The 288358-nt window shown below is 45.8% G+C and overlaps 1 protein-coding gene across 1 annotated transcript; it reads left to right on the top strand.

Annotated features, from left to right (window-relative positions):
• The first annotated feature begins 46283 nt into the window (after nt 1-46283).
• LOC144819538 (adenosine 5'-monophosphoramidase HINT1-like) lies at nt 46284-282476 on the top strand. The gene is made up of 3 exons (XM_078677380.1): nt 46284-46441; nt 133261-133365; nt 282083-282476. Exons 1-3 carry the CDS (start codon nt 46331-46333, stop codon nt 282245-282247), a joined length of 381 nt encoding a protein of 126 aa, XP_078533506.1. The 5' UTR covers nt 46284-46330; the 3' UTR covers nt 282248-282476.
• Nucleotides 282477-288358: the final 5882 nt, after the last annotated feature.

Raw genomic sequence — 288358 nt, 5'->3', positions numbered from 1 at the left:
TGGTAAGCTGACTGGGAAAGCCCTACCACCAACTGGGTATCATCAGCATAGCTGATGATCTTAATACCCAGAGGCAGTACCACACTCTCCAGAGGGGCCATATAGACGTTGAATAAGGTAGGGCTCAACGAAGAGCCCTGTGGCACACCACACTGGAGAGGAACAGAGGGTGATTTCTCATGGCCTTCCCACACCTCAAATGTACGGCCTTCCAAAAAGGAAGCGAACCACTTGAGGGCCAACCCAGAGACCCCCACCCCGACAGCCGTTGGAGAAGCACCTGATGGTCTACGGTGTCAAAAGCAGCACTAAGGTCCAGTAGGATCACTGCCACCGATCCCCCTGAATCCAGAATGCTCCTCGCATTCTCCACGACTGCCAGCAGGGCAGTGTCAGTCCCCTGACCGGGGCGAAAACCAGTTTGGGAATCGCCCAGGAGGGAGTTGGCCTCCAGAAAGCCCGAAAGGCGACTATTCACCAACTTCTCCGCCACCTTACTGAAGCCAGGCAGCAGGGAGATAGGCCTAAAGTTGGAAAGGTCGTCAGGGTCCAGGTTTGGCTTCTTCAAAAGAGCCTTGACGACCGCACCTTTCCAACTGGGGGGTACCACTCCTTGGGTGAGAGACAGGTTTATAAGGTCCGTCACAGGGACTACCTGCTTTAGGTATTTCATGGGTGCAGGGTCTTTCGGAGAGCCACTTTTCGTGGTCGTCAAGACTGAAAGAACTTCCTCCACAGTGACAGGACCAAGAGAGACCAACTCTGCTGATCGCGCCCTTGGCTGAGGACTTAAGCTGCCACCGGAGGAAACCTCCTCCGATCGCCGGGGAAGGGATGCAAGGATATTGTCAATTTTCGTTTTAAAGAAAAAGGCCAATTCTGAGCATTTCTCACGTGGGTCCTCGTGAGTGACCTGAGGTTCGGGGGGTTTCAGAAGATCTTTAATGACCCTAAATGACTCTTTCGAGGAGTTGGCCGCAGAGCCTATTCTCTCTTCAAAGAATCCGGATTTTGCTACCCGAATAGCAGATTTGTAAGTGCTCAGAGCCGCCCGATATTCTTTCCGGCTCGTTTCACTCCAATCTTTCCTCCAGGTCCGCTCTAACCTCTTGCAGCCCTTCCTCAATGTTCTCAGCTCAGATGTATACCAAGGCGCCGATCCCACTCTCTTCCCCCTGGTAAGTTGTTTCTTTTTGGGGAGGAGGGCAACCAACAAGTTAGTAATCCAGATGTTTAAGTTCGCATCTGCGACTAGCGGAGTAGACCCAAGGGGAGGCCGGGTCGCCTCCAAATGAACCGCCCAACTATCCACAGGGAGCCTCGACCAAGCTCTTTCCACGGTGTGAACCCTAGGGACCAACGCAGCTGGGATGTCAAGCTGCCACAATGCAGGTACCAAAAAGTGGTCTGTCCAGGGCAGAGCCAGCCCTGGGAGTGATTTAAGATGGTCCGAGTTAGAGAATATAGGGTCCAACAAGTGGCCCTTCTCGTGGGTAGCACCGGAGTTGGCCAGGTTGATCCCAAAAGCTTTAAGGTCGCTTAGCAGATCTGCTCCCAGGGAGTTAGAGGGGTCATCCAGATGGATGTTAAAATCCCCTAGAGCAACGAAGTTGGCTGTTGAGGAAGCGAGAAGAGCAATTGTTTCTAAAAAAGAGTTGGAAAAATTTCCCGGGGTTCCAGGTGGGCGATAGATCAGCAGTCCTGCCATGGACGCAGTCGATGTTAAGCTGAGAGAGAACTGGCAGCTCTCACAGTCACTCACCCCTCCGTTCTGAACCTTACAAACTAGCGTATCTCTGTAGAGGATAGCAATTCCTCCTCCCCTCCCCACAGGTCTTTCCAGATGTGAAATGAGAAAACCTGGAGGGAGTGCTCTGACCATGTCAGGGCCAGAGCTGGGGGTAAGCCAGGTCTCAGTTAGAAATAACACATCCAGCTCGTGGTCCGTTTGCGATTCCAAATTCACTTTTTGGAATGCATGAAACAATTTTTAAAGAACCGCAATTTTTTGCATTTCCAAAAAATAAGATTGCATTTAAGGAATCGCATTTGTGCGATTCCTTAAATGCAATGCATGAATTTTTTAAAAATTACGAATTTGGAAATAGGAGGTGCAAATTAACACGAGGTTGACCCTTGTGTTAATTTGCAAAATCTTTCAAAAATGCTCAAAAAAGCATTTTTGAAAGTGTCATGTTACACACACACATGTCCTTTGGGCATGTGTGTGTGAAACTTGCACTTAAAAAAACATTTCAAGGGTGCAGGGGGGGTCCTTTGGACCCCCCTCAGCACCCTTGAAATGCATCAACAAATTGCGATTCGCAAATTAAAAAAATGCAAAAAGGCATTGATTCCTATGGGCCTCTAGGCCCGTAGGAATCAATGTAATGCCATTCCTTAATTGCGATCCGCAATTAAGGAATCGCAAATACCGAAAATTAAGAAATCCTAAAAAGTTTAAAGATTTCTTGTTGCATAGGATTTTGCAATTCCTAAATTGCGATTCCTTAATTTTCGCAATTTAGGAATTGCAAAATCCTACAATGATGCATGTGGCCGTTGGTGCCTTACTGAAACTAGTTGCAGTTTGTGCACCATGTCCGTCATTTTCTAGCAACATATATTCGTTTGTTCTCTGGATATGACCCATTCAGAGCCAGCGGTTCCCATTATACATAAAGCGGCCCATCTTTATTTGTTAAAAAAACTCGCCTATTTATTTTCTGTTCCCTTCCTGCAACGCTTACTACAAACATCAGAAATACTAAAGCCTATATCGTGTCTTCGGAAGGGTCGGAAAGTATCTCTCGGAATCGAGAGCACCCTGTATCATGCGCACAAAATATTCGGTGCATGGTACATTAGTACAGGACTCGTTTTGTGAAAATCATAGTAATGTACCTTAAATCGTGAGCAGCATTAATGGCCAGCCAAACATTCACGCACACTTACATAGTGGTCACCACTCCCTCCTCCCCCTCCCCTCCTGAGAGCAGAGCAGTAGCGCCCTGCAAAGTTGTAGCAGCAGGAACAAATAAAATGATAATAACAAGTTATTATCATTTTATATTTCCTTTATTCACGCTGCTGAAAAGCAGGGGGCAGCACTCCTCTACCTCAGATAGGGAGCCACCACTGTATACAGGGTACGTGTTGTAAAAATCAGTTATGTACCTTAAATCAAGTGCAGCATGTATGGCACTATATTGGTGATGCAGTCTGTGATATGAATGCAAATTAAAATTGACTGAGGTCGTGTTAGGGGGCCAGCAGCACAACAGCTAATGAATGTGCCTAGAGGCAGCACAGAGAACCAAAGAGACACAGCACCATGCCACACACATAATTTGTCCACCTACCTTTCATTGCAATGCAGTTTTATTTGCTTACAATATTAAGATCTGATTTTGTGTGTGTTTGTTTATATCTACATCTGAAAATACATAGATATATACCAGGGGCACAACTAGACCTGAAGTTTGGGGGGGCTAACACTACCAGCCAGGGCTGGCACTAGCACTGGTCGCACACGGTGCAACAGTCTATTTTGGCGCCCCTCCCCATTTTCCCCTTCTCCATGAATTCCCTCACTACCACTCACCAACAATGCACCTCATCTCTCTATATCACCTTTCTGACAAACATTTCATTTTTTTATAGCGCTACTCATAGTTTACTGTCACTCAGATCTGTGATCTGCATTGTACATGTTCTTTATAGCAGGCACATTAGCTCTCTGCGCTGTGTGGGTGGCAAGAGTGCCCATGTGAGTGTACGGTAAGCAATACAACTGTGTGAGAGTAGGGTAAGAGGAGTGACTGCAGGGTGAGTGAGGTGACCATATGAATTTGGGTACGGATGTAAGTGCAGAGTGGGACGAATGAATGCATAGTTAGTGATGGGCTTGTTTGAGTGAGATTGCAGATTGAGCAGTGAGGGGAGAGACATGAATGAAGTGTCACGAGTGCAGGGTGAGTAGTGTGCTTGGGTGACTGCAGGGTGAGGTACAGGGTGAACAGCGCAATTGCATTGTGAGTGGAAAGAGATCACTGTGAGTGCAGGATGAGCGGGTGAATGGTGGGAGTGCAGGGTGATCAGTGTGAGTGCATTATGATCGCTGTGAGTGTAGGGTGAGCGTGACAGTGAAGGGTGAGAATGAGAATGAGGAGTGAGTTGTCTGAATGCGGGGTGCATTCCCAGACCCTTGAGGTAACTCAGCTTGATATTGTCGGCTGTGTAGCCTTTCAGATATAAGTTCAACTATTGCTATTATACAGGGGCGGTGGGTGACATTTGAAAGTGGTGGGGCGCAATGTGATTTGCATACAGCACCGTAGCGAGCGTGCCTAGTGCGCGAGCCCGACCCCCATAAGGGGGGTTTAGGGGGGTAACCCCCCCCAAGAAAATTTTGAAAAAAAAGAAGAAAAATCGTGCATTTTCAAGCAAATTTGAGAAAGCAGGAAGGTTAATAAAGCAAATGTGGAAGTGCAGTTATTACATTAATAGATGGCATAACATAGGTAGCTGCTTATTCAGTATAACCACAGAGCTTCATACATTCTGTCCTATTACGCTCAGGTGCTGAATTCAGACTATAAGACTTTCATGAAAATCTCAGATCAACAATATTCACACCTAAGGTGGGAGCAAACGAGGCACTCCACACTTTTCTGGCAAAGAAACACATTTTAAATTACTGTAGGACTGGTATATACATCTGGCGAAACTCCACAAATAATACCCTAGTGCTAGTGCGCCTTGCTGCGCTGGCGAGATTGTGATAAGTTAACATAGGTGATCTACTTCATATGTCGTGGCCTTGTCCCAAAAATACGGCCCCCTCGTTGTGCTTGCTTTCCTGCCCCCTGTTCCCTCGTTGTGCTTGCTTTCCTGCCCCCTGTTCCCTCGTTGTGCTTGCTTTCCTGCCCCCTGTTCCCTGTGTGTGGCTCTCTGTGTGTGTGGGGCTCTGCGTGTGTGTGTGTGGGTGGCTCTGTGGTTGTGTGGGTGGCTCTGTGGTTGTGTGGGTGGCTCTGTGTGTGTGTAGGTGGCTCTGTGTGTGTGTAGGTGGCTCTGTGTATGGGTGGGTGGCTGTATGTGGGTGGCCGCTATGTGCAGAAAAACACTTGCGAGTGCAAAATGAGGGTACAGTGTCTGCCCTTAAAGTCCAGTGAGCTCTGCACCGTCTTTCAATCAACACACCCTACCCAACAGCGGTCAATGAACCAATCCAGAGAAGAGTGGGAGCACGGAGGACCACACAAGACACGATGAAAGGCTGACCCAACAGCTGCCGATGGACCACACCAGAGAAGAGTGGGATCACGGAGGACCAGAAGAGAGCTGCCCACTTCTCCAGCTCTCAAAGAGAGCTGGAGAAGTGGGCAGACGCAGAAAATAGAATTCATAGCTGCCAAGGTTTAAGATTGCTTATGTGTGACATTTTCAGAATTTCAATGTTATAATGAGTGACATTCAACAACTATGAGTGACACTTTCTTGCTTGCAAAATCAAGCAATGAAGAAGAGGGAAACATATATAAATATCAGATATTACACCCCTTTGAGCAACTAGAAACTCTAAGAAGATCTTAAAACTGCTGCAAAACTAACCTACTGCCCTTAAATAAACGTGTTGCCTGGAAGCAGTGCGTCACTGCAGTCAAGCCCCAGGTTCAGGTTTTTTTTAATGGAAGCGGGGGGGTGAGAAAGCTACATACATTAGGGTGCTGCCTGGACGCTGTGTGTCCCTGCAGCCAGGCCCCAGATACAGGGATTGTGAGGGAATCAGGGGTGTGTGGGAAAGCTTCATACACCCAAAGTAGCATTGAGCATGGTTGAGCAGCAGGCAGTATTACCTATGCTCTAGTCTCATCCTCCGAGAATTAAAGACAAAGTATTAATATGCAATATCAGAATGAGATACCCATCTAGTGATCAAATTGTTCGTGAGAACCTGGTAAAGCTGTGACAAATCCCAGCTTCTCTGCATCACTAAATTGTGTTATCCTAGACAAAGTGTTTATTTCACAGAGCCTTCTTTATGTTCATTATTACATATGAGAGTGCCTTCAAATATGCGTGTCATACAAATTAAAACATGTTTGTGTAAATCGTAATGGTACCAACTAATTGTGAAAAAAATTCCTTCATATCTTAGAGTTTAACTGTACTCTGCACATGTATAATACGTCACAGATATTGTACAACTGAATCAGAGGAAGGCATGCCTTCTGGGGTTACTAAATATTTTCTAAATAACACCATTGCTAAAATGCTGCAAGTAAATGACCTCTGCACAACAAAGATGTCATCAATTGGTTTGAGAGGTGCAAATTGGAATCCTGTTCATTGCTTTTTGTTGCAGTTTTATAGTGTGCTTTGGAGCACTTTACATGAGTACCAGTTATATTATAGATGGTCAGATTTGTTTTTTAGGAACAGTAAGATTAAGTAATTTGCCCATATTCACAGGATATTGAGCCAATGCCCAGACTTGAACCTGGTTCCCGAGTTCCAAAGTCTGCAGCTCTGACGGAAACACCACATGCACTGCCATGTTTCGTGTTTAATTTAATGGACTATAACGGGAATCTAGTTTGCCTATAGGTTACAAGTGAGAACTGACTTACCTCTCAGCAAACAGTCAGTAGAAAACACGTCAGGCAGATAGAAAACAGTGCTCCCATGAGGTGAATGCTCCTTTCCTGGTGTTCCTTCTTTTAATGACTGCTCCCCTTTGAGTCTTCTGCTCCTGCCTTTTTCGCTAATATATAAGCTGAGTTTGTGATCCCCACTGTCTCACTTGGGCACCACCCCCACTGCCTTCCTTACAGCTGCTGGGAGGGGAGAGCCATGTGAAAGCTCTCCCAGTTGTGCGCCATAAAAGTATCCGACACCATGCGGCCTGCTCGACCACCTCCACGCAGTACACTGTGAGGGGTCACTCCACCTCGCCTCGGGCACTGCACTATACTGTGTTTAGCAAGGTACAGGGGACAGCATTTATTAAGAATTACTTCAGGCACGGTTTTTGTTTTATGTGTACATCACCAGCAAAAACCGGAGCTCCAGACCAAACTGGCATACAAACAGCCTAGCTAAAATAAATCAGTTGGCACACTGTCCTGCACAGCTACCTCTCAGGACTCGACTATACTTGACAGGCGGCAGGCCGGCAATGAAAAAGGAAGCTGCCGCCCGTCATGGCATACACTCCAATTATGTTTTTCAAGGTACTGTCCTGGTAAATTCGGCAACATCCAACCATTCCGTGCATAATCCCCAAAGGCCCGAGCCAAACGACGTCATCACAACTTAGGAGAAGCCACACTGTTAGCGCCCATAAAACAAATATTTATCAAGATGCAGTGCGCTTATCTCTAGTTATATTCAACAATAGCTCAAGCCAAATCACACAATCTATGTTTGTAGAGGCCACATTAATGTTGGAACCCATAGGACAATTGCTACTCACCACACTTATCCCCGCAGTCAGGTCTGGCGAGATCCTGTGAGTGCTGTGCAACAACCAGCCAGGCAAACGTCACAGCGCACGTCCAGAATGACCAATCACTGCATGGCTTCACAGTGAAGTCACACAGTGATTGGCCATGCAGTGCTGAGCCTGAGCCAGTGTGCCACCAGCCAATCCTGGCACTGCATGCAGCGCCAGGATTGGCTAGCGAGGCACATTTTGCTGCTCGCCCTGTCGCCCTTAGAAAACCCGGGCTGTGGCACCAAACAAGCACCCCTGGGTCCCGCTGGGGAACTTACAGTGCGCATGCTTGTGAAAGTTTTCAACTTTCCCAAGCATGCGCACTATAAGTTCCCCAACGAAACTGTGCCCTACGGTCTGCTGCAGCCTGAGTGTGGACTGTCACTCAAGCTGCAGCAGGCCACCCCCTACACAATTCCCGCCGGCGGCTGATTGCTAGTATTCAATGTATTTTATTGCGGCCGGCGGCCGCGATGCGTCCATGGTGGCTGGTGGGGCTACGCCCCTATGCCCCAATGGACGCACCGCTGCTGCTATTATGGCATTAATCAGGGATCAAGGGTGGAGGAAATAAATAATGTGCTGATCCTTCAACAAACTTCCAGTCTTATGATTAGGGTTGCCAGCTCATTATTTTGAGGTCCCAGATGGTAAAAAACATAAGCAGTCACCTAAAGCCATATTTTCAGCACTTATCTGTGCATATTTCAAACAGCAAATGTAAATAGAAAACACTTTTAATTGTGGTGTATGGCTGCCTGAATGATCCTTGACTGATAATTAAAGGACACAAAGACAGAAAAGTGACATTACAAATGAATACATACTTTTCTATTTATATCCCTATTTAGTGTCAAGACGAGGTCTTTGCTGTCACTTTAAACAACACATGGCTGGCATTTTTCATTTGGCAACACAACTTTATTTTCCTTTTCATTAATTGCATTCTCACAATAACGCAGAAAATTGAATATACAAATGTAAGGAGTGTGGACCCAGGGGGTACTGGGGGTACTGGAACCAGAAAAATGAACTAAACCTCAGTAACCAGTTAACAAAGCTAAGTAAATATGCAAATGGTCTTTAAAGACCTGTGAACAACTTGGGCGTGCCGGAGACAAGACTCCAGACACTGCTCAGCCGAGCTCACAGCAGCCCAGGCTGCAGCAGCCCGGGCTGAGAAACACAACATGGGAGGGAGTGGCTGAAGCTCTTTCAGCCCTATGGGCGTTGCACGGCAGATAGATACGTACACATACACACAGTCAAGAGTGAAACATTTTAACATTGGCGGGCAGTAAGTTTAGGCGGGAGAGGGGCGGCCCGGAAACACACACACATACACATACACATACATACTCCCAGCCTTGCATTCACAAGCGCACACACACACAAACACATCCATTCACAACACTCATTACCAAGCATTCATACATACATGGCCTAACGAGGGAAGGCAGTTGTCCCAACGTCATCACAGAGTGGAATGGGTTCACTGAGACTGCTGACCCCACCCAACTCTGTGAGGAAGTGTCACTGATTGACACTTGACCCTGGGAGCTTTAGGGCTTAAAACTGAAGCGCCCAGGTATGAGGCAATCAGTGACACTTCCACTCATCACTGAGGGGAGGTCCTCAGGGACCTTTGCTGAGCCGAGGAAGTCATAAAGTTCAGCTCAGGCAGACAGGAGCCTGCACACGTAGCCCATGTCTGGCTCCTGCCGGCCTGCCTGACCTGAAAATGAACAGTGTCTGTCAGGTTGAACTTTGTTCAGCCTGACAGACACTGTTAGTGAGGGGCACAAGGTGGGGGGGGCATGGCCCCTCAGTCCCAATGGACCGGCTGCTGCTGCATTTTAAGCAAACGTTATTTATATGTGAACTTTGGAGGTGCCCCAGCACTTTTATATGTCACCTAATTTGTGCCCTGCCTCTTAATATTCACTTCTAGAGACACCACTGAGTATAACAACCTATGTTCATTTGATTAATATTTACTATTGGAGAGGCCAGTGTTGTAGAAAGGCAGAGATAACTATTACATGTTACAGTTCAGCGAGCATTTGTAGTAGAAATTAACATTTGCTTTCGATTTATGGGGTCACACAAACCATAGTGAATTTGGGCTATAGGGAAACTTACTGAAACAAGAGATCCTTAAGTTATTAAAGTCTACTTCAGTTCGAAAGGTGGAATTATATTTGCATCTTGTCAAAAAATGTATGTACACTCCTACGCTGATCTTACATAGCACAGTGCTGATGTTACTGGAGTGGTGGTGGTGGACCTGGTGGATGTGGTGGTGGTAGTGGTGCATGTGGTGGTGGATATGGTGGTGGACGTGGTGGTGGTGGATGTGGTGTTGGATGTGGTGGTGGACGTGGTGGTGGACATGGTGGTGGAAGTGGTGGTGGTGGACGTGGTTGTGGAAGTGGTAAAGGTGGTGGTGGAGGTGGAGGTGGTGGAGGTGGTGGTGATGGTGGATGTGGTGGTGGTGGATGTGGTGGTGGACGTGGTGGATGTGGTGGTGGATGTGGATGTGGTGGTGGACGTGGTGGTGGTGGATGTGGTGGTGGACATGGTGGTGGACTTGGTGGTGTTGGTGGTGGTGGGCATGGTGGTGCATGTGGTGGTGGGGGTGGACATGGTGGTGGTAGTTGATGTGGTGGTGTTGGACGATGTGGCGGTGGTGGATGTGGTGGTGGTGGGCGTGGTGGTGGATGTGGTGGTGGACATGGTGGTGGTGGACGTGGTGGTGGTGGTGGATGTGCGGGTGGATATGGTGGTGTTGGTGGTGGTGGATGTGGTGGTGGACGTGGTGGTATTGGACGTGGTGGATGTGGTGGTGGAGGACATGGTGGTGGACGTGGTGGTGGATGTAGTGGTGGTGGTGGTGGATGTGGTGGTGGTGGACGTCATGGACATGGTGGTTGTGGTGGACATGGTGGTGGTCGACATGGTGGTGGTCGACGTGGTGGTGGTGGTGGTTTTGGTGGATGTGGTGGTGGTTTTGGTGAATGTGGTGGTGTTGGTCGATGTGGATGTGGTGGTGGACGTGGTGGGGTGGTGGTGGACATGGTGGTGGTGGAGGTGGTGGTTGTGGATGTGATGTTGGTGTTGGTGGACGTGGTTGGTGTGGACATGGTGGTGGTGGATGTGGTGGATGTGGTGGTGGATGTGGTGGTGGATGTGGTGGTGGACGTGGTGAACATGGTGGTGGTGGATGTAGTGGTGGTGGTGGACATGGTGGTGGTAGATGTGGTGGACATGGTGGTGGTGGATGTGGTGGTGGTGGTGGACGTGGTGGATGTGGTGGTGGATGTTGTGGGGGTGGACATGGTGGTGGATGTGGTGGTGGATGTCGTTGATGTGGTGGTAGTGGTAGATATGGTGGTGGATGTGATTTATGTGGTGGACTTGGTGGATGTGGTGGTGGTGGACGTGGTGGATGTGGTGGTGATGGATGGGGTGGTGGATGTGGTGGTGATGGTGGACATGGTGGTGGACATGGTGGTGGATGTGGTGGTGGACGTGGTATAGACGTGGTGTTGGAGGTGGTGGTAGTGGCAGTGGAGGTGGTAGTGGATGTGGTGGTGGACGAGGTGGTGGTGGTGGTGGACATAGTGGTGGATGTGGTGGTGGTGGATGTGGTGTTGGACGTGGTGGTGGTGGTAAATGTGGTGGTGGACATGGTGGTGGTGATGGACATGGTGGTGGTGGTGGTGGACGTGGTGGCCATGGTGGATGTGGTGGTGGTGAAGGATGTGGTGGTGGATGTGGTGGTGGTGGTGGATGTGGTGGTGGTGGACGTGGTGGTGGACATGGTGGTGGATGTGGTGGTGGTGGTGGAGGTGGTGGTGGAGGTGGACGTGGTGGATGTGGTGGTGGACATGGTGGTGGTGGTGGTAGACATGGTGGTGGTGATGGTGGTGGTGGATGTGGTGGTGGACATGGTGGTGGTGGATGTGGTGGTGGACGTGGTGGTGGATGTGGTGGATGTGGTGGTGGACGTGGTGGTGGAAGTGGTGGTGGACGACGTGGTGGTGGTAGTGGATATGGTGGTGGATGTGGTGGTGGACATGGTGAACGTGGTGGTGGTGGATGTAGTGGTGGTGGTGGACATGGTGGTGGTAGATGTGGTGGACATGGTGGTGGTGGATGTGGTGGTGGTGGACGTGGTGGATGTGGTGGTGGATGTTGTGGTGGTGGACATGGTGGTGGATGTGGTGGTGGATGTGGTGGTAGTGGTGGATATGGTGGTGGACGTGATTTATGTGGTGGACTTGGTGGATGTGGTGGTGGTGGACGTGGTGGTGGTGGATGGGGTGGTGGATGTGGTGGTGATGGTGGACATGGTGGTGGATGTGGTGGTGGACGTGGTGGTAGACGTGGTGGTGGAGGTGGTGGTAGTGGCAGTGGAGGTGGTAGTGGATGTGGTGGTGGACGTGGTGGTGGTGGTGGTGGTGGTGGACATGGTGGAGGATGTGGTGGTGGTGGATGAGGTGTTGGACGTGGTGGTGGTGGTAAATGTGGTGGTGTACATGGTGGTGGTGATGGACATGGTGGTGGTGGTGGTGGACGTGGTGGCCATGGTGGATGTGGTGGTGGTGAAGGATGTGGTGGTGGATGTGGTGGTGGTGGTGGTGGACGTGGTGGATGTGGTGGTGGTGGACGTGGTGGTGGATGTGGTGGTGGACGTGGTGGTGGATGTGGTGGTGGACGTGGTGGTGGTGGTGGAGGTGGTGGTGGAGGTGGACGTGGTGGATGTGGTGGTGGACATGGTGGTGGTGGTGGTAGACATGGTGGTGGTGGATGTGGTGGTGGTGGTGGATGTGGTGGTGGTGGACGTGGTGGTGGACATGGTGGTGGATGTGGTGGTGGTGGTGGAGGTGGTGGTGGAGGTGGACGTGGTGGATGTGGTGGTGGACATGGTGGTGGTGGTGGTAGACATGGTGGTGGTGATGGTGGTGGTGGATGTGGTGGTGGACATGGTGGTGGTGGATGTGGTGGTGGACGTGGTGGTGGATGTGGTGGATGTGGTAGTGGATATGATGGTGGATGTGGTGGTGGACATGGTGAACGTGGTGGTGGTGGATGTAGTGGTGGTGGTGGACATGGTGGTGGTAGATGTGGTGGACATGGTGGTGGTGGATGTGGTGGTGGTGGACGTGGTGGATGTGGTGGTGGATGTTGTGGTGGTGGACATGGTGGTGGATGTGGTGGTGGATGTGGTGGTGGATGTGGTGGTAGTGGTGGATATGGTGGTGGACGTGATTTATGTGGTGGACTTGGTGGATGTGGTGGTGGTGGACGTGGTGGTGGTGGATGGGGTGGTGGATGTGGTGGTGATGGTGGACATGGTGGTGGATGTGGTGGTGGACGTGGTGGTAGACGTGGTGGTGGAGGTGGTGGTAGTGGCAGTGGAGGTGGTAGTGGATGTGGTGGTGGACGTGGTGGTGGTGGTGGTGGACATGGTGGAGGATGTGGTGGTGGTGGATGAGGTGTTGGACGTGGTGGTGGTGGTAAATGTGGTGGTGTACATGGTGGTGGTGATGGACATGGTGGTGGTGGTGGTGGACGTGGTGGCCATGGTGGATGTGGTGGTGGTGAAGGATGTGGTGGTGGATGTGGTGGTGGTGGTGGTGGACGTGGTGGATGTGGTGGTGGTGGACGTGGTGGTGGATGTGGTGGTGGACGTGGTGGTGGATGTGGTGGTGGACGTGGTGGTGGTGGTGGAGGTGGTGGTGGAGGTGGACGTGGTGGATGTGGTGGTGGACATGGTGGTGGTGGTGGTAGACATGGTGGTGGTGATGGTGGTGGTGGATGTGGTGGTGGACATGGTGGTGGTGGATGTGGTGGTGGATGTGGTGGACATGGTCGTGGTGGTGAATGTGGTGGTGGATGTGGTGGTGGTGGTGGATGTGGTGGTGGACATGGAGGACGTGGTGGTGGACATGGTGGTGGTGGTAGACATGGTTGTGTTGGACATGGTGGTGGATGTGGTGGTGTTGGCCATGGTGGATGTGGTGGTGGTGAAGGAGTTGGAAAACTGCGCGATGCCCATCACTCATGTTACTGGACGTACAGCATGCTGCAAAATAGCGTCTCCTTCCCTGTTTTCCTGTAAGGTGCAGGCGGTGGGTGTACCTCTTATGACGGAACTCCCTTTGGCACCATCTGTAGTCTGCATATTATCACATTTCTTTTCACCACTTTTATGTATCTAACAAATATATGAAACATAAATAACAAAGGGTTTCGATTGTCTAACAAATATATGAAACATAAATAAAAAAGCGTTTTGATTGTTCTTTTATTTAATGCCATATCTGATGTTAACTTTCACGAACACCAAGTCCAGTTTGACAGCAGGTGCCATAGCGGTGCGGGGTCTAATGTCCGCTTTGGGTCTTGGCCCCCGTACACAGATTAGTGCATGGTGAGAGCTGCCCAGGTACTCGGCTGTCACACTGCGCTGTCAGCAGCAGACCTTCACGGTGTCGCCAGGAGACTACTCACTAACTTCCTGTTTGATTCAGTACTTTACAACACTCTTGAAACTCAAAATAAAGTTTGTCATAGTTCTCTCCCCAAAAACCATACCAGGAGGTGCATTATTTGTTTTCATCATCAGATGAAATACTTTTAATTTAAAAAGATCAGCATTACAGAGTTATATTATCCATTCATGCCAGCATATAACAAGCATCTGCAATGCAATAGGTCTCGCATTACTGAAAGTTTAAGCTAGTAGCGTTGCTTTATTACTTGCAACACCAATAGCTCAAACTTTCAGTAATGCTAGAAATATTGCATTGCAAATGCTTGTTTCTCTTAGTCTTCCTTTGCAATTGAGCAGCCTGGCAGGTCAACAGAGGCACATTACTAAATGATGCACAGCCGTGTGGAAAGTTTGAGTACCTTAAAGTGAGGTAGCTAGTGCATATAGATGTGGTGCACGTCCAGGCTTACAGCAAAACTTCTGACTGAAAAGCAAAAACTCAGACCGAAGTGAAGGTGAATGGAGAAGGATTTTAACTAATGTATCAAGAAGAAGGTCTTTATTGTAACAAAAACATTAATATAGATATCACCATTGAGCATCAGTATACCAAAATGTACCAACTTGTATTTTAAGAGGACCCTTGGGATCAGAGGCCCTAGAAACTGTAGCCAGAAAACAAAAGTACAGAGGAACAGTCAGAAACAAAAAACATGGTGGGGATAGTAAAGCTGCACAGATTGTCAGGGATTTTCATTCGTAGTCCCTGGATTTGGAGAATAGCTGTTTCTGATTGCTTTATGTTTATCCACATACGTAATATATAAGATAATTGATTAAATCCAGACTTTTTTCCGGGTAAGAGAGACCCAACTGTAACCAGGAGACTATGTGTATGAAATTCCAGGTGAGAGTCTCTACACCACAGAAACTGTCTCTTAGCTCCTTGAGACAAAGATGGTTCTCCTTTGTGGAAATCATTGATATGGGCTGTTCAGACAGGTGGACAGTATAGGCAAACATGAAGAGGGGCAAGGATGGGACTGGTGAAAGGATGGGTGCGGGGGAAGGGCCAGAATGTGGTAGGGGAGGATGGGGGTTGTGTGGACGGAGAGGAGGGATGAGAGAGGGCGGGGCACAAGGCGCAGGGGGAGGAGGGGGAGATAGAAGAAGGTGGGAAGAAGGGGTGAGGGGGACAGGGAGCGGGTGGGAGAGGGTAGTTGTCATGTAGGCAGAGCAACCACCTGATGGCCCTTGGTGGTACGAGGAGTGAGTGGTGAAGAGTCACCGAGCACTTGTTAAAGCGGGGGGAGTTTAAAAGTTGAGGATAGAATATTAAGGAGGGGAGAGTGGTAGGTTGCAAGCAAGGAATACGCTTCTGAGGGTGTAGTGCTGTTCGCTGCGGGTTTAAGCTTGCAGGCTATATCGTGCCTTGGGGGCCCCTTCGGGTGGCAGGACTGGCTAGAGAGTAATCAAATGCGTCGGCGTGGTATTGGCCAGAGCAGTATACGGACAGGCGGGCGGGGGGGGGGGGGGGGTTGAAAAGTCAGTCTTTAAGGTCCCGTGCACAGGGAAGGAACGGTGATGAGTCAACACCAGTTGTGCGGTTGGTAAGGATGGGGTGAAGGGTGGGTCAACCCTGTGGGTAATCAGCGACCTAGGGTGCTCCCTGAAGCCTGAGCCGGTGTAACATGATTGATGAAGAAGGGCTGAGGGGAAAATAGTGGGGGGTAGGTGCAGGGTTTCATGCAGAACGGGAGGTGTAGGGGCAAACGGCCCATAGCTGTGTCCCAATGGGCCAACCGGCAAGCAATAATTTTGGACATAACTGTTCCCAGTGGTAGAGGGTGGGTCTGGGGCTCAGATCCGAGAGAGCGAGGCACCAACATGGTTATGCTGTGATTAATCACAAATAAGGTCAGCATAGGAGATAGGAAGGGTGTACTATCCGGATCCGCTGCGCCAGGGAAGTGTGTCATCTGTGGGGTGCAGTATCAGGGCTGCCGTCAATGCTTCGTGGGTGAGGGGGGAGGGGTGGATATCGCAGGACAGTGGTGAGCTCCTAACCAGTAGGGGAATGGGTGGTATTGCAGGGCCGCCCTTGGCGCTTGGTTCCTAATGCTGCACACTGGTGTCGGATGGGTACATAGAACGGTACATGAGAGGTGGGCTGGACAGGCACGAATGCAAAGAAACAGTCTATAATGAAGTTAACTGGTATTCAGCCATCCTGCCCTTTGACAGGCCTCAGTGCGGTAAACCTTGCTCCTCCTGCAGGACATAGGGGACACAGTTCACCACTTCTCAGGATACACCCTCCTCAGCGGAGGTGGGATTCAGAGAGGAGCGTGACTTATCTCTGTCCTGCTCCTGCGTAAGTGCCACCATCCCTTGCAGAGCCTCGGATCTGTCTCCCAGGGAGCGAGCTACTCTATTGGGGTCCCTGCCTCTGTAACGGGAGCCCCGAGTTCCGCTTCAGCCTGCTAGTGGGTGCAGGAAGAGTTGACGATGGGCAGGGGCAACAGTGTCCGTGTCCTGAAGGGTAAGGGGGCAGTAGGGAAGACGGTGGCAGTGTCTTCCTCGATCCGCTTTGTTTGCCACAGGTAATAATCAATGCTCCCATAGCCATCGCTGTGTTTTTAACAAAGTTTATTTGGAAAATTGGAAAGTGACTGGTGTTTAACTGCAACGTGATTGCTTTTATTAACCCCTCGAGTGCTCATGACGAGGTCAGCTCGTCATGAGCAACGGCGCTCCGGTGCTCATGACGAGCTGAGCTCGTCATGACCGCGCCCATTCCGTGGAACGCTCGCATGCTGGGCTGATTCCCCTGCAGTGCTGAGCGTTCCATTGGAAAGGGTGTGTCCATGACGAGCTGACCTCGTCATGAGCACCGGGGCGCAGCACAGCGGGGGAAACAGCCCCGCACGGAAGGGGTTAATACCGCTACCTGTGCCATTTTGGGAATTGTAAGGGGGGCTTGGCACTCACCGCCTATCGACAGGAAGCCTGGGCTCAGGCATCACTCCTGCCCGCCCCGGTCCGACGTGGTAGCTAGTACCATTGCGCGGAGAGCGGGTCAGGGAGAGCCAGGCACTTCCGCCCCGCCACTGGAGCGGTTAGCGCTCTAGTCGTCAGATTACCAGGGCTATTTAGGCGGAGTCTGATTGAGAGCAGGCTGCGGTAGAGAAGACGGTGGCAGTGTCTTCCTCGATCCGCTTTGTTTGCCACAGGTAATAATCAGTGCTCCCATAGCCATCGCTGTGTTTTAAACAAAGTTTATTTTAAAATTTGGAAAATTGGAAAGTGACTGGTGTTTAACTGCAACGTGATTGCTTTTATTAATAATGCTACCTGTGCCATTTTGGGAATTGTAAGGGGGGCTTGGCACTCACCGCCTATCGACAGGAAGCCTGGGCTTAGTCATCACTCCTGCCCGCCCGGTCGTACGCGGTCGCTAGTACCGTTGCGCGGAGGGCGGGTCAGGGAGAGCCAGGCAATTTCCGCCCCACCACTGGAGCGGTTAGCGCTTTAGTCGTCAGATTACCAGGGCTATTTAGGCGGAGTCTGAATGAGGGCGCGCTGCGGTAGGGAAGACAGTGGCAGTGTCTTCCTCGATACGCTTTGTTTGCCACAGGTAATAATCAGTGCTCCCATAGCCATCGCTGTGTTTTTAACAAAGTTTATTTTAAAATTTGGAAAATTGGAAAGTGACTGGTGTTTAACTGCAGCGTGATTGCTTTTATTAATAACGGTACCTGTGCCATTTTGGGAATTGTAAGGCGGGCTTGGCACTCACCGCCTATCGACAGGAAGCCTGGGCTCAGTCATCACTCCTGCCCGCCCCGGTCGTACGCGGTCGCTAGTACCGTTGTGCGGAGGGCGGGTCAGGGAGAGCCAGGCAATTTCCGCCCCACCACTGGAGCGGTTAGCGCTCTAGTCGTCAGATTACCAGGGCTATTTAGGCGGAGTCTGACTGAGGGCGCGCTGCGGTAGGGAAGACAGTGGCAGTGTCTTCCTCGATACGCTTTGTTTGCCACAGGTAATAATCAGTGCTCTCATAGCCATCGCTGTGTTTTTAACAAAGTTTATTTTAAAATTTGGAAAATTGGAAAGTGACTGGTGTTTAACTGCAGTGTTATTGCTTTTATTAATGACGCTACCTGTGCCATTTTGGGAATTGTAAGGGGGGCTTGGCACTCACCGCCTATTGACAGGAAGCCTGGGCTCAGTCATCACTCCTGCCCGCCCCGGTCCGACGCGGTAGCTAGTACCGTTGCGCGGAGGGCGGGTCAGGGAGTGCCAGCCACTTCCGCCCCACCACTGGAGCGGTTAGCGCTCTAGTCGTCAGATTACCAGGGCTATTTAGCCCTCACCTGATCTCGAGCGCGCAACGTTCGCACGCAAGGTAGAGCCGAAGATATGCCGAAGAGTAGCCAAAGAGTAGCCCGTCTGCGCCCGTCCACGACTGGACGGGGCTAGGGGCCATGAACTCTGTTCAGGTCAGTACAGATCCTACTGTAACACATCGTATTAGTTACTCTGTTCAGGAATTAAGGGCTCTTCAATTAGCGCCTCTTCCGGGGTGTGCCCGGGATTCCTGGCCATGCCTGGAAGGTCCTATTGCATGCAGATACTGCCGATTTCAGGCTTCCCACTCTTCCATCTCCATTGGTTGCCACAGAGGAGAAATACATTTGCCAACGGGCTGGAAGAGCATTCTCTGTAACACCCAGTCCCTAGCAAAACATCATACTGAAACCTGGGACTTAATCTCGACCGTACAGCCTGATATATGCTTTCTGACTGAAACTTGGTTAAAACCTCATACAGTCCCTGCCATCACCCTGGGCATTCCCATAGGATATAACATTTTAAGGCTGGACCGTCCGGTCAAAACTGGTGGTGGGATTGCTATTGTTCACAAGGAGGAGCTGAACGTTTCCATATTGGAACAAAAGAGTAACCCCTCAATGGAAATTATGATCTTTAGGATCAATACTTCATCCAAAGCCCACTGGAAAGGGGCTCTGATATATCGTCCCCCAGGGCCGAGTGCTGGTTTTACACTCTCCATGATTGAACTACTGGCCCCGCATCTTAAGGCTGGAGATGATTTCTTTCTCCTCGGAGATTTTAACATACATGGAGATCTCCCCAGCAATCCTGAGACCTCATCTTTACTATCGGATCTCTCGTTATTGGGACTCTCCAAGTGTAATAATGGCCCAACACATTTAGCAGGTCATACATTGAACATGATCTTTTCCAACTGCACTAAGATTATATGCCGACCCTCGACTCAGGTGAATTGGACTGATCATTTCATAATTAAATTTTCCCTTTTAGGCCTCGATAAACCTAATAAACGGCCCCCCTTCCCTCATTTTTACGCAGGCAGTGGCGTAAAGTGACATTAGAGGAACTCCAGAAGGTACTAATCGAGCCCCTCATCACAGCTTCTGATAATATATAGTCAGCTCTTTCTAAGTTTAATTCTGCTATCTTAGTTGCGGTCGACTCTCTGGCCCCCTTAAAATTGTATAAACAACGTCCCGCCTCTCGCCAGGAGGCGTGGTAGACTGATCAACTAAGGTCCGAGAAACAAGCTTGTAGAAAGTTAGAAAAAGCCTGGAGGAAAACGCACTCTGAGGAAAACAAAAAGTGTCATTTTGATGCTTTGTCAATATATCATAAAAATATAAGATTGGCTCGGAAAACTCATCTCACCTCTCAGTTGGCGGAAGCCGGTAACTCCCCCAAAGCACTATACCGGATTTTACAAGCCTTTATTAAACCTGCGGCTTGCGAAAGTGCGGATGTTTCCTCACAGGCACTGTGTGACGACATCTCTGTCTTTTTTAAACATAAAATAGAGATGATATACGATAAAATCATCAAGGCCACATATTCTAAGGGCAGCTCACCTATAACATCCTTCCACCCCCCGACTTGTGACATTCCAACGCTCACTGCCTTTTCTTAAGTCAGTCAGACTGATATTCATACTTTGATGGGTCAAATTAAAACAGGATCTCCCCTAGATCTCATGCCTGCCAAAACTATCATCTCTCTGGGCAATTTACTCTGCCCTATGATCCGGACTCTGATGAATCTCTCTCTTGACGAAGGCCTGGTACCACAGGAATGGAAGAAAGCTGTTGTAAATCCTATCCGCAAGAACTCAGCTCTCCCATGGACAGACCTTTCCAACCTCCGCCCCATATCCCTCTTACCCTACCTGAGCAAGATGATGGAGAAGCACATCAATACCCATCTGTCGAATTTCATCGAGCTGTCGGGAGGCTTAGATCACTCCCAATCTGGATTCAGGCCCAACTATAGCACAGAATCAGCGCTCCTCTCTGTGACTGATACCATCAGAATGTCACAGGATAGAGGGAGCTCCATGATTCTGGTGCTATTGGACCTGTCTGCAGCATTCGACACAATATCGCATGATATCTTGCTCAGTCGTTTGCAGGAGGTTGGGGTCGGGGGATTGGCTCTGTCCTGGTTGAAGAGTTTTCTCTCAGATCGATCACAAAGTGTCAGCTTGGGATCCTTTCGTTCCACGTCTATGGAGCTCACCAAGGCTCGTGCTTGAGCCCCACTCTTTTCAATATATATGTGGCCCCCCTAGCTGACCTTATGAGATCCTATGGATTTATCCCGGTGTCGTATGCTGACGACACTCAGCTATTATTCCCATTTCAGTCTCTAACTTCTGCTGTCAAGCACTCCTTTTCTGAGGGCATGAGGGCGGTCTCCCGATGGATGGCCTCGAATTTCCTGCAATGCAATGTAGGGAAGACCGAGGTCATGCTATTCGGGGAGGCCCCACTACTGTGGTCGCCAGATGGTGGCCACTAGATCTGGGTCCCGTCCCTTGTCCTAAGCAGACGGTGAAAAACCTAGGGGTCCGGCTGGACCAAGGATTGTCCTTAAAGGAACACGTCAACCTAACAGCGGGTTCATGCTTTCAGGTAATTGGACAACTGAGACGTGTGTTCCCTTTTCTGCCAGACACCTCCAGAAAAACCCTTGTCCAGGCTCCAATACTCAGCCGCCTGGATTAATGTAATGGACTCCTCATATCAACGAATGACAACTTGCTGAGCAGGCTACAGGTGACTCAGAACACCACGGCAAGACTGGTTCTCAATGCCCTGCCCAGAACTCCCTCACGTCCTCTTTTGGAAAAACTTCATTGGTTGCCAATCCGACAACGGATTCAATTCAAAACCTGTTGTGTCATTCACAAAAGCATTTTCGGCTCAGGCCCTCTGTATGTGGCTGAAAAGTTTATCCTCTATAAACCTGTACACACCCTCCGTTCTAGCAACCAATTTCTGCTACAGAGTCCGTCCATCAGAAAGGCGAGACTGGGTGGTAGAGCCCTCTCATTCCTGGGCCCCAGTTTATGGAATAAACTTTCTTTTAACCTGAGATGTTGCCCCAACTACATAATTTTTAGGAAACTACTGAAGACTTTCCTGATTTATTATCCTACCTCTTTTTCAGCGCACTTATGCGAAGCACTGTCTAGACTCCGGTTGGTGTCCTAAGCGCAGAGATTCTCCTTTGGGAGTCAAGTCTAGCGCTATACAAGCCTTTAAATAAATAAATAAATAAGGCTGTCCAGAAAATAACGGACGTCATCTAGACTGAAAAATTCCTTTGAGATGTCGTCCTCAGTGAATAGAACCTGTGTAGGTTAGAAGAGGCTATATTTATTGTCCATTTGCCGGAGGAGAGGCCTGAGGGAAAGGAAGGCCTTGCACCATTTATTGGTTTCCTTGGAGAAGTCCGCTGCTATCTGGATCCCATGGCTCTCAAATGTATACTGACAATGGGTGTGAGCCGCATTGATCAGCTGTCGGGCCTGTCCATGGTGGGGAAAGCAGGCAATGAGCGGTCGAGGTGCGCAAATGTTCCTTTGTGGGCGGCCCAATACAATGAGCTCTCTGAATCTCCAAGGGAGGCCTGTAAGTTTCGGAAGGGTGGCTCCAAGAAAAGATTTGACATCTGGGCCTTCCAAGTTTTCCGGAAATTAAAAAAAAAACAGATGTTGTTGCGGCGGCTTCTGTCTTCCAGGTCTATCACTTTACTATGCAAGCATAGGAGTTCCTGGTCTCTTTCCGGTCTAGAATTAAGTCGGTCCTCCAATACATAGACACGTTGGGTTAGGCCATTCATACTATTCTGGAATCCGGCTATGTCCGCATGAATGGACTTGGTCTCGGTGGTTAGGGTGGAGATGGATGTCTCCGTACCTTCCAGCCATCAGCCCATGGCTGAGATTTCTTGCAGTATCCGCTCCACGGTGGCATCCTGTGAAACACCCATAGCAGGGGGGGGGTTAGTCTGGAGTTCTAGGAGGCGATGCTCTGAGTACCGTTAGTGGAGCGATCCTGATTTAGTGCTTCTGTAAGGAGAAAGGTTTCTGCAGTCTTTCCTGTCGTCTTGCTGGGGGACATCCCCATGCCACATGCAGGATCCGTGGTGTGGATAGGATAGACAAGACTTGATTGCCTCTGACTCTATTCTGGCCCTGGTGGTCGATGGAGGGGTGTAACTTGTCTTAAGAAATGATGGTCATATGAATCCGTAGGGCCTTTATGTGTCTTAAGTTTTAGGAGTGCCCAATGCCTTACAGGTTGTGAGTTGGAGGAGCAGTGCCTATGACAGGCTGGCACGTCGAGAATGGGAGATTTTGGCACATACAGTTGTCAGCACTGTCAGGCAGGCCGCAGCGGTGTGGTGCGATTACAGTCAAGCTGTAAAGAACCCTCCTTTTGAGGACCTCAGTTGCCCTGTGGTCCGTGCATAGGCTCTGGTGGGAGGGTCAGACTTTCGGGATTCAGCTTGCCGAGTTTGGGTCCCACAGCCCACGGCAAGTGGCAGCGTTGAAGACAGTAAATAGCAGATAGCAGATAGTAGTGGCCAGGGCCCCGTGCCACCTCTGGGAGTAAAGGGCTGTGTAGGAGGAGCACCTTTAGATGTATCATCCCGGTGGGGTGTTGACCTGTTTGATGTGTCCCGGTTTGCCTGGGACTATATCTCCTCAATTGCATCAATAGTAGGGTTCAGCAGGTCACTGGTTGTTGGCACTGAAATAGTTAAGGCAACAGTAATGGAGAACCTAGTCAGAGGGCATCCCGCGTCGGCAGCTTGTGTGCAAGTTTGTGCCATAGGTATGTGGGCATATCTTCCCTTTTGATTGATTTGGGGGCATAAGCAGGCGGGTGGCTCACTATAACAGGTGTGACCACGGCTCACCCAGGTTGCATCTGGGCCCTCCCGATCGTGGACCGGGTAGGCACCGTGAAGCGGGACCTGCCTCGTACCGTACGTGCCGATATCCATGTCGTGGGTGATGGACCCAGTGTGTTGATGGAGAAAGAGGAAGAGGGGGGAGAGCTCAAAGACCCCCGTGTTGCTGGTATGGCGATGGGAGAGGACACAAACTTTTCACAAGGCAGACAGGGTCAGCGTTGTTCCTGATTGTAGGCCACGGCTCCCGGAGCTGCAGCGGGCCAATCTCACAGGCAGCTGCGTATGGCTGTTATGGAGGGCTCTTTCTGTATTCTGTACTCCAAAACAGGCTCAGAGCTCTCCTGTTTTTCTGGGAGCTTGCCAAAAGGAGCCATATGTCGTGGGGTGCCATGCCTCCGAGCAGTTACAGGACCCTCCCTCAGTCCACAGTGTGGAGCCAGAATAAAAGCTCTCTCTGTTCTTGGGATAATAGCAGTGGTGAATACGGCTCTATTGCTGTACAGGGTAGTTGTTCACTTCACCCCACCGCGCCAAAGGTGCCTCAGCCACCTCCCGGGGTCCACCTCGAAACGGAGCTCCGGATTCAAGCGGCCATCGCTGTATATGGCCAAACCATGCCCTGTGGCTGCATTTCCAGGTATTTCCTCGGCAGGGGTAACGTTTTTCTGCAAGTATGTTGCTAAAACAGCTTTGTTTGTCTTCTGCAACAGACCTGCTGGAGTTGCTTAAGCCTGTGGTAAAGGTTCTAAGGGATAAGAGAGTGCATCCGCCATTTGAAGGTTCCGATTATGTGCTGTCACAATGATTCGGCCAAATGATGCTTTGTCTGCTTTCATGATGATTGTCCTGCCATTGCTATTAACTGCCTTCTGGTTGGACATGTTAGTGAAGGTCTTTAGTTTGTTCATTGTCATTGGATTATGAAACTTCCTAATAGGTGGATTATTGTCAAGTTTGAAGTCTGTATTGTACTGTCCACCAATTTCATGTACCTTCATTATGTCGGATACTATGTCTTGCAAGGCCTTTTTTACCATGAAGACACTAATGAGATCATGTGGCTCAACAAATGGGTTTATCCAGCTTTGAACCAGACCAATACCTCTTTTAACAGTATCTTCGTCTTTTTCAATTCGTGAGTTATGTAGGTCTGCATGTGTAAGATCCATTTACCTTACTTGATCCAAAAAGGCGCTTCTGTGTTCAGCCGTCATATAATATCTTTTCATAGCACCCACCTTGAGGTTGAACATTGTCATACCACCTGGAGTCTGTTTCTTTGATGACTGTTAACTCTATCGCTTGATCATTCGGTATTTGTCCAAATGGATTACCATCTGACAGTTGAACTGAAAAGCATCTGTTGATGAAGTTGTGGTGTGTCTCTCTATGTTTCACTGCAAGTATTGTCATTTCAGCATAGTATACAGGAAGATATCCAGTGTGGTTCACCCTGTCATACGCAAAACACCATGGGATCATAGAGCGTATGGCGGTGAAATGTAATGGCAATTTCCTTCTTGAGCAGCACACAGCTCTGCCAGCAAGACATTTTCAACAATATCCAAATATGACATCCAAAATGCAGAGAGATATCCATTGTCATAACAAAGATGTTCCAGGAATACACTCCCAAAGCTGTTTTACTTCGGGAAAGGCAGCATTCTGCAAGAGGTCATCTAATCTCTGATGGCATAGGTCTTTTGCTAAGTTCTTAACATCTTCAGTAAAGCATTAGACTACCTGAAGGTTCTCTCTGCAATTCTTCTCCACTCAGGGGATGAATTCCAACCAAGCCAGTCTCCACATAGCTTCATACACTCACCTGAAATTTGCCATGTCTAACAGTGGAACGTGATTTCTTACTTTAGCTGCCTCTAATAAAGTTTTCCATGACGAATAGTCATGTGGGCTTGTCAGTGTAACTCCATGTTGGTCATGTGCCCATAAATGAATGATACACTGGGGATGAAAGGCACAGGATGTGCTTGTTTCAGTCTTCTTCATGATGCTGCACGGTCATTCACTACCAGCTCTGGAAAGAGAAATTAATTAAAATATTCATAAACTTTACTTGGAGCACTTAATATAATTGTAATTTCCATTATAAGTATTATTAATTTATATAATCATATTTACTGTAATTGTAACAAAAAATCACAATAATAAAAAATATGAAAGAATTTCCAGTTACATCAAGGTTTCTTGGGAGTGGAGTGGTATCACAAAAAAATGCAGAGTTATAACTTGCTATCACATATTTTCCATCTCTAGGCATCCCTACTTTGCCAATAAATCATATTAGAACTCCCCCCACCCCCCCAAGTGATACTGATAATATGGTTGGCTCAAGGCCTACTTAATATGCTTCACATTCTCAGGTACACTTAGAAGAAACATGTCGTCTGTGCATCTTGGGGCTGTTCAGCTGCAGTTTGATTGTGTGTCTGTGTGTCACTGTTTGTCTTAGTCAAGTCTGTGGTTTCTGCATTGTCTATATTACACCCTTTTAAATGTATTTAATTGCTCAGCATCGTCCCGTGCGAGATAAAGGCACTACAGCATCATGTGTGTGTGCACCCAGAGTGCCAAACTTCAAAGAAATGTAGACATCAACTTCACTGACAAAAAGTGTTACTAAACAGTTACAGGATGCGCTTATATTTGAGAGGCAGACACCTGCATGATATGAATGATGCCACTGGGCCAGTATTTCTCTGAACTTCTATGCAAAGCCAAGTAAAAAAATTAATTGGCAACAAGCATAGACAAAACCAAAAGGTCTTGCTTTGCAAGAACTATTGGCTTTGCCAATTTGTTTTAGCTATGTTGTGCACCAGCGTGGCTGCTATTCTGCATGGCTAAAAGTTAGTGGGGTGGACTGTTGCAGAGTGGAGTGGTAGATCGTGGAGAAGAGTGTTGTAAAATGGCGTAGAGTGTCAAGGAGTGCCGCAGATTGACGTGGAGGGTTGTGGAGTGGCATAGAGTGGAGAGGGGTGTCATGCAGTGTTGAAGAGTGGAGTGTTGCAGAGTGTTATGGAGTGTCATGGAGTACAGTGGAGTAGAAGGGAGTGTAGTAAAGCAGAGGGGAGTCTTGTGAGATACAGTGAGTGTCATGGAGTAGAGTGGTGTGGAATGGCTTAGAGTATAGTGGAGTGATACAGAGTGGCGTAGAGTGGCGGGGCATCAAGTGGAGTAGAGTGCCATTGAGTGGAGTGGCATGGAGTATCATAGACTGGAGTGGCATAGGGTGAATTAGAGTGGAGTGGCTTAGAGTGGAGTAAAGTGGTGTGGTGTGGAGTGAGTTGTGTAGAGTGTAGCAGAGTAGAGTGGAGTGGCATTGAGTGGAGTGGATAGTCATGGAGTGGAGTAGACTGTTGTAGAGTGGCATAGAGCGGAGTATGGTGTTGTAGAGTGGAGTGTTGTGGTGCAGAGTGGAGTGCCATACAGCAGAGTGTGTTAGAGTGCAGAGGAGAATTCCATAGAAGTGAGTATTGTATAGTAGAATATCGTAGAGTGAAGTGTCATAGAGTGGAGGAGTGTCGTAGAGTGGAGTGTCATAGAGTGGAGTGGGAAAGAGGGGAGTGGAGTAGAGTACAGTGGTGTAGCATAGAGTGGAGTGGAGTGGTGTAGCATAGAGTGGTGTAAAGTGTTGTAGAGTGATGTGAGTAGGGAGGAGTACAGTGGCACAGTGGCATAGAGTGTTGTGGAGTGATATAGAGTGTTATGGAGTCCTTTAAAGTATTGAAGAACAGCGTAGAGGTGAAGGGTGTACAGTAGGGCGTGAGAGTGGAGTGGTGCGGAGTAGAGTGCCATAAAGTTGAATGGAATTTCATACAGTGGAATGACATGGAGTGGGAAAGAGGGGGATGTTGTAGAGTGGAGTGGTGTTGCAGAAAGTGGAGTAAAGTGTCATAGAGTGGTGTAGAGTGGAGTAAGGAGAGTGGAGTACAGTGGCATTCAGTAGAGTGGCATAGAGTGGCATGGAATAGCATAGAGTAACAGAGTGTTGTGCAGTGTTGTAGAGTGGCATAGAGTGGAGGGGCATGCAGTGCACTACACAGGAAGGGCATAAAGAGGAGGGACGTAGAGTGGAGGGGCATTGAGTGAAGAGGCATAGAGTGGAGCAGAGTGATGTAGAGTTAAGTGGTGTACAGTGGTTTAGAGTACATTAGAGTGCAGTGGAGTGGCACAGAGTAGAGTAAAGTAGAGTATCAGAGTGGAGTGGTGTACAGTGGAGGGCGTAGTGTGGAGAGGCATAGAGTTGCACAGTGAAGAGTAAAGTGAAGTGTCTTAGAGTGGAGTACACTAAAGTGGTGTAAAGTGGACTAGAGTAGAGTAAAGTGTCAGAGTGGAGTGGCATAGTGTGAAGTGTGGTAGAGTGGAGTAAGGTGGTGTGACGTGTAGTAGAGAGGAGTGGCATAGAGTGTCGTAGAGAGGAGTAAAGTGGCTTGGAGTGGAGTGGAGCAGAGTGTCAGGGTATTGTAGAGCGGCGTGTGTTAAAGTGGAGTAGAGTGGCATAGAGTAAAGTAGTGTGGGGTAGAGTAGTGGAATGGAGTACAGTGGCTTAGGGTTAAGTAGAGTGGCATAGAGTGGAGTAGAATGTGGTAGAGTGGAGTGGCATAGATTGGAGTACCACAGAGTCGATTTTGCATGGTGTGGTAGTGCACTGCCATCACAGAAAACACATTTTCAATTGAAATGACCATTACATTAGCACAGAGATAGAGTTTTACTGATAAAACTATATAGCACACAAATAATACAATAATGTACGGAAATGGCATCACCTAGTGTACTAATTTGTTTTGATAGTATTCAAATATTTTTTTCAGCACATTTCATAGTTACAGAAAGTACTTGATTTGTGCTCATCTAATTCTGAAATATTTTCATAGTTCATTTAAAGAAACTGAGAATTTGTTTTGTGCTATAAAAAGTCTTGAGTAAGGAGAACAAATGTGTAGAGCACAGGGTACCCAAAGGTGTCACAGTGCTAGCAAAACCCAAAAGCTGAAAGAGAGGCTGGGTGACCAAATGAAAAAGGCCAGAAACCACTACACAGAATCAAAGGGAAAAAGCCTTTTAAACCCCCACATTGCCAGATCGAGCCTCTCAGTTTGAAGTCAGCAAAAGAAAAGTAAACACCAAGCTCCTTTGGAAGACAGAGCCCGACATTCAACCTCTTTCTTTGAATGCACAGCAAATGTGACAAGATAAGAACACCATTTATTTAAAGGCATGTTTACAGAAAGCAAGCACTTGTGGAAGTATACACGAAGTGTTGGTAAACAGGCTATACTCCATGGCAGGGATGAAGACATGGTGGACAGGCTAAAATAAATCAAGACAACAAACAGAAAGCAAGCACATATGAGTTACAAATAGGATTTCTGGTTGGCTAGGGCAAGTGCCTACGACAGGCAGAAACCACCACTTCAGTCAGGGCAAGGGAGTTACACGCTGAAGATAACCCCTGTTCATACCCTTGGTAGTTTTACAGAGCAGTCAGGCTTATTCCAGAGGCAATCTGTAAAGCATTTGCGCATCACACACACACAGCAGCAACACACACCACAAAAGAAACTCCACACAAAAGTTACACTAAACATAGCCTTTGTATTACCCATAAAACACATTAGAACTTAATCACATATATACAGAGTGCCACCTGGCACTTAGAATTACTTTAAAGGGGATTATATACACTACAGTGCCAATCGAGCCACTGTCATAACCATCAGAAAACACAATTAGTGAAAACAACCAGTAACTACTAGTGACATTGCCCTTAGCATAAACACCTTAGGCATCAAGATTCTAAGATCTCCTACTACAGCCTATTAGGTAAAACATAATAAACAGTAGTGCAGTGCATCACTATCACTGAACACACGGGTACTCAGAATAGCACGTTATGCATATTATCATTAGCAATAGTGTACCAAAGTACCCACTTTCAAAGGGCACACATTAGGCAATACCTCAACACAATATGGCCGAAACACCAACAGCAGTGCATATAACCAATATTATTAGTGTGCACATATGGTAATCAAATCAGGCCCATAACTGCAGTAACCATGGTTTGCCTAGAAGGCATATTCACTGCTCCGGCCTCCTCATCGAAGTTAGGGCACTCCACTCCTGGGCCCATGTTATGGAATGTGGTACCTCTCACAAAAAAATGTCCCGCAGACACAAGGCAGCAACCTACATACACATCGAGCAGCTGCTTTATCAAGTTGTGGTTTGGGTCGGGCCCCAGCCCCTCTGTGCAGGCCAATGGGACCCGTACCGCCCGTATCTGAGGCAGCCCCAACAGGAGTATGATAGCTAAGTGTCTGCGCTGCCCGGACGAACCCAGTACTCTACAGGTGCTCGCAGGCCAGTCTCTGCATCTGGGAGCAGCTAATCTGTTGCGGTGGCACGAAGAGCGGGGGCACAGCCTCCTTCGTGGAATCTCGCCCACTGCCCTATGCCAGAGGAACTCTTCTACTCCTGATCTGGGCTCTCCCTCTTTCCTTGGGCCCATGAACGCAGGGTGGCTGCAGCCTGAGTGTAGCCTCTGCAGCGCCTCTCCTTCTTGCGAGAGCCACGCCCTCAGCCAGGCTCAGCCTTTGCCTGGCTTCCGCTTTCCGGCCGGAACTCCTCCCACAACCAGGCTCCTTCGCCTGTCTTCCAGTTTGCGGTGAAGCACTCAGGATGCACTTGAAAGCAGGAGCCCCCTTCTCAAGCTCAAAGGAGCAAAATGGTGAAGTGCTCACGATGCGCTTGGAAGCAGGAGCCCCCTCCCTCTGGGGTGCTAGAATGCAGAGTTTCCCATTCGTCTGTTACTGGGTCAGGCCAAAGCGCCCACCACACCTTGATCAGAGGGGGGGAGGGAAGACAGCACAGCACTCCTCTCACGCTATCTCTTTCCAGGCCAGGGCCAGGACACCAGGAACAGGCAGGCCAGCACACAGGACCCCTTTGCAGAGGTGCACCTCTTCAGCTACCTAGCAGGCAGCAGGTAGTTTCCAGCGGCGGTTCCTCCTGGCAGTCCAGCAGCCTGTCGGTCACAAGTTCCAAGTAAGCACACAAACATGGGGTCACAGCCCCAATATTTATATCATTGGAAGTCTTTGTTCTGCCCTGGCACAGGACCTTGGGCCTAGTCCAAACCAGTTCTGGGGGCACTTTACAAGTGCACAACAGTCCCCATTGTTAGTGTAGGCTCTGGTCCCAGACACACCACAGGGGGGCGGAGCCAGCATTTTGGAATGGAGGCACAGTCCTATTCAGGGTCAGGTGCTACTTCTCCCACTATTCCAGATGCAGATCTACCTATTCAGCCTAGCGCTGACTCACCCAGCCTCTCTGGAGCCACTGCACCTCCTCAGCCCCTGTCATCCAGAGCCAGACATGCAATACACAACAGGTGGCACAAAGACACATAGCACACAGAAATGCCCACTTCTACAAGTGGCATTTCTGAAATAGTGATAACAAATCTGAGAACACCATTAAGCAGCATCTAACACCACTTTACCAAACATACCAAACCGGATCTCACTACTCCTCTCATATCAGTAATTACCACTGAAACAAATATCAGAGAATCCCCAATGTATTCCTATGAGTTGGCAGCCTCATAGTAGTGAGAAATCAAATAGGCTGTTTGTCACTACCAGGACATGCCACACAGTTAAGGCACATGTCATACCTTTTACCTAGAGCACACCCTGCCCATAGGGCTACCTAGGGCCTACCATAGGGGTGACTGATATGGAGTAAAGGGGGAGTCACAGACGTGGCAACCACTTTATGTGCCACGTCACAGCAGCAGTAAACTGCGCGGGCAGGCCCTGCAATGACAGAAGCCTGAGACAGGTTTGAAGGCTACTTTGGTGGGCGGTGCAAGCAGTGCTGCAAGCCTACCAGTAGCATTTAATTTACTGACCGGGTATATGAGATACCACTTTATAAGGGACTGATAGGTAAATTAAAAACGCCAAACAGGTGTGCTAATTATCTAATTGCTGTCTTTTATAACCATTCCAAATGGCCTGAATATGAGGTGCCGGAGAATATTGATGCCAGCACCATAATATCATTCTTATAAAAAGTATTTTTAAGGGAAGGCATATTTATTATTTATTTGCTTATATAGCGCCTGAATCGAGCCCCGAAGGGGTATCTCCGCACTTAGAATGGACCGTGAGGGTGTGATACAGCTGCAGCTGAATCGGGAACAAAAAAGATGGCTCTTAAGCAGCTTCCTGAATTGTAGGTGATCAATGCATTGTCTCAAAGTTATGGGCCGCTCGTTCCAGTATCGAGGACCAAGATGAGAGAGGGCCCTTCCTCCTAACCTAGCCTTCCTTACTCGAGGCACCATGAGAAGATGTTTGGAACCCGAGCAAAGAGATCTGGAAGGTAGATACGGTGTAAATTTCTCCGACAGTTAAGAGGGGCCTAAATTATACAGTGACTCGTGGATAACGCAGCAAATTTTAAATGTTACCCATTGACGGATAGGAAGCCAAATAAGCTGCATAAGAAGTGGGCGAGAAGGGGTCCTAGGAGGAGAATTGAGGACCAATCGAGTTTTCGTATTCTGGACTACCTGTAGTCTGCTGAGCGAGGCCTCATTGGCTATAATCAGCAGGCCGTTACAGTAATCCAGACGGCTTAAAACAAGTGCCTGAGTTACAGTTTTTGGGGTTGAGTCAGGAAGCAGAGGGAAGACTCGACAGAGCAGGCCCATTGTGTGGAAAGAAGAGCCAGCTGTCTGACCAGCATTCCTTCAAAGTGAGGGCTTGGTCCAAACGGATGCCCAACTTCTTAACTGTAAACTTGGAGCAGAATCTCTGTTTTCCCCACATTACACTGGAGGAAATTATTCTTCATCCAGTGTGAGATAGCTCTCATACCAGTAGAGAAGGCCAACTGTACAGAAGGAGTGAATTTGCCAAAATCTATCTTGAGTGATAATGGACCACAATTCACGGCGGTGAATGTTTTAGCTAGGAATGGAATTAATGAAAAGTACACGACTAATTACCTTCCTGCTGGCGACGGAATTGCGGAGCGCTTCAACAGGGTGCTAATGGGGAGTGTGCAACAGGTATCAGTGCTGGCAAGGATTGGGAGGAGTTAGGAAAAACTGTTTGGGCATATAGAATAACACTTGTGAATGGATATATCCCTTTCAGAATCCTAAGAAGAAGAGAACCTTTCAGTAAAGATAACAGAGCTTGGATGACTGTGAAGTTGGGCATAGGCAGTCCCCTGCTGTTGTATAAAGAAATCGAAATTTGCCTAGCTTAGTAACGGTAAGTTTCAATTCTATCAAGGACACGGAGGCGAGGATTATGCTTTTTCCTTCTTCGCTTTATTATATAAGCGACCCTTGACCCCACCAGGTAGGTCGCTCCCCCTCCACACAGCACCGCCTGTGTCTCCCTGCCCCAGCTGCCGCTGCTGAGGAAGTTCTAGGCCCTCCACCACCCGCAGGCTACCACCTGTGCCTCATCCCTGGTGGCCAGTGGTAGGCCGTAGGTAGGTTTGTTCATCCTCCGCTTTATTGCTTTTATTGTATTGCCTGTATTGTCTCTCTTCCCCCGCTGCCAGTACGTGGTCCGTGCCCCTTTGTCTTCCCTCTGTTCCCCTCACTGTCCCCGTGCTCTCTCTGCCCGGTCTTTCCTTCTGTACCCCTCGCTGAACCCGTGTCTCTGCCTGGTTTTCCCTTCTGTTTCCCTCGCTGCCCCCGTGTCTCTGCTCGGTTTTCACTTCTGTTTCCCTCGCTGCCCCGTGCCTCTCTGCCCGTTCTGCCTCCTGTTCTTAGCTGCCCCTGTATTTCTGTGTTCTGTATTTTGCCTCTGTGCCACTCGTTTTTCCGGTATTTCTGTGCCCTTTTGCCTTCTGTGATAATCGTTTTCCCCTCGTTTTTGTGCCCCTTTTGCCTTCTGTTCCACTCATTTTTTGTGCCCGTCTGCCTTCTGTGCCACTCGTTTTCCCTCATTTTTGTGCCCCTTTTGCCTTCTGTTCCACTTGTTTTTTGTGCCCTCCTGCCCTCTATTCCGCTCATTTTTTGTGCCCTTCTGCCCTCTGTGCCACTCGTTTTTCCCTTGTTTTTGTGCCCCTTTTGCCTTCCACTCGTTTTTTGTGCCCTTCTGCCATCTGTTCCACTAGTTTTTTTGTGCCCTTCCGCCCTCTGTGCCACTCGTTTTTCCTTTGTTTCTGTGCCCCTTTTGCCTTCCACTCGTTTTTTATGCCCTTTAGCCTTCTGTGCCACTCGTTTTTCTCTCGATTTTGTGCTCCTTCTGTTACCATCGTTGTTCCTCACCGCCCTCGCCGCTGTGTCCCCTGCGGCCCCGCCCCCTGACGGCCCACTGCCCATTCGCTGCCCCCGCCTCCCAGCTGCTCCTCCCTCCCACCTCCCCATATATGCAGGCCGCTGGCATGCCTAAGGCACGCCTGAGGCAAGCCCGTCTGCGCCTGTCCGTGCCTGGACCGCGCCCAGCGCCAGAACCCCTGGCCCCTGCACCCGCCACGATGACCGCCGCCACTAGGACGCCATCACTCTGCACGTTCTCGACTCCAGACGGAACCACACATGCTTCAAGGCTGCCCCGAAACGCACACACAGCCCCTTCATCTGCCGGTACTGCAGCTACACCAGCCTCAGAGCCGACGAACCACCCGCCAAGAAAGACCCCAACCACCTCCGATGCATACTACTGAACACCCGCTCCGCACGCAAGCATGCCGTCGAGCTCTGGGACCTGCTCGACATAACATCCCCGGACATCGCCGTCCTGACAGATACCTGGTTTAACGACTCCTCCGCACCCAACATCGCCATAGCCATCCCAGATGGCTACAAGATCACCCGCAGAGACCACACCAATGGATTCGGAGGAGGAATCACCATCGTCCACAAGAACAGCATCAGGGTCTTGACTAGCATCGACGACGCGCTCAGCACCTCCGATCCACACAGAACCTAACTCCACCCTCAGAGGCACCCTCATCTACCGACCCCCCGGACCCTGCACCCAGTTCAGCGACTCCATCGCCGACTTGATCAGCACGCACAACCTGACCTCCACCAACTACATCCTCCTCGGAGACATGAACTTTCACCTTGAGAACAACAACGACAACAACTCCACAACCCTGATCGATAACCTTGCCAACCTCGGACTGAAGCGACTCGTCACAACGCCTACCCACTCCGACGGCCACACGCTCGACCTTGTCTTCTCTTCAAGACTGCACGTCTCCATCAGCCACACCACCGAACTCCTCTGGACCAACCACCGCTGCATCCAGTTCACCTTCCAGAAGCCCACCACACACCACTGCACCCAACAGATCCCCAGCCGCTGCTGGAGCAAAATCACTGAAGACCAACTACCCGCAAACCTCACTCTCAGCCCACCCACCGAACCCTCCAACACCGACAACGCCACCCACAGCCTCCGACGCTGGATCGAGGACTGCGCCAACACCCTCGCCCTGCTGAAGAAACCCCCCCAAAGAGACACCAGCGAGAGGGCCAGCTGGTTCACCCCAGAACTCCTAGCCTCCAAGCAAGCCTGCCAGAAACTAGAGAAGAAATGGCACAGTGAACAAACTCGGGACAGTCACGCAGCACACAAGGACGCCATCCGCAACCACCACCACCTCATCAGGGCGGCCAAGAGGACCTCCTTCAAAGACAGCCTCAACAACAACGCACGCAATAGCAAGGAGCTCTACAACATTGTGAAGGAACTCTCCAACCTCAACTCCAACACCAACGACATCCCGCCGTCGCAAGCTCTGTGCGACTCCCTCGCCACCTTCTTCCACCGCAAGATAGCAGACATCCACGACAGCTTCAACACCCATACAGCCCTAACTGACAGCAACACAACAGACCCTCCGCACACCATCAACCATGACCCCCTGCTACCCTGGGGCAGCGTGAGCATCTATGACACCATCAAGACCATGAGCACAATCCACTCCGGCTCTCTGTCAGACCCATTCCCGCACCACGTCTTCAACAGAGCAAGCAGCTCCATCGCACCCCACCTGCGCAACGTCATCAACCTCTACCTTAAGACCGCGACCTTCCCAGAGATCCTGAAACACGCCGAGATCAACGCCCTACTCAAAATACCTAAGGCAGACCCAAGAGACCTCAAGAACTTCCGGCCCATTTCTTTGCTCCCCTTCCCGGCCAAGGTCATCGAGAAAACCATCAACAGACAGCTAACCTGATACCTCGAAGAAAACAGAATCCTGGACTCTTCCCAGTCAGGGTTCCGCAGCAACCACAGCATCGAGACTGCCCTCATCGCCGCCCCCGATGACATCAGGACCCTGCTGGACAACGGCGAGACCATGGCACTCATCCTGCTAGACCTCTCTGCCGCCTTCGACTACACGCACGCCTCCATGCCGCAGGTATCCGAGACAAGGCTCTGGATTGGACCACCTCCTTCCTCTGCGGCAGAACCCAGAGCATCTGCTTCCCCCATTCCATTCCAAAGCCTCCGAGATCATCTGCGGCGTACCCCAGGGATCCTCCCTCAGCCCGATGCTGTTCAACATTTACTTGGCCCGCTCGCACACGTAGCCTGACAGCACGACCTCAACATAATCTCCTACGCCGAAGACACTCAGCTGATCCTCTCCCTCACCAAGGACCCCATCACCGCCACAGCCAACCTCCACGAAGGAATGAAGGCCGTTGCCGACTGGATGAAGACCAGCTGTCTGAAGTTGAACTCGGACAAGACGGAGGTCCACATCCTCAGCTCCAACCCTTCAGCCTGGGACGACTCCTGGTGGCCGACGGCACTGGGGGCAGCCCCGACACCCACTGACCACGCACGCAACCTGGGAATCATCCTCGACTCAACGCTCTCAATGACCAAGCAGGTCAACGCTGTCTCCTTCTCCTGCTTCATCACCCTCCGCATACTCCACAAGATCTACAGATGGATCCCGACAGATACAAGAAAGACAGTCACCCAGGCCCTCGTCAGCAGCAGACTCGACTACGGAAACACCCTCTATGAGGGAGCCCTGTCCAAGCTCATCAAACGACTACAACGCATCCAAAATGCCTCGTCATGACTGATCCTCAACGTACCAGGCCACGGCCACATCACCCCCCACATGAGAAACCTGCACTGGCTCCCCGTCAACAAGAGGATATCCTTCAAGCTCCTCTCCCACGCACACAAGGCACTCCACAAGACCGGCCCAGCCTACATCAACAGACGGCTCTCCTTCTACATCCCCAACTGCCAGCTACACTCCGCCGACCTCTCACTCGCCACCGTCCCGCACATCCTAAGAACAACCACCGGTGAGAGATCCTTCTCCCACCTCGCCGCCAAGACATGGAACACCCTCCCACTGAGCCTACGACAGACCCAAGACCTGCTGACCTTCAGGAGGATACTGTTCGATCAGTAGCGCCCCCCCAGCACCTTGAGACCCTCGCGGGTATGTAGTGCGCTTTACAAATGATTGATTGATTGATACATCATTTTTTCAGCAGCCTCAGAAAAAGCCATCCAACATTTTTTTATCCCAACAAGGAAAAAAAATGACCTTTAAGGAAAATAATCAACAACAAGTCTGTGGCCAGACTACAATTCCCATAAGTCCCTTCCAATATTAGTCCTTTCTTAGTGTCCACCGATCCTAGAAAGACCATTCATTGTAGTTGTCCCTCCTCTTTCTTCGGGCTTACGCTTTGGATTCATTGGTCTTGCTTGGAACCATCATTTCCTGAAACAAAACATATCATGTAAGAATCTCTGGAACTGTGCAACCAATCACAACAGAAATCCAGAAGAATACGTCAAACCAGCATTACGCATACCATGCAAATCGATGTAGAAAAGCTTAACTTACCGCCATATGGGTGGGTTCACACCAACTGTGCCATGGGAGGGATTATCCTCGCCTACATGTCCTTAATAAAATTTAAAATTACCGTTACTAAGGTAGGCAAATTTCGATTCAATGTCAGGACCGGAGGCTCTGATTATGCTAGTACAATGCTTACTTACCACCAAATGTGCCACATCCACAACTGCTTTGAAATAAAACCGTTTAAAAGTGGAGTCCGAAGACCAGTCCGTGGCTCGCATCAGATCCTCCAAGCGAGCTCCCAAGGAATACGCTTTTGAAGCCATTGCACCCCTGGCGGAATGAGCATCAAACTGTTTTGTGTCTAAACCCACCTCTTGCATGACCCAACACACCCACCTAGCAATGGTGGGGGAAGAGACTGCTGTGTGCGGTTTCCTTAATGCAATAAGAAGTTGTCTCTCACCCGGAGGGCGCAATTCAGAGGTTATGTCCTCGTAAGCCTTAAGGCAATGCACAACACATAGCTTGGGTACGTCCAAAAAGGGCGGGTACGAAATTGTTCTCGAAGCCGATTTTGTTTGGCGGCCAATCGTAAAAGTTAGTCCATCCGGGGAAAAAACTTGTACAGAAATGTCTAGTGCTCGCACATCTGAGACCCTGCGACAAGAAACTAGACATAGCAGCATGGCCAATTTAGCAGAGGTTTTCTTCAAGGAAAGATATTTATTAGGCTGCCAGGACGTAAACAAATTGAGAACCAACCACATTGACATCCCACAAGACTGAGTAACGCGGCTCAGGGGGTAAGGATAAATGAATACACCTCAAGAGGCGACAAACAAAGGGATGTTCACCCATGGGGGCACCCTCAATCGGGCCGCTAAAATAGCTGAACGCATAGTATTAATGGTTCGGTGCCCCAGTCCGTCCGTCGGCAATTCTGCCCAAAAATATAATATGGGAACGACATCTGCGACCACGGGTTCAAGCCCCGTCGAAGACACCAACATAGTCACTTCGTCCAGGCAGACCGATAGCGTTTGGAGGTACTGGATGCTCAGGCCTTAGATAAATGGGCTTCAGCGGGTTCCGAAAGGCCTGAGAGCGACCAGCGTCGCCTGAAAGCTACCATGACATGAGGTGGAGAGAACCCTGGGCGATCAGGCAGTGCTGCTCCCCGTCCGGATTCAGAAGAAGATGAGGAAACAGGGGGAGTGGGATTGGAAAATCCAAGAAAGTTCCAAAAGAACAGGAAACCCCACTTGGTACCTCCAAAGCTGTGTCACCACCACCACCTCTGCCTTCTGATGCAGGACCTGAGCCGCCATTCTCACAATCATGGAGAACAGAGGGAACGCATAACTCCGATCCTGATCCCACTCTTGAAGAAAAGCGTCTGTTGCCTGCGCAAGAGGGTTCGGCCTCCAACTGAAAAACCTCGGAAGCTGATGGTCCAGATGGGACGCAAACAGATCTATCAAGAAAGGGCACCAGAGGCTGACCAACCACTGGAAAACTTGAACATCCAGCTTCCACTGGTGGGAGTCCCGTAAATGCCGGGAATGCCAGTCCGTCACCTGATTGGCCTGGCCTGGTAGATACTCCACAGTTACGGATATGTGATGGTCCAGATAAAAGCCCCAAAATGCCTTCCCCAAGTTCACCATAGTTTGAGATCAAGGGAACCCCTGGTGGTTGATGTAGCGCACCGCAAGACATTGTCCATTTTCAACAGGACGCATGAGGGAACCCTGTCTCTGGTCCAACACTGGACCGCGAACGATCCTGCCAGAAGCTCCAAACAGTTGATGTGTAGCGCTTGCTCGTCTTACGGCCAAGCACCTCCAGTAGACACCCCCACCTGCTGGCGTCAGACTCTAGTACAATGTTGGGGGAAGGCCCCAAAAATGGCCCTGCCATTCCAGGCGTCCATGTGGGAGAGCCACCAGGACATTTCCTCCTTGACCTCCTCTGACAGGGGAATCATCTGGTCGTATGACAACCCTCTTCTGAGAGATGCGCTTTCAGGCGCTGCAGGGCACAATAGTGCAGGGGTCCCAGAAAGATTGCCTGGATGGATAAGGAGAGCAGACCCACCACCCGGGCAATCTGACACAAGGAGGTGTGTGTCTTGGAGATGGTCTGCCACAGCAGATGCCGAATCTTGGGCATCTTCTGAGAGGGAAGGCTCAATGACGCATGGACCGAGTCCACCACAAACCCTAGGAAGACTGTATTCTGAGTTGGGTGTAGAATTAACTTATCCCCGTTGATGATGAACCCCAAATCCTGCAAGAGGGAAACCATCTGCTGCAATTGAAGAGTCAACCTCTGAGGGCATTGTGCCATGAGAAGGATGTCATCCAAACAGATACTCATCCGAGCACCCTGGCTCCGCAAAAACTCCACCACTGGGTGGAGAACATTTGTAAAGCACCAAGGTGCTGAGGAGAGCCCGAACGGAAGGACGGTAAACTCGTAAACCTGTTGCTTTCACTGGAACTGCAAAAAAAGGCGGTGTGGGGTTTGGATCCAGACCACCAAATACGCTTCTTTGAGATTTAACCGCACCATCCAATCACCCAGAAGGAGAATATCCAGAAAGAGATGTATCCCCTCTATCTTGTAGTGTTGGTACATCAGCCAACCATTGAATTATTTTAAGTTAATGACCAGCCGCCGCCCCCCGTCTGCCTTCTCCACCAGGAAGATATTGCTCAAGAAGCCAAGGGATGCAGATCTGACCGACAGATTGCCCCTTATCGGAGGAGCTCAGAAATGTCATCATCGACCAGACGTGCATCGGCCACAGAAAAACTGATGGGATGAGGAAGGCCTATCTGGCGGGATGAATTGTAGAACTCGATGTGGGAACCCCGAATGCTTTGCAGGACCCAAGCATCGTTTGTGATGGCTCTTCAGACCTCTTGGAAGGCCACCAGCTGACCCCCAATACGGACTTGAAAGGGAGAAATGAGACTTACCGCTGGGCGCAGGTCCACCTGCGTTATTTTTGTTGCCTCCGTGGCCCCGGAATCTTTGCCCTCTGGTCGGGTAAAAGTTGGTGTCATTGGTGGTAGTGTTGTACTGTCCCCGCCCGGAGCCTTGTCCCCTGCCGGGGTCGTGCTGTCCACCATGGCCGGTTGTGCGGCTCCTACCACAACCGGCCCCATTGGAAAAACGGGACTGGAAGACCTGTTTGATATTGGACTGGGCCTTGTCCAAACTAGTGAAGGTGGCCACAAACTTCCCTAATTCCTTCACAAAGGGGTCTCCAAAAAGGCCCCCTTGCGCTACTGCTCCTGCCTTGGACAACGCCAAGTCGCCCAGCTTGTAATCTAACTTAATTAAAAGTGAACCCCACCGCTCAGTCGAAAGGGCACAGTTGGCACTACCCAGAAAGATAATCGCCCGCTGGGCCTAATTCAAAAGAACGTCAGGAGAGATGGTGGATCCTGTCACTTTCGCCTCTTCAGCCATATCCAAACTTTTGGTTAATGGGCCTACCACTTCTAGGAGTTTATCCTGACAGGAACGCCAGGAGGTATCTATACCTTTACGGGGGTCCTTCATATATTTGGCCAAGAAGGTGGCCATCTTGGAGTCAACCTCCGGTGTGTAGGCCACCCTCCCGTCCAAAGTCGGACAAGGACACTCGGCCCTCAGACACCCCTGGCATCCTTCTCCAAGGGCTTGCGGAGGCGACCCACCACAAACTTCGCCACTTTGTCCCCAGGTGCCCAGGCCACCGACCGCGGTTGTATAATATCATCCGGGTCCAGCATGCCTAAGGAATCCTGTGGTAACTCGGCGTCAGTACTGGCCGGTCGCCAAGATCCCGAGGACCCTTCTTCTTCATCCATATGCGCTGGCAAACCCCCATCAGGCGACGGGGAGTCCGGGACAACGGATCCCGCAGGGGTCGGGCCACGGAGGGCGCAGGTGGTGGGACAGACGTCTTAGCGAGAAACACGCTTCTGAGGCGGTCAAAAGCGTTCTTGACCACCCCCTGTGGCTCCCCCAAACCCTCCTCCATGCGACACTTCTTGGGTAGTGAGGGCCCCTCCCCTTGGGGAGGGATAGGAACTGGGTTCGGGGAGTCTAAATGGGAGTATGCCAACTTAGCACATTCCACTATAATGCGATTTGATAGACGCTCCTCCATAGGCCCCACTACATCATTCACACATCTAAAAATAGACTCATCCACAGCCTCAAAAAATTGGTCATCCAGAGGCAAGTATTGGAGCTGTTCCTCCTCATAGAACTCTGCGTGGCTCATTGTCGCTGTGGGAAAACTTGCAACCTACCACACCACAAACTACAGCACAAGGCACAACCAAATACAGCTCTGGCTGTTGGAAATAAAAAACAGTGAGCTAGAAGGGGAAACTGCCAACTGGGAGAAAAAAAAACAGATAAAGTTCTGAGCAGTCTGAAAGACCGCAAGGCTTTAAACGCGGCAAGAAACACTGCAATAGAGGCTGCACTTGCCTCATGCGCACTAGCCCTCAACTACCTGACGGGGCTCAACCGCCACCCAGGGCGTGAAAAGCTCACTGGGAGCACATTGGGCCAAGAAACCTGCCCGCAGGCGATTGTCGCAGCAGCGCCGCTATACAGACCCCCATCGGGGCATGAATGTTTAATGTACGGGAAATACGGACCCCCGGCAGGGCATTCAGGTGTGGCGGTAAGAGGACAAGGCACCCAGGACCTTCAGTCTTGCCGCGCGCCTCCTCATCTAAGGAGATGTGCCGCGGGACCAACGAGACGCTGGAGCATGCCCTAGCGGCTCAAATAGGATACAGCAGAAAAAGGAACGGCCGTGAAAGGAGCGAGAGCGCTCCCGCGGCTGAAGGGAATCTGTGAAAGTAAACAAAGCCCACAATATTCCCAAAGGCCAACTCCGGGTCCCCTTCACAGCGGAGACGGGGACCCGGTAGCTAAGAATAAGCAATTAAGCGTAACAGACAATCAAAACTATTTAGAGGAAGAACGGTGACTTATCTTGGGCTGCGAAGCAGCGAAGAAAGAGGAAGGACAACTACAGTGAAGAGTCTTTCTAGGATCTGTGGACACTAAGAAAGGACTAATATTGGAAGGGACTTATTGACTCATGGGAATTGTAGGCTGGCCACAGACTTGTTGTTGATTATTTTCCTTAAAGATCGTTTTTTCTATTGATTGGGATAACAAAATGTTGGATGGCTTTTTCTGAGGCTGCTGAAAAAATTTTGTGTAATAAAGTGAAGAAGGAAAAAGCATAATCAGAGCCTCCGGTCCTGACATAGAATCTATTGTAAATGCAGGAATTGGATAAGGAATATTGTAACAAGAAACATCAGGTAAAGGTAGTGTACCTGATGATTGGGTAAAGGTAAAAATGGGTTACAAGGTGGGGAAAGGGAATAGCACATTTTCTGAACCCTTGCAAGTAAAAGAAGTGTATACTAGATCAGCACAGTTAAGTGATGGGTAGGTATAGCACTTTGGCAGGATGTCAAGGTGCAACAATGCCCTGAGTTGGAGTCAGAACAAGAGTAATGTAAACTGTCCCAGGTCTTATGAATGGTTGTTGGGAGGAGTGTGCAGCTAATCCAAGTGCATCTGAATTATAATGGTTCACTTATGGGCAGGGGTGAAATTGTTTAATTTTCTAAAACAAATAGTACCGGTCTCAGTTGTGTGGGCAAGTCTACCCTCACAGATAGGTCAAAGGTACTACCCACTAAGTTTAATGATTTTTGTAATGTGTTGAAACTTACATCTTTGTGAGTTATTAATAGTATTTAGCAGGAATTGTTGTGGCTACAATTTGTTGGGGAAAAGGAGTGGGGGTTGTATATATGCATAGTCAATACTACTGAGTTTAGTTCATTATTTATTCATGAGTATCCAGTAAGGTTATTGTTAGATTTGGGGGTCTCTAGTTGGCACAGGTAGGTACTTGTGACAAATAGGGACCCTTGTTTCTAGTCAGGGTAAGGGGGAGACACTCCTAAAATAACCCTTGCTCACCCCCTTGGTAGCTTGGCAGGAGCAGACAGGCTTATCTCAGAGGCAGTGAGTGAAGCATTTGTGAACACATACAGTCACCCAGTGACAACACTACAGATGGACACCACATAGTTGTATATTAAAAATAAGTATTTTTTATATAGATTTAACACAAGACCACAAATGACAAAAATCCACAATACTGTACTTAAAATGGTAGAATTAGCTTAGTTCTCGTTAGTTCTTAAAATGCGACACTTTGAGTCAATGTAGCTTAAGATGCGACATGCAGGGCAACTAAAGTGTTGCAGGAAAGGTGATGTGGTAGTGCTTTACACGCAAGCACTGTGATGCGGTGGAGATCTGGTGCTAAGAAACAAAGATGGCGCTTTCTCCTTGATGCGACACGCTTCCCGGTGATGCTGCAGTATCTGCTGCGACGTCGATCCTCTTCACCGGCGATGTGAGATGCTTGACACGATGCGAGCTATGCCAGGCCCTGCAACATGCTTCCCAGTGATGCGGCGGCATCTGCTGCGACGTCGATCCTATCCCCTGGTGATGCAAGTTACTTCCACAAAGATGTGAGCTGTGACAGGCTATGCGACATTCTTCCCGGTGATGCGGCGGCATCTGCTCCGACGTCGATCCTCTCCCCTGGCAATGCAAGTTGCTTCCACAACGATGCGAGCCGCTACAGGCCCTGCAAAACTCTTCCAAGTGATGCGGCGGCGACTGCTGCGACGTTGATCCTCTTCTCCGTCGATGAGCTGCGACAGGCCCTGCGACAAGCCTCACGGAGATGCGGCGGCGTCTGATGCGACGTCGATCCTCTTCTCCTGGGACACGCTTCCTGGTGATGCGGCGGTATCTGCTGCACGTCGATCCTCTCCTACAGCGATGCGAGGCGCTTTGTGTTGTGAAGCGGCAGCGGCAGTTCAGCATCACGCTTCTTGATCTTGAGTCGTGCTTCCAGCTCCCTGCGACACGCATGTCCTCAAAAAGTCCAGCACAACTTCAGGCACTTCAAGAGAACTCTTGGGGAGCTGGTGGGAGAAGTCTGTTGTCCCTAAGACTTCAGCAGGAGACAAGCTCTGTTCTCAAGCCCTTGGCGATCCTTACACAAGTGGATGAAAGTACACACAAAGTTCCTCTCTCCTTTCTTTAGCAGTCAGGCAACCAATGCAGGCCAATCCCCCAAGCAGCACTTCAGCTTAGGGAAAGTCTCTCCTCAGTCTTTCTGGTTCCACTCCTCGGCAAAAGTTTCTTCTTGTTGTCCCAAAAGTGATCTAATTCTCTGGGGTTTGGGACCCCTCTTTTATACCCAGTTTCTCTTTGTTCTCTGAATGCAGAGAGGCCTTTGCCTAGCCCAAACCAGTTCTGGTCAGTCCTGGAGCACTCTTTTTACATGACTCCTTCTTTCCTTTCACAGTGCAGGGCAGAGACAAAAGACGCACCACAGGAGGTGGAGCCAGCATTGTGGAGAGAAGCCACAGCCCTATTCAGGTCCCAGGTGCAGCTCCTCCCTCCCATCTAGATGCAGATCTCTCTATTCACCAATGGGCTGACTCACCCTGTCCCCTGTAATCCCCCAGCCCCTGTCACTCAAACTCCAGACAAGGAATACACAACCTAGCAGAGGCAGGCTTGGATAGTTAGACAAGAAAATACCTACTTTCTAAAAGTGGTATTTTCAAACACAGAATGTTAAAAGCAACTTCATTAAAAGGTGTATTTTATCATTCTGAGTTCAGGCATTCTAAACTCGAATTTCTACCTGGTTCCCTGAGTCAGTTAGGATTATAAGATGTAATAATCAAACTGCCCATTCTGGTCTATGGGGAACAGGTAGCCTTGCAATAGTGAAAAACTAAAATGGCTGTAATTCACTATTAGGACATGCCACACACATCAGGGCTTGTCCTACCTTTTACCTACAATGCACCCTGCCCTTGGGCCTACCATAGGGGTGACTAATATGCAGAAAAGGGAAGGTTTAGGGACTGGCAAATGGGTGCACATGCCCAGTCAGCATAGCAGTTCCAGACTACACACAGGCTCTGCAATGGCAAGCCTTAGACACACGTTTACAGGCTGCTTCTGTTGGTGGCACAACCAGTGCTGCAAGCCCACCAGCAGCAATTGGATTACCAGCCCTGGGCACTCCTGGTGCACTGTACTAGGGTCTGACAGGTAAACCAAACCAGCCAATCATGGAATCACTAATTCATACATCAATTTATAATAGTGAGAGCATATGCACTTTAGCACTGATCGGCAGTGGCAAAGTGCCCAGAGTCATAAAACCAACAAAAACAGGTCAGACAAAATACAGGAGGAAGGCAAAAAGTTCAGGGATGACCCTGCAAAAAGGGTCAAGTCCAACAGTAATTCAACCATGTCACAGTTGCATGCATATTCTGGTATGGAAATTGTCATCATTCAAAATGTCAATTTGTTGTAATTTGTTAGTAGACTATTATTGGTTGTAGCAATATTTAAATATTGTTAAAGAAGTTAGATGTGGTATCTGGGATACCTGTGGGTTCTGGAATGTGAATATAGGTGGTGGAACAGAGGAGGGACAGCTAGAAGTCACCTCCTTGGTGTGTAGATGCTTCCTGCCTGATCACCTTCGTCCTACCGTCCATCTGTTCCAAATGTCTTCGGCTCTTGTCCAAGGCTACACCCTCTCCCCCCCTGTAGTCATAGACAAAATCTCTAAACACTAGATGGAGAGTAAGGAAATTCGGCACCAACTGATAGAGAGCCCTGTTAGGTAACGCAAAGTCCATCTCGGAGTAATACAAGTGGTACGGGGTCAGATGTGTCAATGGCATATTGTAGTGTTAGGGCTTATCATAGGTTTAACGACGACTAAATAAGGCCGCATCAGTGACCACTTTAAAATTATTTGGTCAGAGAGACTTGTCAATTATATACACAGGACTGCTTGCATTTCTCTTTCTTCTCCTTTGTAGTTTCGCTCCAAAAGACGTGTATATTAGCATATGCATAAAGCGCAGCAAAATGTTCTTTTACAGTCGAAAGAAATTCAAAATGGCCTTTTTCTGTGTTGACGACGGGGTTCGACGGCCATGGCCTGACATCACAGAGACCAGATGAGTCCGTGTGCGGGGAAGGGGAAGTGCGCGTGATGACGGTTGGTGACCGGGAGGAGTAGCATGTCTGATGAGCATGGTCTAGAGCACGCCGCCGGGCGGGGGGGCGACACAGTCTTCAGCAGAATTATCCGCAAGGAGCTTCCGGCCAGGATCATATACGATGACAGTCAGGTGAGGAGACAGAGATCCGCGGGGTGCAAATACTGGTGGTGGATGTGGAAACTCGGCCCGCACATGCGTGGTCAATTTCTCAGTAGTGCAGATTTGTGTATGGGTAGGCAGTATTGATGCTTTATGGTACGCCCACCTCGTGGCCATGTGAACTGTTTTGGGACAGGTAGAGACTGGCCTTTGTGGAGTCAGAGTGCCTAGGCCACATTAAATTGTCATGGTAGTGGCCCAAGCAGCTATTTGCAGTTGTTTCCTTGAATGTGAGCACACGGGGTCTATGCAGCTTCATACTGGGATTGAGGACCATTTATGAAGCTGTGCTGTCAATTATGACTGTCATATAGAGACTGGAATTGTACTTCTCTGGTACTTGTATAGTTTGTATTTTTTTTATTGGATACACAACTCGTGGGCAATAACAATCAACTTATTCTGAGGGTTGTTTTTTTAGTACCAAAGCTATACAATTGTCTCCTATATCGAGGCGTCTTCTTTAAGAGGATGATTGAGCAATGCTGTTTTACCTGTAGTGCTAAGCGTATTTTATTTTCTCATAGTTGAATCCAAAATAGCACGTCAGTACAGACATTGGAATAGATTGTAACTGGTTGGAATCTGGAAACGTTGTTTTTATATTGACAGCAACAGATGGTATAGATGGTGATGTTTGAAATAGTACTTTGTTCAATGAAAATACACTGCGTTGAAGAGAATGAAGCAATATTTAGCCCCTTGACTGTGTTACAGCGGATGACTGGGCCCTTTTTAGCTCTTATTTATATTACTGTCGGAAATCAGGACCAGTTTGCAGAGTCCCCCACTTTTCCACCATTTGAGACCACACAGTTGATGATTTTCTGGCTTTGAGAGTGCCCTGGGCTCTGCTAGGCAGGCCCAGGACCAGTGCTATGGTGAAAACACAACTAAAATACTGTGAAAACACCTCCATACCCTAGGGTATACTATGGTTTCGGGTACCCCTATGATTGGCATGACCTCCCATATAAGGCCCTATTACATAAAGGGCAGGGGGAGGATTAAGACTACCTTTAAGAATCTAGTATATAATAGGATATGGCAGTTTAGACGATAGCAGCCCTTTCAGCACTTGTATGTCTGCACTGCTGTGAACCTGAGGTCAGTTTAAAAGCAGCCCAGTGTTGCAAGACTGCTTTTAAAATGTAAATTGTGCCTAAACTTGACTTTGGTGTTTGGGGCACTTAAACATTGCTAAACTACGATATTTTGCCATATTAGGTAACCCCAGGGTCTCCCCTTGGTGTCCCAGGGGTTGAGGGTCTTGTACTTATAAGGAGGACATCTCATGTTCCTCCTTGTAGATCCCCAGCCACGCAGGTTAACAGTGCAATAGTTTATGAATTAATAACTACGGCAAGGGACAACTGAAAATGTAATTCAAGGACTTAGGAGAATGGTATTTATTGATAAATCCAACAATATGCTTTTGTTGCATTTATCCTATAATGTGCAGAAAAGAAGTTACAAGACTTTCTTGTCTGTAAGCCAAAATTCAGCCTTCCAGTGGTCTGCCCTGATTGGTCAGAGTTGAGTGGATTATCCAGGCTGCTTTGATGAAGTGTCAAGTGGCACCCGGGGTGAGGAGCCATCTGGGAGGAGATGGTTCTGCTATACAGGAATGCAAGAGCAATGGAGAGGGGTCATACGCCATGAGCTTCCAAGGAAGAAGGGGACAGGCAGAAGAAGCAGGTCAATCTACACCCATCCCGTCTGAACCCAGCCAGATGGCAGGCTTGAGGAAGGAATGTGCAGATGCCAGGGGGGCAATGGAGATGAGCCATCCTGGAGGTTGGTTTCTCGTGCTCTTTCCTCCCTGCTGAGACTTCAGCTATATTGCATTTTGGAAGAATAGTGCTTTCTGGAAGACCATTGTGCCATACTTTCGGTGACATGGTCACGCTCTGGGGTGTTGCTATGCACCTCATTGGACAGGAGTGCCCTCCTGATTGACCCTATAGAACACTGAATAAGTATCTGAGAGGGGCAGAGCCTCTCAGATCTACTGCTTGAAGCAAGAGAACAAGGGTCCATGCTGGAAGTTTGATTTGCACCAACCAGACCCTGCACTCTGACTGACTGCACCTGCTGCACAATCTGGAACTACAGCCCTTTGGCCCTCTGGATGTACCTTGCTTCAAAAGGATTAACCGCATGCGTGCGGGCGGAATTCCGCTCGCACGCTGAGATTTTTCAAACCGCACTTTACATGACGAGCTGGGCTCGTCATGAGCGTGCGAGGAGGCTACCTCATGACGAGCCCAGCTCGTCATGAGCGTGGAAGGGGTTAAAGAGTGGACTCCATGCAAGCTACAGGTTAACAGAGCTCACCTGCATCAACTCCACCAAGAGTCTCCTGACTGGAGTGTATCCAGTGGATTTTTAAGGGTATTGTCCAGGTGCATTGTGGGAATTGTGGTTCCAACCTTTAAAGTACCATCTTGGAGATTACAGACCATTGGATTGTCAGACCCCCCAGGATATAGCGGCATGAACTAGTAAATTTAGCGGCACAAATCAGGAAATTTAGCGGCACAAATCTGGGAATTTAGCGGCATTTAGCGGCATTATATTTTGGTTTTTTTTCGACAACAAACACAGATATCTTACTGTTTGAGTTATTTTACAACAGCAGGCCCCCACAGTACATGTGCACACACAAAGAGGGGTGTAGAGTACACAACAAAAGCCATAAGACAAAGTAAGGCAAATCCATAAATTGGAAAAAACTGCCCTAACTCACATACCGAAGTATGCAACATGCTTCATCATAGGGCCTGCTTACAATACGCCCTAGTGTAGCCACACTCAGGGCGGAGCATAAGGGAGGGGGAAAAAATAATAAATTCCACACAACACAACGTATGACCATAAAACATAGACAACACGTAACATATAATGTGGTGAAGCCTTTGCAAATCACCCAGTGATGAAATAAATAGTGCGACAAAAGTGCAGTTAATGGCTCCCACAGTACATGCACACTCAATAAATTAGGCCCCCCAGGGCCCGCAGCGTGCCCCTGTGTGCAGCAGGGCCCCACACTACATTTGCATTCAATAAATTAGGCCCCCCAGTGCCCGCAGCATGCCCCTGTGTGCAGCAGGCCCCCACAGTGCATTTGCATTCAATAAATTAGGCCCTCCAGGGCCCGCAGCATGCCCCTGTGTGCAGCAGGTCCCCACAGTACATGCACACTCAAAAATAGGCCCCCCAGGGCCTGCAGCGTGCCCCTGTGTGCAGCAGGCCCCCACAGCAAAACATTACAAAAAAAGATTTATGGCCCCCGGGGCCCGCCGCGTGCCCCGTGTGTGGCGGGCCCCCACAGGAATACATCAGAAACAGATTTATGGCCCCCGGGGCCCGCCGCGTGCCCCGTGTGCGGCGGGCCCCCACAGGAATACAGAAAAAAAAGATTTACGGCCCCGGGGCCCGCCGCGTGCCCCGTGTGCGGCGGGCCCCCACAGGAATACTTCAGAAACAGATTTATGGCCCCTGGGGCCCGCTGCGTGCCCCGTGTGCGGCGGGCCTCCACAGAAATACAGAAAAAAAGATTTACGGCGGCGTGCCCCGTGTGCGGCGGGCCCCCACAGCATGAAGGAAGGACTGTACCTGTCTCCTGCTTGCCGGTGCCGCTCCCTCCCCTGGTCTCCGAGTCGTCGCGCTTCCGTGTTCCTTCCCGGGCTGGGCTGGGGGCTGGAGAAGAGGCGTTCGCCATGTCTGCTGGCTTCTCTCTCCCCCTGGCTGGTCTCCTTGGTCTTCCTGCTGGGTGTCCGCTGCTGCTTCTGTTCTCCTGTTCTCCTGCTGCTGTTCCTCCTCCCGCGAAATCCTGGAATGGCTGGCAAAACGGCGGATTTCGCGGGCGTTTGGGCAAATATCGCGGGATTTGCGGTGTTCGGCCGATTTCGCAATTTTTTTGCAAATTGCGATATCCTGGAGGGTCTGGATTGTGTTTTGGACACTGTGGACCCTCAAGAGGAACTTCATGAGAAAGTTTAAGAAGTTTGGGAAAGTTTGGTAAACTTTTATGAAAAAGCTCCAGAGGATGACAGGACCCTCATAGAAAGGCAATTCAGCGAACCCTCACCGAATACGGCCTGCTGGAGGACGGGGCACGACATCTGGTGAGAAATCTACCAGAAAGGTTTCTCAGTGTAAAGGTAAAATCCTGATTGGGGCCTCCCACTTAGTGTATCCTTCCAGGGCTCCATCACAATTGGCCTTAAGCTTTCATTTTGTCACGGTCACAGGCGATCAATTGTCCAGAAGAGGCACTTTTGGTTTCTAAGCACTAGAAAGTGTTTTATTAAAAAAAAATCATATCTTTGGCTCCCTCCATATCCAACAAGGATCAAGAATTGGATATCTGACTCACACAATGATAATTAGATGTATATGACTCTCAATATCAAGCTATATACGTAAATAATTATTACTGCTAGTATGAATCTTCTAAAGAAATTCAACTGGACTAAAATCAAACAATAACATTAATATCTGGTGATTAGAGATCTCTGTATATTGATTTTTCCCTGTCATTTAATAATAAATTGGAATGCACAATCAACTTAAGGAGACAAGTCAATAAGACAGACATTTCTTTACTTTAAAGTATTTTTTATTAGATATTGAAAAAAGTTGTAATGTGCATCATTAATAAGTAATTAATATTTGAAGGTTGCTGGACAATCTAATTAATCTAGGCTTGCCATATGTGAAAGGGGAGCTTTGGAAAGCTCAGCAAGAAAATGAGCCATGACAGCTCATGGGCAGTGTACCATCAAGGAAAGTATCCACCTAATGGCGCACACAGCATATGCATCAGTCCAGGGGGAAGCACATACAGTCCGCAAATGTTCCCAAAAGGCAGTCTCTGTGATCAGATCTGGTTACGAAATAGAAAAATCAGAGAAAACGCGAACACAGACTTCTTCAAATAAAAGTATATTATAATTCTATTTCCGGTGGTGACACCTTCTTGGTCACCTCATATTGTCAGACCACACAATCCATTGGTCAGTAAATGTAGGATGATTGTCATATGGCATAAATGAAGAAACATTTTACAAGAAGAGGTGGTGCTGACCATGTAATTTGTCAGATCATTCGGTATACATAAACCCTCAAACAATTATGCTTAAGCAATAGGCACATGAGTGAATGCAAGAGGACAGTTTCCCAAAGCAGATGATCTCAAAGTAACAACTTTTGTTGCAGATATCCGTTGTAAGCGAGTGAGAACTCTTCTAGTAAGACACCGTTTCGTTTCACATTGAAAGTTTAGAGGAACTTCCCACAAGTGTAAAACAAAGCAGAATATTGTTTGGGATGTAAGTGCAAAAGTGTTGCACTTTGAACATCTGCCAGGCTCCGCTTTCCTTTGCGAGAAGGACGTCTAAAGCAAGACTCTTTTGAAGAACCATAGATCTCAACAATCATTTTGGTATCTATTGCTAAGAATCTACCAGCGGTGTCAGTGGACACCTTATCTCCTACTGTATAAAGCTCACGTATTTTGTGAGAATTCAAAATCATTCCAATAGATAGTATTATGGCTCCAAAACTGTCTCCCACTATTTCACTAATATTTGTGCCTGTTTTACATCTTTGGTGTGTTACTTTGTTGGTTTCATCAGATTGACCCACATCATACATTATCAGAATAACTGTTCCTATGTAACAGCATCTATACAATTTTTTCGGCAGGCTGTAACAGGCATTTTTATCACTGATGTAATAAATTCCAGGAAACACAGGATCTATACCTCCCAGGAACAATTCCTAATTTCCCAATACTAAGAAGGTATGGTCACATTTGCTGAAACCAACAAAGGTAATATTTACTTCAGTATTATGTCACAATATACATAGCTTTCCTTTATGTTGCCAGTCTAATGCTATAGCAGCTTTGTTTCCCATTGCTTTAAACTATGGTTCTCTAAGGCTTACTTTGTTATTATTTGTTGAAAGAGATTTAGGCACAGCAGTAGGTTTAACTCTTGTCATGTATACATGATGTGGCAGATTCAGAAGTATAAGAATCACTAGAAGTGTTATAGAAATTATGGCAAGTACACATGCACACATGAGTTTTCATCTTGGTGATGCCACTTTCAGATCCATTATCTCCTTAGAATCAGACCTTGCAACTTGCGATAAATTTGGAGCAGATGTTTTAGTAATGTGGCAGCACAGGCAAAGTTTAAATGTTTCCTGTCAACCAATTAATACAATGCAATTACGCTCTTACAAAAGTAGGGGCATTGGAGGAACCATCTGTAGACACTCCTAACAGTGTCCCATTTACCTAATTTCCCAGAAGCCTCTGGGTGGTAAGCGCGATGGAGCTTTTGGTCAATTTGTAATGCTGCACATAGCATCTTTAAGACCTCATTATTAAAATGATTTCCTAGGTCTGACTCCAAGGATGTCGGGAATCCAAAACGTTGTGTCAGCTCCCTCAATAATATCTTTGCCACAGTTAAACTGTAATTTCTTCTTGTAGGGTTAGCTTCTACCCATCGTGAAAAAATACAGACAATCACAAATACATTTTTCAGGCCGATACACTTGGATATCGTGATGAAATCAAGTTGCATTTGATTATAAGGCATCCTTACCTCCTGACATGACTCATTGTTATTAGAGTCCTTTTACCAGCAATTTGGTGTTGAAAGACCATACAGCGATGACAAAAAATTTTCGCAACTGACCTGAACTTTATATCAAACCATGTCATCTTTCCCAACATGTGCAGGACCATTATAGTGTTGTGCCATAGGAGGCAGCAAACTATAATGCAGCACAGGTCTTCCATCAGTGTATGCCCACTCCTGTGCTTCCTGTATTCTAGTGCAACCTGCTCTAATCCATCCCATTCTCTCTGCTTCTGGCAATTCATCTTTTACCTCCTCCTAAGTATCTACGGTGGATAACAACAGTCTGCAATCTGTGACATTAGAGTTCTCTCCCATGGGATCTCCATTGAAGGTGTAAGAATTTAGAGCACAATAGAGTACAGTCTCATCTGCATAGCAGGTGCAGACTGTAACACAATATTTGCCCTGCCAATGGGCAGCACATTTCACCACGGCAATTTGAGCAGGCAATTATAGTGACAGCAGGAGGTTCCGCACACTTTTTACACTCCGGATCAGGGAACCAGACGACGTCATGAACCCCCTCTTGGACCACAATTGCCCTAAGTCATGTACGACGGCAAATCTGTACTAACGTTGGATGAAGATGGTGACTTGCATTTGCTCAGAGATGCTGCAAGCTCGTGCTAGCAACTCGGCCACTTGGGCAGAATATGCTCCTTGCAACCATGAAGCTTCACCCACGGCCGAAACTGTGCAAATTGCTTACGCATCTTTAAGATTTCCTTCCACATCTCATATACATGGTCCGTCAACAAAAGGCTCATGATCTAATTCAGGCAAAGCAGTATCAAGTATATCAGGGCGGGGCTTGGTGCGCAACTCAGTCACGTCCAGACAATCAGGATCATCTTCATCAATCACAATCTCATTTCCCTGAAGGGGCATCAAAGTTGCAGGATTCAATATTTTGCACCTCATCAACATAACATTCTCAGCTCCCAAAATATTTGTTCATACTTTATGAGCCGGCTGCTGGTAAGATGCTGCGTTTGAGTATGGGTAAGCAACACTGCCACTGAATGGGGTACATGCACTCGCAATGGATTTTCCATCAAAATACTCTCAATCTGTTACAAATTCATACACGTTGCAGCCACAGCTGTCAGACATCCAGGCAATGTGGCGGCTGTGGGATCAAGAGTAGATGAAAAATAAACCACAGGTCTATGTGCTGTACCATGAATTTGAGCAAGAACTGGCAATGCACAACCTTTGAGCTCACTGCAGAACAGAGTAAAACTCTTATTATAGTTGGGCATTCTAAAGGCTGGAGCTCGACAAAGATTCTCTCGCAGTTCAGTATAAGAGTGCATGCATTCATAGTCCGAAGGCACTGGATCAAACACATCTGAGAGCTGCTGCGCGGGATGCTGAGGATGAGTCTGGCGGAGGCTTTTTGACGTTTTTTGAGGAGTTTCTGGGTGATGCATAGAGTCGGTTGTCGTAGTCTAGTCTACTACTGATGAGAGCAAGGGTGACCATCTTTCTGGAATCGGTGGCGATCCACCTGAAAGTCTTCCGGAGTAGTCGTAGTGTGTGGAAGCAGGATGATGAGACAGCGTTGATCTGGCAGTTCATGCTGAGCGAGGAGTCCAGGATGATGGCGAGGTCTAGTGCTTGGTCTGTGGTTGTGTGGGGGCATTCCTAGTGCAGCGGGCCACCAGGAGTCATCCCAGGTAGAGGGAGTGGAGCCAAGATTGAAGACTTCCGTCTTCTCTGAGTTGAACTTGAGGAAGCTGTCCTTCACCTCGGTAGGGACTGCCTTCATCTCATTCTGGAAGTTGCTCCTGGCAACTGTAGGTTCATTTGTGAGGGAGAGCATCAGCCGGCTGTTATCAGTGGAGATTATATTGAGTCTGTTGTTCCTGATGTCTGCGTGCGGGGCCATGTAGATGTTTAAGAGAATGGGGCTCAGGGAGGAGCCCTGTGGCATTCCGCATCTGATCTCTGTGGGTTCCGGTTGGAATGGTGGTAGTCTGACTTTCTGCGTTTGGCCGTGAGCAAGGATTGGATCCATTTGAGGGCTTTGTCACTGACACCGGCGTTGCAGAGTCTTGTGCACAGGGTGTAGTGGGAGACAGTATTGAAGGCAACTGAGACAGGCAGAAGTTTGAGGGCAGCAGTTTTACCTCTGTCAAGAAGGGTGTAGACGTTGTCTTTGGCAGCGAGGAGGGCAGTCTTGGTGCTGTGGTTGCTTTGGAAGCCAGATTGTGAGGCGTCCAGTATGTGGTTAGCCTTGATGAACTCAGAGAGTTGGATGTTGACATCCTTTTTGATGACCTTGTCTGGGAAGGGGAACAGAGAGATGGATCTGAAGTTCTTGAGGTCCGTCCGGTCAGTGGAGGGCTTCTTCAGCAGGGGGTTGATCTCTGCATGTTTCTAGTCCTCCAGGAAGGTGGCGGAGTTGATAGAGCAGTTGATGGTGCTGCAGAGTTTGGGGTGAAGGAAGCACCGGCTCTGTTGAAGATGTGGTGCGGGCAGGGATCTTGGGAGGGTGGGACATCTGCTGTCTCTGTGGTGGGTTTGGTGAAATCTTTGACCTTTGTGAAAGGTTCCTTACTGTTACGTGCGTTGGCATTGATCCTTTCTTGTAGGGCGGCTTTCTTGGTTGCTCTAATGAGGTGGTGCTGTGCGGTGACAGCGATTTTGAAGACTGAGTGGTCTTCCGCAGTTTTGCTCTTCCTCCATCTCTTCTCAAGCTGTATACAGGTGTGCCTGGATTTATGAAGGGCGGGAGAAAACCATCTAGCTTTCTTGGAATGTCGCTTGCCTGGGGTTTTCTGGACGGGGGGTCAGAGTGGTAAAAAGGCAGAAAAAGATAAAAATGATTAGCAGCAAATATGAGCAATAAGGAAAAATAATGAAAGAAAAACAGAAAGAGAATTAACGACAGAGGGCAAAGCAGCAGCAGAGTAGAGAAGCTCCCCACTAGATCACCTGGGAGGGGCGAGCAACTCATGGACATTCAAGGGTAGGAGGCAGCAGCTACCAGGTGGAGCTGTGCTTGAAAGGGGGCAGTTCCCTGACAAGGTGATATTGCATCCTCTCACCGTGCAGCAAGCGCCAATAAGTAGCATTAAGGGGAGGGCTGGACAGCTGGGAGGCGGCAAAGCAGGAAGCACGGAAGTGGCATTGGAACGGGTGGGGCGTTCCACGGAGGGCAAGCAGTGGCAGGGAAACAGCGAGGAAAGGCGCCAAAGTGCAGAAAGAGAAAGGCAGAAAAAGATGAAAATGAAAAGCAGGAAAGATGATCAATAAGGAAAAATAAGGAAATAAATGAAAGAAAAATGGAAAGAGAAATAAAGGCAGAAGCAGAGAGACAGAGGGCCAAGCAGCAGCAGAGCAGAGAAGCTCCCTCCTAGATCACCACGAGGGACTCAAACTCGTGGACCTGTTATGGTCAGGGGCAGCAGGTACCAGGCAGAGCTGCACATGGCAGGGAGCAGTTCACAGACATGGGCAGTGATATTGATCCTTCTCATCACGCAGTGGACGGAATTAAGTAGCATGAGGGAGGGGCTGGACAGCTCTGAGGCAGGGAAGCAGGAAAGCGGCACTCGAGGGGGGCCGTGCCGAGGGGGCGAGCAGCAGCAGGGAAATGGTGAGAAAAGGCATAAAAGGACAGAAAGAAAGAAAGTGACCAAAAAGGCAGAAAAGATGAAAATAAAAAGCAGAAAAGATGAGCAATACGGAAATAAATGAAAGAAAACAGAAAGAAAATTAAAGGCAGAAGCAGTGAGACAGAGAGCAGAGCAGCAGAGCAGCAGAGCAGAGAAGCTCCCCACTAGATCACCAGGGAGGGCCTTGAACTCGTGGACCTGCGAATGTCGGGGACAGCAGCTACTAGGTGGAGCTGTGCAGTGAAGGGAGCAGTTTACTGACAAGGTCATCTCCAAGGACTCTAGATTTTTCTTCAATATTTGATTGAAAATTGAACGGCTTTCTGTAAATCCTTGTGGGACTCGACACCATGCCAAGACAGGACTACCAAACTAGAAAGCGAAAAGATATGGGCTGTCCTCATGCAACGGGATAGAAAAGAACGCTTGACATAAAACAATGACAGAGAACCTTTCAGCTTCACATGGAATCTGGAATAATATAATTGCTCGATTCGGTACCACAGGACAGCATGGAACCACAATCTGAATAATCCAGCCAAATCCTGAACAATACAGTATTGCCATTCGGTTTCTGCAAACCCATAATAGGAGAGTTACATGGACTTCTCATTATTTCTTTCAGGATTCCTTGCTCAATCGTCAAATTAATCAAATGAGGAATTCCTGCAATATTTTCTGGACTCAAATTAGATTGCGGGATTCCCGGAAACTCAGCTTTGGGAATCACAGTGATTCTCACTGGAGCAACACTTTTAATCAGACTGATATCTTTCCCTGTAAAATCCCAGACATCTGGTGATACAGTATCTCTCAATTTCAAAGGTCTTGTGTTAATAAAGGAAATAATCTTTCACATTCCGATAACTGTTTATCCAGTTTAAAAACAACATCCTCATCATTGGTATGAAATTCAATTTCCTTTGGAGTACAATGAGTTGAACAGTTGAATTTGCATATTAAATCCTGTCCCTGTAGTTTAACTGGACGCGAATCGCACACAACAAATTTGTGTAGAACCTTAAGAGAACCTATCTTCACAGGTGCAGGTTTCGTAACTGGATTTGACATTTGTTTGTTCCGAATTCCCAAGACTTGGATTCTTTCTCCCCGGAGGTGTAGGTTTGGGAATTCTACTGTTCTTACAGTAGAACGGGTAGCACCAGTGTCAACAAGAAATGAGATGGGCGTCCCATTCACCTTACCATCCACATTGGGACCGCGCTTTTCTACTGCTATGGATGCACCAAGCATGCATTCCTTCTCCCCCCTCAGGCACTGTCATTGGAACAGGTCTGAGTCTGCATCATCTATCTGAATCCGAGAATATTGTTGCGACAAGTTCTGTTTCACAGTGTTTTCTGTGTGCACATAGAACCATTGATGTGAATTATATCTCTGAACCTGACCATTCATTTGGGGCATCCGGGCTTGTGGTACATTCTGAACTTGATTTGTTTGACTGTGACCTTCTTGAGTCTGTGTCATGTTGTTTCCCTGTGATTGTGCATATCCAACATTCTGAACTGTCCCCCATGTCCCTGATTATTTGGATTAAATAGACATTTGTGCTTCCAATGCCCTAACTTGCCGCAAATGTGACATGGATTTGTCTTTTTTTTATGCTTCATTGAAACACCATGACCTCTACCTTGTGGCTGCAAACCCAGTAGCACTCCACCTACCCCAGGCATTTTAAGGGTTTGCTAATAACCTCCTTGCACAACAGGCATGTGACAAACACCTGATACATTCTGTTTTTTCTGAACAACTTTCATTTGTACAACCATAAATGCTCCTATAGCCTCTTATATTTAATTTTGATCTCATCCCCACAATATTTTGCATATTGGAGGACTTCATCCACAGGCTTTTCTTGCCAACAAATCAAATTCTGTTGAATCATGTTGCTAATTACAGATCTCAATCCATAGACATATCGGTAAAGAAATTGTCCCATTTCTTTCTCAGACACATTGTCCATTCCACTGTACTGCTTGAATGCCTGCAATAATCTCTCCTACTAGGCATGAACAGTTTCCTTTAATTCTTGAGTCGTCTGATCTATTTTTACCCAATCAAGTTCTTTAGGGGAAATATTTACCTTTAAATAGGTAATGGCTTGATTATATTCATTTATTTAATTTAATTTAAAGGAGTTTGTAAAGCGCCTGGTGACGCCTCCCGGCGTGTCCCCGCGCTGTGGAGAGAGTGTAAAAAGGTGTAGAGGAAAAAACCCATCACCGAGTAAAGAGGCAGGTTTTCAATTTCTTCCTAAACAGGATTTCATTATTCTCCATCCTGATATCCAAAGGAAGAAGGTTCCATTTCCTGGCAGCTAAAGTCCGGAAAGATCTGCCTCCCATTCTAGCTTTTTTGGGGCATGTAGTTCTGAGCAGACTCATACCTTTAGATCTAAGCGACCTGCTAGGTTCATAGACAGAGGCCAAGTCCGACATGTAAGCCGGTGCTCTGTGATGAATTATTTTATGGCACCAAAGCATAGCTTTAAAATCAATCCTCTTCCTGATAGGCAGCCAGTGGAGGGCTACGAGGGAGGGGCGTGATGGAGCTCGGCGAGGGAGCCTTAGGACCAGGCGAGCTGCCGAATTCTGTAACACCTGTAGCTTTTTAATATTTTTCTCAGATGTGCCCATGAGCAGCACGTTTCCGTAATCAATACGGGACGTTATCAGTGCTTGCGTCATGGTACGCCTGGAATTGATGGGTAACAGGTCAAGGGTGCGGTTCAGAGTTTTCATCACCCCAAAGCATTTGCCCACAGTTTTTCTTATGTGGCTATCAAAGGACAATTTATTGTCCACCCACACACCCAAATTCTTCGCCTCTCGAGAGGGGGAGGGCAAAGGACCAAGGCAACTGGGCCACCACTCAGTCGTCCATTTAGCCTCATTGCCTCCCATGATGAGGACCTCTGTCTTAGTCCCGTTAAGTTTCAGACAGTGGTCGTTCATCCATGTGGCAAGTTTGGTCATGCAGGCATTGAAGTTATCAGCTTCCTTAGAAGGAGCTTGGGTCAGAGATATGAGAAGTTGCGTGTCGTCGGCGTAGGAGACAAGCTCCACGCCGAACGACTGCACTACCTCTGCCAGTGGGGCCATATATAGATTAAACAGGGTGGGACTCAGGGCAGAGCCCTGAGGAACCCCCTGCTCAAGCCTCACCCTATCGGAGAGAAAACTCCCCCTTTGGACTTGAAAGCTTCTGTTAAGCAAAAAAGCCTTCAGCCATCCCAGTGCCTTATTGGTGACTCCCGCTTTGTTTAGACACTGTAGCAAGATGGAGTGTGCTACAGTGTCAAAAGCGGCACTGAGATCAAGCATGATGAGGGCCATTGTCTTTCCCTCATCTGCTCCCTCACGTAGGGTTTCTGTGGCCCTCAGGAGAGCTGACTCCGTTGAGAAACCTGATCTAAAACCCGACTGGGATTTATGGAGAACATTATGGGTCTCAAGATGTTCCATCAGTTGGGTGTTAGCGATTTTCTCCGCCAACTTAGCCACATACGGTAGCAGGGATATAGGTCGTAAATTATCCATTACGTCCAAACTGATGTTGGGCTTTTTCTTAATGGGTAGCACTATTGCCTGTTTCCATTCCTCCGGGAGACAAGAGGTTGAGAAAGAAGTTAGTAGCAGGTGCCTCAGGTGAGGTTCCAGTACTGAAAAAGCTTCAGCTAAAATTTTTGGTGGAGCCGGGTCTCGGGGCGATCCTGATTTGATCTTGTTGCACATCTTGGACAGCGTCTCCTGGGAGGGAACTTCAAAAGCTTTGAGACAGACCGGCGTGTTTACAATTTTCTCATTTTCAGCAAAATCTGCGGCCGGGGCTCCCTGTTTAGAGAAACTGGTATAGATTTTACTAATTTTACCAGCAAAATACTGAGCAATGTTATTGCACGATTCCACTGAGTCATTTTGGGTGGAGGAGGACATCTCCACTATGGATATCTCCTTATATATTTGAAACAGTTCCCTAGAGGAGTTGGCTGCTTCCGTGATACGAATGTGAAAATGCTCAGCTTTTGCCAGGCGAACAGCTTTGTTGTATTCTTTCTGTGCTGTTTTATATTGTATTTTTATGTCTGCACAGAAATTATGGCGCCAGGCTCTCTCAAGTTTCTTACAGGCCGTTTTCAGGGTCTGTAGTTCTTGTCCGAACCAAGGAGCAGTTTTCTTAGGCCTCCTAGCATTGGACATGGTGCGGCTAGGGGCTGTGATGTCCAGAGCCTTAGTGACGATATTGTTTAAATTTTCATTGGCAGCCTCACAGTCAGCTCCTTTCGGAGGACCTTCATCTTGGACAATTTGAATGAAGGAGTCTAAAGTAAAATTCTTCCATTTCCTGCGTTTGTAACGCAGAGATTGCTGATGAAAAAGCTCCGTTTTGTCAATTTGGACTGAAATGGGGATAATATAGTGATCCGACCAGGGTATGGGTATAGGATCGGTAGTATGCACTCCCAGCCAGTTACCAAAGACGGGGTCTAACAAATGTCCTAGTTGGTGTGAGGGTTCTTTATTTTTAAGGTCAAATTGAACCGATTGCAGTTCCATACGAATGTCAGCTGCATCTTTATCTAGATGATCCTCAAAGTGAGCATTAAGATCTCCCAGAACTAACAGTTTAGATTTCCTTAATGCCAGATGGGTGACCGCCTCCATGAGGGTGGAAGTGAAGTCATATAATCTACCCGGTGGTCGATATATCAGGATACCAGAGATCGAGTGATTGGGACCAGTGTTGATAGTAAAGATGCCAGCTTCACTATGATCAACCTGTATGTGTGCAAGGGAGCAGACGAGAGGTGCTCTAGTAATGATGGCGATGCCACCACCTCTACCGTCCTTTCTATCTAACCTGGATATAGAGTATCCGTTAGGTAAAGCCTGAATAATGTCCGGATCCGAGTATTCATCCAACCAGGTTTCCGTTAAGAAAAGGATGTGTGTGTGTGTGTGTGTGTAGTATACTTGTAAAGCGCACAGCTGCCCCAGCAACGGGGCGTCCCGGCGCTGTATAACTCTGGGGAACCCGTCCTGGCTTTCCCTGTGGGATGGTCCCTTGCTGGGAGTCCCCAAGGTGGAGCCAGGCATCCCCGGAATTGGTGGGGCCGTTGTGGAGATTAGGCAAGCTAATGCCCAGAGTTGCCAAGTGGAACCCCTGATTAGAGTAAGCACCGAAGCGAGAATTATCGAGTCCGCTGACCAAGGTCCACGACCCTGCCGCGTCGGGAATTGAACCCTGGTCCCAGGCTGACTTCTGCTCTCAGGCCTGCCGCCTCTAACCAGTGAGCCACACTACTCCACTAAGATTCAGCTCGTCAATCAAGTGGTAGATTTCCAGCGCATGTTTGCGCAGTGATCTACAATTCAGTAAAGCTGCTTTGATGATAGGCTCGGGGCTGGTATCTGGGGCTTGGGGGCGGGGATCAAAGCTACACCTCCCGCATTTTGTGAGTGACTGGGCCAGCATGGTGTGCTTGCAGGTTGCATGCGTGTTGGGTTGTAATGCAAGTAAGGCATGTCTATCATACCTTATGGAAGTTTGAGTCAGTCTACCAGGGTCTGTGGCCCCGCGCCCCGTCCGGCCGCGGACGGGCGCAGACGGGCTGGACTTTGGCTCGACTTCGGCGCGCTTCCGGCGCGCCCGCTGCAAGCGTCCGCTGCGCGGTCGCTGCCCTAAGCACATTTATAATGGAGGGAGGGGTCGCTAGAGCGCTGACCTCTGCTCCCAGAGCCCGGATGTGCAAGGCTCCTCCTCGCCCTCCGCATCAAACGTCCATGATTGGACGCGGCGGACCGGGGCGGGAGTGGGAGAGTAACTAAACAGCAATGAAAAGTGCACAGTGATTCACCCACACAGAACGTTTTAAAAAACAATAGCCTCAGTTGCTACTTTAAAAACATTCGCTGTTACAACAGCGCGCACAGTGTAGAACACAGAACAGCAGTTAGCAGCGCTAAGTGAAGGGGGCTGCCTCTGCCACCGGCAACACACTACTCCACAGCGCGCGCGTTAACACAGCTGATTTAAATACCCTCGTTTCCTTCAGCGTCGCTAGAGCGCTGACCTCTGCTCCCAGAGCCCGGATGTGCAAGGCTCCTCCTCGCCCTCCGCATCAAACGTCCATGATTGGACGCGGCGGACCGGGGCGGGAGTGGGAGAGTATCTAAACAGCAATGAAAAGTGCACAGTGATTCACCCACACAGAACGTTTTAAAAAACAATAGCCTCAGTTGCTACTTTAAAAACATTCGCTGTTACAACAGCGCGCACAGTGTAGAACACAGAACAGCAGTTAGCAGCGCTAAGTGAAGGGGGCTGCCTCTGCCACCGGCAACACACTACTCCACAGCGCGCGCGTTAACACAGCTGATTTAAATACCCTCGTTTCCTTCAGCGTCGCTAGAGCGCTGACCTCTGCTCCCCGAGCCCGGATGTGCAAGGCTCCTCCTCGCCCTCCGCATCAAACGTCCATGATTGGACGCGGCGGACCGGGGCGGGAGTGGGAGAGTAACTAAACAGCAATGAAAAGTGCACAGTGATTCACCCACACAGAACGTTTTAAAAAACAATAGCCTCAGTTGCTACTTTAAAAACATTCGCTGTTACAACAGCGCGCACAGTGTAGAACACAGAACAGCAGTTAGCAGCGCTAAGTGAAGGGGGCTGCCTCTGCCACCGGCAACACACTACTCCACTCATTACCTCAGGAGATTGTGCAGCTAGCTGTAAGGTCAATCCTAACTGGTCCTCTCTCAGGCCAATCAACAGCAATTTTACATTCTGACCATAAATCACTTGGAACCACTATGTCAAACAAAGTATCCAAATACTTAAGCAAAACCTTTGAAACCTCGACAAACCGTGCAACCTTTTTGTACCACTCGACTCGATTTTCTCTCAATTGTAGGAAATCAGTGGTAAAGGACAATACGTCAGGCCTGGTCAAAGAGACATGCACATATCCTCCCCCAGACTCTTCTCTCATAGGGAGCATTTTTTCTTCCTCACCCCGATTGTCTTCGATAGCTGGAAGCATCTGCAGCGATACTCTCTTTGTATCCTTCTTAGCCCACTGGCCTTCCCATTTTCTAGTTCTCCCTATTTTCTAAGAATAGCCAGTAATTCCTTATTTTACAGTATCATTCCTGAAGGTCTCATGTTTTCAATATTTATGTCACTGAAATCTACTCTGTAGGGTTTCTGCAATGCCTTGGATGTCTGTACATTCACCCTATATTTCTTAGCCAGTTCAGACAATTTCTCATGAGTGATTCGAGCACGTCTGGTAAAATCTTTACAAATGAATAGTAGTTCATCGTCCTGATAAACACTCATCCTGGTCAGGCTTATTGTTGCTATGATCATTACTTCCAATTCTACTTTTAGTCTTGCTGAATCCAAAAAGCTAGTCTTTTTCATTCCTGAGGCATTCCCTCCTTTATTACCTGCAACCTTTTCATTGGCAGTTGTGTCAATGCCTTTAAGCCAATCATCAATTTCTTGAGAAGTGGGACCAGTTTGTTCTATTGGTGTATTCAGAAATAAATCCCCATGACAATTTTCCTTTCCTGCAATAGGTGTTGAATGCAAGAGGGATACTCAGAATCTGGCATTTGAAGGGAAAGGTGTTTCCTGTGGAGCTCTGTGTTACTCGTGGGGTTACCACATAATTCTCAGGTACATAGAAAGCTGTACCTTGTCTTGACCTTCTTGTGGAGGAATTAGGTCATGCTGAAAGTACAGCTGAACTAGTATTCATTCCACTAGAAATATCAATTGGAGTCATAAATAACAGTATCTGTGTAGGCAGTCTTGATGTCATGTCAACAGCAGTAGAAGTTGAACTATTTATCCCAGTAGGGACAGCTAAAGTGTGTACCTGGCTTCCCCTGTTCCCAGACTAATATAAAGGGAGTACAGGACCTATGGTTACTGGAACAGTCAATGCATATGGTGCATTAAAATATTCTGAATCGTAGTATTTGGCAATTCAGCATTACCTTCCATTGGCGTGAAAGGTGTGTGTGGGATTGGATCTATAGGTACAGCAGGTGCATCAGGCATTTTCCCAAGATATTAGTTTGTTAAATTTGGGGGCTGACTCTCATTATAAGGTGGTGGACGATTTAACAATAATTCAATTAAAAATTCATCATCAAATTCATTATAACTATCTTCAGCCAGAGCTAGTGTTGCCTCTCTTTGAGGTGTTTTTTTCTTTTCCTTATGCTTTCCTTCACCATCTTTCTCTATAATGAGTACAGGATACATTCTAGTTCATTCTGCTATATCAGTTCCCCAAGCTTTTTGTTGTGCATGCCATCTGGCCTAGAAAGTATTTATTCAGGGAATTCTTGTACCTTCCCTGATATTTCTGCTTTTTTTATGAGCTACATGCTCCCATACACTAAGTGATTCAAATTGCACGGGTCTAGGGGGTGGTTTAATCTCATACAGTTGTCTCCCACAAATTTCAAGAATTGTAACATTAAAGGTTCCATATTGTGGAAAGGGTAAGGGACTATCATTCTCAGTATATTTCACCCAATTTTCAAGCCATGTGCATGTATGATATCCCCTTTCTCGTGACATGCATTGCAGGTGGTATCAGCACTCCTCCTCTAATGAGTACAGGCACATCGCCCTGCAGGATTTTTATATTTTATTGCTATTCTATCTCTTTGTCCTTTACAAATGATTCTCCTCATTCACATTTTCTTCCACTTCCTTTTTTAGCTTTCAAAACCAATACCAGTGCTACACACAGTGATGTAGTAAAGCTATCACTGCGTGGCATTAAACCAACCAACCAATACCAGCGCAGCACACTGTGGTGTCAATCATCCCTCCTTTACAATCCTTCAAGTGCGTACTTCTTCTAAGCAAAAATCCTCACACAATGCAAGCTATTTCAATAAACTCTGTCTGCTCCTTTAAAGATCGTTTCACACAATAAATCTAACCAATACAATGGTTCAATCTACTTTAACATACACTTCAAGTGAAACCGCGACCACCGCGATCTCACTCAGGCTGAAGCAATTATTCCCCGTACACTGAGAGCAATTGTAACAACCATAACCCTCAATCTCACAAAGAAATGTCCGTTCTCTCAGTGGTATTGCCGATGACGTCTCACGAACAGCACCATCAAAAAACTACACACAACTTACTCAGCATATGCCACACTGGGACCACCCATAGGCATATATCCTGGGATGTTAGTGCACGTCGGACCTGATAACAACTTCAACTTCTTAGCTTAAAGCGAATCACCCAAACACGGACCTTAACAACTTTGCATAACATCATGCAGCCATTTCACAATACCGCAATCTAAGCTTAAGTATTTGTGACGCACAACCCTATTTATACTCACACCACTGCCTCAAATCGTCTTTGCTCCCTCCACTGGAATTCGATCTTCTTCAGCTGAACATAGAGCATTGGACTTGGGCTGGGATGAGCAATTTCTAAACAGGGGCCCTGACAGAGATCCGAGTAAAGATCCCTTTATATCCTAATGTCATTGGACAAAACCATCCAACATGCTACCAGATTATTTTTTCAGCTGCAGACTGTGCCCTTTTCTTAGCTCCTGTTTATATTACTCTCATCATTTATTTAATTTTCTGACCCTTACTTGATCCTTGGATGGATCTTGTATTGTGTCTCTGAGGGGTGGGATATAGGAGACCAATCACCAAATATGTAATGAGCATCAAGAATTGGATATCCGACTCACAAATTGATAATTGCATTCATGTGTATGACTCTCAATACCAAGCAATATAAGTAAATAATTATTACTGCTAGTCTGAATATTCTAAAGAAATTTAACGGGACTAAAATCAAACAAACCAGAAGTTCTGTTAAAGCAATGCAGAACAATAGCATTAATACCTGATGATTAGATATCTCTCTAAATTGATCTTTCCCTGCCATTTAATGGATAAATCGGAATGCAAAATCAACTAAAGGAGACAAGTCATGATAAACACTGTCTGCTTTGGTTAAAAGTGTATTTTATCAAAGCTATTTTAAAAAGTTGGGCATCTTTAATAAGTGTTTAATATCTAAAGATGTGTCAGACAATCTAATTAATCTAGGCTTGCCATAGGTGAAAGACAAGCTTTGGAAAGTTTAGCAAGAACATGAGCCATGACAGCTCATGGGCGGTGTTCCATCAAGGAAAGAATCTACACAATGGCACACTCAGCGTATGCGCTGTCCAAGAGGAAGCACATAGAGTCCGCAAAGGTTCCCAATTGGCAGTCTCTGCGATCAGGTCTAGTTCAGGAAAAGAGAGTGTGAGGAGGGTCTCCTTCAAATCAATTTATATCATAATCCACTAGTACCGGTGGTGACACCTCCTTGGTCACCTCACCGTGTCAGACCGCACAGTCCATTGGTTAGTTCATGTAGGATGATTGTCATATGGCATACAGGAAGAAACATAAGAAGAGGTGGTGCAGATCACTTAATTTTTCAGATCATCTCGTATATGTAAACGTCCACACAATGATCATTAGCATGAGGCACAGGAGTGGCAAGAAGACAGTTTCTCATAGCAGATGTTCTCAACGTAACAACATTTGTTGCAGATAGCCCTTGTAAGCGAGTGAGAAAGTTTCTAGTAAGATACAGTTTTGTTTCACATTGAAAGTTCAGAGGAACTTCCCACAAGAGAAAATCAATATTCTAGAGTCATTTAAACTTATAAACACTCAGAATGTTATTTATTGAATTATAAAAGTCACGTATAACTATGGAACATTACTGCATTTTCAACGTGTAAAATTATTTCAAATCATTAAATATTAATATTGTTTCAAATGGTTTACATTAGTACATATATGATGATCATATTCTAGGGGCATGGCCAGGGAGCCGATGAGTCCCTTGCTCACTTTGCCACTGGATTCAAGCAAGCCGGGCTGAAGACGGCTGTAATGCCAGAAACCGGTCCTCGGAAGCTTGTTTCCGGTCCAGGGAAGGCATGGCTTGGCAGTTCGGGCTGGACTGTTCCCATGAGGCACAGGGTCAGACTGATTTGCATATAGCCATGTCTGAACTGGGGTGGCAGAGTGGGCTAAAGAACGGTGATGGATCAAACCCAGATCTTTTGACTGGGTGTGAGTGTTTGATTGGTTCACATGCTCCGTCCATCACCAACCCCTTTTTGTACTGCAGGGAGCCGATGATGGCGGACACGTGAGCCGGGAGCTCCGAGCCGGCCCGCTTATTATTGGCTTATATCATTGAAGGCAGAGACCTGGGGACACCCCAACGCAGGTCAGGCAACATCACAGGCGAGAGTGGCTAAAGCTGCTGACTGCATATCCTGCCAGGTGGTGGTGACGAGGCTGGCACTCTGTGGCTGCCGAAGCCGTGTGCGAGCAAGATGGTGGCCTAAAGCCAAGTGCCGACCTGGAGGTGAGGCGCGCGACCTGGGTACTGCCGAGACCTGAGCTGAATCTGAGGGCTGGTCGTCTAGTGGCTGTTGCAGCCCGGGAGCGGCTGGTAGAGGTAATGGTGGAGCTGTCCTGAGGAGGTCTGTTGCTCGGTGAGCATATCCCTGACAGCAGGGGGCGAGGATTGTGTTTGGGGCCTGGGCCCGGGATAGAACTTTGGATCCTATGCCAATGATAGTAACAGCGGGGTTATCCCAAGCTGCCCTTGAGCTGCAGCTGGTGTATTTGGCAACAGTGAGAGCCCAGAGTGTCTCTGAGACTGAGCAGGCCAGAGGAGGGCCTACGAAGGTTTGCCTGACCACCGTGCCTGACCTTGATATGCAGGGTAGGTTCCTCCTCTGCACAGCCTCATAGAGAAACGAGGTCTGAGTGTAGGTGCAGGGGCCGGTGAGGGAGGTCCCGCCTGGCCTTGCTGGAAGAAGCGGGTGCATTGTGGAGAGCACTGTATCCATTGGGTGGAATCCCTAAGGGTGGATACTGTTTAGGAGCCCCACTAGGACTAGAGGCGGACAGCCTGAAGAAGACAGCCAGAAACAGGTTGGGACCCGCCCTGGTCACTGAGGATTGCAGGAGCCAGGGCTGTCATGCCCACCCCCTAAGGCGCAGCGGAAGAGGCCCAGAATCGGACTGGACTGTAGGAGTGAGACAGTGAGAGCTGCGGCCACCCTGTTGACCCGTGGCGCACTGAGGGGACTGGGCATCTTCACAGGTGGAAGCGGCGTTGGTCCTTGGTCGTGGATGGAGCACATGTGCCCATGAAACTGGTTGATAAACTGGCTGCTCGCTGCTTAAGGGTGCAAACTGCAGTGAGTGTGTAGCGGAGTGGGAGTGGCCCCCCCCCCACCCCTTGGGAGCTTTGTTGGTGCAGCGCGACCCGTCGACAGAATGGGCAAACCAAGAGGTCGACTGATGTGGAGCGCCCAGGACCAAGATGATAATGTGCTGGAGCAGTCTCAGGCACCCCCCTAGGACTTGGTGCAGCAGCAGTTAAGTAAGATCTTGGAGGCCATTGCTGACACAAAAGCCACTCTTCACCAAGATATCCGCACTGTGGCGACGGGGCTAGGCTTATTGCGGGAGGAGCATGAGAAACCATCTGAGAGGGTGAAGGAGACAGAGTCTAATATTGCAGGCCTGATACCGGCACAGAAATCCCTGGAGGGGCAGATGGGGGCACTGGCAGATAGAGTGAGCGTGCTGGAGTGGAGGGCCAAGAACGCACAAGGGCACAACAGAAGGAACAATATTAGAGTTCTGGGCCTTCCAGAAGGGGCAGAGGGCTGCGATATGGTGTTCTTCTTGGAACAATGGCTTAGAACCACTGTGGCTCCCGAGGGCCTGTCAACTTTTTATATGCTTGAAAGGGCTCACTGGGTGCCGGCCAGACCGGCACCCAGTGAGCCGGTCTGTGAGCCCAGTGGCTGTTTATGGACTACTCTGCAAGAGGGTGGCTCAGTTGCTTTTAAAAGGAGAAGGTGGTGCTCGGGCAGGGAGGAGCGGATTAAATCTGTGTCTGGGGGAGTGCCAGCGAGTGCTGAAAGTGTGATCTTGTTAATAATGGCCGGCCTGCCCATCATCAAATTAACTGCCCCATCTTTTACATTCCTGGCAAATTGTTCCACTTCGGACTGAGTTGTCTGAACAGCCCCTTGGCCTTAGCGTATTCAGTACACACTGATAGAGTTGGACAAGCCAACAAATTAACAGGGAGACCCACGCTAGAGCTGAGCCCTGAAAATGTTTCTTATGTCAATCATACAGAAAGCATCACGTAAAGTATAATATAACCTCTTCAAAACTTTAAAAAAGCACACGTCAGTGAAGAAAAAGAGTTTTGGGTAAAGAAAATCTTTGCCTAAGATTTTACAGTTTTAGGGTTAAGCTGCTATTTATTTATCCAGGCTTTTATTTATTTATTTCATTTTTATTTATTTATTTTGTAATGCACAAGAATCATCTGAAGGAACCAAATGTTACACTAATGGACTATACTCACCAATAGCCCATATACCTTATTTATAAGCAATAATTCAGTCGGCAATGGAGAAGGTTCAATCGTTTATTCTGCAAATACAAACCCTGACAGGGGTGCCTCAGTCTACACGACCCTCAGAGGTGCGCAGAGGAGACTGACTACATACAATTGATACCAAGCATATATACGTTACACACACCCCACAATGTCGCCTTACTAGGAAAGATACAACTTGTCAGTGAGCCAGCAGGAAGACCCATATAAGGCACAATTGATTGCTAGTAGCTAAGCTTAAGCTATTCCGGGGGCAGGTCAGTAAGGTGCCTCCCCGTCTATCTGTTGCTCGGGGAGTACAAGAACGGGCTTTGCTTGAATGTGCGCATCCCACAAGAAGGGCAGGTGTGACCTTGGGTTTCCCTAAGCTACAAGCTAGCAAGCAGAGCAAATAGCTAAGTCAGCCATCATAGTTTCGTGCAAAAAGCTCAATCACGTGGTTTCAGGGAAACAGTACGTGCAATGGAGAAACGAAACAATCATGGCTCTTAATCATGTCAATAGGTTTAAGTGGTACGCAAGTGAATCATTTGCAAATACAATAATATAATAATATAAAACAATGCTAACGTGCGGTTATAAGGTTATATTGTATATACTAGGCCAATATCATGCATATATCGTATTTATATCCCATCAGACGGCCCTTTTGGCCTATTATAGCCAATATAACTGGATTCATTCTACGAACACTCCCTCATCGATCTGCATAAGATCCGAAACTTCCTTCTGACTCATTTGTTTTTCGACTTTGGCCTGACGAGAGATGGTCAAATCAGACGTTATTCTGGATGCACAGAAAGAACAACAAGCCGGGCCACAATGGAGACACAAACAGCAAGTAAATATGACTCCAAAAGCTCCAGCCAGAATCATTAATATTTTCCAGCCCCAAGTAGCTAAAAGACCCCAGAACCATCCACTAAGGGACCAAGTACCGTTGTCGACATGTGGTTCACTGGCCAATCGGTGTAACTTCTGGATTGCAAGATGTATGGTTGGGGCTGAATCAGGGATGAAAACACAACAAGAGCTGCCGATCACGTGGCAGGCTCCACCCCTATCTGCGAGGATGACGTCAAGAACCATCCGGTTCTGAAGCGAAACAAGCCTCGTCGCCTGAAGCTCAACAGTAATATTGGTCAGAATCCCAGTGGTGGTCTGAACCACATTTTCCACTATTCTTGACAAGCGTCTTATACTACGGCTATTAAAGATCGGTCCCCAAAAGGAGGTGAGACCTTTGGCAAAGTCTTCAAACTGTTGCAAAGAGGTGTCAGTTTGATCAGTGCTGTCAGTATCGAAACTCCTAATACTCCTATTGGATTCTATATCTTTTTTAACTAATTGATGCGTCTTATGATAATCAGATGGGGCAATATAAACTGGGGGGTATAGGAATGAAAGGTAACATCGCCCTGCCCATCCCTGGGGAAGCCATGTATATGCATTTTCACCGCACACAAAGTATACATTGGGAGCAGTAATCACTGGGGGAGTACTATATGTCTGCAAGGTGTAAGTATAATTGCACCTACTGCTTCCTACCTTTATGTGACCTCGTCCCTGTATACAAAAGGGGGAAGTACCATTTATAATGGGGATTGGCATAGCTTTGTCATTGGTGACATTTTGTTCTTTAAAGTGCTGAAAATACATGGTGGAGTTAAAAAGTTCGAAGTCCTGCATTTCTTCTTACAGCCAAGTAGCATTTTTATAATCAGTGTATACATTCATGCAAGCATTTGGATCTAAAGATCCTTCTCCTCCATTTCCTTCGGCATCAAATCCCTGGTGCTGCTCTATGTACTTCAAAATGGCCTCATAGTCCTTTTCGGTATATATGTTAGGGTTAGCTACATAGTGAGAATACATCAGTGATAATAATTGGAACCAGGCTTCACAGCTAGCTAAGTGAGACAACGGCAAGGAAATTAACAATTCATGCTGATGCATTACTGACGGGAGTAACCCACAAACCCAACAATTCGTCTTATTCGTGGTACTATGGGTCTGATGTAACATTTCGATAAAAACATTTTTCGCATAAGTTTCTCTATGTCTAGCCTTGTGTGGAGGTAAAGAATAAAAGAGGTGTTCCTCCGGAGCAGGGGTAGTTCCTAACAATCTCTGTACAGGATGCTGAAATTCTAGATACACAAATACACACATTAAAATTACTGTGATTATAACAATAAAAGCAACGAATGCCACCTTCACTCTGGTGGGCCATCCGGAAAATGATGGCATATTATCGATATACCGTCGAGGGGCAAGTGCTCGGTCATCATCCTCCATCGCAAATCGGGCAAAAGGAAACATGCTCTCTATAAGTCCAAAATCTAACTCGGTTCCTCTCTAAAAGTCCAGATCTAATCTTTGTTTCCACAAAGCATGCACACCACCAGAGGGTTCTTCTTCCCACTGAGGGATCTTCTCCCTGTGTTCGTTAGAGTCTCACAGGCAGACTCCTATGGTTCATCAAAAAAAGAACCAATTTATATATTCCAGTAGTACGACCGCGGCCCTTAACTCAGTCTTTCCTTCTGAACAGAGCTATTTAGCACAGTGTTCCAAGCTCTCAACGATTTCAGTCCAGTGTCTCGCTCAGTACCCCAGTAATTCTATCCGATGTTCCTCAACTCAAGTCTCTGTCTAGCTCCTACCATTGGAAGCTGGGGTACCGCGCCGTTTTCGGGGCCGCATGTCGTATTTACAACGGCAAGGTCGCTCATGGTTGGAAAACAATTCTGCTGCAAGGGCATCTGATGCATACGAAACCTGTGGTGCCCTGGGAACAACAGCCTCTGTAGATCGAGCTGTCGCAGTTTCAACTGTGGGCAACACCTCACTTGGTTACCCTATTTCTTGAGCATCTGAAAAGGGCACAAAGCTTTGATTCAGCTCCCCTTCCTGGCTTGGAATTCCTTCGCGATTCCGTAGTTCAAAAGGCAAAGGCAGCGGCAGGCGTTTCAAATGAGTGGCGTGTATCCAGTGTTTTCTTCCATGCACTTTCACTTCCGTCCTTGTTGCCAAGATGATCTAGTAGGGGTCTGACCACCTCGGCTCCAAACTCTACTTCCGTTGGTAGTTCTTCACCAGAACCCACTGGCCAGGCTCCAAGCGATGTCCAGGACCCTCCGGTAGTGGCTGTTGATGAATAAAACGCAAATCTTTAGTTAAAGCGTACAGGTAATCTGTCATCAAAGGGTAGTCAATATCCCTAAAGGATCGAGGTCTGGGGACTCCCCATACATTTGCAGGGCGACCAAAGATCACCTCGTATGGAGATAATCCAGTTCTAGTGTGAGGGGTTGTCCTTAGGCACAGTAATGCCACTGGGAAGGCATCGGGCCATTTCAGCCCAGTACATGCACAAATTTTAGCCATATTCAATTTCATTATACTTCTCGACTAGACCCGCCGACTGGGGATGTCTGGCTGCATGGAACTTTTGTTTTATCTGCAGTCCATCGCAAACACTTTGAACTAGCAGGGCATTAAAATGAGGCCCGTTGTCTGACCAGATGATTCGGGGTAAACAATAGCGGGGGAAGTATTCTTTAATCAGGGCTTTAGCAGTTGCAACTGCAGTAGCTTCTTTGGTGGGGTAGGCTTCGACCCATTTACTAAAAGCACATACCACCACCAATACATACTTCAAATTATTCACTGTTTCAAACTGAATGTAATCAATTTGTTTTACCTCAAAAGGCAAGGATGGTGGGGCACAATTTCCACTCGAAACAGATTCTCCACCCCCAAGATTATGACGCAAACACACAGGGCAATATTTCACTATATGTGCTGCGGTTTTGGAGATGTTTGGGTTATTCCATACCGGGTCTAACACAGCACAAATACCTTTCGCGCCTATGTGGGCTGGACCATGGGCCATGGTCACTACAGCATATACTAAAGCATTAGGTAGCAACCACCGCTGTTTCTCAGATCGATCTATCCAGCATTCATTCTTATCTAATTTCCCTAGTTCCTGTTCCCATCTCAATACTTCATCTACTGTTGCTTCTTTCTGTAATTCCCTCACACTTTCAATGGTATTGTCAAACAGGGATGTCTCTGCCACCCACCGGGCCGATGTACTAGGGAACATGGGATTCATTCTAGTCAGGGCTGTTTCTTTCGCTACTGAATCAGCAAAAGCGTTTTCCTTTCCAGTAGAATCAATGACTTTCTTATGGGCGCTACATTTGATGATGGCCACTTTCTCTGGTAATGTTAAAGCATATAATAATCGGTCAATTAAGGGGCCGTGCTGAATTTTCTGACCATGTGTAGTAAAGAAACCCCTCTCCCTCCACAGCCTCCTAAAGCTATGGGCCACGCCAAAGGCGTACTGGCTGTCCGTAAAAATGTTCACCCTCAGCCCTTCACTCAATTCGCATGCTCTTAACAAGGCTATTAGTTCAGCTGCTTGAGCTGAGTGATGGGAAATTCTCGCAGTTTCCACCACAGTCTTTAAGGTTGTAACAGCATAGGCAGCTGTCGCAGTGCCATCTGGTAACTTAAAACAAGAGCCATCTACATACAACTCCCCCTGGGGTTCTAGTAAAGGGGTGTCTGTGAGATCTACACGCCCCTTTGTTTCTTGTTCAGTTCTAAATATACAATCATGGACATCGTCCTTTCCATCATTTGAAGGGAGAGGCAATAATGTAGCTGGGTTCAGAATAGCACATCTTTTAATTGTGATATGGGGTGCAAACAAGGTTAACTCATACCCTGTCAGTCGAGCACTCGTAAGGTGCTGGGTTTTAGTTCGATTCAAAAGAATATCCACAGCATGCGGTACCATAACTGTGAGGTCCGTATTCAGGACTATTCCTTCCGATTGTCGGATAGCCACCGCTACTGCAGCAGTGGCCCTCAGGCAACTTGGAAGGGCTCATACGACAATATCCAGGACTGATGAGAAGAATGCACAGGGTTTTTGCTTTCCGCCGAAACCCTGCGTTAACACTGAAAGCGAACAACCGTCCACCTCGTGCACATAAAGTGAAAAAGACTTTCGGTAGTCTGGAATACCCAAGACAGGTGCAGAACACAGAGCAGACTTTAAAGAATCAAAGGCTTCTTGACATTCATCCGTCCAGGGTAGGGGTTCATGCACATCTTTGGTCGTCAAGTACAACAAGGGTTTAGAGAGGAGTGAATAGTTAGGAATCCACTGGCGACAGTAAGAAGTTTTGCTAAGAAAAGCACGAACATCACGTTGAGTACGAGGTACAGACATGTTAGTTATCACAGATATTTGTTCCGGAGTCAATCGTCTTCGACAGTAAGTGGCCAAGGTAGGTCACTTCCTGTCGACAATATTGAAATTTGGAAAGGGACACTTTATTACCCTTTTCAGCCAAATGTTTCAACAATTGAACCGTGGCTTCCTTACAACCTTCCTCTGTATCGGAGGCCACCAAGATATCATCCACATACTGGATGATCGTATTCCCCACAGGCAGAATTAATTAATCAAGGACTGCTTTCAAGGCTTGACTGTAAATACTAGGACTTTCTGTATAGCCTTGGGGTGCACGTGTAAATCTAAAGCTTCGGCCAGCTAATGAGAATCCGAAGATATGTCTGCTATCAGAGTGGATTGGAATGCTAAAGAAAGCATTTTTTAGATCGATTACTGAAAAATATTGAGCCGTAGGGGGAATCATTGTCAGAATTGCAGTGATATCGGGTACCACTGGGTATTGCAGGACCACGATTTTGTTGACCTCTCGGAGGTCAATCACAAAACGATATGTATTTTTATAATCTGGGGCACCATCAATTGGTGTCTTCTTTAAAATGGGTAAAATCGGACTATTACAAACATTGGCAGCTGTCTCCTCTACTACTCCTTTCTGAATGAGGTCACGAATAATGTGCAACAAGGCCTGTTCACCTTCTGGTGAAATTTTATACTGAGGAATGCGGGGCAGCTGTGCATTGGGTTTCAAGGTTATTGACACAGGGGCTATTCTTAACAGGCCTACATCGGTATCTCCTGTAGCCCACAGTTTCTTTGGAATCGTAGAAAATTCAGGGGGAAGGCTTTCGTTTTTGGAAAAATACTGAGCTGCATTCGGAGGTGGTTTTTGCATTGTTAAATAGACACCATCAGGGGAACAATAAATCCGTGCATTTAACTTTTTCAAAATGTCTAGACCCAAAAGATTCTCTCCACAATTTGAAGTTAAAAGAAAAGGTGCATGCATTGAAATGGGGCCTATAGTAAAAGGCAGATGTTTAGAAACGGGGCTTACCACCGGTATTCCAGAGAATCCCACTGATACGTTATTTTGGCCAGACAGAGCAGCCCCTGGGATCAGTGTATGGGCAACTGAGCTATTCATTGCCCCAGTATCCACTAGGAATTTTCTCGACGTTCCCAACAGTTCCCCTTGTACATAAGGTCCCTCCTGGTCAACTGGTACTGTAAAGTGGCCCCCGCTCTGTCCTTGGCTGTCTCATGCATAATCCTGTCCGTCATACCCATCATCCCTGTAAGTTTCATTGTAGTACTGTCTGTTTTTGGGATCATCAAAATAATTCTTCCGCAAACCTTCATGTTGCATTTCCTCTCGTTGCATGCTATTTCGGTCCACATTTCCTCTGCCCCTTCCTCGCCCTCTACTAGGACCATTCCATGCCATTAACAGAGGGCAGTCTGCCCTCCAGTGCCCTTCCTGTTTGCAATATGAACATTGATTTATACCAATGTTCGGGGGACCTCCTCTACCTCTCCCCGTCGTTGCACCCCTCTGAAATGAGCCACGTACTCCTCGTCCCGTATTCTGTCCTCTACTAACTTGCTGTAACAGAACTCTAGTCTTCAAATCCTTAGTCTTCTTTTCTGACTTTTCTTTACTTTCAATTTCTCGATGTTCATAATATTGAGCCATACTAAGAATTATTGACGGGGCAGCTGTAGTCCATGTGCTCTCGGCTGCTTGGAGACGGGACATAACTTCGGGGAGCAAGTTTGTAACAAACCTATTCACAAACAACCGTATCCCACCTTCCGTGGATAGGTCCTGCCCACTAAAGTCAATAAAGACTTTCTCAAATCTGGTAAAGAAATCTGACACACTTTCATCCTTCTACTGTTTACAGGCCGTCAATTTGTCCCAATCAACTTTTCTACGAGGGAGGAGAGTTTTCACATACGTAATGATTTTATCCGGTACTGCTAGTACTTCGTCCCTAGGTTTCTCTCCAGGCTTCCGTTCCTTGTCACAAGCTTTTAATTGGTCCCACGTCCCTCCTAATTCAGGAACATGGTCCGTGTCATGTATTTGTCTCCAAATATCTACCGGGATCAAGAGACCAAAAAATAACTCAATATCAGGTATTGTCATAATAGCAAAATTAGCGGCCTCAGCTAATTCCTTATAGTAGGCAGTGGGATTCTTACGGGGCTCGGGGAGCTGAGCTTTTAGAGTGAGAACCTCGCTTTGTTTCCAAGGGGTATAAACACATTGTTCCTGAAGCCTGGCACCACGCGAGCCCTAGTTACTACGTTATTAGCATCTTTTAACTCGGGCAATTCAGGATAAAAGAGTGGATGTACTTCTCTCATGGGGTGCTGTGCCCCCCAATCAGCACACTTTTGGTGCATGCGCTCTCGGTAATGTACAAGTGTTTCTACATTCTGATATACCTCATCAGCCTGTAATTGGAATTTATGAGCTCGATCTCTTATATCACGCAGTATTTGAGGAGGAAGCTCCTCCTCGAAACACTGTTCCCATAGTGAAATCAATCAAATTGCCATATTCTCCAAAGCCAGTTGCTGGGCAACGGGCTCAAAATCTTTCATGGTGCTGCAAATGTCTTCCAGGGTGTAAATGGCGTTTCGCATCTACTGGGATGCCTGTATTACTATGGCTCTCCTTTCTTCCGTGCCCAACAACGACCTAGTATAGACTCGCTGATCACTCAAGTCTGATCTAAGGCGTTTGGGCGTGGTGTCTAGACAAGCCGTATATCGGGGGTCTATAGTGGTCTGAAACGGAGGGGAGAGAAATACGGGGTGCGAAGAGGAGGGGACAGCCATGTCCGGCTGTAAAGATATCAAGGGTGAGGTAGTTTGTTGAAGAGTGGGAGGGGGAAGTAACGCACTCCGTACTGACCCATCAGCAGGGGCCGTGGCAACCGTTCCCCCCGGTGTTCCAATGGCTGATGCTGCTCCAAGTTGGTCTGCTCGTACCAAAGGCACGGCTGGGTATAAGCCCTGTGGGGCAAAAGGAGGAGGTGGTCGGGCTTCCAATAAGTCCTCTAATTCGTCTCCAGTATCGGGTCGAGCCACATAACTTTTGTCCGTTTCTAAACGGAACTGCCTATCCATTTGTACAATGTTCTCTTCCACCTACCCTTTATCATAGGCTATAGCCTTCTGGGTGACTGTCTGTCCTGATTTAAGCTTTCCCAATTTCTCTTCTCTTATCCGTCGTCGTTTTGCCTCCTTCAACCATAGGTTCAAGGAATCAAACATCGACTGGCGGCTTTTCTTCATAAACAGTTTGTTTTGGATGTAATTAATCTTTTTCTCGTCAAATGACCCCATTAGAGGCCATTGCAAATCGGAATTGTCTTTGGTATATTTATGCCAAAGCGTATTAAATAAAATTGGCTGGAGACCATGTTTTACATACATATCAAAACTAGGGCTGCCTTCGGGAGGGGCAGGATGTCTTTCTACGAGCCGTGCACCTCGCCGACAGCAGCACCCAAAACATATTTTACTAAAATAGGGCATTATGAAAATAATTACACAATTCTACTCACACAGAAACGATTCACAGTCGGACGCGTCCTTCTAACCACTCACACTCTCATTCCCATATTTTCTCGCCATAAAGTGCGGTAAAGTGTCGCAAGGCAATTACTTATTCTTTGCAAATGACGTCTTCAAAAACGAACAGAGCCCGTCGATTCCTGTTCGGGGAATCGACTCAAACGAATTCCGGACCAACAAAATTAAACCACAAAAAGAAACAGTCACCAGACTGTTCTGAGAGCACCTGATAGGCGAACCACGAACCCTCTTACAGGCCATCCCATGGTCCTGTTCTGGTTGGGCCGGGCACCTGGGCACGTAGCTCAGAACCCTAGCTTATCCAGTTGCTCCCAGGGCTTTCCCGAAGAGGATTCGGCCGAGCGAGTAACTTCGTACACCGCTAAGGCACCAGGTGTGGTCTCAAATTTTCACAAAACAAGTCCGTGAGGTATCTGCCCGCACAGCCACTTCGCCGTAACATCAGACCCCCAGATTCCCATGTGGTCCGGCTTCCCCGGCCACCAACCAAAAGCAGTTAACCGCTACCAAAGAAACACTTCTTCCAAGTGTCCTTCCTCTAATACAATCAAAATTCACTCACCTGGTGCACTCAGGTCGATTGCGAATTCTCCACTGCCGACTCCTAGACAGACCGGAACAGTCTGTCTTTCTCTCGGGTTAAGCCCGTAGGACTCCGGCATAGGGTCTTCAGCAGCTGGGAGGGATACTGGGCTCGAGAGTGCAATTACTTGTTTACGTACCACAAACGGGTGTCTCAAATCAAGATCCTCTTTCTGTCCACCCACTCGGCCAGAACACCTCCTTGTCCCTCTACTCCTGTTTACAGGAGGGGACGACCCTATCGCGGAGTCCCGGCGGAGTCGCCAACTGAAGGAACCAAATGTTACACTAATGGACTATACTCACCAATAGCCCATATACCTTATTTATAAGCAATAATTCAGTCGGCAATGGAGAAGGTTCAATTGTTTATTCTGCAAATACAAACCCTGACAGGGGAGCCTCAGTCTACACGACCCTCAGAGGTGCGCAGAGGAGACTGACTGCATACAATTGATATCAAGCATATATACGTTTCACACACACCACAATGTCGCCTTATTAGGAAAGATACAACTTGTCAGTGAGCCAGCAGGAAGACCCATATAAGGCACAATTGATTACTAGTAGCTAAGCTTAAGCTATTCCGGGGGCAGGTCAGTAAGGTGCCTCCCCGTCTATCTGTGGCTCGGGGAGTACAAGAACGGGCTTTGCTAGAATGTGCACATCCCACAAGAAGGGCAGGTGTGACCTTGGGTTTCCCTAAGCTACAAGCTAGCAAGCAGAGCAAATAGCTAAGTCAACCATCATAGTTTCGTGCAAAAAGCTCAATCACGTGGTTTCAGGCAAACAGTACTTGCAATGGAGAAACGAAACAATCATGGCTCTTAATCATGTCAATAGGTTTAAGTGGTACGCAAGTGAATCATTTGCAAATACAATAATATAATAATATAAAACAATGCTAACGTGCGGTTATAAGGTTATATTGTATATACTAGGCCAATATCATGCATATATCGTATTTATATCCCATCACATCCCCGAAGGGATATCTCGGTGCAGAGGGACCAAAAAATTGCAGGGTAAAGAGCCTCAAAGATTAAAATAATTCAGTTTTTAATCGTTTTCTAAAATTGTAATGAGTGGTGATTTCTCTATGGTGTAGGGGAAGTTTGTTTCAAAGATGGGGAGCTAAGAAAGAGAAAGCATGGTCACCTGAGCGTGTTTTCTTTATGCGTGGTACCATAAGAAGAGACTTATTGGCAGATCCCAAAGATTTTGTAGGACAATAGGGAATACATTTTTCCTTCAAGTAGCTAGGTCCCTTACCAATAAATGCTTTATGCACAAGGCAACAGATCTTGATGATAATCCGCTTCCGCACTGGCAACCAATGTACTGCATGTAATAGAGAGTCAGAGGCTGATCTCGCTGGAAGGTTGTGAACAGTAACAATATATGAAAAAACTTCAGTGGTGCAGAATGCTGTGGCCAGGCTCTTACTGGACATACCGAAGTATCAATCAGTTAAAGAGGAGATCCGGAAACTTTATTGAGTGCTCGTGGCGCAACGCATTGAGTTTAAGGCACTTTGCCTAGCCTACAAAGCATTGAACAATATAGGACCTGCACCTTTGAAAAACCTCTTATGGTACCACCCAGGCAGACAACTAAGGTCTACCAATGCCAGATTAATGCTCGTACCAAGGATTTGAACCTCGAGTTGCGGAGGCTGAAGTATCGGCCATTGTGCGGCCAAGCTTTGGAACACATTCCCAGCACACATGAGAGAGGCCAACTCCCTCATCTCTTTCAGAAAAGAACTAAAAACGTGATTATTTTTAAATTAATCTACCTCCATTTCAACTCTGCTCAAGGTTTAGGGTCTGGATTAGCGCCAAGACATCTCAGGGTATTTGTGCTTCTTTGGAAGTCATAATAACATAACATAACAATAAGACACATTGCAGTATTCTGAACTACCTAGAGCTTACCCAGGAGCAATTTTTTAACCGCAGCCAGCAGAGCATTTCCATAGTCCAGGCAACTGATCACCAGTGCCTGGACTAGGGTCTTACGTACTGCCACTGGGAGCATTGGAAAGACTCTTCGTAAGAATCATAACATGGAAACAGGAACCAGTAGTGGAAGTCACTTGGTCTTTCATAGTTAGCTTCTGATCAAGTTTTATGCCCAAATTCTTCCCAGAAGATTTTGGAGTGAGTGATGGTCCTAATTCCGGCGGCCACCACCCAGGAGACCATAATAGTTGAGCAACCCCGAAAAGCATAATTTCAGTTTTGCCACCCTTTAGTTGGAGAGAGTTAGCAGCCATCCATGCTGTAATAGCTTTTCTAGTTTCACTTTTTACAAATCAGCCACTAAATGGGTATATATTTGCCCTTCCTTACATTAAGGCTTTGTTTGTATCTATTGTATATTTTTCAGCATTTTTTATACTCAACTCGATTCACCATTTACATTTCAAAAGGTCACTGTTCATTGTTTGTAGGCGCCCGTAGATTAAGCAATATGCCCCCAATCACAGGATGATAAACTGAGGCTGAGACTCGAACCTGGTTGGTTTCCTAGTACCAAAGTCAACAGTTGTGGCTGTAAGGCCCCTTCAGGGTACAGGGTGGCAGGTAGGCAGAAGGCAGCTGAAAGCTCTGCTCGGCATGGGCTCAATGTTCCAATTGGACCTCGACCAGAGCAAGGCTTCAGACTCAAGTCTGGCTCGAGCTTTCATGGTATGACCAACTCTGCACACTAACAGCCACGCCTACTCTTTTCATAGTAGGGGGCCAGCTTGTTGGGAGCACCAGTGGGCCACCCAGTACATAAACAAGAAAGGAATTCACCTTTAGAGCGAGGTTACTGTCTGCAATTAAAAAAATATCTCTTAGAATCGTGCGCAGGACTTTTAGGAGTTGCCTGATTCTTATAGCATTACTTACCATTTCTGTGTCCCTGGCACGGAGTTACGTTATGAGCAGGGCTCGAGTCGGGGGACCACGCGGGTGGACGGCGTCCTCCCATTTATTTTACAGGGGGGACGCCATCCCCCCTGCTCAAAAGCATGACCATCTAGATGGTGAGTTACTTGTCCCCCCCTCCCCGTCGTGTGCGCAGCCCGGGAGGAGAGAGCTTCGCGGACGCACACACAGCCGCACCCGAGCCCTTCACAGGTCTTTAATAGACCATTTGGTTGTGAATGAGGCTTTGTTGTTTTTTTTCACTCCTTAAAGCCCCTGCATCTGCATACCTAGCAACTCTTTGAAGCTCCATTTTGAGAAAAGAATGGAACCGGAAAAACCCAAACAGGTTGTAGAAACTTGAATGCGCCCTGCAGACGACTTTCTCTGATCGCACAGATATACAAGGTGACGCTTAAATAAACAGGTGATAAACTGCCAGCGCTGCAGGAAATCTATCATTCCCCGGAGCAGTCACCTTGCTGGAAGTGGGAAAAAAAAGGGCGCTTTCTGTTTGCGCTGCAGACCCTCGGCATAACAATAAAACCTTTGAAAATATTCCGATTTCATGTGAAGAGATTTAGGCCTGAACAGGGTCGTATTGGGAAGGAGGGCACTCGGACATTGGCCGATGGGCCCAGTGGCACATGTGGGCCATTTTATTTGGGTCTCTGCAAACTGGCCCAAGAGAATTTTATAGTCTTCCCTAATCCCCGCCAGGCCACGGCACTCTAATGAGGTGCCAGCATCACGGTTCTCTCCTGACCTGCTGTTTTCGAGGCTGGGGACCCGGTTTTGCTCTGGCCTTTGGGGAATTCTTGCCTCTGCCCCCTGCCTCGTGGGGCCTGCCTGGCAAGAAGCAGAGTCATCCCCTGCTGGGCCTTGGTCTTCAGGTTATGGGGGCAATAAAGGAGGGTGTGAATACGTGCCGGGGTGGGGTTGACTTGTGGCCTTTGTGCCATTCTCACCTCAGGCTATTGTGTGCTGGGAGGGGGGTAAGAGAAGCAGCCTTCCTAGCAGCGAGGTGTTGTAACCTCAGCCCCAGTGTCTTTTAGGCCTTGTTGGGGGGGGGGGGGGCGGGGGGTGCGTGGAAGACTGGATATGGCACCGCACAAAATGTGTGTATATAAAAGTACAGAAAGCACTTGGTGGAACAGTGTCAGTGCTGTAAACGAACATTAAGAAGAGTTAAATGAACAATGCAGTACAGGAAAATGTCAGCAAAACACAAAGCAAGTGTACACATGTGGCAAAACCAGATGGGCCCCTGATTATAGGTAATAGAGTAAAGCTGAATAGAGTATTATATCATGAACAGAGCATCATCTGTAAATCATGAACTCCTGTAAAACAAGCTTCCTAAATTTAAATATCAGAGACTTCTCTGCTGTCATACAGAAAGAGTGTTATGCAGCCACAGAAAAGGCTTCCCTGTGTTTTTAGAAGATATTTGATGCAAACAAAGGAGGGGTATTCCTGGCTTTCTGAGAGTTGCTTGTGAAAGGTCTGTGCAATTTGCACTTCTTGAAAAGTGGGGTACAAGGTTTTTAAAAATGTATTATTTTTTTAGGATTGCGGGTTTCAAGAACGTTCAGGCATGGATAACATCAGAAACAAATTCATGACACATCAGCCCTTTGCATTTATAAAGAAGACATTGGGCACAGAAGGGGGCTTCTCCCAGCACATTTTCAGATTCTGTTCTCTGCAGCCTTGAGCAGTCCAGGGATATTTCTACACCAGTAACATGAGTGCCCCAGCAGTACTCACTTATAGCGCTTATACCGCTGGGGAAACGAGAGAAAGATGTCAGTGGACTTCTTTCCACTGTTTGAGAATAACACTATTACAGAGTTTTCGTATATTTTCAAGCCCAGAGCCGCAACTGAAACTTAAAAAAAACCTCTCTCTGCCTTGTACCATGTTGAAAATTTAAAAAGCAAGAAAAAAAGTGCAAATGATTTGGAGGGAGCTGCAGGCAGGGGAAGTTGGAGGGGAAGAGAAATAGTATCTCAATCAGTCGTGAGCAGCAGATGGGCTTAGATTCACTTGAATCAATCCATACCTTTGTCCCTACTTCACTGAAATGACCAGAAATAATGTTTGGCCTGGTCTGGCCAATTAGGAGCCTGTAAAGAAGAGTGGCATCAAACGTACAAATAGTAAGCAATGCCCGGGCTACAAGTCCTTTTTGTGAACAATAGCTAGGGCATTCTCTCACAGGCTCGACCCTAAAAATGTATTTAATCTTGTATAATGTATTAGCATAATCTTGTATGATGTAACTGGTGATCATGTAAATTGCTTTAATGATTTCAAGCCAAGTTCACACTATATAAAACTACAAAAAAATTAAGAAACAAACAGACAGATTCTGCAAAGGCCCGACAATGATAATTAAAGAGAACTCTTTATATAAAAAAAAGTCCCTATTCCATAACATATTTTTTCAGCTTTTCTTTTTTAGTTCAACTATCAGTCACAGAGTATTAAGCCATCTTTAGAACACATTTTAAAGTTTTTTCGCCTTACATTTACTACTTAAAGTACATACCTGTAAGATGAAAAAATACCGGCTTTGGGTGATTTTCGTCTGTTTGGTACCATCCAGGTGGCAACCCTAGCCAGATCAAGTGTTGTGGCCCTAGGCTATTTTTATTTCTCCTCGCCAGCATGCAGAGCTTCTAGTTATGCCAATCTCAATGGTTCTAGAAGCATTAAATTATTTAATTTACCAAACATTTCTCAAAAAAATTAGTCTTAGGAGACTAACCAGATTGCGCCACTTTTGCATCACTTTTAACATGGGAAAAGTGAGGCAATATTGGCGCAAGAGCCTTGTAAATCTGCCAGTGAGACTAGAAATAACGTGGCGAGTGAAATGCAGCGAGGAGGGAAATGTAGAGAGGCGAGAAAGAAGAACTGAAGAGAAATAATGCGAGGTGTTGCAATTTTCCATGCTGTCCAGCTGCTGGCCTATAATTCATGAAAGACAGCACGGAGAGTCACTTAAAAGTGGGACAATTTTCCGTATTTATCTATTTTTAAAAATAAATGCAGACAGAAAACACATTTTCTGTCTGTATCTGTAAAAAATCTATGAAAATGGGGAGCCTTACACATAAGCATCCTGAAAACTTGGCATGCCATGTTTTAGTATGCCTCGCTTACAGCAGTTGATGGCTTGACTAATGTAGTTGTACGCCAAACTTCATCCACATTTGGGCTCTAAATTCCTCCATACAAGGACCTTAAGTCACAGGCCTAAGTACTGAGCAGCTTCAATTGTTAAATCTTGCGATACATGCAAAGGATAGATCTGCTTCACATGTGATGTCACTTCCTGTTGTGATGTCACTTCCTGCCGTGATGTCACTTCCTGCCATGATGTCACTTCCTGCCGTGATGTCACTTCCTGTGACACCACCTAACTTGGAGAGTCCCCCCACTTCTTTCTTTAGGACTTGAGCCCTGGTTATGAGGGACTTATTTTAAGTTGGTTTCTGTGTGTGGATAAAGGCCATCTATGGAATGGAAGTCCTTTTTGTCAAGGCTAAAATGGATTTGCGACAGAAGCCACTGCTAAGATGTTATCGGAGCGCAGCAGCGTTAATGTGCCTGATCTGGCTGACGCTAAACCGCACTGACAGGAGCTGCCTCAGGAATTACTCTGTGAAGACTTGAATTTTGAACCTGAGATAAAGCTGCCTTTTCCCTTCTGCCTTTCGGGCTCTTGCTGAGAGGTCCAATAAAGTCCGAGTTGGCCGCCAAGAGGAGGTACTGGCTAACTCCAGGTCACCAGTTATGCGGGAATACCCCAACAAGCACACACGTCGTATCCACACTTCACAGCTCCCTCACTCCTCTTAAGGGAACCTTGTAATACCAAACACGTTGACATCAGTAATCTGAGTCTTAAATAACTGACGTTGTGTTCCCTAACTTGTCATTAACGTCTATTGTCTGGCAAATAAGTAGAGTTTAGACACCGCTGTAACAAGCATTTGCAATGCAATAGGTCTCGCAACTGAAAGTTTGAGCTATTGGCGTTGCAAATAAAAATGCCACGGCAATAGCTCAAACTTTCAGTCAGGCGAGATGTATTGCATTGCAAATGCTTGTTTCCATGACCAGCAATATCCAAACCTTACCAGCCTACTCCTGCATTGTCAGAATAGGAAGTGATTTCCACTGTTGTGCAAGTATCTGCTTCGCTGCCAAGAGCACATTAGTTATCAATCTCCAGTCTGTCTTAGATACATTTGTAATGATGTACGTTTGAGTCCAGTTATGATGGTTGCTGGGTCTAATAGTCTTGGATAACCCACCACCCACTTCATGTGACTGAGAATATCTTTCCAGAAGATTTTTAACCTTGCACAAGTCTGCCAGATGTGCAGCACAGCCCCTTCTTGTCCACATCCCCTCAGCACAAGCCATCCAGTTTTCCATATATTTGTTTGAACTATAGTGCAATCATTTGCAACCTAATTATCCATGTATACATGTATTCCCTATTCTGCTCACTCTTGCACAAGAAAGCGATATTAGCCCACAAATGTTGCCATTGAAACACAAACACATAATCCTAAAATACATTGCCACTTTTTCATGTACCCCCAATCGGAATTGGGTCCACGTCTGCAAGAACAGTGTAACTATTTGAAATACGAATTATTGGCATCACATAGGTAACAAAGTTTCTCCCAACCTGTCAAGTGTTTAATTGCTGCCACCTTGTACTTTAGTTCTAGGGCCCAATTCCTCAACTGGAAGGAGCGCATTCGATCAATTTCTCACAGGCTAAACTATTGCTTACCTTGGTACATACACCAAGATATAGAGATGTTATGTGCTCAAGAGGTGATGCATAATTATTACGAACACTGGTTCCGTCTGGAGTTTTTCCACCATGTTTTTGAGTAGCTCATAATCAGCTGGATTAAGCAGTGATCAGTTTGTTATATAAAAACAGAGATTTGACCATTCAGGTTAGAGAGTCCTTGCCTTGGCACCCGAGCTGTCCAGAAAGAAGTCGGAGTCCAGACTGCTGGTGGCTGCTCTTTTTGATCGAGGTTGTGCATATGGAGCCAAAGCCGAGTTCACCTGAGCTCCTCTGACAATGAGCTCCCTCCTCTTATCCTGCTCATTCAGCTGAGAGTCTGGTAAAACAGAGGCACACTGTGTTCAGGTATGAGGTGCGACAGTTACAACATCCTCCCCTTAGGCCAAACTTAGTTTATGTTCATGATCTCGAAGTCATAAGAGCTGGGTGTAAGAGTTAGGAAACATTTTCTGAGAAACACAATGCTTGTAGTATTGCATTACCTCCTTGTCCTGTCTTCCCGTCCCATTCCTTACATGTGAGCAGCTAGTCTGCTCTACAGAAACCCCTAACCCAGCTGAGCTGTTTGCACTTCCCCATGGATGACGTCACCCTCACGTGACTACAAAGGGGGAAGTGCATCAGAGAAACAGCCTGTTCTTTTTTTTCTGCGATGTACGACCGCGTTCCTGGCTGTGCTGTTCGGGGGCTGCCGGTGTTCCGGGTAAGTTCCCTGCTGTTTATGTGCTGTTTCTGGCGGCGTGCCTGAGCGGCCGCCTTGGTTTTCGCGCTGCTGTTTTTCCCACTCTGCCTCGTGTTTGGGGCTGTTAAGTAACACGCGGCTCGCATTGGCGGCCGTCTCTGTTTTGGGCGCTTGTTGCTCACGCGGCTCGCGTTAGCGGCCGTCTGTGTTTTTTACTCGTCGCGCTCACCGTGCTTTGGTTTGCCTGCTCCAGCAGCCGTTCCTGGGTTTCCTGCGGTCCTTTTTCGCCCTGATTTAGCGGGCAGGGGCTTTTAGGGCGCTTCGGTGTTTTGTGCATTTAAGGGGCGTGTTGGCTGCTGATTGGGCTATTTATGCCGGCCCTTTTCTTCCTTGCCTCAGGGGTTCGGGTCCTAGCCCTGTATATATGGGGACCTTCTGAGATGTTGTGTTGTTCTGGTTATTTGCCTGTTGGTGTGGTTTTTGGACTTGTGCTTTTGAGATGGATGCTGAGGCTTCTTCTGCGGCCCCTTTGGATGCCCTGCGCCTCCTTGTTAGTGAGGCTGTGGCTGCTGCTTTCCTGGCCAGGGATGCGGCTGGGCCTCCTCCCAAGAGACCTCGTGTTTCTGTGGACCCGCTGGCTGACCCTGAGGATGACTTGGGTCCAGAGGAGGATGACGGCGTGCGTGGTCGTTTTGTTCAGGGTGCTGAGCTCGCTGACCTGTTCGACCATGTTCGGTCTAATTTGGGGTTCTCTCCTCCTGCCGCTGATGTTTTGGAGGATGACTTCTTCACGCAGTATGTCCAGCCTGATCCAGATTTTTTGCCTTTGCACAGGGCGATCCGCAAGGTGTTGTCTCACGAATGGAAGGAGGTGGACAAATCTGCTTTTCCTCGTTTCCTTTCTCGGCGTTACCCTCTGGAGGGTTTTGCTGCTGAATTCCCTCAGGCTGTGAAGGTTGATTATCTGATGGCTGGCCTCTCTTCTCAAGGTTTGGTCGTTTCTGAGGATGCCCTTCCTTCGGACGCTGTGGATAAACGTGTTGAAGGGGCTGTGAAGCGTTCTTATGCTGCTTTCAATTTTTCTATCCGTGCGACTGCCTATTCGAATTATATGGTTCAGTCGCTCCTTAAGGATTTCCAGTCCCTGTCCGTTCTGCTGCATGATGGCGAGGATGCCACGCCTCTTTTGTATTTGATGGAGCAACAGGTTCGGTACCTGTCTGATATTTCCTTTGACAATTTGGGGGCGGCGGCGGCTGCTTCTGGTGCTTCCATCGCTGCCCGTCGTCATATTTGGATGCGTTCCTGGAAGGCGGAGTCTTCCCAGACGTCTGTCCTCCTTAAGTTGCCTTTTGAGGGTTCAAAGGTTTTCGGTCCTCGGTTGGAGGATTTGGTCAAGCAATCTGCGGAGAATCGCAAGCTGGTGGCTCCTGTTCGCCCCCCTTCCCGGGGTCGTGGGTTTGGTTACCGTCGCGCCTTTGGGCATCCTGCTCGTGGTGTTTCTCAGCCCTTTAGTGGCAGGGGTCGTGGCCGGGGGGCCCCTGGAAGTGCCAAACCCTGGGCCGCTGCCGGTCCTCCTCTTCTCAATGACTGTCTGCCTTTCCCAGTTGGTGGTCGCCTCCAGTCCTTCTCCGCCCAGTGGTTGTCGGTTCCGGATGCCTGGGCGGTTCGGACTGTTTCAGAGGGGTGCCGGCTCGAGTTTTCCTCTCCTCTTCCTCCGGGTTTTGTTCAGATTCCCCTGCCCCATCTTCCTCTGCGCAGGACTGCTTTGTTGGCCGGTGTCCGGCTCCTGTTGGAGAAGAAAGCTATTGTGGAGGTTCCTCCTCTGGAGAGGGGCAGGGGTTGCTATTCCATCCTCTTTCTTGTCTCAAAGAAGGACACTTCGGATCTTCGTCCTGTTTTGGATCTGAAGCGGGTCAACCGCTTCATTGCCCACCGTCCGTTCAAGATGGTGACGCTCCAGTCCATCCTTCCTCTGGTCCTGCTGGGGGGCTTCCTTGCGTCCCTGGATCTGATGGATGCGTATTTGCACGTTCCTGTCCACCCAGATGACCAGCAGTTTCTCCGATTTGCTGTGGGGGCCCTGCACTATCAGTTCCGGGTGCTTCCTTTCGGCCTTTCGTCGGCGCCCACAGTGTTCACCAAGCTCTTGGCCCCTCTGGTGGGTATCCTTCATTCCAGGGGACTGCTGGTGTTTCCATATCTGGATGACTGGTTGATTGTCTCTCCTTCTTTTTCACAGGCTCTGTCGGATGTGGACCAGGTGTGTCTTCTGCTGGGTTCCTTTGGGTTCCTTATCAACCACAGGAAGTCCTCCCTGGTGCCCTCCCAGTCCCTGAAGTTCCTGGGGGCTCTCTTCCGCATGGACATGGACATGGTTTTCTCTCGCAGGAATGCCAGTTGACTTTGTTTCGTCACCTTTCCTGGCTTCTGTCCCAGTCCCGGGTGTCTGCCCGTCTCTGGTTGCGGAGTCAGGGGGAGATGGCGTCCACTCTGCATCTCCATCCTTGGTCCAGGCTTCCTCTGTACCCCCTGTTGCATCATGTCCTGTCGCACTGGGATCCTGCTTCCTTGGACTACGAGACTCTGATCCCTGTCACTCCGGGGATTCGGGCGGGTCTCCAGTGGTGGTTGTCCCCACTCTCTCTTTCCCGGGGGTTCGATCTCCTTCCTCCTCTGTCTGTGGTCGTTTTGTCCACGGATGCCAGTGCTCTGGGGTGGGGTGCCGTTCTGGGTACCTCCAAGGTTCAGGGTCGGTGGTCAAGCTTCGAGTCCCTCCAGTCGTCGAACTGGAAGGAGTTGCGGGCGGTTTGGTTGGCTCTTCTTTGGTTCGCTCCTCTCCTTCGGGGTCAGGCGGTCTCTGTGCAGACCGGCAATCAGGTGGTTCGTGCTTATGTGAATCACCAAGGGGCATGTGTCGTGCCCTGTTTCTCCTTTCCCGGAAGATCGGCCTGTGGGCCGAGTCGAATCTCTTGTCTCTGACGGCGGTCTATCTTCCGGGGACGGAGATTGGGCCTGCGGACTCTTTGAGTCGGGTGTTCCCGTCCTCGGTGTCCATCTGTCTGTCCCCGGATCTGTTCGATCTGATTGTCCTCCGGTTCAACCTTCCTTGGCTGGATCTTTTTGCCTCGGAGGAATCCGCCCTTCTTCCTCGGTTTTGCAGCATCGTTCCCTCTCCGCTGGCCTGGGCCACCGATGCTTTCTCGATTCCTTGGTCGAGGGGTCTGCTATTTGCCTTCCCCCCGTTTGCCTTAATTCCGCGGGTCCTCCGGAAGATTCGTTGGGATCGGGCGGAGGTTCTCCTGGTTGTTCCGGAGTGGTCTCGGCGGTCTTGGTACCCCCTTCTGCTGACCTTTTCTGTTCGCCCTCATTGGCGGTTTCCCCTGTGTCCCTCCCCTCTGCGGGTTCCTCTTCTCGGCCTTGCCTCCCTGCGTCGCCTCCGGCTGGGGGTTTGACACTTGAGAGGTTGAATTTGCTGGATCTGGGTTGCTCGGTGGAGGTTGCCCATTGTCTTCAGCTTTCTCGGCGTCCTTCCACTTTGAAATCATATGCCCGTCACTGGAAGAGTTTCTCTTCTTGGTGCCTTGGGAAAGGTCTCTCTTCTGCCTCCTGTGAGGCGGTGAGGGTGTTGGACTTCCTGCGGGATGGTTTCCTCCTGGGCCTTGCTGTTTCTTCCCTGCGGGCTCAGTGGGCTGCCATTCTTGCTTTTCGGGGTTCCTCCGTTGCCTCTGTCTCCCCGTTGGTGGCTCGCCTTCTGCGGAGTTTCTTGCTTCAACGTCCTGTCTCCCGTTCTCCTGTGCCTCCTTGGGATCTTCCCCTGGTTCTGCGGGCTTTGACGGGTCCTCCTTTCAAGCCTTTGGACTCCGTGTCCCTGAAATTCCTTTCTGCTAAGGTTACTTTCCTGGTGACCATTACTTCTGGGCGGAGGGTTGGCGAGATTGGGGCGCTGATGGTTTCCCCGCCCTTCTTACGCTTTCGAGGATAAGGTGATTCTCCGCCCGAGTCAGTTCTTTCTCCCTAAGGTGGTGTCTTCCTTTCACTGTCAGGAGGATATTGTTCTCCCTGTGTTTTTTCCGGCTCCTGCCTCTCCTGAGGAGGTGCTCCTCCATTCTTTGGATGTGCTGAGGGCTCTCCGCATCTACTTGGAGCGTACGGCTGCGTTCCGGAAGGTTGATTCCCTCTTTGTCACCTATGGCCTCTCGGGGCTGGGGCTTCGTCCTTCCTTGTCCACTTTGTCTCGGTGGGTCCGGGGTGCTGTGGTTTCCTCTTACGACTCTGCCCACTGTCCTCTGCCTTCCTCTGTTCAGGGTCGGTCGACCCGGAGCGTGTCGTCTTCCTGAGCTATGTTCAAGGGGGCCTCCTTGAGGGAGAATTTGCAATGCTGCCACATGGGCTTCTCCCCATACTTTTGTTTCCCATTACCGGCTTCAGTTGGGGATGGCGGCCTCTGCTGCCTTTGAGGCTCTTGTCCTTTCTGCGGTACATGATGTTTGAAATGTACTGTTTTCTGTGAATTAAATGGACCTGTTTGTTTTCTCGAACCTGTGTGGTCTGTTTTTTTCTGACAATCACCGTGTGCTTGGGTATGGGCTCACATGTAAGGAATGGGACGGGGAGACAGGACGAGGAGGTAATGCCCGGTTACTCACCGGTAATATCCATTACTCCGAGTTCTGGTCTCCCCGTCCCATTCCTGAGCCCTTCCCTCCCTCCCTGGCTTGGGTTTTCTTTGGGTGATTGTCTGTTTTTGGTTCGGGTTTCTTTGGTATTCTCAGGCTGTTTCTCTGATGCCCTTTGTAGTCACGTGAGGGTGACGTCATCCATGGGGAAGTGCAAACAGCTCAGCTGGGTTAGGGGTTTCTGTAGAGCAGACTAGCTGCTCACATGTAAGGAATGGGACGGGGAGACCAGGACTCGGAGTAATGGATATTACCGGTGAGTAACCGGGCATTAATAGTAACCCTGGTAATAGCAATGTGCTTTATATGACTTGTGGTCACATTGCATCTACAAAGTAGCAGGATAGGTAATAAATGTTTTACAGACATACATCGTGTCATTAGTACAGATTCTTGAGTGTAACTTTCTAAGCACAAAAGGTGGGTTTTCCAGTCACCACTACGTCCCTGAGAACAAAGACTGTTTTCTTTACTAGAAAGTACTTCTCCCTCATGAAATGTGGCACAGTGCAAGTCTGCAGTAATCCAGATTTACCTTCCTCATACATAGCACATTGAACTAAGTCCTTGTGGTATAGAATTATGCGATCTTAACCAGCAGATTTAGGGTATGCCCCTAAGATACATAACACAACCCGGCCAAGAAACTAAATTCATGCCATGTATTGCACAATATGTGCCTGGGCACAGTTAGTTTGGATGTGTGAGATAGATATGGTATACTTACCATGTATAAAGCAGATGCAAAATCACAAATTGCCCATTACAAGCAAAATGCTAATGATAGAGAACCTGCAAGACAGGAAACATACTACACTATGAGACCTTAGCACAGAGGGCAGATTGCATTAGCTGAGTATTTGTAAAAGAGGTGCTCCACACCTCTGGTGTATTTTTTTTTTTTTGTCCTCATATGCCATAAGGATATTTTCAGAGTCACCGATTCCTGCCCCCCTCTGCAAAAAAGCAGAGGGGCCCCTTCTTAAACTCCGACGATCTTTTTTGGTGCGCTTTCTGCAGATACCCAAGTGCGTCCCACTCAGAACTGCACAGTTTCCGTTCAATTCAGTTCTTCCAGCTATCCAGGCCCATGAACTGATCTTAGGGTAACTCCGTCTGCAGAAAGGCATAATCATTGGACATAGTTGTTCACATCCTACCCAACCAATTAATACTTGGATTCCAGAAATGCTTTCTTCTCTTCCACACAACCTTATCTAACTTAAGTGTGTGTCTAATCACTCTGATCCAATCTATATACGAAGGTGTACTTTCACTCACCCACAGTTTACATATTTCTCTACGAGCAAGAATTATTAAATAAAGAGATAGTTTGTTGATATCTTGAGGGAGTGCCTCATAATTATCACACATTCCAAAAAAAAACAATGATATACTAACCTGTATATCGAATTTGAAAAGCATTTTCATACCTTCTTCTATCTCAGTCCAAAAGATCCTTAGATTAGGGCAAGTTAAAAACATATGAAGGTCGTCTGCCTTTTCAACTTTACACTTTTGGACAACACGGGATAGGGCCTTTAGAAAACTTGGCCAATCTGGCCGGCGACCAATATACTCTATAGAGGGAAAAGAGATGATTTCGCTTTAAATTGGCAGGTGAGACTGTCGCGTGAAGTAAATCAAAAGATACTTGCCAAATATTCTGCAAGTCTATATCTGGAACTAGATTCCTCCAAAGGTGTTCCAGTAGACAAAAATCCCCATCCTCTGCTTCTAAGATAGTCCAATAAATCACTGATGTTTTTATTTTCTTTGCCTTATTCAATAAAAGTTCTTCCAAAGCCGACTTAACACCAATTTGTCCAATCTTATCCTGGGCCCAGCTTTTAATTTGTAAATATTTGAACTTGGATAAGTTATTGTCAGTAAGCGTAAAAATCTCCTCCCAACTCAGGAGATCTCCTTCCGAAATTAGCTGACCCCATGTATTCAAGTTTGCTACCCTTAGGGGCAATGCTAAGGAGTCTTTGGTCCATTCTGGCGACCCCGGTGAATCCCAGATGGGAGCCATCACGGAGTAATATGAAATGTTCGACACCCTTCTCATTCTAGCCCAAACGTATGCCATATCCCTAAGAACTTTTAACCGAACCTTTTTGAAGAAGCGAGTATCTCCAGACTTAAACAAAAATCCATAAGCCCCACCCTGGAGCTCAGAAAGCATAATCTGGAACATAATGTCTGTTTCTGTCGTGGTTGGGGAGGCAAATAGCGTAATTCCCGCCTTAATTAATAGAGTCCAGGCATACAATTTCAGATCCGGGGCACACAGCCCACCTTTACATCTCCGTCTGCGCAACTTCTTCCATGCAATTCTTATGCCTTTTGAAGCCCATATAAAAGTATTCCATTTAGCTTGAATCTTATTAAGCCGGGCTTCCCTAAAGGCAAGTGGAATATTCTGAAAAATGAAAATTAATTTGGGTAACAACATCACTTTAGTCATATTTACCCTACCAATTAAGGTCAAAGGGAGAAGTGCCCAACCTTTCAATGCCTCCTCACTTTCCGGCTCTACTTTAATAAGATTTTTTATCCGCTATTAGATTTATATCCTGCGTAATTTGGATACCCAAATATCTTATTTCCTGCTTTAAAATTGGAATATTTGCTGGCGCTGTGATGTTCCAAATCATACATTCTGATTTAGCCTGGTTAATTTGGTATACTGAAATCTTGCCAAAGTGCTCTGCCGCACTATAAATAAAAGGGATAGCATTAATTGGATCTGCAGTATATATCATCATGTCATCAGCATATAAAGAAACTATACTTAAATGGTAGAATGCGCTGATCTTGTCTTATAAATCAAAGATCAGGAGTGAGAGAGGACAGCCCTGTCTTGTACCTCTGTTGATTTTTATGGGCGAGGACACATTTCCATTAATTAATACTCTGCAGTTGGTGCTTGATAAAAAGCTGCTATGGACCTACAAAAATTCCTACCCAAGTTGCAGCTTTCTAAGACCCTGTTCAAAAATGTCCAATTCACACGATCAAAAGCCTTAGTGGCATCTAATGTTATGACCGCCAGTGGAATTTCATAGAGGGTAGCGAGATCAATTGCGCCCACAAATGCTTATGTCAACTCCTGTATAGACCGCCCTCTGACAAAATCCCTTTTGGTCAGCATCTAACAGACTACCTGCTACCCCATTCAATCTCTCTGCCAATATTTTCGCCATCAATTTATAGTCTGAATTGAGCAGAGAGATAGGTCTATACGAATCAGTCTGCGATGGTACCTTCAGTGGCTTAAGGATAAGAACTATTGTAGCCTCATTCCATGAAGGGGGAATTTCGCCACCTTCCTCAAAAATATGTGTGAAAAGCTTTTGAAGAACAGGGGTAACTATTGGAGCCAAAACCTTATATATCTCAGCTGGCAGTCCATCCGGACCCGGAGCCTTACTTTTTTTAGCAGAACTTATTGCCACAGTTATTTCAATTAAGCTGATTCCCCTATTCAGGTTCTCCGATCTCTGATCATCTAACCGACGAACAGCATACTTATCCAGCCAAACCCGGATGTTATCCTGACTAGGAATTAAGTCCTCCTTATATACTAAATGGAAATGATTGAAAAAAGCCTGTTCAATATCTGTGCTCTGGTGTATTTTTATGCCATAGGCTAAAGGAATTGGTCCCGGAGATTTGCCCCATGTAACCCCAAGAACCGGAAGCCTGGAGGCTGTGAAGCCGAGTTGCCGCCGGCTCAATCTCTAAAAAAATAGATACTATGATGTATAATATGACTATGAGCAACATGCCCAAAGTAATATGCCGTTGTAAAAATAACGTCATGAAATTTGGGAACATAATTTTCAGACACACAATGGGAGTATTGGTGCTATCATAGTAAAGAGGTGTACATGATTGGTAGACATAAAATAAAACATTACATTTTTTTATGTCTGTACTACCAGCTAAAATGTACAAATATGGCAGTAGAGAAAATGCTAATTGTGAGAGATGGCCATCTCCAGATGTAGATTGTATTCACCTGGCATTCTGCCCACTAATTGAGGATTACTGGCCCTGGCTGTTTTCAACACTAAATTAAATATGAGTTGACATTGCAAGTGGAAGCATTGCCAGCACTGCTAGGGTATGTGAAAATGGTACCCAAACACAGCAGGAAGATTACAGTCATATCGCTGTTGGTGGTTAAAAGTCAGGTAGGTGGCCATGACATGGGTTAGAGATGCGGCTTCTAAAGTGGCAGCATGACTTTGCATTGTGAAATACAAACTCTGAACTTCACAGTACAGTACTGTCTCAAATGTGTTCACTGAAAGACATATATATGGGGGCCGAAAGCAAGATGGTGACCGCCTGGTCGGGCTCCCGCTACTGGCTCCCTCTCCGCCCTGCCTGCTTACCGCATCAGAGGCATCATGTGCCATTCGTCTCTGCCCGGACCGGCCTTGCGCCTGCAGTTGACACCCTGCACGGCATGGTGGGCGAGCTGGCAGCTTCCTGTTCTGCTGATGCCTCATGGGGGTGTGTCGGCACGCTGACTGCACTTCTGGCTCGGCTGGCCCGGAAGTGGTGCGGCGCATGGAGTAGGTGGGCGGGCCTCTCCAAAAGAATCTCCAGGCCAGCCTCTTCCTCTTCCTCTGGATCAGACCATGCCTGACAGCTTGTGCTGCACACCATGGACCCCAAGGCTTCCAAGCTTCTGAAAGAGAAGGGAGACATGCTGTCCTCTTCAGCTTGGGCTGCTGTGCTTGCACCGGGATCAAGACAAAAGTCTCCCCTAGATCATGCCTGGGAGAGTGCAAGTAAGCCGAATGACTCTCGCTCAGTAAAAAATCGTCCAGCGAGTTTGGGTGCAGGGAGAAGTAGGAACTTGCCAGATCGCTCTCAGGTTGTGGCCAAAAAACCTGGAGCACTCCTGGCTCCAGTGAAAGTGATTTCTGGTTCTAGCAAAGAAATCTAACCTCAGTCAGCAATCACTGACTTTTTCATGGCTAAAGACACGGGGGCAGTGCCCACCAGGAGATTGCTAAGAAGTTTGAAATTGATAAGACGGGCCTGGGCGTTTGGAGCTACTTGGGGGGCTTGAAGTGCAGATAATGGACTTCCTCCTCATGGGCATTGGGGTGGCCCCCACAATGGGTAATATGTGAACAGGGAGAAGAGGTTGGTAATCTCACAGAGGCAACTCAGGGGACCCCGGGCAAAGAGTGCAGGGCTATGCATACTCCGAGTTCTTCTAACTCTGAGGAGCTTGGGGCGGCTCTGATCACAATATAGGGCATACTCGGTTGGCAGCTGTGGAACTCCCATCTGAGAGGGCTGACAATTATTTTCCCTTTCAGGTGGGTCAGGCTCAGAAGACTCCAATTCTTGTCTCACTGAGAACGGGGGTAGCACCTCAACATCTGGCTCCAGAACAGAAAAAGCACTCGAGACAGCCCTTAAATGCCAAAAGCACCAGAAGAGCTTCAAGGGCAACACAGACTCCAGAAAGAGCAGAGAGAAACATACCATCAGCAGTGGGCTGAAATGGGACTATTCCCATACAAAAATACTAGGGATGCCAGATGTAGCGCCAGCTACGGACGAGATGGCTCTATCTGCATCGCAAGCTGTAGGGATAGCTGCCCTAAATTCCGCTCTTGGCTTAATCTTGGAGTCGATTAAGGAGCACTGTGCTGAGACCCGGATGGATGGCAAAAAGGCTGGCCAGGCAACAAAAAAGCTGGATGGTGCCGTCCATAAAGTCGGGAAGGCTCGTTTGGAGATTGGCAAGCGGCTGAACTGCATAAAGGAAATGACCACTGTTGTGGAGACAGATTTGGTAACTGTGAAAAAGCAGGTTAAGTCGCATAATGCCCAAATGACTGATGTCCTGTGGAGGCTAGAGGACTTTGAGAATCAGAAGAGAAGGAATAATCTCCGATTTATTGAGATTGAGGAAGGCCTGGAAGGGGACGACATTCGACCTTTTATGCTGGATCTTCTCAGGAATGCCTTCCCCGAACCTTCAGGATGGAACTGGATGATAGAAATCCAAAGGGTCCACCGGTTTCCGATAGCCGGGTACAAGCCTTCTCAAGCCAGTAAAGATCAAAGGCAGACTGGGACTATTCTAGTATTTTTTGGTAACTTACTGCTCCGCCAAGCCATTTTTGAGAAGGCCTGCCCGCAGTGAGATAGAAATATCAAGAATCCTCTTTTTTCGTACACCCTGACTTCTGCCACATAATGGTAGAGCGCAGGTGGCGCCTGCGGCAGGTGATTAAGCCTTTTCATGGTGCTGGCTTTGAAGCCTTTTTGCTGGCACCTGGCTGATTGAAAACAATTGTCAGAGGGACTATACAATTATTCACCTCTGAAATACAATCTACAGACTATCTTTGCCAAGCACTGACATATGGAAACAATGTGTAGCTTATTGGGCCTCATCCTATGAAACCGTTTAGTACAGGGTTTACTCTTTCTTATTGTGTGGTGGTGTGTATGGGGGAGCCTGTACTGGGTAGGTGGTCTTTTTGAGGTGAAGGAGGGATGGCAGTATGGCGTCCATTCTTGTTTTTTCTCTTACTAGTCTTCCTTATTACCTTTTTGGCCTTTTCTTTTTTATTCTCACGTTATCGCACTGGTGTGGGGGGATGCAGAGGCAGGGCCGGGGGGGGGGGCTCACGGTGTTCGATACCAGTCTCCATCACACAGACCTGCATGGTCTGGCTGCATTCAGTGGTGGGGGTAGGGTTATGGTGAGGAGGTGAGGTGGTAGGGGCGTTCAGGATGGGGGAGGGGTTTCTGTTGGGGGTGGGTGGGGGAATGGTTGTCAGGTGATTTGGTATTTACACTGCATCATGGTTTTCTAAGTTTGATTGTTTATTTTGCTTTAGAAAAGGAAAGGTGGCGGCTTGACCGTATACGCGGACAGAGGAATACTTCTTCAGGCTGTGAAAGGCAGGATTTTAAGGGATGAGGCCTAGGAGGGTGGGGCCCTTGTCTGGGACCCATTAATCCTTGGTTGGTAAAGCTGTTGGATAGGGCAATATTGGTGGGGGGTGGCTAAGCTCCATATTGCTACTATCAAAATCTGCAGGTTAAACAATAAATCTAGAAGAAAACGGGCCCACGAAGATCTTACATTTTTAAGACCAGATGTATACTGCCTGCAGGAAACCCATATTGCCCGGAGTGATAGTGCTATTTTGAACTCTTTAGGGCTGATGGTAGCATGCCACACAACTCAGGATATCAGGACTAAGGAGGTTGCCATCCTAGTTAAAGGAAACACTGTCATACCTGGACAAAAAGTAGCAGACAAGCTCGGCAGATAGGTAATAATGGAGTGTAGAGCTGGTACTGGCTTCTTTATCTTATGCTAAATTTATGCCCCATTCCTTGATGACCCTGCCCTGCTTAATTTTTTTGCAAATGAACTACCTTCTTGGCCTGCTACATATATAGTGTGTGGGGACTTTAATTAAAATGGGTCTAGAGGGGGTTGGCGATAGCAAAACAAGCTGTGCTGGGTGTAAACCACAAGCATCCAGATCTTTTAAGAACTTTTTTAGGGATATTGGCTTAATCGATATATGGCCCAGCCTGAAAGTTGTCCGAGCCGGGATACACTTATTATTCAGCCACCTATCGCAAGTTTGCCAGTCTGGATTATTTTTTGGTGTCACTGAACTTGGTTAGGGGGGCTTAGGTTGAACTGTTCCCTAGAGTTATATCTGATCGCAACTCAATTGTATTTGTACTCCCTCTTGATGGACTAAGAAGTGTTGTTAGAAAATTGAATTTGAGAGGGCTCTTCTATTGTTTCTTTTTTTTTTATTAGAACAAAGGTGGCTCCTCTCCTGGGATGATTTGTGATGCCTTCAAGGCTGGGGTGAGAGGGGAAACCTTGAGAGTTAGTATTGCCAAACAAAAGCGGGGCCAGGGGCGTATTAAAGAATTATGGGAAACAACCGTTACATCGCAACTATTACAACGTACTACTTTTACAAGGCAACTATTACAACGCAGGATCCTTTAAAATGAATGCCTTTACAACGCATGACATTACATCGCAGATGCTATTACAACGCATGCCATTACAACGTAAGTATAGGTAAGTATATTATTTTATTAAATCATTTATTTAATATTTTTTTTTAAATTAATTAAATATTAATAATTTAAAAAATATTAAAAATAATAATAATAACTAATTTAAAAAAGTACTTTAAATAAATTTTAAAAAATAAGTAATTTTAGTAATTTTAATATTAATAAAAAAAGTTCTAAAAATAAATAAAAAAAATAAGTAATTTTTACCCCTACACTATCCAGCACTTACCCTACTATTACACCCCCCTGGAGTTAGAATAGTAATTTTAACCCCTACACTATCCAGCACTTACCCTACTATTACACCCCCCGGAGTTAGAATAGTAATTGTTACCCCTACACTATCCAGCACTTACCCTACTATTACACCCCCCTGGAGTTAGAATAGTAATTTTTACCCCTACACTATCCAGCACTTACTCTACTATTACACCCCCCTGGAGTTAGAATAGTAGTTTTTTACCCCTACACTATCCAGCACTTACCCTACTATTACACCCCCTGGAGTTAGAATAGTAATTTTTACCCCTACACTATCCAGCACTTACCCTACTATTACACTCCCCTGGAGTTAGAATAGTCATTTTTACCCATACACTATCCAGCACTTACCCTACTATTACACCCCCCTGGAGTTAGAATAGTAATTTTTACCCCTACACTATCCAGCACTTACCCTACTATTACACCCCCCTGGAGTTAGAATAGTAATTTTAACCCCTACACTATCCAGCACTTACCCTACTATTACACCCCCCCTGGAGTTAGAATAGTAATTGTTACCCCTACACTATCCAGCACTTACCGTACTATTACACCCCCCTGGAGTTAGAATAGTATTTTTTACCCCTACACTATCCAGCACTTACCCTACTATTACACCCCCCTGGAGTTAGAATAGTAATGTTTACCCCTACACTATCCAGCACTTACCCTACTATTACCCCCCCTGGAGTTAGAATAGTAATTTTAACCCCTACACTATCCAGCACTTACCCTACTATTACACCCCCCCTGGAGTTAGAATAGTAATTTTTACCCCTACACTATCCAGCACTTACCCTACTATTACACCCCCCTGGAGTTAGAATAGTAATTTTTACCCCTACACTATCCAGCACTTACCCTACTATTACACCCCCCTGGAGTTAGAATAGTATTTTTTACCCCTACACTATCCAGCACTTACCCTACTATTACACCCCCTGGAGTTAGAATAGTAATTTTTACCCCTACACTATCCAGCACTTACCCTACTATTACACCCCCCTGGAGTTAGAATAGTAATTTTTACCCCTACACTATCCAGCACTTACCCTACTATTACACCCCCCCTGGAGTTAGAATAGTAATTTTTACCCCTACACTTTCCAGCACTTACCCTACTATTACACCCCCCTGGATTTAGAATAGTAATTTTAACCCCTACACTATCCAGCACTTACCCTACTATTACACCCCGCCTGGAGTTAGATATGTAATTTTTACCCCTACACTATCCAGCACTTACCCTACTATTACACCCCCCTGGAGTTAGAATAGTATTATTTACCCCTACACTATCCAGCACTTACCCTACTATTACACCCCCCTGGAGTTAGAATAGTAATTTTTACCCCTACACTATCCAGCACTTACCCTACTATTACACCCCCCTGGAATTAGAATAGTAATTTTTACCCCTACATTATCCAGCACTTACCCTACTATTACACCCCCCTGGGGTTAGAATAGTAATTTTTACCCCTACACTATCCAGCACTTACCCTACTATTACACCCCCTGGAGTTAGAATAGTAATTTTTACCCCTACACTATCCAGCACTTACCCTACTATTACACCCCCTTGGAGTTAGAATAGTAAATTTTACCCCTACATTATCCAGCACTTACCCTACTATTACTCCCCCCTGGAGTTAGAATATTATTAAACACCTACATTATTTTAAAAAATATATATATATATTTTTTTTAAATTAATTAAATTAAATTAAATTAATTACATTTTTATTAATCCAATTTTTTAATAAAGTTATATACTTACCTATACTTACGTTGTAATGGCATGCGTTGTAATAGCAAATGCGATGTAATGTCATGCGTTGTAAAGGCATTCGTTGTAAAGGATCCAGCGTTGTAAAAATTGCGTTGTAATGTAATGCATTGTTAAAGTATGCGTCGTAACGTCATACATCCAAGAATTATATCAAAGACTCAGTGACCTGCAGCTAGTACTGATCAGAGCTGTGGCGATGGGGAGAGATCGTACCCCAGTGCTGATCTTGATAGCTATAACTAAGGCATCCCTGAATGGATTTAATGCTGAGAAAATTGCTGGGAAATTCCTGGCTAAAAATCAGGAATGCTATGAATATAGCGAACGTGTGGGGCATCTCCTCGCAGTTAGTGCAAGGCAACAGCAAGCCGCAGGGCATATCAGCCAGATAAGGAACTTGCAAGGCAGCATGGTAACGGATCCCATAGAGGTTAGAGAGAAAATTTAGGGAATTCTATGCTGATCTTTATACATCCTCTCCCACCGGGTGTTCTCTGGACTTAGAAGCATTTGTGGACTCAGGGGTCTGTAGTAAAATTACTCAGGAAATCAGGAGAGATTTTTATTAAGGGCAGATATTTAATCATAAGAGTTTCCGGCGGCATTACAGGCTCTCCCATCTGGAAAGGCTGTAGGTACACATTCTATTCCTCTGGAGTTGGACAAGGTTATTTTTTTTTAATTCATCAGGAGATGATGGGGCTGTTTAAGGCGGTAGAGATGGTGCATTCCCCCCAGGGTCCTAGGGTACTGCAAATGTAATTATTTTCTTTAAAAGAGGTACGGACCGTACAGATCCGGGCTCTTATAGTCCAATTACATTACTAAATAGTGATGCTAAGCTTTACTCTAAAATATTTGCCAACCTGCTAGGCAGTGAAATACAGCGACTAGTGTTGGCCTGGCAGCATGGTCTTATTTCAGGGAAACTTCAGATCACATGGGGTGGGTAATCTCATTGCTTGACACCACCGAGGTCCTGGCAAAACCTATGGGGGTCACCCTGCGCGATGTCGAGAAGGCTTTTGACAGGGTGTCATGGGATTATCTCTGGCTGGGTATGGAGGCTAATGGCCTGGGGGGCCTTTATTAACGCTATACAGGCTAGGTATTTCAACCCTATAGCTCGTTTACAAATAATAGGAGGCGAGTCGAAGCCGTTTTCGATAGAGAGGGGAACGAGGCCGGGCTGCCCCTCTTCCCCTCTGCTATTTGCACTTTATATTGATCCCCTTCTCAGGAGGCTGAAATCCTCTCTGGACATTGTGCCTATCAGTCTGCAGGGCTGGGATACTAAACCTCTGGCCTATGCTGATGACATGGCAATAATCACCAGTGACCCAGACAGGGCTGTTTGTTCTGTGGAAAGGATAGCAGAAGATTCTGGGAATCAATCAGGGTTTTTGTTAAACAGAGCCAAAACCCAGGTATTAATAAATAGACACACGTCCACCTCTGATACAAGGATTATTGAGGAAGCTACATATTTGGGAGTCAGTATCACTGCGAACGTGGAACATATAGTTGACTTAAATGTAATCCCTATTATTGAAAAAACTAAGTAGGATTGAAGTCGGTGTGACAATCTGCAACTTTCAATAAAAGGGAGAGGCAATCTTATTAAAATGATGTTTTTGCCAAAGTTATTGTATGTATTTTGCACTGTTCCTCTGGAGGTTAATAATGACTGGTTTAAATTATTTGATAGATGGGTGGCAAGATTCAGCTGGGCCTATGGGAAGAACAGGAGAGCTAACACATTCTTGTGCCCACCTAGAGACAGGGGGGCTGGGGGCTCCCCAATTTTAAAATATACTACCTAGCTGCATCATTGCAAGATTATGGTCCTCTACTAAATAATAAGGCAACTGGAGAAAATACATTGGGCTATGTGCCTTCAATTTATGAGCTGCGGATTGGGGTAGCCGCTAAGGGTTGTCTCCTGAAGATTTCCGAGTCAAGCTACTATAAAATAACACAAGATTTAAGACTCTGATCAATGCGTTCCGAAACTGGGCAGGTGTCCAGAAAAAACTGGGGTTGGGCAGATGTAGCAGATGTACCCCCTTGTTTAGGAATGACCAACTCCTCAGAATACTTCAAGACAATTACTTAGCTAGATGAGAACAAGGGGGCTTTGGCAGGATAGTGGATCTACTCATGGGGGATTATATTACATAATTTGAGGTGATCAGGGGCAGATTTAACATTGGCTACAGGATTTTAAAAAATATTTCCCGTTGAGATATTTTCTTTTGAAAAAGGCTGGGGTGCTGCTGTCTGATCAAGACCCTCTTGATGGAAATGCTAACAAAAGCCACTGACCCTTCAATCTTGAAATTATATGGCTGGCTGTTGGAGGGGATCCCAGATAATCTGGATAAGCACAATGAGAAATGACGGGTGAGACTCTATCTGTTGGATTCTGGTTTCCTCAAATCACTCGAGTTAGGCAGGTCAGTTCTGTGCTCATAAAACCTGCAATCACAACTTTTTAAAACAATTTTTGATCTGTACGTAACAACAGCGAAAATTGCTAAATGGGGCGGGGCTGCGGGGATTCACTGTCCTAGACGCCATGCATCCAATGCGGATCTGGTCCACATGTTCTCCACATGCCACAGTCTAAGCTCTCTTGGCTTGGAAATTGTAGGTTTTTTAGGCGAAGTCCTCAAAGTGAATATCTCCCTGTCACCTCAGCTTATGTTGTTGGGGGTGTATGAATTAATTACAGTGGGCGGAGCATAGCTAATCTTTATAGCTATGACAGTTTTTAGGCTCTATGTGGCCTCGGCCTGGCTTGATCCTTAATCCTCGACCTTTCAGCAATGGAAGGAACGCGTCCTACATGTTTACAATTTAGAAAATGCATGTTATGAATGAAAAAGCAGGAGGGCCAGAATTAAAGGGAAGAGGATTGGGAGCCACTTTTGATCTAGGTCTCTCTGTTTAAACATTTGCTGTTGGGTTTTAGGCACAGTTTACTTTTTTGTCAGGGCCCGGAATGAATTTTAATATGTGCCATTCATCTTCTGTTGATTTCAAATGTTTCTTTTTTTTTTGTTAATTTCATTTTGCATTGTATTATGTAAACTTGCTGCTGCAATTTCATCAAATAAATAAAATGATATATTAAAAAGAAAGAGACCTTTGGGGGCCATTAAGAAGTTAGCTTGCAAGACACCTCCCTGAGTCCAGGCTTGCAATAGATCTTACCTAAGAGTTCAAAATTGTTGTTAAATATGCACTATGACATGGCAAAATATGGGGAGTCTGCCATAATGATTATATCATACCAAGTGAATGCACTGTTTTGTTCCCCATGCAACTGTCTACAAGGTATATAGGGCCCGATGTAGGTCGGTCGGTAACGGCCGAAAATACCGATTTTCGGCCGTTACCGAGCGGAATCGAACCATCGGGATGTAGGAGTCCGAAATCCGTCATAATCGGTAAATTACCGAATCGGTAATTATACCGAATCGGTGAAATACCGAATCGGAAAAAACACAGATTCGGTAATTTTACCGATTCGCTAACATACATAATCAGTAAATATACCGAATCGGTAATTATACCGAATCGGTAAAATACCGATTCGGAAAAAACACAGATTCGGTAATTTTACCGATTCGGTAACATACAGAATCGGTAAATATACCGAATCGGTAATTCTACCGAATCGGTAAAGTTACCGATTCGGTAAAATGCCGATTCTGTAAATAAGAAGTGTGAAAAATGAAGAGTGAGATGTAGTTAAGCTCAGAAATACCGAATTTGCCTAAAAATCGGTATTTAAGAGTCTGTATTTACCATGGATTGGAATCAGGTGGTAAACAGGTGCAACCTATGAAAACGGACCCAAAATGCAATTCTTCTTGCACTATGGTGGCATTTTATGTCATTGCAAGACGGCTACGGCTACAGGAGGAAGGAGAGAGGGAATGGCAGAGAGAGGAGCAGGTCTACAGGCAGAGGGTGACCCTGTGCATGCTCACAGAAGCAGAGATCCTACAGAGATACAGGCTGGAACCAGACACCATTTTGGACCTTATCAGGGACCTCCAACCACTGTTGGACCACCCCACCCCAAGGGCACACGCAATCCCAACACAAGTGCAGGTGCTATGCAGCCTACACCTGCTTGCGTCTGGCAGCTATCAAAGTGTAGTTGCTGTGGCAGGAGGGGTGACCCAGAGCAGCCTGTCAAGGTTTTTCCACAAATTCCTTGACGCCATGATACAGAGGATGGACCAATACATTTCCTTCCCTGCAACCCATGCGGAACTGGTACAAACTAAAGCAGACTTTTACCAGATGGCAAGATTCCCCCACATTATTGGCTGCATTGATGGCACGCACATTCCGATTTCCCCCCCTGCTGACACAGAATACATATACCGTAATCGGAAGTCAACGCACACCATAAATGTGCAGGTGATTTGTAATGCTAAGTGCGTCATCACAGACCTGGTTGCAAAATTCCCAGGGAGTACCCACGACTCCTACATCTTCCAAAGCAGCGGCATCCATGCACGACTAACGGCAGGGGAATTTGGTGAAGGATACCTCCTAGGTGAGACACATTGTCAGACCCCCATAACAAAAAAAGCAGTGTGAAGTACATGTATGCATGTGAGTAATGTTACCCCTTTTTCTTCTAGGCGACAGTGCATATGCCCTCCGCTCATTCATACTCACCCCCTACCTCAACCCCTCAACACCCAGCCATAGGAGGTATAACCGGGCCCACAAAAGCACAAGGAATGTGGTAGAACGGACCTTTGGCATCTGGGAAAGCAGGTTCAGATGCTTGCACAAGAGTGGAGGTGCAAGGCAGTATACCCCCATCACCTGCTGCAAGATGATTGCTGTCTGTGCAATGTTGCACAACCTTGCGGTCAAGAAGGGCACTGCGGTAGAGTTGTCAGACTACGAGGACCATGACGACGACATTGCTGTGCCACAAACCCAACCTGCTGGAGTGTCAACGCCAAGTGATGGCAGATACAGACGGGAGGAAATAACAGACAACTATTTCTGAGTGAGTACAGATGAACACACAGGTTATGGATGTGAAAAAATATTTTTTTTTAATGTTGGAAGAACGTTCAAGCACTTATGTGCAACAAGTGAAAATATGAAATTGTATGTGGGGACTGGAAATGCCCCGGGTTGCCTCACCCACACTGGCAGAGTCATTTTCTGAAGCGCTTCACAGTGCCACTGGGATGCTGATCACCCCCTTCAGCATGGCCTGCTGCCTCTGCGGAGTGCCTGCTGCTCCTGCGCAGCTCTGACACAGTGCTAGCCGGGCTGCTGCGGCTGCTGCTGTCCCCAGCCTCGGCCACGTCCAGGGCAGGATTGACCACTGTATTAGATATGATGAGGGCCTCCATGGCACTGGTGATCCTGGCCATGCCCCTGGTCACCTCCGCAGTGTGTTGTGTCAGGCTCTCTTCCAAATGTACCCCTCGGCGACATAGCTGGGACGTTGCGGCGGCAAGCCGGTTAATTGCCCTGTTTTGGACACGGGCATCCCTGCGCCTTGTGTGCCCAGTATGTTCCATCTTGGCACAAAGCTGTGTGATGGCGGTTGTCATGCGTCCCATTCCTGTGGCAATGTCTCTGTTTGTTTGTGCCACCTCCTTGTTGCTTGCCACCAACTCACCAAAGCCCTTTGCCATTTCTACCATTTGCAGGTTGTGTGCACGCAATTGGCGGTGGTATGCCAGGATGGATTTTGCCTGCAGGCGCTGAATTCGCACCATGCTCCCCTCAAGGCCTTGGAACACTGTGCCCTCTCCTGATGGACATGCACTGCTGGGAGTGCGTGGGCGGCGATTGGTGCTGGCCTGCTGGGTGGGCTGCTGTGCTACAGGTGTCGCTGGTGTGGGTGCTGGTGCCTGACCCGCAGCTCCCGCCATGATTGTCATTGGGGCCACAATACTCCTCCTGGCTGGTGATGTGGCAGGTGCTGGCTGGGACCGTGAGGGGGAGTTCTCAGCTGAGAACACCAATGGGGGGGATTGTGATAGTTGGGGGGAGTGGGGAAATACGAGGGCATGTACAGGGTTGTCCTCATTGACCATGGCACTGCTGTCCTCCTCCTCCTGTGAGGCATCCATGGTGCTTGGCCCTGCCACCACACTCTGCGCCGTCGCTGGGGCTGAGCTGTCGCTTGTGCAGCTGATGCTCCACTGCCTGCACTGCCTGATGTTGCCCCTAGGTATAAAGAAGCATTTGTGAACTGAGTGCAAATGTCTTACAGTCACTACAATAAAAGCATTGCACATGTCACTTTCATTACTCTGATTCTTTTTTCAAGTGCCTTGCAAATTAATGTGCACTGACAAATGTTCCTACATTAGCTGACTACATTTCCCATTATGCATTGCTCATGTATGGTGCTAGCAGTACTGGACTGGGGTTTGACTGTACATTGAGGCTATAGGGGAGGTGTCTGGTTGGGTGTGTCATGCTGTGCATGCTTCTTACCTTTTGCTGTAGCTCTGGCTGAGCTGTCCATGTCCCCTACTCCCACCACACTCTCCGTCCCGATGGTCGTGGCCACCAGTTCCTCCAGGTCAGTCAGGGGGGGCGCGGGGTTCCTGCCTCCACCAGTCAGACCTGCCTGCTTGTGGAGCTCTGACAATTTTCTCTTGGTGAGGCTCTGGATGTCATAAAACCTCTTCTTGAGGTCCTCCAGGCTCCTGGGGGTCACACCAACAGCATTGACCCTCTCACTTATGGCACTCCACAGTTTCCTCTTGGTAGACTCAGGGACTGTGAGGGACAGCCTCCCATAGAGCTGCCTGTGGACCCTCGCCACCTCCTCCACCAGTACTTGCAGCTCCATGCTGCTAAACTTCACTTTGCGCTTCCTCTCAGCCTTCTGGCTCTCTGAGCTGCTTGCCATTTCCACTGTCTGCAAAATCAGCTACCACTCTCTCTGCTGCTCCCTCTCACTGCTCAGCTCTGGCTGCCTCTCCAGAAAGTTCTGATGAGTTGCACCTGCCTGGGTAGCCACTCCCTGGTAGGGTGGGGGAGGGTGGTTCCACCTCATTGGCTGTTTGAATTGGTTTCACTTTTACTTGCCTGGACAGCCACTCCCTGGTAGGGTGGGGGAGGGTGGTTCCACCTCATTGGCTGTTTCAATTGGTTTCACTTTTACTTGCTTGCCGATTCGGTATTTACCGATTCGGTATTTACCGAATCGGTATTTGCCGAATCGGTATTTGCCGAATCGGTATTTGCCGAATCGGTAATTACCGAATCGGTAATTACCGAATCGGTTTTTCCAATGCATTCCTATGGCCCTTTTGGCCCATATATTTACAACAAGGGGTGGTGATGGACAGAGTCACTGAATTAAGCAGAGTACTCTCACCCAGTCAAGAGATCAGGGCTAGATCCAACACCGTTTTTTAGCTCATTGCACCATCCCAGTTTCAGAACCTGGCTGTATGCAAATTAGTCTGTCCCTGGCCCAATGCATCATGGGAACAGGGCAGACCAGACTACAAAAGCCAATTCTTACACTGGGAAGGAAGCAAGCTTCCGGGGACCGGTTTCTGGCATTACAGCCGTCTTCGGCCCGGCTTGCTTGAATCCCGATGGTGCAATGAGCAAGGGACTCACATCTGAGTATACCCTTCCACGCTTAGGGTGGACAAAAATATTTACAACAAGGGGTGGTGATGGACAGAGTCTCTGAATTAAGCAGAGTACTCTCACCCAGTCAAGAGATCAGGGCTAGATCCAACACCGTTTTTTAGCTCATTGCACCATCCCAGTTTCAGAACCTGGCTGTATGCAAATTAGTCTGTCCCTGGCCCAATGCATCATGGGAACAGGGCAGACCAGACTACAAAAGCCAATTCTTACACTGGGAAGGAAACAAGCTTCCGGGGACCGGTTTCTGGCATTACAGCCGTCTTCGGCCCGGCTTGCTTGAATCCCGATGGTGCAATGAGCAAGGGACTCACATCTGAGTATACCCTTCCACGCTTAGGGTGGACAAAAATATTTACAACAAGGGGTGGTGATGGACAGAGTCTCTGAATTAAGCAGAGTACTCTCACCCAGTCAAGAGATCAGGGCTAGATCCAACACCGTTTTTTAGCTCATTGCACCATCCCAGTTTCAGAACCTGGCTGTATGCAAATTAGTCTGTCCCTGGCCCAATGCATCATGGGAACAGGGCAGACCAGACTACAAAAGCCAATTCTTACACTGGGAAGGAAACAAGCTTCCGGGGACCGGTTTCTGGCATTACAGCCGTCTTCGGCCCGGCTTGCTTGAATCCCGATGGTGCAATGAGCAAGGGACTCACATCTGAGTATACCCTTCCACGCTTAGGGTGGACAAAAATATTTACAACAAGGGGTGGTGATGGACAGAGTCTCTGAATTAAGCAGAGTACTCTCACCCAGTCAAGAGATCAGGGCTAGATCCAACACCGTTTTTTAGCTCATTGCACCATCCCAGTTTCAGAACCTGGCTGTATGCAAATTAGTCTGTCCCTGGCCCAATGCATCATGGGAACAGGGCAGACCAGACTACAAAAGCCAATTCTTACACTGGGAAGGAAACAAGCTTCCGGGGACCGGTTTCTGGCATTACAGCCGTCTTCGGCCCGGCTTGCTTGAATCCCGATGGTGCAATGAGCAAGGGACTCACATCTGAGTATACCCTTCCACGCTTAGGGTGGACAAAAATATTTACAACAAGGGGTGGTGATGGACAGAGTCTCTGAATTAAGCAGAGTACTCTCACCCAGTCAAGAGATCAGGGCTAGATCCAACACCGTTTTTTAGCTCATTGCACCATCCCAGTTTCAGAACCTGGCTGTATGCAAATTAGTCTGTCCCTGGCCCAATGCATCATGGGAACAGGGCAGACCAGACTACAAAAGCCAATTCTTACACTGGGAAGGAAACAAGCTTCCGGGGACCGGTTTCTGGCATTACAGCCGTCTTCGGCCCGGCTTGCTTGAATCCCGATGGTGCAATGAGCAAGGGACTCACATCTGAGTATACCCTTCCACGCTTAGGGTGGACAAAAATATTTACAACAAGGGGTGGTGATGGACAGAGTCTCTGAATTAAGCAGAGTACTCTCACCCAGTCAAGAGATCAGGGCTAGATCCAACACCGTTTTTTAGCTCATTGCACCATCCCAGTTTCAGAACCTGGCTGTATGCAAATTAGTCTGTCCCTGGCCCAATGCATCATGGGAACAGGGCAGACCAGACTACAAAAGCCAATTCTTACACTGGGAAGGAAACAAGCTTCCGGGGACCGGTTTCTGGCATTACAGCCGTCTTCGGCCCGGCTTGCTTGAATCCCGATGGTGCAATGAGCAAGGGACTCACATCTGAGTATACCCTTCCACGCTTAGGGTGGACAAAAATATTTACAACAAGGGGTGGTGATGGACAGAGTCTCTGAATTAAGCAGAGTACTCTCACCCAGTCAAGAGATCAGGGCTAGATCCAACACCGTTTTTTAGCTCATTGCACCATCCCAGTTTCAGAACCTGGCTGTATGCAAATTAGTCTGTCCCTGGCCCAATGCATCATGGGAACAGGGCAGACCAGACTACAAAAGCCAATTCTTACACTGGGAAGGAAACAAGCTTCCGGGGACCGGTTTCTGGCATTACAGCCGTCTTCGGCCCGGCTTGCTTGAATCCCGATGGTGCAATGAGCAAGGGACTCACATCTGAGTATACCCTTCCACGCTTAGGGTGGACAAAAATATTTACAACAAGGGGTGGTGATGGACAGAGTCTCTGAATTAAGCAGAGTACTCTCACCCAGTCAAGAGATCAGGGCTAGATCCAACACCGTTTTTTAGCTCATTGCACCATCCCAGTTTCAGAACCTGGCTGTATGCAAATTAGTCTGTCCCTGGCCCAATGCATCATGGGAACAGGGCAGACCAGACTACAAAAGCCAATTCTTACACTGGGAAGGAAACAAGCTTCCGGGGACCGGTTTCTGGCATTACAGCCGTCTTCGGCCCGGCTTGCTTGAATCCCGATGGTGCAATGAGCAAGGGACTCACATCTGAGTATACCCTTCCACGCTTAGGGTGGACAAAAATATTTACAACAAGGGGTGGTGATGGACAGAGTCTCTGAATTAAGCAGAGTACTCTCACCCAGTCAAGAGATCAGGGCTAGATCCAACACCGTTTTTTAGCTCATTACACCATCCCAGTTTCAGAACCTGGCTGTATGCAAATTAGTCTGTCCCTGGCCCAATGCATCATGGGAACAGGGCAGACCAGACTACAAAAGCCAATTCTTACACTGGGAAGGAAACAAGCTTCCGGGGACCGGTTTCTGGCATTACAGCCGTCTTCGGCCCGGCTTGCTTGAATCCCGATGGTGCAATGAGCAAGGGACTCACATCTGAGTATACCCTTCCACGCTTAGGGTGGACACAAATATTTACAACAAGGGGTGGTGATGGACAGAGTCTCTGAATTAAGCAGAGTACTCTCACCCAGTCAAGAGATCAGGGCTAGATCCAACACCGTTTTTTAGCTCATTGCACCATCCCAGTTTCAGAACCTGGCTGTATGCAAATTAGTCTGTCCCTGGCCCAATGCATCATGGGAACAGGGCAGACCAGACTACAAAAGCCAATTCTTACACTGGGAAGGAAACAAGCTTCCGGGGACCGGTTTCTGGCATTACAGCCGTCTTCGGCCCGGCTTGCTTGAATCCCGATGGTGCAATGAGCAAGGGACTCACATCTGAGTATACCCTTCCACGCTTAGGGTGGACAAAAATATTTACAACAAGGGGTGGTGATGGACAGAGTCTCTGAATTAAGCAGAGTACTCTCACCCAGTCAAGAGATCAGGGCTAGATCCAACACCGTTTTTTAGCTCATTGCACCATCCCAGTTTCAGAACCTGGCTGTATGCAAATTAGTCTGTCCCTGGCCCAATGCATCATGGGAACAGGGCAGACCAGACTACAAAAGCCAAGTCTTACACTGGGAAGGAAACAAGCTTCCGGGGACCGGTTTCTGGCATTACAGCCGTCTTCGGCCCGGCTTGCTTGAATCCCGATGGTGCAATGAGCAAGGGACTCACATCTGAGTATACCCTTCCACGCTTAGGGTGGACAAAAATATTTACAACAAGGGGTGGTGATGGACAGAGTCTCTGAATTAAGCAGAGTACTCTCACCCAGTCAAGAGATCAGGGCTAGATCCAACACCGTTTTTTAGCTCATTGCACCATCCCAGTTTCAGAACCTGGCTGTATGCAAATTAGTCTGTCCCTGGCCCAATGCATCATGGGAACAGGGCAGACCAGACTACAAAAGCCAATTCTTACACTGGGAAGGAAACAAGCTTCCGGGGACCGGTTTCTGGCATTACAGCCGTCTTCGGCCCGGCTTGCTTGAATCCCGATGGTGCAATGAGCAAGGGACTCACATCTGAGTATACCCTTCCACGCTTAGGGTGGACAAAAATATTTACAACAAGGGGTGGTGATGGACAGAGTCTCTGAATTAAGCAGAGTACTCTCACCCAGTCAAGAGATCAGGGCTAGATCCAACACCGTTTTTTAGCTCATTGCACCATCCCAGTTTCAGAACCTGGCTGTATGCAAATTAGTCTGTCCCTGGCCCAATGCATCATAGGAACAGGGCAGACCAGACTACAAAAGCCAATTCTTACACTGGGAAGGAAACAAGCTTCCGGGGTCCGGTTTCTGGCATTACAGCCGTCTTCGGCCCGGCTTGCTTGAATCCCGATGGTGCAATGAGCAAGGGACTCACATCTGAGTATACCCTTCCACGCTTAGGGTGGACAAAAAAATTTACAACAAGGGGTGGTGATGGACAGAGTCTCTGAATTAAGCAGAGTACTCTCACCCAGTCAAGAGATCAGGGCTAGATCCAACACCGTTTTTTAGCTCATTGCACCATCCCAGTTTCAGAACCTGGCTGTATGCAAATTAGTCTGTCCCTGGCCCAATGCATCATGGGAACAGGGCAGACCAGACTACAAAAGCCAATTCTTACACTGGGAAGGAAACAAGCTTCCGGGGACCGGTTTCTGGCATTACAGCCGTCTTCGGCCCGGCTTGCTTGAATCCCGATGGTGCAATGAGCAAGGGACTCACATCTGAGTATACTCTTCCACGCTTAGGGTGGACAAAAATATTTACAAGGGGTGGTGATGGACAGAGTCTCTGAATTAAGCAGAGTACTCTCACCCAGTCAAGAGATCAGGGCTAGATCCAACACCGTTTTTTAGCTCATTGCACCATCCCAGTTTCAGAACCTGGCTGTATGCAAATTAGTCTGTCCCTGGCCCAATGCATCATGGGAACAGGGCAGACCAGACTACAAAAGCCAATTCTTACACTGGGAAGGAAACAAGCTTCCGGGGACCGGTTTCTGGCATTACAGCCGTCTTCGGCCCGGCTTGCTTGAATCCCGATGGTGCAATGAGCAAGGGACTCACATCTGAGTATACCCTTCCACACTTAGGGTGGACAAAAATATTTACAACAAGGGGTGGTGATGGACAGAGTCTCTGAATTAAGCAGAGTACTCTCACCCAGTCAAGAGATCAGGGCTAGATCCAACACCGTTTTTTAGCTCATTGCACCATCCCAGTTTCAGAACCTGGCTGTATGCAAATTAGTCTGTCCCTGGCCCAATGCATCATGGGAACAGGGCAGACCAGACTACAAAAGCCAATTCTTACACTGGGAAGGAAACAAGCTTCCGGGGACCGGTTTCTGGCATTACAGCCGTCTTCGGCCCGGCTTGCTTGAATCCCGATGGTGCAATGAGCAAGGGACTCACATCTGAGTATACCCTTCCACGCTTAGGGTGGACAAAAATATTTACAACAAGGGGTGGTGATGGACAGAGTCTCTGAATTAAGCAGAGTACTCTCACCCAGTCAAGAGATCAGGGCTAGATCCAACACCGTTTTTTAGCTCATTGCACCATCCCAGTTTCAGAACCTGGCTGTATGCAAATTAGTCTGTCCCTGGCCCAATGCATCATGGGAACAGGGCAGACCAGACTACAAAAGCCAATTCTTACACTGGGAAGGAAACAAGCTTCCGGGGACCGGTTTCTGGCATTACAGCCATCTTCGGCCCGGCTTGCTTGAATCCCGATGGTGCAATGAGCAAGGGACTCACATCTGAGTATACCCTTCCACGCTTAGGGTGGACAAAAATATTTACAACAAGGGGTGGTGATGGACAGAGTCTCTGAATTAAGCAGAGTACTCTCACCCAGTCAAGAGATCAGGGCTAGATCCAACACCGTTTTTTAGCTCATTGCACCATCCCAGTTTCAGAACCTGGCTGTATGCAAATTAGTCTGTCCCTGGCCCAATGCATCATGGGAACAGGGCAGACCAGACTACAAAAGCCAATTCTTACACTGGGAAGGAAACAAGCTTCCGGGGACCGGTTTCTGGCATTACAGCCGTCTTCGGCCCGGCTTGCTTGAATCCCGATGGTGCAATGAGCAAGGGACTCACATCTGAGTATACCCTTCCACGCTTAGGGTGGACAAAAATATTTACAACAAGGGGTGGTGATGGACAGAGTCTCTGAATTAAGCAGAGTACTCTCACCCAGTCAAGAGATCAGGGCTAGATCCAACACCGTTTTTTAGCCCATTGCACCATCCCAGTTTCAGAACCTGGCTGTATGCAAATTAGTCTGTCCCTGGCCCAATGCATCATGGGAACAGGGCAGACCAGACTACAAAAGCCAATTCTTACACTGGGAAGGAAACAAGCTTCCGGGGACCGGTTTCTGGCATTACAGCCGTCTTCGGCCCGGCTTGCTTGAATCCCGATGGTGCAATGAGCAAGGGACTCACATCTGAGTATACCCTTCCACGCTTAGGGTGGACAAAAATATTTACAACAAGGGGTGGTGATGGACAGAGTCTCTGAATTAAGCAGAGTACTCTCACCCAGTCAAGAGATCAGGGCTAGATCCAACACCGTTTTTAGCTCATTGCACCATCCCAGTTTCAGAACCTGGCTGTATGCAAATTAGTCTGTCCCTGGCCCAATGCATCATGGGAACAGGGCAGACCAGACTACAAAAGCCAATTCTTACACTGGGAAGGAAACAAGCTTCCGGGGACCGGTTTCTGGCATTACAGCCGTCTTCGGCCCGGCTTGCTTGAATCCCGATGGTGCAATGAGCAAGGGACTCACATCTGAGTATACCCTTCCACGCTTAGGGTGGACAAAAATATTTACAACTGTAGTGTAGTTCCTATCTTCCCAATAGGCTCTGCGCATTGGAATAATACCTACAGCAGTAAAGGCCTAGGCCAGACGTTAACTAGGTCTACTACTGTCGATACTAGACTTAAGTTTTGGGTTTGCCAGCGTAGCTCAGAGTTCGCTAGAAACTTTCTCGAATGTTCAGGAAAGAATTAACTCCCCTGATTAGACAAGAAGGGATTTAGTTTCTGACAACCATAGAACATGACAACTTTGCTCTCCCCTAATCAAGAGTGTATCTCCAGAGTCGTGTGAGCACAAGGCAATTATTTTACTCAGTCAGTACGTGCATTCTTAGTCTCATCAGATTGTAGAGAAAAGGAAGAGACGGGCGTGTTCAATAAAAAGGTGTTATTTATTGATCAGTCTCTTTTCTCGTACAAGAGAAATGGATCGATATTATTGCAATACTTATAGTTAAGTAAAGTGCATACATTAAAAGCAATAGTATAAAATAATACTGTAAAAACATTGATATGGTTTCTGAGCCATATGATGTTTAAAATGATTAAAATATATTTACATACACATATACATTTGACTAAACGTACTCAACTGGTGTTTCTAAATACGCCTACCCCGTGTACCTGACCTAAGTCTAATGCGTGGGCGGGAATAGAAAGTTACAGTTTAAGTTAAGTTTGTTTTTGCCAAGTGAATAACTAAAGAATTCTCTGTGAGGGGTTATTCAGTTCTGTACCTGGAAGTTAGGATGAATGAGGAATGGTATCTCTTTCTCTGCTCTCGATATTCCAGGCTGCCTGCGAGGGCTGCCCGAAAGCGCCGGTGCTGGGTCTCTCGGCAGGAGATAGCAGCGCGTCTCTCAGCGCGTCAGGAAGGCGGGGCTACTGCCAGCGGGGTCTGCTCTGCTTCTGGGCTTCGGCAAGTATGGCTGCTCCACCACGCGTGTGTTTGCATAGGGCAAGATCGGCAATATTTATACCTTAAAGGTGCCGAGATTGACGTAAGGATGGACATAGATACGTCAATAAAGATGTCATACGACTTGCTCGTTAGCACATTCTTTTACTGAAGTTCTCTGTGAAATCAAAACAATGGCCGCACGGATTTTCCAGGTTGTCATAGGTTTGATTTGTTATGAGAACGTCGTATGCCTTATCAGGGGCTGGAGGAATGTCGCTTGTCTAATTAGATCTCAAGCGTTATGACCTAATCAGATAACACGTTCCTGTGCCGTAGTGTGACTGCGTCAGATAACGGTATCTGCATCATGGGGGCTTTTCTTGCCTCATGGGCTGACTGTTAGTTAACTTGATAGTTAGTTTAACCAGAATAGGGTCAGGAATAGGGGGATCGATTCAGAACCTATAGGAATACATGACACCCACTCCACGCTAATTATGGTCATATTTACTAATCTATGCATATCATAACATAGTACAACATACTATAGAGTATAGTGTATACCTCACCACCCCAAAATACATAAATGCATTTTGAAATTTTCAAATATACTGAAAAATTGCAGTCATATATATTGTATGCACTTAAGCTATGAATTAAACGCTAAAGTAAACACGTATTTGTAGACATTATTGCTCATTTGGTATATGAGAAATACACATGAAATGGCTCTTAATATGGCTATACAGAAAGAAAGTTCGAGACCATTTCATCACATAATAAAATATTTGTGAACATACCAGCGGGCAACTAAAGTTTATAAAGTATCTAAAAAGTAGAAATCTTAGTTCTCTAGGAATAGTTTCTTACTTTAAGCAGAAGATAAGTGTCCCGAAAATTTTGTAAAAAATAATTTGGGGCTGCTAAAAAATTGTTGTCCGTGAACTGGTGGGAAAGATTGTTCATGTGACTTTATTTTTAAAGTTGAAGGCCGAATTCAGGGAACGCCGTGTGCGAGCTTGCTCAAAAGTCTCTATTTCTGTTCTGGAGAGAACATCATATCATTAAGGCTTTCGAAAAAACTGTCAACAGCTTAATGGGAAAGTTCCACTAAGTCGGAAATAGGTGTAACCATGCATTCGTGCGCATGATTGCCTCCATTGACATTCTGATTCGCATTGCTGACAGAAGGTCGTACCTGATCGATGCTGCTTTCATCTTGAACTTCACTACTCTTCAATCGTAGTGGTGAAGATTCCACGAATGCCGTCATCAGGATTGGCAGCCTTTGAGGGCAGCACAAAGCGTGAACCTTGGTAGGAACCAACAATGTATCTGCATCCACTGGCGCATCCGATTGTAGCATCAGACAGGTGTCTAACACGCATTCTTCTCCGCATAGCAGACACCTCAATACAGGTAAAACACATCTTTGCCACATTGGTCGAAATGATAGAAACCAAGTCATGTTCAGGTCTCTAAGCCGGGAGAGTCCCAGGATTTGTGATATCCGGTCCCGGTATCCAATTGCTAGGATTGTTTCTTCCATTGTCGCGAGAGTTTGATCTGTGACATGGGTTGCCATAACGAAAAATAAGGACTAAGAATAGGATTCCTGCAATTAGTCCCAGGATCAGGGGAAGTCCGCCAAAAATCGAATGGACGAAATCTGGAAAAATACCCAGTATGGCTTTGAATGGTGTTAATGCCATCGAAAATACTGTCTTAAATACCTTTGAGACCCCAGTGGTATCAGAAATATTTAAGATTTCGCTCAGGATTTCCGCGAAATGTACGGGGGAATTAGTCGATAATAATGTATGTATCTCTGCAGTCGTCCTTGCGACTTGTAGATCATACGTTTCTTTTGATGACGTGAGCCTTGTAGGCGTCTGAAGAAGCACTGTTTTCATTCTGCTTAAAGTATCTATTCGAATAGAAGTAATTTTCAAATTGGGCCATGCCCTTGCCTCCCTGTCTGGAAAGGAGCTGGGGAACAAAGAACGTCCACAGCACTTGACCTTCGCAGTCGTAGTGACTAGATAAGGAGTCCCGGGCATAAGACTACAACATTTGCGGTCTACAATAAGAATGTAACTCCCATTATAGAGTCTTTGAAAGAATGGTTCTATTTCAGTTGCAGGTGCGCCTTTCTGGTGACATGAAAGGTTGTATGAATTCCCTTCACAGGCTCCATGCAAACTAATTCCGTGACACAGAAGCGTGCCGCTTAGTGACATGGCACAATTGTTGCCACTAAGAAACACTTTCTGTCCTTTATTACTGACACATGCATGTGAATAGGGCAGGTTCCAAGTTGTTTTAAGGTACCCCTTCCCCAATTTCTCGTACATGCCAGCCTGTATATATTTTTGGCAGTATTGAAACCTGAAGGTTGAGATTGGAATATTTATGATTCCGTGGATTATCCATTCACTGACAGGTCGTTCTGACATTGTCATTGGTAATCTTTCTAGTTTTTCAATGCTCAAGATTGTATAATCAGCACCCTTTTGCGCCATACCGATTTGTCTATCAGTAAGGTTAAAGATTTGGAATAGTGACGTTGTGTTGATTAAACGCCAAGGCACATAGCCTGAACGCAGATTTTGTAACGTCCAGCCAAGCTGTACAATAGAACGCAATTGTGACTGACCATGTTGTAATAACAGTAAGTCTTGTGATAATATATCGATTGCTGAAGACACAATGCTGTCCAATGAAAAAATTCTGGAGGACAGAGTCATTAACCCATTGTCCACTACAGAAAGTGATTTTTCCAAATTAATACGGTCAATTTCCCGCATTCTCTCTGCTGTTTCAATTTGATTAACCTTCCAGGCCTCATTGTATGCTGCATATACAGAGGCTGCTATGAAACGCTTTTGACGCTGTTTGCGTGGTCCCATTATGAAATCACGCAAGTCAGCACCATCAGTCAGTAAAGTTAGGTGTTGCTTAATTTCAGGCAGTGTGGAAGTTTGTAGCCACTGAAGGCATAATTTGCCCACACTGTAGGTTGTTATTATCCCTGGGTGATGTCTTTGGGGATATCTAGGGTCTGGCCTGGTCATTTTGAACCCCTGTGTTTTATTCAGGAATCTGTCTTGACAGTTATTTGTATCTGTGGGCCAGATTAACCATTGTTTCCAATCAGGATGTGTTCTGTTTTGGTTTAATATATGGTTTACGTCTATCTCTTCATCCGTATCAGAGCTATTGCTAAACATTGTTGGCTTTGGAATAGACGGTTTATTTAAATCTTTGATTTTGGCTAGGCCAAGACAGGTGGTTTGTTGAACAGTGTCATTTAAAAATATCATTTGTTCTGGGATCATGCAAGCTCTAAACAAAGCTTCTAAACCCTGTACTTGCCATTCTTTTGTACCCCAAACACTTTTCAAATCAACATTTTTGTCCCAATAATCAAATCCAAAAGTATTCATTTCTTCGAAGAATGAATCTGAATATATCAACTTTGTGTTGGTTATCATGGTTTTCATCCCTGTCTTGTTTGACAATTTAAAATAGAATGTTTCAGCATTACTTGTGTTAAAACCTGAAAAATATGAATATTTGTCGTAAACGGTTCTTGAGCTCCCTTTTGGAGGTGTTGCACAATGTTCCCATTGATTATAATTTAAAACATTTCTAGGTTGTGCAGATTTATGTAAAAAATGGTTACCATAATGGTTATAGCAATACATACTATCATAATTTGTAGAACCTTGCAAATAATCATGTTTTGTAAATTTAGCAGACATTACTAAGTCAGACATCATGTTATTAATGCTTTCGAAGTCCCAATCATCAGCAAATGAGTTTGGTTTTGCAAAGTCACTCAAGGAGATCTTGATTTGGTGTGGATATTTCAGGATCTCGACCGGACCATAAATTTCATAGTCAGTGTTGTCCCAGGCTACCCCACCAGGTATAGGATTGGCTGTGAAGTTGGCTGAAGAAAGTTCTCTTTTCTCGACGTGTGAAGATGTGTGTGGTTTGAGGACCAAGTTGATGTTCTGACTTGCTGTGTCCATTTTAGCATATTTTCCCTCAATGAAGCGTCCCAAAGTTAATACCATGATGAGCCAAAGTATGAGGATAAATGCACCAAAACCCACCCAAAATTCAATCCATGGAGAAATCAGATATGTTTCTTTCAGTTGGTTCAAAAGTTCCTTAGCTTTGTCTTTAAAGGATTTTGATGATGGCTGTGTCTTTGATTCACTGAGGCTTTCAGAGGAATCATCGAAGTTGATGAAGTAGCCGGATGCAGTTCTGTCAATTGTTCCAATTGCTTCAGGATTTTTGTTTCTTGAATTGTCACCTGGTACTTCATTATAGATTGGTGTGTCTCTGCTAAATGTTTTTATTTGGGTTTTCAGAGGTCTGAGTTCTATTGCATTGTTGCATAGTCCTTGTTGTTCTTCTGTAGGCGTTTCGAATGTGATGAGCCTCTTTGTTAGGACCTCTGTACTGGTAGCAAACCTTGGTGTTCTGCTACTTATTGGGAGTCCACTTGGCCTACTGTTTGTTATCGGCCACATGTTGTGGTTTTACCAGGTCGATGGATACAACTCGGCTCTTCTTTTTACCAGCAAGTGGCGGTAGTACAACTGATCTTGTCCCGTTGACAGACAAGACAGGAACTGCTTTTCTGTAAGAAGGCCCAAATTCCATCTTTACCGCGATCTTCTCCCTGACTAGATCCCCGACTTTTGGAATTCAGACAGGTCTTGCTGGGACAGGTGGTGATTCTTCAGTGGTTGTTGGCTGTTGTTTCAACTGTATGTTGCTCAGGTCTTTTCTTGTTTTGTTTAAGTCCTGCAAAATAGCCAAACGGTCTTTGACATCAAAGCTTTTTTCTTTAACCACTGAAGTCTGACTGTCGAGGTCAGAGATAATCATTCTAGTTCCAAATAATAATTCGTACGGACTGAATCCCTTCAGAGAATTTCTTGGCAAGTTATTTAGACTACGTTGGACACTTATTAGATGTTTGACCCACCCAGCTCCCGAACCTAATATCCTTTCCATTATAGATTGCTTTCTGCCTTGGTTTTTTCTTTACACCATCCCGTACCCTCAGGAAGGAAGTGAGAAGATTCCCGCTGGGCTGTGCTCATTTGGCCATGTTTCCCCCCCGGCCGGAGGGCTTGAGTGAAAACAATGGTCGAACGTAGCATGCTCTTAGCGTATATGCCATTTAGACTCGCAAATCTTTGTATAACAGTCCGGACGTCAGCCGAGTGCTGAGGATCGACATTATAAGTGGAAACTAGCCTGTATATGTTAATCGCAAGCCCTGCTTTTTATTGGTCATATTATCTGCCTTGATACGACGAGGTATTAAACTGTTTCTCTCCCCACTGCGATCTCTGTTGCAGTTTGGGCAGTTTTTTACAAACATGGTGTGATGCAGGCTCATGCCTGGCCACCAGTACCGTGATTGTAATTCTTCCAGAGAATCTTTCAGTTTAAGGTGTCTAAGACCCTCGCCCATATGTGCGTCTGCGATTAACAAGCTTCTCCTGTCCATGTTTGGAATCACTCTATCCCCCACTCCAGGGATTCGAGCAAAAGGGACGGAGTTTGCATCGATTATGTATGTATAATTGAGTGGATAGTTGATCGGTAACGCTGAGCAGTCGCCTTTTGATGACGTTTTCACTGCCAGCACTGTTTCACCGTCAATGTTTTTTAATGTACGCTTTTTTCGAACTACGGGAGCCGATTTAGTGGCTGCCGCTGTGGCTGTTTCAGCCAATGAATTCCCTACAACGTGAACGCCATCACGCTGATGACTCAGTGAGTGTGTCACGTGAGTCTTTGGTAGTTCTTTTTGTAAAAGAGCTATTTGTTCCCAGAGCAATTTCTGCTTTATTGGTGCATCTGTGTCATCTTTGTAACCGTTCTGAATCCATGTCTACAAATCCTTGTTATATGATTTGACGCAGTAATATGAATCTGACACTATAAGTGTCGGGAATTCGCGATCCGCATTATCTAGCGCCATTTTCAATGCTATTATTTCAGTTTGTTGTTCTGAATTAGTTTCTACTGAGTGTGTTTTTGTTAATAGAGGTTTTAGTTTACCTCCGCGCCACACTTCTTTTGTAATCTCACATGTGGGGTTGTATGCTTGTTCTCCCCAAACGGAGGGTTGAGCATGTCCGTCTGTATAGATTACACAGGCGTAATGTCGTAGAGGCAGAATGTCGATTGGCAGAGGATACGTCTTTTCATATTTTAGAATTTTTAATTCTTTTAGTTCTGGATCAAAGTAGTAGTATACTTTGTCCGTTGTGATTGAATTCACCCATTGTATCCATTCCGGATTCAATGTTGTTGTTGGTAAATTACACGGTGTTGTTAGTGCCTCAAAGGCTGATTCTGCTGTTCTGACTGTGATATGTCTACCGTCAGCTATGTCTTTTTCTCTAGCTATTGCGGTTTGAACTGCACGAATGATTTTTTCTGTATTACTGAATTTCTGTTCAGCTTCTGTGTACAAGTGTGATTTGAATGCAATTGGTACCTTTTCTCCCTCATTAGAGGTCAGGTATGTGAATCCGCATCTCCCTGGGATGACTCGAATCACAAGATTGCGTGTGTTATCACGTGTTTCTAATTTTGTTTTAATTAGCATGTCTGTTTGTAAGGATCTCAAAATTTCTGTGTGTGTTTGAGTCCAATTGGATCTTTTAAAGTCTGGTTTAATTAGATCATAAAGGGGTTTGACCCTTTCTGCGTAATTTGCAATGTATGTTCTTCCGAAATTTAGGAAGCCTAGAATTGACTGTAGGTTTTTTAGTGTTTTAGGAGCTTGGATTACGGCACATTTCTCTAGGAAATTGTCTGCCAGGCTTTTACCTTCACTTGATAACTCATATCCTAAGAATAGGACTGTCAGATGGGCAATTCTGGATTTTTTAAAGTTGAATTTGTAACCCTCTGCTGCGAACCCAAGTATTATGGTGTTCACTCTTTTCAAGTGAGTCTCCAAGTCATCATCTGTTAAGTAAATGTCATCGACATAAGATAATGCTTCATCATCATATAGTTGTAGTAATTCTGTTACTCTCGCTGAGAATACCCCCGGGCTGTTCTTGTACCCCTGGGCTAACCGACAGAATTGCTTTTGAGTGCCATTTACTGAGAATGCAGTTAAATATCTGCTCTCTGGTGCTATGTTTTGACAAAAGAATCCATTGGAGATGTCCAAGGTTGTTTTGTATTTTTTGCGCACTATGTTATTCATTAGTGCAGCACTGTGTGAGTTTTGCACTGCAAATGTTTTGCAACATGTGTTAAGGTGTCGGTAATCCAAAACTAGACGATATGAATTGTCTGGTTTGGAGACCGGAAACAAAGGATTGTTCATTTGTGAGGTGCAAGTTTCAATCACCCCCTGGTATTCTAGCTGATCTAGTATTTCATTCACCTGTTTTTTAGCTTCTTGCTTAATTGGGTACTGCCTTTGTGCAGTAGGTTGTGATTTTAACTGGATTTTGTGAGGAGGAGAATCCTCATCCCATCCTACATGATTTTTATATAAAGCAGGTGGTAAGGCCACTGCCCACTTTCTAGCAAGTGTGTATTTTTTATGAATCGGGATTTGATTCGAGAAGGCAGGCATAATTACTTCTTCGCCATGAGGGCACTCCCTGACAAACTCTGGTGGCCAGTCTTTTTCAGCTAGAAGGATGTCATAACCCTTGGAGAGGTTATCCCAAAATAGTCCCCTTATTTTCCTAGTCTTATCTCCCTCTATACGTAATGTTATCTCGTATATCTTGTGGGGTTTGCTAACTCTGGTGTCTGCAGTTTCCACTTGAAGATATTCATTCGTGTCCACTGTCTCCAGATGATTCATAAGGACTTTGCGAGCTATGCTCACTTCTGCTGCGCTGTCTAGCATTGTCTGAGCCCACTCTCCGTTTTTCAGTTGTGTCCTCAGTATTCTCGGCATTGTTAACTACCTTGATACTGGCTACCTTCTTTTTTGGAAATTGTAATTTCTTTTTTTGCTGAGCAGGTTCCTTGTCTTTGGACTTGGCGTGCTCTTCTCTTTGTTCTGATCGTCCTCTTCTTTCCGATTTCTGCGAGGAAGTCTGAAAAGATTGAGAGGGACGTGTATCAATGTCTTGATATCTATCAGGTTTTTTAATATTATCCCTATTTCTAAGGTTATATCTTTTCCCAGAGGGGTCACTCTGGGGTGACCTGTGTCTCTGGTTCGGAGATTTCTCCCTTCGCCTAGGAGACCTTCCTCGGGACTGGAATTTCTTTTCTTTTGGATTGGATTGTTTGTTTCCATCCCAGTTCTTTTTTGGTGAATTATTATTAAAAAATATTTTTTCTGGACTTTCAGTCAGTTGCGGTTTTACTGGTATTCCACCTAAACTGTCTCTACCTAGTTCTTCATAGGATTTTTCTATGATTCTGGCAATTTCAGCTGGGTGGTCTGCTATATCTGTCTCTTTTAACCTCTGGCGGATCGCCACGTTTGCTGCTTCACCTTTTATATTGGCTAATAATATAGCCGAGACCTGCTTGAAGTCTTTCAGTAATTTCATACCAAGAGTTAAAGCTGGTTCTGGACCGTATTCATCTTGAATTTGTTTTAGCACATCTGGTATTACCGAAATGGATGGAACACCGTGCGTTTTTGTGTAGATTGAAGCAAAGACTGTACCCCAAGTGTCACAGTCCTCTATGTGTGGTGCGATTCCCATTGGGAGACATATAGTCAGAATCCTGTGTTTTTCTAGCGGGGTGGTGTCAGGAAACACCGCCTCTATTTGGGTGATTTTCTGTGCCAACCAGAATGGTATTTGTTCTCGTTTAGCCGGAACTTTACCTAGGCAGGATTGGATGTTCTGTGGTGTGATTTTACTTGTGTTCCCCTGGTGAGGGGTCAGCTGTTGAAGTTTAATCGCTGGCTGAATTGTTGAAGTCCGCATTACATACTGGACTAATTGTCTATGAATTTTTAGTAATTGTTTTAGCTGTATTAACAGCTCTCCAGTAGACATCCCTTCGATGTCTGGTTGTGGTGTGTATCCGGCTAAGACCGGCCACGTTGCTCCTGGTCTACCTAAAGGACCGAGCCTGGTGATGTGATTATTATGTATTAGGGCGCCATCAAATAAGAGCAAATGCTCTTGGAATTTGAGTGGTACTTCCACCTCCTCGAAAGGAGTGTAAATGTCGGGTGGAACCTCTATTTTGTAATAGTGGAAGTACTTTGTTACAGCATTTGCTGCTGGAAAATGTATCCATGTATAGTATACCTCTGTCTGCCGATATTCGTGTGCCTCAATTACGAATATGACTGTGCCACCTCTAGGTGTCAGTCCATTTTCTCTAAGTTTTAAGGTTATAGATTTCCTTTTGGCGACTGGGATGAGTATTATATCCCCGTCCGCATCTAGTGCTGCAGTATCAGCTGCTGCTATTTCAGCTGCTAATCTAACTGCCTCTCTTTCATCCTCATTGTCAGACATTTTACTGTCAATAAGGTTATTTTGTTTGTTTGCAGATCAGGTTTCTTATGGAACAAAGATTAGATGCACAATATTTTGGAACAGTGTATCCTTCAACGTTGACTAAACCAAGAACCTTACATAGGAGTTCCCTCCTGCGAGGTTTTGGAGGATATTACCTTTCACCCACTCCAGACGTCTTTGGAGTATTTGGGAAAAGGGGTCTGAGTGAGAAAGCACGACTGAGTTACTCTAAATGTCTTACGTTAGTTTTATCGCCCTTTCCAAACACGTTGGGCGCCATGTAGTGTAGTTCCTATCTTCCCAATAGGCTCTGCGCATTGGAATAATACCTACAGCAGTAAAGGCCTAGGCCAGACGTTAACTAGGTCTACTACTGTCGATACTAGACTTAAGTTTTGGGTTTGCCAGCGTAGCTCAGAGTTCGCTAGAAACTTTCTCGAATGTTCAGGAAAGAATTAACTCCCCTGATTAGACAAGAAGGGATTTAGTTTCTGACAACCATAGAACATGACAACTTTGCTCTCCCCTAATCAAGAGTGTATCTCCAGAGTCGTGTGAGCACAAGGCAATTATTTTACTCAGTCAGTACGTGCATTCTTAGTCTCATCAGATTGTAGAGAAAAGGAAGAGACGGGCGTGTTCAATAAAAAGGTGTTATTTATTGATCAGTCTCTTTTCTCGTACAAGAGAAATGGATCGATATTATTGCAATACTTATAGTTAAGTAAAGTGCATACATTAAAAGCAATAGTATAAAATAATACTGTAAAAACATTGATATGGTTTCTGAGCCATATGATGTTTAAAATGATTAAAATATATTTACATACACATATACATTTGACTAAACGTACTCAACTGGTGTTTCTAAATACGCCTACCCCGTGTACCTGACCTAAGTCTAATGCGTGGGCGGGAATAGAAAGTTACAGTTTAAGTTAAGTTTGTTTTTGCCAAGTGAATAACTAAAGAATTCTCTGTGAGGGGTTATTCAGTTCTGTACCTGGAAGTTAGGATGAATGAGGAATGGTATCTCTTTCTCTGCTCTCGATATTCCAGGCTGCCTGCGAGGGCTGCCCGAAAGCGCCGGTGCTGGGTCTCTCGGCAGGAGATAGCAGCGCGTCTCTCAGCGCGTCAGGAAGGCGGGGCTACTGCCAGCGGGGTCTGCTCTGCTTCTGGGCTTCGGCAAGTATGGCTGCTCCGTCTCGTCACCACGCGTGTGTTTGCATAGGGCAAGATCGGCAATATTTATACCTTAAAGGTGCCGAGATTGACGTAAGGATGGACATAGATACGTCAATAAAGATGTCATACGACTTGCTCGTTAGCACATTCTTTTACTGAAGTTCTCTGTGAAATCAAAACAATGGCCGCACGGATTTTCCAGGTTGTCATAGGTTTGATTTGTTATGAGAACGTCGTATGCCTTATCAGGGGCTGGAGGAATGTCGCTTGTCTAATTAGATCTCAAGCGTTATGACCTAATCAGATAACACGTTCCTGTGCCGTAGTGTGACTGCGTCAGATAACGGTATCTGCATCATGGGGGCTTTTCTTGCCTCATGGGCTGACTGTTAGTTAACTTGATAGTTAGTTTAACCAGAATAGGGTCAGGAATAGGGGGATCGATTCAGAACCTATAGGAATACATGACACAACAAGGGGTGGTGATGGACAGAGTCTCTGAATTAAGCAGAGTACTCTCACCCAGTCAAGAGATCAGGGCTAGATCCAACACCGTTTTTTAGCTCATTGCACCATCCCAGTTTCAGAACCTGGCTGTATGCAAATTAGTCTGTCCCTGGCCCAATGCATCATGGGAACAGGGCAGACCAGACTACAAAAGCCAATTCTTACACTGGGAAGGAAACAAGCTTCCGGGGACCGGTTTCTGGCATTACAGCCGTCTTCGGCCCGGCTTGCTTGAATCCCGATGGTGCAATGAGCAAGGGACTCACATCTGAGTATACCCTTCCACGCTTAGGGTGGACAAAAATATTTACAACAAGGGGTGGTGATGGACAGAGTCTCTGAATTAAGCAGAGTACTCTCACCCAGTCAAGAGATCAGGGCTAGATCCAACACCGTTTTTTAGCTCATTGCACCATCCCAGTTTCAGAACCTGGCTGTATGCAAATTAGTCTGTCCCTGGCCCAATGCATCATGGGAACAGGGCAGACCAGACTACAAAAGCCAATTCTTACACTGGGAAGGAAACAAGCTTCCGGGGACCGGTTTCTGGCATTACAGCCGTCTTCGGCCCGGCTTGCTTGAATCCCGATGGTGCAATGAGCAAGGGACTCACATCTGAGTATACTCTTCCACGCTTAGGGTGGACAAAAATATTTACAACAAGGGGTGGTGATGGACAGAGTCTCTGAATTAAGCAGAGTACTCTCACCCAGTCAAGAGATCAGGGCTAGATCCAACACCGTTTTTTAGCTCATTGCACCATCCCAGTTTCTTTTGGCCCATAGGCTTGTATTGTCATTACCGATTCGTTATCTACCGATTCGGTAATTACAGATTCGGTAAGTATCGAAACACGCTACCGATTTTTACCGAATCGGTATTTTACTGATTTTTTTTCTCTACATCTCATTTTCCGATTTCAGAATACCGATTCGGTAAAAATCGGTATTTTAAAATTGGTAAATGACTTTTACCTACATCGGGCCCATAGTTGGAAAGGGCTATATTGATTTATGGTGTAAGTGATAAAGTTTGAGAAAAAAAGATATTAGGAGGCAGCTGGCAGTGTATGCAGGGATCTGTGATCTTCTGTAATCCAGCCTTCCTGGTTCTGCTATGAAAGGTGGGAGGAAGTGTGTGGGAGCTTGGTCCACTAGTGCATAGAAAAATGGAGGGATTAAGGACTGGGAGGAAAAAAGGACACTGCCGTAATCTGGTTTTGTAAGAACTAGAGTATTAGGGTTTTTGCACAGTTGAACTATAGGTGTGGCAAAGTTTTGACTTTTTTTTCCTGGCAAGTTGGTATTGATGGCAGAAAGTTGTGGAACTGATGAAAGTGGAGAGCTGCATGTGGAAGTTGAAGCGGTCTGAGAGATTGTGGGCACAGGACCAGGCAAGAATGGAGACTTCCAGAAAGAGGATAGTATTATTTTTCTAGGCAGTAGCTGATCTCAGTCTTTCAGCATTTGAGCATAGGGTATTCGTGAGCTAGACATTTATGGGTTTACAAAGAGATAGCTAGCTATACAGACTTGGATTGAGTCTGTGAATAATGAGTTGTTGATGTAATTGTGTTAAATCCACAAAACTGTGATGGGTGGACTGAATGAGGAGGTATGGTGTGAGAAGAGTTCAACATTATATTTATTGCTCTAGACTTGAATCGATGATTGAGTTTACAGGTAATGGGAGACACAAATGAGCTTATGATTGTGCCATAAAGTGTCAACCGTAAGGTGTGAGAACTCTGCAAGTAGCAGCTTGATGATGTGTTTGGTGTGGTCTACTATAGCAAAGGTAGTAGAGAAAAAAGGAAATAAAAGGATAATAAAAATGGAAGAAAGATGAGGTGAGAAGATTTGACACTGCAGACCTGGGAGAGAGCAATTTTGGTGTTTTTTTGTGTGGAAATCGTATGAAAGCAGTTGAAGTGCGTCTTTGAACAAATGTACTGGGTAAGGCATTGCACACAAGAGCTTTTGCTAAAGAAAGGGAGTTGTGAGGTGGATGGAAGCTCAAAGGGCTTGAGGCTTCAGCATTGGATTGCATTAATCGTTTTAAGCATGACTGACATCAACAGGTTTGGAAGAAGAGGGTATGAGGGTATTGTTTTACTTGTGGGAGTACATGGACTAGGTGAGTAAGGTGAATGCAGCTTTAAGGTTGAGAATGAGGGGGAATGGGAGCAGACATTGCCGACTATGTGGCCAGTAGATAAGGGTTCTAATCCCAAGACAGCATTGTGTGATCCTAAGCAAATTACTTTTCCCTGTACCTGAGTTATGTTTTCTGCCTAATGTGGGACCTCATAGAAAATGAACAAATGCTAGCATGGTGTGGTATATAATGACATATTTACTGAATTAGTTGGGCCATTAGTAAATTGGGTAGCCCATTTCAACTGGTGTAGTGGGGGGATGCATCTGCTCTAATGTTGATTTGACGTTTTAAGGATTAACCATGTCAATGGCCGACAACAGCATGGCAAAAGCAGGTTTTTAGGAGCTGGTTGGTCAGAGGCATGCATTGCTATCCACAGAACCAGCATATGCAGTTTTCTATTCACTGGCAACCCAGGGTGGAGGCAAAGGCCTGGAGGATGAAGTGGTGCATGGTTGGTAGAAGACACAGAGAGAGTAGAAGTCAATAAAGGCTTTTTCAGTGGCCACAGGAATTAGTCGAAGCATTCTGAAACGGGGTACTAATCGAGGAGTGTACAGTTGCTGGTTGATATTTTGCTGATAACTAGGAAGGATTTCAAGTTTGAACTTGTGATCAGGGGAGGGAAAATGTGAAAGTTATGTGTGAGAACTTTTAAGTGCTTTGGTGCACCAGCTGCCCCATTATCTGAAAATAAGGATAATTAACTTGAGCATGAATTAAATCCTCATAATTTCCTCTCAGGAATGGGTACGTGCAGCCTCTGAATAGAGCACCACGCGCTAGTAATCAGGAAGTGTAAGGGCAAATAGAGCACCTTTATCAAATAGCTTGCAGACAACCCCAGTGTCTTCAATGAGATGTTTTGGCCTGTCAGTAACTCCCACCATCCCTCCTTCTTAGGGTGCCCCTCACCTGCCATTATGACCTGATTGTCTCCATTGTTGGCATTGTAACCTTACCACCTCCTGCCTTCGTGCGCTTGCATTGTTGCCTGGCTGCCAGTACCCTCCCTGTGTAGGGGTCTGTTTTGAGGCACAACTCGCAATGCATCATGATTCCAACTATCCCGCCATACCCTATTTTCGTGTGTGGCGGGGTAGGTCACTACTCCACTGTACTCAGTTGTCTAGCCCAGAATCTCCTCGCTGCACATTACATATGATGCTGTTGCCAGATTATATGACCCATGAGGTTTTGTTGTGAAAACTGCAATGCCTCAACTACTTTGCTATAAAGGCTGAAAATCTGTGCCCCTGTGTGTGCTAACACCAAGACACCTACGGTTGTAAATGTATGGCTGTGTTTTATAGGTTTATTTAATGTTTTCCCTTGTTACCTGCAAGCTAACTACAGTTGGCAAGGAGAGGGCTTGCACATTGATGGCATTATTATACTAAAACCTTCCCTTGCATTTATTTATCTTCTTCTTGTTTGCTAAGGACATGGAATGCAGAATCTATGAAAAGTATTTGAAAGATCTCGTTTTGAAATTTAAAAAGCTTACTGATATCTTTGTTTATAGAAATTGATTTAAAATTACTTTACATTATAACGTAACGTTTCTCATTGTAAGTATATTTTGATTCGCCAGAGTTTGTAGTTCGACATAAAACTTTGCTGCGCCCACCTCTTTGTCTTTCTGAAACAGGGTATTTTTGATGCACCCATAGGTTGTGCGTATGCTTGCAGCCTTGTGTCACTTTGTTTTATAACTGATTGATTAATTTCCTTTTAAGTGCATCGCCTTCCATGACATCGAGGCAAAAGCCCCGGTACACTTTCTAGTCGTTCCGAAGAAACCCATCAGCAACCTGTCTGAGGCTACACCTGAGGATGAAGGCGTAAGTGAAAGGCATGAGCATGTACATCTCTCTGTTTTTAGGTCTTACTTAGGGCAGCGAGAGCGGTCTGGTTGCAAAAGATCTATTGTCGGCTTATCAAAAACTTACAGTGGCTTTACAGACCACCCATTGCTTGCCATTTTTTTACTTTATTGTCACTCTAATTTGCTTGCTTGTTATTCGATAGCATGCCTTCTCTTTCTTTAGTTTGTGCCTTCCTTGGAGCATAGCTTATTTAGTATTCATTTGATTGCATAGTTTGTAGCCTTCCTTTTCTCACATATATGGAACTATTTTTTTTCTTTTTCGTTTAACAGTCCTTTAGAGTGCATGTGTTTTTATGCTCTCTCTAGTGTGTTACTTCCCTCCACACTCTCTCATGCTTCTCCCCTGTTCCTGCAGTGTTTATTGCTCTCTCCCTTGTGTGCCGATTGTCCCTTTTCCCCCACCTGCCCTTATTTTATATTTTATATGATGCGTCATAGATACTGATCATGGCACAAATTGAGACAGATTTTTGGTGTTCAACCTTTTTTAGGCCTTGGCACTTAAAAAGAAAAACAACCATTGACATAGCCAAAAGGTCTGATGCTACCTCTTGCATGGTAATCAGAGCACTAAAAATGCCAGATGCAGTGCAAAACAAAAAGGATATCTTTGTGTATACAATGTATGGAAGATATAAATAATTAAATATGTGATGAGGGATTACTTTTCAGATTTAAACAGCCCCTCATGCATTCCACCAGAGACAAAAACATTCACCCTGTTATCCAACAGAAACATGTGAGACTATAATACTCCTGTGGCTGATCTGAGAAGTGATTGACCATGCCTCAAACCATTTGCTGGAGGTTCCTAAATCAAAGAAGCCAGTGGCTGAAGGAGGGTGATTGGACCAATGTACCTTATAGCAAGCATTGAATACAGTAAGTTACCCATGAATGACGCGAGTGGCATTTTGCTTCAGACCTAAATAGAGGTTTACAACAGGAGCAGTAAATGTTGAATAGCTGAGTTTCGTTGCTCGTCAGTGTGGCAGGTCATGGGTCTGAATTATGTGAGTTAATTGTCCTTTTCCTTATTTAATTAGGACAAGCAATTTTAGGGTCCTACTCACCCTTTCTGGCGAGTATGAAGACCAACTGACTTTTGACATCTGTCTCTGAAAGCAGAGCAAATGTGACAAGATAGCAAGATTTAAAGGCATCGTTATTGCTCACAAATTGAATGAGCAATAAAAATGCCTTTAAATCGTACTAAGTTTTCACATTTGCTCAGCTTTCAGAGACAGAGGTCAAGTGCACTACAGTTAGGTTGAGTTGATTTTTTAAGTTACTAGACTTACAGATCTAGTAACAATTTTTAAACTTTTTGAGCCCTGATCTAACCTTCCTTTTTACTACATGTAACGCAACCCTAATGTAGGCCCAAAGTGCCCCATGGGCAGAGTGCAGTGTATGTGAAAGAAAAGGGAAGAACTGCTGTGTTTTACATGTCCTGATAGTGAAATATTGCTAATTTAGTTATTCACTATTGCAAGGACTATCTCTCTCTTAGGTTATCATTGGATCTGCCTTGTAATATCTTAAGTGTAACTTCCAATTGGGAACAGACGGGGATTTGGAGTTCAGGGTCTCTGAACTCACCATTTAAAATACACCTTTTAGAGAAGATGATTTTTTAATTGAGGGTTTAAAAATGCCACTTTTAGAAGGTAATTACAACAAACAAGGGCAGCCCTATTGCCCAATCCTGGGGCAAAGTAACAATTATAATCCTAACAAAGCTTCAAGTAAAACATTACACAAAACTTAACTAATAAATAATCTAAGCGTGAAAAGATTGTAAAATCTGCATCACGTAAAACAAATTATGCAAAATTATAAAATCATACCTCTACACAACAACACAATGCACATTTAATGAAACAATATTATGAAAGACAATACAATCATAAAACAGTGATGCTCACATAGTTACACTACAAACATTAGAAGAACAATTGACAGTGTAAACAGAAAAACAATGCAGTGGAAAAAAAAGATTCACGTAAAGACTGATTGGACAAAGCATAAAATCAGAAGTAGCCAAAATTCTTCCCTTTCAGTAGGTGCCAAAGATGGGCGTCGATGGCGTTTCGACCAAGCTAAACTGGAAAGAGTAAATCACTTCATGAATTAGGAATCAATCCAAAGTATTCCTGAACAAGAGAAAGGATTATCCGAAACCAGACCCAACCAGAAAGTAAACAGATTAAGGGATGGTGAGAATAATTAAATAAATACTCACAGGCCAAAGATATACTAAGGAGTGTGTCAGAACAGATCACATCACTCAATTAGAGGCCAGTGCGGGCTTAATAACCCACCCAAAGGAAAATTCGGGAATAATTTTTGTAACTGATGAAAAGATGAAACAAGCATTTGCAATGCAATAGGTCTCGCATTATTAAAGTTTGAGCTTTTGGCATTGCTAAATAATGCAACACCAATAGCTCAAACTTTAATAATGCAAGACCTATTGCATTGCAAATGCTTGTTTTAAAATTAGTTATGTGATACTGTTTGGTTAGTCTTATTGGACTCTCCAAGTGCCTCAAGAATAGAGCTATCCCAGACAGCTGCGCGCATGACCAGGGTCCCTGAAAAATGCTCTGGGAACAACCAGCGCAACTGGCTGCACATGCAATAGCATCATTCGGGATGGATGGATGAATGCATGGATCTATCATTGAGTGGATGGATGGATCCATGAGTGTATGGATGCGTCGACGGCTGGATGGATGTATCAGTGAGTGGATGGATGGATCCGTGAGCCGATGGATGAATGGACGGATGGATGGATCTGTGAGTGGATGGATGGATCAGTGAGTGGATGAATAGATCCATGAGTGGATGGATGGATCAGTGAGTGGATGGCGGGATCCGTGGATGGATGGATGGATGGATGGATGGATGGATCAGTGAGTGGATGGATGGATCTGTGAGTCAATGGATGGATTAGTGAGTGGATAGATGGATGGATCAGTGAGTGGATGGATGGATGGATCAGTGAGTGGATGGATGGATCTGGGAGTGCATGAATGAATGGATGGATGGATCAGTGAGTGGATGGATGGATCAGTGAGTGGATAGATAGATGGATCAGTCAGTGGATGGAAGGATGAATGAATCTATCAGTGAGTGGATGGATGATGAATAGATGGATCAGTGAGTGGATGGATGCATGGATGGATGGAGGGTCAGATGGATGGGTGGGTGGAGGAATGGATGGATGGAAGGTTCAGTGAGTGGATGGATGGATGGGTAGTAGGAAGAATGGATGCCAGGATGAGTGAGTGGATACACGGATGGATGTATAGATGAATGGTAGTCACCGAGACAACTCAGAGCACAAAGTACACCATAGTCTATGATAGCCTCACGCACACCTGCGATTATGCAGGATCTGGGTTCTGCCATTATGCTATCTGCGGGGCTCAGCCGCCCCGGCTCTCTCTGCTCCCTCCCCTCACCCTTTGTGCAGCGGGAGCAGCTGTGCGAATAAATAAATCTCAAATGAAGGCACTTTATGTCGCTCCCGCGAGTCTGCTGAAGTGGCTGATATCAGCCTCCGTACAATGGGAGCTGCTCCGCAAGAGTAAGATAACAAAGGTCCTGAGAGTTAGACCAAATAAAGGAAAGGAACCGGGAAAGGAATGAGTAGTGAACATGAGAAATAAAGTGCAAATTCGAAGGAGCGAAGAGAAGGAAACTGGAGGTATGTGAGGGTCAAATAGACGCAGTATACTGAGGTGTGGAATATCTGAGCCAGGAATTGAGAGAAGGTTCGACAGCACACACGAAAAGAAGGGAATAAAAACCTTGCCTAGACGAAAAGGAAGGGGCAATATAGAAATGGGTCATTTGAAGTAAACACATCGTAATTAAAGAAAGAGAAGAGGACGAGAAAGAGGTGTGATGAAAAGGCTAAAACAGTGGCCTAGAGATGATTGCATCCGGAATCTGCTGCCTTGGGCACCGCCGCAGGAAACCACACAGACCGGGGCAGTGGCGGCTGGCTGCTCGCCGCTGCAGCTCTCGAATGCCAGTGCAGCACGTAGGGGCATTAAAGGCGGAAGTACACGTTTCAGACGCTTGCCGCACACCTGTCTCTCATCAAAGTGAAGTGTCCGCTCGAGGACCAGTCTGTGGTAAACAGCACGAGCTGTTCTGCTGCTCCAGCAGTCCCGTTCATATGTGAGTGGACCGGTGCCGCCCCCTAATCTCACCTCCCTCGGTCCCTGGGCCGCAAGCCTGGCATGGTGGCATAGACTCGCCCTACTGGCTGGGAGTGCAAGTGCTGTGTGCGCGCACATATTTCCTTCAGACATTGATAGAGAAAAGGCAATTCTATTTTTTTTTTAGCAAATTGTTGATCCATATCCATATAGACCGGTTTTAGCCAGCAATAGGGTGACCGCCTCAGCCCAGATCATTCCAGACACACATAAAAATCCAGGATGGAAACTTACGCAGGCTGTCTGAAAGCGTTTCCTCGCCATCAACTTGCTGATCCCTTCTTCTCTTGCGCTCGTCTCTCCTGAACTTCCATAGCAACCTGACTGCACCGAGTGACTTGGCTGCCTAATGGCCCAGCCATTAGCCCTAAACGGTTCTAAATATTCGGCATCTGCTGGTGAGCGCACAGACGGAAAGTAAACAAGCATTGTCCACACACGCGCCTCGCGCTTAAAATAAAAAAAATACAAGCCCTGGAGTTGTGCGCTCGCGCGCTAGAAGCAGGGGGGAGGTAGGGGGCCTGAACGATTTACTTGTGGGAGCAATAATTGCTACCATATGGTGGCGCTCGCTCCCGCAAGTAAATCGCCTCATGTGCACGTGTTGCCATTGAAGGCAATGGAAGGCGTGCACTTGTTTGACTGAAAAGCCATGGCGATCGGAAAAGGTATTTTTGCCTATGCAGCTCATGCGCGCTGCGTAGGCAAGACCTAAAAAGGGAGGAAGGCTCATGAAATCCAATATAAATAAAGACGGAGAACTCAGGGCCACAAAAACCAAAATGAGAAAGTGGTTAGGTTCACCTGCCTGGAACTACGGGCCTGCAGGCATCTCAATAGATGTGTGTACAGTACCGACGTGTCGAACGCAGTGTCTAATGTGGCACTGCTTCCCAGCATGGAGACCAAAAAAAAGACTCACAGCCTCCCCGTAGTGGAACAGACCTACCGGATGAAGGTCTGGAAAGATAAAATAATTTAAACAAAGCTGACAAAGAATAAAGGAAATAAGTGAAATTATGAATCCCAAAAGAACAGTCCCAAAAAATGTAATCAAGGCAAAATGGGCCATGCATGCGCAAACATGGTGAGACTGTTTCTGCGGTAGTGACCAAACAAATGAAATGGTCACACAGAACCTGTACTTTCACAAAGAGCCAAAACATGAAGAAAAATAATTATGCATGCACTAAAAGAATTAAAATGAAAAGATTATATTAACTTGCAAATCAACCCCGATTTTGATGTTGAGCTATGCTTACAAATAACCATCCAATGCACACAAAAACACCGAGGCGGATAAACAAATTAAATTATGAGCAACTTTGAAATCTGAATATGTCATCTCTAGAATTAAAGAGTATTCAGAGCAGTGTTGTTTAATACAAAATGATCAAGAATCACATTAAATCCTTTCTATGGGCCCGATCCACAGAACTAACTTAAGACAAAATCCTAAACTTACTACCATTTTGGTATTCACAGAAGGCACTTACTCATTTTGGTATTCACAGAAGACACTTACTCATTTCGGTATTCACAGAAGTTAGGACTCCTAACTTTAGGACTCCTAAATGCCTTCTGTGCATACCGAAAGTCTTAAAATTAGGATTTTTCTCAATTTAGTAGTAGTAAAGTTAGGACTCCTAACTTTAGGACTCCTAAATGCCTTCTGTGAATACCGAAAGTCTTAAAATTAGGATTTTTCTCACTTTAGTAGTAGTAAAGTTAGGACTCCTAACTTTAGGACTCCTAAATGCCTTCTGTGAATACCGAAAGTCTTAAAATTAGGATTTTTCTCAATTTAGTAGTAGTAAAGTTAGGACTCCTAACTTTAGGACTCCTAAATGCCTTCTGTGAATACCGAAAGTCTTAAAATTAGGATTTTTCACAGTTTAGTAGTAAAGTTGAGAAAAATCCTAATTTTAAGACTTTCGGTATTCACAGAAGGCATTTAGGATTTCTAAAGTTAGGAGTCCTAACTTTACTACTACTAAATTGAGAAAAATTCTGACTTTAAGACTTTCGGTATTCTCAGAAGGTATTTAGGAGTCCTAAAGTTAGGACTCCTAACTTCTGTGAATACCCAAATGAGTAAGTGCCTTCTATGAATACCAAAATGAGTAAGTGCCTTCTGTGAATATCAAAATGGTAGTAAGTTTAGGATTTTGTCTTAAGTTAGTTCTGTGAATCGGGTCCCCTATGAGCATAACACAAATGTAATATGCTTTGAATGCATTCATGCTATATACGTAGAAGAAGATATTAAAACAAAAAAAGAACAATAAATAATAAAAAATTAAACATAAAAATTAAATAAATAAAGCATCAATGTGAAACCATAGAAGTGCATTCTTACAGCAACATTGAGATGTTTCAAAAATCAGTGTATCATCTCCAGTACAGAAGTATATTCAGGATTGTATCATATAATGCAAGAAAATTCAGATGCTCACTAAAGCCTATCTGAATGAGAATAACAATAAAATATGCTTAAGATACTTCCCTGCAGAGGGGGAGCTTGAGGGCGCACAGCAAGATGGTCGCACCCTAGTGAAGCTCTGCCCGGCTGGGCACCTAGTTGACCATTATCTGCCATTTTAACCTGACATCAAGAGAAATTTTGGATCGCATCCTGTGTGTAACTCTCTCCTGCCTGCCTCGGAGCACATTTTGGATGCCTACGATATCGGCAACCGTCGCATCCTGAGCACGCTTGGTCCCGGCCTTGCACCTGTAAAATGGCGGCGCCCGTGAGGCCCTGAGACGGGAGGCCTTGACTTGGCGGTTGCGCCCCCCCCCTGCAGTCACGGGGGATCGCTTGCTACCTGCGGCTCCAGTGGGGAGGACAGCGGACCGCCGGGCCCAGTGGGGAAGATCTGCTGAGCTCTTGCCAGCGAGCGGTGAACCGCGGCTGAAGGTGACGAGAGGGCCTCTCTGGGACCAGGATTCCCTGGATGAGCGGAGGAGGTGGCTGGCGGCGGCCCCTGTGTCATCGGCGCTGGTGGTGGTGAGTGGGGCGCGTCCCGGTATGGGCCTGCTTCTGCGGAGGTGAAGGTGGGTGCGGGCCTGGGGTGGGCTGCGGCCTGTCTGCTGCTGCTGGTAGCTGGTGCACACGGGGGCCGTGGGCCGCATTCGCCTGGTCACCAGCGCATGTTGCCGTGCTTCTGATCGCTTCTGGGGCCCTTATCCTGCTTGGTGTCCCGGTGAAAATTCAACTTTCTTGGCCTGCTTCCTACTGTGGTCGTGAGCAATGAACTATCCCCTGGTTCTCTACTCGTCGCCTGGAGGCCTGACACTGCCTGTGTGCCGCGCTGCGACTTACCGGCCTGCTTCCACCTCCACCAGTACAGTGCTGGCTGCCTGCTTGGGGTGCGGGATGTGATCGTTCATGATCTCTCACCTTGACTGGGCTGATCCCCCACTGTCAGCGCTGCCCGATGAGGTAATTGGCGGCATACTGGGAATCTCTTTGGTCTTCATTAACTTCTGTGTTTGGTGTTCTGTATTATACACGAAGACTCCTAGCTGTGCACTACAACTAGAGGAGCTACGCTGATTGTGTTCATCTGGAGTCCACTGGGGCCTGCCCTTTATGTATCTGCCCATGTCTCTGTTCTGGCTGTGGTGGGGTTGTCCTGGCCTGGCCTTGCAGCTGCACTATCCTTCTAGTGGTCCCCTGGTACTCCTCTCTTGCTGCACGACCCAGGACCTGCGGTGGTCCCTCTTTCTTAGCTTGGCTGCGTTTATTGACAACAATAGTGCATGGGGCCTACGCCACGTGTCCCTATTGTAAAGGAGGGCCATCATTCTTATTCATGCCAGTGGTTGAGTCCTCACTCTCTGTGGTGGTGTATAGATGGGAGCACATTTTCTCTGGGTGAGACACTCGACTCCCCGAGCTGATTGCAACACGTGCACTCTCAACACTACTTTCGAGGTCTGCGTTCAAATAGATTGGCTCAAATTACATACATTATGGGGAGCACTGATAAAACTCAACCTCGCCTCATGTTTGAGGCACGCAAATCCACCAAGACTCCACAGAAGGCAGCCTCGGATTCTGAGGCAGACGCCCAGGAAGGGGGGCCCTCCACTATCGAGACAACACTGTTGGCCATGCAGCATAGCCTCCCATCCATAGAGTGTACGATGGCGGCTGTAAATCATCGATTTGACCACATGTCCTGGGCAAATCACTTAATCTCCCCGTGCCTAAAATGAATGTGTGTCCGTCCTCATGTAACGTAACTGGTGCTATGTAAAGCGCTCTGATACCTGATTCGGTTCGGGTCTAGTTCGCGCAATATAAAACTCTGAAGAAAAAAAAATAAACTAGAAAAGCAAACTGCCCACATGGGGGAAGTCGAACAGCAGGTGTCTGCGACGGAGGATGGTCTAAGTGATGTTGCTGGGAAACCTCTTAATATGGAGAAAGTTCTCGCCCTTATTCAGGCCAAGAATGAGGACTTGGAAGCACACTCCCGGCGTAATACCATTCGTATTACCAGACTGCCAGAATCAACAAATGTGGGCAAAATGGAGACATTTTTTTGAAACCTTGGTCAGGGATCTTTTTGGTTCAGATCAGCTCTCTCCTATGTTTATTATTGAGTGGGCTCATCACTCTCTCGCTGCCAGGCTGGTCCCGGGCGCCCCATTCCCACCCCATTATCGTACGGGTGTTGAATTACAGGGACTGAGATGTCATTTTACACATGGCCAGAGACAAGGGCACTATTGAACATCAGGGCAACACACTCTCATTCTTTCCTGATTTTACTGTTGCTGAACAGGCTGCAAAAAGGGAGTTTGGGGCTGTAACATTTTTTTTTAATCCAAGGGGGTTCCTTATGCCATGTTATATCCTGCCCACTTGAGGATAGACCCTGATGGAGACTCACACATTTTCACCAATTCCAAGGCAGCTATGGAACATGCAAAGCATCTAAAGAGGAGGCAGCGTGGATCCCGGACACCATCAGATAATGAGGATCAGTAGGCCTATGGGGCGCACTTGCAGAACTTGTCCTGCCACAATGTTTTTCCAAACTGCCATCCTTTACTCTGTGTAATGATGTGATTCATAAATGCATTCCTTGATTTTCTCCCTTGTGCAGGTGGACGCCTTTGTATTGTTCTTATCAGGCACAGATACACATTTTTGCTCAGCCACCTCCTACCTGATGGGAGGCTAGTAGCACTCTGATGCCTCCTCATGGGAGTACCGCATCTATGTTTTGCTTTGTTGTTTCCTAGTTGGGGGTGGGTTGGTGAGGGCTGGGATGGCTTTGGCGAGTTGGAGACGCTGAAGTGGCAGGGGGGATGGGGTGGTGGTTGAGGGAGAAATGACCGGCACTTTATGTCTTTTATTTTGTGATATTCACCTTCTTGGTTTCACTTGTGGACACATGTCTTTGATATAGCCAACTACCATTTGTCTTCACAATATGTTGACTTGATGAGTGGTAAAATGCAGTTCCTAACCTGGAATGTCTGCGACCTGAATACTCCCAAAAAGATTAGGTCTATGTTTGCTGTTTAGACAGGATGGACGTTTAGATCGCCTTCTTACAGGAAACTCACCTCACGAAATTGTCAGAAAAGAATGTGGGTGGTAGGTGGGCTGGAGTATGTGTTGCGTCCTCCTATTCCAACTATGCATGGGGGTGATGATACTGATTAAACGAGGTGTTCCATTTACGGTCACTCGAACTGAGACAGTTGACTTAGGCCGGGTAGCGCTTGTGCATGTTCAGCTGGGTGGGGCAAGTGTGCTTTTGGTGAATGTGTATGGACCAAATATCGATGATTGAACATTCTTTGCGGATGTCTGGTGGATGTAAGACAACTTTTTGGATGTCATTTGATGTTGTGTTAAACGTTATCACACATACTGGTCTTTCAATAGATGTTTTTACACTGGACTCGAGGAGTGCCTCTCGGTGACTATTAGAAGCTCAAAGAAGGGCAAAGAAGAGAGCTTCTAATAGTCACCGAGAGGCACTCCTCGAGCCCAGTGTAAAAACACCAGTCTTTGTGACAATGTTTAACATAGCATCAAATGACATCCAAAAAATCGTCTTACGAAATTGGAGAATTTTAAACTCCAAAGGACTTGCAATTGAGAAGCCTCTGTTCTCATTTAAGAGGAGCCAGAATATCAAGGATATTCCGGTTCACACAAGATCTAGGAAGTGCAGGAAAAGGCAAGTGGAAACAGGTGGTGAGCTTCAGATAGGTTTTCTTCCTCCAGTCTCATGGCACACAAGTTGCGGAATGTGTGACGTTTGCCAACTCACAGCAAACGCAAAAAGTATAGACTAAGGGTTGACCTACCCTTGGGAACAAAGGAGTCACATGAATTGTAACTCCTCTTATGTAGTTTACTTGTTGAAGTGCCCCTGTGGTCTTCTTTACCATGGTATGACGAGTAGACGGGTAAAGATCAGGATCATGGAGCATAGATCGACTTTTAGATGCCAAAGGACAACGAGTAGATTAACCAATCATTTCAAAGAGAAGAAGCACCCGGCTGAGGATTTCTTCTGGACTGTGGTAGACAAACCTAACATTGATTTGAGCAGGGGTAATCCTGAACTAGCACTTTTCCTGCGTGAACAGAAATGGATATATTGGGTGCAGAGCTCCACCGGGGGATTGAATGATGATATCCCTCGGAATAGCCTCTATAGTCACTGAGTCATCAAAGATAGTGTTTCTGCCAAATATGACAATATACTCCTTAGTGTCCTTCTGAGATACTAGGTCTAATAGCCTGGGCTTCTCTTCTGCAACACACAACCAACACCCCCCCCCCCTGCCCCCATCTCCAATTTAAAGGCTAAATAAGATTCCTAACTCTTGAGTACGTTAGTTAGAACCATGGACCCGCACTCTGTTTAAATCTAGGACCCTCCTGTTGAGACATTCTCGTCGTCCCTGCCTGTATTTTTCATATCTTCAATGGTTTAAATCTCCTTGTGCCGCCCTGGATTTATGCGGGGCTTTTAATAGTAAGTATAACATCTATTGTGACTTTCCTAGCATTTACCTATATAGTTATTCTATTTGTTCTTTGACCAACTAGAATGGATAATATGACAGAATGCGTAGGTGCTCTGCCCCACTGTTAAAATTAAAATTAAAATAAAGTTTATGTGGCGGACTCCATAACAAAGATTCATGTAATGATTGAATTACAATACTAATGGAGATATGTATTGTCTACCACATTAATTATTGTAAGTGGCAGGTTGTACAGGGAGAGAGGGAGCCTCGAACCCCCTCTCTCTTGAATTACCCGTGGACGAGCGCTCTAGTATTTTTCCTATGGCCTGAGAGACTGGTGGGTCACGTGGGTCGACGTTCCGTGAGGGGCGGGGCTGAGATGTCCTAAAGAGCTTCGAGATTACGCCAGCTCAGTACACTACACGGCGGAGCTGGAGAGACGAATTTCGCGGGCAAACAGCTGACCTAGAAAGCAGTAAGCGGCGCACACAGGGGGTGACGTGAGGTGCTATGCATTTAGTTGCCAGACTGTAAAACCATCGTCATACTCCTGATTACTGAGAAGGCGGGATGTTTGACATGGGTCCATTATTGAGTACTTGGGCGGGTGATTGCAAAGTCACTGGTACTTAGAAATCGATAGAATATCTTCAAGCACTGAGGAAATCGTGTTTCACTCCACCCTAGAATGTGGCGACTCAGGGTGGCGGCAATATCGGGTCAGTGCTTTGGAATATTGATTGCCCGTGACATATCTATTCATTCACCTGTGAGAAAGAAGTCTCTCCTTGAGTAAGAAAGAAGGTGGACTTGCGCAGGGTGTAATGTAAAGATATGAACCGAAAATTATAAAATTATCGGAGAAGCAAGGTATGGCTGGTCTCTTCATAATAGAAGCCCGACCATTGTACGACTTACTTTACTTCACTTTAGCCTGTTTCATTTCACTACGGCATTCTTTCTCTTACAGAGAGTGCGTGCAGGCAGCTGTTTTCACTCCCCCGCCATTTCGAGTGCACAAACTTAATAAACTCAATAAGTGTGGTGGAGTAAACGGGGCCGGGCATGTTTTGTGGTGCTCTGAGCAATGTTCGTTAGACAATGTATTTAACAGCACCTCTATTTATTAAAAATTCTTTAATAGAGTATACACCTGGTTATTATTACATCTGTGGTGCGCAAAGTTTGAAAATAAACACTGACACCTTATTATGAAGGGCGGTTTGAGTATGTTTCTCGTTGAGGTTTTGAATGAGTGTTTTGGGCATGATTCACCATACTAGTGACATTTTGCTGTCACATATAGTGGGATGGAGCACATTTCACTATTTATTTTGTGGATGTTATTACATTTTAGTTTTTTTTTAATTACTCCCCAGGTTCCTCGATAAAGGCGAGGGGCTCCACGGAAGGTGATATGTCCTTTACCCTCTAAATTGGGAGGAGTAAGGTCCTGCACCTAGAGATTGTAGTGGTGAGAAGGCCTGAGGAAAGCCGGGGTAGTACGTTGGGCCGGCTGAAATATGTCGACATTTATGCAGGGTGGGGGGGTTGGAATCTCATTATAAACTCTCCAACCTGCCACCCACGTTTTTTTAATTCTGGACGGGGCACCTAATATTAAAAATCGAATAAGGATCCCCCGGCACCAGTTTTATATCACTCTTTATCGCTTGTTCTGCACTGTTATCTCACCTGTGATCTCACTACCACATTTTGTGTTGTATTGTCTTCCCCCTCCCTATTGCTCCACCTCTAGGGTTGGGCTGGCGCGGAGGTGTGTTAGCAGGCCCTATGATGAAGCATACTCTGGTACAACCATTTGATCATGGCAGCTTCGAGGCACTTGACATGCGTCTCTACTATTTATATGCTTGAGGTTCTATGGTTTTCGACTTCGCTTCGTATTTGGCCGCCATTTTGTGCCTGGCCGCCATTTTGTGTTGCCTTCACTCAGGCTGCACGGCGAACGGAGTGTTTCTGCTTTTTCAGCTGCTATGCGTCTCTTTTGTTAAAAAGTAACCCCTTTTTCTTGTTTACGAAACCGATGTCAGGGTCTGACCGAGTTTGTTAATCCATGTCTAGACTGATTGATCCTTGTCTTAGTCGACTGTTTGGGTCCCACCATTCTTTCTTACTTTATCTTATTTTACTGGCCTTCGCTATTCTCTCCTTGTATTCTCCTATTACACAACTATCCTTTGAAGCACGCGAATATGTCCTACCACCTGCAAATTGGATTATGGGCACTAGCATTGATTAACGTAAGGGGAGGAGAGCACACGGGGTCTGAAAGGAGGGCGTGCTCAAGATACTTAATAGCTTGTTTTCAAACTTTTCCTATTTGTCAGCTTTGTATGTTTAGGGAGTAGACGTTGTAAATATGTGTATTATAAAAGATTGTGCGCCACGGAATTAAGTGGCAGTCTCCTAAGAACCTACAGCTGTACTTCTTGGATAACTGTGCTTAGCTGCAGCTAATAAACCCGATTTTCTACGCCTAACAGAGTGTCCTGTGTCTCTGTCCGACAAGGGAGGTGAACCCGGAGATATTAGGTGTGCCCTGCGCCGCTCAGCCCATAAGGCCCGGTTCTCCAACTGGCGCCCAACGTTGGGCGACTTCAGTGGTAGCGGTTCAGCCCAAGGGTCGTGAGGAGCTTCGCAAGAAAATTCTGGAGGATTCGCGAACCACGCAAGCGGCCCCTGTATGTCGAAGTGGACCAACGGTCTTTTTCAGCGCGGCTACTCCTTTCCGACGGCTGCTGACGACGGCTGCACTGACTGTCGCCCTGCCTTGGTCCTCTGGTGATGATTGGTATCGCGAGACGTTAGACGGACATCTGTTGGCGCGAGAAAACACTTAGTTAAGTATTCTTGGGTAGCGCCCACTCTTTTGTTTTGTTTTTTGTTATTCGACTTCTGCATTAGTCGAAGCCAAGGGGTAAGTACATTTGTGCTGTGCTCATTGCCTTAAACCCCCTTGAAGTTTGTGAATAGTCCAGTCCGTTACGAAATGCCTGGGCTTAGTAAGTTTAGTAAGTTTTGCTGTTTTACTTGTAATAGGGATTCCGGGCTAGAGGATTCTATTCGAAACATGGTCTTGGCCCCATTATTTTTAATGAAACATGGATCCGATGTACGAAGAAAGATGGAGTTTTGCAGTGGCCACAAAATGGCAGCTTTGAGCCTGACATGTTAGATAATTTAGAAGCAATTTTGTTTAAGAGAAAAGCCCGGCCGGCAATGTTTGACTCTATCCGCCTATGGCGTAAGGAAGCCAAACAGAAAGAAATTAAACAGGCAAAAAGAGTTAATAAAACGCAAGATATGACGATTTTACAGGCTGCTCAGCAGTTTAAAAATAATGAGACTGATCAGATGATTGAAGTCTCAGAAAGACAGCATCGTATGGCAATAGATAGATGTTATCCCGTGTTGACTACTCCCTCACAGACTAAAGATCTTGACGACGATCCCTTAATGTCTCATTTGTTGAGATTACCTCCGCCTTATGTACTAGGTGCTAATGCACCCCCATTACAACCTGTTCTTCAGCAAGCTGTTGCTCAGCCAGTTGTTCCGGTTCTTCCACAATTGCCTCTTCCAGTATTTCCACCTCCTTTGCCACCGACTTCTGTACCTCAGTCTCCTCTACCATCAGTTTCTCTTGCAACTAGCTCTTCTCTTACTTTACTTAATACATTGTCTCCCGTTTTATTGTCGGATTCTCCTACGGCTCGTCAACGATTAGTTGATACTGTTTCTGGTCTTTTATCACCTTTCTTTGGGTCTCTTAATATGACTCCTGTTTCGTCCCAAAGACAATCCCGTAGTCAAATTCCAGATTCTGACGAGCAACTTAAGTTAGACTCTCTCGCTCGTAATTAGATCATGAGTGGTCCACAGTATAGCGTGCGCGATATCCTGGATACTTTTTTTCAGTGGAATGCGCCTACGCAGAGATATGTTTTTAATGTTATGTGTAATACTCTTGTTAAAGGATGGGGAGATATGGATTTGGATTTACCTCCTCAGGGTTTGTTTGATATACAGGCTAAATTTGATAAAGGACTTATTGTGGGTTCCGATGTCGAGGATGCCGCCCAAACACTTGTCACTTTTAGGTCTTCCTTTTTCTCTCAAGCTTCTCTCGAACCTGATCCTGCGGTTCGGCGTAAAATGAAACACTATCCTATGCGAGAAGTTCCCCCGATATGGAGGGATGCGGTTCCACAGGCAGGCGCTGTTCCGGCTGTCCCAGCTCATTTCCAGTGTATATGGGTACATGTCCCTTGGAAAAGATCGGAAGTTTTGGCGCTTAAACAGTCTTTACCGGACCCTCGTAAGAATCCTGCTGGGTATTATAAGGAGCTGTCCCAGACTGTTGATGCGTGTATTATGAATTTAGCAGATATTGATTTTCTGATGGGAAATGTAGTCCCTCAAGCATTGTGGGCTCGGATTCGTAGGGAAGACCACGACCAAGCTTTAGGTGGTAATTGGGCTGCCATAACTGCAGCGGATACAGCACAAGTAGGTGGTGCTAAACCCGATGACTTGATCACAGAATTGTCTGGTAGAATAATAGCTCTAATGAAAACGATGATGCCTGCCCTACGTGTTAATTGGGATAAGTTAGCTGCGTGTAAACAGAAGAAAGATGAGATTGTCTCCGATTTCTTTACCTGTTTTGAGGAGACGTTCATCGACCATAGTGGTCAAGATATGAGTACCGAGGGTGGACAACGATTATTTGTGGATACATTTGTACTTAATTTACTTCCAGAAATATCGCACAAATTGAAAGACTCTGAGAGTTCGTGGGCTGTTTCATCGTCTGCCCAGATACTAGCTACTGCTCAGTATTACGAGAATAGGGATAAGGAACAAAAGGATAAAGTGGAGAAAAAGACTAAAGAATTAAAAACAAAGGTTCTTTTGCAACAAGCTTATCCCCCTCGTTCTGCTCAGCGTCAATTACAACAGCCTTCACAGTTTCAAAGATTGTTACAGAAACCTGCACCCTTTGTTCCGCGACCTTTGTTGGGTCCTAATCAATGTGCCTATTGTAAAGAAGGTCATTTTAGGAGTAGTTGTCCGGTTTTATTACAGCGTAATGGTGGATTGCCAGTGCCACGAGGCCGTGGTGGTTTTCAGTCAGCACCTAGGGGTAGAGGGCGAGGTGCGTTGTCCCAGGGACAGCATTCTTTTCCCCCTCAGAATTTTATGAATTATTTTGATCAGCAGAATTCTCAGTCTGCACAATATTACAATGACGATTATTGTACTGAAAGTGAAAATCCTGATTTTCATACTAGCTAGGAGAGCCATGGACAAAGCAAGGGAGTGGTATCGGTTCCAGTGGATCAGAATGGGCCTTATGTTGACGTTGTTGCATTGGGTGTTTCAGAACCATTTCTTTTGGATACTGGTGCAATGAGAAGTTCTATCATTCACTCCAAACTCCCTGGGGCACCTTTGTCTGGCTTAACAAATGTTTCTGTAGGATTCTCTGGAGCCCCAGTACGCAACCCGGTTTCTTGTCCTTTGCCTCTTTCCATTGGTCCTTATGATTTGGAAGCCCCGCTTATTTTAACGACTGGTTGCGGCGAGAATTTGTTGTGTTTGGATTTGTTAAAACGTCTACATGCAACATTGTATTGTTCCCCTTCTGGCGTACATCTTACTTTGGGAGATAAATTGGTTTCTCCTATGTATTTCTCTAGAGATCAACTGCCACTTGAATTGCGTTCACTTCCTGCTACTCTTTGGGCCACGGGTCCGAATGATGTTGGTTTGCTAAAAATTCCACCTTACGTGATTACTGTCAAGCCTGATGTTAAATTACCACGCATTCCTCAGTATAAGATTTCTAACGACGGTGAAAGAGCTCTGTTGGCTCTCGTTTAGATTTAGTTCAGAAGGGTGTGGTTGAAGAAACAAGAGGAAATGTTTGCAATAGTCCTGTCTTGACGGTTCTTCTAAACCTCCTGTATACCGTTTTGTGATTGATCTTCGAGAGGTCAACAAAATTATTGTCCCTCAGTTTCCTGTTGTCCCGGACATTACTGCTTTACTCACAATGATACCTGCTTCGGCTGTTTGGTTCTCAGTCATTGATCTCAAAAATGCTTTCTTTAGCATTCCTATTGCTGAGGAGAGTAGGAATCTCTTTGGCTTCTCTCTTGGAGGCCGAAGTTTTCGATTCAAACGTGCACCTCAAGGTTATTGTGAGAGTCCCTCCATTTATAGTCAAGCTTTGTAATCTCAGCTCAACGCTTTTTCTTTGCCTCCAGGTGCTACTCTTATTCAGTATGTGGATGATTTGTTAGTGGCTGCCGATTCAGAGGATGCTTGTAAGGATGCAACTGTTTCATTGTTACGACATTTGTCTGATCCGCACCACAAGGTGTCACCCTCTAAGTTACAATATTGCCGCCAAGAGGTTACCTATTTAGGTCATCTCTTGTCAAAGGAGGGAAGGCGATTGACCCCAGAACGTATCCATGCAATTGCGCGAATGTCTGTACCATCCACACAAAGGGAGGTGCGTGCCTTTCTGGGCATTACCTCTTATTGTAGACAGTGTATTCCGAATTTTTCTTTGTTGGCTAAACCTTTGTTGGCACTTACTCTGAAAGATACACCCCAACCTCTTCCTTGGACTGATGAATGTCAGCAAAATTTTTCTGATTTACGTACTGCTTTGTGTTCTGCTCCTGTGTTAGGTACTCCAGATTATAGTAAGCCTTTCACACTTTATGTCCATGAAAGGGAAGGTTGTGCGTTGTCAGTCTTGATACAACAATTTGGAGACAAACAAAGGCCATGTGCTTATTTTTCGGCTACATTGGATCCAGTAGCCAAGGCATTGCCTAGTTGTCTCAGAGCAACAGCAGCAGCAGCGATCTCTATTCGTCAATATGCTGGATTGGTATTGGATCACACTCTTGTTGTTATGGTCCCACATGCAGTGGATACTCTCTTGAATAGGACGAAAACGCAACATCTCACGAGTGCTCGTTTGTCTGGGTATGAGTTGACGCTCTTGGCTAGTCACATACATATCAAGCGATGTAATGTTTTAAATCCAGCAACATTGTTACCTATTCCAGAAGAGAAAGATACCCAACAACAGCATGATTGTTTTCTTCGAACAGAGGAGGAAACTAAAGGCAGAATAGATTTAAAAGATACGCCGCTCGTGGATCCGGATGGGATCCTATGGGTAGATGGGTCTTGTTTCAAGCTTCCTAATGGCGAGACGACTGCAGCCTATGCTGTTACTACTTTGTACACAGTGGTAGAAACTGCACATATTACACAGAATTCAGCACAAGCAGCTGAGTTGATTGCCCTGACGAGAGCGTGTGTGTTGGCTAAGGGAAAGAGAGTGACTGTTTACACCGATAGCCAATACGCCTTTGGCGTGGCTCATAGTTTTGATCGTTTGTGGAAGGAAAGAGGATTCTTTACTTCCCATGGGGCTTAAATACAGCATGGTCAGTTGGTAACTGACCTTATCGAATCACTTGCCTTGCCTACTCAGATAGCGATTGTGAAGTGCAGTGCACAAAAAAGGATCACTGATGATGTGGGTCGTGGGAATGCTTTTGCAGATGAGGTAGCGTAAGAAACAGCGAGAGATGTTAAAAGTCACATGTATGTTGCAGGCCCTGCAAGATGGGTCAGAGAAGGAGGTATGTGTGAAGACACAGTAGAAAGTGTGAAAATGATTCAAGAAGAAGCAACTGAGAAAGAATTGAGTAAGTGGAGAGAGAGTACAGGAATGTTGGACTTGACAGGATGTTGGACGGAGTTGTCAGAACACCAACGTTGGTTGTTACCAGATGCCTATGTATTGCCTGTAGTTACTATGGCACATGGTCCAGCTCATATCAGTGCGAAAGGAATATGTAAGCTTCTGGCTCCAGTAAGGCAGAATGAAGGAATCCTAAATGTGCGGAAAATGTGGTGAAGCATTGTATTGTTTGTTTGATGCATAATCCAGGAAAGGGAACGCCAACTCCGGCAGGTCATTTTGCTCCCCCTACGTACCCTTTTGAGGTATTACAAATTGATTACATTCACATGAAACGTTCCAATAACCTCAAGTATGTTCTGGTGGTGGTCTGTGCCTTTTCCAGATGGATAGAGGCCTACCCCCTAAAGGATAATACTGCTTTGTCTACTGCCAAAGTCCTTTTGAAGGAATTCTTTCCGAGGTTTGGTTTGCCGCGCATTGTCTGGAGTGACAATGGAAGTGAATTTGTAGGCCAAATTATGCAGAAGGTGTGTGCGGGTCTTGGTATTAGACAGAAATTCCAAGCGCCAAACCACCCTCAGTCAGCGGGTTTGGTAGAGTGCTATAATGGCACTCTCAAGCTCAAAGTAGCGAAGATTCAGGCCAGCACGGGCCTTGTTTGGCCCGATGCCTTACCTTTGGCACTTCTCTCTACGAGAACAACTGTACATTCTCGTTTAGGACTTAGTCCTTATGAGGTCGTTTTTGGGCGCCCAGCCAATGTCTGGGGAGTCCCTCGACCTAAAAAGTACTCAGATATTCCATACCCATTGTTGGTTGATTACTTGCATGACCTCACCACTAAATTACGTGTTATTCATCAACAGGTCCAAAACGCTTTGCCGGAGGCTTCCTCAGATCCAGGTCATTCCATCCAACCTGGGGACTTCGTTTGTCTGAAGAATTTCCAGAGGAAAAAGAACTTGGAACCTCGTTGGGGGCCGCCGCGACAAGTGCTTCTGACAACACGTACAGCAGTGAAGGTCGTTGGGAAGAAAAATTGGGTCCACGGCGTGCACTGTAAGAGGGTACCCTTGCCTTTGCCTTATGACCAGTGGGTCCGAGAAGGCGTTGATGACGGTGAGAGTGAGAAAGTACCCCAATTTATACCTTTCAGTAGTGCAAGCCTGGACTGGACAAATTCTGAGAAAGAAGATGACGACGTGTTGCAAGAAGCTGTACCATCACATTTGCGATTGAATACAACTAACCCAGAGACTTTGTTTCGAGATCAAACGGTACCTGGCAAGACACAATACAACCTAAGACCTAGGTTGACAAAAGACAATTGAACTTTTTTTCCCTTTTTCTTCTTTTTCTGGTTATACCTTTTTTTATTGAAAGACATTTCTTTTCCACTATCCATCAAGTTGCAGGGTCACGGTATGAGTCTTAGGCTGTGACCTGAGTTGTGACCTAGGTCAGCAGGACTTGCAGTGTCATAGGACGGCTAATAACCACAACTAAGTTATCCAGGAAGATTACCGTGAGCAACGCCTTTAGAGAATGGATAATAAAGTGGAAGGAAATGATAAGAAAGTTGTAATGCGAATTAAGTATAAGAAATTATTGTTTAGTCGATGTGGCGTAGCATTGTGTATTTTAGTATGTTTATGTATTTTATTAGCTTGTGCGGGTTGGGTTGCCCACACTATGCAGCAAGCACCTGCTCCTACTTCTGTTTCTTTGCCTTTTCCTACTACTACTTCTCCGCATAAGTTCTATACACTCCCAGATCATGAATAAATTAGGCGAACAGAATACTTCAACAATTCATTCATTCAGTTGTTACATCAGCATCAACTGGTAGTTAACACTACTGACTGTTGGGTTTGTGGGCTCATGCCACATAACACAGAGAAAGGGATGCCATACTTAATCCTTCCGTTTTCCTATGAAGGTTCTGCTTGGGCTTATTTGGCTATGTTTTCTAATGCATACCAGAATCAACTCCGATATCCTCTTGGTGGTCCATATAATGGTGGAGCAGATTTTAGTCATAGTTCTTTGATAAAGGGAATAGTGACTATGGCTAAAATTGCAGAAATTGGTAAGATTCCCGTTGATGAGAAACGAGCATATGATGGTTGGAACGTGACTCGTTACGTTACTAGGCTCACCGATAAGGCTAGGCAAAGAAGATCTTTACCAATTTGGACCATACCTCATAGAGGTAACCTATGTCTGCAGATAAATGGTCAGAATACTAAGAATAAACAGGAAAAGAGTGTTTGCTCCCATACATACATTTATTCACCCTTGATTTCCTCACCGTTAGTACCATCTCAAGGTACATATTTTGTCTATCATGATAGAACCTATACATGGCTCCCCACCTATTTTTCAGGAACATGTTATGTGGCTTTTCTTCTTCCCCCGACATATACTGCTCCTTCAGGTCATCACAGAAAGAGATATGGCAGAGGGGTTATTGATTCTAAAGACACAGCTGGACAAGAGGGAGGAGACTTTATCAAAGGGTTTCTTCCTTTCTGGGGCCCAATGGCCAATAGCAGAAACTTAGACAGCTAGTTCGTGTTGTCGAGGCCACCATAAATGTGACTTCTGGAGCCTTGAGTAATCTGATAGCCGAACTTCAGGCGGATCGTCTTATGACTTTGCAAAACCGAATGGTTTTAGACATTGTCCTTGCAGATAGAGGAGGAGTCTGTAAATTGATTGGGTCTAGTTGCTGCATTTACATTCCTGATAATGCCCCTTCAGTATACCAAGCCATTTCTAAGTTACATGTAATTTCCGAGTCTATTCACCAGGACACAGGAGATTGGTCTATAATGGTATGGTTTTGGGGACTACTGTCCACATGGGGATGGAAAGTGTTAGCTTTCCTTGGAATGATTTTGGCCATCATTTTCTCTTGCTGTCTTTGTTTGCAGTGTGGCCCCGCCATCTGTGGACTTTGTGCCAACTTGTGTGTCCCAAAGCCAGTGACACAGAAAACAGAGAACATTAAAATTATGTTGCAGCAACAACTCAATGACCTCATTACCATTGACATTGACTCCGACTAACTTGAGTCCTTTGTGTTGTGCCTGAGTAATGGCAAAAGGAGGGTCTGAGGTTCTGTGGTTTTCGACTTCACTTCATATTTGGCCGCCATTTTGTGTCCAGCCGCCATTTTGTGTTGCCTTCAATCAGGCTGCACGGCGAGCGGAGTGTTTCTGCTTTTTCAGCTGCTATGCGTCTCTTTTGTTAAAAAGTAACCCCTTGTCCTTGTTTACGAAACCGATGTCAGGGTCTGACCGAGTTTGTTAATCCATGTCTAGACTGATTGATCCTTGTCTTAGTCGACTGTTTGGGTCCCACCATTCTTTCTAACTTTATCTTATTTGACTGGCCTTCGCTATTCTCTCCTTGTATTCTCCTATTACACAACTATCCTTTGAAGCACGCGAATATGTCCTACCACCTGCAAACTGGATTACGGGCACTAGCATTGATTAACGTAAGGGGAGGAGAGCACACAGGGTCTGAAAGGAGGGCGTGCTCAAGATACTTGATAGCTTGTTTTCAAACTTTTCCTATTTGTCAGCTTTGCATGTTTAGGGAGTAGATGTTGTAAATATGTGTATTATAAAAGATTGTGCGCCACGGAATTAAGTGGCAGTCTCCTAAGAACCTACAGCTGTACTTCTTGGATAACTGTGCTTAGCTGCAGCGAATAAACCCGATTTTCTACGCCTAACAGAGTGTCCTGTGTCTCTGTCCGACAAGGCAGGTGAACCCGGAGATATTAGGCGTGCCCTGCGCCGCTCGACCAATAAGGCCCGGTTCTCCATGCCCAGGCACAATTTGCACATTATTGGTTTTCTCCACAACGTTTCCTACCCCTTACGGCGATCGAGGCTGATGCAATACTCTCACTGCTGCTTGTGGCGGCTGCACTTTCGGGTGATGGTGAAGGCCCAAGATGAAAATAAACCAGTGCAGTGCACTGCCTGGGCCTGGCAGGCCCTTGCTAGACGGGCACAGTCGGACTATCTTTATGCTCCAAAGTTACCAATAGCGGCGCATCCTGATATCTCGGCAGTGCAAGAGCGCTCCGCTTTACGCATCCTGCAGGCAGTCGAGGTTACGCGGATGGGTGACTTGTACAAACAGGACCAGTTCCGCTCGCTGCCGTATGTGCAGGCAGGCCGGAGTCACGGTTCGATGTTGTGCTTCACATAAGTGAGGGTGCGTCAAGCGGTCAGAGCTATGTACCCTAACTATCCGGCTCAGGTGCAGACATTGCGAGCACTGCAGGCTGTGCTGGCTGGAGAGGAGTGTAAGGGTCTGATTACTAAATTGTATGCTGCGTCCCTACCTGAGAGGGAGTCAGAGGATCATCCTTCATACCTTAAATAGAATGCAGCATTGGCTTACACATTGTCCCATGATCATTGGAAATTCTGTAGTACACTACCTGGGAGCCTCACCGCTAACTGTAATCTTCATGTCATTCATTCCACATTTTTACACCAGCTATGTTACACTCCAGTGCAATTGCGGAGATTTGGACTGCATGAAACAGCTTGCTGTGTGCGGTGTGGACAAGCTGATGCTGATTTTTTTTCATTCATCATGGCAGTGTGCAGAGATTGCTGCCTTTTGGTCCAGGGGTGCTGACAGGTGTTGTGCTGGAACAGGTGCGATGTATACCTGAGATAAGCCTGCTGGTTAAAGTGAAGTTCTTGAAACCTTGTAAAAGGCGTCTGGTTGCTGTGGCGACATTAATGGCCAAGCGAGCTATGGCACAATGTTGGGGCTCAAAGGGCTCACCCACTGTTCGGAAATGGATCCGAGATTTACCTTACTGCCAGAGGCCTATGCGGAGGATCTGCCTGAGTCATCTCGGCCCAAAGATTTCTGGGCCCCACTGACGATGTATCTACTGAGTCATCCTGACCTGTGAGGTGTCATACATTCTTTTCTGTGCCTTATTGGGACTTAATGCAATTGGAATTATGTATTCGGGTTATCTTCCATGTGTGCCTATAGTATTCAAGATCCTTTGCCCGTTTGGTGTCACATCTTTTGCAGTGCCGGGGGGTGGAGGTTCATTTGCTTTTTAAGAGATGGTTGTTTTATGTTTTGCATTACATATTATTGATGCAATTTTTTAATCCAAAAAATGCTTGTTTTGATTGACCCGATGCAATGTTGATGGCTCCCCTGTAGAGCGTATGTATTGTGCTTGCAAGCTTTTCAATAAACAAATAAAAAACAGAAAAAAAGATAAATTCATGCAATTTGCATAAAAGATAATATTAAAACACAGAATAACCTGTGTTTTCCTTCAAAGAGGACGGAATATAGGTCATCACCTGGTAAGGGCCTCTTTACTCATGGTCAATTCCCCTGATCTTGCCTCTATGTAGGGCCTCAACAAGATCGTGGGACACTATCTTTGCGTCAATTGCTCAATGTGCGATTCAACATTTAACACTAAGCAAATCCTACATGATGACAAAGTGTACAATCTCAGCGACCCCACGAACTGAAACTCGCAATATGTAGTTTATGCAATGCGGTGTCCTTGCAAATCCATCTACGTTGGTCAGACTACCCAAAAAATGGTGCCTCATTTTCTTGAATTCAATCACTCTCTGGCCGAAATAAGATGGCAGGTTCTTGAACTTGTACAGAAACCCCCCCATGGTGGTAATATTCAACTGATGCTTAATAAAGCTGGATGCCGCTGGATCTTGAGATGTGATAGCATAAATAGGGGATTCTACGCACTGGAGGAATGCAGTTCTATAAATTCACATTGATGCTTTATTTGTTTAATTTTTATTATTTATCAATCTTTTTTGATTAATCACCTTGGTGTTTTTGTGTGAATTGGAAGGTTATTAATAAGCATAACACAACATCAAATTGGGGTTGATTTGCAATCTTTTCATTTTTATTCTTTTTAGTGCATGTATAATTCCTTTTCTAGTTTTCTTCCTTTTTTGCTCTTTGTGAAATTACAGATTCGGTGTGACCATTTCATTTGTTTGGTCACTACCGCAGAAACAGTCTCCCAAAGTTTGCGCATGCATGGCCCATTTTGTTTTGATTACATTTCTTTGGACTGTTGTTTAGGCATTTATAATTTCATATATTTCCTTTATTCTTCATCAGCTCTGTTTAAATTATTTTATTGCTCCAGACCATTAACCGATATGTCTGTTCCGCTACGCAGAGCCAATGAGTTTTTTTTGGTCTCCATGCTGGTGTGCTGTGCCACATTAGGCACTGCGTTCAACACACCGGCACTGTACGCACAGCTACTGAGATGCATGCAGGTCCTTAGTTCGCGGCATGTGCGCCTATCCACTTTTTCATTTTGATTTTTGTGGCCCTGAGTTCTCTTCTTTATTTATATTGGATTTCATGAGCCTTCCCCCTTTTTAATTCTTTTCATTAGTTACAAAAATTATTCCCGAATTTTTCTTCGGGGGGGGGGGGGCAGTTATTAAGCCAGCACCGGCCTCTAAGTGAGGGACATGATCTGTTCTGACACCCTTCCGAGTATATTTTTGGCCTCTGAGTATTTATTTAATTATTCTCACAATCCTTTAACCGTTTTACTTTCCGGTTGGGTCTGGTTTTTGATAATCCTTTCTCTTGTTTAGGAGTACTTTATATTGACTCCTAATTCATGAAGTGCTTTACTCTTTCCATGGCCTCAACTGCATTTGTTGTCCAATAAGGTTGGCCTTCAGAAAGCAAATAAGCAAGTATGCTTGCTTTGAGTTTTATGACCTAAGGACTTCTGTGCTATGATTAATGAATGCAAGCACTGATGATGGATCATATTTTGGTGTTGTTTTTGGTTTTCAATTTTATCTTGTTACTGCATGACAATGGGAGCACATTGCTTTGCTTTCTCCCACTCGGTATTTTTTAGATTTTTTAGCCTAGTTCTATACTATTAAATCTACATGTATGACACTGATGTTTTGGTCTTGGTCTATGCTGAATTTATTGGAGTGGATTATTTGATCCTGATACTCCTGTATAGATTTATTCTAGAAATTTATGTTGGATGCTCTGTCAATAGTATTGTGTATCCTGATGATGACCATACTAGTTTAGTTTGGTCAAAACGCCATTGGTGACTATCTGTGGCACTTACTGAAGAGGAAACATTTTGACTACTTCTGATTTTGCGCTTTGCCCAATCAGTCTTTATTTGAATCATTTTTCCCTCAGCCATTGTTTTTCTGTTTACACTGTCAATTGTTCTTATAATGTTTGTAGTATAACGATGTGAGCACCACAGTTTTATGATTGTATTGTCTTTTATATTATTGTTTCAATAAATTTGCAAATATTGTGTTATTGTGTAGGGGTATCATTTTATAATTGTTTTTTATATTATTGTTTCAATAAATTTGCATATATTGTCTTATTGTGTAGGGGTATCATTTTATAATTTTGCAAAATTTGCTTTACGTGATGCAGTTTTTACTAGGGGTAGCGCGACTACGCAAAGCTCAGCATAATGGTAAAAAATCTCTGCGAGCACGCAAAAGTTCAGCAAATACGCGGAATTGCTTGTTCCGCCCATTCGCGATGCTTTTTTCCTGTACGCGAGCACTGTTTGCGTGTTCGGGGAGAAATATCTTGCAAACACGCATTTTGAAAGCACAAACAAGCAAAAAATTGTGCGAAGCCGTGGATTGCATGATTTTTTGGCAATTCTGCGTTCTCCGCAGAATGCAAAATTACCCAAATTTCACAAATTCCGCAAGAGTAACGGAATTTACAGCCCAGGCTCTAGTTTTTATAATCTTTTCACGCTTGGATTAATTTCAATATTATTATTTTTTTTAATTTTATTTCAATATTAGTTACATTTATGTTTTGTTTAAATGTTGTGCTTGAACTTTTATAAAGTAGGCATTTTCTTGCTTTACCATCCTGTGACTTTGCCTGCCTGTGGAATCCATGTCTGTGTTTGGTTGACAGTTGAGCTGTTTGTGCATTCAGTCTAGACACTCACACAAAGGGAGCTGAAGTATGCCTTGTATATCCTGATGGCTGATGGGCCTTTCTGAGCTAGAGTGGTGAGAGGAGTTGTCACTGACACCTGAATAGGGCTGTGCTTGTCCTCATACAAAGCTGTCTCCACTTTCTTGTAGTGTGTCTGGAGCCAGGTCAGGGAAAGGCATGATTTTCTTCACTACAAAGACTTTTTTTTTAAGCTTACATACTTCAAAGGCAGAAAGTGGTATAAGTGTTGGGCCTCTGAAATTCACAAATCAGAACACTTCTGGACTAAAGGAGATTCTGGCAAGTTGGATGCTGTAGGAGAGATTGGCACTCTGCTGGTTGCTTTACTGTGTGGGACTGCTGCTTGTAGCTTCTGTCTTGGGCAGTGAAAGGACTGGACTTTGCTTTCTGTATCCTGATTCCAAGATTCTCCAAGGGCTTGTATGTGCTTGCCTCCAGTTAAGAAGTCTCAGGGCCATCAAAGACTTCAGCTGCAGCCCCTCAACTCCTCTGCTGGGAGTTCTGACCTGCCAAGTGGGCTAATTCCAGTTCTGGGCCCTTGCAGTGGCTTGGCTGCTAAGAACCAAGATAATTCATGCATCGCATCTGTGCCCGTTTTAACGATGATGCACCGCAGTGCGGTTGAAAAACCAACGCATTGCCACTGTGTGGCTGAGGAATCGATGGAGAACCAGCTGTGCGGCTGAAAGATCACCGCAACCCAAGTCCCAAGCACTGCCTCACCAACATCTGTGGCACACGCTCCGACTTCAGCGCAGGCTTGCTGTGCGGCTGAAGAAGTGGATGCATCACCTGCTTTGCAGCTGCTGCATCGACGCATCGCCTATTCTGCTGTATTGACACAGCGTGTCTGGATCTTCTACGCATCATCCCTGGGCGCCAAGTTCTTCATCGACATTGCCCCGCAGTAAAGAAGCAAGGCCGCCTGTCCGGATATCAAATCATCACCTCCCCTCACAGTAAGGAACCAATGGATCACCTTCCCTGACAGTAAGGATTCAACGCATCACCTCTCCTACACTGCAGTAAGGGAACCAACTGTCAGAGCTCTACAGTCTGTACCTTAATCTCGCGGAGCGGTCCCGCAGAGTCTATATGAACAACCTCCACCATCCCTTACCTTCCTCTAGTGATAACAACTACACCAAACAGACTGACGGTTGGGGCTGGGAGAGGGTATCCTAGATGGTATGATGCGTGTTCCTCTGTATGTAGAAGAAAGGCAGAAATCAGAATCTACCCTGCCTGGTTACAAGAGAACGTACTCCTTCCCTGCCCTAGGTAATGGATATATACCTGACTATGAACAATCAGTCGTTATGTAAGGAATGAAACCCAAAAGAATGGTTTGCATAGGAAAAAACAGGAACCCATCTGGCCCATTCTTCTGTTAGTTTTTTATTTTGGTGTTATGTTTCTTATGTTGCAGTATTGTCTCTTTCTCCATTAAAGCGCCGGGACACTCTTTTTGAGTAGCCGTGCGCTATAGAAATAAATAAATAACATAACATAACATAACATAACATAACAGCAACCTATTGGGGATAAATCACAGCATCAGATTATCCATTCCCCTAGGTCACATACACACACCCTTCCACACAGGAAATGAAGAAACACAGATCAAACATGTGTAATCACCTGGGAAAATTGTTCATGCCAATACTCAGGACATTCTCAGGTATCTCAGTTAACACTCCAATGAAATGAAGATGTCAGGGTATACATTCATGTGTAAGGAACAAGAAACAAGCTGTAGGAGCTCCTGTGCGTATGGAGGTTAGCAGATTAAAACTGCCACAGGTATTGCTCCCAAAGAAAGGTTAAGCACTCCTGCGCATGTAGAAAACAGCAGTTTCATAACTGCCACAAATGTAGCTCCCACAAAAAATAAATATGCGCTCCCGCACATGTAGAAAGCCAGTATAGGAACTGCTCTATGTGTTCCAAGAGTGAATACGTGCCCCTGCACTTATAAATTCAATAGTAAAGTGTAAGAGCTCCTGAGCTATCGCTTGTAGTTCCCCACTGTACCACCGGTCAGTACTTACTGGCTTAGGGGCAAAGACGGTCCAGGCAAGCCGCAGTGAACCTCCAAGGTCAACTGAATTCTAGAGATTCAGAGCTGAATGCTCTGCAGATCCGCCGGTCTCTTCCAGACTTGTGCGTCGCGTCGAGGCTCAATTCAAAACAGACCCGGGTTGAATGACATGGGTTTAAATGTGGTCTCATCCGGAAATTCAACCGATGCTGACAGAACCCGAAACAGGGGTGACTGGACGTGGTTTTAAGGGATGACGGATATGGAAAACACGGACCAATTGAGGTGCGTGACGTACATATGACGGGGGTTCCTATGATCTTTCTTCTGGACCATACCCTTTCCATGTTACCAGGTAAAAAAAAACCTTGTCCTACGGGAATCAAGAATAGCTCGGACCTCATATTCCTCATGTTCATCTACAAGCACTGGAGGTGGAGGGGCAATTACCTGTCCCTTGGGTGTGCTCTTTTCAGAAGGGATACTTGGAACACAGGGTGTATCTTCATGGATGGTGTTAAGTATAGCTTCATAGATTCTTTGTTGATGATCTTCCTTATGGATTAGGGACCAATATAACGTGGCACCAGTTTCTTTGAAGCATGTACCTTAGGGTTTTTTATGGATACCCACACCTTATCCCCCCACCTTGTAAACTGGTTCTGCCTGTCAATGTGTATCAGCTCTTTGTTTGTATGCTTCATTGGCCTTAGCTAGCCCAAAATAGGCTTGTTGCCAAAGTTCATGCATCTGGATATGGTACTCCTGCACTGTGGGCATATGGCTAGTTTTTGATGCTTCCCAGGGCACAGACCGTGGATGTCGACCCTGGAGACAATAAAACGGTGGCATGCCTATGGAAGTGAGTTTAGCATTATTGTAAGCATACTCCACACCAATAGTACCTCTGTCCATTCTTTCTCAATGGAAAGCAGTAAACAACAGAGGTACTGTTCCATGGTTTGGTTTGTCCTTTCTGCCTGGCCATCAGTTTGTGGGTGATAGGCCGAGGACAGACGTACTTCCATATTCATCGAGTTAAACAACTCGCCAAACCAGGATATAAACTGAGAACCCCTGTTGGTGGTAAGCACATATGGTATACCGTGCAAACATACTACATTCTTCATGAAGATCACAGCCAGTTCGTTAGCCGAGGGTAACTTTTTTAGTGGCACAAAATGAGCCATCTTGGTTAAGTGGTTCACAATAGTGAGAAGGTTGTGTAACCTGTCTTCATTCTGGGTAATTTTACTACAAACTCCATTGACATGGTGTGCCAAGGACAAGGGGATACTGGAATAGGGTGTAGTGAATCAACAGCAGGTCGGGACAGGGTCTTTCCTTGGGCACAGACAGAACAATGAGCTATGTATGCATGTGCGTCAGTGGACCAAGAAGCCCACCAAAATGTCTTTGTAGATGGTCTAATGTTTTATGGTATCCAGGATGGATAGTTATGAGGTGATCATGACACAAGTGCAACACTTGTTGTTGGTGTCCTATCAAGGTCAGTTAGTACCTATGATCTTTGTATAGATACCCATCCTGGAATGTAATCCCCATGAGGCTCCCAATCCATTCCTCAGGTCTTTTTTGTTCTATGTCATGGTGTATATGGACAAAAAGGATGAAGTAAGTCCTACACCCTGAAAACAACGTATGATCGATACGGATTCTGCTTTGGCTGATTCATCTTCTGCTTCAGCTATCCTAGAAAGAGCATCAGCTATAGCATTCTCTTTTCCAGGACGAAATGTAATCTCAGAAAATCATACTCATTAAAGAACAAGGTCCATCTTAGTCAAGTCAATAAAGCTTTATTTCGGCAGTTTTCAACCATAAAAGCAGAATAGAAAACACAATATAAAATGTAAAAATTTAAGACCATTGATCCACTGAATAATATAAAGCTTTACATAAAACCGAGTTAAAAGTGTAAATAGGGTCACAATACAAATGTGACATATTGTGTATGTTAAAATACCAATAAAAGTAAGAAAATAGACTTTGAACAAATACAGTTTAACAAGGAGCAAGAGAAGCTTATCATTCATGGCAGTTGTTTTGCTGGAACCTAACTACACAGGCTTTCTGTAACCTTAATCCTAGCTCTGCGAGTGCACCACATTGAGAACAGAAACCTTGAGGTGGCAAAGGCAATCAATGAAGAAGAATCGTATTTCAGGATCCTGTATACTACTAAGTAGTTCCTGAGGCCCAAGTTGTTGCATAATTGCCGAATCCACTTTACTCTAGCTGTTTTATAAAGGGGGCAAAATAACAGTACATGGAGGTCAGATTCCTCTTTTTCTATGCAGCTCGGACAACCCAAGGGAGTGGTTGTAATACCTCTCCATTTATAAGTTAAAGCCCTTAATGGAAGTGTTCTATGCCTGAAGTGGAGATAAAGTTTCTTTGCCATAAAGGGCTGGATGTTGTCCAGAGTCTGCTCAAATTTATAGATGTGTTTGACCTCCACAAAAATGTCAGTTAGAACACCCAATTAGCTGTTCTTTGTTAGGCACGCCAAATTGTGTTCCTTTAGTACCAGGGAGAGTGATTTCTTTGAAATGAAGGGGCATGTGTCCTCCGGCGAATTCCAGAGGTTAGGTCTCCCAATTTTAATGCAGAGGTGTCTGATATGTTGGAGCCATGGTAGCTTCCCCGCTCCCAGAATGGACAGGACGTTCTTTAACCCCTTCAGTGCTAATGACAAGGGTAACTCGTCATGGAGTTTCCATTGATTTCAATGGAAAGTCAATGGGAAGAGGTGGATGTACCTTAGCATCCAAGTGGTTAATTCCTCCCTGTAGGTGACGAGTTCAGGGGTGTTCCAGAGTCGTCGCCAAAAGAGAAGCGGGCGGTTGGCGATTATATCCTTTATGGGTTCGGCTCCCAGATCGAGCCTCAAAGGAATAAGTGGTGTACCCTTCGGGAGCCCCAGAAGGCGTCCCCAGTCCGTCTTCTGTTACTTGGGGTCCCCAGTCCATCTGGTCATTAATACTGACCTACAAAAACAATAGAGAGAGCAAGGATTGTGTTCACCAGAGTGAACGGGGAGTACTCCTGTACCCCTGGATACAATAGTAGAATAAACAACACAGAGGAGTACCACCAATGAGAATTCACCAGTTGCTGTAGGGGTGAATGGTTTTCGTAAGGTGGAGAAAAACTCTTTTTATTAGAAACCCCTCACTCATCACCTAGTGATGACATGCTTCATCATCGGGGTCCACCCTAATGACCTAGCGCCATCAGGGTGTGCTTCGACACCTGATTACAGTGGAGCAGGTTTTTGAGTGGTGGTGCGTGAAAAAATGAAAGGTAAGTGTGTTAAAAATTGTCCTGGTTTGAACTTAAAAAATAAAGATTTTTTATTGGTAAGCAACTGGACAATGTTAAAATCGTGGCGAGATAAAATAAGGGCAGTGATGAGCCCGTGTATCTCTAGGGTTTATGTGTTGGGTCTACATGTTTCAACCTTAGCGGTTATGGTCAACCAGGTTTTCGTCAGGACCTCAAAACCAAGTTGGTGGATGGTCTGCGTCCCCTAAAAGGCGCACCCAATCCTACCACATGGGACCACTGGATGGCAAAAATGTGCCCGTGGTTTAAGCTCGCTCCACACTGGGTGAGCTGTAGAAAAATTGTTTAAAACACCTGTAAAAGAAAATGCGAATATTTGTCACAAATTGAGCGTATTTACAAGCCTGTAACGTAGTGCAGTGCTTTCAACGTTGTGTCTGCATGCTGTCACACCCCGTTACATGGTGAATTCAATGGTAGCATCATACGTCTAGTGTTACCGCTGTCAGGCTCTACTCCAGCATACTTCTAGAGGAGGGAAGTGATAGTGAACAATGTGGGGCTGTGAAATTACCCACAACTTGCACACAGAAAGGGTGTTGTGATTATTATTCTATTCACAACTTACACGCAGTACAATGAGTCATCCCCGCGTGATACTAGCTCGCATACTGACTAGTTGGTGCGAGGCTATATCCATATGGATAGTGCATGCATTGTCAAAGTCAACTGTACAACACAGAACAAAACACAAACACAGTACAGACACATGACTGACACAGAATATATATAATCAAGGCTCACTCTCAGTGGAGTGTTCAAGGACTTCATGGGGCAGGGGAGGTTACCCTCGAAAATAAACGTATTCTGTAAAGGAATGGTATTATAAAACAAGATATTAATGCGGGCGAAAAATGGCTCATGCGCATCAAAATCGTGTCCTGTGTGCGCTCGTGAAGGCGCTAGTTGAAAAGACACGGCCTCAGGGAAAGAGGGGTCCTCTACTTACAGTTTGATGCCGAGGGACTCAGCTTGTAACCTACTGCCTGCACCGCCCCGTTAGTAATGGGCTCGGTGAAGGCGGGAGTAGATAAGCTGCAAACGCTTCCGTGATGGGCGTGGTTAAGCCCCGATCACGTGCGCGGGAGCCCGGCAGAGGCACTGGGACGGTGGCCTCATTAGATCAAAATGCGAACTGCATTATCGAGAGTTCGAATCCCGGGCTGGAGGCTAAAGCGGATGACGAACTCAGAGTTACTATATTGATAAAAAACAGAGGGCTAGCGCATTTAGATTATATAATAACCACTAGCTAAATCCACTATCCAAATGTCAGTGATTGACTCATAATCAGAGTAAGTACCCAGACAGTTAAAGGGTGTTCTGAATTAGGAACCCTCAATGTGGGATTGTGGACGCAGCCTAATTACGCGGCTAAGACTACCAGGGAGATTGGTAAAAAGCCTTGGCTGATCATCATTATAGGGGTGTCAGGCCACTCAAATATGTACATATTCGCAGAAAGATATACAGCCCATTGGGTGGTCATAGGTAGGCAAAATGTTGTTGCAAAGACAGTAGGTGGCATCAGAGTACTGAGGCCCAGGTTACAACAGATGACGAACTCAGAGTTACCACATTGATGGTAGTCAAAGGGCTGAAACATTAAGTGTTTAAATAGTAACCACTAACTCAATTCACTGTCCAATTGTCAGTGATTGACTCATAATCAGAGCGAGTAACCAGACAGCTAGGGGGTGTTCGGAAATAGGAACCCCAGTAAAACCCTCCCATTTGGGATTGTAGATGCAGCCTAATTACATGGCTATGTTTACCGGGGAGATTGGTAAAAGCCTTGGCTGATCAACAATAAAAGGGTGCCAGGCCATGTTAATTTGTACATATTTACAGAGGGATATATAGGCCAGTCGGGGGTCATAGGTAGGCAAGATGTTGCTTCAAGGGCAGTGGGTAGCATCAGAGTACTGAGGCCAAAGGGATATTATCAGAGTACTGAGGCCCAAGGGATATTATCATTAAGGCCAGTGATATGAGTAGAGAGTCTATAGACCCAACGTTGTTCTTTTTCGTGTAGTACTTTTTGGGAGTTGGGTCCATTTGGAATCTGCTCGATGATGGTCCATCTCATATCGTTTGGTGTGTGGCTCGCACTCAGGAAATGGTCTGTTAACTTGGTGGCGTTCTTTCTGCAGCGTATTGTGCTGCGATGCTCGCAGATACGCTGTTTGACCTTCCTGGTCGTCATACCGATGTAGTTCTTGCCACAAGTGCACGTAATCATGTACACAACGTTGGTGCTGTTGCAATTCGTGTGTTTGCGCTGTTCCCACACTTTGCCTTCTTCAAGATTTAATGTTTTCGTGTTCTCCGTCAGATGGCATACACTACAGTCCCCACATTTGAAGTGCCCAGTGATTGGTGGCAGGTTCCATAGTCCGGTAATGCTAGAGTTTGGTTGCTGGTTGCAGTTTTCGGCCTTGTGTTGACAAGGCTGTCTTTTAGACTTGATGCTTTCTTGTAGGAAAACAACGGTTTTTCCCATTTTAGTGTGCCTGTGTTGAGGATTTTCCAGTGTTTGTTGATGCTCTTGCTCACCCTGTTTGATATGGTGTTATACGTTGTGACACACGTGAGAGGTATTGAATCGTTCTGGGCCATACTATCTTCAAGTAGGGCTTCCCGAGGTTGATTCCTTGCTCTCTTTTGGCACTTTTCAATTACTCTGTTGGGAAATACTCTTTTTTGCAATTTACAGGTCAGGTCTTTAGCTTGAATTTTATAATCTGATAGTTTGCTACAATTCCTCCGAAGTCTCAGATATTGGCCATATGGAAGGTTTTCTCTGAGCGAGCGGGGATGGAAACTCTCGTACCTGAGTAAATTGTTTTTCGCAGTGGGCTTAAAGTGTGTTTTGGTTGTCAATTCATGCCCCTCTTTCTTGATTTCTATGTCCAAGAAGATCATATGTTGTTTATCAAAGGTGTGGGTAAATCTGAGGTGTGGATCTTGAGTATTGATCCAGATGATAAAGTCTCTGAGTGTTTCCTCAGGCCCTTGCCAGATTGCCAAGACGTCGTCAATATAACGACGCCAGAATTTGATATGATCTCTGTAAGGGTTCTCTTGTGTCAGGATGTGCCTCTCTTCGAAGTTATGGACATATAGTCCGGCTATGCTCGGAGCAAAGACACTGCCCATAGATGTGCCACCTGTTTGGAGGTACAGGGAGCCCTCGTATTCAAAATAGTTACGTTTCAGTGCGAGCGTGGCACACTGTAGGATGAATGTTTTCGGTGTTTGGTATTCCCAACTGTTATTATCCAAGATAGTCTGCAGGACATCTAGGGTGGCATCCTGAGGAATGCTCGTATAGAGGCTCTCAATATCAAAACTGAGTAGAATGGTTTCATCATCTACTTGTACGTTGTTCAGGAGTGTTAGCAGGTTTTTGGTATCCTTGAGGTATGTTGGTGTGGATTGTACGATAGGTTTTAAAAAGAAATCACAGAACCTAGAGAGAGGTTCCAAGAGTGAACCAATCCCTGACACGATCGGCCAGGAAGACCGATCGTGTCAGGGATTGGTTCACTCTTGGAACCTCTCTCTAGGTTCTGTGATTTCTTTTTAAAACCTATCGTACAATCCACACCAACATACCTCAAGGATACCAAAAACCTGCTAACACTCCTGAACAACGTACAAGTAGATGATGAAACCATTCTACTCAGTTTTGATATTGAGAGCCTCTATACGAGCATTCCTCAGGATGCCACCCTAGATGTCCTGCAGACTATCTTGGATAATAACAGTTGGGAATACCAAACACCGAAAACATTCATCCTACAGTGTGCCACGCTCGCACTGAAACGTAACTATTTTGAATACGAGGGCTCCCTGTACCTCCAAACAGGTGGCACATCTATGGGCAGTGTCTTTGCTCCGAGCATAGCCGGACTATATGTCCATAACTTCGAAGAGAGGCACATCCTGACACAAGAGAACCCTTACAGAGATCATATCAAATTCTGGCGTCGTTATATTGACGACGTCTTGGCAATCTGGCAAGGGCCTGAGGAAACACTCAGAGACTTTATCATCTGGATCAATACTCAAGATCCACACCTCAGATTTACCCACACCTTTGATAAACAACATATGATCTTCTTGGACATAGAAATCAAGAAAGAGGGGCATGAATTGACAACCAAAACACACTTTAAGCCCACTGCGAAAAACAATTTACTCAGGTACGAGAGTTTCCATCCCCGCTCGCTCAGAGAAAACCTTCCATATGGCCAATATCTGAGACTTCGGAGGAATTGTAGCAAACTATCAGATTATAAAATTCAAGCTAAAGACCTGACCTGTAAATTGCAAAAAAGAGGATATCCCAACAGAGTAATTGAAAAGTGCCAAAAGAGAGCAAGGAATCAACCTCGGGAAGCCCTACTTGAAGATAGTATGGCCCAGAACGATTCAATACCTCTCACGTGTGTCACAACGTATAACACCATATCAAACAGGGTGAGCAAGAGCATCAACAAACACTGGAAAATCCTCAACACAGGCACACTAAAATGGGAAAAACCGTTGTTTTCCTACAAGAAAGCATCAAGTCTAAAAGACAGCCTTGTCAACACAAGGCCGAAAACTGCAACCAGCAACCCAAACTCTAGCATTACCGGACTATGGAACCTGCCACCAATCACTGGGCACTTCAAATGTGGGGACTGTAGTGTATGCCATCTGACGGAGAACACGAAAACATTAAATCTTGAAGAAGGCATAGTGTGGGAACAGCGCAAACACACGAATTGCAACAGCACCAACGTTGTGTACATGATTACGTGCACTTGTGGCAAGAACTACATCGGTATGACGACCAGGAAGGTCAAACAGCGTATCTGCGAGCATCGCAGCACAATACGCTGCAGAAAGAACGCCACCAAGTTAACAGACCATTTCCTGAGTGCGAGCCACACATCAAACGATATGAGATGGACCATCATCGAGCAGATTCCAAATGGACCCAACTCCCAAAAAGTACTACACGAAAAAGAACAACGTTGGGTCTATAGACTCTCTACTCATATCACTGGCCTTAATGATAATATCCCTTGGGCCTCAGTACTCTGATAATATCCCTTTGGCCTCAGTACTCTGATGCTACCCACTGCCCTTGAAGCAACATCTTGCCTACCTATGACCCCCGACTGGCCTATATATCCCTCTGTAAATATGTACAAATTAACATGGCCTGGCACCCTTTTATTGTTGATCAGCCAAGGCTTTTACCAATCTCCCCGGTAAACATAGCCATGTAATTAGGCTGCATCTACAATCCCAAATGGGAGGGTTTTACTGGGGTTCCTATTTCCGAACACCCCCTAGCTGTCTGGTTACTCGCTCTGATTATGAGTCAACCACTGACAATTGGACAGTGAATTGAGTTAGTGGTTACTATTTAAACACTTAATGTTTCAGCCCTTTGACTACCATCAATGTGGTAACTCTGAGTTCGTCATCTGTTGTAACCTGGGCCTCAGTACTCTGATGCCACCTACTGTCTTTGCAACAACATTTTGCCTACCTATGACCACCCAATGGGCTGTATATCTTTCTGCGAATATGTACATATTTGAGTGGCCTGACACCCCTATAATGATGATCAGCCAAGGCTTTTTACCAATCTCCCTGATAGTCTTAGCCGCGTAATTAGGCTGCGTCCACAATCCCACATTGAGGGTTCCTAATTCAGAACACCCTTTAACTGTCTGGGTACTTACTCTGATTATGAGTCAATCACTGACATTTGGATAGTGGATTTAGCTAGTGGTTATTATATAATCTAAATGCGCTAGCCCTCTGTTTTTTATCAATATAGTAACTCTGAGTTCGTCATCCGCTTTAGCCTCCAGCCCGGGATTCGAACTCTCGATAATGCAGTTCGCATTTTGATCTAATGAGGCCACCGTCCCAGTGCCTCTGCCGGGCTCCCGCGCACGTGATCGGGGCTTAACCACGCCCATCACGGAAGCGTTTGCAGCTTATCTACTCCCGCCTTCACCGAGCCCATTACTAACGGGGCGGTGCAGGCAGTAGGTTACAAGCTGAGTCCCTCGGCATCAAACTGTAAGTAGAGGACCCCTCTTTCCCTGAGGCCGTGTCTTTTCAACTAGCGCCTTCACGAGCGCACACAGGACACGATTTTGATGCGCATGAGCCATTTTTCGCCCGCATTAATATCTTGTTTTATAATACCATTCCTTTACAGAATACGTTTATTTTCGAGGGTAACCTCCCCTGCCCCATGAAGTCCTTGAACACTCCACTGAGAGTGAGCCTTGATTATATATATTCTGTGTCAGTCATGTGTCTGTACTGTGTTTGTGTTTTGTTCTGTGTTGTACAGTTGACTTTGACAATGCATGCACTATCCATATGGATATAGCCTCGCACCAACTAGTCAGTATGCGAGCTAGTATCACGCGGGGATGACTCATTGTACTGCGTGTAAGTTGTGAATAGAATAATAATCACAACACCCTTTCTGTGTGCAAGTTGTGGGTAATTTCACAGCCCCACATTGTTCACTATCACTTCCCTCCTCTAGAAGTATGCTGGAGTAGAGCCTGACAGCGGTAACACTAGACGTATGATGCTACCATTGAATTCACCATGTAACGGGGTGTGACAGCATGCAGACACAACGTTGAAAGCACTGCACTACGTTACAGGCTTGTAAATACGCTCAATTTGTGACAAATATTCGCATTTTCTTTTACAGGTGTTTTAAACAATTTTTCTACAGCTCACCCAGTGTGGAGCGAGCTTAAACCACGGGCACATTTTTGCCATCCAGTGGTCCCATGTGGTAGGATTGGGTGCGCCTTTTAGGGGACGCAGACCATCCACCAACTTGGTTTTGAGGTCCTGACGAAAACCTGGTTGACCATAACCGCTAAGGTTGAAACATGTAGACCCAACACATAAACCCTAGAGATACACGGGCTCATCACTGCCCTTATTTTATCTCGCCACGATTTTAACATTGTCCAGTTGCTTACCAATAAAAAATCTTTATTTTTTAAGTTCAAACCAGGACAATTTTTAACACACTTACCTTTCATTTTTTCACGCACCACCACTCAAAAACCTGCTCCACTGTAATCAGGTGTCGAAGCACACCCTGATGGCGCTAGGTCATTAGGGTGGACCCCGATGATGAAGCATGTCATCACTAGGTGATGAGTGAGGGGTTTCTAATAAAAAGAGTTTTTCTCCACCTTACGAAAACCATTCACCCCTACAGCAACTGGTGAATTCTCATTGGTGGTACTCCTCTGTGTTGTTTATTCCATTAATACTGACCCCCAGGTATTCAAAAGTGGACGTTCTCTCCAAGGCTATCCCATGCATTTGGGGATGGGGACAATTAAAAGTATTAGCATGAAAGACCATCTATTTAGTCTTAGAGAGGTTAATCTCAAGGTCTCTATTTTTACAAAAATTGCAAAACTCTGTCAAGGTCCTCTGCAATCCCATAGGCGACTTGGATAATAAAAGTGTGTCGTCCGCGAACATAAGTGCAGGGTCCATCTTAGTTGTCTAGAGGTGAGAGTTTTGGCTGAGTGTAGGAACTGCAAGTTCCTATGGTAGGTATATATGGTCACAGGATGTCGAGCATCTTTCAAGTAATGATGCCATTCCTCAAATGCTGCCTTGGTAGGTAGAAGCTCTCGGTCGGATATCATGTAGATGCATTATGTGGGCTGTAACTTCCAGGAATAGTAGGCCACAGGATGCAATAGCCCTGTCTTGGTGTACCTCTGCAACAGCACTACCCCAGGGCACTCAGTGAGGCGTCAGCCTCTACAATAAAGGTTAATCAGGATTGGGATGTATTAGGATGGGGGCGGACATGAATTTGGTTTTCAGTAGTTGAAAGGCTTTCTCAGCTTTTGTATCCCACAGCAATTTTATGTCTTTGCGTAACAAACAGGTTATAGGAGCGATGGTGTTTGGAAAGCCCTCTATAAAGCGTCGGTAGAAGTTGGCAAACCCCAGGAATCTTTGGACATGTTTTACCGAGGTAGGGGATGGCCATTGTATTATGGATTTGACTTTTTTCGTATACATTTCTATTCCTGCAGGACTCAGGATAGAACCCAGGAACTCAACCTCAGTACTGTGGAATACGCTTTTTTCTAGTTTGACATAGAGGCCATGTTGCTTTAACTGCTGTAGGACAGCACGGACATGCTGAATGTGTTCTGGGATGTTTCTAGAGAAACATGGTCGAGGTCGAGGTCTTCTTAAACGATGAACCAAGTAGACTAACCCCGTCTTGTACTGAGTCACTTCTTTTCCCGCCAATTTCCTTGGGTTACTGGAAGAAAGTATAGTTTATTCTGTCTTGGTTTTACTATTTTAACCGGACATTCTTTAATGAAATGACCATTCTTTCTGCAGTATAAGCATTGGTTATGCTTTTGCCTTTTTTCCTTCTCTTCCCTTGACAAGGGACCATGGTTTTTGCCTATTTGCATAAGTTTGGAGGTGTCGGGTATCCCACATATCTCAGTTTTAGGTTTTTCTCAGAATGCAAGGAACTTAGAATCACTGCCCTTGGTTCTCTCTGCCTTAATCCCAAGGTTAGCCTATGGGAGAGATAGGCCTTACAGTAGTGAAAAACTAAGGGGCATATTATCAAGGACGGAGTTCAAATTATCGCCGCTTTAGCTGCAGGAAACTGCCGCTAAAGCGGCGATAATAGGCTTGATAATATGCCCTTGAGAATTCCCATAGATGCCCATGTTCTGGTGTGAACATGGGCTTCTATGGGAATTCTCAAGGACATATTATCAAGCCCATTATCGCCGCTTCAGCGACACCTGCCGTGCTCCCTATGTTAAATTGATGTACTAATTGGTGATTCCATGATTGGGTTATTTGATTTACCTGTCAGCCCCTAGTACAGTGGACCATGTGTGCCCAGGGCTTGTAAATCAAATGCTGCTGGTGGGCTTGCAGCACTGGTTGTGCCACCCCCAGAAGCAGCTTGTAAAGTGTGTCTCAGGCCTGCCATTGCAAGGCCTGTGTGCAGTCTAGTACCGCCATTCCGACTTGGCAAGTGTATTCACTTGCCAGTCCTTAAACCTTCCCTTTGCTTCATATTAGACACCCATATGGTAGGCCCAAGGGCAGGGTGCATTGTAAGTATAAAGTAGGACATGCTCTGGTGTGTGTAGCATGTCCTAATACTGAACTACAGCCATTTTCATTTTTCACTATTGCAAGGCTACCTGTTCTCCATAGGCTAGAATGGGCAGTTAGATTATTACATTCTTATAACCCTAAGTGACTCAGGGAACATGGTAGAAATGCGAATTTAGTATGCCTGAACTCAGAATGATAAAATACATCTTTTAGTACAGTTGGTTTTAATATTCTGTGTTTGAAAATACCACTTTTAAGAAAGTAGGTATTTTATTGCCTAACTGTCCAGGCCTGCCTCTGCTAGGTTGTGTATTCCTTGTCTGGGTTTGTGAGTGACAGGGCTGGGGGTTTCCAGGAGACAGGCTGGGGCAGCCCAGTGGTGAATAGAGAGATCTTCAGCTAGATGGGAGGGAGCAGTTGCACCTGGGACCTGAATAGGGTTGGGCCTTCCCTCTACAATGCTGACTCCACCTCCTGTGGCTTGTCTGATGTCTCTGCCCTGCACTGTGAAAGGAGAGAAGGAATCATTCAACAAAGTGCTCCAGAGCTGTGCCTTCCCTCCCCTGTGCTGGCTCCACGTCCTGTGGGGCGGCTGATGTCTCTGCCCTGCACAGTGAAAGGAAGGAGAGAGTCATGTAAACAAAGTGCTCAGGAACTGGTTTGGACTAGGCAGAGGCCTCTCTGCCTTCAGAGAACAAAGGAGTTTGGGGTATAAATATTGGGACCCAGTCCCAAGAACTTTAGATCACTTCTGGAACAAGAAACCTTTTGCCAAGGAGAAGAACCAAGGAAGCTGCAGGAGTTTGACTGCCCCTCTGCCAGTGTGCTGTTTGTTGGGTTGGCCTGCAGCGGTTGCTTCATTGCCAAGTAAAGGAGAAGGAACTTTTTAAGGACTTTCATCATCTTCAGAATATTCTCCAAGGGCTTGAACTGTGCTTGCCTCCTGCTGAAGCATCAGGGACAAAAGACTTCATCTCCAGCTCCCCTCTGAATTTCCTTGCTGGGAATTCTTTCTACAGACATTTGCATGTCGCTGGGAGCTGCAAGTGCGACGCATTGAGAGGAAGCGTGTCGCTGCCGCAGCTGAAATTGTCGTATCGCCGGAGAAGCGCGTCTTCGCCGCATCTCCCTGGAAGCTTGTGTTCATCAAAGCTGCCTGCTGTCGCATCACCGGAGAAGCGTGACGCCATCGAGAGTGTCGCCATCGCATCACCGGAGAAGCGTGTCGCAGGGCCTGTCGCGGCTCCAAAGTACAGAGTCGTTGCAAGGCTGCCAGGGCGTCTATGCATCATCATCGCAGCTTTATCGCATCGTCGCATCAAAGGCGCCATCTTCTTACATCTCAACTGGATCATCGCATCGCATCAAGGCGCCATCTTGGGCATCGCAAAGGGTCCGCAAGCCGAGAATCTACGCATAACCTCCACGCCGGTAAGGATTACGACGCATCCCCTACTCTGCACAAGCATTGAGGCACAATGCACCATTTGCCCCGGATCACGGAACCAACGCATCTCCCCTTTTGCGAGCCTTTTGTTTACTTTCCGTCACGCATCCAGGTACTTTGTTGAGAACTTTGTCGCATTTATCATCAACTTGAACTAAGCAACATTTTATCATCTTTAAGTAATCTTAAGTGTAGTATTGTGGATTTCTGTCGTTTGTGGTCTTGTGTTAAGTCTATATAAAGAATACTTATTTTTATAAATCCTGTGTTGTGTCCATCTGTAGTGTTTTCACTGTATTACTGTGTATATTCACAAATGCTTAACACACTGCCTCTGGGATAAGCCTGTCTGCTCGTGCCAAGCTACGAAGGGGGTGAGCAGGGGTTATTAACCGCATGCGTGCAGTAGGATTTCCGCCCGTACGCTGGGATTTACGGATTCGCACTTTACATGACGAGCTGGGCTCGTCATGAGCGTGCGAGGAGGCTACCTCATGACGAGCCCAGCTCGTCATCAGCGTCGAAGGGGTTAAGGAGTGTAATCCCCTTATCCTTACTTAGAAGTAAGGGTCTTTATTTGGACAAAGGTGAATACCATTGCCAACTAGGGACCCCCAGATCTAACAGTAAGTCACAACACACTCTAAAGTATTGTGTGCTCACCCTCTGGTAGCTTGACACAGAGCAGTGAGGCTTGACTAACGAGGCAATGTTTAAAGTTTTTGTTCAACACTTCAAACAGTGAAGACACCACAAAAAGACTCTACAGGAGGTTATACAAATGAAGAATTATTTTATGAATAAAACAAGACCAAAACTACAAAAATCCAACAAGATAGGAATTTTTGAACAATAAATGTAAAATAGTGCTTAGAAGTAAAAAGCTCTTAAATGGATTTTCTGGACGTGCTGGACTGGGGCAAAGTCAAAAGTTCAGGCAGACTGCGATGGAGCGCAGGCCAGATACAGGGAACCACTTGGCCAGCTGAGCCAAAGTACCTTGATTGATCCAGGATGTGTTGTCATCGACAAATATGCAAGATCTAGCCAAAGTGATGCATCGGTGAAGAGCCATGCAGTGGATGAGATGTGTTGATTTTCTCCACACAACTGTGGCGATGCATCTGTTACGATTGCGAAGCGCCAGTTCCAAATCCGATGTGCGGCTGCTGCAGCGATTCCCAAGAGCGAGGCGCAGGTATGTATCGGCTTTGTATTAAGCAAGTCGTCTAGCCCTTCTTGTATGAATTTGCGCCCTCTGAGGTTTCTTTTTTGCCAACCTGACTTTTGTGATCATCCTGCATCTGAATAATCATTTCTAGGTAAGAAAGAGAATTGTGATTATTTTACGATCTCAACATTATGTCCTTGACTTGAAACTGGCCCCAGGTGTTCAGTGGAATGTAAATATAGTCAGTTACTGACCTGAATTGACTTTGGCGATGCTGAAAGTTGGAATTTACTGGTGATTGTTTGGCTAGGTGTTCATATATCTGGATACTGCTCGTGTAGCCACATCAAAAATTATTTTTCTCTGTGACTTCAACATCTAGTTTCATAACACTTGGTGTGAGATGACCTTAGGCTGACATTATCTAATTTAGAATTAGAACAAATGATGTTACCCCCCACACATCGAAGGGGCATTGTCTAGAATGGATCCTAACCCATGGCTATTGATATAGGTTACATCAGAAAAAGTGTACTGGTTAAATAACAGTGTGTTATTTCCTATGGTGAAGGACAAACCCCAGAAAAGCCAGCTTGATGAAATGCAAAAAAACAGTGTTTAGAAATGCTAAAATCCTAACTCAGAATAATCTAAAGAAGGTTGTCAGGAAATTTCTGACTGATGATTTCAATCATATTGTCGAGTGGTATAATTTAGCTCCATCTTCAAATCTTGAGAACATCTACTAAGTAACTCCAGTGCTTGGTTGTGGTTAGTACTCAGGAGTAGAGGGAGGAGAGTGATTGAAAGATGTGATAGCATTAATTTAATGGATCATAGGAGGCTGGTAAACAATATTACAAAAATATTAAGTAAGCTTAAAGACAATTTGTTTGACACAAATGATAAGACAGCTAATTCTACAAAGGAACATAGTGAAGAGTGAGAGAGATTGCATACTACTTAATTTTATCAAAGAGATCATCAATTTCTGAGCTAATGAAGGTGAAATAGTTACATCAGATGGCAGAACATTTGCTTTTTGCGAAGATATGCTTGAGGATACATGGTCCCTAATAAATGCTGTTGGAAATGGCCCTTTCTACAGGGTCACCCAAATCATTTTGCCTTTGTCCTCCCCTTTTTGCTGAATTTCTTTTTTTTTGGCTTTATGATTTTGGGCAGTTTAACACTGCTAACCAGAGCTAAAGTGCATTTACTCTGTACTCAGAACATGGTAACATTGGCTTTTACATAAATGTCATATTTAATTTACTTGTAAGTTCCTAGTAAAGTGCACAATATGTGCCTAGGGCCTGTAAATTAAATGCTACTAGTGGCCCTGCAGCACTGATTGTGCCACCCACTTTGGTAGCCTTTAAACATGGCTCCGGCCTGCCACTGCAGAGCCCGTGTGTTTAGTTAACTGTCATTTCGACGTAGCAAGTTAACTTACTTGCCAAGCCCAAATCTACCCATTATTACACATAGGTGACCCCTAAGTTAGGCCCTAGGCAGCTCCATGGGCAAGGTGCAGTGTATCTAAAAGGTAGCATATGTATTTTTGAGTTTTACTTGTCCTGGTATTGCAAAAGTACTATGCGTGTGTTTCACTACTGCTAGACCCATCTCTCCTATAGGTTAACTTTGGTATTGTCTTAAACACCCTTTACGTGTAATTTCCAAGTGGGGGCAGATAGAAATTTGGAGTTTGGTGTCTCTGGACTCCCAATTTAAAAAGCACAACTTATGGTGAAGTCTGACTTTAAATTGTATGCCTGAAAATGCCACTTTTAGAAAGGTGGCATTTTCTGACTTTAAACATTCTGTGCCCCTGCCTGTCTCTGAATGTACATCTGGGTTGGGTGACAGCTAGGCTTAGTGCATTTACTCTAGACAGTCACACAAAGAGAGAAGTGGTGTGACATTTGCAACCTGATGACCCATCACAAGACTGACACTTGCACCTGAATAGGGCTTTGCCTGTTACCACACAAGAGCTGCATACCCCCCACGTCCACCCTGTACTGAGTGGAGCCAGGAAAGGCAAGGACCTTGTGATCTTCAAAGTCCTCTGATGTCTCCCCACTTCAAAGGCACATCAGGGTATAAGTACTGGACTCCTGACATCACCAAATAAGCACTTTGCTGGAACAAAGGACATTCTACCTGGAAGAAGAGCTGCTGTGCTGTAGGAGGGACTGCCACTTCGCTACCTGCATTGCTGCCTTGGCCTGCTGATTGCTGTGCTACAGGAAGGACTACCATTTTCCACTTGCTCTGCTGTGTTGGCATACCTCTTTGTACCTGGGAGTGAGGGGAACTGGATCTGCTCTCTACATCCTTGACCACACGATTATCAAGGGCTTGCTGGCTTGCCTCCTATTTTCTGAAGTCTCAGACAATGAAGACTTCTTGCAACTCTGCTGGTGCTGTTGGACTCTGCCATCTGTGAGCCCAACCCTTGCCTGAGGTGCCCCCTCCAGTCCTGGGACTCAGAAGTGGGTTCTGCAGCTGTTTTTCTGCAAAAACCAATGCATATGCCCGACGGTATGAGAAAAACTCAGGCATCGGTCCTCGACGCTGACCCTTTGGCGAATCAATGACAATGCAGGTCCCGACTGCGAAGCTCGACAATGACGCAGCACCGAATCTTCAACTCCGTCTGCAAGGCTCATCTCCGACGCATTGTCTCGACTTCTGGGAAAATTCAAACGCATCATTTTCTTGACGTCAGGGCATTGCTCCATACAAGGTAGCGGGCCCTGCATGGGTTCTATTAGGCCAGCCTGCCCTCCTTCGCAATCGGCCTGAACTTTGGATTTGCACCGGTCCCTCACAACCGGATGTGACCTTTTGACCACTAGTAACGTCTAAGCACTGTTTTCACGTTTAATCTTTAAAAATGAATATCTCAAGTTCTACTTATTTTTTTTGTTGTTTTGGTCTTGGTTTAATCAGATAAATATCCTTGATTTTTTTTAACTGGTGAGGGAATTGTTTTGTGGTGTTTTCACTGTGTTAATGAAATTAAAGTGTGCACAAATACTCTACACATTGCCTCTTACGTTAGGCCTGACGGCTTTGTGCCAAACTACCAGAAGGTGAGCACAAGTTAATTTAGGTTGTGTTTCTGACTTACCCTCACTAGGATTGTGGCTTCTGCTTAGACAGGGTGTATACTCTGTCACCGAGACACCTCAATTTCTAACAAATGCTCTTAATCCTACCTTTTCCCCCGGATATCTTGTGTCTACCTAAAGCATTGAAGTAAGAACATGAGATAGTGACGCCATATATCTGAAAATCAGGTTAGATTCCTAGTACACTGACACACTTGCCACTTTACTGCTAAAAGGCCAGCGTTGGAACTAAAAAGCTATCACCCTATTTCAAACATAACTCTGCTCTTGCAAATGTTGGAAAATGTGGCAACTAACCATTTGAAATATTTTATTTAAAAAAATATATATGTTCTGGGTGATAAGGTTAGGCTTGCGTCTGGACTCGAGCACTGACAGAATATCGACAGTCAAAATATCGACTTGCCAAAATATCGAGGTAAAAATACAGAAGGCCAGAATATCGACTTCCTATCTACAAACAGGTAAGTACAAAAATATCGACTCCAAAATATCGATAGGAAAAAAAAATAGACAGTCAAAATATCAAATTTTTCAATATCTTAAAAGTAATTTTAAAGTAATATAATAATAAATATGATTAATTTAAACATACTTAAAATACTTAAATAAACTTAAAATTAATAAATAATTAATGTAACTTTAAAATAAAAAATTACTTTTAAAACACATATATATTATTAACAAAACATATACAATATTTTTTCCGTAGGATAGCGTAAGGGTTAAATTTACTATTCACACTCCAGAGAGTGCAACAGTAGGGAAAGCGTTGGATAGCGTAGGGATAAAAATTACTATTCCCACTCCAGTGAGCGCAACAGTAGGAAAAGCGTTGGATAGCGTAGGGGTAAAAATTACTATTCCCACTCCAGTGAGTGCAACAGTAGGGAAAGCGTTGGATAGCGTAGGCGTAAAAATTACTATTCCAACGCCAGAGAGTGCAACAGTCGGGCAAGTGTTGGATAGTGATAGGGTAAAAATTACTATTACCACTCCAGAGAGAGCAACAGTAGGGAAAGCATTGGATAGCGTAGGGGTAAAAAATACTATTCCCACTCCAGAGAGTGCAACAGTAGGGAAAGTGTTGGATAGCATAGAAGTAAAAATTACTATTCCCACTCCAGTGAGTGCAACAGTAGAGAAAGCGTTGAATAGCGTAGGGATAAAAATTACTATTCCTACTCCAGAGAGTGCAACAGTAGGGAAAGTGTTGGAAAGCGTAAGGATAAAAATTACTATTCCCACTCCAGTGAGTGCAACAGTAGGGAAAGCGTTGGATAGCGTAGGGGTAAAAATTACTATTCCAACTGCAGAGAGTGCATCAGTAGGGAAAGCGTTGGATAGCGTAGGGGTAAAAATTACTATTCCCACTCCAGTGAGTGCAACAGTGGGGAAAGTGTTTGATAGCGTAGGAGTAAAAATTACTATTCCCACTCCAGTGAGTGCAACAGTAGGGAAAGCGTTGGATAGCGTAGGGATAAAAATTACTATTCCTACTCCAAAGAGTGCAACAGTAGGGAATGCGTTGGATAGCGTAGATATAAAAATTACTATTCTCACTCCAGTGAGTGCAACAGTAGGGAAAGCGTTGGATAGCGTAGGGGTAAAAATTACTATTCCAACTCCAGAGAGTGCAACCGTAGGGAAAGCGTTGGATAGCGTGGGGGTTAAAATTATTATTCCCACTCTAGTGAGTGCAACAGTAGGGAAAGCGTTGGATAGCGTAGGGGTAAAAATTACTATTCCTACTCCAGAGAGTGCAACAGTAGGGAAAGCGTTGGATAGCGTAGGGGTAAAAATTTCTATTCCAACTCCAGACAGTGCAACAGTAGGGAAAAACGTTGGCTAGAGTAGGGGTAAAAATTACTATTCCCACTCCAGTGAGTGCAATAGTAGGGAAAGTAAATACTTCATATACAAATATAAATAACATAAATATTAATTTCTATTACAAAATAATTAAAATATTTTAAACTTCTATAAAATATATTAATCAATTAAAATTACAAATAAAAATTAACTAATAATACAAATTAACTTCTAATACTAAATATTTACCAATTACCAATAAATTAATTTACAATATAACAATAAATAAAAATTAGACACAAAAAGATATTTAAAAAATATAATTACTTACAATTAAATTACTTCCCAAGCTATTCCCCTATAAACACACAACCCACTACATAAAATAAATTACTAAAATTAACATATTTATCAATTAATCAATTACAATTATTTACCAATTATATTTTAATTAATTACCAATTAATAATTATTTAACAATTATTTCTAAATAATTAACCATAAATAAAATAACATATTTAATTAATTATAAATAAATTACTTCCCACCCTATTCCCCTATAAACCCACAACCCGCTACAGAAAATAAATTACTAAAATTAACATATTTATCAATTAATCAATTAAAATTAATTACCAATTATATTTTAATTAATTACAAATTAATAATTAATTAACAATTAATTCTAAATAATTAGCAAGAAAGAAAACAACATATTTATTTAATTATATTTAAATTACTTCTCAGCCTATTCCCCTATAAACCCACAACCCGCTACAGAAAATAAATTACTAAAATTAACATATTTATCAATTAATCAATTAAAATTAATTACCAATTATAATTTATTTAATTACCAATTAATAATTAATTAACAATTAATTCTAAATAATTAGCAATAAATAAAACATATTTAATTAATTATAATTAAATTACTTCCCACCCTATTCCCCTATAAACCCACAACCCGCTACAGAATTATATTACACAAAAAATAAAAATTAATATTAACTTACCTTAAATTCGATATTTTTGTTGTCTATATTATATCTAGTCGATATTATGTCCATTCTATATTTTTGATTCGATATTATGTCCATTCTATTCGATATTAAAATTTTCTAGTCGATATTTTGGTAGTCTATATTATGTCTAGTCGATATTATGTCCATTCTATATTTTTTACTCGATATTATGTCTAGTCGATATTAAAAACTCGATATTTTGACTCTATACCCTTATCCCTATTCAGATCCCAGTTATTAATATAATTTATTCAGGGCATCCCGCTCCGTTGATACTTCAATAGATGCTCTAATATGACACCTTCAGTGTTGGTGAATCAAAAATGGCCACAGAAAACACAAGTGTTACAAAACTCTGCAGCAAGGGAGGTTACAAGCAAGTGCAGAGGAGCACTCATCCTCCTAGTGCTCCAGCAGCTGTGCTGGCTTCCCCTGTAGCTGCCAGAATTCTGTTTACAGTCCATGACGTTAATGCATACATTTCTTTTTATTAAGGGTTCATCATACATGAAACTGTCCTTTGCCTTACCAACTGCTTAAAAATGTAATACCATTATAGAAAATGTGTGTATTCCACCAAGAATCATCAGAGTGAAGACTTGTGGTCAAGCATTCTAAACAGTCGCCAGCTTGCAATTAAATGCCTTACCGGTGGATTTAGGAAATACAGATCACTTTTTGCCATTTTATGAGGGCACTGACGTTGATGTTCTCTTCATTTAGCTAAACATCAAGTTGACTTTTTATGCTTACAGTAATTCATAAAAGCTGGAGATTGATTGTTCGAGCCAATAACATCCTGACTCTGACAATCACGTTGTCCTGAAGGTTTCCTTTCTTGTCTTTTGTTGCAAGTGGATGTCCTTGGGTATGTTTATATACTGCTTATTTCATTTCTTAGAAAAAAAATCTAAATGTCATGGCTTCCTCTAAGGTCGGTTACGTAATCCAGGCTTGTCTTGGGGTAGGTCAAGTGATCTTCAAATACAGCCCCTTTGGTTTCTAAAACATAGATTTTAAACATTCTTGTTTGGAGTGCATTGGGAGAATTTTCTGTTTTTCAAACTTGTGGTGTTTTCAACCACCTGAATTTTTTTTAATGCATTCAGTGAACATCTACCCTGCAGTCCCACTGCTTTCCTATTATTTACTTTTGGCTTTGCTAATGCCGTACCATTCGCAAATCTTTCCTGTTCTCAATGTTGATGAGTTCAAAGCTCAAGTAAAAGTATGATGTCTACTTATGACAGGGATACGGTTAGATTGGGGTCTTGTTTCTTTTTTACCTTTCATCATCACATTCTACAATAGTTTTTATTATTGGTTAGAAGTCAAGCCGTACAACACATTATGTCTGATATACCATAGTGAGGCCAATTTGTGTTTGCATCACATTGACTTTATTTCGACTGTTTTTGGACTTGTGTCTTAGATTTCATTGTATATATTATGAAACAAGGGGACCCCACAATTTTCGAGAACCCGTGGAACTAATTTGTTAGAAAAAACAGTGGTTCACTTAGGTGAATAGGTTTCAGGAGTGTTTCAAACACCTAGGGTCTTAGGGATTTTTTTTAACACCAAACAATATGTAATACAAAAAGCAAGTATAAAAGCAAGACACTACTTAACATTGTAATGCAATTGATTTATTCATTGTTATTGGAAAAACTTTCTGTGTATATCATGATCTAGTGCTCACAACTAAGTGAAGGATGCAGCAATTCAAACAATAAGATGCTAGACTCCTTTAAGTATTTTTGTTATATAATAAAGAAGGAGTCAAGTGGATCAGTGTTTGGTGGCATTTCGATCTTGTAAAATTGAGATCATCATGAGCACAAGGTGTGTGAGCACCTAGTATCTACAAGATAAAAACAACAACGGGGTCAAGAAATGGGGAACCCGATGGAACCTGCATAATTGATTATTATTCGTTTAACACTTGCCTCGTTGGTAAATTATGGTACATACAATTGCTTTGTACTTAGTATTTAGAATGAGGAACAAAGGCTTGACCTACGTGACAGAAAAAGATGAGGAGAGGTGGGCGTCCTGCCGGAAAAAGTCATTTTGTCCACCATAAGCGTGGAAGGGTATACTCAGATGTGAGTCCCTTGCTCATTGCACCATCAGGATTCAAGCAAGCCGGGCCGACGACGGCTGAAATGCCAGAAACCGGTCCCCGGAAGCTTGTTTCCTTCCCAGTATAAGAATTGGCTTGGTAGTTTGGTTTGCCCTGTTCCCATCATGCACTGGGACAGGAACAGACTAATTTGCATGTAGCCAGGTTCTGAGCTGGGATGGTGCAGTGAGCTAAAAAACGGTGATGGATCAAGCCCTGATCTTTGGACTGGGTAAGAGTGGTCTGCTTAATTCAGACACTCTGTTAATCACCACCCCCTTTTCTGAATCATTTTGTCCACCATAAGCGTGGAAGGGTATACTCAGATGTGAGTCCCTTGCTCATTGCACCATCAGGATTCAAGCAAGCCGGGCCGACGACGGCTGAAATGCCAGAAACCGGTCCCCGGAAGCTTGTTTCCTTCCCAGTATAAGAATTGGCTTGGTAGTTTGGTTTGCCCTGTTCCCATCATGCACTGGGACAGGAACAGACTAATTTGCATGTAGCCAGGTTCTGAGCTGGGATGGTGCAGTGAGCTAAAAATCGGTGATGGATCAAGCCCTGATCTTTGGACTGGGTAAGAGTGATCTGCTTAATTCAGACACTCTGTTCATCACCACCCCCTTTTCTGAATCATTTTGTCCACCACAAGCGTGGAAGGGTATACTCAGATGTGAGTCCCTTGCTCATTGCACCATCAGGATTCAAGCAAGCCGGGCCGACGACGGCTGAAATGCCAGAAACCGGTCCCCGGAAGCTTGTTTCCTTCCCAGTATAAGAATTGCTTGGTAGTTTGGTTTGCCCTGTTCCCATCATGCACTGGGACAGGAACAGACTAATTTGCATGTAGCCAGGTTCTGAGCTGGGATGGTGCAGTGAGCTAAAAAACGGTGATGGATCAAGCCCTGATCTTTGGACTGGGTAAGAGTGGTCTGCTTAATTCAGACACTCTGTTCATCACCACCCCCTTTTCTGAATCATTTTGTCCACCATAAGCGTGGAAGGGTATACTCAGATGTGAGTCCCTTGCTCATTGCACCATCAGGATTCAAGCAAGCCGGGCCGACGACGGCTGAAATGCCAGAAACCGGTCCCCGGAAGCTTGTTTCCTTCCCAGTATAAGAATTGGCTTGGTAGTTTGGTTTGCCCTGTTCCCATCATGCACTGGGACAGGAACAGACTAATTTGCATGTAGCCAGGTTCTGAGCTGGGATGGTGCAGTGAGCTAAAAAACGGTGATGGATCAAGCCCTGATCTTTGGACTGGGTAAGAGTGGTCTGCTTAATTCAGACACTCTGTTCATCACCACCCCCTTTTCTGAATCATTTTGTCCACCATAAGCGTGGAAGGGTATACTCAGATGTGAGTCCCTTGCTCATTGCACCATCAGGATTCAAGCAAGCCGGGCCGACGACGGCTGAAATGCCAGAAACCGGTCCCCGGAAGCTTGTTTCCTTCCCAGTATAAGAATTGGCTTGGTAGTTTGGTTTGCCCTGTTCCCATCATGCACTGGGACAGGAACAGACTAATTTGCATGTAGCCAGGTTCTGAGCTGGGATGGTGCAGTGAGCTAAAAAACGGTGATGGATCAAGCCCTGATCTTTGGACTGGGTAAGAGTGGTCTGCTTAATTCAGACACTCTGTTCATCACCACCCCCTTTTCTGAATCATTTTGTCCACCATAAGCGTGGAAGGGTATACTCAGATGTGAGTCCCTTGCTCATTGCACCATCAGGATTCAAGCAAGCCGGGCCGACGACGGCTGAAATGCCAGAAACCGGTCCCCGGAAGCTTGTTTCCTTCCCAGTATAAGAATTGGCTTGGTAGTTTGGTTTGCCCTGTTCCCATCATGCACTGGGACAGGAACAGACTAATTTGCATGTAGCCAGGTTCTGAGCTGGGATGGTGCAGTGAGCTAAAAAACGGTGATGGATCAAGCCCTGATCTTTGGACTGGGTAAGAGTGGTCTGCTTAATTCAGACACTCTGTTCATCACCACCCCCTTTTCTGAATCATTTTGTCCACCATAAGCGTGGAAGGGTATACTCAGATGTGAGTCCCTTGCTCATTGCACCATCAGGATTCAAGCAAGCCGGGCCGACGACGGCTGAAATGCCAGAAACCGGTCCCCGGAAGCTTGTTTCCTTCCCAGTATAAGAATTGGCTTGGTAGTTTGGTTTGCCCTGTTCCCATCATGCACTGGGACAGGAACAGACTAATTTGCATGTAGCCAGGTTCTGAGCTGGGATGGTGCAGTGAGCTAAAAAACGGTGATGGATCAAGCCCTGATCTTTGGACTGGGTAAGAGTGGTCTGCTTAATTCAGACACTCTGTTCATCACCACCCCCTTTTCTGAATCGGAAAAAGTCAAGGAGCTCAGGGCCAGATGTAGGTAATTTTAATTTACCACCTCTTAAATACCGATTCATACCGAATCGGTATTTAAGTGGTGGTAAAATAGAGGGGGGGAGATGTAGGTATTTCAGATTCGGTAAATACCGAATCGTTAAGATTCGGTATTTACCAATTCTGTAAATACCGATTCTGTATTGCCCATTGATTCCTATGGGCGAATCAATGGGCAATACCGATTCTGTAATTACAGAATCGGTAAATACCGATTTTAGCAAGGGTGCAGGGGGTGTCACTTTGACACCCTCTGGCACCCCAAAAATAGGCATGTGCGCCATGTGGCACACAGACATGCCCTAAGGGCATGTCTGTGTGTCACATGGCACAGGTGTGCATGCACACATGTGCATGCACACCTGGATTCGGTATTTTACCACCCAATTGGATTGGGTGGTAAAATACCGATTCTTAAAGCCCTGTGGCACTCTGACATGTGCCAGCTACATCTGCATTTACAGAATCGGTATTTTACCGAGTCTGTATTTACCGATTCGGTAATTTTACCGAATCGGTAAATACAGAATCGGTAAAATACCGATTCTGTAAATGCATGCCCTACATCTCAAAATCCAATTACCGGTCGGTAACGGCCGAATTCGGCCGTTACCGACCGGTAATTGGCCACCTACATCTGGCCCTCAGTTCCCTAGGAACTGAAAGGTAAAGACTCAAATCATATACCTTAAAGGAATTTCACAAAGAGAACTGTAAATCCCCATGTCAATTGGAAGAGAGTCAAAGTTTGATTTACCAAGCCTTGCAGTGTGCTGAGAAATAAAGATATAAGGTGTTACATCCTACTACTGGAGTTGAACGTGGTACTCCGTGACACAAGGGGAAAAAACTCACTTATTTTGCGGTTGGGGGCACCAAATCTATCAAGGAATCCGGAATGAAATGGGATAGGCACGGGACTTTTATTCCATGAACTGTGATGGTCGGGCTAGACAGCCAGAGACCTGCAGTGAAAGGAGCCAGGAGTAAACCACTAGAGTGAAAGGATCTCCTGTGCTTCTGAATCACTTACTTGATGAGCGTTATAAGTAACATCAGTCTTCAAACGAGTGAATCAGGACGGAGAGCAGGAGCTGCAGTGTCTCTGGTCGATCTGCGTTGGTTTTCTAATGATGAAGTATTCAATTAAATATGATAGCCGGCATTCGTGGTTGCTGACGGGCGGGCTAGGGAGCCAGAGACCTATGGTTAAAGGAACCGGGACACAACCACTAAAGTAAAAGGATCCCCTGGCCTAATTATAATACTAAAGAGCTAGGAATCACTTACTTGATGAACAAGGTGAGCAACATCGATTTTCAGCCAAGAAAATTGGGACACCGAGCGATAGCTCAGGTGTCGCAGGTCAAAGTGCCCTGATTGCCGATTGCGGAAGTGTGGAAATAAATTCGATAATCCACATGAACATAGTTTTAGAATCCAGGAAAAGACTAGAGCGCGACCTGGAAGGATCAATGCATGCGTGTGGACAAAAGTGATCAAAAGCGCCATCATGGTCATGTGTCCCCAAAGGGAAAAACAGAAGGAATAAAGTGTGAACTCATATCCACGTATGGATGCATGGCTCCTTTCTAATGGTTGAGCCTGAGGTGTGGGAGGAGAGAGGTAAATGGTGATGCCTCAGTGTTAGACTTGGCATCTTTTGGCGTGTTTCCCATGAGCTTTTGCTCTCTGACCTCCCGGTTTTCCTGGCGTAGTGTTTCTGCACACTTTTCTCACTGCTGATCACTGGTAAAGTGAAAGTGCTCCTGTAGTAAAATGTGTTATGGATTGGTGTTTTCATGATTGGACTATTTGATCTATGTGTCAGTCCCTAGTAAAGTGCACTGCATGTGCCAGGTCCCATAAATCAAATGCTGTAGGTGGGCTGCAGCACTGGATTGTGCCACCCCCGAAAATAAGCTGCAAAGTGTAACGCTGGCCTGCCATTGCAGAGCATGTGTGCAGTCTAGGACTGCCATGTCGACTTGGCAAGTGCACCCACTTGCCAGTGCCTAAACCCTACATTTTCCACATGGTAGTCTCCCCTAAGGTAGGCCCAAGGTACCCCCGTGGGCAGGGTGCATTGATTGTGAGAGGTAGAACATGCCCTGGTGTGTGTGGCATGTCCTGATAGTGAATTACAGCCAATTACGTTTTTCACTATGGCAAGGCTACCTGTTCCCATAGGCCAGAATGGGCAGTTTGATTATAACTTCTTAGCATACTAACTGACCAGGGAATATGGTAGAAAAACGAATTTAGTATGCCTGAACTCAGAATGATAAAATACATCTTTTAGTGTAGTTGGTTTTAATATTCTGTGTTTGAAAATACCACTTTTAGAAAGTAGGTATTTTCTTACCTTACCACCCAGCTTGCCTCTGCTAGGTTGTGTATTGCATTTCTGGTTTGTGAGTGACGGGATGGGGTGGCTCCTGAAGGCAGGGTCAGTCAGCAGTAGGCTGAATAGACCTATCTGCATTGGTAGTGGTGAGATGAGTAGCACCTGGACCTAAATAGGGCTGTGCCTGCCTTCCACAATGTTGGCTTCACCTCCTGTAGTGCGTCTGAGGACCCTGGCCCATACTGACAAAGGAAGAAGTTGTGCACTGGCAGAATGCACCCAGAACTGGTTTGGACTAGGTACAGACACTCTTTGCCTTCAGAGAACAAAGGATTTTGTGGTATAAATATAGGGGCCTAAACCCCAGAACTTTAGAACTCTTTAGGATCAGGTAGACTGCCATGGAGAAGCTGTGAGAAGGGACTACCTCTTTGCTGTGCCCTTTGCTGTGTTGGCCTGCAGTGGCTGCTTCTGTCTTGGACAGTGAAAGGACCGGACTGAACTTTCTGCAATCTACATTTGTGAGTTTCTCCAAGGGCTTGATGTAGAGCTTGCTCCCTGTTTAAGAAGTCTCAGGACCAGCAAAGACTTTAAGCTCTTCTGCACTCAGGACTGGGAACTGTGTGTTTTGTGTTGCAACAGAAGAAAGGCAACTCAACGACATCTACAACGCAGCTGCAGACTCGGTATCCTGAAAGGGCACCGCCTCAATGCCGCACCACGAACCTGGTCTCACGGACGACACCCACTTGCACCGTCACCTGTGGGCACCGCACTCCGCACCACTTTGCTTCACGACGACGCCTTGGCACAGCAGAGGGCACCGCTGCACCGTGACCCTGGTCTCACCGATGAAGCCTGTTGCTGCCACCACCGAGCAGTTGCTTGCACCGCGACCTGTGGACACCGCACGCCACACCGCTGCACTTCGCACCGCAGCACCCGACGCCAGCGAACCTGACTTCAACAAAGAGGAGTTTGACCTGCAACACGTGTGACTTCAAGGGCCCCGGCGACTCCTGCACCGACCTCCGGAACCGAAGCCTGCGGACGCCGAGCTTTCGGAAGCTCAACGAGAGGTCGTCGACGACCTGCATTTCTAAAAGGTACTGTTTGAGGGTCTTCCCGACACTGTAGCTGGCCCGCGTCACCTCTGTTAGGCAGAACTGTTTGTTTGCTCACAACACTGTGATAACCCCGTACGGCGCTATCGACCTCAAGGAACTGTTCTTCAAGGTTATTTTGATAGCTGAATATTTTGAAGTACTGTATTGTGGATTTTTATCGGTTTTGATCTTGTTTATAAAAAATATTGGATATTTTTCTAAACTGGTGTTGTGTCCTTTTGTAGTGCCTACACTGTATTAGTGTTAGTTATGTGCAAATGCTTTACACACTGCCTCTAAGATAAGCCTGACTACTCATGCCAAGCTACCAAGGGGGTGAGCAGGGGATATTTTAAGACTGTAACTCCCTTATCCTGACTAGGAAGAAGGGTCCCTATTTGGACAAATGTGCAAACCCTTTCCAACTAGAGACCCCCATTTCTACAACTCTGGTAATATGAAGTTCTAAGTACTGAATAATCCCTCCCAAGTGCGGGGACCCCGAAGCATTAAAAAAAAACTATATATATACACACATGTATATAACTATGCAGCCCAAAACCCACAATTATGCTCAAATATGCCAATATTACATTGTAATTTTCATTTAAAATAAATCATATAAAATAACATTTCCATGACCTAGAGAAATGTACTCCCAACTTGTTTGAACATCGCCTTTATTTTCAAAGAAAAAGGCAAGGTGATAGCAGGCAGATTAGCCTAGAAGGCTGCATATAGAACACTCATTAGAGAAAAACTTGCGCCGTGCCTTTAAGACCTCCAGGATCTCCAGACTCCCATCATGCCTAAAGGTGACAGTTAGATCCCATTATTTTTTCCAGCTCCTTCTGTGAAGATCCTTGAGTAATGAGCTCGTCAGTTGTGTGTTTTTTTTATTACTAATTGGTATTTTCAAATGAGATTTTTTGTCTTCACTCGACGTTTTTGTTACTTGCAGTACTATTTCCTTCATTTTTTCAGACTTTTCATCTTTTTTTTCTTGTCATAAATGCCAGCCTTATTTTTTAAGCACCCTTCCTGTGGGAAGAAAATAGCTAAGCCAGATCCGCACTCGGTCTGTATTGTGTGCCTACCATCTTCACACAGACCTGACAAGTGCTACTACTGTCAGCAGTTTCCCGGAAAAACCCTTCGTGAAAGGGAGAAGATCAAGCTGCATGCCATGAAGGAGTGAGGAGCTGCATGCCATGAAGGAGAGAGGAAAGGAATCTGTAAGTGGCCTGGAACATCCCTCTATAGAGGCCTCCTCTCAAAAGAAGTTCAGAGCACAAGAAAAAGAGCGAAAAAAGAAGGCACTGGTTGAATTCACCACAGAGGGAAAGATCAACATCGATAATACCACTGTGCTCTCCTTCAGCCTCTAAGTCTTCGGTGTCGCAGTCGCTGTCGAAGACCCTATCACCGTTGAAGAAAACGGCTCCAAGTACGACAAAGTTTAAATCTAGACACGTCAGCCTCCCATCGGCTGACGTCGGCTCCCTCTCATAAACAGCCCAAGTCATGCTCGCCGGCGAGGTCAGATGTTCGGCGTCGAAGACTCATCGCCGACATGGGAGGTCGCCGTCGAAGACCTCTGTGGTGACGTCAAGGACACTACCGATGTTGAAGGCACCTCAGAGATCGATGTTGATTCCGACGCCGAAGACTCCGATGTTGGTAGGCCTTGTTCACAGTTGATCTATTGCTTCATCGCCAAAGGCAGGGTAAACTCGATCATCGCCGTCGAGAAGGTTGCTGTCGAGAACACCACAGGAGAGAAGGCCCACTTTGACGTAGAGACGTAGGTCACCGACATCGAGGAAGTTACCGTCAAGGGGGTCGATGTTGAGACCTACATCAGCCCGCATGTCTCCACCTGATAAGAGGCAGAGGATTGATCGGTCACCAGTGCAGACGTCAAGAAACCCTTCGATGTCAAGGGAAATTCTAACATCTAAGGGTATGACATCAAGGAGTACTTCATCCTCCCTGGAATTACGCATTGTTTAGATCATGCAGGAAGGCTCCCCGACTCCAGAACACCAATCACCTCCAATTAACCTTTATCTGAGATGGTTGGAGAGCTAAAGGACTGGAAGATGAGAAAAATTACCCCAGGCTAAGAATATTCTCAAATATATTTGCCGTCTCATTCTCAGGATAGGCAAGTACTACCAGCCACACCTCAAAGGCCCACAGCTTCGAGGAGACATAGATCAATGTCTCCTTTTAGTAGCTCTATGTCTAGATCTCGGCACCGTTCGCCCAGAGAGCGAAGACGCAGGTCTCCTTCATGATCCTCTGACTTCAGATCTTCAAAGGCTGATTATTCTACCACTCTGTCATCTCTTTCACCAGTCATAGTATCACCAGTGGATGATATTGTTACCTTTGGTTCCTGGGCTACTTGCACCGGCTCTCCATACATTTCGAAGGCTGGCATCAGTCGGAGCAGCACCATCACGGATAGTGAAAAAATACGGAGTCCCAGAACAAGACCCCTTTTTCTGAGGTCTGATCCTCCATCGGACTCTGTCATTGTGTAAGCAGCCAGGAAAACACACAAGGGGGCTCCTCATTTGTTGTTCCCCCCCAAAAAAACAGCAAAGTCATGGGCTCCATTGGTAAGAGAATGTGCAACACCTCTGCTGCCTACATGACAGTGGTCAGCGCTTCGCACTGCTTGGTCGATATGACCGTTTGCTATGGGATTCTCTCTCAAGGTTTACAGAGAAGTTACTGAAAGAAGATCGGCAGGGTTTTCAGAAGATCATGCATGAAGGAGGGCTCATGGTGAATCAGGTTATCAGTGCTGTGGCATATGACTCAGACCTTGCTGCTCATTTTATTCTCATAGTATCTGCGCTAGGCGATCCTCCTGGTTGAGACTCACGAGTTTGAAACCAGAGGCCTAACATAGGATTGTCAACCTTCCTTTCAATGGTACCTCCCTCTTTGGCTCTCATGCTGATGTTGAGATGTCAAGGATGAAATCCAAATTGGACACCTTGAAGGCTGTTGGTCTGGAGAAATGGAAAGACGTCCGACGTTGTTACGGACCTTATGATCACTCCCAATACCAGCAGAGGTTCAAACCCCTCATTGGTCATCGCAGCAACACCCTGCAAAATCGCAATACCACCAGCGACAGCCCTGTAGAGGAGGAGGGGGTTCTAAGCAAACAACCCCTGCAGCAAAACAGCCTAAACAGTGAGTCCTTGCTTCCCCCAACTCGGTTACCTACTCCTGTGGGGGAAAATATAAGTCTTCACCTGGACAATTGAATCAAAATAACGCAAGACAACTGGGTACTCAATATTGCGCGGAATGGGTATTCAATCAGATTCAAGTCCCTACCACCATCTGTGCCTCCTTGGAAAAACCCCAATGAATCGGCTAGATTTGCTGCAAAAGGAGGTCTACATCCTGTTACAAAAACAGGCCATCAAAAAGGTTCCCTGTCAACAACATCGGCAGGGGATCTATTCCTGTTACTTCTTGGTTCCAAAGAAAAACCAAACAAGGAGTTCAGGGATATACTCGAACTCAAATTTGTCCTCAAAGAGAGATTCAGATTGTTGGCATTATATTAAATCATTCCACATGTACATCAAGGGGATTGGATGTGCTCCATAGACCTTGAGGCTGCTTATTTTCACATCCCAATTTCTCAAAAGCACCGGAAGTTTCTACGATTCAGGATAGAGTCAGACCACTTCCAGTTCAAAGTCTTGCCTTTTGGACTCAAGTCTGCTCCTCGCACCTATTCAAAATGCATGGGGTGGTGAAGGCCCTCCTGCGAAGGCAAAAGATCTTCGTCTATCCATACCTAGACGACTGGTTACTCAAGAGTGCTTCTCCCAGTGTCCTGCAGGAACATCTGGATTATTGCATACAACTGTTACAGCCCTTGTGCCTGTGTGTCATCTTCAAGAAATCTATCCTCAACCCAACTCAGAAGATAAACTACGTCGGCACCACTCTAGACGCTACAAACACAAGAGTGTGTCCCTCGGAGAAGAGACTATTATCAATACTATACAAAGGTCATACTCTCCTGTGAACACCTCATCCCCTCTCTGCTGGGATCGATGGCATCATGCATATTCATTGTTCCAAATGCCAGGTTACAGATGAGACTGTTACAGAAAGCTCTAGAGGACCAATGGTCCCAAGTTTCCAACAGCTCGGAGGACACGATAACTCTTCCTCACGCAGTCCAAATCTCAATAAGATCGTGGAGCAATGTTCTCATCTCCTGAAACGAGTTCCCTCACACCAGGAACTCTCCAAACAAACTCTTGTCACGGATGCGTCCCTTCAGGGATGCAGTACTCATATGGAATCTCTTTAGGTGCAGGGGATGTGGTCAGAAAAGGAGAAAACCTACCACATCAACATGTTAGAACTGAGAGAGTGGTACATCTGGCTCTCAAAGTGTTCTTTCCCTCCATAGAGTCACGTTCCCTATTGGTTCAGACGGACAATTCCACAGCAATGTATTACATGAACAAACAGGGCGGGACCAGATCCAGACCCCTGTCTCTAGAGGCTCATGCGATTTGGAAATGGCTACTGGCGAGGTAAATGTCCATCACAGCGGTTCACCTTGCAGGTGCTCTCAATGCTCAAATGCAAAATGCCACGCCTTCGCCTCCTGGTACCCTCAGCCAGGCTCCAGAGGGAATGCACTTTTGATTGACTGGTCAGAGAAATCACTTTACACTTTTCCACCAGTCCCTCTCCTACCACTGGTGATCAACAAACTATACAGATCCATGATGGAGATAATCCTGATTGCACCAGAGTGGCCTCGCCAGTGGTGGTACCCGGACCTGTTACACCTGTCCAAGACACCACACAGGAGGCTGCCATGTCATCCGGATCTGTTAACCAAGTCAGGAGGGAAGGTTTTTCATCCCAACCTCCTGTCACTGACATTGATAATAATAATAATAATAATCTACATTTGTAAAGCGCGAACAATCACCCGCAAGCTATTGCCCAGAGTCACATGGTGCTGGGCTAATCTGCCGCCGGCCCCGGGGATCGAACCGTGATCCCCAGATTCCAGCGTCAGTCACCCGGCCGCGGTGCCACACCTCTCCCTAGAGCATGACTCTTGAATTCCTCTAATATGGACACTTAGGCCTCTCGCAGGACTGTATGCAGATCTTAAAGGAAGCGAGAAGGCCTTTGACAAGAAAGTATTATGCTTTCAAATGGAAGCGTTTTTATCAGTGGTGCACAGCTAATGAACCCAACCCTATCCTGGGCCAAGAACAGGTTATTCAAGAAGAGGAGCTTCGCACACATCCGAGATGGCCACGTGAGCACAGGGCTCCCGAGACTCTCGCCACCTCCCGCATCTATCCTGAATTTTATCCTGACCACGAAGACGGGTTATTGAAGACGCAACCCAGCTGATATAATAGCTGCTTTTTAAAATCGATTTGGCCTCCGGGAACCGCAACTACGATACTTTTAACTTTTGAGGCCTGCTTCATGGAGCTGCCTGGGGCTCGAGTCATTATGGTGCCCAGGCAGTAGTTGAACAACAACGGCCCGTGGGGCTCTGTTCACAACCTTGGAGTTAACTTTCGGTTTCGTTTTTGGTTCCTCTGCCTCCTCCTATCTCAAGACCGCTCTGGTAGTCCGCAACTTCACCGTGTGCCAACTGCTGAGTGTTTTTGGTTGTGGTGCTATCCTGCTGAAATTCGCTTTTGGAGATCCCGGTGGGGGAATTTTTACCTGGTCCCAAAGGCCCCTCTGGGGCGCAACACCCACTATGGCGGGCAAACACGATAGCGAGAAACAAAAGACCAAGACCATTCACCGGGGGGGGGGTGCCATTCAATCGAATGTTATGGATCGCTATATCCATCCTAAGGGGTCCCCTGGTGGGGCGAGTAGGTCTCTGGAAGAGGCAGGTGACGGCTCAGCCGCGGCGGATGATTTGACTCTACAGGATGTCATGGGCACCATTGCTAGCTTGAAGGCCTCAATTGGCCAGCAATATGAGGCTCTGGCCCTCAAGCTAGACACTGTGGCAATCGACGTCAATTTGATCAGGGTGGACTTATCAAAGACTAACGAAAAGGTCAAATCCTTAGATTTGAAGACCTCCAGCTTTACGACTGATGTGTCCGATTTACAGACGGAGGTTCGCAACCTACGATCCTCCAATGATCTCTTTGCTCGTCGGTTGGAGGATTTTGAAAGTCGGGCCAGACGCAATAATGTACGTATTATTGGGGTCCCTGAAAAATTGGAAGAACCTGCTGCAGATCTCCTTGTGGAGGACCTCATCCTAAATCATCTCGCCCCCCCAAAGGCCTGAGTAACTTCTTCGCGGTGGAACGTGCACACAGAGTGCCGGGTGGGAAGCCGAAGCAGGGAGCCCCTCCGCGGGCTATCATCGCCAGGATTTTCAACTTCAGGGATAGAGACGCTATCCTGCAGGCATCACGGGTGGGCAGCCCCACGAAGTTCGAAAACACTACGGTGAGCTTCTACCCAGACTTCACCCAGTTCGTTCAGAAGCAAAGGATGGGGTTTCAGGGGGTGAAGCGATGACTGAGGGACATGGGTATGAAATACGCAATGCTCTTCCCAACTCGGCTGCGAGTTGAATACGAGGATCGGACGTTTTTCTTTGACCGCCCTGAGAGAGTGAGTGACTGGCTTGATACTTTGCCTACGCAGCGTGATCGCACGGAACATTCTGGAGGAGCGGAAGGTGGCCCGTTGGAGCAAGAATGAGAAGTGGTTTCTGGTTTCCGGACATTGTGCATAACTTGCAGCTGTGGCTCGATGACTTTTACACTTGCGTTACTTATGGTGGTATACCCAGGGGTGGCGGGGGGAGTGGGACTCTTTCCTCCTCCATGTTTCTTTTTGTAGAATAGTTAATGTAAGGGCGACAGGCACACTGCAAGTTGGGGTGGCTTTTGAGTCTAACACAGGGGTGCAGGGTGGGGGGGTTGTGTCCTGTATTTGTTGGGGGGAGGTGGGGGGTGGTTAGGGTGTTTCATTTTTTCTCAAGGCAACGTATTGTTTTACTTCTGGATCTGGGTGTTGTGTTCACTGTGGAGTGGGTTCTGCATTCACTTCTGGGATGGGGGGTAGGGGGTTGATGTTACTGTGTTGGAGTGTTAACGGGTTGGGGGATAGGATAAAACGTGGGGTAGTGTTGCAACTGCTGAGACGCCTCTCCCCTGATGTAGTGTTAAGAGACACATCTGATCGGAAACACATGCCATGCTATGAATCGGCGAGGATATCGTCTTGCTCCACACTCCGGATTCACAACTGGTTCTAGGGGGGTGGGTATTCTAGTTAAGATGTAGTGTAGTTCCTATCATCCCAATAGGCTCTGCGCATTGGAATAATACCTACAGCAGTAAAGGCCTAGGCCAGACGTTAACTAGGTCTACTACTGTCGATACTAGACTTAAAGTTTTGGGTTTGCCAGCTTAGCTCAGAGTTCACTAGAAACTTTCTCGAATGTTCAAGGAGGACTTAACTTCCCTGATTAGACAAGAAGGGATTTAGTTTCTGACAACCATAGAACATGACAACTTTGCTCTCCCCTAATCAAGAGTAAATCTCGAGAGTCGTGTGAACAAAAGGCAATTTATTTTACTCAGTCAGTACGTGCATTCTTAGTCTCATCAGAATGTAGAGAAAAGGAAGAGACGGGCGTGTTCAATAAAAAGGTGTTATTTATTGATCAGTCTCTTTTCTCATACAAGAGAAATGGATCGATATTATTGCAATACTTATAGTTAAGTAAAGTGCATACATTAAAAGCAATAGTATAAAATAATACTGTAAAAACATTGATATGGTTTCTAAGCCATAAGATGTTTTAAAATGAATAAACATACACATATACATTTGACTAAACGTGCTCAACTGGTGTTTCTAGATACGCCTACCCCGTGTACCTGACCTAAGCCTAATACGTGGGCGGGAATAGAAAGTTACAGTTTAAGTTAAGTTTGTTTTTGCCAAGTGAATAACTAAGAATTCTCTGTGAGGGGTTATTCAGTTCTGTACCTGGAAGTTAGGATGAATGAGGAATGGTATCTCTTTCTCTGGTCTCGATATTCCAGGCTGCCTGCGAGGGCTACCCAGAAACGCCGGTGCTGGATTCTCGGCAGGAGAAAGCAGCGCGTCTCTCAGCGCGTCAGGAAGGCGGGGCTGCTGCCAGCGGGGTCTGCTCTGCTCTTGGCTTCGGCAAGTATGGCTGCTCCGTCTCGTCACCACGCGTGTGTTTGCATAGGGCAAGATCGGTAATATTTATACCTTTAAGGTGCCGAGATTGACGTAAGGATGGACATAGATACGTCAATAAGGATGTCATACGACTTGCTCGTTAGCACATTCTTTTACTGAAGTTCTCGGTGAAATCAAAACAATGGCCGCAGGGTTTTGCCCAGGTTGTCATAGGTTTGATTTGTTATGAGAACTCCGTATGCCTTATCAGGGGCTGGAGGAATATCGCTTGTCTAATTAGATCGCAAGCGTTATGACCTAATCAGATAACACGTTCCTGTGCCGTAATGTGACTGCGTCAGATAACGGTATCTGCATCATGGGGGTTTTCTGCCTCATGGGCTGACTGCTAGTTAACTTGTTGGTTTGTTTAACTAGAATAGGGTCAGGAATAGGGGGATCGATTCAGAACCTATAGGAATACATGACACCCACTCCACGCTAACTATGGACATATTTACTAATCTAGGCATAGTATAACATAGTACAACATACTATAGAGTAGTGTGTATACCTTACCACCCCAAAATACATAAATGCATTTTGAAATTCTTCAAATATAAGGAAAATTTGCAGACATATATATTGTATGCACTCAAGCTATGGAATAATGCTAAAGTAATCACGCATTTGTATACATTATTGCTTATTTGGTATATGAGAATTACACATGAAATGGTTTCTTAAATACAGAAAAAAGTTTCGAGACCATTCCATCACAGAATAAAATATTTGTGAACATACCAGCGGGCAGCTAAAGTCTATAAAGTATCTAAAAATAGAAATCTTAGTTCTTTAGGAATAGTTTCTTACTTTAAGCAGAAGATAAGTGTCCCGAAAAACCGAAAAAATGAATTGGGGCTTCTGAAAGAGTTGCTGTCCGTGAACTGGAGTGAAAAATAGTTCATGTGACTTTATTATTTAAAGTTGAAGGCCGAATTCAGGGAACGCCGTGTGCGAGCTTGCTCAAAAGTCTCTAATTCTGTTCGGGTGAGAACATCATATCATTTAGGCTTTCGAAAAAACTGTCAACAGCTTCCTGGGAAAGTTCTACTAACTCGGAAATAGGTGTAATCATGCATTCTTGTGCATGATTGTCTCCATTGACATTCTGATTCGCATTGCTGACAGAAGGTCGTACCTGTTCGATGCTGCTTTCATCTTGAACTTCACTACCCATCAATCGCAGTGGTGAAGCTTCCACGAATGCCGTCATCAGGATTGGTAGCCTTTGAGGGCAGCACAAAGCATGAACCTTGATCGGGCTCAACAATGTTTCTGCATCCATTGGCGCATCCGATTGTAGCGTCAGACAGGTGTCTAACACGCATTCTTCTCCGCATAGCAGACACCTTAATACAGGTAAAACACATCTTTGCCACATTGGTCGAAATGATAGAAACCAAGTCATGTTCAGGTCTCTAAGCCGGGAGAGTCCCGGGATTTTTGATATCCGGTTCCGGTATCCAATGGCTAGGATTGTTTCTTCTCTTGTCGCCAGAGTTTTGTCTGTGACATGGGTTGCCATAACGAAAAATAAGGACTAAGAATAGGATTCCTGCAATTAGTCCCAAGATCAGGGGAAGTCCGCCAAAAATCGAATGGACGAAATCTGGAAAAATATCCAGTATGGCTTTGAATGGTGTTAATGCCATTGAAAATACTGTCTTAAATACCTTTGAGACCCCATTGGTATCAGAAATATTTAAGATTTCATTCAGGATTTCCGCGAAATGTACGGGGGAATTAGTTGATAATAATGTATGTATCTCTGCAGTCGTCCTTGCGACTTGTAGATCATACGTTTCTTTTGATGACGAGAGCCCGGTAGGCGTCTGAAGAAGCACTGTTTTCATTCTGCCTAAAGTATCTATTCGAATAGAAGTAATTTTCAAATCGGGCCATGCCCTTGCCTCCCTGTCTGGGAAGGAGCTGGGGAACAACGAGCGTCCACAGCACTTGACCTTCGCAGTGGTAGTTACTAGATAAGGAGTCCCGGGCATAAGACTACAACATCTGCGGTCTACAATTAGAATGTAACTCCCATTATAGAGTCTTTGAAAGAATGGTTCTATTTCTGTTGCAGGTGCGCCTTGCTGGTGACATGAAAGGTTGTATGAATTCCCTTTACAGGCTCCATGCAAACTAATTCCGTTACACAGAAGTGTGCCACTTAGTGACATCGCACAATTGTTGCCACTAAGAAACACTTTCTGTCCTTTATTACCGACACATGCATGTGAATAGGGCAGGTTCCATGTTGTTTTAAGGTACCCCTTTCCCAATTTCTCGTACATGCCAGCCTGTATATATTTTTGGCAGTATTGAAACCTGAAGGTTGAGATTGGAATATTTATTATCCCATGTATTATCCATTCACTGACAGGTCGTTCTGACATTGTCACTGGTAATCTTTCGAGTTTTTCAATGCTCAAGATTGTATAATCAGCACCCTTTTGTGCCATACAGTAAGGTTAAAGATTTGGAATAATGACGTTGTGTTGATTAGACGCCAAGGCACATAGCCTGAACGCAGATTTTGTAACGTCCAGCCAAGCTGTACAATAGAACGCAATTGTGACTGACCGTGTTGTAATAACAGTAAGTCTTGCGATAATATATCGATTGCTGAAGACACAATGCTGTCCAAAGAAAAAATTCTGGAGGACAGAGTCATTAACCCATTGTCCACTACAGAAAGTGATTTTTCCAAATTAATACGGTCAATTTCCCGTATTCTCTCTGCTGTTTCAATTTGAGTAACCTTCCAGGCCTCATTGTATGCTGCATATACAGAGGCTGCTATGAAACGCTTTTGACGCTGTTTGCGTGGTCCCATAGTGAAATCACGCAAGTCAGCACCATCAGTAAGTAAAGTTAGGTGTTGCTTAATTTCTGCCAGTGTGGAAGTTTGTAGCCATTGAAGGCATAATTTGCCCACACTGTAGGTGGTTATTATCCCTGGGTGATGTCTTTGAGGATATCTAGGGTCTGGCCTGGTCTTTTTGAACCCCTGCGTTTTGTTCAGGAATCTGTCTTGACAGTTATTAGTATCTGTGGGCCAGATCAACCACTGTTTCCAATCAGGATGTGTTCTGTTTTGGTTTAATATATGGTTTACGTCTATCTCTTCATCTGTATCAGAGTTATTGCTAAACATTGTTGGCTTTGGAATAGACGGTTTATTTAAATCTTTGATTTTGGCTAAGCCAAGACAGGTGGTCTGTTGAACAGTGTCATTTAAAAATATCATTTGTTCTGGGATCATGCAGGCTCTAAACAAAGCTTCTATACCCTGTACTTGCCAATCTTTTGTACCCCAAACACTTTTCAATTCAACATTTTTGTCCCAATAATCAAAACCAAAAGTATTCATTTGTTCAAAGAATGAGTCTGAATATATCAATTTTGTGTTGGTTATCATGGTCTTGGTCCCTGTCTTATTTGATAATTTAAAATAAAATGCTTCAGCATTACTTGTGTTAAAACCTGAAAAATATGAATATTTGTCGTAAACGGTTCTTGAGCTCCCTTTTGGAGGTGTTGCACAATGTTCCCATTGATTATAGTTTAAAACATTTCTAGGTTGTGCAGATTTATGTAAAAAATGGTTACCATAGTGGTTATAACAGTACATACTATCATAATTGGTAGAACCCTGCAAATAATCATGTTTGGTAAATTTAGCAGACATTACTAAATCAGACATCATATTATTAATGCTTTCGAAGTCCCAATCATCAGCAAATGAGTTTGGTTTTACAAAGTCACTCAAGGAGATCTTAATTTGGTGTGGATATTTCAGGATCTCGACCGGACCATAAATTTCATAGTCAGTGTTGTCCCAGGCTACCCCACCAGGTATCGGATTGGCTGTGAAGTTGGCTGAAGAAAGTTCTCTTTTCTCGACGTGTGAAGATGTGTGTGGTTTGAGGATCAAGTTGATTTTCTGACTTGCTGTGTCCATTTTTGCATATTTTCCCTCAATAAAGCGTCCCAATGTTAGTATCATGATGAGCCAAAGTATGAGGATAAATGCACCAAAACCCACCCAAAATTCAATCCATGGAGAAATCAGATATGTTTCTTTCAGTTGTTTCAAAAGTTCTTTGGCTTTATCTTTAAAGGTTTTTGATGATGGCTGTGTCTTTGATTCACTGAAGCCTTCAGAGGAATCATCGAAGTTTATGAAGTAGCCAGATGCTGTTCTGTCAATTGTTCCAATTGCTTCAGGGTTACTGTTTCTTGCATTTTCACTTGGTACTTCATTATAGATTGGTGTGTCTCTGCTAAATGTTTTTATTTGGGTTTTCAGAGGTCTGAGTTCTTTTGCATTGTTGCATAGTCCTTGTTGTTCTTCTGTAGGCGTTTCGAATGTGATGAGCCTCTTCGTTAGGACCTCTGTACTGGTAGCAAACCTTGGTGTTCTGCTACTTATTGGGAGTCCACTTGGCCTACTGTTTGTTATCGGCCACATGTTGTGGTTTTACCAGGTCGATGGATACAACTCGGTTCTCCTTTTTACCAGCAAGTGGCGGTAGTACAACTGATCTTGTCCCGTTGACAGACAAGACAGGAACTGCTTTTCTGTAAGAAGGCCCAAATTCCTTCTTTACCGCGATCTTCTCCCTGACTAGATCCCCGACTTTTGGAATCCAGACAGGTCTTGCTGGGACAGGTGGTGGTTCTTCAGTGGTTGTTGGCTGTTGTTTCAACTTCATGTTGCTCAGGTCTTTTCTTGTTTTGTTTAAGTCCTGCAAAATAGCCAAACGGTCTTTGATATCAAAGCTTTTTTCTTTCACCACTGAAGTCTGACTGTCAAGGTCAGAGATAATCATCCTAGTTCCGAATAATAATTCGTACGGACTGAATCCCTCCAGAGAATTTCTTGGCAAGTTATTGAGACTACGTTGGACACTTATTAGATGTTTGACCCACCCTGCTCCCGTACCTAATATCCTTTCCGTTATAGATTGCTTTATGCCTTGGTTTTTTCTTTACACCATCCCGTACCCTCAGGAAGGAAGTGAGAAGATTCCCGCTGGGCTATGCTCATTTGGCCATGTTTCCCCCCATGCTTGAGGACTAGAGTGGAGACAATGGTCAAACATAGCATGCTCTTAGCGTATATGCCATTTAGACTCGCAAATCTTTGTATAACAGTCCGGACGTCAGCCGAGTGCTGGTGATCTACATTATAAGTGGAACTAGCCTGTATATGTTAATCGCAACCCTTCCTTTTTACTCCAGATTTTTTCTGGAGTAGAACGATGAGGTATTAAACTGTTTCTCTCCCCACTGCGATCTCTGTTGCAGTTTGGGCAGTTTTTTACAAACATGGTGTGACGCAGGCTCATGCCTGGCCACCAGTACCTTGATTGTAATTCTTCCAGAGAATCTTTTAGTTTGAGGTGTCTGAGACCCTCGCCCATATGTGCGTCTGCGATTAACAAGTTTCTCCTGTCCATGTTTGGAATCACTATATCCCCCACTCCAGGGATTCGAGCAAAAGGGACGGAGTTTGCATCGATTATGTATGTATAATTGAGTGGATAGTTGATCGGTAACGCTGAGCAGTCGCCTTTTGATGACGTTTTTACTGCCAGCACTGTTTCACCGTCAATGTATTTTAATGTACGCTTTTTCCGATCTACGGGAGCCGTTTTAGTTGCTGCCGCTGTGGCTGTTTCAGCCAATGAATTCCCTGCAACGTGAACGCCATCACGCTGATGACTCAGTGAGTGTGTCACGTGAGTCTTTGGTAGTTCTTTTTGTAAAAGAGCTATTTGTTCCCAGAGCAGTTTCTGCTTTATTGGTGCATCTGTGTCATCTTTGTAACCGTTTTGAATCCATGTCTGCAAATCCTTGTTATATGATTTGACGCAGTAATATGAATCTGACACTATAAGTGTCGGGAATTCGCGATCCGCATTATCTAGCGCCATTTTCAATGCTATTATTTCTGTTTGTTGTTCAGAATTAGTTTCTACTGAGTGTGTTTTTGTTAATAGAGGTTTTAGTTTACCTCCGCGCCACACTTCTTTTGTAATCCCACATGTGGGGTTGTATGCTTGTTCTCCCCAAACGGGAGGTTGAGCATGTCCGTCTGTATAAATTACACAGGCGTAATGTCGTAAAGGCAGAATATCGATTGGCAGAGGATATGTTTCTTCATATTCTAGATTTTTCAACTCTTCTAGTTCTGGATCAAGGTAATAGTATACTTTGTCCGTTGTGATTGAATTCACCCATTGTATCCACTTTGGATTCAATGTTGTTGTTGGTAAATTACACGGTGTTGTTAGTGCCTCAAAGGCTGATTCTGCTGTTCTGACTGTGATATGTCTACCGTCAGCTTGATCTTTTTCTATAGCTATTGCGGTTTGAACTGCATGAACAATTTTTTCTTTGTTGCTGAATTTCTGTTCAGCTTCTGTGTACAAGTGTGATTTGAATGCAATCGGTACCTTTTCTCCCTCATTAGAGGTCAGGTATGTGAATCCGCATCTTCCTGGGATGACTCGAATCACAAGATTGCGTGTGTTATCACGTGTTTCTAATTTTGTTTTAATTAGCATGTCTGTTTGTAGGGATCTCAAAATTTCTGTGTGTATTTGAGTCCAATTGGATCTTTTAAAATCTGGTTTTATCAGATCATAAAGGGGTTTGACCCTTTCTGCGTAATTTGCAATGTATGTTCTTCCGAAATTTAGGAAGCCTAGAATCGACTGTAGGTTTTTTAGTGTTCTAGGTGCTTGGATTACGGCACATTTCTCTAGGAAATTGTCAGCCAGGCTTTTGCCTTCACTTGATAACTCATATCCTAAGAATAGGACTGTCAGATGGGCAATTCTGGATTTTTTAAAGTTGAATTTGTAACCCTCTGCTGCGAACCCAAGTATTATGGTGTTCACTCTCTTCAAGTGAGTCTCCAAGTCATCATCTGTTAAGTAAATGTCATCGACATAAGATAATGCTTCATCATCATATAGTTGTAGTAATTCTGTTACTCTCGCTGAGAATACCCCCGGGCTGTTCTTGTACCCCTGGGCTAACCAACAGAATTGTTTTTGAGTGCCATTTATTGAGAATGCAGTTAAATATCTGCTCTCTGGTGCTATGTTTTGACAAAAGAATCCATTAGAGATGTCCAAGGTTGTTTTGTATTTTTTGCGCACTATGTTATTCATTAGTGCATCACTGTGTGAGTTTTGCACTGCAAAAGTTTAGCAACATGTGTTAAGGTGTCGGTAATCCAAAACTAGACGATATGAATTGTCTGGTTTGGAGACCGGAAACAAAGGGTTGTTCATTTGTGAGGTGCAAGTTTCAATCACCCCCTGGTATTCTAGCTGATCTAGTATTTCTTTTACCTGTTTTTTAGCTTCTTGCTTAATTGGATACTGCCTTTGTGCAGTAGGTTGTGATTTTAACTGGATTTTGTGAGGAGGAGAGTCCTCATCCCATCCTACATGATTTTTATATAAGGCAGGAGCTAGAGCCACTGCCCACTTTCTAGCAAGTGTGTATTTTTTATGAATTGGAATTTGATTTGAGAAGGCAGGCATAATTACTTCTTCGCCATGAGGGCACTCCCTGACAAACTCTGGTGGCCAGTCTTTTTCAGCTAGAAGGATATCATAGCCCTTGGAGAGATTATCCCAAAGTAGTCCCCTTATTTTCCTAGTCTTATCCCCCTCTATACGCAATGTTATTTCGTATATTTTGTGAGGTTTGCTAACTTTGGTGTCCGCAGTTTCCACTTGAAGATATTCATTCGTGTCCACTGTCTCCAGATGATTCATAAGGACTTTGCGAGCTATGCTCACTTCTGCTGCGCTGTCTAGCATTGTCTGAGCCCACTCTCCGTTTTTCAGTTGTGTCCTCAGTATTCTCGGCATTGTTAACTACCTTGATACTGGCTACCTTCTTTTTTGGAAAATGTAATTTCTTTTTTAGCTGAGCAGGTTCCTTGTCTTTGGACTTGGTGTGCTCTTCTCTTTGTTCTGATCGTCCTCTTCTTTCCGATTTCTGCGAGGAAGTCTGAAAAGATTGAGAGGGACGTGTATCAATGTCTTGATATCTATCAGGCTTTTTTATATTATCCCTATTTCTAAGGTTATATCTTTTCCCAGAGGGGTCACTCTGGGGTGACCTGTGTCTTTGGTTCGGAGATTTCTCTCTTCGCCTAGGAGACCTTCCTCTGGACTGGAATTTCTTTGCTTTAGGATTGGATTGTTTGTTTCCATCCCAGTTATTTTTTGGTGAATTATTATTAAAAAATATTTTTTCTGGACTTTCAGTCAGTTGTGGTTTTACTGGTATTCCACCTAAACTATCTCTACCTAGTTCCTCATAGGATTTTTCTATGATTCTGGCAATTTCAGCTGGTTGGTCTGCTATATCTGTTTCTTTTAACCTCTGGCGGATCGCCACGTTTGCTGCTTCTCCCTTTATGTTGGCTAATAATATAGCCGAGACCTGCTTGAAGTCTTTTAGTAATTTCATACCAAGAGTTAAAGCGGGTTCAGGTCCATATTCATCTTGAATTTGTTTTAGCACATCTGGTATTACCGAAATGGATGGAACACCGTGCGTTTTTGTGTAGATGGAAGCAAAGACTGTACCCCAAGTGTCACAGTCCTCAATGTGTGGTGCGATTCCCATTGAAAGGCAGATAGTCAGAATCCTGTGCTTTTCTAGCGGGGTGGTGTCAGGAAACACCGCCTCTATTTGGGTGATTATTTGCGCTAGCCAGAATGGTATTTGTTCCCGTTTAGCCGGTACTTTACCTAGGCAGGATTGGATGTTCTGTGGTGTAATTTTATTTGTGTTCCCCTGGTGAGGGGTCAGCTGTGGAAGTTTAATCGCTGGCTGAATTGTTGATGTCCGCATCACATACTGAACTAATTGTCTATGAATTTTTATTAATTGTTTTAGCTGTGTTAACAGCTCTGCTGCAGACATCCCATTGATGTCTGGATGTGGTGTGTATCCGGCTATGACCGGCCACGTTGCTCCTGGTCTACCTAAAGGACCGAGCCTGGTGATGTGATTGTTATGTTTTAGGGCGCCATCAAATAAGAGCAAATGCTCTTGAAATTTGAGTGGTACTTCCACCTCCTCGAAAGGAGTGTACTCATTAGGAGGTTCCTCTATTTTGTAATAGTGGAAGTACTTTGTTACAGCATTTGCTGCTGGAAAATGTATCCATGAATAGTATACCTCTGTCTGCCGATATTCGTGTGCCTCAATTACGAATATGACTGTGCCACCTCTAGGTGTCAGTCCATTTTCTATAAGTTTCAGGGTTATAGATCTCCTTTTGATGACCGGGATGAGTATTATATCCCCGTCCGCATCTAGTGCTGCAGCATCAGCCGCTGCGAGTTCAGCTGCTAATCTAACTGCCTCTCTTTCTTCTTCATTGTCTGACATTTTACTGTCCTGAAGGTTATTTCTTTTGTTTGCAGATCAGGTTTCTTATGGAAACAAAGATTAGATGCACAATATTTTGGAACAGTGTATCCTTCAACGTTGACTTGTACCAAGAACCATACATAGGAGTTCCCTCCTGCGAGGTCTGGCGGATATAACCTTTCACCCACTCCAGACGTCTTTGGAGTATTTGGGAAAAAGGGTCTGAGTGAGAAAGCACGACTGAGTTACTCTAAATGTCTTACGTTAGTTTTATCGCCCTTTCCAAACGCGTTGGGCGCCATGTAGTGTAGTTCCTATCATCCCAATAGGCTCTGCGCATTGGAATAATACCTACAGCAGTAAAGGCCTAGGCCAGACGTTAACTAGGTCTACTACTGTCGATACTAGACTTAAAGTTTTGGGTTTGCCAGCTTAGCTCAGAGTTCACTAGAAACTTTCTCGAATGTTCAAGGAGGACTTAACTTCCCTGATTAGACAAGAAGGGATTTAGTTTCTGACAACCATAGAACATGACAACTTTGCTCTCCCCTAATCAAGAGTAAATCTCGAGAGTCGTGTGAACAAAAGGCAATTTATTTTACTCAGTCAGTACGTGCATTCTTAGTCTCATCAGAATGTAGAGAAAAGGAAGAGACGGGCGTGTTCAATAAAAAGGTGTTATTTATTGATCAGTCTCTTTTCTCATACAAGAGAAATGGATCGATATTATTGCAATACTTATAGTTAAGTAAAGTGCATACATTAAAAGCAATAGTATAAAATAATACTGTAAAAACATTGATATGGTTTCTAAGCCATAAGATGTTTTAAAATGAATAAAATATATTACATACACATATACATTTGACTAAACGTGCTCAACTGGTGTTTCTAGATACGCCTACCCCGTGTACCTGACCTAAGCCTAATACGTGGGCGGGAATAGAAAGTTACAGTTTAAGTTAAGTTTGTTTTTGCCAAGTGAATAACTAAGAATTCTCTGTGAGGGGTTATTCAGTTCTGTACCTGGAAGTTAGGATGAATGAGGAATGGTATCTCTCTGGTCTCGATATTCCAGGCTGCCTGCGAGGGCTACCCAGAAACGCCGGTGCTGGATTCTCGGCAGGAGAAAGCAGCGCGTCTCTCAGCGCGTCAGGAAGGCGGGGCTGCTGCCAGCGGGGTCTGCTCTGCTCTTGGCTTCGGCAAGTATGGCTGCTCCGTCTCGTCACCACGCGTGTGTTTGCATAGGGCAAGATCGGTAATATTTATACCTTTAAGGTGCCGAGATTGACGTAAGGATGGACATAGATACGTCAATAAGGATGTCATACGACTTGCTCGTTAGCACATTCTTTTACTGAAGTTCTCGGTGAAATCAAAACAATGGCCGCAGGGTTTTGCCCAGGTTGTCATAGGTTTGATTTGTTATGAGAACTCCGTATGCCTTATCAGGGGCTGGAGGAATATCGCTTGTCTAATTAGATCGCAAGCGTTATGACCTAATCAGATAACACGTTCCTGTGCGGTAGTGTGACTGCGTCAGATAACGGTATCTGCATCATGGGGGTTTTCTGCCTCATGGGCTGACTGCTAGTTAACTTGTTGGTTTGTTTAACTAGAATAGGGTCAGGAATAGGGGGATCGATTCAGAACCTATAGGAATACATGACAAAGAGCTCCCTCCCCCTTGAGATAGACGACATACTCCTCGACGACAGGGGGCGCTATGCTGCTCTCACTGGTAGGTGGGAGGGGAGGACTATCTCACTGCTTTCTGTATATGTCCCACCTGGTCTACAGACTACGACTTTTGCTGATTTGGGGAGAGTAGTTCTGGGGCTTCCAGATGGCATTCTAGTGATGGGTGGAGATTTCAATTCCGTCGTCTCCGGTAGGGAGGACCGCTACCCCCCCAGGGACCTCACAAGATCACAGTCTTGCCTGAGTGGCTTTCTGGAGACGCTGGGACTGGTAGATTGTTGGAGGCTGCTGCATCTGGGACAGGCGCAATACACCTTCCTCTCTGGTGCCCACGGTTGTCACTCTAGACTTGACTATGTCTTGATGCCGGCAGCACAGGCCTCGTCAGTTAGGGAAGTTAGGCACCTGGCTCGGGGTATTTTAGATCACTCCCCACTGTGGCTTTTGGTGGACATGAAGACGGGAGCTGAGGGTCGAGTGGCCCCGATTAATCCTTGGTATCTCCGTAACCCCAGAACCCGGGCAGAGTTGGTCAAGTCTCTGGATCAGTATTTTGCTGAGAATGTGGGGTCTGTGTCCTCTTCTGTTTCACTGTGGGAGGCTTTCAAGATGGTTATACATGGACAGGCGCTATCGTTAATTGCTGGTGCCAAGAAAAGCAAAAATGAGGCGGTGGTCCGCCTCAAGACCGAAATAGCTGCACTGGAAGGGGAATTGGAGTTGGGTATCACTCATGATAGGGTTCATGTCCTCAGTCTCAAACAACTTGATTATAGGGCGTTGGTAACGGACGCCGCTAGAGTTATGAGTAGAGAGCAGCAGGGACGGCTATATGATGTGGGAGACAAGGCTGGGAAATTGATTGCTTGGTTGGACAGAAGGGAGAGGGCGAGTCGTGTGGTTCCTGTGATTGAGAGAACTGATGGAGTGCGTGCGACTGACCCCGTTGAGATTGTTGAGTGTTTTGCTGAACATTTTTGAAATGTTTATTCCCCAGTTTCCGATAGGCCAGAGGAAGACTCGCATCTGCTGTTACGAGATATTGCGTTGCCTTGCCTGTCGGATTCAGATAGGGACCTGATGGACGCAGCACTTTCAATTGACGAAGTGGCACTCGCTATTCGTTCTGTCCGGTCGGGAAAAGCTATGGGCCCTAATGGTCTCCCCATCGAGCTTTACAAGCTGCGTCCTGACAAAATGGCGCTGTATCTTCGTGATATGTTCCTTGAATCGCGAGACATCGGCTCCCTCCCCCGTGATCAGCGACTTGCGACCATTGTGGTGATTCACAAGGAAGGGAAGCCGCGGGAACACTGTGCATCTTATAGGCCTATTTCGCTTCTAAATGCGGAGCCCAGATTCTCGCAAAGTTGCTGGCAAACTGCTTAATAAAAGTGATCAGTGACCTTATCCATCCGGATCAATCTGGTTTCATTCCACATCGAAATACAGCAGTGAACTTGCGGCGCTTACATGGCGTTCTCGCGAGAGCAGTGTCACTGCGTGAACCGGCCATCTTGGCTTCCTTGGATGCTACGATGGCCTTTGATACAGTGGAATGGCCGTATCTTTGGGCTGCCCTTGCAAAGTTTGGTTTTGGTTCTGGTTTCATTAGCTGGCTGAAACTTTTGTATGAGGAACCACTGGCTCAGATTGTGGTGAATGGTCGGGTTTCTAAGTCCTTTGCTCTTGGGAGGGGCACGCGGCAGGGGTGTCCGTTGTCCCCGCTACTTTTTGCCCTCGCCTCGGAACCCCTGGCTGCTTGGCTACGGTGGGAGCCATCGATGAGGGGTATTCAGTGGACCCCAGACTTTGAGGATCGAATATCACTCTATGCAGATGACATCTTGTTGTATCTCACTTCGCCTTGAAAGTCGTTGATTGTACTGTTTGATGTGCTAAACTTGTTCGGGAGGAACTCCGGCCTTGTGATTAATTGGACCAAGTACTGTGTCTACGTACTCTCGGGTGACACTCCCTCTTTGCCGCGCGGTTGCCCCATACAGGTGACGCAGATGGGATTTAAGTATTTGGGGGTCTTTATTACATTAGACCCCGAAATCCGTTACGATCGTAATCTGCTTCCTCCGCTCCAACGGTTAAAATCTGACGTTGTGGCCTGGCGTAAACTGCCGTTGTCCCCCCTCGGGCGTGCAGCTCTTTTCAAAATGATGTCCTTGCCGCGGTTTTTATACGCGCTTCAGAACACGTTTGATGTCATTCCGGCGGGCTATTTCCGGGAGGTGGAGAGTTTGCAGAAGCGGTTGATATGGGATGGACGTTCGCGTTTCGCCCTCGCCAAGCTGACGCTTCCCTGGTACGATTGCGGTATCGCACTTCCGGATATTAGGCGATACTATTGGGCCTCTCAGCTGGGAGCGATTAATCATGGCATGTACCGTCCTGCGTTAAATCCTGCGTTTGAGATGGATAAGTGGCTGCTACCGGGTGGAGATTATAACAGGGCGCTTTATTCCAAATCTGCTGGAGGGAAACTTTCGGGACCCACTAAGATTGCGGTGCGAGTGTGGCAATGTGCGAATGCGGCAATGGGATGGAGGGATCGACTGACCCGGGCGACTCCGCTCTATGCGTCTGAAAGACTGGGTAGCCTTTGGAGGACGAAAGGTTTTGAGAAATGGGATGTGATCGGTATTTGCAAGGTGAGTGATCTCTGGGCCAAAGGTAGGATTAAGACCTTTGAGGAGTTGAAGGTAGCATATGAGCTGAGTGACAAGGAGTACTTCCGTTATATACAGATTCGCCACGCGTTAAGTTCGGTTTTTCCTGAAGGTATTGTTATCCCGGAATCATCCCCACTCGAAGATCGGGTGCTCGACGGATATGTTCCCGACAGCACTATTTCTTTGATATATAAGAAATTGATTAACGATCGAGTTGACCTGTTGGCGCAACTCAGAGACGTCTGGACCAGTGACGGTCTAGAGTTGGATAACAAAGACTGGCAATCGGGGATATCCTCACCTAAGGAGGTCGCGATTCCAGCCCGTCTCCGACTTGTACAGCTTAAGATCCTGCATCGGGTTTATGTGACCGGCCCTCGCCTGATTCGTATGGGTTATTCTGTGGATGGGTTGTGTAAGCGTGGATGTGGTTTAATTGGTACCTTCCTCCATATAATTTGGGAGTGTCCGGAAGTGGTGGTGTTTTGGAATCGAGTGCGTGCTGTGATGGAGGAGGTCACGGGTGTTGCGCTGTTGCCTGAAGCCAGGCGTTGTTTGTTGAATGTTTGGGAACCGACTGATTATGATGTGGCGCAGACTCAGTGGGTGACCCTTGGGAATATGGTCGCCAAGAGAGATATTGCGCAGTTGTGGGGTTCCCAGAGACCGCCCACGGTCTTGGCATGGAAGGGAAACATGGACTGTAATGTAATGTAAACTCACACTTATATAGCGCTACTATCGCTCCAAGGAGCATCTTGGCGCTCAACACCCAACCCCGCTGGAAAAGGTTGGTGGATAGAAGGCAATTTCAACGCATTACAAGCTTTACACTAATGCTCTACAGGCCACATCGGAGAGTGAGAAGATCCATGTCTTCAAAGATTTCCTGAATTCACTCTCCTTAACTATACGCCGAAGCTGAGCTGGCAATTTATTCCAAGCTCTTGAGTCTAGTACAAAAAGAGATTTCCCCCCTTGGTGGCCAATCTAAATCTGGGAGTTACCAATAGATTCTGATTGACGGACCTCAAGCAGCGTGCTGGCAGGTAGCGTTTAAAGCCATTTAACAGATATCTCGGTCCTTGTGACTGAAAGGCTCTAAAGGTGATAACAAGGACCTTAAATAGGACACGCTTATGGATGGGTAGTCAGTGTAAGATCTTAAGCGCAGCCGAGGCAGATGACCTTCTCGGCCAGCGAAGTACCAGACGGGCAGCAGCATGCTGGACCATCTGCAGCCTGTGGAGCACTGCTTTGTTGGTACCTGCATACAGGCTGTTGCAGTAGTCCGGTCTAGATGTTATCAATGCTACTGTCTTCCTGGCTGCCAGAGGAAGAAGGTCAAAAAACTTCCTCAATGATTTGATGATCTGGAAACATGAGCTAGCCACGCCTACCGCTTGCTGCTTGAATGAAAGTTGGTCATCAAATTAGATACCCAGGTTTCGCGCAGAGGAAATAGTATTAGGGGGGGCTTCTGCATCCTCAGGCCACCATTGTTTAGGGGAGAACAGATTTTGGGCTCCAAAGGGCAATATTTCTGTCTTCCCTGAGTTACACTTGAGGTGATTGTTATTCATCCACTCAAATGTAGCCGTGAGGCAGTTCATCAGGTTTTCCTCAGCCCCAGGCAGCTCCCTATCCAACATCAGGATCAGCTGCGTATTGTCAGCGTACGATATGACTTCAATCTGGTAGGAGGCGATCCGCTCAATCAGGGAAACCATATAAAGATAAAAAAATACAGAGCTCTTACTAGAGCCCTGTGGTACCCCTGAGCTGATTACATTTTCTTCAGATTTGAAGTCACCTAGTACTATTACCTGACGTCTCTGGGAGAGGAAATTTTTAAGCCATGCCAGCACCACTCCTCCTATACCTGCGTTATCCAAACGGTCAATCAAGATAGAGTGTGAGACCGTATCGAAGGCCGCCGATAGATTGAGTAAAATCAAGACGGCCTTCTTCCCTTGGTCCTGTGCCATTCGTAGAGTCTCTGCTGAAAACAAAAGGGCAGTTTCAGTCGAATGTTTGGACCGAAACCCTGATTGATTGGACTGCAGGATGTTATTCTCCTCCAAAAAACTTGTAAGTTGATAATTAACGAATTTCTCCGTCAGCTTAAACACCGCAGGGAGTAGGGAAATGGGACGCAGGTTGGACAGAGTGGTTGGGTCTGGCAGGGCTTTTTTCTGAAGTGGCATAACCGCTGCACGCTTCCAGTCACCTGGGATTGCTGCTGTGGCCAATGAAGAGTTGATAATACTATTGATAGTTGGATTTATCTCCTCAACCAGGGTCCGCAGGACCATAGGCAGGCAGGGATCAAATGGAGATCCAGATTTTATTGCTAAAATGCCCTGATGTGAGTCCTCCAGGGAGATGGGCGTAAATGAGTCAAAGCGAGAGATGTTAGTTGTCACGGAGCCTATCCTCATTGTTTCCGCATTTATCGAGGTAGGTAGCATAGATGGAAAATCCTTAACAATGTCAGAGATTTTCTTTTCAAAGTAATTCGCTATGGCATTGCAAAGCGGGAGGGAAGGTGGAATTTTCTGAGAGAGTGCTGTGGGGTTGGTGAAGCTCTTAACTATCTTAAAGATCTCCTTCTGTCCATTGTCAGAAGAAGAGATGACCTCCAAATAGTATGTTTTTTTTGCCAGCTTAATTGCGGCATGGTAATTCCTACGTGCAGATTTATATAAATCACGGGCAGCCACCTCATAATTTCTTCGCCACCTTCGCTCAAGTGATCTCACTGAACCTAACTCAGTTTTTAAAGCTAATGAAAACCATGGGGCACTCTTTCTATTTTTAAGACAGCTTAAGCTTTTATGCTTCTTCATTGTGTCCAAAGACAACCCAAATGTTGCCAGCCACTCACAATATTGCTGATTATCTGTTAGAGTGTGACCTGTTAAAACGGGTTTACTGACTCTTAACTTCTCCAAAAGATCAGGCCGTGTGAAGGCGGTTATCCAATCCGGCTTACAACTGACAGAGTTTGTTTTCGTGCATTTCACCGGAGCCTTCCGTTTAACCAGGAGATGGAATGGAATGAGTTTATGGTCTGACCTGGTTAAAGTGTATGGAGGTTTAACCAACAGGCCATCAGAATTAGAGCAAATACAATCCAAAACATGGCCTGCTGTATGAGTGGGTTCCAGTGTTAGCAGAGTAAGACCAAGTATATTAATAATATCCATAAAACCACTGGTGCCAGATTCCTTAGGGGAATCTAGATGGAGATTGAGATCTCCCATCACCGTGCAATGAGCGAACCTAAGTATAAGCTCGCTCAACGCATCTCCAATGCTTTCCAAAAAATCGGTGGATGGACCCGGTGGCCGATAAATCAAAGCACCAGAGAAGGAGAAGGAATCATGGATGGCAAGGCAGAAGGCCATAACCTCAGCTCCTGCTCAAACGTAGTGCATTTGATTGCGATGCGATGAATAATTGCCAGACCACCTCCGCGCTGTAAAGGTCTGTCTAATCGCTGGATTGAGAAGGCGCGTGGGAGAGCCACTGCTAAGTCCGGGTTGCACCATGGGCGAAGCCAGGTTTCCGTGACAAATAGCCAATCTAGGTCCATTTCGACAATCAGGTCATGGATGTGTTGAGCATTTTTGCACAATGACCTGGCGTTAATAAGTCCCCCTCGAAGTACAGCTGAATGAGTATCGACATGGGGGCCAAACGCAGTAATAAACTTCATTTTGCAATGCAGGCAGGAAACTAAGCCATCCCACGTATCTGGGGATAAGGTATTGTGGCAGAAAGAGGAGCACTGGTGTATGTTAAGATAGAAGACAGTGTATGTCGCACGCGGCAGACCTAAGAAGTGGGGTAAAATCTGGGGCCATTGGAACTCCTACCGGGGCGATATATGTACACCTCCCCTCGCGGATATTCCAGATGTTCCTCTTTCCCCCTGACCCGACATTCCAAGTGTTGTTTAAGCCTTAGTATTGTGACCCTGATTTCCCCCCTGCCCCCCCTCGCACTGATGATCTGTATTAAATTGGAATGCGCTTTCCTTCCTCCTTGAACACGTATCCAGCTGTATTGCCTTTTATGCCTTGTTTGTTTATGTTTTATTGATAATAGAAAGAGTTACCAAAAAAAAAAAGAACAGGTTATTCTACCATATACTTTGTACTTGGCTAAAGCAGGTTTACAGTTCTCTTCTATCAGAGTACATCGGGCAGCAATTACAGCTTATAGAAAGTCTCCAACTCAGGCTTATTTTTTCAAATGCCAATTGTTAAAGACTTCCTGGAAGGGCTAAGAAAGGTCTACGCACCAATTCTATTGCATTCCCCTGCCTGGGAGCTGAATGTCCTCTCTAAATTAGTGGGGCCCCCCTTTGAACCCATTCACAAAGCCTCTCTGCAACACCTCTCTTTGAAGGCTGCCTTTCTAGTGGCAATTACCTCTGCCTGCAGGGTGAGCGAGATTTAGGCCTACAGAGCCTTAACTCCTTTTGCACGCTAACAGAGTGGTTCTGAGAACTCACCCAAGGTTCCTACCTAAGGTGATCTCAGACTTTCATATCAATCAGTTGCTCACCCTTCCCACATTTTTTTCCAAATCCTACTATGCCTCCTGAGAGGGCGTACATTCACTTAATCTAAAAAGGGTGCTAAATTCTATCTGGACAAAACAAAGGATATAATAAGGTCTGCCCGTCTTTCTGATAACTAGGATCCAATGCACACTGGTTTTCCCTCTTCTAAAAGGTCCATCGCTAGATGGATAGTAACTTCTATCACTTTATCCTATCAGCTGACTCACAAGCAGCTCCTTGGCAAGCCAAGGGCTCATTCTACGAGGGGTAAAGCCACTACTACGGCTCTACTTAGAAATATACCTATTCAGGAGATATGCAAAGCAGCTACATGGCACTCAGTCCATACGTTTGCCTGCCATTACTGCTTAGATTTTGATACTCAGACAGATGCTCAGTTTGGACTAGCATCCTTGAGAAATGTATTTGCATAACAAATTGTTCATAGTATGATAATATGCAGGTATTTGTCCGCAGGGTTCAAGGGATGGGCTTGCTACTCTATTCAGTGCTTATGACTATTGATGAGTATCCCATGGAAAAGAAGGATAAGTTACTTACCTGTAATCCTAGTTCTCTTCAGGGGTATACTCATCACAGTCATAAGCAACACTCCCACCTCCCCTGACGAATACCATGACTATAACTGGATGTTTTTTTCCTCATGCTCTTTATATAATGTAATATGCTGGTAAAAAGACCTGACCTAACTGTCACCTGTGGGGCCTGATGGGAGCCTGGAGGTCCTGGAGGTTTTAAAAGCACAGTGCCAGTTTTTCTCTAATGAGTGTTCTATATGGAGCCTTCAGGGCTAATCTGCCTGCTATCACCTTGCCTTTTCCTTTGAAAATAGAGGCGATGTTCAAACAAGTTCGGAGTAAATTTCTCTATGTCATGGAAATGTTATTTTATATGATTTATTTTATATGAAAAATACAATGTAATATTGGCATATTTGAGCCTAATTATGGGTTTTGGGTTGCTTAGTTATATACATGTGTATATATATATATATTTTTTGTTAATGCTCCCTGGTCCCTGCACATGGGTGGGACTATTCAGTGCTTATGACTTTGATGAGTATACCCCTGGAAGAGAACTAGGATTACTGGTAAATAACTTATCCTTACCTAGGACATGGCTTCAATTCAAGAGATGACTGTTGTTATTATTAAAAACACCCTTTATGGTTAAGGAGGGGCAGAGGGCAACCCTTTCTTACATATCGAAAAACATAAATGAGACATTACATTATATCAACATTAATATGGCTAATTATTACAGACCTTTCAGTCAATCTTATTCATATAAGTAAAAGGTCTAACAGTTGGTCAAAGATGGGATACAGATCCTGAAATAATTAACACAAATTGACAAAATTGCTGTGGGACACAACATGAATTGAAACTTGTTACATATAACATATATAATGTACAATAATATATATCAGTGAGGGTGCTGACTGAGGATGGAGGCCCTAGCAAGATGGCACGAGTCTAGTGTGTCATTTCAGGGGGTGAGCAGCAGTGGAAATTGAAATTGAAATTAAAATACTTGTAAAGCGCACGACTACCAAGCGGTTTCTTGGCGCTAAGGATTAGGCCTGGGCGAAGCGCTACGCTCCGCTCGCGGAGTTTGCGAAGTTTTTGCAACTTCGCACTACGCGAGCGGCACGTAGCACAGTGCGAACATGCGTAGTGCAGCGTAGCGTAGTGCAGCGCTCATTTTTTGCTTGTTCGCGGTCCTGAACGTCATGTTCGCGACCACGAGCAAGCAAAATGACATCCCGGCGAGATTCTTGCTTGTTCGCGGTCCTGAACGTCATGTTCGCGACCACGAGCAAGCAACGCTCAACGCGAGGAGGTCAGGTTTTTCATTGTGAGTGGTTGCGCATGCTCGCGACCGCTCTCAATGAGAAACTACCTGTTCGCGTTGAGAAAGCTGCCGCTCGAGTAATAATCTCCTCGAGCAGCAGAAAACTACAGCTCGCACTGTGCAAGATGCGTTTTCAATGCTTGCACAGTGCCGGATGCTTGTTCGCACTGTGCAATCATTGAAAACACATCTTGCACAGTGCGAACATGCTACTACGCAGCTCGCGTAGTGCTACGTGAAGTTCGCGTAGTGCGAAGTGCACTTCGCGTAGCACTACTTCGCGAACTACGCCCACCCCTACTAAGGATACACTTCCGTGGGAGAGGCAGGAGTAGGGCGCTAGTGTGAAAAGGCTTGTGTGAAGAAGAACGTCTTGAGAGCTTTCCGGAACTCAAGGTAGTTAGGGGAAGACCTGAGGGGAAGGGGAAGGGTATTCCAGAGGGCGGGGGCAAGAGTAGAGAACTTCCTACCCCCGACTTTTTTTTCTTGAAGCGAGGAACAGAGAGAAGAGATTGGGATGACGAGTGCAGCTCTCCACTGGGAATGTAGGTCTTGATTTCATGCCAGGCACATTCCGGGGCAGGAGCACATGGTAAAAGGCATGGGACGACTGGAGTAACGGCGCCGGTCACCAGAGGCTCTGGGAAGAACCAGGCGGGCCAGCGGGGATGGATGCCACACCAGTGCGTGGCCCCTGGCGGACTCGGGCCCCCTTTGTAAGTGTACGGACAAAGCACCGGGGTGCCCACAGTCGTGCACGAGAGCGGCCTGCCACCCAGACAGGGCCGCACCAGACCACTAGGACAAGGCCAGTCTAAACATATTGATAAGTATACGGTGGCCATGGGCAGGGAGGATGGTAATCTAGGTGGCAGCCAACAGGGAGAAATGGTAAACAGCGACCCGGAACCCTCGCTCAGGGACATCATGGGAGCAATCAGGGACCTACGGGGCACCTTGGAGCCCAAATTGGACTCAGTGACAGAGGAGGTAAACCTCCTGTGGGCCGACTTCCGCAAGATGTCTGATAAGGTTGCAGTGGCTGAGACGGGGATAGGTAGTGACTGGAGGAACAAGTGGCCGCCTTAATTAGAAATCAGTCGATATTCAGGCCCAACTGGAGGACCAGGAAGGTCGGGCGCGGCGCAACAACATCCGCATAGTGGGGGTTCCGGAAGGAATGGAGGGGCAATCGGCGGACTGGTTCACCGAAGACCTAATCCTTAATCACCTGAAACCGAAACGCCTATTCAACTTTTTCTCCGTCGAACGGGCCCATCGAGCACTGGGAGGGAGACCTAAGCCAGGGGCCCCATGACGCTTCATAATCGCTCGGATCCTGAATCATAGGGACGGGGATGCCATCCTACAGACATCGAGAGTGGCCGGGGATCTCAAGCTTGACAACGCCATCATTCGCTTCTTCCCCGACTTTACGCTCCATGTTCAGTGTCTACACAGGTCATTTGAAGGAGTGAAGAGAGCTCTTCATGAACAAGGCGTAAAGTACATGTTGCTCTTCCCTGCTCGTCTTAAGATCATGGATGGCAGCATGTCCTATTTTTTCGAATCACCGGAGGAGGCCAGTGACTGGCTGGAAGGGTGACGGAAAGTGGGCAGGAGTGGGGGCCGACGCGGACCTGATCAGAATTTGCCGAGACAAGATGCGGCGCAAGTGGACACCCACGCTACAGACATCCAAGACAATGCTCAGAATGGTTCCAGGTAACGGAGACTGTGTAGCGGCTTGAGGTACCTCCGGCTCTGGGTGGTTGCTGAGTTTCCGGTGGCCCCGGAGCCCAAGAAGCAGCAAGTGGGCGCTGTTGCACGCCCCACGGGACTGAGATTTCTTGCCCCAAATGGGGGATGTTGGGCGCACTGGAAACAATGCTTGGGTCATGAACTCATCTCAGCCTGCAGGAGAAGGGGGAGACCTGGGGACTAGACGAGGGGTAGCTAGCAAATGTTTATCACGTAGGGTGAAATGTCCGCTAATTTTGTATAACTTTTTTGCTGCCTGCAAGCTCACGTTTTCTTTTCAGGTTTGATATGGGGTGGAAGGGATGACGGGCACTCTGCATGTTTGGACGGTGGGAGGTTGGGTACCCACCTAGCAGGAAGGCAGGGAGGGGGGTGTTAGGGAAGTTCTTGTTTTAGGGTAAGTTATGCTCGATATCACCAAAGTTTGTTTGCATGCCGAAGTCGTTTGATCAGGGCACAGTGGGACATTTGTGATCAGATGGGGGAAAGGTCAGATGTCGACGATTGGTGACCAGACACGCATTAAAGTTTGGACGTGAAACGTCAATGGGTTGGGCAGCAAAATTAAGAGGACGCTAGGGCTCCAATACCTGAAAATGACACTCACCAGATGTGGTCCTGTTTCAGGAGACGCACCTAAAAGGAAATAGATGCAAGGCCCTCTACAGATTTGGGTATAAAATGGTGGCCCACTCGGGGTTTACGTCAGGGTCCAGAGGCGTTGGAGGGGGAGATTGAGGAACTAGAGAGGGAGGCTGGCGCAACGCCAATGATATATCACAGATCCAACTTGGCTCTAAAGCAGAAGGAGCTCAGGGCTCTGGCGTAGGGTGAGGCACGTGCTTACTCCATCACCACCCAACATAGAATCTACGATGTGGGAGACAAGGCTCTCAAGTTGTTGGCATGGCTCGAACAACGGGACAGGGATCGCTCATGGGTGGCCGAGATGCGTGACCATGCAGGCTCATCGGTCTCCAGCAGTGCAGACATAGCGGAGGCCTTTGCACCCTACTATGAAGGGGTATATACCCCAGTCTGCACCCGCACTGAACAGGACTGCGCAGAATTCTTGCAGGATGTTGCGCTCCCCACCTTATCTCCAGAACAAATAGATCGGCAGGAGGCAGCCTTTACCGGGGAACAAATAGGGACGGCCCTCAACATCCTCCTATCTGGAAAGGCACAGGGTCCCAATGGCCTCCCGGTGTATCTTTTCAAGCGAGAGGCCAATGTCATCACTGGCCCCCTTCTCCAGATGTACCAGGAGGCGCGAGAGGTGGGTAGGCTACCGCCTGACCAAAGGAAGCCAAGATAGTCGTAATCCACAAAACCAGCAAGCCTGCTGCGCTTTGTTTGTCCTACCGCCCGATCTCGCTTATAAATGTAGAACCGAAGGTTTTAGCCAAGGCGCTGGAGGATATCGGTTCTTCCGGATTTTGTATACGTAGATCAGTCTGGGTTTATGCCACGCAGGAGCACCCGACACAATTTACGCCGCCTCTATGGAGTACTATACGTGACAGAGGATGTGGGGGACACCCAGACAGCATTGATGGCGCTGGACGCCTCAATGGCTTTTGATAGCAGTGAATGGCCCTATTTGTTTATGGTGCTCCAGCGATTAGGGTTTTATCCTGTATTCTGCAGTTGGGTTCGGCTTCTATATGAACAACCGGTGGCGACGGTGAGAGTCAACGGTGCGGTGTCCAGAGCCTTTCCGCCACGAAGTGGCACTAATCAGGGGTGCCCTCTGCCCCCCCTCCACTTCTATTAGCCCTGGAATCGCTGGTGCACTGGCTCTGAAGGGACAGGTCATACTGGGGCCTGGAGTTGACTGATGAGTGGGAGGTGCGTATTTCTTTATAAGCAGATGATATTGTGTTATACATGGCCAGGCCATACCACTCGATTGCACAGGCTCTACACCTATTCAAATTGTTTGGTAGCTTTTCGGGCTATTAGATTAATTGGGGAAAGTAAGTGATTTTCCCGCTCTCTGGCCCTCCACCGAAAATCCCGACCCGGTATCCCGCTTCTAAAGCGGCAGACGGATTTAAATATCTGGGACTCTATATAACAAGAGACAGGGCGGAGTTCTCCGCTAGGAACCTGGAACCCCAACTATTGCGCCTCAAAACCGACGTGAATCATTGGAGGTCGCTACCTCTCTCCCTTATGGGTCGGGCGGCAATGTTCAAAATGCTCGCATTACAGCGCTTGCTCTACATCCTGCAGAACACGCCATACCCGATACCAACAGGGATGTTCAAGCGGATAGCACAGGACCTACGAGTCCTGCTCTGGGATGGTGGCAACTCCAGGATATCGCTGCCTAAGCTGGCGAGAGGTTTTTTTTGATGGGGGGCTGGCCCTTCCAGACGTCAAGCTGTATTATTGGGCTTCCCAACTGCAGGTGGTAAACGATTGGGTGTACGCGGACCGGTCGGAACCGCCCTATAGGGTGGACCGCTGGGTTATGCCGGGAGGCAACTGCGAGTCCCTGCTGTATGCTCGTAAACAGGGGAGGGATTGGCCGTTCCACACTGGGGTGGTGATTCAATGCTGGAGGGAGGCCAATACATTTTTGGGATGGTAAAGCTCCCTGATGGGTCGAACCCCCATGTGGCACGGAGACCAGCTGCTGGATGTGACTCGCTTGACAGGGTTACGGGGCTGGAAACTTATAAGCATTGAATACCTGGGGGACTTCTGGAAGGGGGATGCCCCACGCTCCTTTGCCTTCCTTAAAGAAGAGTATGACCTGCATGACTCCCAGCACTACCATTACCTATGCCTCACACATGCCTTACGGGCTCACATAGTACACGGTACGTCTATCCCTGAATACTCCTGCATCGAGGACAGGTTACTACTGGACCCGATAGCGGAGAAGCCCACCTCCACAATATACCGCAAACTCATAAACAACATGGCGGACCCATTGGCGGCTCTGCAGGAGAAGTGTGCGGGGGACATAGGGGATCTGGAAGGCGAAGACTGGCAGGATGCCCTACAGAGCCCTCAGGAGATACCAATCCGCTGCAGGTTCCGGTTAGTGCAGCTCAAGATCCTCCATCGAGTGTACTATCCCGCACCCATCTGTATGTCTGGGGGAGGAGTCGGTCGGCCCTATGTGCACGAGCATGTGGGGAAGAGGGCACCTTCTACCACATCCTATGGGAATGCCCAGAAATAGTTCCCTTCTGGACTAAGGTGGTCAACTTGATGACAGAAGTGGTTGGCTGGCCGGTCTCGCTAGAATCCAGGTGGCTACTGTTAATGATTAGAAATGACTCCGACTGGACTAGACACAAGGAGATCTGGCTGGCACTGGCGGCAGGGGGGCAAAGAGGAATATTACAAGGGACTGGAGCTCGCGGACTTTGCCTCAATGGGACCAATGGGTGCGAGACGTTGACTGGTGCCAAAGGGCTGAGGAAACTATCTATAAGAGCAGAGGCTGCACTAAAAAAATGGAGGAAAATGTAGGGGCCTTGGCGGAGGTACAGGGAAAAGGGGGGAGGATTGGGACCTTAATACCAACTGTCATATGCCTCATCTGTGCCATCGAAGGTCTGTCATTGTCTTGTAAACTGCGATTTTTCAGCATGCACTGTGCTAAATGTCATGTATTGTTTGATGATATGAGCAATGTTAAGAAAAAGAGTTTAAAACAAAAAGTGTCCAGTGGCAAAAAGAATTTATGCAAGTAAATAACCTATCATAACTTATCAAACAAGAACTTTCCCACTGCACTCCAGGGCCTGCAAAATAACTATACTGGTGCATGGGGTAGATTTAAGCATCAACAGCCAGTTACTTTCTCAGACTCCTTACCGGAATAAGACAAATCTCACCCAGGAAAAGGACCCAGCTCATCAACACATTCTCAAAATTATTTAGGGAGAGGCCAGCTGACATACAGAGATAGAGGCAGGACGAGGGACAAGAACAGGGACAACTTCCCACAAGGGGAAGAACAAACGAGGCACACATTTTATAAATGGGGATCCTAATATTAGACTTTGAGAGATGCCAGGGCAAGAAGAAAAGTCACAAAATGTGTGGACATTTTTTCCACACATTTTGCGACTTTTCCTATTTGCCCTGGCATCACTCGAAGTCTTGCATAAGTAACGGGGAAGGGGTCGCCCATTGCCAAGGGCAAGTAACCTACACCAAATGTGGTCTATTGTATGCAGGCATGCTAAAGATCTGGATCCATTTTCCCTTCTTTATTTCATTGGACCCCAATATTAGACCTTTAAACCATGCCCTACATCACTGCTACAAATGAAATTCCCATTTTTAACCCATGCAAGCATGTGCTATCCTCTGCTGAAGTTTCCCTCCTTAGTAGAAGACTTTCCTTTGCCATCACTGAGAAACCAGACTGGTTTACATTGCATACTGAAATTCTTCAATTTTTCAGAAAAATTAGACTTAGATTTTTCTTTCTGAACCAAGAGGGTATCCCTAATATGGATGTGACAGGACGTCCCTAATCTTCCTTTCAACCACCCACCAACTTAAAGTCTCCACAGATTTTGACTTTTTGAACAGCTGGTTTTTAAAGACTTTCAAAACCGGAGTGGCAGATATAATTTCACAACCTACAATATTAGCCAAGAAGAAAAAAAGACCCTGTGGGTTATTAAATCAAATGAAGACATAATAATAAAAAAGAAAATAACTAAAATTAATGAAATAACCACAAAAGAAACCAAAGTGACGATTTGCTTGCTGTTTTAGCTATATGATGTGCCCCTCGGTGCAATTTGAGGCCAGATGTTTCCAATCCTGACATTTAACCAGCCAGATGACATAAAGGCTTGTGAAATACGCATGCTAAAACATGCTTGTGCATTCTATGTGAATGTGTTTTTGTGAATACAAGTTAGTGCTGCTCTATGATGTGTGGTATATCCTTCTGCTGCCCCGTACGGGTTGCATGAACCTTTATATAGTACGGGTTATGCTCTTTAATGATGGTGCAATACGACGCGTGTGTGCCAAAGGAAAAAGGATAAAATATGCTTACTGACAAAAAGTGACAAAAAGCGACAGCGGTATGTACGAAGTAACTACCGAATGGTCGTTGTGCGGTTAATGCGTACCTTGTGAAGTGTCGTCTGTATTTTCCCCCAGATCCAAGTAGAATGATGTGTTCAAAAGGCGCCGTAATTTTGACAACGTACTCAGAGAGACGCCGTGATTTTAAGTAATACGCCAGTCAAGACGTATTCGTGGTAATTTAGATGAAAAGTGGACTAGCACGAGAAGTAGGTGAAAAAGAGAGGGCGTCCTCTTGTAATGTGCCATTAGCGTTAGAATTAGGCAAGTGTTGACTTTCTAGCACAAATCAAAAATATACACTATGTAAGTGGATGGATTCAGACAATTAAAAAACATATTACAATGCATACGTGTAAATTGTAGATGGATGAATACAGACAATGCTGAACAATTTGCTGTCGCTAACCAATCAGTAAATGAAAGGAAATGACCGGAAGAAAGGAAATGACCTGGGTAGTCAGGAAGCAAGATATAGGGTATATACGTGTGCTTATGTCAAGGTGTCTATAGGGGCCCTATGTGATAAAATGAATAGTTGGAAGATGGATTGTAAAGAAGAATTATTGATTATCCATATCTTTCCTCAAATCAGCCTGGGAAGGTTAAATGTTTAGTGGTGGGTGGTGAACTCCTAAAGGAGTGCTGGACAATTATGAAACATAGTCATTCTGGATGTAAAAAACGTTACAAAAGACAAGAGTGTGAATATGTAAAAGATAAGGTGGACTTGAATTTGTTCTGGCCATATTGTAAATCCTGTCCAGCAGCGGATCCGTTGAATAAGCATGAATGTCTCCAGTGTTGTGACGGTACAGTGGTAAAAGATTATTAAAAGCAACTATACTCCATCCAGTTGTTCAGTCCAATCGGATGAAGGGTGTCAAAAAGTTTAATCCAATCGATTTCTCTTTGTAGAAGAGCTTTTGTGATGTTCATGCCCTCTCTGGGTATTACAGATTCCAACACCAAGTAGCATAGTTGACTCACGTTGTGATGATGTGTCTGAAAGTGTGTGGCTACACATGATTTTTAATTGAATGTGCGTAGGTTACTTTTATGATCATTTATTCTCACTTTAATTTTTTGTTCTGTCTTGCCTATGTAGGCAAGTCCTCACGGGCACTTGAGCATACAGTTAACATTCATGCTGTCGCATATTGCTGTTGTGCGTAGTTTGATGCTGTGGCCACTTCTGGGATGAGTTATAGAGTTTCCTGGAATTACATTATTGCAGTTATTGCAATTTGGGCAAGGGATGGTTCCCTTACAGTGTTTTAGTTCTATTGATGGTTTTGTAGTTGAAATCATTTCCTTAATGTTTTTGCTCCTTTCATATGCAAATAGCAGTTGCTGATTGAATATTCTATTGAAATCAGATTCAGTGCGGAGCATAGGCCAATGTTATAATTTCTTAAACGCTATACTTGAGGTGGAGAATTTAGATACCATGACCATGCATTCTCCTTTATTGGGTTTGGTAGCTGGTGTTAAGAGTTGTTCATGGGATATTTGTATCACCTGCTGTTCTGCTTCTCTTAATATTTCATGTGGATAATTTCTCTCCTTGAATCTTCTCATCATGGTATGTATGTTATTAGGTAATTTCTCTGGGTCTGATGTTATTCTTTTGACACGTAGTAGTTGGGAGACTGGTAAATGTTGTTTCAATGATGTCTGATGAAAGCTGTTGAAATGTAGAAGGTTATTCCGGTCTATAGACTTTCTGTGCCAAAACATTCACAGAGTATGCATGAGCATGTTTTAGCATGCATATTTCACAAGCCTTTATGCCCTCGGACGGTTTAAATGTGAGAATTGGAAATGTTTGGCCTCCAATTGCACAAATGAGGCACATTATATAGCTAAAACAGCATGCAAATCATCACTTCGTTTTTTTATGGTTATTTCATTAATTCTAGTTTTTTAAATCTTTTCTGGTATATATCCACACGGGAGAACTTTTAATTACCTTTTTTTGCACACCACTTGTGTTCCCATTAAATCATATGGCATAAGCATGTATGGGACTTTCCTCAATTTCTCCAAAATTTATTAACAAACATATTTGATAAAATCCAGTGATGGTAAAATAGCTATATTTTTGCGCTTCATTTACACAGATTGTGAATATTTCCCTGATGAAAGGCCCATATTGCCTGAAATGCATTGGGATTGACCAATTGGTACCACAAGTTTCAAGTCAACCCATGGTATAACACCTTGGTCATGGAATCAAAGAATACAGTTTACAATTGGGAAATGAAAAAGGATTTATGAAGAATAAAATAAATTCTACAATTTCACCTTATGACTTAAAATATTTTGAAATTGGGATTACTCCACCAGATTGGAGCTGAAGCTGTGAACTGAGGGGACGTCTCCCCTGGGGGGACGCTATCCTAATCATACCAGGACACTCAAGGACCAGAGAGCGATACCCGGCCTGCACGCAAGCCTAGCAAGCAATTGAATTTTACCCCTAACTTTTGAATAACAGTGTGCATGTACCACCATTGACTGTTTTGACATAATAATAAAACCGTGTGACAAGGGTGGCTGTATAATCATCCAAGACAAAACTTCCTATGGTAATGAGATTCTCTGCCAACTCAGCAACACTGCGAGCTACTTGCCCCAAACTCTTTACTTGAGATAAAAAACCTGATTCAGTTGCTCACAAAAGAAGCAGAAGAAGGGGGATCAATTAGTCATAATGAATACCTCTTTTTGAATAACAAGAATCCTCGTACTCCGGTTCTGTACACCCTGTCTAAAATTCACAAACATCTAGAACCCCACCTGGCAGACCCATATTATCAGGGTGTGGTTCTATTTTGAAACCACTGGGTAGGCATATTGTTTTTTTGTTACCAAGACCTTGTACGTACCACTACCACCCGCGTAAAGGACACAACACATTTCATGAACCTCATCGAAACGGAGCCCTTTTTACTACACTTCAGAACTCCTTGCAACATTGAATATAGAGTCTCTATATACCAATACACCTCAGGAAAGGGGGATTGAAGTGATAAAGAGCCATCTCAACTCAAGACCTACACCTCTCCAGGTCCCTGTGGACTATATTATCTCTCCCTTAGAACTAGCTATCAAAAAGACCTATTTTCTATTTGAAGGCAAGTTCTATAGACATTGCAAAGGTACTTCCATTGGTGCAGTTTTCACCCAAATTTTGCCATACTACCTGTGGATAATGAGGAAACATATTTTGAATGACAGAAAACCGTTTTATGACAAAGTCCATATGTGGAAGAGATATAATCGATGATGACTTTTTGATATGGCCAGTAGACAGTACTGAACTCTCCACGTTCTGTAACTGGCTCAACAACTGCCAACCGGACCTGATATTTACATATCACTACAGGAACACACAATTTGAATATCTGGACGTTGCAATCAAAACAATGGATGGCCAATTATACACCACACTTTTCCGAAAACCTACAGAGAGAAACACAGTACTCTAGCTCCCATCCCAGAGCTCTAAGAGACGGACTTCTGTATGGTCAATTCTTGCGCATTCTATTTAATTACAAATTCAAATAAAACGTATTTAATGAGGCTGACGTGCTCTAAAAAAAACCCTGAGACAAAGGTTGCACAGACGCTTGGTGAAGCGTTCATCCAAGCACGCATGTTTCTCCGGAAGGGATATCATTCTGCAACCAAAAAATAGAACAACTAATTCAAAGATCACTTGCGTAACTAAAGTTTGCCCAGTCAGTAACAAACTGACTAAAAGTAAAACATTGGAACTTCCTATCTACCTCAAACATTTCACTGGAACCACCATTATTGTCTTTAAAAAGGGATTGCAAGATTAAAGATCACCTGGTGAGTGCACATAAACCCAAACACACTAATACATGATCCACTCTTTTCTAGGGCTTCCTCCAGTTCTAGGACACCACACATGTGGTAATTGTTTGGCTTGCACCTCAATGACTAAAATGTTTAAATATAGCAATATTAAGCAAAACCTTGGTTTCTTCTCAAATTGCAATCCATACATTGTCATCTACTGTATATGTTGCCCATGCAATCTAGCATATATAGGACAAACGATGCAGAAAGGAAAGACAAGGAGTTCACAACATAAAAGCAGGATCCGATGTAAGGTGATTACAGTCCCATTGGTTGAACATTTATTGAGCGAAGGGCACTCAGAAAAGGACTTTACATGTCAGGTAATTAATGTCCTAAGACCACAACCAAGAGGTGGAAACAACCAAATGCTACTTAACAGGCTAGATTGCAAATGGATCTTTAAATGCCGGTTGACTACTAACGGATTGAACACACAAGAAGAATGGAATGTGATTCTATGATACCTCTTCTTGCCTTCCCCATGTTATTTTACCATACAATTTGAACCATGTACATGGAATTCATAACTGCATTTTACAACTTGCAATATCCTACAGGGTTCTCCTTATGTACATGATATATGTTATATGTTCCATGTTTCAGTTCTTGTTGTGTCTCGCTGTAATTTCATCAATTTGTGTTAATTATTCCAGGATCTGTATACCAACCATGAACAACAGTTAAATCTCTTACTTATATGAATAAGATTGACTCAAAGGTCTGTAATAGTCTTATGAATGTTGATATAAGCTAAGGTCTCCCTCATATATGTCTTTCTCTATGGTTTCTCTATGTAAGAAAGGGTTGCCCTCTGCCCCTCCTTAACCATTAAGGGCGTTTTTAACAATAACAACAGTCATTTTTTTTATTGAAACCATGCCCTAGGTAACATCATTTAATTGAGGCATCACCAGTCACCTCTCCCCTCCCACACACCATGCTCAACCATTTAAGAACTAGCCACACATACATATGTGGTTATGCGTTCACACTTTATCCTTCTGTTGTTCCCTTTGGGGACACCTGACCATGATTGTGCTGTCGATCACTTTCATTCGCACACCTACATTGATCATTCCAGGTCGCGCTCTAGTGTTTTCCTGGATTAGACAGCCATGCACATACGGACTATTGTATTTATTTCCATACTTCCGCATTTGGCATCAGCACACTTTGACCTGTGACACCGGTGTGTCCTGTTCGGCATCCCGATTCACTCGGTTGCAAATTGATGTTGCTCAGTTTTCTCATCAAGTAAGTGATTGCTAGCTCACTCTCTGGTGTTATGATATGACCAGGAGATCCTTTTACCGTAGTTTTTGACTCCCGGTTCCTTTAACCATAGGTCTACGGCTCGCTAGCCCTCCTGACAGCAACCACAGATGCAGACTATCTTAATTAATTCCATACTTCCTCATTAGACAACCAACGTGGATCGACCAGAGACACCAATACTCCCGCTCGGTGTCCCGGTTCACTCGTTTGAAGAATGATGTCGCTCATAATGCTCATCAAGTAAGTGATTTGTAAGCCCCGCCAATCTCAAACTCTGCTGTTATATAATGATAAGGAGTTTCTTTCACTGTAGTGGTTTACTCCTGGGTCCTTTCACCAGCAGCATCGATGGAATAGGTGTCCCGTACCTATCCCCTTTCGTTCCGGATTCCTTGATAGATGCAGCACCCCCCAACTGCACAATAAGTGAGATTTTTTCCTTGTGTCTCTGTAACGGGTTGCGCAGGGAAGGGCAGGAGGCGGGTTTTTGTGATATGCGGTTTTATTTGAGCAAACAAAAAGTCAGTGCAAGTCCTTCTCCAAAGGGGCCTCCGAGGTGATCGACTTCTCACTGTTCTCCTTTTAGGGCGGGTGCTTTCGTCTCTGGGGCTGCGCCGAGGGCTTCTTCTGGACCGCACTTCCTCCGCCTCCGTGATGGTGGTAAATCAGCGGTATGCAAAGAAAGGGAAGAAAGGACAGGATTCAGTCCTATGTCCACTCTCGTGGTCAGTACAGGGAAAGGGGAGTGAGGGAACACCAGTTGTGATACTGTACAATCGAGCGTGAGGATGTGGAAGGTGATGGGAGGGGAAACCGGGTTGTTACACAGCGTCTTAGGTCACGGGACAGACCTCCCCCTTTTCTCTACCCAGCCCGCTATACGGCTCTGTACCTCGGTTAGCCACACACCTCCTGGCGTGCGGCTGGGCGGCTCGTGGTGCCGATGGCCTCCTGGCTCCCGCGCCGCCAACGGGTCTCTTCTCCTCCGTTCCTCTGATGTTATTTCGGCTCTTCCTCCCTCGTCCTCTTCTTTCGCTGTGCTCTCCGACTCCTCACTCGACTCAGCTCTGCTCTCGCCTACTCCTCCGGTGAACAAGCACACCTGTGTGCCGTCGACTTCCGCATTTGACGCTGCTGTAGGCTCCTCCTTCTCTTCCAGGATTTCCCAGTTAAAGGGGCCACCGTCAATTTCGTCTTCGTCCCGAGAGCTCCCCGGGTTTATCGGACATCTCCAGTCGTCGTGCTGTGGAAACAAGAGGGGGGGTCACAGGATGAATCCCCACTCGGGGGTAAGTTTTTCCCGCTCTGGGGGTTTGATGGCCGCTCCACGATACAGTCTCGGAGCACCACAGTCGACTCCAGTAGTAGGATGTAACACCTTATATCTTCTTTTCTCATCTCACTTCAAGGCTTGGTAAATCAGACTCTAACTCCCTTCCAAATTACATAGGGATTTACAATTCCCTTTGTGGAGTTCCTTCAAGGTATAGGAATTGAGTCTTCACCTTTAAGCTAAGCTCCTTGGCTTTTTCTGGCAGGACGCCCACCTCTCTGAGTCTTCTTTTTATGTCACGCGGGGTCAAGCCTTTGGTCCACCTTCTTCTTTCTTCTATATACTAAATACTGTAGTGTAGTTGACTTAAAGCTCTTCTGCCCTCATTACCTACACAGGACCTGCGTGTTTGGATAATGAGTAGAATACCTCTGTTTTGTTTTATTTGTGTGCCTCAATCATGAAAGCTACTACGTCACACCTAGCTTGTAAGCCATTTTCTAATAGTTTTAGGGTGATTGTACGCCTGTATTTAGGTGCAATTAGAATAGCGTTCGCATCTTCTTCTGCATTTGAGAGGTGCAGCTCTACCGCTACGTCACCTCCAGTCTCAGTCATTTTGAAATGAAGTTTTTTTCCAAGGGAACTAAGATAAGGTTTTATAAACAGTTGTTTAGGAACACTGCGTCCTGTCAAGCTTGATTAACCAGCAGCCAAAAAATAGGATATTTCGCCTACTCAGCTGTGGCAGAGTTTGTGCCTACCCACTCCAGACGTCTCTGGTGTTTGTGAGTAGGTGTCTCTGAGAATAGCACGACTGAACTACTCAGATTCTACTGTTGAATAAGTACCCAACCAAAGTTGGTGGGGCCATGTAGTGTAGTTCCTATACTACCCATACAGAACCTGCGCGGCTGGATAGCATAAACTGTAGGATTGGTGGCAGACTAACTCTGAACACCCCCACCGGGTATGTTAGCCTGTTTGCATTAGCTAGCTCACAGTGCTCTCATTGGGGAGTGAATAGTTTCTTACAACCTTAGAACATGACAACCCTGATCTCTCAGGATCGTGGAAACAATGTACCACCTTTTGGTCAGTCACTCGTGCTCACTTACTTCGTCTCAGAGAGTTACACAGAAGAAACATTCGGGCGTGTTACAATAAGTATTTATTGCAGTTCTTCTTCTAGTGTAAAATATATGTGCTGCGACAACAGTTAGACTGTAGCAGAGATATATGATCAGCAGTACAGTGAATATAAAAGGATAGAGGAATCTGGCCCCTTGGCCGTCACCTACCCAGCCCGTCATCTGACACTGTTTTTCCTTGTCTCCCCCTATGTGTCTCTTTCCTTCCCTGTTTGGTGGAACTATGACGATGCCCCCTGGGCGGACACTAAAACAGTTTTTACCTACCGCGGAGCCCGCGCAACCTTGGCCGATGCCCGGTGGAGCTGTCCTTTACAGCTATAGAGGAGTCTGGCCCCTTGGCCGTCACCTACCCAGCGGTCTTCTGACATTGCTTTTCCTCGTCTCCCCGTTCGTGTCTCCTTCCCTCCCCCTTCTACTCCCTCTGTGATTCTCTGATTCAACTGATGTAACTATGTATCCTGTAACTCTATAATCCTCATGTAAAGCGCTCTGATACCTCCGGGTCTAGCCAGCGCTATATAAAGCTTTGCAAATAAATAAATAAATTAAGATCTACTATTTTGCAATAGTCATGGACACATACATGGATATAAAATGCATTATAAAAGAAAGTGCGCGTATACTTCTACGGTGACTATCTAGATGTACCTAAGTGTACCTAACATGTGAGAAGGTGTGAAGCCAAGAATCCCTCTAGGTTTAGCATACCCCCATTACCTGAAGCAAGAGTGTGGGACCCCATCCTGATCTCAAGTTGGACACCCCGCAAGGGATTGTTTGACCTCTGTCAGCTGGAGCATCTGCATGCAGGAGCCTCAGCAACTCAGGTCAGTGTGGTGGCCTGGAAGTCTAGGTTCCCTCTAACTAAATAAAGCAAGAGGTATTGTATTTATACAGAAAAGTATCTAGGGTTCCTTTGTCCCTTGTGTCTTGTATTAGCCCTTGTTGGGTTGACGTATAGGGATGAGCCTTGTATGTAGATATTATGCAGGTGGATTTAGCCCCTGTCTGGTTTCCAAGAGCCCTTATGAATATTCATTCATAGTGTGTCAGTCTAAAAGTTGAAGTCATAGATAGAATGCTATGTTCAGGGAAACCATCCTTCTGCACCCAGGACTAGAACTAGGTAAAGGTTCAATCCTAAAAGGCCTGTTACTGCGTAGAGGAGGGGAGGTGATGTAGGTGAAAGGGTAAGACGTTACCCGGGCCTATATTAGGGTACCTAAATGAAACATAACACCCATTCCTCTTCTGAATAGTCAACAATAAGAAAACGCTAGCGAACCATTCATTTGTACTGAATAGTCAACAATAAGAAAACGCTAGTGAACCATTAATTTGTACTAGGTAGCAACGTATAAAATTATCAGTGAGCCACGTAAAACGTTTTTAAAACTTTAAAATCCAGTTTCAAAATAGTCTAAGAGGGGAAACGTTTCCTGAGATTTTGTTTTTGAATTGTCCATTAAGCCAAAGTACTAGTTGAGTTTGTTTATATCATTCAAACCCCTACAAGCGTTTAGAAGGCCATGCTTTTCTAGCAAAAGTTCTCAATTTTCAGGCAGAGTTACAATTTTAGTACAGTTTTGTTGTTGTTTTATTTTACAGAGTTTTATATAGCGCAAACTTGACCCGAAGGTATCGGGTATCAGAGCGCTTTACATAGCACCACTTGCGTTACATGAGGACACGTACATTTTTGTCGGTCAGGGGGAGATTAAGTGATCTGCCCAGAATCACAGGATGTTCAGTGTCATTGCCAAGATTCGAACCCGGTTCCCCAGATTCGAGGTCAAACGCCCTAGCTGTTAGGCCAAAGCCTCTACCCAGTTTGAAACAAAAGGGAAAATCTGAATTCTTTCCCAGCACACGATGAGCCAATTATAGATTAAGTGTCCTGGCTGGGAGATGCAACATTGTTGTAGCTTGCTGCCGCAGGGGACGGACCTGGTAACACCTCGCAGAGTACGTCAATGGAGCACAGTTAATATTTGGCACTGCCAATAGCTGGTGTAGAGGCAGCTGGTGCTGTAGTCGATACCTTGGTGCTTGTGCTGCTAGTGGTAGAGCTAAAGCTCAACCAAGTTGTAAAAGGCACATGCGGGTTCTCAAGGAATGCAGCCATCAGAATAGGAATACGCTGGGGACATTGCCGAGCATGAGAACTCAAGGGTTCCAGCCTGGTGTTTAAGTCCGCAGGAGTTTCCGATGCAAGTGTCAGACAGATATCCAACACACATTCTTCACCGCAAAACAGGCATCGAAGAACAGGTAAGATGCAGTCCTCCCAGACTGGTCTAAACAATAGAAACCAAGAGGTGCTCAGTTCCCTTAGGCGAGGTGTGCCCAGATACTGTACCATCCGTTCACTGTATTTCCACTCCAGGAGTGCTTTTGCCATCTCGTTGGTAAATGGGCCGTCCATTACGTAGCAGGTAAATGACAATCAGGATTCCAGCTATTGAGAGCAGGATTAGAGGTAGCCTTCTGTTAGACTTGGCATCTTTTGGCATGTTTCCCCTGAGTTTTTGCCTTCTGACCTCCCGGTCTTGACTCTGTTTTTGCTGGCGTGATGATTCTGCGCACTTTTCACACTGCTGATCAGTGGTAAAGGGCAAATGTTCCTTTAGTAAAATGTGTTATGGATTGGTGTGTCCATGATTGGCCTATTTGATTTATATGTTAGTCCCTAGTAAAGGCCACTGCGTTTGCCAGGGCCCATAAATCAAATACTGTTGGTGGGCTCTAGCACTGGATTGTGCCACCCACTCAAACAGCCTGTAAAGTGTATCTCTGGCCTGCCATTGTAGAGCCTGTGTGCAGTCTGGGACTGCCATGTCGACTTAGCAAGTGCACCCTCTTGCCAGTCCCTAAACCTTCCCTTTTCTACATGTTAGTCACCCTTCAGGTAGGCCCAAGGTTCCCCTGAGGGCCGGGTGCATTGTATGTGAAAGGTAGGACATGCCCTGGTGTGTGTGGCATGTCCTGATAGTTAATTACAGCCAATTTTGTTTTTCACTCTTGCACGGCTACATGGTTCCGTAGGCCCGAATGGGCAGTTTGATTATAACATCTTATAATCCTAACTGACCCAGGAACATGGTGAACTACGAATTTAGTATGATAAAATACATCTTTTAGTGAAGTTGGTTTTCATATTCTGTGTTTGAAAATACCACTTTTAGAAAGTAGGTATTGTCTTGCCTAACCAGCCAGCCTGCCTCTGCTAGGTTGTGTATTGCATTTCTGGTTTGTGAGTGACAGGGGATGGGGTGGATCCAGGAGACAAGGTGAGTCAGCACAAGGCTGAATAGACCTATCTGCATGAGTAGTGGTGGGAGGAGTAGCACCTGTACCGGAATAGGGCTGTGCCTGCCTTCCACAATGTGTCTGATGCCTCTGGCCCACACTGACAAAGGAAGAAGTTGTGCGCTGGCAGAATGCACCCAGAACTGGCTTGTACTAGGTACAGACTCTCTCTGCCTTCAAAGAACAAAGGATTTGGTGGTATAAATGTTTGGGCCCAATCCCCAGAACTTTAGAACTCTTTTGGATCAAGAAGACAGCCAAGAAGAAGAGCTGGAGAAGCTGTGAGGAGGGACTACAACTTTGCTGTGTGCTTTGCTTTGTCATCCTGCAGTGGCTGCTTCTGCCTTGGGCAGTGAAAGGACTGGACTGAACTTTCTGCAATCTACTTTTGTGAGATCTCCAAGGGCTTGCGGTAGAGCTGCGCCCTGTTCAAGAAGTCTCAGGACCAGCAAAGACTTCAAGCTCTTCTGCCCTCAGCACTGGAAACTGTGTGTTTTGTGCTGCAACAGAAGAAAAGCAACTCAACGAAGTCTACATCGCCGCTGCCGTCTACGTGTCCTGACGGCAAAGTAGAGGGCACCGTCGCAAAGCCGCACCACAACCCTGGTCACCGACTGCCTGCTGATGCCGCCACCAAGCCGCTGCTCGTACCACGACCTGTGGGGAGGTGGAGGAGCCTATTACTAGGGTGGATGTGCTTTTGAGAGGGGGGAACCCTCCAGGCCAGGCAGCAGTAGCTTGTCCCCAGAGGACTTGGATCACAGGCTGGACACAAGGTAGGTAGCAAGTGAACTAGAAAAGCTCAAGTTAGCCATGAAAGAGAAAAGGATGATGTTAGATTATGAGATCAGAATGCAGGACCTAGATCAAAGGAGTGGAGCCAGCTCAGATGATGGCAGCAATTCATCAAGACAGGCAGACAGAATCGTACACATCCCTAGGAATGTGAGCAGAGAGTTAAAAAAGGGGGATGACATACAGAAGTGGTTTCAGGATTACGAGGCAGCAATACACATGAATGGGGTTCCTGGGAAGAATTTGGGAGCAGGATTGTGGCCTCTGTTTCTAGAGGAAGCCAGGTATACTTTGACAGCTTTGGGTAGGGGGCCTAACCTCACCTATGCTGTTATGAAGGAGGCCCTTCTCACTAGGTATGGTCTCACTCCTGAGAAGTAGAGGGATCAGTTTAGGTCCAGTAAGAAGTCTGAGGCCAACTCTTGGTTGGAATGTGTGGATATGTTTTGCAGGTTGCTGGATGGCTGTGTGAAGGGCAGTAATGTGGCAGATTTTCAGGGACTCTACAATTTGATTGCGTGGGAGCACTTGTCTAGTCTATGTTTTGAAGCTCTGCGCCAGCACCTAGTTGATAGTAAGCTGACTGACCCCAGGAAGATTGCTATGGAGGCGGACCGCTGGGTGAGTACCAGGGGCCACAAGTAAGCGTTTGGGGGAGACTCAGCCAAAGGTGGGCAGGGTCCCCAGCAGAAAAGTGGGGGGAGACGAGGGTAAAGCACAGGAGTTCTCCAAGGGGCCCCAAACTAATACTCAGGGTAAAGGTTCCCATCCCCCAGAAGATAAGAAGAAAGGGGTCTCTACATGAAAGCATGCTGAGATAGGCCCCTGCATGTGTTTTTCATGTGACCAGGTGGGACACCTGAAGGGGGACCCAGGTGCCCATAGGAGATGCAGCAACCCACCGGTGAGCAGACCAAGGTGCTGGCTAGTGTAGCGCTTGGGGAGGAGGGGTACCCACAGGAGGGTGGGGATCCCGCAGAAAGGACCCTCGTCTCACTAGGGGGCAGTGAGATGGTCCCAGGAAACCAGGTGCCCCCTAACACAAAAAAATACAGCACCTCGGTGACCATCGATGGGAAAAGGGTAGAGGCTCTAAGAGACACTGGAGCCAGTGTGACCTCAGTCCAGTGTCACCTGGTCTCTGAGAAGTAGGTAGTCCCAGGGGCATTCCACCAAGTAGTTGCTGTGGACAACTCAGAGCACCAATGTTTTGGTGGTGCATGTTCCCTTTCAATGAGGGTCTCAGGTCACTTGAGGTTGGTTGTGAGCCCTACTATGCCTGTAGATTGGCTGCTAGTTAACGGCCTGGAGCAGTCCTTATGGAAGGATGATGAGCTCAGGTCTAATTTGGAGATGCTTGGGTTTCCAGAGTGGGCATGCGTGTCCACTCGGTCAATGGCAGCCAGAAAGGGTGATCAAGAGGACTTGGAGCCTGAAACAGTGACCCAAGTCTCTGCCAAGAGAAAGGGCAGGGGGTGCGGGAAACCGGCCCCTGATGTTCCCACGGACCGGGAGGAGGCTGACCTTGAGGGGGACGCCCCGGTAACTACAGGGGAACAAGTAGCCAAGCTGGGCGTCATCTCTGAGCTGACCCATTGGCAGAAAAAAGGGGGTCCCACCAGGGAGGAGTTCTGCTGGGAGCAGAAAGAGTGCCCTTCTCTGGAAGGTCTGCAGCGGCAGGCTGCAGACCAGGCAGCTGATGATCAGTCCGGATCACATCTGATCTACTGGGAGAATGGTCTCCTGTATAGTGAGCATAAGATTGCTGAGCCTGGGTCAGCCTGTGTACTGGTGGTACCCCAGCGCTTCAGGACCTCCCTACTGGGTCTGGCTCTTGACGTGCCTTTGGCAGGACATTTGAGGTGGGACAAGACCTTTGACAGGCTTGTCACCCACTTCTTTTGGCCCCAAATTCGAATGCAGTCATATGGACTCTGCAGGTCTTGCCAAACTTGCCACGCAAGTGGCAAGAGTGGGAGGAAGGTCAAAGCTCCCCTTCAACCTTTCCTTGTTGTTGTGTGGTAAATAAAATATTACCCTGGCAGAATTTCTAGGCATTAACAAAGTATCATGCATCAAATGAGAGACAGGATCCGTGGTGTCCAAGTTAAATGGGCTTTATTCCAATAACTCGAGTCAAAGGGAGAATCAGTTCCATCACCACAGAGGTTCAGGAAGGGTCTTCTAACAATTATTTTCTGAACATGGGTTATATACATTTTATCTTGTACATAGGACGTAAGAAGGAACGCTCGAGGCAGAGCAGAGAGAACATGAGATAAGAACATGTGGGTGTACACTTTATGAGTCATAGGTAGGTGATAGGTAGGTGTCATAGGTGGGTGGTACACAGAGGAGGAGTTTGCATGACCAGCTCGAACTTTGTCCTACTTGTGTGCAACTTGGGCATGACGTGCAATTGACGTGTAACTGGGAGGAGGCTGACTTTCAGTCTAGAAGAGAGATCTCTTGTGTCAAGGCGACCAGCACAGCTAGTACAACTGATATCTAGAGTCAGGGGATGTATTATCTGAAGCAAAGGTTGCTCGTCACTAAATGACAGAAAGGGCATATTTATTCGTTCATTGCATGAGCTTTCTATGGATGCAAGCACTGTAATCCACTTAAACAGAGACAGAACGGCTGGGCCCTATCTATGCAGATGGGTTCTGTGTACCTTCTTCACCAGACTGAAATGTGATTCTGTAAAGCAAACAGATAACTGTTATTCATAATACTGTCTTGGCAGGCCTCTTGCTGGGCTTCTTGCGGCTTTCAGTGTGTCAGGAGTCATGAAAACATTAATTCAGGGACTGGTGGTTCAATCTGAACCACAAAAAGGGTTCAGTACGATATTTATTTAAAAGTGCACAATGCAAAATGCAAATACATGGGCCTTCATTTTAGCTTAACGTTTGGGAGACTTGATGACAGGCACCTTAATGCAGGACATGAATGCAGAGGCCTAGTGATTCAGGCCACTACAAGGAAATATGCATGGATGACATGCACACACATGTAACATAGGGTATACGTAGGGGGCATCCTGGTCAGGCAAAATTTCATTTTCCTCAGTTGGAACACCCTTTGAAAGGGTAGGGATGGATATTGTGGGGCCACTGGATCCCAAGACAGCCATGGGCAACAAGTACATCCTGGTCTTGGTGGACCATGCCACCCGGTACCCGGAGGCAATCCCTCTCAGGACAATGACGGCGCCAGTGGTGGGCCGAGCGTTAATGGGGATCTTTTCCCTCATGGGGTTCCTCAGAGAGGTGGTGTCTGACAGGGGGACCAATTTCATATCCAAGTATATGGCATGCCTGTGGAAGGAGTGTGGTGAAATCTTCAAGTTCACCACTACTTACCACTCCCAAGGTAACAGTCTGGTGGAGAGATTCAACCAGACCTTGAAGGGCATGATTAAGAGTCTAACCGAAACCATGAGGCGTAAGTGGGACGTCCTCTTGCCATGTCTTCTCTTTGCATACAGGGAGGTGCCTCAGAACTCAGAAGTCTCTTGGGTTCAGTCCCTTTGAGCTCCTGTATAGCCACTCTGTCCGAGGACCTCTGAGTTTGGTGAAGGAGGGTTGGAAGGCAGATCCCAGGAAGACTCCCAGGATGTGTTTAGTAATATGCTGGCCTTCCGCAACCAAACTGCCCGCTTCAGGAAACTTGCTCAGGCGAACCTAGAAGTAAGCCAGGAAGAAATGAAGAAATGGTATGACCAGAATGCCACTCTGGTCGAGTTTCAACCTGGGCAAAAACTGTGGGTCATGGCCCCAGTGGAACCTTGTGCCTTGCAGGACAAGTGGTCTGTACCATTTGAGGTGATGGAGCGCAAAAGTGACGTCACCTATCTGGTGGATTTGCGGACTCCAAGGAACCTTTCGCGGGTACTCCACATGAACCGCCTCAAGCCCCACTTCGAGAGGTCCGAAGTGAGCTTGCTCTTGGCACAGATGATGGGGTGGAAGAGGAGAGTGAGCCTCTCCCTGACCTCCTGTCTATCAAGGAGCACGATAGGTCAGTAGAAGGTGTGTTCCTCTCCCCAACACTGACCCTAGAGCAGCAGGAGGACTGTAGCCAGTTGTTGAGACAGTTTGCCCGACTGTTCACACTGTCCCCAGGTGTTACTCACTGGTGTACACATGACGTGGACAGTGGTGACAGCCCTCCTGTAAAACACAAGATGTACAGGTTGACTGACTGGATCAGGACCATCATCAAGGAGGAGGTCTCTAAGATGTTGGCGTTAGGGGTGATCGTGCCCTCCAACAGTCCTTGGGCCAGCCCAATGGTCTTGGTCCCAAAGGCTGCTGCACCCAGTGCCACTCCGGAACAACGGTTTTGTGTGGACCACCGTGGGCTCAATGCCATCACCAGGACTGACGTGCACCCCATCCCCAGAGCTGATGAGCTCATTGATCAGTTGGGAGCTGCCCGGTTGCTCAGCACATTTGATTAATGTCTGGGTACTGACAGATTGCCTTAATCGATGGGGCCAAGGAGAGGTCAGCATTCTCAACCCCAGAAGGTGATTACCAGTTCCAGGTGATGCCCTTTAGGTTGAAGAACGCCCCTGCCACCTTTCAGAAGTTGGTGAACCAGGTGTTGGCTGGACGGGAGGATTTTAGTGCCACCTACCTGGATGACATTGCGGTTTTCAGTTCCAGCTGGGAAGAATACTTGCAGCACCTCGGTAAAGTGTTGAGGGCTTTGCAAGGGGCAGGCCTCATGATGAAGGTCAGTAAGTTCCAGATCGGGCAGGATTCTGTGGTGTACTTGGGACACCAGGTAGGAAGGGGCCAGGTGACGCCTCTACAACCCAAGATTGACAGCATTCTGTCAACCCAAGACCCAGACAGAGGTGAGAGCCTTCTTAGGTCTCACCGGCTACTACAGAGGGTTTGTTAAGGGCTATGGCACCATTGTTGCCTCCTTAACAGAGCTGACTTTCAGGAAGCAGACCAAGAAGGTGAAATGGACTGAGTCCTGCCAGAAAGCTTTTGATGCCCTGAAGGCAGCCATATGCACGGGCCCGTGCTCAAGGCACCCAACTTCTCCAAGGAATTTGTCGTGCAGACTGACGCTTCAGAGCATGGTGTGGGAGCGATGCTCTCACAACTGAATGAAGAGGGCTGAGACCAGCCTGCAGTCTTCCTTAGCAGAAGACTACTCCCAGGGAACAGAGGTGGAGTGCCATAGAAAGGGAAGCTTTTGCTGTGGTCTGGGCACCGAAGAAGCTGAGACCATACCTGTTTGAGACTCACTTCCGCGTTCAGAAAGACCACAGGCCACCTCAGATGGTTGATGCAAATGAGGGGTGAGAATCTAAAACTGCTGAGGGCGTCCATCTTCCAACAGTGAATGGACTTTACGGTGGAATACCGCCCTGGCACAGAATACGCCAACGCAGATGGTCTGTCCAGGTTCTTCTGCTTTAGTGAAGAGAACTCCCAGGGGACTTGGCTTCTTTTGGCAAGTTTCCCCTGAGTTTTGCTTTCTGTAGACTCTGTTTTTGCTTGCTGACCAGTGGTAAAGTGGTAAAGTGCAAATGTTCCTGTAGTAAAATGTGTTATGGACTGGTGTTTCCATGATTGGCCTATTTGATTTATGTGTCAGTCCCTAGTAAAGGGCACTGCGCGTGCCAGGGCCCATAAATCAAATGCTGTTGGTGGGCTGCAGCACGGGATTTTGCCACCCATGCAAACAGCCTGTAAAGTGTAACTCTGGCCTGCCATTGCAGAGCCTGTGTGCAGTATGGGACTGCCATGTCGACTTGGCAAGTGCACCCACTTGCTAGTCCCTAAACCTTCCCTTTTCTACATGTTAGTCACCCCTCAGGTAGTCCCAAGTTACCCCTGTGGGCAGGATGCATAGTATGTGAAAGGTAGAACATGCCCTGGTGTGTGTGGCATGTCCTGATAGTGAATTACAGCCATTTTCCTTTTTCACTATTGCAAGGCTACATGTTCCCATTAGCCAGAATGGGCAGTTTCATTATAACATCTTATACTGACCCAGGGAACAAGGTAGAATTACGAATTTAGTATGCCTGAACTCAGAATGATAAAATACATCTTATAGTGAAGTTGGTTTTAAATACCACTTTTAGAAAGTAGGTATTTTCTTGCCTAACCAGCCAGCCTGCCTCTGCTAGGTTGTGTATTGTACGTCTGGTTTGTGAGTGACAGGTGCTGGGGTGGCTCCAGGAGGCAGGGTGAGTCAGCACAAGGCTGAATAGACCTATCTGCATGAGGAGTGGTGGGAGGAGTAGCACGTGGACCTAAATAGGGCTGTGCCTGTCTTCCATAATGCTGGCTCCACCTCCTGTGGTGTGTCTGATGACCCTGGCCCTCACTGACAAAGGAAGACGTTTTGCGCTGGCAGAATGCACCCAGAACTGGTTTGGACTAGGTACAGACACTCTCTGCCTTCAGAGAACAAAGGATGCGGTGGTATACATTTTGGGGCCTAAACCCCTAAACTTTAGAACTCTTTTGGATCAAGAAGACTGTCAAGAAGAAGAGCTGGAGTAGCTGTGAGGAGGGACTACCACTTTGCTGTGTGCTTTTCTGTGTTGGCCTGCAGTGGCTGCTTCTGTCTTGGGCAGTGAAAGGACTGGACTGAACTTTTTGCAATCTACTTTTGTGAGTTTCTCCAAGGGCTTGCGGTAGAGCTTGCCCCCTGTTCAAGAAGTCTCAGGGCCCTGAGCACTGGGAACTATGTGTTTTGTGCTGCAACAGAAGAAAAGCAACTTAACGACTGCTATGACGATGCTGCCGACTCCGTGTCCTGACGGCACAGCAGAGGGCACCGCCGCAATGCGGCATCGCGACTCTGGTCTCACTAACGACCCCTGCTGATGCCGCCAGCGAGCAGCTGCTCGCACCACGACCTGTGGGCACGGCGCTGCATACCCCCTCATTTTACGATGATGCCCTGGTATCCCCGACGACGACGCTCCCCGCCGGAATCGACGCCGCTGCTGGCATCGTGGTTCGAGGGCACGACGCACCGCCGCACTGCAGCCTTGGCCTACCAACGCCGGTGACATCGACTCAGTTCGTCAGCCGACGACAGCGCTTCAGCAACGAAGTCGCCGCTGCTTGCACCGTGACCTGCCAGCACTGTGACTAGCACCGCCTTAATCTCACACCGTGACCCTGGTCTCACTAATGACGCCATCTGATGTCGCAACCGAGCAGCTGCTTGCACCGCGACCTGAGGGCACCGCACGCCACCTGCTGCACTTCGCAGCGCAGCACCTGACGCATGACGACGCCAGCGTGCCTGGCTTCAACAAAGAGGAGTTTGATCTGCAATGCGTGTGACTTCGAGGGCCCTAACGACTCCTGCACGACCTCCGGAACCGACGCCTGTGGACGGAGTGCTTTCAGAAGCTCAACAAGAGGTCGCCGATGCCCTGCATTTCTAAAAGGTACTTTTTGCGGGTCTTCTGGACACCGTAGCTGGCCCGCGACGCCGCGGTCAGCCAGAACTGTTTGAATTTGTTTGCTCACTATGCCGTGATAGCCCAGGACGGTGCTATCGACATCAAGGAACTGTTGTCAAGGTTATTTTGATAACTAAAGATTCTTAAGCACTGTATTGTGGATTTTTTATTGTTTTGGTCTTGTTTTAACTATATAAAAATATTGGATATTTTTCTAAACTGGTGTGGTGTCCTTTTGTAGTGCTTGCACTGTATTACTGTTGGTTATGTGCAAATGCTTTACACACTGCCTCCAAGGTAAGCCTGACTGCTCGTGCCAAGCTACCAAGGGGGTAAGCAGGGGTTATTTTAGGAGTGTAACTCCCTTATCCTGACTAGGAAGAAAGGTCCGTATTTGGACAAAGGTGCAAGCCCTTGCCAACTAGAGATGCCCATTTCTAACTCCCTCCAAAAATGCTTCCAAATTCAGAGTGTATACAATTTGGAATAACTCAGAGGATTGTCTGAAAGGCGCTTAGTAGTCCTGACCCTATGGTCTTGAATAGGTGTACAATACCACTCACATCAGACATGTTAAAGATACGGACCACCATTTCTACAAAATGAAAGGGGCAGTTTCGGACGTATAAGTGCCTGTATCTTGGTCGAGGTCCTTGCGATTTGAAGATTAGAGGTCTCTCGAGTGGAGGTTAAGGGTACGGTCTGCTGAAAAAGCATGGCTTTCAGTCTGCTCAAAGTATCAAATTGTATAAAAAGAAACATTCAATGAAGGCCATAACGGCGCCTACCTGACTGTACTTGTTGGTGGAAACAATACTTACATACAGCAAGTAACCCTGGAGTTCACAGTGGCCAGATAGTCAATGCCCAGAAGCATACCACAGCAACCTTGATCGTTCAGCATCAAGTAACTTCCATTCAAGTGCAACTCGAATACCGGTGTAATCACTGCAGCTGGAGTCCCTTTCATGTGGCAAGGCAGATTCACTACAGAACCATTACATGCTCTGTGCAATGAAATGTCCTGGCACATGAGAGAACCGCTTAAAGTATTCTTGCAGTTTGTACCACTTAGAAACACTTCTCGATCCCAACTCCAGCAACAAAATCTATATGTTAATTCCCAGGATTCCTTAATGTATTCTTTACCCATTTTTTCATACTTGCCTGCCTTCCTGCCTGCCTTTTTTCGAGGCAATATTGAAACTGAAAAGTAGTGACCAGTAGAGTTATGTGGCTATGGATTAGCCATTCAGTTGACAGTGATTCCGCCATTGTCAATGGTAGTCTATCCAGTTTTTCAATACGCAGCATTGAATATTTAGCTCCCCTCTGTGCCATATCAACCTGCTTATCTGTTAGATTATATTCAGAAAACAGAGACGTACTGTTGATAAAACGCCAAGGCACATAGCCTGCATGCGAAGATTGGAGCGTCCAGCTTAAAAACATAATTGAACATAACTGTGATTGCCCGTGTTGTAATATGGCCAAATCTTGTTCCAGTATGTCTATCGCAGAAGATACAATATTGCCTAAAGAATATATACTAGAGGTCAAAGTTGTTAACCTATTGTCTACCACAGCTAACAATTTTTCTAAGTTAACACCGTCTATTTCCCATATTCTCTCTGCGGCCTCTTGTTGGGATATTTTCGAGATTTTGTTATAGGCAGCATAAATTCCAGCACATATAAAACGTTTCTGACGTGGTTTCATAGGACCTTATAACAAATCCCTAAGATCCATGTCTTGTGTGAGTAAAGATAAGTGTTGTTTCACTTCTGTGAGTGTTGAGGTTTCTAGCCAATCTAGGTACAACTTCCCAATACTGTAGGATGTCACTACCGCTGGGTGTTCTCTCTGTACGTATCGTGGGTCTGGCCTGTGGATAGTCAACCCTTCGGTGATACCCAAGAATCATTTATGACATCTGTTTGTGTCTAAGGGCCAAATCAACCATTTCTTCCAATCGGGGTTTGTTCTATTGTACCGTAGAATATCATCTATTTTTGCTCCTTCCTGTAATGTATAATTTTGCCACCCCTGTAATGGTGTTGGAAAACGAGGTATGTTTAGGTCCTTGTTCTGGGCTATTCCAAGACAGAATGTCTATTGCACAGTTTCATTTAGAAATATCATCTGCTGTCGAATGAGGCATGCTCTAAATAGTGATTCTGTTCCCTGGACTTGCCAGTGTAGTGTAGTTCCTATATCCCTGATAGGCTCTGCACATTGGAATAATAAACACTATAGTTTTGACATAGGACTGAGGTCAGTATGTCTCTCTCGAATACATTAAACTTAATTACTTGTGTGTGCCAGCTAACTCAGAGGTCACTAGAAACTTCTCGAATGAACAAAAAGGGATTCGTTTCTGATAACCGCATAAACATGACAACTTTGTTTCCCTTTAGAACCGGAACAGTCTCAAAATCGTGGCAACAATAGATAACAGATTCACTCAGTCAATCGTGCATGCTTCGGTTCTACAGAGTTTACACAGAAATAGATAGACAGGCATTTCAATAAAAAGGGTTTATTGAACAGTCTTATTTCTCGTGCAAGAGATATGAACTGCTACAATCGTAAGACAGAATGCAAAGTATAATACGTACAGCGTTAGCAGTAAGATAAAATAATACTGCAATAGCATGGCTTGTAGCTATGACATATATTCATAAAAATACATACATAAATAACACAGACTAAAATATAAATACTCAACTGGTTCTTCTAGCTAGTTCTACCCCAGTGTACCTAACCTAAGTGTAGTATGAGGTGAGAAGTAGGTGTTGCTTCGCTTTAGTTTAGTTTAGCAATAGTTTAGATTGGTGTTGCCAAGATTTGCCAAAAGTCCCTCTAGGTTCTAGTCCGCTCCATACCTTAGAATGAGAGAGGTTGGAATCTCTTACCGGGTCTCGACCTCTAAAACCCCGCAAGGGGAGTCAGAAACACTGGAGCTGGATTCTGTGCGAGGAGGATGACAGCGTCTGGTCAGTGCGTCAGGCGGGGACTCGATCTCCTTCCGAACTTGCTGTGGCGAACGACGTTGTGCAAGTATGCAGCTGAACTGTACCGTGAACCGTAGTTTGCCAGGGCAAGTGAAGGCATATTTATACCTTGAAGGTGTTTAGGAATGCCGGTATTGACGTAAAAGTCGGGGATAGGAATGTCATGAATGAACCCCTAAGGAATAGATGTACATGCATAATAAATAAGTTCTTGGAGAAATCAATAATCCAAGCAAGGGGAAGTCCTAAAGGCTTAAGAGTCTGGTTTTCCGAGAACTCGTGGTGACGTAGTTGGACGGATGTAAGTGACCATGCCTGTATTTGGTTAGCATGGATAATGCCTAAATAAGAGTTGGATTGCTATGCCTAAATAAGGGCAACGGGAATTGTGCCTATATAAGGGCATAAGTCGGTGAAACCTATATTCGGTATCTAAATCGAAAGACAACCCCCACTCCACTTTCGTATGAACGACATTACTAAATTCTAAACATGTTAAACATATCTAAAATAGAGCATCCCATGATTTGTTTAAACATGTCCAAAAAACATATTTTTTATTTTATTTTTTTTTTTTTTTTTTTTTTTCCAAAAACCTTTATTGTACCTTCCAAGTTACACAGCGGAATGCCTACAACCCCACGGGCTGGCCGCTATAACAGTTCAATAAGCAGTGTGTAGCGCATAACTTGCCGCGTAGACACAATTGGCATTGGAGGATAAAGATGGCGATGCCACAATGAAAGGTACAGCGTTATGCAGGTTAAATCAAAAAATTATACAGGTTTTTGGGTTTTTTCTTCTCACGAAGACAACAATTAAACAGACAAAACCAAAACATCGGAATCACAATGCGATCATATGGTGAGTAGTGTTGATCGTTAACAGCTGCCCCCTGGAATGTAGTCCCTTGGTACCTCCCCCCACGCCCGCTGTCCCATCTGGTGCGAGCGGCCCTAAGAATGTGTTCTCATCAGGCCCATGACCTCACACCACCCCCCCGTCATTTCCCCGTGGCAGTACGCTGTCCAGTGAGTCCCTGGCGACTAGTATGCACCCCTTAATGCTGTTTCGCGGGAGTACTAGCTATCATCCTCCTCCCCTTCAGAGTCCTCCAGTTCCTCCTCTGCTAAGGGCTCACAAATATCCCCTCTGTAGGCATTCCACTTAGTCCAGATTTTGTTCCACTTCCCCGGGCAGGCCCTACTGGAGTAAACCGCCCTCTCCGTTATCATCACCCTGTCCATATTTAAGCACCAATGGTTCTTGGTCGGTACCTCAGCAGCCCCCCATCGCTGAGCAATATCTCGCTTGGCCACCATTAGACCCACCGTTGCCCAGATTTGGCCGTGTCTGGATAGATCGTTAGTTTCCCACACATTAAGTAAACACCGCCGTGGTTCGGGCAACAACGATGTCTCCAGTGTCTGTGAAATGGTGCGTAGGATCCGTGTCCAATATTCCCTGATCCGGGGGCAGTCCCATAAGGTGTGAAAAAATGTGCCCTCCTCCCCACAACCGCGAAGACAATAAGGGTGTTGTGATCTGTGTATGCGATGTAGCATAGTTCTGGTGTAGTAGACCCTGTGCAATATCTTCAGCTGTACAAGTCGCATCCGAGCCGAGATTCCCACCTCTTTAGGCGACGCTATGGCTGCATTCCACTCATGTTCGTCCATTTCACTAGTGTCTCCCTCCCATTTCTCCTTCAGAGATATCAGTGGGTCTGGCAGGTTGTTGAGTAATTTGCGATATGTGAGGGACGTCGCCCGTTCGGGCATGAATTCTGTAAGCAAGCGGTCTTCCAGCGGGGAAGATTCCGGTAGGTCTGCGTGAGGGGGTAGGACAGTGAGTAGTGCATGCTTTATCTGAATGTACCTATAGAGCTCCCGTTCGTTCAGGGTGTACAGTTCTCTCAATCTTGTGAAAGGTATCACCTCCCCTCTCTCCCAGAGGTCCCCCACCGTGGAAATCCCTATAGCATCCCATTGGGAAAAGCCCCGGCTATTTCTCATATTGCCCAAAGCTCGGGAGTCCCATAACGGAGTGAGTTTCGTTATTTTCCCCTTCCAGCCCAAAGCCGCTGTCGAGGCATGCCAGAGCGTCACTGTTAGTTTGGTGGGGCCCACTAATTTACGGACTCGGCGTTGGTCATACAACGGGGCCAGCATGGTATCAGTACCCAGTTGTTCCCTGTCGGCCTGAAAGGCTGGTTCCGTTTGGGGGGGCGTGGAGCCAGTGGTTGATGGGTTTAAGGTGCGCTGCCCAATAGTACAGTTTCAGGTTGGGCAAAGCGATGCCCCCATCGTACCATCCCCTGTGCAACTTGGGCTGAGCAATACGAGCCGGCAAATTACCCCACAAGAGATTGGAGACCAGTGCCGCCACTCTTTGAAAGAATCTGGGAGGCACTTGGTAGGGCGTGTTATCAAGAACATACAAAAATCTGGGCAAGGCCATCATTTTATATAACGCGGCCCTGCCCAAAAGCGTTAGTGGGAGTCCCGCCCAGAATTTGACATCCTGTTTGAATCTATCCAAATGGGGATACAAGTTTTTGTCCAAAAATTCAGTGGGGTCTCTAGTCACGTGAATACCCAGGTATTTAAAGGAGGAGCCTGCCACCTTCAAAGGGCAGTCCGCCGCTAACACGGGGAGTTGTCCCTTCACGACATACAGTTCCGACTTGCTCCAGTTGATCGTGTACCCGGAGACCCTCCCATGATCATCACAGAGGTGTAGCAGGGCCGGCACCCCAGCACCCGGATCCATGAGATATACCAACATATCGTCGGCATAAAGTGACAAACGATCCTCCTGACCCTCCTTCCAACTTATTCCCTTCAGTAAGGGTGAGGTCCTAATGAGAGTGGCAAGCGGTTCCAAGGATAACGCAAACAGCAATGGCGAGAGGGGGCACCCTTGTCTCGTACCTCTCCCCAAGGAAAATGTTCTCGACATGTGCCCGTTCGCCACCACCTGAGCAACTGGTTCCGTGTACAGCAGTCTAACCCACGCTATGAAGCGGGGACCAAACCCCAACCGCGACAGTACCTCAAACAAGTAGTTCCATTCCACGAGGTCAAAAGCCATCCTGGCATCGAGAGCCAGCACCACTGCCGGGGACGGAATGGAATCTGCCCTGGCCAGTACCCCATGCAGCCGACGTAAGTTCAACGCCGTGTTCCTGTGTGGCATGAATCCGGACTGGTCCGGGTGGACAAGGGACGCAAGATGCGGTAAGAGCCTAGTCGCTAGGAGTTTGGCGAGGATTTTAGCCTCTGCGTTAAGCAGTGATATGGGACGATAGGATGAACAGTCCTCAGGTGGTTTCCCTGGCTTGGGGATGGCCACAATCGTCGCCATCCTCTGATCTGGAGGAAGTGCGCCCTTATCTAGACAGTCCTTATACATTCCTAGCAAATGCACGCTAAGAGTTTCCGGTGCCGCTTGATACCATTCTATAGGTATGCCGTTGGGACCCAGTGCCTTGCCTGATTTCAGGGCCACGATCGCCATTTGAATTTCGTCAGCGGTAATGTCCGCCTCCAACTCGTCGGACATTTCCGGCGATAAAGTTCGGATCTCAATTGGCGCCAATGCTTCCCTAGCCGTCTCAGGGGCTATCACTGCTGTTGGTGTGTAGACCCCTTCAAAGTAACTTGCGAGCTGATCCACTATGTGCCGTGGGCTCGTGTACACCTGTCCCTGACCATCCTTTAATCGTGGGATTCCCTTGGAGTTCCCTTCCCTTTTGTCTAGCCAAGCTAGCATTCTCCCTGCCTTGTCCCCTACCTCATAAACCCGATCCTGAGTGTCGGTAATCTGTTTCCGTACCTGAATGCGCAAATGATCGTTGTATAGCCGCTGCTGTATGTCAAGTGCATGTAAGGAGGTTGGGGATGGGTGACGTTCGTGTGCTGTCTGCAAGGTGTGCAGTGTCAGTTCCAATTTATCCAACTCTTGTGCCTGTTCCCGTTTATGTCTCGTGATGGAGCTTATGGCTTGACCCCTCAAGACCGCCTTGTAGGCTTCCCAAAGTACCCCTGGTGAGCGCACTGAACCCTCATTCTCAGTAAAGTAATGTGTTGTCGCTCTCTTAAGGGCCTTGCGGACCTGGGGAATCTTTAGGTAGGTGGCGTGTATGGGGTAAATGCGTTTACGGGACCTTTCCTGGGAGGAGAGTGTGAGAGAGATTGGCGAGTGGTCTGAAATACCTCGGGGGTGGATCTCTATTGCGTCCACAAGTCGGAGCGCATCTCCCAGGGTTAAAAAGTGATCTATTCTCGTCATACTGCCGTGAACGGCGGAGTGAAACGTGTACTGCTGTAGAGAGGGGTGAAGGAGTCTCCACACGTCCGTTAGGCCCATAGCCATAATGAAACGCTGTAGGCGGGGGGTCCATGTCGTGGGAGATGATGCCGGGAACCTGTCTAATTGTGCGTCCACTATGGCATTAAAGTCCCCCCCTAGGATAACCTCACCCTCGGGCAGAGATAGCAAAAAATCACCCAGCTTTGGAAGCTGCACCGAGTGTAGTGCCGGTGGGACATAGACGGATACTATATTAAGAAGCCTACCTTCCCACTGTCCCTGCAGCGCGGCAAAGCAGCCCTGATCGTCTTTCCTGGTTTGTAAAGGGATGAATTGCGAGGCCCTCCGTATCATAATGCCAGTACCCCTCGACCCAGACGTAAAACTCGAATGCACCATCATTTTGTATCCCTTCCTATCCATCGCTTTGGTAGCCCCCCCTGTCAGGTGTGTTTCCTGCAGCAGCGCTATGGTGGGTCTCTGTCGTTTAAGTGCGGTTAACACCAGACCCCGCTTCACTTTGTCCCCCAGCCCCCTCACGTTCCAAGACAATAACCTCAGGGATGAGCGCTGAGACTCCGAGGCTACGCCAGCTGCCTCAGGGATCTGGCTCCCAGCCATTTGGCGGCGTGAGTTCTAAGGCATGACAAAGGGAGTGGGAGTCCTGAGCGTGTGGTACGTGTACCTGTGGTAGGACGTATGAGGGGTTCGGCCAAGGGGGCCAGTCTTCGTTCACCCCACCAAGCATCTGAGAATTAAGGTGAAAGCAACGTGTTTGTGTTGACCATACATGTGAATTCCTAACTTTAACAAAACTTCCCTTCCCCTGTTCCCCCCTCCCTGCACCCCTGCCTAACGGACTTTCAACTGCCCGCCCCCCCAACTGAGCAGAGTGCTTAAACCTCCCCTTAACCAGTGTACTTGCGTGTGGGGGGAGAGTGTCTCCCCGATCAGGCGGCATCTCCACGTGCTTCCGGGGTCCACCCGTGTCAGAGTCTGCTCGCGGCTATTGCATATATCAACCATTGTTCAGCAGGTAATGCAATTCCAGGACCATGAGAGCAAGTCATTCTATTCCGCCCTTGCCGGTACGGCCGCGGGGTGGGGAGCCTCCCGCACCCCCCCGGCCCGATGTTTGGGAACCAGTTCCATTGTCGTCTCCTTGGCTGTGGTTGGACCGCTGGTGTCTCTTCGAGCGGTCGTCCGTGCGCCAACCCTCAAGCCAGTCGCGAGCCGCCTCCGGGGAATCAAAAAACCACACTTTCTTGTCTGCCACTACTCGCAGTCGGGCCGGGAAGAGCATCGAGTAGGGCAGCTCCTTTTCCCTCAGCGTCTTTTTAATCTCAAGGAACGTTCTTCGCTTTCTGGACACCTCGGCCGTGTAGTCTGGAAAGAAGGCAATCCGTGAGTTCTGGATCTGAATAGCAGGTGCCACTCTCGCCGCTTGTAGGATGGCGTCGCGGTCTCGGAAGTTGAACAGCCTTGCAAGGATCGGCCTCGGCGGTCCTCCAGGTTTAGGCTTTCCTCCCGGGACCCTATGTGCCCTTTCCACCGAAAAGAAGTTGGAGAGACCCTTCGGTTGGAGTCTGGTGTTGATCAGGTCCTCCACATAGAGGTCAAGAGCGCCCGTGTCCTCCGATTCCGGCACGCCTAGGATTCGGACGTTGTTGCGTCGTGAGCGCCCTTCTTGATCATCCAGTTTGTCCCTGAGAAATTTGTTGTCTGTTTGTAGCCTTTCTACCGCTGTTTGCAGTTCAGACACGTCTTCCACCAAGGATTTAGCGACTACCTCCACTTGCTTGACCCTTTCGTTGATTTTCTGAAGGTCCGCTCTTATCAATGTGACGTCCGTGGCCGTGGCCCCCACCGTGACCTGAACCTGTGCCAGCGCTGCCATTACATCTTCAAGCGTGACTTTTTTGGCGCTCTCCGAGTCCATCGTCTTCCCTGTGGATTTGCGCTGTTCCTGGGGAGGTGTCTGTTGTTCGTATGCGAATCTGTTCAATTTAGCTTGCGCTACCGTGAGCTTGGGCCCTCTGTTTGACATGGCCTTTCCTCCGTGGGCGGTATGTTCCCCCACCTATACGGTAAGTCAGGGCCAGTAAAGAGATGAGTCCTGCAGCGATGGGTCCGCGACTAACACTCGGTCCCAAAGTCCCTCGTCCGGGTCTCAACAACTGTGGCCGTCCCAGGTGGCAATCGGAGGGCACGCAGTGTAGCTCGCTAATGGAAGGCCAACCTGGGTGCAAGCAGCCGTGCGGTCCACCACGTTTGCGCCCGATGAGATGGCTGCCGGGAAGGCCAGGCGAGCCCCCTCCGCTATCGTGTCAGCAATGCCAGGCCGAATGAGGGGCTACTCTTCCCACCGCCACGTGCGGTAGCAAATGCTGCTGTCTGGCGCTCTTCTCCGCTGTACCCCCGACTCCCCAGGTGCGCCCGTGGTCAGTTGTGCGCTGTGGAGCGTTGGGGGAGGGGGAGGGCTGCGCAGGACTCACCGATGGCCTCTCTGCCGGCCGCCGCTCACAGGGACGGGGCCACCCCTCTTCCCTCGTTCGCCGGTGCGGTGCCTCCGACCGCTGTGTGGATGGTGGGGGCTGCAGTATCAAGAGGGCCCGACCCTCAATATGGCGGCTGCCGTCCCCCGGGCGCCCGCCCCGCCGCTCCGGACCTGCCACGCCGGGGCTGTGGGCGAGTGTACCTCCGCCGGGCTCCGCAAGATGCCTCACCAAGTCCTGGGGATTGTATTGTAGGTCCGGTCGCCGACAGGCAGAACGACCGCGGGTCCGGCACTTCCGCCCCGTCCCAGCCGACGACGGCCGACTTCCGCTCGGGCTCCAGCCGCACTCCACACCGCAGCTTTCTGGAGGACAGCAGGCCCCTCCTCCCCTTCGCTCCGCGAGCCGGCTCAAGGCGATCGCCTGTCCTTTCGGTCTCTGGAACGCTCCGATGAGCGCCGCAAGGGCTCTAGACACGGTCCGCCCCTTCAGACTTCAATATTAGTCGGATGAAGATAGCGGATTAATGCGGGATGCCTCCTTCCCACGGGAGCCTCTCTAAGCTGCGGCCGCCATCGTTGGCTGCTAGCCACGCCCCCCCCGAAACATATTTTTAAAAATGCATTTAAAAGGGTTGCTAAGCATACAAAATGCAATGGTGCTGTACATAATAATGCAATGCATCATTCCAAGCATATATTTACAGTGAATGCTAAATGAATGAACATACATATATGTATGATGAAATGGCTCGTAAATACAGAAGAAAAAGGGCCAAAACCATTTCATGTCAGATTACATAAATCAATTGTCAGTGACAAGGTGACATATTGTTTCTGGTAGGTTTTTCAAAGAATTCTGTTCTCTATGAATAGTTCTACTATAAGCAGATTACTGTGCCAAAAAAATGAAAAATACAAGTTTAAAAAAAAATAATAATAATCATAGGGAAAAAGTTCCAAAGTTAGTCTCTGTTTTGAAAAAATGAAGGTCAGATTCAGAGTCTTCCCAGTACACTGTGTGCCAAATCAAAAGGCAGTGTTCGGGCTTGGAGAGAACATGAAATCTTCTATTTCAGTAGACAAAAAGTCATCTACCGTTGTAGGTGGAAGTTGGAATACCTCGCTTAGAAGATTAACCGCACATAGACGCGAACTATCGCCTTCAGCATTGGTCGCATCAGCAATGTTTGTATCAGATGTTACCTGTGTGCCTGTTGTATCCTCTTGTACCCCAGCAGTAGCAATTTGCGTCTGTGAGATCTCAATGAATGCCGTCATCAGAAATGGTAGCCGCTGGGGACAACACATAGCATGGGCCGTTACAGGGTCCAGCAGAGCATCGACATCCATAGGCATGACTGATGGGAGTGTTAGACAGATGTCTAGCACGCATTCTTCACCGCAAAGCAGGCAGCATAGAACAGGTAAGATGCAATCTTTCCATATTGGTCTGAATGACAGAAACCATGTGGTATTTAATTCTCGTAGACAAGGCAAACCCAAAATTTGGACGATGCGCTCACGACACTTCATCTCCAGTAGAGCTCTCTCACATTGAATTGGGTGTCGCTGGTGATTTGGCTTGTCATATCGTAGCAGTAGGAATAAAAACAGGATCCCTGCAATGAGTGCTAAAAGGAGCGGCAGTCCGCCAAGCACAGAGTGCACGAAGTTTGGAATGATTCTGAGGACTGCTTGAAAAGGTGCCAACAGTCCTGAACACACGTTCTTAAATACATGTACAATACCGCTAGTATCAGACATGTTTAAAATACGTTGCAACATTTCTGAGACATGTATAGGGCAGTTTGTATTCGAAAGGGCATGTATCTCGGCAGAAGTCCTTGCGACTTGTAGATCATAGGTTTCTTTAGCCGAGGTCAGTGGCACTGTTTGTTGCAAAAGAATGGCTTTCATTCTGCTTAGAGTATCAATTCGTGTAGAAGAGATGTTCAGTGAAGGCCATAAAGGGGACTCCCTGACTGTGTCTATTTGGGAAACAAGACTTGCATACAGCAAGTGACCCTGGATGTAACAGGATAAGGGATACCTGGCAACATGCCACAGCAGCTGTGATCATTCAACATGAGGTAACTTCCATTTAAAAGTTGTCCAAAAATTGAATTTATCAATGCAGCTGGTGAGCCTTGCAGGTGACAGGATATGTTTGTAGTGGAACCAACACAGGCCCCGTGTAAGTTAATACCCTGACAAAGGAGAGAGCCTCTTAGTGCGTTTTCAGTTATCAAAGCTAAGAAACACTTTACACCCCCACTCCAACATCTGTGTGTGTAAGTTAAATCCCAGGATGTTTTGATGTATTCTTTACCCAACCTTTCATATTTGCCTGCTGGTATATGTTTTAGGCAATACTGAAAATGGGAAATTGTAACAAGCAGAGTAATTTTACCATGTATGATCCACTCAGTAGCTGGTTTTTCTGCCACTGTGAATGGTAATTTTTCCAGTTTGTCAATGCTCAGCACCGTATAGTCTGCTCCCCTTTGTGCCAGTTTGAATTGTTTATCAGTGAGATTGAATTCTGAAAACAGTGACATAGTGTTGATTAAACCCCAAGGCACATAGCCTGAATGCAAGTTTTGGAGCGTCCAGCCTAATAGCACTACACCTACACTGTATGTTGTTACTATCCCCGGATGCTCTCTTTGAACATATCGTGGGTCTGGTCTATTATTGTGAAACCCTATGTTTTGTTCAGGAATCGATCTTGACAGTTGTTTGTGTCTGTGGGCCAGAGCAACCATTTGTTCCAATCTGGATCTGTTCTGTTGTGATGCAAAATAATAGGTACATTAACCTCCCCATGTAGTGCTATTACTTGGCAGGTGCAGGTATGAACAGAGTGTTCATGTCTTTGATCTTGGCTAATCCAAGGCAAGACGTTTGTTGGACAGTGTCATTCAAAAACATAATTTGCTCAGGGATGATACAGGCTCTAAACAAAGCTTCCACCCCCTGCATTTGCCAATCTTTTGTACCCCAGACAGATTTCATCTCATAATGTCTTTCCAAAAGTCGAAACCCTGTCTAGACAGTTGGACAATAAAGGCTGCAGAATAAATCTGTTTTGTATTTTTTTTTTAGTCCTCATTGTGCAACATTGTGAGTAAGGAGTTGTCAGGGTCCCTTTTGTTTCTTTATCCTTTACCTTCACTGCCATGGAGCTGGATCTGCAAAAAACACAGTTGATGGACAGAATGTAGAACAATGTCATACATTCACCCCAGTACAGAGACCTGGGCCTAAATCCATCGTTTTTTTGCACTCCACACCACCCTGGGTTAGACACTGGCTATATGCAAATCAGCTCTGACCCTGTGCCTCATGGGAACAGTCCAGTCCGAACTACCAAGCCATGTCTTTCCCAGACCGGAATCAAGCATCCAAGGACCGGTTTCTGGCTATCAGCCTTCATCAGCCTGGATTGCTTGACTCCAATGGTGTGGAGAGCCTGGGACTCACGTCTGAGCATACCCAGCACACTCGGGGTGAAAATTTCAAAAAACACAGTTGATGGACAGAATGTAGAACAATGTCATACATTCACCCCAGTACAGAGATCTGGGCCTAAATCCATCGTTTTTTTGCACTCCACACCACCCTGGGTTAGACTCTGGCTATATGCAAATCAGCTCTGACCCTGTGCCTCATGGAAACAGTCCAGTCCGAACTACCAAGCCATGTCTTTCCCAGACCGGAATCAAGCATCCAAGGACCGGTTTCTGGCTATCAGCCTTCATCAGCCTGGATAGCTTGACTCCAGTGGTGTGGAGAGCCTGGGACTCACGTCTGAGCATACCCAGCACACTCGGGGTGAAAATTGCAAAAAACACAGTTGACAATGTCATACATTCACCCCAGTACAGAGACCTGGGCCTAAATCCACAGTTTTTTTGCACTCCACACCACCCTGGGTTAGACACTGGCTATATGCAAATCAGCTCTGACCCTGTGCCTCATGGGAACAGTCCAGTCCGAACTACCAAGCCATGTCTTTCCCAGACCGGAATCAAGCATCCAAGGACCGGTTTCTGGCTATCAGCCTTCATCAGCCTGGATAGCTTGACTCCAATGGTGTGGAGAGCCTGGGACTCACGTCTGAGCATACCCAGCACACTCGGGGTGAAATTTGCAAAAAACACAGTTGATGGACAGAATGTAGAACAATGTCATACATTCACCCCAGTACAGAGATCTGGGCCTAAATCCACAGTTTTTTTGCACTCCACACCACCCTGGGTTAGACACTGGCTATATGCAAATCAGCTCTGACCCTGTGCCTCATGGGAACAGTCCAGTCCAAACTACCAAGCCATGTCTTTCCCAGACCGGAATCAAGCATCCAAGGACCGGTTTCTGGCTATCAGCCTTCATCAGCCTGGATAGCTTGACTCCAGTAGTGTGGAGAGCCTGGGACTCACGTCTGAGCATATCCAGCACACTTGGGGTGAAAATTGCAAAAAACACAGTTGATGGACAGAATGTAGAACAATGTCATACATTCACCCCAGTACAGAGATCTGGGCCTAAATCCATCGTTTTTTTGCACTCCACACCACCCTGGGTTAGACACTGGCTATATGCAAATCAGCTCTGACCCTGTGCCTCATGGGAACAGTCCAGTCCGAACTACCAAGCCATGTCTTTCCCAGACCGGAATCAAGCATCCAAGGACCGGTTTCTGGCTATCAGCCTTCATCAGCCTGGATAGCTTGACTCCAGTGGTGTGGAGAGCCTGGGACTCACGTCTGAGCATAGCCAGGACAGTCGGGGTGAAAATTGCAAAAAACACAGTTGATGGACAGAATGTAGAACAATGTCATACATTCACCCCAGTACAGAGATCTGGGCCTAAATCCATCGTTTTTTTGCACTCCACACCACCCTGAGTTAGACACTGGCTATATGCAAATCAGCTCTGACCCTGTGCCTCATGGGAACAGTGCAGTCCGAACTACCAAGCCATGTCTTTCCCAGACCAGAATCAAGCATCCAAGGACCGGTTTCTGGCTATCAGCCTTCATCAGCCAGGATAGCTTGACTCCAGTGGTATGGAGAGCCTGGGACTCACGTCTGAGCATACCCAGCACACTCGGGGTGAAAATTGCAAAAAACACAGTTGATGGACAGAATGTAGAACAATGTCATACATTCACCCCAGTACAGAGATCTGGGCCTAAATCCATTGTTTTTTTGCACTCCACACCACCCTGGGTTAGACACTGGCTATATGCAAATCAGCTCTGACCCTGTGCCTCATGGGAACAGTCCAGTCCGAACTACCAAGCCATGCCTTTCCCAGACCGGAATCAAGCATCCAAGGACCAGTTTCTGGCTATCAGCCTTCATCAGCCTGGATAGCTTGACTCCAGTGGTGTGGAGAGCCTGGGACTCACGTTTGAGCATACCCAGCACACTCGGGGTGAAAATTGCAAAAAACACAGTTGATGGACAGAATGTAGAACAATGTCATACATTCACTCCAGTACAGAGATCTGGGCCTAAATCCATCGTTTTTTTGCACTCCACACCACCCTGGGTTAGACACTGGCTATATGCAAATCAGCTCTGACCCTGCGCCTCATGGGAACAGTCCAGTCCGAACTACCAAGCCATGTCTTTCCCAGACCGGAATCAAGCATCCAAGGACCTTTTTCTGGCGATCAGCCTTCATCAGCCTGGATAGCTTGACTCCAGTGGTGTGGAGAGCCTGGGACTCACGTCTGAGCAGACCCAGCACACTCGGGGTGAAAATTGCAAAAAACACAGTTGATGGACAGAATGTAGAACAATGTCATACATTCACCCCAGTACAGAGATCTGGGCCTAAATCCATCGTTTTTTTGCACTCCACACCACCCTGGGTTAGACACTGGCTATATGCAAATCAGCTCTGACCCTGTGCCTCATGGGAACAGTCCAGTCCGAACTACCAAGCCATGTCTTTCCCAGACCGGAATCAAGCATCCAAGGACCGGTTTCTGGCTATCAGCCTTCATCAGCCTGGATAGCTTGACTCCAGTGGTGTGGAGAGCCTGGATCTTGTCAGTTCCCCTTTACGGAGCTTTAAAGATAGAGGTGTCCCCTTATTTCCAATACTCTAAAGAAGATTTTTCCGTGAGGGGTTGAGCTAGCCATTCTGGCTACTCTTGCAGGCCATCACCTGATTTTACATTGCTAACACATAATCATTGGACTGTGGATATGTTATGCCAACCTTTTCTGTTCCGACATTTCCGGTATATTATCTGATTTTATCTCAGATGGTAATTTTCCCATATCTCCCAAAATGTATACTTCTTACTAGTTAATTTCCTTTTATCCAATTTAAATATTTTCAAAACTGAAGCCAGCCATTCTCTGTGGAGCGGTGGAGTTGGACTGATCCATTTCACGCAAATCTTCATTCTGGCCAATAATATCAATAGGAATAATAGGTTTTCCTGTAACTTAGACAATTTTTCTAAGGGATTCGAGGTAATTACCTCGAAAATAACTAGGTCAATACTTACATTCAGATGTCTTCCCAACACCTCATCTAGGGTCTTACCCACATCATTCTAGAAGCCATCAAGATGGGGGCACTGCTGGAACATATGTAAGTCGTCGGCCTTTTCCAACCCGCATTTTGGACATTTCTTCAATGAGGCCCCGCTAAACTTGGAGAGTCTTTTCGGGGTCCAATATGCTCTATGGGTGGTAAATATATGATTTCTCTTTAATGCAGCTGACGTTACAATTGACCAGCACTTGCTCATAGATACTTGCCATATGTTGTTTATATCCAGTGACGGCAGTTCATTCCCCCAAGTTCTTTCTGGAATCAGGAATTCCTCCTCCCCTGCTGAGATTAAGGCCCAATACCAGTAGGAGATTTCTTTGTGGAAAGCTTTTGTTTGCAACATCACGGATTCAATGGTCGTATTTCCTTTTCTGGTTTCTTTTAAAGATTTCGCCCAGCTTGAAAGCTGATAATATTTACATTTTGATAGGGAAGCATTTGTTATTAAGAATAGTATCTCCCAGTCCATTATTTTGTTCTGTGACAGGAGTTGTCCCCATTCTGTTATTCCTGCTGTTTTTAATGGGAATGAAAGTTAACATCCAGGTAAAAAGAGGAACAAGACAGGGATGCCCGCTCTCTCCCCTGCTATTTAATTTCTATATCGAACCAGTGGCAGAGAGTCTTAGAAACCACCAGTTAATATCCACGTTTTTTATCAAGGGTGGACGAAGAAAGTGGCCCTTTATGCAGATGACCTAATGATATTCACCAGTAACCTGATCGGGTCCTTGAACACGATAGAAGAGACCCTGCTCAATTTTGGGAAAAACTCTGTTTATCAAATTAACTAAGTCAAGACGGAGACCATGAGCTGGAATGAACATGCAGTCAGCCCCTATAACAAGGATAAAATTAGGTACTTAGGTATAGATCTCGTTAAAGACCTAGATAATGTAGCACAAATTAACATCCACAGAGTTGAGGGCAAAGTAAAGAAGTTGTTGAAAGTGTGGGGCAGTCTACCGTTGACAATATTGGGCAAATCCAACATAATTAAAATGTCTGTCATCCCGAAATATACATATGTCTTTGGTGCTATCCCGCTGGAATTCAAGAGAGAGACAATAAAGAAAATCCAGGGAGAAGTCACAAGTTTTATCTGGTCTTCGAAAAGACCTAGAATTGCATGGAGCAAAATAAGGAGAAAGAAAGAACAGAGGTGGATTGCTAGCCCAGATCTTTTGGAATATTGCAGAGCCTTCCAATTTAAACTGGGCAGGGTGATGCTAAACACAAACGACAAGTACCCACCATATCTCCAAGCAATGACCAAAAAGACTAGTCATTTCCTTTATAAATTCGGACATCCGAAATATTTAAAAAAAGTGAAATTGAAGATTTTAAAGTCGGTGGCAAAATTATGGTATTGCATAAGATGTACTTTGGATATCCCCTATTTCAGCGACCTTGCCTCAATATGGGACTCCGCTAGCACTCCGGAATGTTTAAAAGATAAACTTTCATTCCCATTAAAATCTGTTTTGTATTGGTTAACATACTTTTCGTTCCTGTCTTGTACACATTTTTAAAGAAAAATGTTTCTTGATTTGACATGTTGAACCCTGATAAATATGGAAATTTCTTTGCAAAGGTTTTTGAGCTACCCTTTGGAGGTGCAGGACAATGTTCCCATTGCTTATACATAAATACATTTCTAGGTGTTACACTTTTATGCAAGAAATGATGACCATAATGGTAATAACAATATTACTGTTCATAGTCTGATGAACACTCTAAATATTCATGATTTGAAAATGCTGCAGACATTTCTAGATCAGACATCATATTATTAACAGTCCCGAAGACCCAATCATCAGAAAAGGTACTAGAGGTAATAAAGTCCCTTAAAGAAATTTTAAATAAGTTTGGAATCTTCAAGAGTTAAGACGGGCTAAAAATGTCATCTTCAGTTCTGTCCCAAAGTATACTATCTGGGTTTAGGACCAGCTGTGATGTGCACTGCTGACAAGTCTCTTGCTTCACGATGGGATGATTTGTGTGGCTGGAGAAGTAAGTTCACTCTTTTACTTGCTGTCTCCATTTAAATATATCTTCCATTCATCATCAGCATACACAGAGTTATTACCAGAGCTAACCAAAGTAGAAAGAAGAATATTCCCAAAACAATCCATATTTCAATCCATGGTGAAACCAGATAAGTCTTTTTCAGGTGAAGAAAAAAGTCTGTAGCTTGTTCTTTGAAAGGTATTTGTGCTGGCGTCATTTCAGGTTCACTGGGATCCTCAGAAAACGTATCAAAGTTAATGAACTAGCCAGAGGCAGTTCTGTTAATGGTTGGAATTGCATCCGGATTTGTTGAAATTGCTGGAATCAGTTGATCACTTGTTACTTCGTTGTAGACAGGTGTATCAGGACGAACTGTTATTTGGGTCTCAAGAGGGACGAATTCCATAGCTTTGTTGCTTAGTCCTTCATTTCTCAATGAAGAATCATCAAAGGTGATGAGTCTCTCAGTTTGAACCTCTTGGATTGTAGCTAGAGGAGTGCGTCTGCTACATTGTCGGAGTCCACTTGGCCCACTGCTTAGAATCGGCCACAGAGTGTGGTTTGATCAGGTCGATGGACACAAATCTTTTCTCCTTTTTACCAGCAAGGCAGAAGTACTGTTCTTGATCCGTGGATTGCTAGGACAGGTACTGGTTGTCTGTAAGAAGGCCCAAATTCCTTCTTGTCCGCGATCCTTTCTCCGACTAGATCACCAAGCTTTGGGGTCCAGACAGGCCTTGCTGGGATGGCTGGTTTTTCCCCAGTGGTGGTTGGCTTCAGGAACACGTTGCTTTGTTTCGATCTTTGGTCATTTAAGTCCTGTAAAATAGCCAAAGGATCTTTGATATCAAATTTCCTATTTTCCACCACTGTCCCATGACAATCAAGTTCCGGTACCAAAATTTTTAGTCCCAAATAGGACCTCATACGGAGTGACACCCCCTTGAGAACTTTTTGGCCAATTTTTTAATGCGCGTTGGACCCCATAAAGATGTTTGACCCACCCGTCACCCGACTCTAATACCCTAGCTGTTATAGACTGCTTTATGTCCCGGTTTTTTATTTCCATAACAGAATTTCCCTCAGTATGGAATGGAGAAGAACACCGCAATGCCACGCCCAAACTGGCCATGGCTTCTTTGTAAGCTCGAGAGCTAAACGTAGGGTCCTGGTCAGAGTGTAGTGTGCCAATTGCGTATGTGCCGATAAAGACTTGCAAATCTTTTATCACAGTTTGAGCGTCAGCCGAGCGCTGAGGCCACATCCATAGGAACCTTGACTTAGTGTTTGTGGGACTGCATTCATCCAAAGGGACGCCTGGACGTAGAATAAATAGTCTAATGCTGTCTAACAATGGTCTCTGTACTGGGCTGGCTACGCTGTAGTCAGGTGTCTGGTGGCGTTCTGCATTGCGATCTCTATTGCAGTCTATGCAGTTATTGATGAAGATGTGAATCAGTGTATTCATCCCTGGCCACCAATACATCTCTTTTAATGTTAATATTGTTTGAGATCCCCTGATGTACCAGACCCTGTCCCAGATGTGCTTCATAAATCAAAGTTGCGCTTCGTTCCATGTTTGGAATTACCCTATTCCCCACTCCAGGGATTTGAGCAAACAGAACGCTGTTCGCATCAATTATATATGAGTATTTGAGTGGAACCTTTTAGGTAACGCTGCACCGCTGCCTTTGCTTGAAGCATTGACAGCCAGTATTATTTCACTGTTTGTTTTTGTTTTTGAACAAGTGATTGACAGCCAGTATTATTTCACAGTCTATTTTCGTTTTTGAATGAGTGATTGCAGCTACGGAAGCGGTTTGCACAGCCCCTTCGCGGCTTCATCAGCCAATGAATTCCCTTCAACGTGAACACCATCACGTTGATGACTCAGGGTGTGTATCACGTGAGTGAACTACTTGTTCCCAAAGCGTTGTATGCTTGATTGTGCCACCTTTTGCATCTTTGAAACCATTTTGAAGCCAATTCTGTATATATTCATTATATAATTGAACACAGTAAAAGGAATCGCACACTATGAGTGTGGGGAATTTGCAATCCGTATTTTCAAGTGCCATTATGAATGCTTGTAGTTCAGCTCGCTGAGCTGCACAATCTCCTAGAGATTGTGTTTTTGTGACCATAGTTCTGAATTTGCCATCGCGCCTATGTTATAGATTTTTGTATAGCGCTTGATTCACCCGGGGGCATCTCGGGGCTGACTAGCAGTGTTCCTTAGACTGAGGGGGGAACAGGTGGAATTAAAATAGGAAGGCTTTAACGATTGCGCATGCTGCACAATAAGCTTGTTTACCCCCGGTAGCGGGTTGTGCAGAACCGTCAGTATAATTTATAATTTTCGTACTGATTAAGAGGGAGAATTTCAGTAGGCAGAGGACATTCGTGTTCGTATTGCAGGAATGCTTGTGTTTTCAAATAAAAGGATCAAAAACATATTCAACATCAGTTGCAGCAAGAGAATTAACCCATTTTATCCATCTTGGATGTAAAGCTTTTGCATTCGGAATGCTCGCTTTTGTAACTGCCTCTAAGGCTGGTACAGGTGTCACAACTATGATGCGTTTTCCCTGTGCTAAGGCTCTTCCCTTTGCTACATCGGTTTGAAATGAATTTTTTCTGTTGATGGAAATTTCATTTCTGCTTGTGTGTACAAAATGTGATTAGAATGCAATAGGTACTTTTTCACCTTTGTTAAAAGTTAAGTAGGTGTATCCTTATTGACCCAGAATGATTCGGATCACTAAGTTGTGTATGTTTACGCATGTTGGTAAGTGAATTGTTGCTAACATGTCAGCTTGAAGTGAACGCAAGATTTCTGGGTGTTCCTGTGTCCAATGTATGATTTTAAAATCAGGTTTGATTAATTCGTAGAGAGGTTTAACCAGTTTCTGCATAGTTTAGAATGTATGTTCTTCCAAAATTCAGGAAACCTAGAATCGACTGTAAGTTTTTCAGCGTTTTTAAAGGTTGGAGCAGCGCACACTTCTCTAAAAAGTTGGCTGCCAGGCTTTTGCCTTCACTTGATAGTTCATATCCTAGAAAAAGGACATTGAGATGGGCAGTTCTTGATTTTTTAAAATTGAATTTATAACCCTCAGAGGCGAAGCCCAGTATAATGGTGTTCACCCTGTTCAAGTGCCTGTTCACGTCATCGTCTGTCAGATAGATATCATCAACATATGACACTGCCTCGTCATCATAAGTTTGTAGTAACTCTGTTAACCTTGCTGAGAATAGCCCTGGGCTATTCTTGAATCCCTGTGGGAGTCGACAAAATTGACGAAGGGTCCCTATTATTGAGAAAGCTGTCAAATACCTACTTTCAAGTGCGTTGTTTTGACAAAAGAAACTATTTGAAATATCTAACGTGGTTTTATATTTTTTCGCACAATGTTATTCATTAATGCTGCACTATGTGCATTTTTCACTGCAAATGTTTTACAACAAGAGTTTAGGTGTCCGTAATCCAAAACTAGACGATATGTATTGTCCGGTTTGGAAACAGGAAACAAAGGATTGTCAATTGATGAGGTGCATGTTTCAATCACCCCCTGGTATTCAAGTTGATCTAAAATATCCCTGGCATGTTTTTTAGCTTCTTGCTTAATCGGGTACTTCCTTTGTGCAGTTGGTTGATTTTATAACTGGATTTTATGGTGAGGTGAGTCCTCATTCCATCCTGCATGATTTTTATATAATGCTGGGGCTTGGGCAACTGCCCATTTCCTGGCAAAAGTATATTTTAAATGTACTGGAACATGGTTGGAGAAGACTGGCATAATGAGGTCTTCGCCATGTGGGCACTCCCTGACAAATTCTGGTGGCCAGTCCTGTTCTGCTAGAAGTATATTGTTAAATATTGAAAGTTGCTCCCAAAAGAGTACTTTCACTTTTCTTGGTATGTCTCCCTCCATCCGGAGTGTTATTTCATATACCTATGTGGAGAGCTAACCTTGGTGTCTGCAGTTTCAACTTGAATGTCTTCATTCAAGTCCACTGTCTCCAGAAGTCCCTTCAGGTTTTGGCGAGCTATTGTTACTTCTGCTGCACTATCCAACAATGTCTGAGCCCTTTCTCCATTCCTGAGTTGTGTTCTCAGAATCCTCTGCATATCTGACCTTCAGACCTGCTACCTTCTTTTTTGTAAATTGAGGTTTTGGTTTGCTTTTCTGAACGTGTTGATCGTCTTTGGACTTCACATGTTCTTCCTTGTGGTCTGACCATCCTCTTCTTTTGGATGCCTGTGACGATATCTGAAAGGTACGTGAGGAACGTGTTTCAGTATCTTGCTACCTGTCAGGCTTTCTCAAATTATCCCTATTCCTGAGGTTGTACCTCCTTTCAGAGGGCTCCTTTTGAGGAGACCTACCTCGGGATTGAGAACGTTTCTCTTTGGAATGTTTACTATTATTTTCCAACTTTTTAGAAGAGGTAGGATTGTGTTTAATAGAGTCCTTTTCAGAACTTTCAGACAGTTGTGGTTTAACTGTATAGTTCTATTAATTTATGTATGTTACTAAGTAATTCATTGTCCAACATTGCTTCAATGTCAGGATCAGGTGTGTAACCTGCTAAAACCGGCCATGTTTCTCCTGGTCTACCTAGTGGACAGAGCCCAGTAATGTGATTTAAGTGTTTTAGGGCGCCTTTAAACCAGAGCTCATGCTCCTGGCATGTGAGTGGAATTTCAATATCCTCGAACTGAATATATTCCACAGATGGATCATCTTCTTTGTAGAAGTGGATCATTTTAGTTACTGGATTTGACTCAGGGAATACTATCCAGGAGTAGAATACCTCTGTCTGGTGAGATTCATGTGCCTCTATTAAAAAAACTGCTCTACCACCTCTTGGTGTTAGGCCATGTCTTATTAGTTTTAGAGTGATGGCTCTCCTTAAATTTGGAGGAATGATTATAGCATTCTCATCGATTTAATTAAAATCCGTATAGTTTAAAGCTGCTTCCTCTAGATCAGCCGCAGCTCCACCGGTATTGGTGTTATTGCCGTTATTAGACATTGTGAAATGAAAAATGCAGAGCAAGTTTCAGGGGAACAACAATAAGGTGCACAATATTTTGGAACCCAGTATCCTTCAATGTTGAACAAACCAAACAGCTAATACATAGGATTTTCGTCCTACTCAGCTATGGCGGATATTATCTCTACCCACTCCAGACGTCTTATGGAGTATTATGAGTAGAGGGTCTCTGATGAAAGCACGACTGAGTTACTTCAGTATCTAGCATTAAATTAGTGCCTTACCAAACTGTTGGGCACCATGTAGTGTAGTTCTATATCCCTGATAGGCGCAGCGCATTAGAATAATATGTACTATAGTTTTGACAAAGGACTGAGGTCAGTATGTCTCTATCGAGTACATTAAACGTAATTACTTGTGTGTGCCAGCTAACCCAGAGGTCCCTAGAAACTTCTCGAATGAACAAGAAGGAACTAGTTTCTGACAACCGCATAAACATGACAACTTTGTTTCCCTTTAGAATCGGAGCAGTCTCAGAATCGTGGCAACAATAGATAACAGTTTCACTCAGTCAATCGTGCATGCTTAGTTTCTAAAGAGTTTACACAGAAATAGATAGACGTGCATTTCATGAAAAAGGGTTTATTGAACAGTCTTATTTCTCGTGCAAGAGATATGAACTGCTACAATCGTAAGACAGAATGAGAAGTATAATAACCACAGCGTTAGCAGTAAGATACAATAATACTGCAATAGCATGGCTTGTAGCTATTACATATATTCATAAAAATACATACATAAATAACATAGGCTAAAATATAACTACTCAGCTTGTGCTTCTAGCTAGTTCTACCCCAGTGTACCTAACCTAAGTGTAGTACGTGGTGAGAAGTGGGTGTTGCTTCGCTATAGTTTAGTTTAGCTATAGTTTAGATTGGTGTTGCCAAGATTTGCCACAAGTCCCTCTAGGTTCTAGTCCACTCCATAGCTTAGAATGAGAGAGATTGGGATCGCTCTCCGGGTCTCGATCTCTGTCACCCCGCAAGGGGAGTCAGAAACACTGGAGCTGGATTCTCTGTGAGGAAGATGACAGCGTCTGGTCAGTGCGTCAGGCAGGGACTCGATCTCCTTCCGAACTTGCCATGGCGAACCACGTCGTGCAAGTATGCAGCTGGACCGTACCGTGCACCGTAGTTTGCCAGGGCATGTGAAGGTATATTTATTCCTTGAAGGTGTTTAGGAATGCCAGTATTGACGTAAAAGTCGGGCATAGGAACGTCATGAATGAACCCCTAAGGAATAGATGTTCATGCATAATAAATAAGTTCCTGGAGAAATCAATAATCCAAGCAAGGGGAAGTCCTAAAGGCTTAAGAGTCTGGTTTTCCAAGAACTTGTGGTGACGTAGTTGGACCGATGTAGGTGGCCATGCCTGTATTTGGTTAGCATGGATAATGCCTAAATAAGGATTGGATTGCTATGCATAAATAAGGGCAATGGGAATTGTGCCTATATAAGAGCATAAGTCGGGAAACCTATATATGGTATCTAAATTGACACACAACACCAATCCCTTGAACCCCAGACTGATTTTAATTCTATTGTGCCCTTCTATAGGTCAAAACCCTCTTGAAACTGTCGGGCAATAAAGGAAGCAGAGTAAATCTGCTTAGTGCTTGTCAACATAATTTTCAGTGCCGATGTTGGTGTAACCTTGTAATAATATGAGGTCGGGTCAGTGGTGTTAAATCATGAAAAATATTAACATTTCTGTGCAAATGTTTACAAACTACTTTTTGGTGGTGCTGGGCAATGTTCCCACTAGTGATACTCAAAAACATTTCTAGGTGTTATAAATTTGTATAAGAAATGATGATCACAATGTTGGTAACAGTACCATGTGTCATAGTCTGAAGTACTTTCTAACATTTCAGTATTTGGAAATGCAGCAGTTTTCTCTCAATCAGACAACATGTTATTAACAGTTTCAGTGTCCCAATCAACAGAAAATGTACTTGAGGTAATGATATCACCTAATGAAATTTTAAATACATGAGACATTTTTAATAGTTCGGTCGGGCCGAATATATCAAAATCAATCCTGTCCCAAACTATAGCGTCTGGTACAGGAACTGCTGTAATGTTCCCTGACAACAAGTCTCTTTGGTCATGATGTGATGACTGATGTGGCTTCAGAATCAAGTTGACCTCTTGGGCTGTAGAACTTTGCTGGAGGAATCGTCCATTAATAAGCATGCTAAAAGTTATTACTAACCCTAGACAGAAAAGAAAGAACAGTATCCCAGTAATTACCCAGAGTTCTACCCAAGGCGATACCAGGTATGTCTTTTTAAGAAAGTGAAGAAAGTTCTTGATTTGTTGCTTGCGTGTTTGTTGGGCTGGCGTCGTTTCCGGTTCACTTGGATCCAAGGAAAACGTATCAAAGTTCATGAAGTAGCCAGAAGCAGTTCGATTAATTGTTGGAATTGCATCGGGATTTGTTGACATTGTATTTTGCTCTCGTTGAGGCATGTTGACATAGACGTCTGTATTTGGTCTAATTGCAACCTGGTTATAATGAGTTTCATTTGGAAAATGTTTTGTTCATTGGCAAAGAGTTCCATAGCATTGTTGCTTAGTCCTTCATTCTGCACAGGAGGCTCTTCAAACGTGATGAGTCACTCTGTTTGAACTTCTTGGATTGTAGCTAGAGGAGGAAGTCTGCTACTTTGGAGTCCACGAGGCCTACTATTTAGTATTGGCCACATAGTGTGGTTTGATTAAGTCGATTGAGACAAATCTTTTCTCCTTTTTCACGGCAAGAGGCGGCAAATGCACAGTTCATGTTCGTTGAAGTGCTAAGACTGGTACAGGCTTTCTGTATGATGGTCCAGATTATTTTTTCTCCGCTATTTTATCTCTGACCAAATCCCCGACTTTTGGGATCCAGACAGGTCTTGCCGTGACTGCCTTGACTTCCCCAATGCTGTCTATTTTTTGTGGACTTTACTTTGTTGTGTCCTGGATTCATTTAGATCCTGTAAAACAGCCAAACAATCACAGATATCAAATGGTTTTTCATCCACCACTGTGCCTTCACAATCAAGATCAGGTCCTTATGAGGTCCCAAATAGGACCTCATAAGGAGTGACACCCCCTATAGAACTTCTTGACTGATTTTTTAGGGCTCTCTGAATAAGTGATTGACCCAACTACCCCCCTTGGCTAATAGACTAGCTGTTAAAGACTGCTTTAGGTCCCGGTTCTTCCTCTCCACAACCCATACTTTCCATGGCCTCTTTGTAAGCCCGAGAGCTAAACGCTGGGCCACGGTTCGAATGCAACGTGCCAACTGCGTATGCCCCCATAAAGTCTTGCAAATCTTTTATAACAGTTTGAGCGTCAACAGAGCGCTAAGGCCAAACCCATAGGTATCTGGAGCATGAATTCACGCCACCAAGATATATTTGTAAGTCCCATCAGATTGTAAGGGGCCGCAGTGGTCCAGATACACGCATGTGAGAGGTTGGTCTGATTTTAATAATGGTGTCTGTGCCGGCATGCTCTGGTGGATCCTTTCATCTGCTGACAGATGCCACATTTCAAGACATAGTCTTTAGTTTGTTTTGTTATACTAGGCCACCAATAGTGCTGCTACAATAAAGAAATAGTCACTGTAATGCCGGTGTGCGCAGAGCCCAAACCCTTGTTTGCTGTAACAATCAAACCTTGTCTGCGATTCATATTTGGTATTACTCTATTCCCCACTCTAGGAATCTGAGCATATGGAATGTTGCTTGCATCTAAATTGTAAGAGTATTTGTGTGGAAATTTCTTTGGTACTGCTGTGCTGTCTTTGCTTGAAGCAATAACAGCAACCATAATCTCACAGTCTATCCTAGTTTTTGAATGAGTGATTGCAGCTACGGAAGCCGAGCGTACAGCCTCCTTCGCGGCTTCATTAGCCAATGAATCTCCTTCAACGTGAACGCCATCACGCTGATGACTCAGTGTGTGTATCATGTGAGCCCTTGGTAGTTTGTTTTACTACTGCACACAGTAAAAGAAATCACACACAATTACTGTGGGGATTTCGTGATCCGTATTTACAAGCACCAGTATTAATGCTTTTAACTCTGCCAACTGTGCTGTGCAGTCTACTAGAGATTGCGTTTTGGTGCAACTTGGATTGAACTTTCCATCCTGCATGCGTCCTTTAACAATAGCACATGCTGGCTTCTCTTGTTGCTTATGCCCGTTGGCCGGTTGAGCAAATCCATCAGTATAAATGATATATTCATACTGATCAAGAGGCAAGATTTAATTTGGTAGAGGATATTCTTGTTCGTATTGCAGGAATGCTTGTGTTTTTAGACTTGGATCAAATCTGTATTCAACTTCAGTTGCAGTAAGAGAATTAGCCCATTGTATCCCTCTTGGATGTAAGGCTTTAGCATTTGGAATGCTAGCCTTAGTAATAGCTTCTGAAGCCAGTACCAGGGTTACGACAATTATGCATTTAACCTGAGCCAGTGCTCTTTGTCTTGCTACAGCGGTCTGATCTGCTGTCAGGGTTTTCTCTCTTGAAGTGAAACGCATTTCTGCATTTGTGCACAGGTGTGATTTGTATGCGATTGGTAGTGTTTCGCCTTTGTTAAAGGTTAAGTATGTGTACCCGCATTGACCCGCTATAACACAGATCACCAAGTGGCGTACATTTCCGCGTTTTTGTAAGGGTTTGGGAGCTATCATGTCTTCTTGTAGTGAATGTAGGATGTTTGTATGTTCCTGTGTCCAATGTTTAACTGAGAAGTCAGGTTTTATTAAATACTAGAAAGGTTTTACTCTTTCTGCGTAATCCAAAATGTATGTTCTGCCGGAACTTAGAAATCCCAGCATTGATAGTAGATTTTTAAATGTTTTTGGAGGTTGGAGCAGCACACTTTTCTAAAAAGTTAGCTGCCAGACTTTTCCCTTCACTTGACAGCTCATAGCCCAAAAAATGGACATTGAGGTGGGCTATTTTTGATTTTTTTAATGTTAAATATATAGCCCTCCGAGGCGAATTCCATAATAATGGTGCTCACCCTGGTCAAGTGCCTCACTAAGTCATCGCTCGTCAGATAAATATCTACCACATAGGACAATGATTCTTCATCAAAATTTTGGAGTAATTCAGTTACCCGTGCTGAAAATACCCCAGGTCTGTTCTTATACCCCTGGGGGAGATGACACAATTGTCGCTGGGACCCTAATGCTGAGAAAGCAGTTAAATACCTGCTTTCAGGCACTATATTTTGGCAGAAAAATCAATTTGAGATATCAAGTGTTGTTTTTATTTTTTCCGCACAATGTTATTCATTAATGCAGCACTGTGTGCGTTTTGGACAGGTAATTTCTTAGTGCAAGAGTCTGTAATCTAAAACTAGACGATATGTATTGTCCGGTTTTGATACGGGAAACAAAGGATTGTTAATTGGTGAGATGCATGTTTCAATGACCCCTTGGTATTAAAGTTGATCTAAGATTTCCCTGACCTGTTTTTCAGCTTCTTGCTTTATAGGATATTGCCTCTGTGCATTTGGTGAAACTTTTAACGGAATGACGTGGTGGGTTGAATTCTCATCCTATCCGGAGTGATTTTTGTATAATGCTGAAGCCAGGGCTACTGCCCTCTCCTGTGCATATGTGTGTTTAAGATGAATGGGAACGAGGTTGGAGAGAGGTGGAAAAATTATATCTTTTCCCCTAGGGCACTCCTTAACAAATGCTGGCGACCAATCTTGTTCAGCTAAGAGGATGTCATAACCAGATGATAGGTTCTTCCAAAAGAGACCTTTTATTTTTCTGGGCTTGTCCCCCTCCATCCACAGTGTTATTTCATGCAACTTTATGTGGGACGCTCACCCTTTTATCTGGTGTTTCCACCGTGATGTAATCATTCAACTCCTTTGTCACCAGAAATTCCTTCAGGGCAAGCTATTGTTACCTCTGCTGCACTGTCTAGCATTGTCTGAGACCATTCCCCTTTCAGAAGTTGTGTCCTCAGAATTCTGGGCATGTCTGATCTTCAGACCTGCAACATTTTTCATTTTAAACGGAGGTTTTGATTTTGGCTTTTCTTCCTTTTTGGAAGTATAGTCTTGAGCGTGTTGCTTGTCTCTGGACTTAGTACGCTCTTCTTTGTGTTCTGACTGTCCTTCTCTCTCTCAGTTTTTCGTCGAGCCCTGAAAGGAACAAGAGGAACATGTATCAGTATTCTGATACCTGCCAGGTTTCCTAATATTATCCCTATTCCAAAGGTTGTACCTCTTTTCAGAATGCTCCTGTGGAGGAGATCTACCTCGGGATTGAGATCTGTTTTCTGTAAAACTTTGTTCTTTTTTAGTATCCCACTTCTTCTTAAAAGAAGCAGGAGTCTGCTTAGAAGTGTCCTTTTCAGGACTGCCCATTAGTTGTGGTTTTAAATCTTTCCCACCCTAACTGTCTCTGCCTAATTCTGCATATGTAGTTTCAATTCGTTTGGGTAGTTCTTGTGCTTGTTCTTATGGACTGAACTCTCTTAGGCGTTGGCGGATTGCCACTGACGCTGCTTCCCCTTTAATTTAAGCTAGTATTATGGCTGATGCCTGCTCATAGTTATTTAATACCTTCATCCCTAAGTTCAGAGCAGGCTCTGCTCCGTACTTTTTCTGTGTTTGTCTCAATACATCGGGTATCACCGCTAATGAAGGAACACAATGCTTTCTGGTATATAAGGCAGCAAAGACTGCACCCCAAGTGGTACAATCCTCTAACTGTGGTGTTATCCCCATGGGCAAGCAGATTGTTAACATTCTATGTTTTTTCAAATGGTGTAGTTTCCGGGAATACTGCCTCAAGCTGAGATATTTTCTGAGCTACCCAGAATGGCATTTGTTTGCGTTAATTGGGCGTTTTGCCCATTACTGCGTGTAATGTTTGTGGAGTGATTTTAGTTGCTGTACCCTGATATTGGGTTTCATTTGTTGCAACTGTTGCTGGTTGGACTGTGAAGGTCCTCATGACAAATTGTGTCATGTTTCTGTAGATTTTAATTAATTCTTTGTTTTGAGTGAGTAAGTCTGGATTTGGCATTGTTTTAATGTCAGGATGAGGTGTGTAGGCTGCTAATATCAGCCATGTTTCCACTGGTCTTCCTAACAGACCATGCCTTTCTCCTCCTCTTAAGTGGGGTAGGGCACCTTTAAACCAGTATTGGTGTAAGTGAGTGCAATCTCTATGTCCTCGAATGTACAATATTCATCTGGTGCATCTCCCCATGGGTACGAGAGAAATGTCTGTGTTCGTGTATCTGCTGCTGGGAATGTAACCCATGAGTAGAATACCTCTGTTTTGTTTTATTTGTGTGTCTCAATCATGAAAGCTACTACGTCACACCTAGCTTGTAAGCCATTTTCTAATAGTTTTAGTGTGAATGTACATCTGCATTTAGGTGCAATTAGAATAGCGTTCGCATCTTCTTCTGCATTTGAAAGGTGCAGCTCTACCGCTACGTCACCTCTAGTCTCAGTCATTTTGAAATGACGAAGTTTTTTTCCAAGGGAACTAAGATAAGCTTTTATGCACAGTTGTTTAGGAGCACTGTGTCCTGTCAAGCTTGATTAACCAGCAGCCAAAAAATAGGATATTTTGCCTACTCAGCTGTGGCGGAGTTTATGCCTACCCACTCCAGACGTCTCTGGTGTTTGTGCGTAGGTGTCTCTGAGAATAGCACGGCTGAACTACTCAGATTCTACTGTTGAATAAGTACCCAACCAAAGTTGGTGGTGCCATGTAGTGTAGTTCCTATACTACCCATACAGGACCTGCGTGGCTGGATAACATAAACTGTAGGATTGGTGGCAGACTAACTCTGAGCACCCCACCACGTATATTAGCCTGTTTTCATTAGCTAGCTCACAGTGCCACTAGAATCTCCTCTTATCGGGGAGAGAATAGTTTCTGGCAACCTTAGAACATGAAAACCCTGATACCTCAGGATTGTGGAAACAATGTACTACCTTTCGGTCAGTCACTCATGCTCACTTACTTCGTCTCAGAGAGTTACACAGAAGAAACAGTCGGGCGTGTTACAATATTTATTTATTTCACAGTTGTTCTTCTAGTGTAAAATATACATACTGCGACAACAATTAGACAGTAGCAGAGATATATGATCATCAATACAGTGAATATAAAAGAATAGTACAGTTCTACCATTTTACAATATTCATAAACACATACATGGATATAAAATGCATTATAAAAGAAAGTGCGCATATACTCCCACAATGCCTACCTAGATGTACCTTAGTGTACTTAGCATGTGAGTAGGTGTGAAGCCAAGAATCTCTTTAGATTTATTGTACCCCATTACCTGAAGCAAGAGAGTGTGGGACCCCGTCCTGGTCTCGAGTTGGACACCAAGCAAGGGATGGTTAGACCTCTGTCAGTTTGAGCGTCTGCATGCAGGTGCCTCAGCGACTCTGGTCAGTGTGTCCGCCTGGAAGTTTCGGTTCCCTCTAACTAATATTAGCTAGAGGTGCTGTATTTATACAGAAAGGGTTCCTTTGTCCCTTGTGTCTTGTATTAACCCTTGTTGGGTATGAGGATGACGTATGGCATGAACCTTGTACGTAGATATTATGCAGGTGGATTTAACGACTTTCCCTCACATTGAACTACTATTCCAGACATCACGGCGTCATCCGGTAGTTCTCCCCTGTTCCAGCGCTCGTTTTCTGCCTCAGATGGCGGAAGCGGGGTGAACAAACTACACGAGACTGACGCGTGACGTCATCTTGTAGTTCTGACTTGCCAGCCTCGCGAGATTACGCGCGCAAGTCTCTTTCACATTGTTGGCAGACCTTGACATAGACTCACATTGAACTACTATTCCAGACATCACGGCGTCATCCGGTAGTTCTCCCCTGTTTCAGTGCTCGTTTTCTGCCTCAGATGGCGGAAGCGGGATGAACAAACTACACGAGACTGACGCGTGACGTCATCTTGTAGTTCTGACTTGCCAGTCTCGCGAGATTACGCGCGCAAGTCTCTTTCACACTGTTGGCAGACGGTGACACAGACCCTTTTCCCCCCCGGTCTCAAATTTATCTATTATACCAGCGGATGATGAGTAATAAGTTGCTGGGTAATGGGATCCTATTTAGCCCTTCGGCCCTGCCCCTTCCCCACTGGCACCGATTGGTTCATTCTACCAGACCAAACAAATGAAGTAGGGAGAACGAAGGAGGTTCGGTGCCTCCCCCTGACTCAGTCTCACATCCTGAGACAACGACGGACAGGTAGGATACACATCTCTGCCTTTCTTTATAATGCTGTATCAAGGTTGTTGTCACTTTTGTCTTACCTTAGTGACTATAATACTAATGGCTTCGCATTTTGTGGCTAACAAGGGTTTGGAGAGTTGGTTGTAATGGGAACGTTTTGATAGATGTAAGTGTACTCCATACACAGAAGACCTTATGACTTCGTATGGGTTTTAGTGCCAGAGTAGATCAACGCTTGATCCCTCTGCCCTTTGAATTTACGGAGTCGGTTTCTGTTATTGTAGAGCGGGGTCTCACATATCCTGAGCCAGGTCCAGGAAGAGGTGAGGTCCACTCCCCGGACACTCTGGGTGAGTAATGTACTTGTATATATTTGAGGAACGATGTATCTCTTCTAACAGACCATGAAAGCTGATCGTGATTCACTTGTACGTTTGTCCCCAACATACAGTACTAAGTCGACCAGGTGCCGAAGAGAGGAGTTGATACAGTTGAAGGAAAATTATATCCTTTACTGGTTTTCACTTGTGTGTTTTTTGTATAGTTTTTTCACACCTTATTCACTCATAAGCAGTAGCATATATTTAGAACAGAGACCCTGACGAAAGCCTGGGAACTATCCCACTAGGGCTGAAACATGTTGGTCTCCTCGCAGCTATTTGTGTGGACTGCGTTGATGATGTTACACTGTTCTTGTTTTTAAAGGGGAAGGGGCTAACGTTTATTAAAACTGGTTTGTGTTAAGTTCCCTATCCTTTTTTTAAATCACCACTTTTTTGCTTTTGCACTGCACTTCCCATCGTATCAACATCATGTGGTAGTACCGAGTGATTGTGGGTCGCTACCCCGAACTAGCTACCGGGGTATGCTGGTCTCAATGATCAAGAGACACGATACCCGATAAGGACTACCAAATGAGAATATTGATCCATACAAGACTTTTGATGGGAATCCTTAACTAGGGGTGACTCACGTTTACTGGTGCTTCACTTTTGGTGGTATGGTTTGTTGGATTTGCTGTGTTTGTTCTCATGTACAACTGACATGATTACAAAAGCATAGAATTACATTAGGATTCCTATTTAGACCCCTAAGTTTGTTGTTTATTATTTTATTGGATTTAGCCCCTGCCTGGTTTCCAAGAACCTATATGAATATTCACTCATAGTATGTCAGTCTAAAAAATGAAGTCATAGAACGCTTTTGTTCAGGGAAACCCTCCTCCTGCGCCCAGGACTAGAACTAGGTAAAGGTTCAATCCTAAAAGGCCTGTTACTGTGTAATGTAAGGGAGGTGATGTAGGTGAAAGGGTAAGATGTTACCCGAGCCTATATTAGGGCACCTATTTGAAACAAAACAGTACAAAGCAACTGTATGCACCATATTTACTCACTAGGCAAGTGTTCAAAAATTAATAATTAATGATTATGCAGGTTCCATCAGGTCCCCCATTTCTTGACTCTGTTGTTGTTGTTTTTATCTTGTAGATACTAGGTGCTCACACACCTTGTCCTGATGATGATCTCAATTTTATGAGATCGAAACGCTGTTGGCCACAGAACAACTTGACTCCCTCTTTATTAAATTAAAAAAATGCTTAAAGGTCTAGCATCTTATTGTTTAGAATTGCTACATGTTCACATTCTCACTTACCACTGCACCTTTCATCCACTTATCTGTAAGCACTACATCATGATATACACAGACAAATGTTTCAATACCATGCAATGAATATATCAATTGCATTACAATGTTAAGCAGTGTTTTGCTTTTATACTTGCTTTTTGTGTATTATATTTTGTTTGGTCTTCAAAAAAATTCCCTAAGTGTTTTTAAACACGCTTGAGAGATGTTGGCCTAAGTGAACCACTGTTTTTTATCCTAATAGATCTCATTTTATCCAGAATTTCCCTTGTTTAAGCTGATTCTTATATTATCCTACTATGCTCAGAGTGGGCGTGGATTTGAAATTTTGTTTAATTTGGCTATTTGATGAGTGCTATGGGGCGGGAGATTTAGTAAAGGACTTGCTTTTTATCAACCTATTCCACTGCTTCGCTTCCAATCTCTGCTATTGGTGTTTTTATCTAGCTTCCCCTTGCTTCTTTTTTGATCTCTGTTTTTCATGGAAGAGACAGTTCTGCTATACATGTTTATTGACCTTGATAGGGCATGCAGCCAAGCTTCCTTTCAATTATTTTTTGCTTTCAGGAGCCATTCTGTTGTTTACTTCAGCTGTCATTCAAGCATACTTTGATGTAGCCCTTTTTGTGAACAGATTCGTCTTTGGTGTATTGAGGCTTTGGTTTTAAGATTTTGTTTAGAATGATTTTCAGTCTGCCAAATATGGGGTGATCAATTTTTCCTCTGTTATGTAGTTGACAAGCAAGATTTTTCAGTCCCTTCTAAGTTCCAGCCCCAGTCGTTAACCCAGTCTGGAACTTGCATGATAACTCCTTGGCCGCCTATATTTTTCCCAGCCACTCTTAGACCATACTTCTTAGATCTTCCATCAACTCTTCCTAGTTTCTCAAAGGTTGGTTGCTACTTATGTGGTATGGCAGGTGGTCAACAGAATATGTGGTAACACTTCTATCCTGACTACCATTGTAAGTAATTCTCAGTACTCATGAAGCTTTGGTCTCTAGTCCTGGGTCCTTTAAGTCACCGCTCTTCCTCCCTCCACCCATGTCCCAATTTTTTTTTAAAGTTTGCTACAGGTTTATTTTGGCTCCAATTCATCATTAGGTCTGCTAAAATGGCATTGTTTTCTTTGTGGGGACTTGCTCTCAAGACATAGTGCAGCCATATTCATGAGGCCATTGTTTTTGTTGACTTTTTGTATTAGTTTGTATTTATAACCTTAAATGTCTATAATTGATATTTTCTTGTCCCACTTTTTTCGTGTTTTACATGTTTATCTATTGTGTTCCTTCCTATAAATAATCTAGGGCCTTTTTGCATTGCATTTTTTAAAACTCCCACATTTATTGTTGAACTACAGTTATAGGAATTGATTTTGTTACAAATTCAGTAATTTTCAACATTCTTTAATTTTTTTTTGAGTTGATAGATTGTGTCCATTTGCATCAATTTAAGCAAACAAATCAACCTGCATATGTTTTTTTTATATGAAAAAGCAAAATTGTAACATTTTTCTCCTCATGTCCTTTCAGCTTCTTGGACATTTAATGATTGTTGCTGCAAAATGTGCTGCTAAAGTGAGAGTAACCAATGGCTTCCGACTGGTGTTGAATGAAGGTCCTTATGGCGGACAGTCCATAAATCACCTTCATATCCATCTTCTTGCTGGCCGTCAGTTGGGCTGGCCTCCAGGCTAAAAAGAGTGCCTGAAAGCTCTAGTTGAGAGTCTAACGTTTGCTTCATATTAAGTGATTTATGTTTCTCTACAGAAAAAAACTACAGACACACCTAAAATGCAAACAAGGATTTTTGGACCCTTACTTAGATTCCTTGACAATGTGTTTTTACTTGATAACTTACTTTATATCGCAGGGATTCCTAAATGTAACCTGAAATGATTGGCATGTTAAATAAAAACAAGTTTGAAGACCAGTAGTATAATCTCCCTCTTTTTTTGAGAAAGAAAAATGTCTATAACTTTCTGTTATTTTAAATCGTCTGCTCCATCGGAATTTCCAGATGTTTTCACTACACACATGGCCTACGATAAATGGAGGAAAGCCGTGGTGTGGAGCTGTGTATATGGAGATTTTCCAGCCTTTTCCAGAACTGTTCTTGTAAAGAGTAATGTTTGTGTTAAGTTTAATTTGTTTTACTCTGCTTTTTTTTGCAACTACACAACCTTCATAACATAACGTGAGGAAAAAAACAAGGTTGTCCATGCTCCCCTTGTTATTTGCTATTTACATTGACCCTTTAATTAGGAAGATCCAGGATGATCAAATAATTCAACCTATTCATGCTAGAGGCGGAGATGTCAACATTTTGGGTTACGCGGATGACTTAGCCATTCTAACAGGTACTCCACGTTTGGCTTTAGCTGAAATAAACATTTTAACCTCACAGTATGGCAAGATCTCTGGTTATCATCTAAATGCGGGCAAAACTCAAATAGTTTGTAATGATAAAGTTGCTTTAGCCGATCGGTGGATAGTAGCAAGTGTCAGATATTTAGGCATAGAAATTAGTTCTAAATCCGAAGAAATTGTTGACATTAATCTTAAACCACTTTTACAAAAAATTTACTTAGACGCCCGCAGAATGAATAATTTACATCTGACGTTGATTGGTAGATGTAATGTCGTAAAAATGATATTTCTCCCTAAAATTCTATACTGTTTTAGAGCAATTCCCTTGGAGATAAACAAAATGTGGTTTCAAAAGCTGGACCAGCTAGTCTCATGGTTTTTATGGGCTGGACAACGCCCAAGAAGGGCCCTCAGAATTATGACTCTGCCTAGAGATAGGGGAGGGTGGTCCGTCGCTAATTTTCAAATCTATTACTGGGCGATTGTCCTGAAACAGATAGGGGAATTATTAAACGGGGGAATTTTGCGTAGTTTGGAAACATTGATCTATCATTTAATTTATGGGATAGAGGCTAGGGGACTTCTTTTGGGCCATCTAGATTTTGCTTATTTTAAGAGGGTCAAATTCAAAGTTTTGCTTAGTGCCTACCGGGTATGGACAGCTGTTGGAAAAAAGTTCGAAATCGGGCGGTTACATCTATATTCCCCCCTTGTAAGGAATACTATACTTCCAGAAATATTTCGAGATACATACTTCAAAAAATGGATGGATAAAGAGGTTCAGTGTATAGGGGATCTTATATCTGATGCTGGAAAAATGCCCTTTGAGGCTATTAAAGAGAGATTTGGGATCAAGAACAATTATTTTTTCAAATATCTACAGATCAGGGACTTCCTTAGTAAAAGATCTGTTACCTGGGTGCGTATCCGGTTACTTGATCTGATTAATGGGGGGTCAATCTACAACATCTTCTTCATACAAACTGGTAAATGAGAAGATGGGTAACGATTTGGCTAAACATTTTGATAGGTGGCAAATGATTTAGCAGGGCAGGGCAAGTGTGAAGACTCCCTTCTGTTTAGTCAAACGACGTGTATTTCTGCAAATCTGCAGGTACAATGCTTTAAGACCTGGTGCAACTTATATATAACCCCGGCACGTATTTATAGATGGGGGGACTTCCGGGATAAACTGTCCTCGCTGCGGATTGCTTGCTGCAGATAGTACACATATGTTTGCCACCTGTTCTAGCTTGTCCCAACCCTTAGCTAAAATTGAGCAGCAGTTAGGGGCCGGATTCCCAGACCTGGGGCGGGGGGCCGGGTTCTGGAGGTATGCTGTTTTTGGTCGTGGAAGTTGTGTGGACTTGTGTGGGCTGCTTTTTGGATTGTTGATCTGAGAGCTCCTGGGGGGTTTGCCTGGTCATTCGTGCCGCCCTCCTACCGCGCAGCCGATTGAGCGCTGCTGCGGCAATTGTTTGTTTGTTGTCACTCAGCGGCCGCCATCGCAGGCGCGCTCGCTAGCCACGCCCCCTTGAGGCCACGCCCCCTACCCCGTTATAAGGCGCCACTCGCAAAATCTTGACAGAAACCAGATTCCCAGACCTGAGGCGGAAAGCCGGGTTCTGGAGGTATGCTATTTTTAATCGTAAAAATTGTGTAAACTTGTGTAAACTGCTTTTTAAATTGTTGATCTGAGAACTCCTAAAAAGCTTACCTGATCATTCATACCGCCCTTCTACCACGCAGCCGATTGAGCGCTGCTGCGGCAATTGTTTGTTTGTTGTCACTCAGCGGCCGCCATCGCAGGCGCGCTCGCTAGCCACGCCCCCTTGAGGCCATGCCCCCTACCCCGTTATAAGGCGCCACTCGCAAAATCTTGACAGAAACCAGATTCCCAGACCTGAGGCGGAAAGCCGGGTTCTGGAGGTACGCTATTTTTAATCGTAAAAATTGTGTAAACTTGTGTAAACTGCTTTTTAAATTGTTGATCTGAGAACTCCTAAAAAGCTTACCTGATCATTCATACCGCCCTCCTACCACGCAGCCGATTGAGCGCTGCTGCGGCAATTGTTTGTTTGTTGTCACTCAGCGGCCGCCATCGCAGGCGCGCTCGCTAGCCACGCCCCCTTGAGGCCACGCCCCCTCCACTTGCCTCATCATGTGCCTTGGCAGGAAGCGCAGCGGACGAGCGCAGCGGGAGCGCCGTTTGCGCGCCGAAGGCGCGCCTAAGGCAAGCCCGTCTGCGCCCGTCCGCACCTGGACGGGCCCAGGGACCAGGCATAATGAAGAACTCATTAGGTACTCCTCCCTAGAGTTGCACAACCCCGTTCTTCAACCCCTCGACCCAACCACTCATGCCCGCCTCAAGGCAAGCAACATTCTTTCTCACCATCACTCGCAGGAATCGGCCCCTATTTTTCCTTTAAACCCTAAAAACAATAAACCCCCCCCCCAAACCTAATTCCCGGACCCTCCGTTGTCTCTATCTTAACACCAGATCCTTGGTCAAACACCAACTTGATATATTCCTGCTCCTGAAAGCGGATAGCCCCGACATGCTCTTTGTCACTGAGACATGGCTCACTACAGACTCCCTGCCAGATATACTCTCGGCTTTACCATCAGATTATTACATCCTGTCTGCAAATAGAAAATCAGGAAAAGTCGGAGGAGGTGTTGCCGTTATCATTCATAAAGGCCTCATGTTCACCACCTTTCCTCCCCTAGACTTACCAGATTCGGATAACCTAGTCATCAAATCCGACACCGAGACAGGCACCATGGCGCTAGCATTGATATACCGGCCACCTACATCTATGCCTTCCTTTCCTGCCTCCTTGTCTGAGCAAATAGCAGGTCTAGTCGTCGACTATGACAAGGTCATGGTCATAGGAGATTTCAATTATTGGTACAACAACCCGGAAGCTGGGCCTCACGCCACAGAACTTTTTGAACTCCTCTCCAATTTAAACCTCCACCAACATGTCCTGATCCCCACCCATGAAAAAGGACATATCTTAGACCACATCTGGTCTCGCAATATTCCTACCTCTTGTCCTACGGCCTCACCATGCATATGGTCTGACCACAACTTATTGCAATTCACTATTACCATTCAGGGCCAGCTAAACAACCAAGCACCCCTGGGAGGGTTGGTCAGGAAATGGAGATCCCTAAACCTTCAAGATTTCCTCTCCACCCTGACCAACTCCATCCCTACCCAGGGATCAGACATCAATCTGATGGACACAGCACATACCGAATGGCTCTCCTCGGCATGCAATGAACATGCTCCCATTACCAAGTTCTCCCGCGCCCGTCGCATGGATGCTCACAAATGGTTTTCTGCTGACCTAAAAAAGCAGAAATTAGAACTTCGTCAACTAGAAAGGAAGTGGAGACACGGCTACCACGCCACAGACAGAGCACTATACAAGACAGCTCGCAAAAATTACAACGACTCTATCCTATCTGCCAAAGCCTCCTTCTTTTCTGACAAAATCTCTAACGCCAAAAACAAATCACGGGAAATCTTCAGAGTCGTCAACGACCTATGCAATGACGCCAGAACCTCTCCCTCTCAACCTGCTTCACAAACAATGTGCAACCTGCTTAACGACTTCTTCAAGGAGAAGATTGACATCATAAAAAACAGCATCCAAACCAACCATGCTGTAGCAGACAACCCGGATATCTGTAGAAATCCTAACACTCTTCAGGACATCCCCCCATCGATCCACCCAAATTACTGGAGCTAATGAACCGAGTTAAGTCGGGCTCACCCAACGATCCTTGCCCCCCGCATATTCTGAAAGAAGTCTATGCTGCACTCCCCCAGGGCATACTCCCTATTCTGAACACCTCCCTATCACGAGGAATAGTACCCGATTCCTTCAAAAATGCCACCCTGGTCCCTCTTATCAAGAAACCAGGTGCCGATCCCTCCAACCTCTCTAATTACCGCCCCATTTCCCTTCTCCCTTACGGTGCAAAGCTACTGGAAGCTTACGTAACCAGCTGCTTATCCAATTTCATCGAAACATCAGATTATTTGGAACCCAACCAAGCGGGATTCCGCCAGGCACACTCCACCGAGGCGGTGATCCTCGCCGTGCAGAACACCCTAAGGACCAATGCCGACAATGGAATCCATCAGGCCCTCGTACTACTCGATCTATCGGCCGCGTTTGACACGGTGGACCACACCATACTATTACACCGTGTCGAACAAGCCGGCCTTAGCGGCGCGGCTCTCTCTTGGATCAAGTCCTTCCTGACGGACAGATCCCAGGCTGTAAAGCTGGAGAATTTCACAGCCCCCACACTCCGAACCACTTGCGGTGTCCCACAGGGCTCCTCACTGTCCCCCCTCCTTTTTAATCTTTATCTCAAACCCCTACTGCATTCCCTGAAAAACAGAAAAGTCATCATATTTAACTACGCAGACGATTTGCAACTGGTATTTCCCCTCAACTCCCCAGACTCTGTCGAGGAATTCCAAAAGACCATGCTGCACATTCAGAGCTGGATGGACCGGAACCACCTTAAGCTGAACCCAGGAAAGACTGAGTTAGTACTCCCTAGCAACAGTGCACTCAGTTGGGGGCCCCACTTTTGGCCATCCTCGCTGGGCACACCTCCATCCCCCTCCCAGTCAGCCAAAAGCCTTGGGGTCACTCTTAGCGCCGATCTCTCTCTGAAGACCCAGGTCGGAACTGTGATTTCCTCCTGCTTCTTTCAGTTAAGAAAGATTTAAAAAATCGCTCATCTGCTGACCCACTCTGCCCTCATCCAGGTGGTGCTCGCATTGGTTCTCTCGCGGTTAGATTTCTCCAACTCCACCTACCTGGGCCTCCCCCTCACCATTGCTAAACGCCTGCAGATTGCTCAAAATCAAGCAGCCAGATTAATATTCAAGAGCAATCGCAGGAAGTCAGCCAAACCTTTGTTGGCCTCCCTCCACTGGCTTCCCATCACCCATCGGATCACTTTTAAGACAGGCTGCATAATCTTCAAGGCTCTTCACGGAAAGAGCCCCAGGTTCGTCAACCAACTCATTAACAAACATGAACCTACCCGCGAGCTTCGCTCTACCCATCTGTCCCTCCTCTCGGTGCCGACTTTTAAAAAGAAACGACTCGGCGGATCCAGCTTTGCATACCTCGCCCCAAAGACCTGGAACTCATTGCCCTTCCCCATCCGTAGCTGTACCAAGCTGACAGAGTTCAGACGAGCCTTGAAGACCTGGCTTTTCAAACAAGCGTACGGCTAGAGCATTACATCTTCTGCTCCCTCACTTACCATCTACCATCTGCTTTCTTCAGCGCCATGAAACCCCTGGGTGACCGCGCGCTTAACAAATTCCGTATAGAAATAGAAATAGAACACATTTTGGGATATCTAGTTTTATTGACCCCTCAGGTCATCATGTTAGGG

Source organism: Lissotriton helveticus, chromosome 2_1, assembly GCF_964261635.1.
Source record: "Lissotriton helveticus chromosome 2_1, aLisHel1.1, whole genome shotgun sequence".
In the NCBI taxonomy this organism is placed as follows: Eukaryota; Metazoa; Chordata; class Amphibia; order Caudata; family Salamandridae; genus Lissotriton; species Lissotriton helveticus.
Note: the sequence above shows the minus strand (reverse complement) of the source record. Positions and strands in the feature narration are given on the sequence as shown.

Excerpts from the sequence above, each read along its gene's own strand:
- LOC144819538 (XM_078677380.1), top strand. The coding sequence starts at position 46,331 with ATGTCTGATGAGCATGGTCTAGAGCACGCCGCCGGGCGGGGGGGCGAC. Across the intron at positions 46,442-133,260 it reads TCATATACGATGACAGTCAG|TGCATCGCCTTCCATGACAT; the intron begins GTGAGGAGACAG and ends TTTCCTTTTAAG. Across the intron at positions 133,366-282,082 it reads CTACACCTGAGGATGAAGGC|CTTCTTGGACATTTAATGAT; the intron begins GTAAGTGAAAGG and ends ATGTCCTTTCAG.